Consider the following 288,358-nt stretch of genomic DNA (forward strand, 5'->3'; position numbering starts at 1 on the left):
CATCGGGACGCTGCCACAGCAGCGCAGCGGCGCGATGGGGAAGGGAGGGAGCTCCCTCCCTGTTAACCCTTACCATACAGCAGTCCCTATGGACCGCTGCATGGAAGGGGTTAAACGGCTGACATCAGTGCATAACATTATATATTTAGATCTACATATTTAACAAGGTTCTGATCCCCCACAGTCACGGACTGTGGGGGATCAGAACCTTTCAGCCGGCATTAGGATCCTGTGATTGGCTAGTCTGTACAGACTAGCCAGTCAGAGTGATCGCCGGACCGGGACTTGCATTGGTCTCGGGCCGATTAGCCGAGATCCCTGGCTGTGTGTAACAGCCGGGGTCTCAGCGCTGTCACCATGTGAAATGGGTCAGATGACAGACAATCATACAGAGGCTGCATTAACATGGAGGCATGTCTAATCCAGGGGCAACAGTATGACACCAGCCCCAAAAACACCCTTACCCTAAGTTCACACGTTCCTACGCGCTGTAAAACGCTCAACAAGGAGAAACCAATGCTTCCCTATGGGAATGGTTCTCACCTGGGCGTTTTACAGCGCGTACGATCGCGCTTTAAAACGCCCGATGCTCAAACAAGTTCTTGAGCTTTTTTGGGGCGTTTTGTCGCGCGTTCCCGTACATAGATATTCGGGAACGCGCGACAATGTGTGTTCGCCTGTCTCTGTATGCCCGATTGTAAACGCCGGTACAATCGCGCATACAGAGCGCTCCTTTCAGAACGCTCAGGTGTGAACCCAGGGTTAGGCTTTGTGCTCCTTTGGGCACTTGTATCTTTTCAACAGCCTCTTTTCTTTCTGGGGTTAGGTGGCAAGCTCCATGGGAGAGAAAGTGTTCTAAAAAATACAACCTTTTTTTTTTTTTTTTTTACAAAACTGCAGCTTCTGTTTTGAGGCTTCACACCCGTTCTGATGCAGGAAAATTAAAAGATGTGTAGAGATAAAATTGGGAGAGTAGAGCGCCACATGTGCATTAAACGCTTCCTTATTGTGTTAAAAAGCTTACGAGTCTGCTTACCAGATGTTGTTGTGAAGAGGCACAACAACTGTAGATCGCTTTGCTAGTTATTTGGTGTCCTGACCAGCGTGCGGTTGTCTTGGGCTGCGGCCTCGGTCCTCTGCGTGTGCTCAAGGCAGGTGGCAGATGAAGAAATAACCTTTAAAAAAATGTTGTTGCAGACCCTTTTGGCGCTGCCTGGACCTTGAGTGAATAAACTTCACAACTGAAGTGTCTGGTATTAAGAGATCTTTTATTATTATACGATAGTCAACGCTTTTCTGGGGCAGGATTACCCCCCTTGTCAGGACTATATACAGTATGACAGGCTACACAAGGTTTAAAAGCCTGTTTTTGGCAGGCTGGGAGGGGCTTAATGGGAAGGGGTGGGGCTAAGTGAATAGATAAACATATGTAGCATATACAGAACATTGGTTACATATATAGATTTAAAATACAACATAATGTAGATCGCAATGTGCAATCTGTTAGGATGCATGTTTCTTCCTCTGGGAGTGCAGGGTGGTGCCGCATAAGTGGGTGTTATTCTGTTGTCTGTGGGGAATGGTTCTGAGGATTTCCCAATCATGTGCTCATATTGCTCAGATCCTGATTCTCAAGTGGCGTGTTTGGTAGAGAGCGTACCCTTGTTGCTGTGTTGCTGTACATCTGTGCTGGTTCTTGTGTCCCCCAGGAGGCAAAAATAATAAAAATAAAAAATATACAGTACAGACCAAAAGTTTGGACACACCTTCTCATTCAAAGAGTTTTCTTTATTTTCAGGACTATGAAAATTGTGAAACTATGAATGAACACATGTGGAGTTATATACATAACAAAAAAGTGTGAAACAACTGAAAATATGTCATATTCTAGGTTCTTTAAAGTAGCCACCTTTTGCTTTGATTACTGCTTTGCACACTCTTGGCATTCTCTTGAAGAGCTTCAAGAGGTAGTCACCTGAAATGGTCTTCCAACAGTCTTGAAGGAGTTCCCAGAGATGCTTAGCACTTGTTGGCCCCTTTGCCTTCACTCTGCGGTCCAGCTCACCCCAAACCATCTCGATTGGGTTCAGGTCCGGTGACTGTGGAGGCCAGGTCATCTGGCGCAGCATCCCATCACTCTCCTTCATGGTCAAATAGCCATTACACAGCCTGGAGGTGTGTTTGGGGTAATTGTCCTGTTGAAAAATAAATGATGGTCCAACTAAACGCAAACCGGATGGAATAGCATGCCGCTGCAAGATGCTGTGGTAGCCATGCTGGTTCAGTATGCCTTCAATTTTTTAATAAATCCCCAACAGTGTCACCAGCAAAGCACCCCCACACCATCACACCTCCTCCATGCTTCACGGTGGGAACCAGGCATGTAGAGTCCATCCGTTCACCTTTTCTGCGTCGCACAAAGGCACGGTGGTTGGAACCAAAGATCTCAAATTTGGACTCAGACCAAAGCACAGATTTCCACTGGTCTAATGTCCATTCCTTGTGTTCTTTAGCCCAAACAAGTCTCTTCTGCTTGTTGCCTGTCCTTAGCAGTGGTTTCCTAGCAAATATTCTACCATGAAGGCCTGATTCACACAGTCTCCTCTTAACAGTTGTTCTAGAGATGTGTCTGCTGCTAGAACTCTGTGTGGCATTGACCTGGTCTCTAATCTGAGCTGCTGTTAACCTGCGATTTCTGAGGCTGGTGACTCGGATGAACTTATCCTCCGCAGCAGAGGTGACTCTTGGTATTCCTTTCCTGGGGCAGTCCGCATGTGAGCCAGTTTCTTTGTAGCGCTTGATGGTTTTTGTGACTGCACTTGGGCACACTTTCAAAGTTTTCCCAATTTTTCAGACTGACTGACCTTCATTTATTAAAGTAATGATGGCCACTCGTTTTTCTTTACTTGGCTGCTTTTTTCTTGCCATAATACAAATTCTAACAGTCTATTCAGTAGGACTATCAGCTGTGTATCCACCTGACTTCTCCACAACGCAACAGATGGTCCCAACCCCATTTATAAGGCAAGAAATCCCACTTATTAAACCTGACAGGGCACACCTGTGAAGTGAAAACCATTTCAGGTGACTACCTCTTGCAGCTCATCAAGAGAATGCCAAGTGTGCGCAAAGCAGTAATCAAAGCAAAAGGTGGCCACTTTGAAGAACCTAGAATTTTGACATATTTTCAGTTGTTTCACACTTTTTTGTTATGTATATAATTTCACAAGTGTTCATTCATAGTTTTGATGCCTTCAGTGTGAATCTACAATTTTCATAGTCATGAAAATAAAGAAAACTTTTTGAATGAGAAGGAGTGTCCAAACTTTTGGTCTGTACTGTATATACAGGTGTGTATTCTAGGTACCTAAATCATAGGTATACTTGGGTTGTGTTTTTTGGGGTATTTATAATATAATTTTATGTATTTCATTCAGGCCATTTGGAGTGAGGGTATTCAATTGATAGATTCAATACACTTCTCTTTTTTTGAGGAGGTTGAATATATTATAGGGATTAGGTGGTATGAAGTCTATTGGGGTGATATGAATCTGGTGTTTTTCTTTTTCAGGTGTACTCAACTGTGTTTGGTGTACAGTTTCTGTATATTGTGACGGTGCTGATTTAGACGGCAGTGTAATGGTTGGGTGGTGCGTCCTACATATTGCAGTCCGCACTGGCATTCAATCATATAGATTACATATGATGATTGACAGGTTAGATGATGTTTGATGATAAAGGATGTTTTTTTTTTGTGTGTGATTGTTTTACAACAGAGGCAGTGTTGAGTGTTGCATTTATAACTGCCTGATTTTTTAATTATTTTGGGGGTTTTGTTTAATGTATGTTTTTTTTTGGGGGGGGGGGGGGGTGCAGTGCTCCAGACTAAAAAAAAATACCTAGTAGCCATTGGCTCCTGAACTGAAAAATTTAGGAGCCAAATCAAATTTTTAGTCGCCAAATCGAAACCGAATCAAAGTTTTGGTATCGTGACAACGCTACGCCGATCAGATCGGCATAGGGTTGTTTTGATACCAAAATTTTGATTAGCTTTCATCACCATAAAAAGGTATTGCGATACTCAATACCGCGCAAAAAATAAAAAACACCAAAAAAAGCTGCGTGCATTTCGCATTTTATGAAACATTCGGCCCATAATAGAACAGTCCTATCCTATTTTTTGGGGTGACAAGGTGACTAAAAGATGGCGAATGCTAACCGCATAGGAGATATTTTTTAATAATGTAATAGTTTGGACAGCGCTATGTAATATGTTTATTTATTTATTGTTTATATATTTTATATGTAAAATTGGGAAAGGGGGGATTTAAAATATTTTAGGGTACTTTCACACTAGTGTTTTTCTTTTCCGGCATAGAGTTCTGTCACACAGGGGCTCTATACCGGAAAAGAACTGGCATATCCCCATGCATTCTGAATGGAGAGTTATCCGTTCAGGATGCATCAGGATGTCTTCAGTTCAGTCATTTTGACTGATCAGACAAAAGTTAAAACCGTAGCATGCTACGGTTTTATCTCCGGCGAAAAAAACTGAAGATTTGCCTGAATGCCGGATCCAGCATTTTTCCCCATAGGAATGTATTAGTGCCAGATCTGGCATTCAAAATACCGGCATGCACCTGCACTAAATCCAAACCCATTCACTTCTATGGGGCTGTGCACATGAGCAGTGATTTTCACACATCACTTGTGCGTTGCGTGAAAATCGCAGCATGCTCTATGTTGTGCGTTTTTCACGCAACGCAGGCCCCATAGAAGCTAATGGGGCTGCGTGAAAATCGCAAGCATCCGCAAGCAAGTGCGGATGCGGTGCGATTTTCACTCATGGTAGGATGAAAGTCTATTCCAGGCATGTCCAAACTGCGGCCCTCCAGCTGTTGCAGAACTACAACTCCCAGCATGCCATAATAGCTGTAAGCTATCCAGGCATGCTGGGAGTTGTAGTTTTGGAACAGCTGGAGGGCCGCAGTTTGGACATGCCTGGTCTATTCACTGTATTATTTTCCCTTATAACATGGCTATAAGGGAAAATAATAGCATTCTTTAATACAGAATGCTTAGTAGAAGGTCAATATAATAAACATTGGTGGCGCAGTGCGCCCCCCCAACACCCCAGTATGATAAACATTGGTGGCGCAGTGTGCCCCCCCTCAATATAATAAACATTGGTGGTGCAGTGTGCACCCCCCCCCCCCCAACACCCCAGTATGATAAACATTGGTGGCGTAGTACGCCCCCCCCTCAATATAATAAACATTGGTGGTGCAGTGTGCACCCCCCCCCCCCCAACACCCCAGTATAATAAACATTGGTGGCGTAGTGCGCCCCCCCTCAATATAATGAACATTGGTGGCGCAGTGGGCAGTGCCAATGAGGGTTAAAAAATAAAAATAAAAATTAACTCACCTCCTCCAATTGATCGTCTCCTGTTCTTTCTTCACGACCTGTCAAAGGACCTGTGGTGACATCACTGTGCTCATCACATGATTCATCACCATGGTAATGGACCATATGATGAGCTCAGTGACGTCACCACAGGTCCTGAAGAAAGAACAGGAGACCGGCAGCTACACGATCAACTGGAGGAGGTGAGTTATTATTTTTTTTTAACCCTCATTGGCACTTCCCACTGAGCCACCAATGTTTCTTATACTGGGGTGTTGGGGGGGGGGGGGGCACACTGTGCCACCAATGTTTCTTATACTGGGGTGTTGGGGGGGGAGACACTGTGCCACCAATGTTTCTTATACTGGGATGTTGGGGGCACACTGTGCCACCAATGTTTCTGATACTGGGGTGTTGGGGGGGGCACACTGTACAGGGAGTCTAAGAAAGAATCGAATGAGTCACTAACCAAGTCGGATCTTTAGATTCTTTTCACCTGTGACTCATTCGATTCTTTCTGACTCCCTGCACTTGTGTCAGTGACTCAGACTCAGAGCTGCTAGTGCTTGCCTTGCCTCAGCTCTGATTGGTTGGTGGGCGGGGAGGGGAGGGGCTGGCAGAAGCAGCTTCCACTCTAGGATCAGATTACACTCCTCCCTCCCCTCCCTGCTGCCAGCGGCTCTGCTATTGTGTGCTGTGACCGAGCTGACTCAGACTGAAAAGAACATTGGCGGCGGGGCAGAGAACTATACTCTCCCGTGCCCGCCGCTGTTCAACTGCAGTGCTGCCGCGGAGGGTCTAGTCGCAAATGGCGACAAGACTAAAAAGTCTTGTCGCCATTTGTAAATTCTAAGTCGCATTGGCGACCATTTTGGTCGCCATCTGGAGCCCTGGGGGGGGGGGGTCTTTTCAGATGGTGTTTTGGTTTGCTTGGTGCTATGGGTCTTGTAGTAGGATATGCCAGTGTTTCTGTAGGATTTATAGAAGGACAGAATTAGACGTACTGTACTGCGTGACAAAATGAATGGTTTCCAAGGGAGCAGATTCTTTCATACTTTGTTGTAGGCATTCAGATTGTGTTAATTCGCGGCTTCTTTTGTATGCGTCGGATATGATTTTTTCGGGATATTGTTTCTCTTTGAATCTTTTTTCTAGTAGTTTTGATTGTGCAGTGAAATCTGTATCATAGGTGCCGTCGCATCTTATGCATTTATATTGACTATATGGAATATTCCTGAGCCATTTCATGTGATGGAAACTCGAATATTGGATATAGCCGTTTGTGTCTACGGTCTTAAAGAAGGTTTTTGTGATAATTTTGTTGTCTTGATTGGTTACGATGATGTCTAGAAATTCTATTAATTCTATTTTCTACTAAATTTAGGTGTGAAGGTGATATTCCAGTCTGTGAAGTTGAGGCTGTTACAGAAATCAAGTGCCGATTTCTCATCACCATCCCAGATGATGAACAAATCATCGATATATCTTTTATAGTATACGATATTGTTTTTATATATCTGGTGTCCCCATATATGTGTATTCTCAAATTCCCCCATAAAAATATTAGTGAACGCTGGTACTACCCGCGTCCCCATCGCAGTCCCGGTGCGCTGATGGTAAGTGTTATTGTTGTATATGAATGAAGTAATTGTTTTCTAATATAAACCGGAGGCTTTCTGCTAGAAATTCTATCTGAGGTGGTTTTAATGACTTGTCTTTTGCAAGAGTGTTTTTTACACATTGAATACCTATTTCGTGCTGTAGGTTAGAGTAAAGGGCAGTAACATCGAGTGTGAGTAGACCATAATCCCGTAACCACTCTATTGTTTGTAGTTCGCGTATCAGTTGACTTGAAATCATGTACATAACTGGGTAACTGTTTGACATATGGTTGTAGGAATAAATCCAGATAGTGATAAATTGCTGGTTGCACATTTTGTGTTTGATACTATCGGGCGTCCTGGGGGATGGGTTGTGCCTTTATGGATTTTTGGCAGATGGTAGAAATATGGGATGCAAGGTGTTTTCGGGGTTAAGAAGTTTTTATCTTTTCTGTTTATGTACTGATGTGCATAGGCTTCTTTTATCATTAGGTTAAATTTTTTAGTTATTTCTGGAAATGGGTCGTTGTTTTTTTTTTTCATAGTAGGTGGGGTCTCCTAGGATATTTTCTGCTTCATAATCATCGGTGTCTTGTATCACTATTCCACTACCTTTGTCTGCGGGTCGTATGATTATGTCATTATTGTTTGAGACTGTTCAAGGCTAGTAGTTCTGTTTTGGTTAGGTTCCCTTTATAATTTAGGGTGTTTGTGTCATAAATTTTTGTTTTGATTTCTTGTGCAATTAACTCAAAAATAGGAAAATTAAAAGAGATATACAGGGTGGGCCATTAATATGGATACACCTTAATAAAATGGGAATGGTTGGTGATATTAACTTCCCGTTTGTGGCACATTAGTATATGTGAGGGGGGGGGAAACTTTTCAAGATGGGTGGTGACCATGGCGGCCATTTTGAAGTCAGCCATTTTGAATCCAACTTTTGTTTTTTCAATAGGAAGAGGGTCATCTGACATCAAACTTATCGGGAATTTCACAAGAAAAACAATGGTGTGCTTGGTTTTAACGTAACTTTATTCTTTCATGAGTTATTTACAAGTTTCTGACCACTTATAAAATGTGTTCAATGTGCTGCCCATTGTGTTGGATTGTCAATGCAACCCTCTTCTCCCACTCTTCACACACTGATAGCAACACAGCGGGAGAAATGCTAGCACAGGCTTCCAGTATCCGTAGTTTCAGGTGCTGCACATCTCGTATCTTCACAGCATAGACAATTGCCTTCAGATGACCCCAAAGATAAAAGTCTAAGGGGGTCAGATCGGGAAACCTTGGGGGCCATTCAATTGTCCCACAACGTCACCAGACATCAACGCAATTTCTATCCGCTCCGCACGTGTTAACCTCAACGACATGTCAATGGCTGTAAACAAAGAGAAACTTGTAAATAACTCATGAAAGAATAAAGTTACGTTAAAACCAAGCACCAACCATTGTTTTTCTTGTGAAATTCCCAATAAGTTGGATGTGTCACATGACCCTCTTCCTATTGAAAAAACAAAAGTTGGATTCAAAATGGCCGACTTCAAAATGGCCACCATGGTCACCACCCATCTTGAAAAGTTTCCCCCCTCATATACAAATGTGCCACAAACAGGAAGTTAATATCACCAACCATTCCTATTTTATTAAGGTGTATCCATATAAATGGCCCACCCTGTAGTTGCCTCACAGCAAGTCTCATTGTCTTCAGCACACAGAAGCAAATCATCCACATATTGTAACAGGACCACTGAGCCGGGCGGTGCCCAGTTTCTAAGGACAGATTGCAGAGCCTGTGTAAACATGGTCGGGGAGTTCTGAGCTCCCTGAGGCAGGACGGTCCATAGTATACTGGTTACATTTAACGGAAAACAGATACTGACAGTCTTCGTGCAATGGGACACTAAAGAAAGCATTTGCCAGATCTATCACTGTGAAACATGTAGCAGTGGATGGAACTTGTGATAGTAAGGTATGTGGGTTTGGCACTATTGGAGTTTGTAAAACTGTCACCTTGTTAACTTCTTTAAGATCATGAACCATCCTGTAACTGACAGGCTGTCCCTTAACTGGTTTCTTCTTTATTGGTAACAGCAGGTGATATTAGTGGGAGATACTGTTTTTATCAATACACCGGCCTGGAGAAAAGCATCAATTTGACTGGCTACTGCTTCACTTGAGGTGGCCGACGTCCTGGCAGTGGGCATTGGTCTCATCAGGGGATCTGGGAATCTAGTCAACAGTCCTAATTGGTCTTTAGGGCTCCAAGGGTGATATTCTGTCACAATAAAGTAATCATATGGTCCTGGGGCTTCGGGAGCCATAGGGGCGGATGGGTCTATGGCACCTGTTTTGGGTGTCTGAGAAGGTAGGATTCTAGTCTTCGTCAATACCGGATAAATGCCTGCAGGGGCACTGGTCAGGGGGTATGGAGGTGGAGGTATCTCCAGTTTTCACATATTTTTGTTGCCGAATATACAATCTACCTGGCACAACTTCTCCTCTCCATCCTTCAGTTTCAACTTCACGAGCTACTTTTATCCATATATCAACCACTTCTTCACATCCATGATCCAACCACAATGTGTCCAACTGAATCTTTTCCAGACCTCTAGGTTAACCCCTTAAGGACGCAGGGCGAACCGGTACGCCCTATTTCCAGAGTCCTTAAGGACTCAGGGCGTACCGGTACGTCCTAAATTTAAATCAGGATTCCGGAGCCCCAAGGGTTAATCTGAACAGGATGCTGGCTGAAATCATTCAGCCGGCATCCTATCACAACGACAGGGGGGGGTCATGTGACCCCCCGTGTCGGTGATTGCAGCAAACCGCAGGTCAATTCAGACCTGCGGTTTGCTGCGCTTTTTGCAGTTTCTGATCAGAAACTTTTGAGTGCCTAAAATAAAGATTTTTCACCCCCCCCTGCACCCCTTTATGCCGTGGTGCAGGGGGGGGGGGGTGTCGCAGGCGGTGGGGGCGTTGCGGGAGGTGCGGCAGGCGGGATCGCGATCCCCCGCCCGCCTCCCCTTGAAAATTCGTTGACTTCTAGTGGGTATACCAGGGTGTCAGCACATTGCTGACACCCTGGTATAAATGGCTGACATCTGTGCAGATGTCAGCCGTTTAACCTTTTCCATACCGCGGTCCGTACGGACCGCTATATGGAAAAGGTTAACTGTCATCGGTCAGGGAGCTCCCTCCCTCTCCATCGGGGGGCTGCTGTGCCTTTGCAGCCCCCCGATGGAGAGGGAGAGAGCCCCCCCGACAGCCCCCCTCAGCCCTGTGCTTACCCTTCCCCGTCGGCGAAGTTGTGGCAGACGGGGAAGGTTCCCATGGCAACAGGACGCCTTCTCAGGCGTCCTGCTGTCCATGGTGCTGAACAGATCTATGCTAAAGTGTAAGTAAAATACAGTACCCTTATATATATATTGTACTGTACTGTATTATACAGACATCAGACCCACTGGATCTTCAAGAACCAAGTGGGTCTGGGTAAAAAAAAAAATGTAAAAAAAAAGTGAAAAAAGTTAAGATAAAAAAATAAATAAATAAATACATTTATCACTGAATAAAGATTTTAAAAATAAAATACACTACACATATTAGGTATCGCCGCGTCCGTAACAACCTGATCTATAAAACGGTCATGTTACTTTCCCCGCACGGAGAACGCCATAAAAAAATAAAAACTATGAGAAAATTGAAATTTTGCCCACCTTACTTCCCAAAAAAGGTAATAAAAATGATCAAAAAAGTCGCATATACGTCAAAATAGTACCAATCAAACAGTCATCTCATCTCGCAAAAAATGAAACCCTACTCAAGATAATTGCCCAAAAACTGAAAAAACTATGGCTCTTAGACTATGGAGACACCAAAAAATGTTGGGGGTTTTAAAAATGAAGTTATTGTATAAAACTTACATAAATAAAAAAAAAATTGTATACATATTAGGTATCGTTGCGATATCTAACCTGTCAGATGAATGTTGTAAATAAAAAAATAAAAACGTGCCAAAAAAGCTATTTCTTGTTACCTTGCCGCACAAAAAGTGTAATATAGAGCAACCAAAAATCATATGTACCCTAAACTAGTACCAACAAAGCTGCCAACCTATTCCATACTTTCTAAAATGGGGTCACTTTTTTGGAGTTTCTACTCTAGGGGTGCAACAGGGGGGCTTCAAATGGGACATGGTGTCAAAAAAACCAGTCCAACAAAATCTGCCTTACAAAAACCGTATGGCATTCCTTTCCTTCTGCGCCCTGCCGTGTGCCCGTACAGCAGTTTACAAACACATATGGGGTGTTTCTGTAAACTACAGAATCAGGGCCTTCCACTACACATTCATTTCTGGAAAGCACAGGAAATACAGCATAATAAGAGAGTTAACTTTTCACAGTGGCACAAATTGGACACTGGAATGGCATATCTGTGAAAAAAAATAGAAATTAAGCAACTGGTAAGAGCTCAGCTCTGGAGGTGCTGGGAAGAAATGGGGTGAGTATTGCTTGTTTTGTTATTTTAGCAGATTTACAGGGGCTGCCCTTTAACTGTTTTGGGATACAACCTATTTATGTTTTATTTTCATTTTTGCTTCCCTGCCTTCTAAGAGCTATAATTTTTATTTTTATTTTCTATTCTCATATCTGTCTAAGGACTTGTTTTTTGCAGGACAAGTTGTACTTTTTAACACTGTTTATTTTACTATAGCTTGCATTACAAAATGTGTAAAAAAAAAATTCTTTGTGGTGAGAAAGTGGAAAAAACACGATTCTGCCAAGGTTTTTATTTATTTATATTATTTGTTTTGATATTACAGCGTTCAATGTGTGCTAAAAAAAAGTGACAGGTCGGTACAATTACAGCAATACCAAATTTGTATAAGGTTTTATTTTTTTTACTAATTAAAAAAACAAAAATATCATTTTTATATTTCCATCTACAGAGCTCTATGTGGTCTTGTTTTTTGCAGGGTGAACTATAGTTTATTTGTAAACATTTTTAACACTTTTATTCATTTTTTTGGGAGATATGGCGACCAAAAAAATGGTGAAATGCGGTTTTAATTTTTTTCTGCTATGGTATTCACTGCACAGGAACTTTCATATTTTAATGATGTAAGCATTTTAGGATGTCCCGATATTTATTATGTTTATTTTTTTTATGTAAACTAGGGAAAGGGGGGCGATTTGAATTTTATATTTTTTACTTTTTTTAAGTCCCCTTAGGGGATTTTAACATGCAATTATCTGATAATTATTGCACTCTATGGGAGAAACTAACTATTGCATTCTGTGGGAGGAATTTACAGCTTTGGTTACTTTGAGCCTTCCTATTGCTAAAGGCTGCCATAGAGAACTATAGGCTTCACCAATCTCAGTGCTGCACTCCTGGGGAAAGCCACTTCAGATGCTGTCTGAGGGGTTAAATGACTGGGATCAGCATGATCGCTGATCCCATCTGGACTCAACGTGTGAGCCCGTTCCATACTCCTTATACGACACACCATGAAGTAACTATGTTGTGGTGCACTAGTTGCTCCTAAATAGGCTCATCAAACAGACCAAGTGGAAGCCTGCCTATCTCACTCCAAAAAACAGGACCTATTTTAGGTTTTAAGCCCAACCAATTGTAGACAAACGCCTTTACTCTACTGAACAGCCCTCCCTGGTTACCTGAAATGTCTTTATTATCTGCCCTACCCAATAACATAATATGGGTGCTACTTAATTGTGTGCTCTACAGGCTCAGTTCACAGGGGTGGGCAACCTGTGGCACTCCAGCTGTTGTGAAACTACAATTCCCAGCATGCACCATTCATTTTTATGAGTTCTGAGAAGAGCAGAGCAAGTATGCATGCTGGGCGTTATAGTTTTACAACAGCTGGCAATGCCGCAAATTGCCCACCCCTGACAGTTTGTGCTCTGTATACTTAGCCCTTAGAGGACCAGGTGATTTTCCATTTTCGTTTTTCACTTCTTGCCTTACCAGAGTCATAACTTTTTTTATTTTTGTGTTCACATAGCCTTATAAGGGCCTATTTTTTTGCATGACAAGTTGTACTTTCTAATGGCACCATTTACAATTGCATACAATGTAGTGGGAATCATAAAAAATAAATAAAAATACATTCCAAATGGGGTGGAATTGGAAAAAAACACACCATTTTGCCAGGTTTTTGGGTGTTTTTTTACAGCATTGATTAGGCAGTAAAATTGTACTCCAGGTCAGTACAATTACAACAATACCACGCTTTTATAGTTTTTCTTGTATTTTAATACTAAAAAAATTTAAACCATGAAAAAAACTAAAAAGTTAACATTACCAAATTTTGACCCCTAGAACTTTTTTGTAGTTAGGTGTACAGAGCTGTGTGAGGGCTCATTGTTTGCAAGACGATCTGTACTTTTTAGTGATACCATGTATCATCAACGATGCCAAGTGTGTGTGACTTTTTGACCACTTTTTATTTTAAAAAAAAAATGAGGACTTGAAGTGACAAAATGCCAAATTGTCAATTTTTTTTCCTGTTACACCATTCGCTGTATGGGATTAATATTGTAATATTTTAATAGTACGGGTGTACTATTAGGTCATGAAGGGGTTAACCTGTAGTGTCTCTACTACAAGTGAATGGGTCAGCATCCGTGATGCACAATGCACACGGCTGATGACCTGTGTATTGTGGAACCGCCGTATGCTGCTCGCAACACAGGCACGGAGCCCTTATATTCATGTGCAAGAGGCCTTAGTGTCCCCTACTGTTGAAGAAGGCTGACACTAGTGTGAAAGTAGCCTAACCATGGCATCTCAGGGTTTAAATGTCCGTGATTGGAGACAATAGTAAAACAGCAGGCACCTGTTGGCTATAACACATACAAGTTTAAAGACCCGACAGCCGTGGTTTGGTACCACTTGGAGCCAATACATTCTAATACTGTACAGAGCACTCACTCCGTATAGTATTGAAACTAAGTTTTATGTGAATTGACTTTGGATGTTTAATTCATTCGCTCATCCCTAATAACTGCTTACAACAGACTTCTCCATTTAGGATGGTTTTCTTTGCATCTAGGCCACCAGACGTAGACTTTAAAGATCTGTATGATAGTCTTTGTGAGTTAAGGCGCATTTGCACTAACCGAGGAGCAGCAGATTGTCGGGAAGGAACGCTTCCTTCCCGACAATCAGCAGCTTGTTAAGTGCAATCGCTACTGCTATGGCTTGTCCCTATACAAAACCATTACTCCTGGGCAGCAGAGTGCTGTTTAGCTAGCACAATCTGCTGCCTGGGAACAATTATGGTGGTGTCTGCACCTCCAATCATTTCACCTGATGAACTAGTGTTTAGCTCGTTCATCGGGTGATCTGCAGCGCCTTAAGATGAAGTAAATTATTGGGAATCAGCGTTCGTAGGAACGTTCATTTCCTACAATCAGTCCAAATATCGGGCCATGTAAATCCACCTTTACAGTTGTCATGCTGTCTGTATATAACTCAATTATGAGGTTCCCTCATATATTCAGAGCTCCTTAAACAGCTTATAGAGCTTAATGAAACAAGGAATTTTGTTCCATTGTGAGGACATAGTACTCGGAAAGGACTGATATGGGATGCAAGCTTCCTACCATCGTTTGCTGGATTAAGTTTAGTGTCATCTGCAAAAATGTATATTTTACTGTGCAAGCCTTCTACAAGATCATTAATAAATATATTGAAGAGAAAAGGACCCAATACTGACCCCTGAGGTACTCCACTAGTGACAGTGACCCAATCTGAGTGTGTACCGTTTTCTAGTACTGAGCCAGTTACTTGCCCACATACAGACATTTTCTCGCAATCCAAGCAGTCTCATTTTATATACTAACCTTTTATGTGGTACAGTATCAAATGCTTTGGAGAAGCCCAGATATACAACATTCATTGACTCCCCACGGTCAAGTCTAGAACTTACCTCATCAGATAAACTGATTAAATTAGTTTGACATGACCGTTCTCTCATGAAGCCATGCTGATACAGTGTTGTATGCTTATTTTCATTGAGGTACGGCAAGATAACATCCCTTAGAAAACCTGCAAACAGTTTACGACATGACAGATGTTAAACTTACAGCTCAATAGTTTCCAGGCTCTGCTTTTGACACTTTTTTGAATACTGGCACAATATTTGCTAAGCGCCAATCCTTTGGAACACTCCCTGTCAGTATAGAGTCCTTAAATATCAGAAATAAGGGTCTGTCTATGACATTACTTAACCACTTCAACCCCGCTAGCTGAAACCCCCTTCATGACCAGACCACTTTTTACACTTCTGCACTACACTACTTTCACCATTTATCGCTCGGTCATGCAACTTACCACCCAAATGAATTTTACCTCCTTTTCTTCTCACTAATAGAGCTTTCATTTGGTGGTATTTCATTGCTGCTGACATTTTTACTTTTTTTGTTATTAATCAAAATGTAACGATTTTTTTGCAAAAAAATGACATTTTTTCATTTTCAGCTGTAAAATTTAGCAAAAAAAAACGACATCCATATATAAATTTTTCACTAAATTTATTGTTCTACATGTCTTTGATAAAAAAAAAAAAATGTTTGGGTAAAAGTTATAGCGTTTACACACTATGGTACAAAAATGTGAATTTCCGCTTTTTGAAGCAGCTCTGACTTTCTGAGCACCTGTCATGTTTCCTGAGGTTCTACAATGCCCAAACAGTAGAAAACCCCCACAAATGAACCCATTTCGGAAAGTAGACACCCTAAGGTATTCGCTGATGGGCATAGTGAGTTCATAGAACTTTTTATTTTTTGTCACAAGTTAGCGGAAAATGATGATTTTTTTTTTTCTTACAAAGTCTCATAATTTACTAACTTGCGACAAAAAATAAAAAATTCTAGGAACTCGCCATGCCCCTCAGGGAATACCTTGGGATGTCTTCTTTCCAAAATGGGGTCACTTGTGGCGTAGTTATACTGCCCTGGCAATTTAGGGGCCCAAATGTGTGAGAAGTACTTTGCAATCAAAATGTGTAAAAAATGGCCTGCAAAATCCGAAAGGTGCACTTTGGAATATGTGCCCCTTTGCCCACCTTGGCTGCAAAAAAGTGTCACACATCTGGTATCGCCGTACTCAGGAGAAGTTGGGGAATGTGTTTTGGGGTGTCATTTTACATATACCCATGCTGGGTGAGAGAAATATCTTGGTCAAATGCCAACTTTGTATAAAAAAAATTGGAAAAGTTGTCTTTTGCCAAGATATTTCTCTCACCCAGCATGGGTATATGTAAAATGACACCCCAAAACACATTCCCCAACTTCTCCTGATTATGGCATTACCAGATGTGTGACACTTTTTTGCAGCCTAGGTGGGCAAAGGGGCACATATTTCAAAGTGCACCTTTCGGATTTCACCGGTCATTTTTTACAGATTTTGATTGCAAAGTACTTCTCACACATTTGGGCCCCTAAATTGCCAGGGCAGTATAACTACGCCACAAGTGACCCCATTTTGGAAAGAAGACACCCCAAGGTATTCCGTGAGGGGCACTGCGAGTTCCTAGAATTTTTTATTTTTTGTCTCAAGTTAGCGGAAAATTATGATTTTTTTTCTTTTTTCCTTATAAAGTCTCATATTCCACTAACTTGCGACAAAAAATAGAAAATTCTAGGAACTCGCCATGCCCCTCACGGAATACCTTGGGGTGTCTTCTTTCCAAAATGGGGTCACTTGTGGCGTAGTTATACTGCCCTGGCAATTTAGGGGCCCAAATGTGTGAGAAGTACTTTGCAATCAAAATCTGTAAAAAATGACCGGTGAAATCCGAAAGGTGCACTTTGGAATATGTGCCCCTTTGCCCACCTGGGCTGCAAAAAAGTGTCACACATCTGGTATCGCCGTACTCAGGAGAAGTTGGGGAATGTGTTTTGGGGTGTCATTTTACATATAACCATGCTGGGTGAGAGAAATATCTTGGCAAAAGACAACTTTTCCCATTTTTTTATACAAAGTTGGCATTTGACCAAGATATTTATCTCACCCAGCATGGGTATATGTAAAATGACACCCCAAAACACATTCCCCAGCTTCTCCTGAGTACGGCGATACCACATGTGTGACACTTTTTTGCAGCCTAGATGCGCAAAGGTGCCCAAATTCCTTTTAGGAGGGCATTTTTAGACATTTGGATCCCAGACTTCTTCTCACGCTTTAGGGCCCCTAAAAAGCCAGGGCAGTATAAATACCCCACATGTGACCCCACTTTGGAAAGAAGACACCCCAAGGTATTCAATAAGGGGCCTGGCGAGTGCATCGATTTTTTTTTTTTTGGCATAAGTTAGCGGAAATTGATTATTTTTTTTTTTTCTCACAAAGTCTCACTTTCCGCTAACTTGGGACAAAAATTTAAATCTTTCATGGACTCAATATGCCCCTCAGCAAATACCTTAGGGTGTCTTCTTTCCAAAATGGGGTCAGTTGTGTGGTGTTTGTACTGCCCTGGCATTTGAGGGTCTCCGCAATCATTACATGTATGGCCAGCATTAGGAGTTTCTGCTATTCTCCTTATATTGAGCATACAGGTAATGAGATTTTTTTTTCCGTTCAGCCTCTGGGCTGAAAGAAAAAAATGAACGGCACAGATTTCTTCATTCGCATCGATCAATGTGGATGAAAAAAATCTCTGCCCAAAAAAAAAAAAAGGAGGGGAAAGGCGTCTGCCAGGACATAGGAGCTCCGCCCAACATCCATACCCACTTAGCTCGTATGCCCTGGCAAACCAGATGTGGATGAATAAATCATTGCCGGGAATTTTTTATATTTTTTTTATATACAAAGTGTTTGCCAAAGCATAGGAACGCCGCCTCCTCCCCAGCTCGTATGCCTTGGCAAACGTATCTGTTACTGCAGAGTAGAAATCTCGTCTTGCAGCGCCGCATACACCGACTTGCGTGTAATCTGACAGCAGCGCAATGCATCTGTCAGAATGCACATCAGTGCTGCAGCTAGTCGATCGGTTGGTCCACCTGGAAGGTAAAAAAAAAAAAAATGAAAAAACCAGGCCGCAACGCAATAATTTTATTAACTTTGGAACAGAACATATAAACTTTAACTTTTTGAACTAAACATTAACCTTTTTGCTTACTGGTTTGTTTTTTTTTTTTACCTTTATAGAACAAACCTCTCCTTCCCCATGGGTCAATGTGCAAAGCGCAAATCGCCCAAAGATGTGGCGAAGTGCGTTATGCACTTTGTCCCAGGTGAAAGGAGACGTTTGCAGCAGCAGTGTGAGTGAATGGGCCCTAATAGCCCTGTGTGCCTGTCCTGGTGAGATGATCCCTATGCTAGGTGTACCTGTGTGTGGTACTTCCGGAAACACTCCCCTAAGCATAGGGCAGGGTGGTCAGGACAGTCAGGACAGAAATAGCAGGTGTCACGCCTTATTCCACTCCTGCTACAGACACGAAATTTTTTTCGGGGTGGCGGTCGGTTTGAGGTACCAGGAACGACACTGGGGAAATGTCGCTCGTGTAGACGGCTAACTACACTGGTGGATGGTGCCACGGAACCTCCTGGGTACAGGAGGTTCGCGATGATCTCTTCCTGAAATTTGAGGAAGGATCCAATTCTCCCAGCCTTACTGTAGATAACAAAACTATTATACAGAGCCAATTGAATTAAATATACAGACACCTTCTTATACCAGCGCCTGGTTCTGCGGGAAACTAAATACGGAGACAACATCTGGTCATTGAAGTCCACCCCTCCCATGTGAAGGTTATAGTCGTGGACTGAGAGGGGCTTTTCAATGACACGGGTTGCTCGCTCAATTTGTATTGTCGTGTCTGCGTGAATGGAGGAGAGCATGTAAACGTCACGCTTGTCTCTCCATTTCACCGCGAGCAGTTCTTCGTTACACAGTGCGGCCCCTCTGCCCCCTTGCAAGACGGGTGCTAACGAGCCGTTGGGGGAAGCCCGCGCGACTAGTTCGCGCGGTACCACAGGCGCCAATCCGTTCTAGAAACAAATGCCTAAAGAGGGCCACACTTGTGTAGAAATTGTCCACATAAAGATGGTACCCCTTGCCGAATAAGGGTGACACCAAGTCCCAGACTATCTTCCCACTGCTCCCCAGGTAGTCAGGGCAACCGACCGGCTCCAGGGTCTGATCTTTTCCCTCATAGACACGAAATTTGTGGGTATAGCCTGTGGCCCTTTCACAGAGCTTATACAATTTGACCCCATACCGGGCGCGCTTGCTTGGGATGTATTGTTTGAAGCCAAGGCGCCCGGTAAAATGTATCAGGGACTCGTCTACGCAGATGTTTTGCTCTGGGGTATACAAATCTGCAAATTTCAGGTTGAAATGGTCTATGAGGGGCCGAATTTTGTGGAGCCGGTCAAAAGCAGGGTGGCCTCTGGGACGGGAGGTGCTGTTATCACTAAAGTGCAGGAAACGCAGGATGGTCTCAAATCGTGTCCTGGACATAGCAGCAGAGAACATGGGCATGTGATGAATTGGGTTCATGGACCAATATGGCCGCAATTCATGCTTTTTAGTTAGACCCATGTTGAGGAGAAGGCCCAAAAAAAAAATATTTCGGAAACTTGGACTGGTTTCCACCGGAAAGGCTGGGCATAAAAGCTTCCCGGGTTAGCGGTTATAAATTGTGTGGCATACAGATTTATTTCTGCCACAACTAAGTCTAAGAGCTCCGCAGTCAAGAACAGCTCAAAAAATCCCAGGGCCGAACCGATCTGAGCTGTCTCAACCCGAACTCCAGACTGGGCGGTGAAAGGGGGAACTGCGCTGCTGGTGTATGCCTCACCACGTAATCCGACAGCACCAGCCCCACTCTGCTGCTCTTGAAGCGGATCCTGCGCAACCTGCGGTCTAGCGACACGGGGCCGGGTACGCCTGGTGCTATCAGGGACCTCAGCCTCCTCGTCCGAACTTTGGGTCAGAGAGCCACTGCTTTCTACAGGTTCGTATTCTGACCCGCTAGATTCGTCAGATGAGGGTTCCCATTCCTCATCCGACTGGGTCAGAAGCCTGTAGGCCTCTTCAGAAGAATACCCCCTGTTTGACATTTGGGCAACTAAATTTAGGGGTATTCCCTGAGACTACCCAAGAAAAAAAAGCAAGCCTGTCTTACAAATGGTAGGCTAGCGAAGTACCGGAGGCCGCTGCGGTTGATAAAAAATATCAAAAAATTTTTATCGCCACAGCGCGTGTAAAGTGAATGTGCAGTGATCAAAAAACATTTTTTTGGGTCACTGCGGTGGGGCGGGCGTGGGTGAACGCACGTGTGGGCGACCGATCAGGCAAACACTGCGTTTTGGGTTGAGGGCGAACCTAAAGTGACACTAATACAATTATAGATCTGACCGTGATCAGTTTTGATCACTTCCAGATACTATAAAAGTACAAATGCTGATTAGCGATACGCTAATCAGCGAATCAGTGACTGCGGTGCGGTGGGCTGGGCGCTAACTGATCCCTAAACTACCTAACCAAGTGGCCTAAACTATACCTAAAACCTAACGGTCAATACCAGTGAAAAAAAAAAGTGACAGTTTGCACTGATCACTTTTTTCCTTTCACTAGTGATTGACAGGGGCGATCAAAGGGGTGATCAAAGGGTTAATTGGAGTTCAGGGGGGTGATCTGGGGCTAGTATGTGGTGTTGGTGTACATACTGTGTAGCCTGCTCCTCTGCTGGATCCAACCGACGAAAAGGACCAGCAGAGGTGCAGGCCAGTCATATAACAGATCATATTTACAAATATAATCTGCTATCTGGCTTGTCATTGTTTTTTTTTAAATCAGCAACCTGCCAGCCGCGATCATTGGCTGGCAGGTTGCTGACGAAATACTCCTTGACGAAATGCCGGCCCGCGATGCGCATGCGCGGGCCGGCTGTGACCGAAATCTCGCGTCTCGCGAGATGACGCGCGGATGCGTCCAGGAGGAATAAATCAACCACCTCCCGGACGCATCCGTGCGTACATCGGTCGGGAGGTGGTTAAAGGAGATGTTCAGGCTTTTTCTATTGGTAACCTATCCTCAGAATAGGTCATCAATATCAGATGAGCAGTGGTCCTATAGACATACAGTGGTCCCTCAAGTTACAATATTAAAGGGATTCTGTCATGAGATTCGAGGCCTATAACCTAAACATATGGCCAGGTCCCTACTAATACCCTGAATCCAAAACTGACCTTATTAAATGTGCCTGTGGCTCTATTAGCATATAAAAACAGGTTTTTATAACCTGTCATTCACCTACCTAATGTGTCCAAGGGGACGTTGCTTCATACAGGGTGCCCGGCTGCAGCCATCTCCGTCTGGTGCCCAGCGCCGCCCTCCCTTTCTATAGAGCCGCCTTCCTCACCTCAGCACCGCCTCCAAAATCATCCGCCCCCTCAGCCAGATCCCGTGCGGCTGCAATAGAGCGGTCAAGGCAGGTTTGAGCAAAGTGCGCCGGACGGCGCATGCGCACTTCGCTCAACGAGGCTGCTGCCAGGAGTCCGCACGGGCGCATCAGGTTATACATAGTGCGCACGCGTGGGATCTGGCTGAGGTGAGCGGACGATTTCGGAGGTGGCGCTGAGGTGAGGGAGTCGGCGATTTCTAGTGGGAAGGCGGCACTGGGCACCAGACGGAGATGGCTGCAGCCGGGCACCCTGTATGAAGAGACGTCCCCTTGGACACATTAGGTAGGTGAATGACAGGTTATAAAAACCTGTTTTATATGTTAATAGAGCCACAGGCACATTAAGGCTACTTTCACACTAGCGTTCGGGCGGATCCGTTCAGAACGGATCCGCCCATAATAATGCAGACGGAGGCTCCGTTCAGTACGGATCCGTCTGCATTATTTTAGCAAAAAAAAGAGAAGTGTGGAAATAGCCTGGGACGGATCCGTCCAGACTTTCAATGTAAAGTCAATGGGGGACGGATCCGCTTGAAGATTGAGCCACATTGTGGCATCTTCAAACGGATCCGTCCCCATTGACTTACATTGTAAGTCTGGACGGATCCGCACGCCTCCGCACGGCCAGGCGGCCACCCGAACGCTGCAAGCAGCGTTCAGCTGTCCGCCTGTCCGTGCGGAGGCGAGCGGAGCGGAGGCTGAACGCCACCAGACTGATGCAGTCTGAGCGGATCCGCCTCCATTCAGACTGCATCAGGGGTGGACGGCTGCGTTCGGGTCCGCTCGTGAGCTCCTTCAAACGGAGCTCACGAACGGAATACCGAACGCTAGTGTGAAAGCAGCCTTAATAAGGTCAGTTTCGGATTCAGGGTATTAGTAGAGACCTGGCCATATGTTTAGGTTATAGGCCTCAAATCTCATGACAGAATCCCTTTAATTGGTTCCTGTAGGACCAATGTATGTTGAAACCATTGTAACTCGAGTAATCTGTTCCAAAGCCCCAAAATGTCATCCAAGATTAGAAAAAATGAAGATTTAAGAAAAATAAGCAGATAACTAAGACAGCTAAAGCAAGTCCTTACATATAACAGTCAGGAATAGCTGCTAACTAGCAACTAATACAGCCAAGTGGCCTCGATTGGTTTGATCTGAGTCTGTGGCATTGTATGTGGAGTCTGATTTCAACTTTCAATGGGTCAGAAAAGAGCATTCTAATTTATTGTATCCTGAGGGATCACTGTACAACAGTGAGTAGGAAGAGAGAAGGGAGACAGCACGTGTGCACTGCGTGGGCCGTCTCCTCATACAGCTGATTGACGGGGTTCGAGCCTCCGCTGAGGATTGGTCATCAATAGTAGGGATAAGTGAATCGACTTCGGATGAAACATCCAAAGTCGATTCGCATAAAACTTTGTTTCAGTACTGTACGGAGCGAGCACTCCGTACAGTATTAGAATGTATTGGCTCAGATAAGCCAAAGTTATTACTTTGCGAACTTCATAAATTGATTTCTACTGTAAAAAAAAAAATAAATAAAAATACTGAACTCTGGTTCGGTTCCAAGTGGTATGCGAATCGACTTTGGATGTTTCATCCAAATTCGATTCGCTCATCCCTAGCTGCTGCACTTCTTCCTGGGCGAGACAGGCAACTTTTAATAGGGAGTTTACTTTAAACGTAGCAACCAAAGCTATTTTCGCTCAACACCACCCATGATGTTTATATCATTTGTTATTTATGTATTACATTCTTTATTCAACGGAAAGGGGGGGGGGGGGGGGGGTGATTTAAATTTGCTAAATATATTTTGTAGCCAGTGTTTGAGGCTACAAGACTCACTAATATGGTAATATTGAATAAAAACATTATGTTTCATAGAGAAGCATAGTAATAGCTGAATTGTTAATTTCTTATGTGGGCCTGCCACCTGCTGGCCAACATAAGAATTGAAGCTTCAATACCCTGCGGCCAACGGGGATGCCGGTAAAGACCTGGAAGTGCGTGCTTCCAAGTTTTTGAGCTTTTAGATACAGTGTGTCCATTTTCTGGTCCGCAGCTTGCTTAAAGAGGACCTGTAACCACTCCTGACATTCCTGTTTTAATAGATTCATGTATTCCTCATGTAATAACAATTCTGGAGCAGCTATTCTTATGACTATGTTGTGCCTTTATTATTTCTACTAGAAGTTATGAATGAATGAATTGCTAGCAGTCTGCAGTTAGGGTACAGAAGGGTGGTAACCAGTTGGGGGGGGGGGTATCTGCACAGACTGACAATGGCAGCACCGATTATCTAATCGGTGCGGCCATTGTCAGTCTGTGCAGATACACCCCCCCCCCCCCCCCAACTGGTTACCACCCTTCTGTACCCTTACTGCAGACTGCTAGCAATTCATTCATAACTTCTTGTAGAAATAATAAAGGAATAGCTCAACGTAGAGTCATAAGAGTAGATGTTCCAGAATTGTTATTACATGGGTTATGCATGTAGCTATTAAAACAGGCATGTCAGGAGAGGTGACAGGTCCTTTTTAATTCATGACCCACCGTCTGCTCTGCTGCAGCGAATGACTGCCTTCAGGAGTAATGTCTGTCTTGTGGACACGTCACCTCGGAATCCAGTCACTGGCTGTTGCAGAGCAGATGATCATGTCCCTGCTGGAGTGGAAGTAAACAAGCTGTGGACAGGAAGATACACAGATCCAATGCACAGGAAAAGCCGGTAATTACCAGTAATTCTGTTTCCTCATGGTCACGACAGCACCACCAGAGAGAGATGGACTCCTCCCCTAGGGACAGGAAACCTAGAGTACAAAAAGGAAGTACTTCCCTCCTAACATCAGCGAATTACAGAGATCTAGGAAGCCTTCTAGTTAGTTAGCATCTGAAATAATACTTAAGCAAGTCAAAAACATAATCAACTTTTTTTTATAAATTTGTTTATGCAACAGCCCATGAACACCAATTGTTACAATTAAGGTCGAAGGGTGGGAAGCCGTGGTGCTGTCGTGACCATGAGGAAACAGAGTAATTACTGTCTTTCCCCCATGTCACTACAGCACCACCAGAGAGAATACCTGAAGCACCTTACGCCCAAAAGTTAAAGTTTTTTTTTCCATCTCAGACAATGGGGGCATATCGCTAGGATATGCCCCCATTGTCTTATAGGTGTGGGTCCCACCACTGGGATCCGCACCTATATCGAGAACGGAGCCCCAAAAGTGAAGGAGGGCACACTGCGCATGCGCAGCCGCCCTTTATTCATTTCTATGGGGCCGCCGAAAATAGACTAGCGCTGGCTCGGCTATTGCCGTCTGCCCCATAGAAATGAATGGGAGCATGGGCCACACATGCGCAGCACACTCCCATTCACCCCTATGGGAGAGGCGGGGATTAACGCTTGGTGGTGGACGGACCCCACGTAATCTGGGGTGCTCCGGCCACAGCGCTCCCCGCTCCGTTTTCGATATAGGTGCGGGTACCAGCAGTGGGACCCGCACCTATCAGACAATGGGGGCATATCCTAGTGATATGCCCCCATTTTCTAAGATGGGAATACCCCTTTAAGGAAGCAAAAGAGCCCATATCAAGTCTATAGTGACGAAAAAAAGTGTGTGTGGAGACCAAGTAGCCGCCTTACAAATCTCATCAATGGAGGCACCTCTCCTTTCTGCCCAGGAAGATGCCACTGCCCATGTTGAATGGGCTTTCAGATTATATGGGGGAGATAAACCTGCAGAAACATAAGCAGCAGAAATACCCTGCCTAATCCATCTAGCGATGGTATCTCCCCTCCTTTATTCGTCCCCGACACCTGAATAAAGAGTCTATCAGATTTCCTGAAGTCTTTTGTCTTGACTAAGTACTCCAAAAAACATCTGCGTACATCCAACATATGAAATTTCCTTTTTTACTCAGAAGAGGGATTAGCACAGAAAGAGGGCAGCACCACAACTTGGGACATATGGAAGGTGTCGACCACTTTGGGTAAAAATGCTGGATCCGGCTTGAGGATAATTCTGTCCTCTAAAAATTGGGTATAGGGCTCCCTAACAGATAAGGCTGCTAACTCCCCTACCCTACGTGTTGATGTTATTGCAACTAACAGGGCAGTTTTCTGAGCCAGCACTTTGAGGAGTATATCAGATAAGGGCTCAAAGGGAACTATACATGAGGACTGGAGAACAACTGATAAGTCCCAAGATGGAGCACGCATTGGTACGGATAATTGCAGTCTCTTGACAGACTTAAGGAATCTGATAATCCAGGGATGATCAGCCATCTTCTGGCCAAACATTGCCCCTAAAAGCTGATACATGAACTTTGAGAGTGGCCTCTTTCAATCCCTTCTCCAGACCTTGATGCAGAAAGTCCAGGATGTCCGCCATGTTAGGTCTGTCTAGGTCAAGGGGAGCAAGATTTATCCTAGAAAAGATTTTTTTCCCAGATTCTAAAAGTATATTTTAGACGTCACATCTTTTCTATTGGCTTGTAAGTTGGAGATAACTGCATTAGACAACCTTTTAGCCCTTAAAGGGAACCTTTCATGTGGATATTTGATTATAATCTAACTAATTATATACAATCATTAACTACTAAAAAGTGCCTTAGATGTATTCACTTACTGGTGTGACAGATGGTTACCTCATAATATACACACAAAGATGCCGCATGCGAATGAGCCGATTTGAGTCCGGCGTGATGTCATTGAGTTCAGCGTATATTTAATTCGGAGCTATAGCCACTCCCCTGCCCACCTGCTGCTGATTCCTATAGAAACAAACTGTCATTCAGCAGCAGGTGGGTGGGGAGAGTCAGGAGCTCATGAATATTCATGACTCATCATTATCAGTACAAGATGTTGGCAGATTGACTGGGTCAATTAAAGAAAGTGACCCAGCATTTTGCTAAGCAAATCAGTCACTTATTTATGTTGCCCTTAGTTAGGACACCATAAAACTGGTGACAGGTTCCCTTTAAGGTCTGCCTCTCAAAGGCCAAGCAGTCAAATCAAGATTTCGTACCTCTGGATGACATATTGGGCCCTGCATGAGATTTGGACTCAGGGATCCCCCAGAGACATGACCCTCAGACAGGAGAACCAGGCTCTCTGCGGCCAGAAGGGAACCACCAGGATGACTCTTGCTCTCTCTTCCTTTATCTTCTTGATTACCCTGGGAATAAGTGCCAGTGGGGGGAAGGCATACACTAGGTCCCAATCCAAACTCTGAGATAGAGCATCCACTGCTAGAGGCCTGTCTGCTGGCGATAGGGAGTAGAAATTGCTGACCTGTCTTTTTTTTTATATCCTTGTTGTGAAGAGATCCACCTGAGGCTTGCCCCATAAGGCCGAGATCTTCGAGAACACTTCTGGATTTAACTGCCACTCTCCTTGACAAATCAGATGTCTGCTGAGATCGTCCGCCCTGAAGTTCAGATCTCCTTTTAAGTGGGTCGCTGATATTGAATTTAGCTGGGATTCTGCCAGGGAGAAAAACTGAAAAGGCAACGACATTAGAACTGGACATTTAGTAGTTCCTTGTCTCTTGATCAGGGATACTGTAGTAGTATTAATCGGACAAAATTCTTACATCTTTACCCTGGATAGAAGGGGCTAAGGACTGAAGGGCCCTAAAAACTGCCAGGGTTTCTTTGTAATTTGAGGATCTAGCTTGAACCTCTGGTTCCCAGGACCCCTGGAAATCTAAACTGCCCATGTGCGCCCCCCAACCATAAGGCCTATCATCTGTGGTTATTACTACTGAACACATTATCTACCTGTAGGACGACATTATCAACCTAAGGACGAGATTACCTTATTAGACAATCTAATTTTCCTATCCAGGTCTAACTGAGTACCAACCCAGGTATTTAACAATTCTAATTGCAACCTCCTGGAATGCAGCTGACTCCATGGAACCGCAGGGAAAGCGGTGGTGAAAAGAACCAACAGAGACATCCCTTTCCAAATAGTAATGAAAGGAACAGAGGAAACTTCCTGAATTAAAGAAAAAAATCTTTTCAATTTTCTGCCTGGGAAGAAAGGACTTCTGAGCCACAGAATCTAATAAGATTCCACAAAAAAAACTTTGGTTTTGTAGGGAGAGGAGAAGATTTTTCCCAGTTGATTACCCAACCCAGCTTTTCTACAATTCCCTGTGCATGAACTAGGAAATTTTGTACCTTCTTTGGATTCTGCCACCAGCAAAAAAATCATCCAAGTATGGGATAAAGATGCAGTCTCCTTCTCTGATGTGAGCCGCCATCTCGGCTATGATTTTTGTGAAGACTCTCGGAGCGACAGCAATCCCAAATGGCAGGGCACAAAATTGTAGGTGGGAATTTATCTGAACTGCTAACCTCAGGAACTTCTGGAAGTTTTTGTGGATGGGTACATGGAAATAAGCGTCCTTTAAGTCTAGAGACGCCATATAATAGTCCTTTGTCAATAGATTTATTGCTGACCTTAGGGACTCCATTTTGAACCGATGGTGAACAAGAAACTGATTCAGAGGCTTCAGATTTATAATGACCCTGAATGTTCCATTTGGTTTTCTTACAAGGAACAGAGTGAAATAAAACCCGACCTATTTCCTCTACCGGAACCGGAAACCCATTTTTCGACAAAACCTCCGACTCCACAAGAGACTGACCTAAGGGCCCCGAAGAGCAAGTTGTGACTACAGGTCCTTCAAAAAAAAATTAGCATATTGTGATAAAGTTCATTATTTTCTGTAATGTACTGATAAACATTAGACTTTCATATATTTTAGATTCATTACACACCAACTGAAGTAGTTCAAGCCTTTTATTGTTTTAATATTGATGATTTTGGCATACAGCTCATGAAAACCCAAATTTCTTATCTAAAAAAATTTGCATATTTCATCCGACCAATAAAAGAAAAGTGTTTTTAATACAAAAAAAGTCAACCTTCAAATAATTATGTTCAGTTATGCACTCAATACTTGGTTGGGAATCCATTTGCAGAAATGACTGCTTCAATGCGGCGTGGCATGGAAGCAATCAGCCGGTGGCACTGCTGAGGTGTTATGGAGGCCCATGATGCTTCGATAGCGCCTTAAGCTCATCCAGAGTGTTGGGTCTTGGGTCTCTCAACTTTCTCTTCCCAATATCCCACAGATTCTCTATGGGGTTCAGGTCAGGAGAGTTGGCAGGCCAATTGAGCACAGTAATACCATGGTCAGTAAACCATTTACCAGTGGTTTTGGCACTGTGAGCAGGTGCCAGGTCGTGCTGAAAAATGAAATCTTCATCTCCATAAAGCTTTTCAGCAGATGGAAGCATGAAGTGCTCCAAAATCTCCTGATAGCTAGCTGCATTGACCCTGCCCTTCATAAAACACAGTGGACCAACACCAGCAGCTGACATGGCACCCCAGACCATCACTGACTGTGGGTACTTGACACTGGACTTCAGGCATTTTGGCATTTCCCTCTCCCCAGTCTTCCTCCAGACTCTGGCACCTTGATTTCCGAAAATTTGCTTTCATCCGAAAAAAGTACTTTGGACCACTGAGCAACAGTCCAGTGCTGCTTCTCTGTAGCCCAGGTCAGGCGCTTCTGCCGCTGTTTCTGGTTCAAAAGTGGCTTGACCTGGGGAATGCGGCACCTGTAGCCCATTTCCTGCACACGCCTGTACACGGTGGCTCTGGATGTTTCTACTCCAGACTCAGTCCACTGCTTCCGCAGGTCCCCCAAGGTCTGGAATCGGTCCTTCTCCACAATCTTCCTCAGGGTCCGGTCACCTCTTCTCGTTGTGCAGCGTTTTCTGCCACACTTTTTCCTTCCCACAGACTTCCCACTGAGGTGCCTTGATACAGCACTCTGGGAACAGCCTATTCGTTCAGAAATTTCTGTGTCTTACCCTCTTGCTTGAGGGTGTCAATGATGGCCTTCTGGACAGCAGTCAGGTCGGCAGTCTTACCCATGATTGCGGTTTAGAGTAATGAACCAGGCTGGGAGTTTTTAAAAGCCTCAGGAATCTTTTGCAGGTGTTTAGAGTTAATTAGTTGATTCAGATGATTAGGTTAATAGCTCGTTTAGAGAACCTTTTCATGATATGCTAATTTTTTGAGATAGGAATTTTGGGTTTTCATGAGCTGTATGCCAAAATCATCAATATTAAAACAATAAAAGGCTTGAACTACTTCAGTTGGTGTGTAATGAATCCAAAATATATGAAAGTCTAATGTTTATCAGTACATTACAGAAAATAATGAACTTTATCACAATATGCTAATTTTTTTAGAAGGACCTGTATGTAACGGGTAGGTGGTAGACTGATTAACTCGAGATGGAGACCCTCTTTTATGGTCTCTAGAACCCACGAACTTCCTGCTATTAACTGCCACTGTGCAAAGAAGTTTTTAAGTCTGCCACCCACCCGCAAGACCCAGTCATTGTGAACTGGATTTCTTGAAGGTGGAAGAGGGTTGGTTGAATATAAGGACACTACCTTTATGTGGCCCCCTCCATCTGTTACCTGCTTGACCTCTGCCTCTAACCTTTAGCATGAAAGGGCCGATACTATCTAGAGGACTGCGGAACAGGGAATCGCTTCTTTTTATCTCCTGCTTTGTCCAATAAATCAGTGAGAACGGATCCAAAAAGGAACTCACATGGGATAGAGCACAATTTATTCTTGGAGCCGAGATCCCCTGACCAGCTCGTGACCCAGAGAGCTTGTCTAGCAGAAGTTCATTAAGGCCACAGCCCTAGCTGACCTTCTCAAGGTATCAGATGAGGAATCTGCCAGAAAAGCGGCTGCCTTCTTAATTGCAGGGAGGGAGGCCAGCAGCTGATCCCCAGGCACATTTTGGATATGTGCTGAAAGCTGATCAATCAACAACATCGTGGACCTAGCCACTGACGTTGCCGCTATGCTTGTTTCAAGCGCTGCCCCAGCGGTCTCCCAAGCTCTCTTAAGGAACTCTTCCGCCTTCTTATCCATGGGCTCTTTACGAGTCCCCAACTCTTCAAAAAGGCAAGGAACCTCTTCTAGAAATTTTGGCTATAGCCACATCAATTTTAGGCGGACGATCCCAAGTTTTGGTCTCCATCTCATCAAAGGGATACTTCCTTTTGATGGCCCTGGGAATAAACTACTTCCTGTCTGGGTTCTCCCATTCTGATTTAATAAGTTGAGACACAGTCCGGTGAATAGGAAAAACTTTCCTTTTCTTTATCTCAAGTCCTTTAAACATGATGTCCTGGATAGACTACTGTTCCCTAGCCTCTTCTAGCCCCATGGCTGATCTTACTGCCTTGACCAACTGATCCGTATCTTCACACTGAAATAATGGTCTTCCTGATAAATCATCCTCAGACCCCTCTTCTGAGTCTGACTTAACCATAATTAAACCGTCTTCTTCAATGTCAGGTGGTACTGCGACAGAGGGAGCAACCGCAGTCTGCGGTATAGATATTACAGGCGGTGACCAAAAACCTCTTAAGGAGGCCTCCACCTGATTTTTGACCATCTCCGGCAACTGCAGCAGCAATGAAGAAGCTTCTTGTGCCATAACCTTATTAGTACAACTGATACAATTAGGTTTGCTATAGTCAGCAGCAAGACTGACTCCGCCACATTGCGCACTCCTTACTTCTAGAACTTTTAGATCTTCTGGAACCCTCATCTGTAGATGGGACTTTGAAGGAAGATTCCAAGCGAACTTTCTTGGAGCTCGTATCTTCACTGAAGACACTCATTTTAGACACAATACCCCCCTCCTGGAAATAGCTAACACCTATGGCTGTTTACTTCACACACGGAGGCCGACTGCAGCAAAAAGGCACTTACTTTTATATCTGCCGCAGAGAGCTCCGGGAGACCCGGCGTCTGACTTCACGATTCTGCATCGGCATCCTCCCCGCTCCTCCCAGCCATCATCATCTGACTCAGACTCCGCCTCCAGATGGCCACGCGCGCCAGAGCTCCAGACCCTCTCCTAATTTCACCAGCCTCCAGCTTCTCACCGGAGACTCCCCAAACAGGTGAACTTACCTTAACTGCCACTGTCTCCCTCGAAACCACAAGCGGGCCGCGGCGATAGAAAGGAGCGGGCGGGAGGCAAGTACACGGACCTGCTTCTGGGGGTGAAGGAACCGACTCCACACCGGGAACAATACGGGGCACCCAGCCACCCTGAACCAGAGAGATTTTTTCTGCCTCCCAGGTCCCCCAGCTATTTACACAACACAACCACCTGGCTATGGAACACTCCAGGCTTCCTAGGGACAGGAAACCACTGATGTTAGGAGGGAAGTACTTCCTTTTTGTACTCTAGCTTTCCTGTCCCTAGGGAGGAGTCCATCTTTCTCTGGTGGTGCTGTCGTGACATGGGGGAAATATGAATCTTCATACAAACTACAAAAAATGGCGTGGTGTCAAAAGGCAAGAAGTGCTCAACCCCATATGTAGTTGTGCATCTATACCCAGGGGAGCAGATCCTGCACTTGTGGCCCCTTGCTAATGGTGATCCCCAGCAAAAATGCATACAGTGGAGAGTGCCTGCAGTGGACCACAAGTACCACAAAGACATTCTACACAAGATAGAAAAATGTGTGGATGTAAATAGCTATATGAAAAACATTAATAAGGACGGTGCACTACTGTGCACCTTCCTTATTAATGTTTATTAAAATAAGAATCTTCCCATAGTGGAAGCAGGCTGTGGGCACCTGTGAAAAGTTATTAATTCCCAGACAAACCTTTTATGGCAAGAACTGAATATAGCAGCTACCAGTGGCATAACTGTAATTCATGGGGTCCCATAGTAAAATAAGATGGGGCTCCCACCACCTAGTGTAAGAAAATTAACACAGCAGCATAAATGGCAATTAAAAGGTATGTGAAATAGCACAAACAAATGTACAATGTTTTTGCACCTAATAGGGACCTCCTCAACCTATGGGCCCCATAGCAAGTGCTATAGCTACACTTTTTAAATGTTTATTTTATTCAAATTTAGGCCTAGTTTAAACTTCAGTGATTTGGTCACTAATTCCCATCAGTGATTGGAAGCCAAAACCAGATGAGGGTCAAAAACACAAAACAGGTTCAAATCTTTTCACTACACCTCATTGCTGTTTAGGCTCCACTTCTGGATTTGGCTCAATCACTGATTGAAATCACTGACCAAATTACTGAAGTGTGAACTAGGCCTTAAGGTTGGTTTTACAGCCAATTGTCGGGAAGGAAGCGTTCCTTCCCGACATTCGGCTGCACACTCAGTGAAGGAAAGAGCTATATTTACATGCAGCGATCTCCTCCACAGTATGAGTGCTCACTACTGCGATCCCTCATCCCTATACAGAAACATTATTTCTAGGTAGCAGATTGCCCTTCAGCCAGTGTGATCTGCTGCTCAGAAACAATGATTGATGTGCCCGCCCAAATGACAGGATCACCTGATGAACGATATCAGGTGATCGACAGCACATGGACAGATGGGCAGATTGTAAGGAACTAGCGTTCAGAGGAACGGTTGTTCACTATAATCTGCCCGAAAATCAGGCAGTCTAAATCCACCTTTAGACTTGCACATGATTCTCCACATCTCCAGGACAAATATATAGCTTTTCTAACTTTTTGTGAAGACGAATTCATGGATTTCTTAAAATTAAGTGTATAACAGTGTTTTACAGTTATTAAAGGCATGGTGCATTACTTATTTTACTTACAGAAAATTGAAGGAATTTCAGAAATTGTATTCCAATAAATATGGTCTAAGTTCTAAGTAGCCTGATTACTTATGACAGTCACTACAGTAAATGTATTACTAAATTAGGAGTCAGGGTGTAATAAGAAACAAGAGTCAGAATGTTGGCATACCAGCTGTACACAATACTAACATAGGTGTTCGTAATACACCAATAAAGAAAAACTTGACAAACGTCTAAATCAGCTTACAACGGATTAAAGGAAGGAACAAGAAAGATTTTATTGTCACATTTAATGTTTTCACCACTTTACTTCAAAATCTACATTTTACAAAGTGACCATTGAGTGTCTCATATGACCATTATCTTTAGATATAGCCTTTCAGGACTTTGACTCCATCCGGTGATACATTTTGTTTGATGGTAAACTGTCTCTCAGATATATCTTTGTTGAAATGTTTCATTTGGAGCTTGTTGTTGGGAGCCACTTTCAGGAAAAAAAAACAAAAAAGTAGAAAAAGATACCATACCATCTCTTAAAATTTGGAATTCCAATATACAGTCTTTCACAGCAAGTTACTTCATTGAAGTTAAAACTTCCCATAAGCTTAAAAACCCAAAAACAGAAATAAAAACATTTTAGTCTCCTCCTATTACAATCCAGCTCATTTAGGATAAAAATATTATTCTAAAAGATAAATTACAATAACTTTAACAATTAATAGTCCATTACAAATACCTCTGTCGTCCCCTCAAAACAATTATTCTTGGATTCATACAAGGCTAGTCCATCAAAACATCTTGGTATAGGTGAAAGCAATCTTCTGGTTTTATTGTATTGTAATGCTTACATATAAAAGTTGGAAGGAACATTCAAGTTTTAAAGTCTGCACACTGAACCTAAAAATAACAATTTGGAGTGAAACAAGCAGAGCTGTAAACTCCAGGAGGTAGAGGCCATCAGTTTGTATGTACATATACACAGAATATTCAGTGTTTATTTTAGGAAAAAAGAAAAAATGGAAAAGAAATTCTACTGTGACATTTCAACACTTCCACAACAGCTCTTCCCTAAGTACACATATAAAGTTAGAGATACTGCCCCTATGTTCAGTTCTAGCCCAGTTTTTGTCTGCCATTCCTCATGTTGGAGCCGTCCAGTGCAAAAAAAATAAAAAAATCCAAAAATTTCACAAAAACAACTAAAATGTGCCAGCTAGTGCACCTTTGTACAGCGGGACGTGAAAAGGACCTTCACAAAGAAGCCCATCAATGGAATTATTTACACAGATGAATAATGAATGATGCATGCCCATGACTGAAAAGGTAAGAAAGGAAGGAAGTCTAAGAAAAATAGATTAAATATATATTTTATATATTTATATAGGGGAGGAATTAAAGGGTCCCATCCCCTCTAGTCACAGATGCACTTATTCTAACCACAAACCTTCTGTCTTCACTATATCAAAATAGCAACACGCTCCTCTAGCACAATGCTGCAAAGAAGCCATCAAGTGCTGGAGACTGAACACTGGGTGATCCTGTGGTCTGCTCCTGTTTTTGGGAGGTACTTCATGATTGGTCTCCAGACAGTGCTCGATTTTCTTCCAAGCAATTGCTTGTATCAACATAAAATGAGGAGGTTTTAGGAATGGCTCAGTATAAAAAGGCTTAGCACAGTTCCTTTCAATAACACATAAATAAAACAAAATAGTTAAAAGCAACCTCTACAGAAGCAAAAAGAAAAAAGGGATTTATTCCACAAAATTTGGTGCAGTTGTCAATTTGTTCTGAGCCTTAAAACTGCTTAGAATTAATAAAAGAACAAACAAAAAAAAACAAATTGGGGTTAAATTATCTTAAAATACAACCACTGATTTTATCGGAGTGAAAGTCACTAGTACGCCATTTTGTTTAAAATATAATATAGATTTTACATTTAGTGGTTGATAAGTTAAATCTTAATTAAGAAAAAATAGTAAAAGCATGATCAAGCTTCAAGATTGCAATCCCCAGACTCCAGTGGAAAGCTACGGGACACCTTCAGTAGTACGTCTTCCAAACTATTCCCAAACCAGTGGAGATGGTGGCATCTCAGACGGCTGAGCAACAGTGGAACTGCAATGGTTAAAAGAAGCACAAGGGTTAATGATAACCATGGTAGACACTGATCTACTATGTTTCTGTATATCAGAAATTGGAGAAATAATTTGGGGGCTGCAACACGTTCAGGTTTCTGGATGCAGTTTTTAAAGGCAAAACCAAAAGTGGATTATAAAAAAAGTTGAGAAGTTGTATCTGTCTTAACACCTTCTCTACTTTTATGATCGACACCTGATTTTGGCTTCAAACACTGAATGTGTGGCAGCACCCTTAGGAGATGATCTGTACTATTTAAGGCTCCTTTACACAACAATCGGGGCAATTATCAGGAATGAGTGTTCCTAGGAACGTTCCTTCCCTATAATTGTTCTGTGTAAGGGCTCATTCACACGTGTTGTTTGGTTCCGCAAACGAGGCACATTTTTTGCGGCTCGGGTGCGGACCTATTCACTTCAATGGAGATGCGGACAGCACTCAGTGTCACATTTTCTGTCCAGAAACAATTTGTATTGGGATGAGTGATCACAGTAAGAGTCAAATGCCTTCATATAAGGAGGTGATTGCTGCATGCAACTGCAGCTCTCACTTCCACTCTCTATCAGAATTATTGGGAACAAACGGTTCATTCCCAGTAATTTCCCAGTCAGTTGGCACATTATAAAGAGGCTGTTGTATTAACATGTGACCACCTGTCTTACATAAAGACATTGTAAAGCTTTAGCAGACGCTGTTATATAGTGTCATAAATAATATGCTTAGGACAGGCCAGCAATGTGTGATCGATGGGTGTCTGATCCTTTAGAACCCACAATCAGCAGAACAAAGGGGCGCATGAACACTCATCCTATAGGCCATCATTAAGAAACCCAAGAATACACTGTCTTACCAGAGAAGAGCCCTTTTAAAATGCGCCAGCTGGGCACTCAGCTGTTCCCACAGAGTCACATTCCCAGCACCTACGGCAAACAACTAATTATGCCAGGAAAGCTGCATCCAGGCAGGATTTTGTCTCCTGCAGCAGTGACCTTGCATGGATGGATCAAGTGTGCCAGAACAGGAGCCAGTTCTAGAAAAAGTGCAGTTCAAAAAGGAGTAATAACCCTCTATAATCTCCCAAATGGACAGGGGTGGTCTACAAGAGACAACCTATTTATTATAAAACCACTAGATGTATATGTCGTCTATAGTGAATTTCTCTTTTCTATCATCTTGGGTTTTAATCTATGAAATATTTTAACTTTTTGATTTTCTGTTTTATCACACTCCATTTTTCTTGTTTTACTGGATTGTCTATGGGGAAATTGATTCGTTTTGATCAGGAACCGGATAACATGACATTTTCTTCTTGGGTATATTTATATTCTGGATGCCCTTTTTTGCATTTGCTTATGAAAAAAAATATTCTAAAATTCATAGTTTGGTGATAAAGGTGACACAAAAAATGATGATGAAGAGCCCACAGTCAGATATACTCGCTAGCAATAAACATACCTTATAAAGCTTTTAAAAGCGGCAGACTGAGGGTTGATGCACAGCGGCACTCTGTTCCCTTTTTGCTGCTCCAAAATAAACTGATGGATGATTTCTGTAGCACAAAGAATTGAAATAAGAAAAATCTCTTGTGAATAAAATAAAAGTTGTATATTACAGTGCACTTATTCTGTCATTAACGTTGACTATAGAGTAAGCATTCTGCATTTTTGTAGCTCAACTTCATAATTTTTTTTTTTCAACTTTATATATCTTTAAAACTGGGACATAAATTGCCAGGCTTAAAGGGGTTGTGCAGCCAGTGCATATTGAGGACTTATCCTCAGGATAGGTTATCAATATCTGATTGGTGGGATCAGAACTCCTCTGCTTCCTCTTCAAGATTAACTAACCTGAGTGCCGCCTCGGAGGCGCAGAGTAATTACTAGTGCTTATTCCATTCACCTGAATGGGACGAGCACTTGTAATTACCGTACACTGTGCCGCTACTGCAAGCGAGACGACAAGCAATGGAATTGTACAAGAGCTGCCTCTTCAAACAGCTGATTAGTGGGGGTGCCAGGAGTCAGAACCCCACCAATCAGGTATGGTTGACCTATCCTGAGGATAAGTCATCAAAATGTACTGACTGCACAACCACTTTAAATTCAGAAAGCGTCACGTGTCACGACTATCATAGTCTTCAAAAACAGCAAAACCAATGGAAACCTGACTGATTTTATTAGGGCTTATTCACATCGCTGCTAGTCATTTCCATTGTCCTGCTCTGTTAACAGAAGAAGAACAGCAAAAAAGTGACAGATCTGGCACATAACTGAACCGAATGGAATCCAAACCGACCCCACTGACTATAATGGGATCTGTTTGAGAGTCCACTCTTTTACCTGACTGCTGCTTTTGTCAGAATCTGTGACGAAGGACCTGAATGGAGCCTCCAATAAGTGAACAAGCTCTTATAATTCAGAAAGATCTGTCAGGAGTAACTGGGATCTCTTTAAAAACGGTCATAAAAGTCAGTGGACTCAACGAGAATGATAGATTCAGTCTTATTGTTTAATAAAAAAAAATATATATATTTTTTGCCCCTTACTCCCATTTTGCCTGTAATCCTTAGCAGCCAGGTCCACTGAGGACTCCATTTATCAGAATAGAAACATGGCGTGTCGGGCAGTCCATGGTTAGGAGACTAGGGGTGACTAATTCCCCTGTTTTTTTAGGGTGCAGTATGGACAGAACCCTGTACCCACCATGCAGGAGCCCGACTCTGTACACTAGGAAACCCATTGTTTTAAAAGCTACCTTGGAAAAAAATCGACTTTTCTACCCTACAAGGACTACTGTACTGGTGGTTAGATTATGCTGCATTTATTGTGTGGACACAACAGTACATGCTGTATGGTGGTGTCCGTTACTGCTGGGGTGTCAAGTTTGTGGTATTTTAATATTATTAACATTAAAGGCCAAGTTTTAGACACCGCCTGTAATTTTAGATTAATTACAAGAAAAAAAAAGCCAGCTCGGATGAAGGGGTTCTCCAGGATTTACATATTGATGCCCTAGCTTCAGGATAGGTGATCAGTATGAGATTGGTCCCGGTGCCGATCTGATATTGATGACCCATCTTGAGAAAAGGCACATCAATATGTAAATCCCGAAAAAAAAGGGTTTGCACACTATTACAAATGATGGCATATTTCCAAAGGAGAAAATGCTTACCTTTTACCTGCCGTACAGAACTAAGGTTCTTTTCAAAAGTGTCATCAAATTTGGGGTTTGTGATTGGCTCAAAATCACTGGTATAGACCCTGCCCGTAGAGGTGGAGAAACAGCATTTACACATGCAGGTGTGATATCGCAGACGCCCTTCATCCAGGTAGGGGTGAGCCAATGCATCTTTAGCAGATATCCGCTTGGACTGCAGCAGAAACAAAGTTGTGATTATTTCTATATTTCACTACTCCTGTGAACAAGCAGAAAACAATCAGACTTCCAGTCTACAACAGGAGGACATCAGGATGCGAGTCACAACCTATAGAACTAAACCTTACTTAACGGGGTTGTCCGAGTTACATAAAAAAAAAGAAGAAAAAAAAATAAAAATAAAAGCACTGTAAATCTGATGGTTAGCAATATATACATAAGGACAAGTTCTAGAAAAAAAAAAACAACAACCCTATACTTAATAATTTTCCTAGTTCCGTTCTGGCCAACAGCTGCAGAGCTGTGGGGAGGGCATGTAACAGTCTGAGGTTTTCCTCGGGAATATTTGAAGGCGTCAAAGACTGTCTTTTCCTCCCCCCTGCTCTGTAAAGCGAGTGACCAAAATTGCTGCCCTGTCTGCAGTGTTGTATGTGTAGGACTACAAGTCCCTGCTGTACAGTACAATGACATTGCTGATACACACAGGATCTTCCCCTACCTGTTCTTGTGCAATGCTCTGCAGACACTTCCTCACAGCCAGCAGAAGAGTACAGAGGAGAAGAGTCCTCCAGTCTTTGTCAGCTCTTTGTTTGCAGGGAAGGAAGATCCTGTGCACACCATTTGTCTCGCAGCAGCTGCTCAGTACCTAAGGCAGAGCCTCCAACCCTGAGTCTATGCTGCAGATGGTAAAAGGGGTTAAACTCTGCTGAAGAATCTGGAGAGAGGGGAGACACAGGGCAGTGCAGGATGTGTGGTCAGCAAATCGGCACTGCAAGGGGCGTGGCTTGTCGCTCCAACCAGCACAGCCTTCATAGTGATGTTCCCTCAGGCTTGTGCACAGAGTGTCATCAGAGCAGGGAGAGAAGCTGACATCACAGGTCATGTGACCTCAGCTAACTAGGAGTACGGGGCCATTGCAGACGAAGTGAATTGAAAACCCCTTACATTTGCGTAGTTAGAAACAGGAACAAAAAATAACTTTGACAACCCCTTTAAAGGTCTATAACTTAAAGGGAACCTGTCACCGGGATTTTGGGTATAGAGCTGAGGACATGGGCTGCTAGATGGCCACTAGCACATCCGCAATACCCAGTCCCCATAGCTCTGTGTGCTTTTATTGTGTATAAAAACCGATTTGATACATATGCAAATTAACCTGAGATGAGTCAGAGCTTGAAAATTTGACTCTTCTCTGGTCATACAAGTAAGATATGACTCATGTTAATTTGCATATGTATCAAATTGTTTCTTTTTACACAATAAAAGCACACAGAGCTATGGGGACTGGGTATTGCGGATGTGCTAGCGGCCATCTAGCAACCCATGTCCTCAGCTCTATACACAAAATCCCAGTGACAGGTTCCCTTTAAAGGGGTTGCCTGATAAATGACCACCCTTCTGAAAGCCAGAAGTCAGCTGTGCTTTAGGGAGGGAAAAGTCTATTAAGAATACAAAATATATTAATAAAGTATATTACAAAAACTGTTATTAGGGCGTTAGGGACATGTTAATAACAATGTATTCAAAAGTTTAGTTACTCTAAGTAATATTACATAGCATATTTCAGATAAATGGCTGATGTGATACAAGGACAGCTCGTGTCAGAAGATAAGCAGCTTGTACACAGTGGCTCTCCATTCTGACTCATAGAAGGCTGGTCCATGTGGGGTGACCCACCCCTAACAGGGCATATGAACAGGATGTGTCCTTAGACAATAAAAAAATTAAATAAAAAATTATATACAGTACAGACCAAAAGTTTGGAAACACCTTCTCATTCAAAGAGTTTTCTTTATTTTCATGACTATGAAAATTGTAGATTCACACTGAAGGTATCAAAACTATGAATTAACACACGTGGAATTATATACATACAACAAAAAAGTGTGAAACAACTGAAAATATGTCATTCTAGGTTCATCAAAGTAGCCAACTTTTGCTTTGATTACTGCTTTGCACACTCTTGGCATTATCTTGATGAGCTTCAAGAGGTAGTCACCTAGCAGATATTCTACCATGAAGGCCTGATTCACACAGTCTCTTCTTAACAGTTGTTCTAGAGCAGTGTTTCCCAACCAGTGTGCCTCCAGCTGTTGCAAAACTACAACTCCCAGCATGCCCAGACAGCCAAAGGCTGTCTGGGCATGCTGGGAGTTGTAGTTTTGCAACAGCTGGAGGCACACTGGTTGGGAAACACTGTTCTAGAGATGTGTCTGCTGCTAGAACTCTGTGTGGCATTGACCTGGTCTCTAATCTGAGCTGCTGTTAACCTGAGATTTCTGAGGCTGGTGACTCGGATGAACTTATCCTCCGCAGCAGAGGTGACTCTTGGTCTTCCTTTCCTGGGGCGGTCTGCATGTGAGCCAGTTTCTTTGTAGCGCTTGATGGTTTTTGTGACTGCATTTGGGGACACTTTCAAAGTTTTCCAATTTTTTGGGACTGACTGACCTTCATTTCTTAAAGTAATGATGGCCACTCGTTTTTCGCTAACAGTCTATTCAGTAGGACTATCAGCTGTGTATCCAGCTGACTTCTCCACAACGCAACTGATGGTCCCAACCCCATTTATAAGGTAAGAAATCCCACTTATTAAACCTGACAGGGCACACCTGTGAAGTGAAAACCATTTCAGGTGACTACCTCTTGAAGCGCATCAAGAGAATGCCAAGCGTGTGCAAAGCAGTAATCAAAGCAAAAGGTGGCTACTTTGAAGAACCTAGAACAGTGATGGCAAACCTTTTAGAGACCGGGTGCCCAAACTGCAGCCGAAACCTACTTATTTATTATAAAGTGCCAACACAGTAATTTAACCTGAATAATAATATAGCATATCTTCCATGTACTTCATTTATTTAGCTATAATAGCCTGCCTCCATTCTATGCGCTGCCTGTGCCGTTCATTGTGCACCCTGTGCTGATGAAGAAAAGTCTAAGGCATATTGGTACACCATATACTTTTTACAGGGTGCGGGTGCCCACAGAGAGGGCTATGAGTGCCACCTCTGGCACTCGTGCCATAGGTTCGCCACCACTGACCTAGAATATGACATTTTCAGTTGTTTCACACTTTTTTGTTATGTATATAATTCCACATGTGTTAATTCATAGTTTTGATGCCTTCAGTGTGAATCTATAATTTTCATAGTCATGAAAATAAAGAAAACTCTTTGAATGAGAAGGTGTGTCCAAACTTTTGGTCTGTACTGTATATATAATAATAATAATATTATTATATACGGTAATAAACACATACCCTTCTTATACTAGCTCAGTAGGCCCCTGGCTCTGCACAGCATGTGTACTGGGTAACGATTGCATCCATTTGCTAACTGAACAGGACAAACACAAGACCCCGCCCTTCCACAATCATATTTAGTCCGTAAAAAACATGTGTGACAGGTCACATGACCGACACCATGTGCAGAATGTAAGAAAGGCATTTTAAACTCCTGTATATTAGAAAATTGTATAATTCTGCGTTGTACAAACAAAACCTGTGGGCCATCCGTTTCTGTAGACACTAACAGGAGAAGCTTCACTACAGCCCTTCCGAACCTTTCACACAGTAACAATGTGAAGCAACTCACAGGTAGCAAGCTCCAGCCCAGGAGACTGAAGGACCAAAGTCGCTCCATCAAGACCTCATATGACAAGTACATTCATATTAGCAGGAAAAGTCCGCAAAGAAAACAGATGACCTTGGAACAGAAGGATTTTAACAAGTTTCTGCACAAGAGAAGTTCATTTATGTCTGATACTCTTTAAGGGATGATGCGTGATGTGTTAACAGGCTTCCATAGAGAGCAGGAATCTCTGATCTAAGATCCACAGTGACAGAGAACTGTGTGAGTAAACCTATTCTCTATAACATATTGTAAATGCTACGTGGTTAATGGATGATGAATACACAGATCACATTTGCTACTGAAGATACAACATTAATCATACTAACCACAAGGGGGAGCTCAATGAACACAAATCCAGCAGCACATAATAGTGTGGCACCATTTAATTGGAAAATAAGAGCATGCCCCTGGGAGGAAGACACTGTCCACAAGCTTTTACAAAGGGAGCAAATTGATTCCTAGCATGTGTTAAATTCCCCTAATCAGGCTAATGGTGATCGTCACTATGGCAATATTTACACTGCATGGAGCAGAATGCAGGTGACACTTGTACACTAGGGTAAGCAGTACTTTATATAGCACAGGGAGGGAGGGGGGGGGGGGGGGGGGGGTCACGTGTGCAGTGCTCTACGGATACCATAGTAACACGCTATATACAAGTCAAGGTATAGCAGTTGATATCTCCATGTACGGTAACAATCCACCCCACCACTAATCTATAAATCGAAGTGCAGGGTTTCACTAAATAAGGGTTTCAGGGTGTTTTCCAGTGATCTGTTTGGATTTTGATTAAAATATAACTAATGCAGCAGCCCAAGATAAAGAATTCCAGTCTGCCTTTTAGGGCTCATTCAGATGACTATGTGTTTTGCAGTTCGCAAACTGCAGATCCGCAAAACACGGATACATGCCTATTCTTTTCCATAATTATAGACAAAGAGACATAATTATATTTTTGCGGGGCTGCAGAACAGAAGTACGGATGTCCGCATCTTTTGTGGCCCTATTGAAATCAACGTGTTTGCATTGGTTCCGCAAACCCATAAATACTGCCATGTGAATGTACCCTAAAGAGGTTGTCTGCCAAACAAAGGGATAGTATACTGTAAAACTATTTTAAAAAGTCATATTCACCTTACAAATCCCTGGGCGCTCTGGTTCCAACTAGAGATGAGCGAACTTCTGTTTTAAGTTCGGCGTCTAAAGTTCGGGGGCGGGTTAGCGGAGAATCCCGATCTGGAACCGGATATGGATTCCGACTTCCGTTGTGGTCCGTGGTAGCGGAATCAATAATCGGCCATTATTGATTCCGCTACCACGGACCACAACGGAAGTCGGAATCCATATCCGGTTCCAGATCGGGATTCTCCGCTAACCCGCCCCCGAACTTTAGACGCCGAACTTAAAACAGAAGTTCGCTCATCTCTAGTTCCAACATCTTTCACCTGTCTCTAAAAATGTTCTAAAAAAAAAAAATAATTGAAAAAGGCAAGGGATCCAAGCGGGTCAGAGCCACACTGCTTTGGTGAGGTGAAGGATTTAAAAAAAAAACTAAAAAAAAAAAAAAAAAAAAAAACAGACAACCCCGTTAAGCTAAACAACAAAGTCATTTTACAAAGACCCTTCCTGAGGGTTAATGAGGACCTGTCACCTCTGTTTTAGTAATGTGATAACAATTCTGGAGAATCCATTCTTCTATTCTGTTCTGCCCTTCCTTTATTATTCCTGTTAGAAGTTATGAATGAATAGCAGTTTGCAATAAAGGCCCAGATGGGTGCTACCAGTTGGTGCTCTCTCCCTGCCCAGTCTGACACTATCCAATCAGTGCTGCCAGTCTCAGGATGAGCAGGAACACCGCCCCACTGATAACACCTAGATGGACCTTCATTGCAAACTGCTAGCAATTCATCACTTCCAGCAGGAATAATAGACGAATGGCACATCACAGAGTCGTAAAAATAGATGCTCCAGAATTATTACAAGGGGGTGCAAGTAGTTGCTAAAATTTACAGGACAGGTGCATTTTAAAACCTTAGGCTGAAAGTACACATGTAGTTTTTGTGTTTGTTTTTATGCTATCAAACAGTGGATCTAAATGGGGAAAAGTATAAAGGAAAGACTAAAACCTCTCGCTGACATTATCCATCCCCGAGTATGACTAAAAAAACTACATGTGTGATTCCAGCCCAAATGTACAGTTAAAAGATATGTACGCCCTTTTTCTGTACAGAGCTGAGATGCTCTAGTAGCAGCCTGTGGATTTTCTCTATTTTCTGTCAGTAGGAGAGCTGATGGGCTCCTTAGCTCTGCTCTCTGACATCATAAAAGCTCAGTTCTTATCTTACCTATACGAATGTGGCTTAAATAAATGTTTATGACATTTGAGTAATTTAGAGATAAGGTTTATTAGATGACCTGCACAAAGTGAAAGGGAAATGCACACAGCTACAAAAACGGTTAACCCGTTGTGACGTGGCCAATTGAAAATATGATTTTTAGCCAAAAATGTGGAAAATGCAAACAAAAATGGCTTCCGAAGGTGTACATTCCCTATAAATGAGTTCTCTGCTTTTCCTATACCGATGACCTATAGGTCATCAATATCAGATCAGTGGGGGTCTGACTGCCGACATCCCTGCTGATCAGCTTGTACGAGCGCTGTGTTCTCCTCTCGGTTTACCTGCTCACCATTGACATTGCAGCAGCGAGCAGTGTAATTACAGCTCCTCCGTCCCATTCACTTCTATAGGACGGCTCCCATTGATCTGACCCATGTGCTATGGAGAAGATCACTGAACACATATCAGAGGTGTTCAGTTTACACTATGAAAATTTTGTGAAGTCAAGCAGCCGATTTTGTCATGAGAGTGCAGAGCAGCAGAAATCTTATATACAGCGCTGTATAAAACGCACAACGTTAGGTCTACAAATCAGGACCGCCTTTCCATACCAATATAGTGCATTAGACATCCACCACAAGCCGATCAATCATCTGTCGTACAAAGCAAAAAAAGAAAATAAAGTTGCAGTGCGAAAAATACTTACTGGATCAAAGACTAACATCCTGCAAAGCAGATGAACAGCTTCGTGAGTGGCCTGGCTGGACAGTGTGTACAAGACCGGAAGAGATGGCTGCAAGAACAAGACAAGAGATATAACATGTCTGACTAGTGCCTTAAAAGTGCTGAGTTGCTTCAGAGCCCTCCAGTTATGCAAGCAGACTGAAATTACCAATTTGGGTGATAGATGCCTGGAGTCCGCCAGCACTGCAGTTCTGTCTCCTCAATTTAATGTCAGCCCCGCACAGTATCACAGTGAGGATCTTAACGTTCAGAAAAATCTGCCCTTGAAAAGAACTACTGGTCCTTCAGGTAAATATATATATATATATATATATATATACACACACACGGCAATGCCTACTGTGCTGTAAGGTGCCTGCCTCGTTTTTTGGGCAGGATGGGCTCGCAGCACTCTGTACCTCTAGTGACACAAGGTTGGTATACTTTATGTAGCTGACAAGTAGCCATCATTCTTACTAAACCCAACTAATCAGAGACTGTGATCTGCCACAATTCACACTAAACAGGCTGTTATAAATGCCCCAGGAACTAAAGATTTAAAAAGGTCAGTTCTCCTTGTATTCCCCCTGAGTTAAAGCTGGAACCTCTTTTCTTAGAGCTCTCTCTTGTGCAGTCCCTCTGTTATTCCTCCTACAGATTTATGAATAAGCCGACAACTGAGTGTCACCAGCCGGGAGCGTTTCCCTGCACTCTGATCCTGTCCAATAACTGCAGGCAGCGTCAGACTGTGTGGGGACACATCCTTTTGACATGGAGAACTTTAACTTCCAGTTGTCTATTCGCACATTTCTTGGAGGAATAACAGAGGAATGGCACAACTCAGAGATCTAAGAAAAAAAAAGACACCGCAAAATTATTCCAAGGATAATATTCATGAAAATAGACAAATCAGAAGAGGCGACAGGCCCTTAAGGTTAAGGGAAAAATAAAAAAACAAAAGAAACCACAGTTTTTCACATTCCACCCATAGTTCAAGAAAGACACAGGTAATGTTGCAGTAGAAGACGGGAATGCTTGTGAAGAGATAATCCTGCATAAGGCTTTTTTGTGGATGTATTCCCCCCCCCCCCCCCGCTTTAGTTTTAATGTAAAGCGGATGTCCGCAGGAAGATCTTACTCTAGGGAGATGGGCTGTGTCGCCCATGAAATCAGCGGCTATCTCAGCGGCGTGTACACTGCACAGCCTCTATCTGGCCATTGATTACCAGGAGGAAATAATGAGTGGTTTGTGATGGGAAAGAAATGACATTTTACGTCTCACCTCATCATTCTGTATTCTCTGTTCAAATGAGACCTTTTGTTTGTAGGCAGAGGAAAAGCTCGGGCAGGGGAACACAATGTTCCCTGCTGTTCTGAAGGACTCCCTAATGGTCAGTTACAATCATTTCCAGAGATCACCATCACCACATCTAATTTCCTAAAAATGCAGCTGCTCCAGCCCAACAAGCAGCAGAGGTGTCGCTGCACATATACAAGCTGTATATAACTTACAAGCCTGTATACTGCTTCCTACACGCAGATACACGGGGAGGACAGAACATCAATGACATCTAGAAGAGGATTTTCATGGGGGTATATTTCCTCTTCAGAGCAGCTCATATTCCTGCAGTAATTTACACGACAGCTCAAGTGCACTGGATCTATGGCTTCACTTCAATGCCGGCAGATGACAGCCTTCCCTCGTGTATCATCAGCCCAGGTTTTAATACTTCCTTCAGTATATAATAACCCAATAATAATTCTGGTGCAAGATAATAGATCTAATAGATCTAAGTGAAACCTCAGTGAGTGGACGCATTCTCCTAAAGAAAACAAGGAGCAGGGCTGCAGCCGCGGCCCCTTCCTCTGGGCACCCATCCCCAACCAAATCGATGGATACATTTGAATACAGGTTGACAGCTGGCGGATGAGTGTAAAGTTTTGCACATATGTACAGCGCTGTTATTTGCAGAGGTTGAATAGTTTAGAAGATATCCATAGCAATTCAGTGTTCGAGTTACAAAAAAAAAAAAAAAGCTCCATACTGTGCGTAACATGGGTCAAAAACGTAAAAATTTAAAAACAAATCAAAAGTGACTGTTCATATTGAAAACTTGCAGTTTGGCCCATTAAATACAAATGTTTAAAGGGGTTATCAGACTTTTTGATCCCCCCGCCGCTTCGGACCTCCCCTGCTGTGCTTTGTCTGCAGAGATGAGGTGCCAGTATACTGTGTGACCACTACCGCCAATCACTGGCCCAGATCAGCTCTAGATTGGGGTAGCGGCACTGGAAGCAGTATACATCTTTTTATTATTTGATCACTATTGCCATCTGTGGGGAAGTCGGACTACCCGTGTAATGCTATAAGAGATTCTGAATTAGATTAGAATTAACCATTGTGGCCAGACACTGGCTGAGCTACCGTTTTCTATGATGAGAAGGGTCAGAGAAGGAATGAACGGCAAGGAACCAGGGAAGCGCTGGAACAGAAGAGCTAGGGGGATTGGTGAGTATTTTATTTTTTTAACCCATTCTGAGCCATCTGTAAAACAATACCTGCTGGACAACCCCTTTAAATGGGTTCTACACCTTTTTATTACTGATATCTAATGCAGGGATCAACAACCTTCGGCACTCCAGCTGTTCTGAAACTACAATTCCCAGCATGCTCCATTCATTTCTATTGGGAGTTCTGAGAACAGCAGGGCAAGTATACATGATAGTTGTTTCACAGCAACTAGGGTCGAGAGGTTGCTACACAAGGAACCACCATTTGGTTTTATGCTTTTATTATTAACTTTCTTGTGAGTATATTAAAAATCCTTGGGAAATATATCCTTGTGGAACTTCACTATTTTGCACCAAATTTTCATTACAGCAGTTTGGAGGTCCTCCGGTGCATTGGCCCCTGAATTTTATTGTGTGGCTGCATTGTGAAAAACTTGGAAATCCGATATACCGTTGACCTGACGGACCTCTAGGTACTGGGCAGCTCGACCACCATTACCTATTCGGGTGAAGAGGTTGCCTACCCCGATCCATCCTTTGGATAGATCAGCAGCATCTGATTGGCAGGGTCCCGGCTCAGCCCCACTAAAGTGATAATAGTTGTGATACCACTGGGCCTGAGGGAAACAACAAGATGGTCGCGGGGCTACTGCTAGCGCCGCTGCCTTCTCAAACAGCTGATCGGCAAGGGTCCCAGGTGTTAGACCCCCGCCCGTCAGATACAGATGATCTATCCAAAAGGATAGATTAGTAACTAGAATGTGTCGTTTCTGAAGAAACCACAAGATGTTGGCTTGAAATCTGATTGGCTGTTTGTGGTTCCACCCACTTTTTAGAATTTTAATCACATTCCTACAGGGACCAACTGCGGTAAATTTGAAGACTGTGCCAATCAAAGTCTAAGAGCAGCGTCAGTTTGAATTTTTCCCATTTAAACACATGGCTGAAATTTGATTGGCCATTGTAGACTCCGCCCACTTTTACACATTTTGACCTTTGTCTCACACTGACCCACCCTGCCGAGTTTGGGTGCTGTGGCTTAAATACTGTGAGAATGACAGCTGTTTAAAGGTTTCTTATTGAAGTCAATAGGGAAAATCTGATTGGTTGTTTCTGGCTCCACCCACTTTTTAGCGTCCCCAAAATGAGATATACATTGGCACAGTCCTCCAGTGACCAACTGTGCCAAGTTTCAGAACCCTGCCATTAACAGTCTAAGAGCAGCGGCAGTTTGAATTTTTCCCATTTAAACAAATGGCTGAAATTTGATTGGCAGTTGTAGACCCCGCCCACTTTTTTAAAAAAAAATTGACCCCAGTCACCCAATGACCTACAGTGCCAAGTTTGGGTATTTTGGCTTAAATATTGTGAGAATTACAGCAATTTAAAGGTTTCTCATTGAAGTCAATAGGAAAAATCTGATTTGTCGTTGTTGGCTCCGCCCACTCTTGCAATTTTTTAAGCCAAAGCAATCTATGACCTGATTTCTGATATTTGAAGCCCCTGACATCAATAATGGCAGCATTTTTCAATTTTCTGTATTTTTCAATTTTCCCATTCAAATCAATCAAAGAAATCTGATTGGTTGTTGCTGGCCCCGCCCACTTTTCTAAAATTCAATCCTAATCCTAAATTGTCCAACTGTACCAAGTTTGGGGACCCTACCATTAACAATGTAAGATCAGCGGCAGTTTTAAATTTCCCCATTAAAATAAATGACAAAAATTTGATTGGCCGTTGTAGACCCCGCCCACTTTTGATACATTTTTTAATCCAGTCACCCAATGACCTACGGTGCCAAGTTTGGGTATTCTGGCTTAAATACTGTGAGAATGACAGCAATTTAAAGGTTTCTCATTGAAGTCAATAGGGAAAATCGGATTTGTTGTTGTTGGCTCCGCCCACTTTTAAATTTTTTGAAGCCAAAGTAATCTATGACCTAATTTCTGAGAGTTGAAGCCCCTGACATCAATAATGGCAGCATTTTTAAATTTTCTGTATTTTTAAATTTTCCCATTGAAATCAAAGAAATCTGATTGGTTGTTTTTGGCCCCGCCCACTTTTCTGAATTTTAATCCTAATCCTAAATTGTCTAACTGTACCAAGTTTGGGGATCCTGCCATTAACAGTCTAAGAGCAGCGGTAGTTTTAAATTTTCCCATTAAAACATATAGCTGAAATTTGATTGGCCGATGTAGACTCCGCCCACTTTAAAACATTTGAATTCTAGTCACCTATTAACCGAATATATTAAGTTTAACAACCCTGCCATTAACAATGTTGAAATGGCAGCAATTTAAAATTCTCATTGAAGTCAATAGGGAAAATCTGATTGGTTGTTTGTAGCTCCGCCCACTTTTTAATGTCCCCAAAATGTGACAGAAATTTTCAGGTTGACCCCGTGACTAAGTGACCCAAGTTTGGTGAGTTTCACTCCGAAGTTGTATGAGTGACAAACGTTTGCATTTTTCCAATAAAACTCTAAGGGAGAAAAAAAGAGGTTTTCGGGGGCCCGCCCCAGGGGCCCGGAGGGTGGGATCGGTTAACAAAGCACAAGCAAGATACTCGGGTATGTGCCGACCAAGAGTGCAAAGTTCGGTATTGATACTCCTAAATCTGTGGGAGGAGTAGCAATTTGAACGTCTCATTGTAGTCAATGGGGAGAATTTGATTGGTTCTGTGTGGCCCCACCCACATTTTCGGGTCTCCGAAATGTGCTAACAAATTGCGCGTTGACCCCATGACTAAGTGACCCAAGTTTGGTGACTTTAGTTTAAAATCTGTGCGACTGGGAGCGATTTGAAAATTTTCCCTGTCAAAGTCAATGGGAAAAACGTGGATTTTGGGGGCCCTGTGCCAGGGGCCCGGAGGGTGGGATCGGGTAACAAAGCACAAGCAAGGTACTCGGGTGGGTGCCGACCAAGTCTGCAAAGTTTGGAATTTGTACTCCTAAAAATGTTGGAGGAGTAGCAATTTGTAGGTCTCATTACAGTCAATGGGGAGATTTTGATTGGTTCTGTGTGGCCCCGCCCACTTTTTGGGGTCCCCGAAATGTGCCAAAAATTTTCGGGTTGACCCCATGACTAAGTGACCCAAGTTTGGTGACTTTAGCGTCAAAGTCTGGCGAGTGGGAGCGATTTGAAAATGTACCCTGTCAAAGTCTATGGGAAAAAAGGGGGCTTCCGGGGCCCGCCACGGGGGCCCCGGGGGTGGGATCGCTTAGAAAAGCACAAGCAACTCGAGTCGCTATAGGTCGAAGAAGTGTAGAAAGTTTGGGGTATGTAGCCCCAAAACTGTAGGAGTAGCGTATAGAAAACGCAGCTAAGAATAATAATAAGCTGAAACGCTTTTTGACTATCGAATAACAATATGTTGGCTTTTACAAGCCAACATAATAAAAAGGTGTAGAAGCCCTTTAGGTCTGTGCTTAGAGAGCTGCTGGTATCACTGGGGATATGGTTTTGTCCTACAATGCTTTGTTCTTCTGGGATCTCCAGCTGGTTGTAGGTGAGCAGAGGCAGGCATCTCGATGCTAGAACCACCACAATAAGCAGGGACACCTCACTGCTTGTTTTGCTCTGGAACGTCATTGCAGGAAACTGCTGCTGTCAGACAAATGCTCCATCAAAGAGGGTTTTACCTCCTTGTTAATATAATTTATAAAGTATATTGTATGTTCTTTAGTTTTTGAGTTGCTAGTTCAGTTTTTTATTTTTACAAATTTTATGGAGATCAAAAAGCCCAAAGTCAAATAGCTAAAATCTCAATCGTCAATTCATTGCCTTGAACTGAGCTGTCAATCACATGAGATAAAAGAACAGTCCTACTTTCCTAGAGCTGTCCATCAGGATCCCTTTCCTCATCTACACCAGGATGCATTAGAAGGGAGGCAATCCTCGAACTGAGGCGTTAAAGCAGAGTGACAGCTTGGCAAACACAGGGGGCCATCATGTCCCCGATGTCATATCAAGTCAAAGGATTGTGTTCTCATCAGATTCCAATAGGATGCCATGTGAAAGCAGCGCCGGACAGCCAGGATTCTGCCATGGAGTGTGTCCTTCAGCTCAAAACCAGAGAAGGTAACCCCGAACAAAGGTCAGTACAGCTCCAGCTTCCTGACTGTATCCAAATATGACATGTTCTGCTTCCTTATTAGACTAGGTCTATATGGTGACGCGAGTCTCCCGTAGCATCTGCTCCACTGTGTGACTGGGCCAATATGGGGATCTTTACAGCCAAAAGTTATGTAGTGGTTGGCTGTATAGCTGCATAGCGTTGCAGACCTGCCAAACAGGATTATGGGATGGCAGGGACAACCACCATATAAAGAACATCTATCACTCAACTTTCCCAGATAACTAAGGGGCCAGTTTACACGGACCAATATGCAGATCAATGATTGGTAAGAAACAGCTTCATCCTGTTTATTGCCCTCTTGTCCAGTAGCATTTACATACAACGGGGTACAACCCTGGCAGCAATAACAGGGCTCTGATAACCATGCCACGCCTAATCATGATGAGCCTGGCATAGATTTCAGTGTTCTTTTACACCAGAAAATAGCGCATAAGATAAAAGTGGTGGGCCCTGACCACCCCCCCACACCCCCATTTTAGGAAACTTGGTGAGGCCCCACAATATAGATTCAGTTTGCTGGCAGCATATCCCTGTTTGCACAGGGCGATATGTTGCAGACAAACTGTGATTTATTTATTTTTTTGGCAAATTACTGACAGATCACCCAGCAAAAGAGTGTTTCTGTCATTTAACGGGTGATCAGCGGCACATCTACACAGGGCAATTATCAGGAACTAAAGTGCTGCACTCAAACGGGCCTCTAGGCAGTGTTAATACCTGTATCAGAGGTTTCATTGCAAATTCAGTTTTTTGGCACACACGCTATTTTTGCTGTCAAAATGCTGGACTCCTTGGAGGAACCTAATATTAAGGAGTTCCACCAGGCGCCACCAGTGGATCCACCACTGTTCAGCAGTGATGGCCAGTTCGCAGTGTTCGCCAACGAACACATTCGATCTGCCATCTTTATTCCCAAGTCCGGCAATGCAGAGGCAAGTCCTTAGCCTTCATGGGGCTGTTCTCGGAACTGCCTGCTCCCGGTGACCACATGTGTTTCAGAGTGGCTTGTGGCCCAGGCACAGGTAAGGACTTGCCTCTGCATCGCCGGGCTTGGGAATAAAGATGGCAGATCGCATGTGACTTCACAAAAAAATTACGTTGGCTCATCGAATCCCATACATTTTAATACTGTTGATGGATCTCGTACAGTATTATTCCGAAGTTTTGAACGTAGCAACTTTTAAGGGTGCATTCACACGTCTGTATGTATCTTGCGGTCCACACACCAAAAAATTAAAATAAAAACACATCCATGTGACATCCGTGTTGGATCATTATTTTTTTAACGGACCCATTGTAACCATGCTTCTTCTTGTTGACAAAACAGGCAAGAATAGGAGAAGTTCTACCTTTTTTGCGGGACTACGGGACGGACATATGGATGAGCTGTCTGCAACGTTTTGAAAATAGTAGGTCCGCATCCAATGTACAAACAAAAATGCGTATCGGATGCGGACCAGAAATACGGTAACAGATCCCTATGCCTACTAGATTGATCAGACATCTCTCTGCCCCGTCTCCTGTAATACCGTAGCACAGCCATAACCTTCCAGTTCAACCTTTAAGTATAACGGGCCTTTTTTTTTTTCACTGGCTTCAGTAATCTTCTAAAGTAACCGACCGTGCCTGTGCCCCTGAAAAACTAACTGCTTTATTGAATTTCTACTTTCTTGTGCCTACTGATTAAATTGTAGGCATTGCTCTGGTGGATGTGGCGTTTCCTGCTCTAATGGCTTCACTGAGCCTCTTCCTTCAGCATGGGCTTGTGCTGCAGCCCGGAGCTTTTCAGCGCTGACAGATGGGGACTGTGGCTTAAGGGTTAGTAATACTCAGATTTCCTTAGCCTGCAGGGAAATGGATTTCTCTATATTTTGCCACTGTAACTATGTTTTTGTTTGCAGAGTGACCCGTGCTTGGCTTATGACGAAGCTTCTGGTTATATGGCGGAGATATTGTTGTTCGGGCAAGGTGCCAAACTGACGCCCTGCATTATCTGTCCTGTCGGGAGTATTAATGGAATCAGATGACATTAAATGAAAGTGACAGAGCGCTGCACTCTACAGTACGGCGCAACTGGGTCAGCTACAATAAACACATTACCATAATCACGCTCAGCCTTAAACATAGGATGGCGCTCTCAGAGAGGCCAGGTTTCCATTAAGGAGAGAACGCTGTTACCTATTCGCAAATTGCAGATGTCAATTTCTGGACCGGGAACAGAGGCTTCTCTATTGCAACAATGGATTTACTCGTTCGCGGCCAAAAACCCACTTGTGTCAAAACCATCTGGACCTATTTCTCCGACCAGATTCGGGAAGTGAGAAATCACCGTCATTCTTCTGAACTCAAAAGCAGCAAATGTGGAAGTCGGGATGAAAAGTGCTTTGAAGTGGTTGAGTGAAAAGGCATCTAAAAGCCTGAATGCTGGAGGAGCACCTACCAGAAGCCATTAGCTGGCTTATGCAAATAAACAGCACTGACCCAGCAATGAAATAATCCGATTTCTAACACTTCAACACACGGGGAAAGCTCAAAAAAGGTAATTATATGGGACGTAAAAAATAAAATAAAAATAAAAATTAAATTATATATATAGTGAAACGGCAGCATTCACAATCACACATCCTAAAAAACCCTTAGAATGTAGGCAGTGAATGAGTCAGTAACCATCTCTATGTAATTATAAATCATGAGGAGTATGTAAGGCAGAGGAGTGATGTGGAGAAGGCCATGTGCTACATGAGACCACTGCTTGTGTCTAGCGCATCTGGCCTGCAGCGACTGTCATATCTGTGTCCAGCTTCCACTGATCTGATGACTTACATGTCCCTGAAGTGACTGTGCCAAGGATTAAAGGGAGGAAAACTACAACTAATAGCCGCTGCACAAGTATTCAGCAGCTGCCCAGCCCGGCCGCCATATGCTCGCCTTTGATGCAATTTGTCGTGTGCATGGTCTATAATCAGGTTTGCTTAATCCTTGGGTTCACAGAGCTTTTTTTGTATTTGTTAGGGCCTTCTAACGTACAAAGGAGGAGAAATAATTGTGAAAAACAGTCAGTTTCTATACATCTATGGATAGTCCAGATACTAGTGTAGCAGCATATGAGCAATAATTTGAGGGGTGAGAGATCAAAGTTTTTAATCAGAAATTCCTTTCATTTTTATATACCCGGCATACATTATAATCTCTCCCGCAGATAGATGTACAGAATAGGCTTAAGGAATGATGGAGAAGATTTATGGCTGCAGTTACTTTCTTTTTTTGAGTAAATGCATTTGAGTAAATGCATTAAAAAGGACTGACCATATTTATTAACACCCCTGATACTTTCTCCATTACCACAGACAGCTGGGTTTCTGGAGAATAAAAGGCTGTTGCTTTCAAGTCTTACCAAATAGGGCGACTTATGTGGTGGCAAGTATTGGCAGTAGTGGCTCAGGTCAGGGAACCAGGGTGGACATACTGCCGGGTGCAGGCTGTCCTAGAACCTCTAAGACTGGCTGAGCTGTTCTGCAACGTGCTGATAGCTCAACTACCAGTCACCCGTGACTGGATAGTTAGGGGTACTGGTAATTACCCTTTCTCCATCCTAGACCAAAGATATTGGCAGTAATTGCCTAAACTGCCCTGTTTGTTGGCTAGTTGACCACCCTAGAACACCAGGAGATAAGCACTTAACTGGCTCTCCTCCAAAAGGAAGAAAACGTTATCACTAGTGTTAAACCAAAATCTCCTCCAAAAGAAAGACACTTTGCAAAACCCCATAAACCAGTTAAGGAACTTCAATGAGAACCAGAACTGCATCCAGGGCATCTCATGTAGCCAACCAGCACCCTGCTCTGTACCGCCGGGGAACAAGAACCTCGAAACAACTGTCGTATCGTTTGGTGTCTATTTCTTTTGGAGGAAACACTGGTTTGTGACTAGAGAAACAGTTTTATTTCTTCTGGAGGGCATATGGTAACAAGCAGAGATCTAAGGGTGCACTCAAACAACTGTTAACTGCCGTGCCCATTTTTCAGACTGGCCGTCTGCACACTGCATCACAGTGCAGACCCGTTGACTTTAATGGACCCAGAAGCACTTCTGTGTCTGCATGTCATTTTTGGTTCAGATGGTAACATTAAAGACACATTCAGTAAAATGTGTGGGTAATGTGAAGATACATCCGAATCATTGCAGGAGAAGCTGCAGGCATTTTACAGATATGGTGATGCTTGCAATTAACTGCTTCTTTGGGCATTAAGACAGAGGCAGAAAAGGTTTTGATTAGGAAGCAAAGCCCTTCTGGTGCCAATCCGAGAAACCTGCTCAGTGGTTTGACTGATCAATTCTGGCCATGATCTGCTCCTGAAATATTACCATTGCACATTTGGCCGTGATGAAGCTGCAGCATTAAAATTGTCAGTGCCAAGTATTTTTATATTATTTTGCAATCTTTTTACCCCGATATTATCTCATGAATTATTTTAGAGAATATGAAAATACAGCAATTCCTAAACCTCTTAGTTCAAGCTGAGTTACCTGCTTATGAGGACCCCTGAGTATATGTGCCTTGGCGCCTTCACAAGCTGTCCTCATTGCTTCAAGTGATGGTGTTCCCAACAAATCTGTGATCAAGTCCAACTGCAGAATCAAGAAAAACACAGTGAGCTCAAGTACTTAGACCATTGCTAGGAAGGAGTTAAGACACATGAAAAATATTGACGCTTGATAGATTTAAAATGACTTTTAAAAAGGGGTTATCCCACTGAATTAAAAAAAATGAGCAATGTACAGCATTTTTTTTATCTATATCAGTAGAAATTATGCTAATTTTTACCTTTAACTCCTTTACTCATTTTTTCTGCAGCTCTTCTTTCTTTGAGGGCAGTAGCTCATCACATGATAATCGAGCACCTGCATCTCCCAGGAGAGCACTGCAGTTAGCTCTTGTTAACTCCTCCTTACTAGTAAAATGAACAATGTAACAACCCCTTTAAAGGGATTTTCTGATCAAATCCTCAGGATAAACCAGTAATATTTGACCAGTGGGGATGCTGTTCTCCAGTAGCTCTGATAGTGTAATATGAGCTGAAATTACACTGCTCCATCAATTGGGAAGTCTGTGAACTTAAGGGGTTCTCCAGGAATTAAGAAAATGAAAATACCTAAATATTACTTTAATGGCTCGTTTTGTCTGGGGATCAATCATTAGGAGAAATAAAATGGCTGCCGTCTTATTAGTACACACATAAACTGTCCTAATCACATAGCAAGACACAGCCACATTCCCACTTCCTCTCTGTACTTCATGTGTCCTCATGAACTTCATTCCTACAGAGATTCAGCTGAAGATCTTATTAGCTGTATTCAGGATTATAATCCCTGACAAGCAGAGAGAAGGCTGAGGCAGCTCTTTAGCTCAGTGTTCTGAAATAACTTGTCCCCCTGTGTGATTAGGACAGGTTTTGTGTGTAACAATAGGATGGCAGCCATTTTATTTCCCTTGATTATAACTAATGAGGGGTATTTGGGAATATATTTATAATAAATTAATATTTACGTAATTTTATTTTCTTAATTCCTAGAGAACCCCTTTAGTTACTGCAGCACTTCTCCCATTTTATTGAATGGGAGCAGCGCAGTCATCCATTACACAATGGAAGGAGCTGTGTAGTTCTACAATACTTAAGAACAGCCGATTGGGACAGGTGCCGGGTGTCGGACCCCTGACAATCAGATATTGATGACCTAACCGGAGGATATCTGTAAAGAATAAATCAAGGAAACTGGACGTACTGTAGATTTCTCCAGTTGCCTTGATTTCTTCTTTGCAGATATACCATGACCTGGATAAATAGGAACCTTCATAGACATAACCGGAAGATAGGCCACCAGTACAAAATTTTTTTTTACAACCCTTTAAAAAGGTTTATCTCATATCAGCAAGTGGCATTTATCATGTAGAGAAAGTTAATACAAGGCACTTACTAACGTATTGTGATTAGCCATATTGCTTCCTTTGCTGGCTGGATTCATTTTTCCATCACATTATACACTGCTCATTCCCATGGTTACAACTACACTACAATCCATCAGCGGTAGTAGCGCTTACACACTGTAGAAAAAAACACTAGTCTATGTGAGCTCCCACAGTCCCGGTCACCAGAGAGGCTGGCACTTTTTCCTATAGTGTGCAAGCACGGCCACCACTGATGGATGAATTGGGTGGTCGTAACCATGATGAATGCCACTTGCTGGAGACAGCCCCTTTAAGGGCTTCAAAGAATCCCTCAATTGATCTCAAAGTTCATGCACACGACCGTACGGACGTACTGCAAAAAATACGGATAACGTCCGTGTGCATTCCGTATTTTGTGGAACGGAACAGCTGGCCCCTAATAGAACAGTCTTACCAGTACTTGTACGTGTTCTATTTTTTTTTTTTTGCAGAACGTAAAAATGAAAACGGAATGCACATGGAGTAACTTCCTTTTTTTTGCAGACCCACTGAAATTAATGGTTTCACATACAGTCCACAAAAAAACCTGAACGGACGGCGAAAAGAAAATACATTTGTGTGCATGAGCCCTAAGGGTGTATTAAGTTGGTGCAGTTACAACAGTTTTGCTGTAATTTTTGGCATGTGCGCCAGTTTTACACTTGAAACATGTTAAATAAATATGTATCACCTGTAAAAGACACACAAATATACTTAATGTGGCAACTATGTTGTGCCATTCCTCCATTATTCCTACTTAAGAGGTATTCCAGTTTCATGATATTGATGGCTAGGGATGAGCAAATTGACTTTAGATACTTCATCTGAAGTTGATTCGCATAAAACGTTGAATACTGTAGAGAGCGAGCAAGCTGTACAGCATTAGAATGTATTGGCTCCGTGGAGCCGAAATTACTTCAGAAGTCTCGCGAGAATACTGAACAGGGCGCTCGCTCCGTACAGTATTCAAACAAAGTTTTGTGCAAATCGACTTTGGATGAAGCATTCAAAGTCGAATCACTCATTCCTACTGATGACCTACAGTATCCTCAGGTGGGGGTCCACAGGGCCGATGCAACCAGATAGGAGAACCTAGTTTGCCGGGGGCGCCCTAGTGGGCTCCCCCTGACTGGGGCTGCAGCCCTGGGCGAGCGTATGTGTGCGTGTCAGTCAGTCAGCGAGTGTCCGAGTGCGTGCGTGTCAGTCAGCGAGTGTCCGAGTGCGTGCGTGTCAGTCAGCGAGTGTCCGAGTGCGTGCGTGTCAGTCAGCGAGTGTCCGAGTGCGTGCGTGTCAGTCAGCGAGTGTCCGAGTGCGTGCGTGTCAGTCAGCGAGTGTCCGAGTGCGTGCGTGTCAGTCAGCGAGTGTCCGAGTGCGTGTGTGTCAGTCAGCGAGTGTCCCGAGTGCGTGCGTGTCAGTCAGCGAGTGTCCGAGTGCGTGTCAGTCAGTCAGTCAGCGAGTGTCCGAGTGCGTGTCAGTCAGTCAGTCAGCGAGTGTCCGAGTGCGTGTCAGTCCAGGTCCAGTGAGTGTCCGAGTGCGTGTCAGTCAGTCAGTCAGCGAGTGTCCGGTGCGTGTCAGTTCAGTCAGTCAGCGAGGTGTCCGAGTGCGTGTCAGTCAGTCAGTCAGCGAGTGTCCGAGTGCGTGTCATTCAGTCAGTCAGCGAGTGTCCGAGTGCGTGTCATCAGTCAGTCAGCGAGTGTCCGAGTGCGTGTCAGTCAGTCAGTCAGCGAGTGTCCGAGTGCGTGTCAGTCAGTCAGTCAGCGAGTGTCCGAGTGCGTGTCAGTCCAGTCAGCGAGTGTCCGAGTGCGTGTCAGTCAGTCAGCGAGTGTCCGAGTGCGTGTCAGTCAGTCAGCGAGTGTCCGAGTGCGTGTCAGTCAGTCAGCGAGTGTCCGAGTGCGTGTCAGTCAGCGAGTGTCCGAGTGCGTGTCAGTCAGTCTGTCAGTGAGTGACATGAGGGGGGCGGCAAATGGATCTTTGCCTAGGGCAGCAAAAATCCTTGCACCGACCCTGGGGGTCCGACTACTGGAAGCTCTGCTATTCAGCTGTTTCACTGGGCCGCAACTCCCATGCGAGCACTGCTTTCTATTCTGTGCTCATCTGCAAGCCGTCTACATTGTGGTGGTAGTGGAGGATAATTACAGCTTTTTGGCCCAAAATGACACCGCACTCACAGAGCACTGTGGCTCCTTCAAACAGCTGATCTGCAGGGTGCTGGTAGTTGGACCCCGCCCCCCGCCCCCCCCCCCGATCTGCTATTGATGACTTATCCTGTCACCCGCTACATTGTTGGATTGTTTTCTCAATGCTGTCGTATAGTGTTCGTACAATGTTCTTTTTTTGTCATGGTGTACAAGTTATAAGGCTTGCTTTGGTTGTTTTACTGCAATTACAGAATCACTCCAGACATGACATATTGCAGTAAAGACTCCTCTTGCAGGAAACCAATTATGATCAGCCCGTGAAACTGTCCAACGAAAAATGAAATATTTTCGTTCATTCCTTTGATGAATCATCTCCAACTGATCTTTTCCTACCCTGAGAAATGCTGAGTTGTCGCTCGACTGTGAACGGACACTTGAAGGGAAATAGCACAAGGAGGTGGAGGATGATATTTTTTGGGGGCATGGGGAAGTATGTATCACAGAGATAACAGCCACTAACTGCTAGAAAGCTGTGACAATGGGGAACTGTAATTAAGATCGGCATTTTGTACGCCAGTGTGAATCTATCTCCTGGTGGCATCAGATATGACAATTATTAAGAGGCTTATGTCTCTTAAAGGGGTTGTCCAGTTTCTGTTACTGTTGATACCTGTGTATGTAAAATCACACTAGAAGGTTGGAGGAGTGTTTAAACTAGGGACTGGGGGGGGGGTAATTATGTTATAGAATGGGAAGATAGTGCAGATAGAGACCGGGGGCAAGGTAGTGAGACTGGGGGAGGAATGGAAGGAGGGACTAGAACAGTTCAGAAGGAAAGGTGTAGAGTAAAAAATATACATAAACCTCTCAAATGTATGTGTACTAATGCCAGAAGCCTGACTAATAAAACTGGTGAACTGGAATTAGTGATGTGTGAGGAGGACTATGACATAGTGGGAATAACTGAGACACGGCTGGATGATAGCTATGACTGGGCAGTTAATGTACAAGGTTACAGTCTGTTTAGAAAGGATCGTCAAAACAGGAGAGGGGGAGCGGTCTGCCTTTATGTAAAGTCCGGTCTAAAGACCACACTCCGTGAAGATCTAAGTGAGGGACATGAACATGTGGAGTCACTGTGGGTAGAGATACATGGCGCTAAAAACAATAATAAATTACTAATAGGAGTTTACTATAAACCACCTAACATACCAGAGTCCACAGAAAATCTACTACTAAACGAGATAGACGAGGTGGCAAATCATAATGAGGTGGTTATTATGGGGGACTTCAACTAGCCAGATATAGACTGGGAAACTGAAACCTGTATATCTCAAAGGAAACAGGTTAGAAAAAAGACGACTGAGAGGAGATCTAATTAATATGTATAAATATATCAGGGGTCAGTACAGAGATCTATCCCGTCATCTATTTATCCCCAGGACGGTGACTGTGACGAGGGGACATCCTCTGCGTCTGATGGAAAGAAGGTTTGCACACAAACATAGAAGAGGATTCTTTACGGTAAGAGCAGTGAGAATATGGAACTCTCTGCCTGAGGAGGTGGTGATGGTGAGTACAATAAAGGAATTCAAGAGGGGCCTGGATGTATTTCTGGAGTGTAATAATATTACAGGCTATAGCTACTAGAGAGGGGTCGTTGATCCAGGGAGTTATTCTGATTGCCTGATTGGAGTCGGGAAGGAATTTTTATTCCCCTAAAGTGAGGAAAATTGGCTTCTACCTCACAGGGTTTTTTTGCCTTCCTCTGGATCAACTTGCAGGATGACAGGCCGAACTGGATGGACAAATGTCTTTTTTCGGCCTTATGTACTAGGTTACTACTATGTTACTATGCCACTTACTAATATAGCCTTTGTTAAAAATTCTGCACCATTTTCTATATTTCATAAGGTATGCCCCCTTGTTGGCCAAGGTCCTTAAAGGGACTCTGTCACCACTTTCTAACCCCCACTTTTAAAACTATAGTTCTGTCCATGGAGCCCCTGTGATTACAATGGTGTTGTTATATGCGAAATCTGCTGGCTCGTTTTGATAAAAAAAACTTTTATCTAACCTGTCAATCATGAGGATAAGGTGCCCAGGGCGTTTCTCCTGGTCTGAACATGCCGCCCGCCGCCGTTGGTGCCCAGCTCCTCCTCTGATCCTTTCAGCGCCGCCTGAATGTGAAGAAATACGCCTCCGGCTCTCCCTCAGTCCCCCCTCCTTTTCAAAAATTTCGTGCGTGCACACAGGCCTGTGCCTGATGCGCCCGTGCGGACTTTTCGATTCAGCCTCATTGAGCGAAGTGCGCGTTTGCTCAACCTCCCGTAAACGCGAACACTGCCGCATGCGCGGGATCTTAGAAAAGAAGGAGGGGGGAATGAGGGAGAGCCGGAGGCGTATTTCTTCACATTCAGGCGGCGCTAATTCAAGGCAGAGGAGGAGCTGGGCACCAAAGGCGGCGGCGGCATGTTCAGACCAGGAGAAACGCCCTGGGCACCTTATCCTCATGATTGACAGGTTAGATAAAAGGTTTTTTTATCAAAACGAGCCAGCAGATTTCGCATATAACACCATTGTAATCACAGGGGCTCCATGGACAGAACTATAGTTTTAAAAGTGGGGGTTAGAAAGTGGTGACAGAGTCCCTTTAAGGAGATCCTGTTTATTATATGGCTGCTGATGGTGGGTCATGTGACCAGACTCATGTGACGTCTCCTCCATTCACATACACTACACCTGCACTGTTGGGAGTTTAGTGCAGGTGTATTAGAATGGAGGAGGCAGAGCGATGAGTCTATTCACATGACTCTGCTTCAGCGGCCATTTTATGGACAGGACCTCTGTGCAGACAGCACATAAGATTTGCCCAACAAGGGTCTACGGCTTATGAAATATAGCATAAGGTACAGAATATCAACAAAGGCTTTATAATAAGTAGTGTAAAGCCCTCTTACATACATACTGAAGTCAACAGAAGCTAGAAAGCGGAGTACTCTTAATAACTGTGGCACAGTTCAGCCCGTCCGTGCCCCCAGAACAGAAATCCACGTATTTCAAGTATAAATTACACAGGTTTCTTTAAAAAAAATTACAATAAGGGTCCATTCACACATCCGTGTGTGTTTTGCGGATCCGCATAACACGAACATCGGCGATGTGCGTTCCGCATTTTGTGGACCGCACATCGCCGGCATTCTCATAGAAAATGCCTTTTCTTGTCCGCAACTGCGGACAAGAATAGGACGTGTTCTATTTTTTTCGGGATCGGAATTGCGGACCCAGAAGTGCGGATCTGCAATTCCGGATCCGGGCAGCACATCGTGCTGCCCCATTGAAATGAATGGGTCCGCAATTCCGTTTCACAAAATGAAATTGCGGACGTGTGAATGGATCCTTAACCCCTTAGGGACGCATGACGTACCGGTACGGCATGTTTCCCGAGTCCTTAAGGACCCATGACGCAGCGGTACATCATGAGTTTAAAACGGGATTGCGGAAATGCGGAGGTTAATCGGAACAGGATGCCCACTGAAATCATTCAGCAGGCATCCTGTTTAATTCAGCAAACCGCAGGTTAATTCAGACCTGCGGTTTGCAGCGCTTTCTGCAGTTTCTGATCCCCGCGGTCCCTGACTCCCTCCCTCTCCCATCGGGGGGCTGCTGTGCCTTTGCAGCCCCCAGACAGGATGAGGTGACAGAGGGAGGGAGCCCCCCTCCTTACCCTTCCCCGTCTGCTCAGTTGTGGCAGACGGGGAAGGTTCCCATGGCAACAGGATGCCTTCTCAGGCTAAAGGCATAGATCTGTTCAGACAAAGTGTAAGTAAAATACAGTACAATACACTATATAGTGTACTGTACTGTATTATACAGACATCAGACCCACTGGATCTTCAAGACCCAAGTGGGTCTGGGTAAAAAAAAAAAGTTAAAAAAGTAAAGCTAAAAAAAAACATTTATCACTGAATAAAAAAATTAAAATACACTACACATATTAGGTATCGCCGCGTCCGTAACGACCTGATCTATAAAACGGTCATGTTACTTTCCCCGCACGGTGAACGCCATAAAAAAAATTACAAACTATGAGGAAATTGAAATTTTGCCCACCCAAAAAAGGTAAAAGTGATCAAAAAAGTCGCATGTACGCCAAAATAGTACCAATCAAACCGTCATCTCATCCCACAAAAATCATATCCTACCCAAGATAATCGCCCAAAAACAAAAAAAAACTATGGCTCTTAGGCCTCATGCACACGACCGTTGTGTGCATCCGTGGCCGTTGTGCCGTTTTCCGTTTTTTTTCGCGGACCTATTGACTTTCAACGGGTCCGTGGAAAAATCGGAAAATGCACCGTTTTGCAGCCGAGGCCGTGATCCGTGTATCCTGTCCGTCAAAAAAATATGACCTGTCCTATTTTTTTGACGGACAACGGTTCACGGACCCATTCAAGTCAATGGGTCCGTGAAAGAACACGGATGCACACAAGATTGGCATCCGTGTCCGTGATCCGTGGCCGTAGGTTGCTTTCATACAGACGGATCCGAAGATCCGTCTGCATAAAAGCTTTTTCTGATCTAAGTTTTCACTTCGTGAAAACTCATTTCCGACAGTATATTCTAACACAGAAGCGTTCCCATGGTGATGGGGACGCTTCTAGTTAGAATACACTGCAAACTTTGTACAAGACTGCCCCCTGCTGCCTGGCAGCACCCGATCCCTTACAGGGGGATATGATAGCACAATTAACCCCTTCAGGTGCGGCACCTAAAGGGGTTAATTGTACTATCATATTCCCCTGTAAGAGATCAGGGCTGCCAGGCAGCAGGGGGCAGACCCCCCCCTCCCCAGTTTGAATATCGTTGGTGGCACAGTGTGCCTCCACCATCGCCCCCCCCCCCTCCCTCCCTCTATTGTATTAAATCGTTGGTGGCACAGTGTGCCAACCACCATCGCCCCCCCCCCCCCTCCCTCTATAGCAGTAACATTGGTGGCAGTGTGCGGTCTCAACAGTAGAAGATTCATTCTTACCTGCTTGCTGCTGCGATGTCTGTGAACGGCCGGGAGCTCCTCCTACTGGTAAGTGACAGTTCTTTAGCAATGCGCCGCACAGACCTTTCACTTACCAGTAGGAGGAGCTCCCGGCCGGACACAGACATCGCAGCAGCAAGCAGGTAAGTATGAATCTTCTACTGTTGAGACCGCACACTGCCACCAATGTTACTGCTATAGAGGGAGGGGGGGGGGGGGGGGGAGGGGCGATGGTGGTTGGCACACTGTGCCACCAACGATTTAATACAATAGAGGGAGGGAGGGGGGCCGATGGTGGTTGGCACACTGTGCCACCAACGATTTAATACAATAGAGGGAGGGAGGGGGGGGGGCGATGGTGGGGGCACACTGTGCCACCAACGATATTCAAACTGGGGAGGGGGGGGGGGGGCTGCCCCCTGCTGCCTGGCAGCCCTGATCTCTTACAGGGGAATATGATAGTACAATTAACCCCTTCAGGTGCCGCACCTAAAGGGGTTAATTGTGCTATCATATCCCCCAGTAAGAGATCGGGTGCTGCCAGGCAGCAGGGGGCAGTCTTGTACAAAGTTTGTAGTGTATTCTAACCTGAAGCGTCCCCATCACCATGGGAACGCCTCTGTGTTAGAATATACTGTCGGATCTGAGGTTCACGAAGTAGCTCATATCCGACAGTATATTCTAACATAGAGGCGTTCCCATGGTGATGGGGACGCTTCAAGGTAAAATATACCATCGGATTGGAGAAAACTCCAATCTGATGGTATAAAAGAACTCCAGACTTTACATTGAAAGTCAATGGGGACGGATCCGTTTGAAATGGCACCATATTGTGTCAACATCAAACGGATCCGTCCCTATTGACTTGCATTGTAATTCAGGACGGATCCGTTTGGCTCCGCACGGCCAGGCGGACACCAAAACGACTTTTTTTTCATGTCCGTGGATCCTCCAAAAATCAAGGAAGACCCACGGACGAAAAAACGGTCACGGATCACGGACCCCGTTTTTGCGGACCGTGAAAAAAAACTGTGTGCATGAGGCCTTAGACTAAGGAAACACTAAAACATGATTTTTTTTTTTGTTTCAAAAATGAAATCATTGTGTAAAACTTACATAAATAAAAAAAGTATACATATTAGGTATCGCAGCGTCCGCCTCTATAAAAATATCACATGACCTAACCCCTCAGGTGAACACCGTAAAAAAATAAAAAAACGGTGTAAAAAAAAAAAAAGCAATTTTTTGTCATCTTACGTCACAAAAAGTGTAATCGCAAGCGATCAAAAAATTTATATCCACCCCAAAATAGTGCTAATCAAACAGTCATCTCATCCCACAAAAAATGAGACCCTACCTAAGATCGCCCAAAAACTGAAAAAACTATGGCTCTCAGACTATGGAGACACTAAAACATGATTTCTTTGTTTCAAAAATGAAATCATTGTGTAAAACTTACATAAATAAAAAAATTGTATACATATTCGGTATCGCCGCGTCCGTGACAACCTGCTCTATAATAATACCACATGATCTAACCTGTCAGATGGTTGTAAATAACAAAAAAAAAGTGTGCCAAAAAAGCTATTTCTTGTTACCTTGCCTCACAAAAAGTGTAATATAGAGCAACCAAAAATCATACGTACCCTAAACTAGTACCAAAAAAAACTTCCAACCTATCCTGTAGTTTCTAAAATGGGGTCACTTTTTTGGAGTTTCTACTCTAGGGGTGCATCAGGGGGGCTTTAAATGGGACATGGTGTAAAAAAAAAAAAAAAAAAAAAGTCTAGCAAAATCTGCCTTCCAAAAACCGTATGGCATTTTCTTTTCCTTCTGCGCCCTGCCGTGTGCCCGTACAGCAGTTTAACGACCACATATGGGGTGTTTCTGTAAACTACAGAATCAGGGCCATAAATAATGAGTTTTGTTTGGCTGTTAACCCTTGCTTTGTTACTGGAAAAAATTGAAAATTTGCCAAAAGATTGAAATTCTCTAATTTCATCTCCATTTGCCAATAACTCTTGTGTAACACCTAAAGGGTTAACAAAGTTTGCAAAATCAGTTTTGAATACTTGAGGGGTGTAGTTTCTTAAATGGGGTCAATTTTATGGAGTTTGTACTCTATGGGGGCTTCAAATGAGACATGGTGTAAATAAACCAGTCCAGCTAAATCTGCCTTCCAAAAACCATCCGGCGTACCTTTCCCTCTACGCCCTACTTGAGGGGTGTAGTTTCTATTATGTTAGCCTCACAAAGTGACTTCAGACCTGAACTGGTCCCTAAAAAGTGGGTTTTTGAAAATTTCTGAAAAATTTCAAGATTTTCTTCTAAACTTCTAAGCCTTGTAACATCCCCCAAAAATAAAATATCATTCCCAAATTGATCCAAACATGAATTAGACATATGGGGAATATAAAGTAATAACTATTTTCGTAGGTATTACTATGCATTATAGAAGTAGAGAAATGAAAACTTTTTTTTTTACAAGTAAATTTTTTACTTAATTTTAACAGTGTCATGAAGTACAATATGTGACGAAAAAACAATCTCAGAATGGCCTGGATAAGTCAAAGCGTCTTAAAATTATTAGCACTTAAAGTGTCAGATTTGCAAAAAAAATGGCCAAGTCCTTAAGGGGTTAATGTGTCAGGCTGGCCTTGTGCCATAGCCAGCCTGAGAACACTCACTTTTTGAAAATGTGGGGAGCAAATCCACAAAAAATTAATAAATAAAAAATCACAAGTTTTCTGGCATAGAGAACAAATAAATGTGCTCCACTTTATATGCCTTTCAAATTCTCCAACTATGTACACACCATAAAAGTAGTTGGGAGGGAGGTCTAGGTGATGTTGTCAGTCAAGCCTTTATTTCTATACACCATAAGCCTCTTTAACTTTAAAAAAAAAATAGCAGCCTTTGCTGAGTGTAAGGGAAGGGTGCACCCAAGAGTCAAGGACATAAGGAAAAGCATTCGCTGTGGGAGTTGAAAGGCATCCAAAACTGCCTCTTTAAAACACAAAAGCTCCTCTATAAAAAGCTCTCGGGCAGCATGTTACTGGGTGGAAGGTGTGTAGGATGAGTCACAGTGCAGGCAGCACAGAGTTAAAGCGATCAATAGGCAAATATACCTGTCAGGGAAAGAAATGGGTACAATTCAACCTTTTATCAGTAGGGGTTTGTGCACCTGGTCCTCAGCGCTTGCCAAAGGATTGTTGTGAATGCTGCAGCTGAAGTAGGAATCGGAAACAAATTGTCCCCGGAGAACGATAATTGCTAGAAAACTGCTTGGTGCATCGTTGCTTAGGAGAAAAAAGGCACCTGGGCATCATGTTCTTTTGGAGGGCTAAAGAGAATTAATAACATTCGTAAAGTTGGATGGCATTACTTCTGGTTAGGAAGCAGATGTCACCTACTTCCAAGCTCCGAGACTGCCACCAGATTGTCAAAACCACTGCAGCAGGTAGACAGCAATGACACAAAAAAAATCTCTAAGGGAAAACCTTTGACTCTAGGTTATCTTGGATCAAGACCAGCAACTACCAAACATAGCACTCACAGTATAATAAGAAAAGCCATGAAAACGTAACTTGGTCCAGAGGTTGGGTCCAATAGCTGCTACTATTTCCAAAGGAACCTTTCATTAAAACACAAAAAAAAAAAAACCACATAATATTCCCTGACTACACCTATAACACCATAATACATCTCAAATGTTCATACTGTACTTTCACACAATTCCATTTAACTTAATAGAGAATGGTGTAAATAGCAAAATTCTATATAACTTAAAGGGGTATTCCCATCTTAGACAATGGGGGCATATCACTAGGATATGCCCCTATTGTCTCATGGGGCCCGCACCTATATCGAGAACGGATCGGGGAGTGCTGTGGCTGGAGGACCACAGATTTCCCGGGGTCCATCCACCACCAAGCGCTAATCCCCACCTCTCCCATAGAAGTGAATGGGAGCGTGCCGCGTATGCGCGGCCCATGCTCCCTTTTATTTCTATGGGGCAGATGGCAATAGCCAAGCCAGCGCTCGGCTATTTTCAGCGGCCCCATAGAAATGAATGGAGGGCGACTGCGCAGTGCGCGCTCCGCTTTCGGGGCTCAGTTCTCAATATAGGTGACCCATAAGACAATGGGGGCATATCCCATCGATATGCCCTCACTTCCACCTAATTTGCAGTCCCTAGTAACAGACACACACACACAGAAGACTACAGAGGATGTGGGGGGTGTCGGAGCTAGCTGATATCTCAAGCCGGATAAAAACTGCTTCTGAAGATTACAAGAGATTCTTGCCTTTCTGTGTGACCTTCCCCCTCCTTATCTGTTCTATGAGCTCCACGGCTGAGAACAAACCATGAAAAGAAAGGGAAGAGACATCAAAGCAGCACAGTGCTTGCAGATTCCACAGAAGGAAGACTGCTTCTGAGAGAAATGCATCTAGCTGTGCAGCTGAAGAGGTGAATAATTAGGCTGAAAAAAACATTAGGGAATCTCCAAAAAAGACCTGTTCATTCACAGTTATGATTGTACAAAGAAGCACAGCCATTAGGCAAACTTTTAGAAAATTCAGGTATGCTTTAAGTTACCCTTACATCTGCTGCTTTTCTTCTATTGCACTGCCTGTGAAAAGCTAGGTTCACACAGTAAGGGCTGTTTCACACGAGCGGATGCCGTGCGTGACATCCGCTCCGTGAATGACAGCCAAGACCCGATGCAGACTGCAGAGGCACGGAGCATTAACATGACTGATAATGCTCCGTGCCTCTCTGTAACCTCTTTACTACGAAATCACAGTGACAACTGTGATTTCGTAGTAAAGAGGTCACAGAGAGGCACGGAGCATTATCAGTCATGTTAATGCTCCGTGCCTCTGCAGTCTGCATCGGGTCTTGGCACTCTTTCACGGAGCGGATGTCACGCACGGCATCCCCTCGTGTGAAACAGCCCTTAAGATTAGCTGCCAGATGTACAACGATCATGAATGGGAATGTACAAAATACCCATTGAGACAATGCAGTTTTCTACTAGTGGTCAGGGCAGTCTTTACCAAGGGGCAAAAGGGGCAGCTGCCCTGGGCCCAGTTGCTCCTGGGGGGCCCAAGGCAGCTGCCTCTTGAGCCCTGCTAGCTACTGCCCTGGGTGTCAGGCTGTCGGCTACACAGGCATCATGATCGTACTGTGCTAATGATCTTAATTCTAGGACCTTAATGAGTTTTGCTCTAGGACCTTAATGACATCATTACCATGTGACCAGTAACCTAGCAATTACTGGTCACATGGCTATGAGGTCATCACAGGTCCTACAGAAGTTAACTGTGGAGCTTTTTTGTGTAAAGATTACATCAGAAAAAGGTGACAGGGGCTGTTATGTTAATATACTGTAAACTACTGTATAGTGGGGTGCTGTATACTGTGTGGTGGGCTGTATATTGTGTGGTGGGCTGTATATTGTGTGGTGGGCTATATATTGTGTAATGGGCTGTATATTGTGTGGTGGGCCTGTATAGTGGGGGGGGGGGGGGGGTGCTATACTGCTGTACTGTATAGTGTGGGGGGCTGTATCGTGTATAGTTTGGGGTGCTGTATACAGTGAGGTGTTGTATACCGTGAGGTGCTGTACTGCTCTACTATATACTGTGGGGTACTGTATAGTGTGGGGTGCTAAACTGCATACTGTGTGGTGCTGTATACTATAGGGTGCTATACTGCATACTGTGGGGTGCTGGGGTGCACTGTAACACTAGGGTGAGCTGAGCCCTGGTCTCCTTCCTGCAGAGTGGTGCCCACTTCCAGCCTGAGCCCAGCTGCCCAGAAGACTGATCCTGAGCCGCTGGAGTCTTCAGAACTAGAAGTATTTACAGTCATTCACTGGACTCTACCAGATATGTGGATTTTTTGTGTGTGTGTTGTGGTGGAGGGCGTGATTGCATGCTACGGTGTGGGAAGGCGGGATCCAGGGGGCCCAAGTAAATTTATGCCCGGGGTCCAATCAATATTAAAGACGGCCCTGACTGTGGTTTTGTGGTTCGGAGTTTGACTCTGCTAAGGAGAACATGGACATTTGTATGTTCTCCCCATGTTTGTGCTTGTGTACATAGTTATACAAGTACAGCAGGAAAAAAAAACAAGTCCTAAAAAGTTCAAGGAGGATGTTGATGAAGGGGTATGGGCAAAGTGTATAACTTTTGTTTTCCCCTACTGATCCAGAGAGAGAAAAAATAAACATAAGGCAAGAACTGTCTGAAAAGAAAAATGAACTTCCTGATCACTTGGGCACTCAGATTGGATCAGCTCCAAACTCCAAAACCATAGTAAATTAATTGGATTCCTGGGAAACTGGCACCTGTATGTTTTGCTTTCGAGATTGGGTTTAAAATCTAATTTCCCTATGGGGCCAGGCACGGATGTGGAAAAAAAAAATCTCTATGAAGTGCTGTGGATTATGTTCAAGTGGTACAATATAAGCAACAGTAGAAAAAAAAATCATAACCCCATTGACTTCAACAAGGAAAAAGAGTCATTAGAACGCATGAAGTCTTAATGGCAAGCCAAAAAGGACACCAGATCAACCAAACAAATGTGGAGAACACCTTCAAATTATGAGACTTAAGCTCATCACTGGAGCCTGGCCTACAGAAAAAGGTCCGCTAGAAGTCACAATAAGAAAAGCAATCAGCTCATCAGCAGTCATTCAAATGGTCTGAGGACGGATCGTTCCCAAGCTTCCTAATGATGAATTAATTCGCTAATTCTTTCCTCTGTCAAAAATGTTTCTGAGGAGACTAATAAGTTACAGATCAAAAGTACTTGAGGAATTGTACAAATGCCGTCTGAAATCTTTGATCTCATTTCAAAGCTTCCTTTCCACATATCCAAACAACTGTATGAGGAATCACAGGCGGAACAAATACTTTGCTACTTTGATATGTTAGGTGAAGGACAGAACACACCGAATGGAACACTAATGAGCAGGTTTTGGAAATTAATTATTTTTTGATTTGTCAATTTTCCCGACACCCTTTATACTTGGCAGTCACACTGCAATAGTTATCTATTTTCTTTTCAATCCATGACAGGACAATTATGTTGTTGCTCAGCCTACCCAGCTTAGGTGTCAGGTGATCGTTATTTCGGCTAGAGTGGGAACAGTTTTGTATGTTTTTTTTTTGTTTGTTTTTTAAAGCTAGACTTATATTTCATTTTCTGTAGATAACAGTTCAACAATGTCCCTGTAACAAACAGATATGAAAAAGGAAATGGCTCATGTTCTAAACTTAGATACTTCAGAACAAATGGAAATAAACCTCTTTGAAATGGGGTTGTTCCTGTAGCATGTGCATGGCTTTTTTTTGGACTGCTGAAAAGGCCAATTAGATCATAGGCACCTATTTCATGGTAGGAGACATACCAAATAATGACAGACGTTGGATTTTACAGTAGTTTTTCGGGTACTGCATTTCAAAAGTAATTTGTGCTGAACAACAGATCTGCATCCCATCGAAGGCAGACTGGGCCACATATCACAGACTTCAGTTATTTTTGTCGGAATTGTCATTTTAACATACAGCTGTGTTCAAAATAATAGCAGTGTGTTTGAATAAAGTGAATAAAGCTCAAAATCTTTCTAATAGCTTTTATTTCCATACACACAAATGCATTGGGAACACTACACATTCTATTCCAAATCAAAAAATGAAGGAACAAAAAAAATATATCAAATTTGTGTTGTTCCTCAAAAAAAATAAAAAATAAAGTATTAGACTGTTAAAAAAAATTGCAGCGTTCGTATTCTTTATAAACTCAAACATTCACTATATAAACTGAAAAATGTTTGAAGATTTTGCTTTCCTTTGAATCACTTAACTAATATTTAGTTGTATAATCGCTGTTTCTGAGAACTGCTGTACATCTGTGTTGCATGGAGTCAACCAACTTCTGGCCCCTGTGAACAGGTACTCCAGCCCAGGATGATTGGACTACATTCCACAGGTCTACTCAATTTCTTGGTTTTGCCTCAAACTGCATTTTTTATGTCACCCCACAAGTTTTCTATTGGATTAAAAAAGGGGGATTGGGCTGGCCACTCCATAACGTCAATCTTGTTGGTCTGGAACCAAGATGTTGCACGTTTACTGGTGTGTTTGGGGTCGTTGTCTTGTTGGAACAGCCATTTCAAGGGCATTTCCTCTTCAGCATAAGGCAGCATGACCTCTTCAAGTATTCTGATGTATTCACACTGATCCATGATCCCTGGTATAAAATAAATAGGCCCAACACCGTAGTATGAGAAACATCCCCATATCATAACAGTGTACGGTGGCTTGAATTCAGTGTTTGGGGGTCATCTGACAAACTGTCTCCGGCCACTAGACCCAACAAGAACAACTCTTCAGCACATGTCTTTTTTTTCAACAGTGGGACTTTGCTGGGGCTTCTTGCAGATAGCTTGGCTTCACATAGGCGTCTTCTAATTGTAACAGTACTCACAGGTAACTTTAGACCTTCTTTCCTCCACGTCTTTCAGGTTTTGGTTGCCATTTTAAAGCATTTGCGATCATTTTAGCTGAGCAGCCCATCGTTTTCTGCACTTCTTTATATGTTTTCCCCTCTTCAATCAACTTTTTAATAAAGGTACACTGTTCTTCCAAACAATGTCGAACGACCCATTTTCCACAGAATTTCAGAGAGAAATGCACTGTAACCAGCAAGTACAACATTTGCTGCCTTCCTTCCTTAAAAAAAGGGCAATAATTGCCACCTGTTTTTCAGAGAATGAATGACCTCACTAATTGGACTCCACACTGCTATTATTTTGAACATGCCCCTTTCAATTAGTGATTCAATTACACAGAATGGGGTCTGTTGGATTTCTATTACTCTACTACACCTGCTAGTAAATTATTTGCCATGTAGAAATATCATTTCTACCAAAAACAGTGATTGATCAGGTTAGTGATGTCTGACTGCTATTATTTTAAACATAACTGTATGTTGTCCAAGATGACAGCCTGTACAGACTGACCAAGGACTGCAAGTCATTCAGAAACTGGCCATCTGAAATCCTAAATGTAAGAGTGGACAACCCCAATGGCAAAAAAGTTGGGACGTTATATAAAATGTAAATAAAATCAAAATGAAATGACAGTTGAGAAAGGGACAGCAAAAGGCTGGAAAAGTAAGTGGTACTAATAAAAAACAAAACAAATAGAAGAGCAATTTTCTACAATGTCACATGACTGGGTATAACAAGAGCATGTTAGAGGTGCAGAGTATTTCAGAAGCAAACATGGTCGGAGGTTCGCCAAGCTATGAAAAACTGTATCTAAAAACTGTGGAAGAAGTTCACAAAAATGTTCCTCAATATAAAATTGTGAAGACTTTGAATATCCCACCATAATATCGAAAGATTCTAAGAATCTTGAGAAATACATGTGTGCAAGGAACAAGGCAGACAGTCCATACTAGATGCTCATGATCTACAGGTCCTCAGATGGCCCTGCATTAAGAGAACAGGCTTATTTCTGTACTGGAAATCACAACATGGACTCAGGAACACTTCCAGAAATCAGTTCTCTGTGCAATCCACAAATGCAAATAATTAAAGCTGCATCATGCAAAGAAGAAGACATAGGTCAACAACATCCAGAAACGTTGCCGTCTTCTCTTGGCCAAAGATCATTTAAAATGGACTGTGAATCAAAATTCTACGCTTTTTTTTTTTTTTTAAACCATGAATGCCATGTTTTGCGGACGCTTCAGTTCTGTCCCCATTGATTGTCAATGGGTACAAAACTGAACTGAACAAAATGGAATGCTCCAAAATGCATTCAGTCCCATTTGGTTGCGTCCCCATCGTGGACAGAATAACGCTGCAAGCAGCGTTTTTTCTGTCCACGATGTGGTGGGGAGCAAGACTGATCCGTCCTGATACACAATTTAAGTCAATGGGGACGGATCCGTTTTCTCTGACACAATAGGTCCTTCACCAATAGAAAACATTTGGCACATCATGAAACAAGAAATCCAGCAAAATAGACCCAGGACTTTTGAGCAGATAGAATCCTACATCAGACAAGAATGGGACAACGCTCCTCTCCGAAAACTCCAGAAATTGGTCTTCTCATTTCCCAGATGTTCAAGACTGTTAACCCCTTTCAGCAAAAGCCAGTCTGGACCAAATGTCAAAGACCCATTTTTTTAATCTGATGTGTCACTTTACATGGTAATAACTTTGGAATGCTTTTACTTATCCAAGCCATTCTGAGATCATTTTCGCGTGACACATTGTACTTCGAGATAGTGGTAAACTTTAGTCGATATGTTTCACTTTTATTTATAAAAAATAAATAATTTACTGAAAAACTTGCTGGCTGGCAAGTGTGTATGGGAAGTGAGGGAAAGCAGTTTTGGCCTCAACTGGCAGAGGAGCCATCTTGAGCAGGTCCTCATATTGTAAATGTTTAAACAGCCGTAACTAAGGGGAAAAACTCAAGGAAAACAGTGGTATGTGAAGAAACTAAAGATTGCTTTATGCATAATGCTGCTGCAGTAACATATGCTAAAATAGATTTTTGATGAAAACATGACGGTTACACTTTTAGAACCAATTCAGCTATGAAGTGACTAAGCGGCTTACATAATAGAAACCACCCATAAATGACCCCATTTTAGAAACCACACCCCTCAATTTATTCAAAAATGATTTTACAAACTTATTTTCCATTTTAATTCATTTTTCCTGTAACAAAGGAAAGTATCACAATATTGTTTTTGGAGGGGAGATTTTGCTAGAATGGTTTTTGGGTGCCATATCACATTTGAAGAGACCCTGCAGTAACCCTAGAAAGGAAACCCCCATAAAGTGACCTCATTTTCGAAACTACACCCCTCAAGGAATTTATTGAGGGGTGAAGTGAATGCTTTGAACCAACAAGTGTTTCTACTTGGCTGTGAAAATGAAAATTTTAATCAATTATAAATGAGTAGATATGGGAAAAAACTTTTTTTTTTTCTTAGAAATTTTTATTTAAAAATGAAACCGGAAGAATTGGAGCAACTGCGCTGTAACTGGTTAGTCTCAGTGTCTCTGCTTTCCGAAACCGCAGAGACTCCAGGGCTGTGACACTTTAGGCCCCTCTCACACGGGCGAGTTTTCCGCGTGGGTGCAATGCGTGAGGTGAACACATTGCATCCGCACTGAATCTGGACCCATTCACTTCAATGGGCTGTGCAGATGAGCGGTGATTTTCACGCATCACTTGTGCGTTGTGTGAAACTCGCAGCATGTTCTATATTCTGCGTTTTTCACGCAACGCAGGCCCCAGAAATGAATGGGGTTGCGTGAAAATCACAAGCATCTGCAAGCGATTTTCTTGCATGGTTGCTAGGAGATGATAGAGATGAGCAACCCCGGACCCCATTAAAGTCTATTCACTGTATTACATTCCCTTATAACATTGTTATAAGGGAAAATAATAGGATTCTTAATACTGAATGCTTAGTAAAATGTGCCTTGAGGGGTTAAAAAAAATATATATAAATTAACTCACGTCATCCTCTTGATTGTGCAGCCGGCATAGTCTTCTTCTTTCAGGACCTGCAAAAGGACCTTTTGATGACGTAATCGCGTTCATCACGTGGTGATCGCGTTGAGGTCAGCGCAGGTACTTCTGAATAAAGAATACATTTGCAGGTAGCGCGAGCGAGATTACGTCATCAAAGGTCTTTTTGCAGTCCTAAGAGAAGAAGAAGAAAGAAGACAATGCCGGCTGTGAGATCAAGTGGATGAGGCGAGTTATGTTTTTATTTTTTAACCCTCAATTGACATAATACTTGCATTCTGTATTAAAGAATGCTATTATTTTTCATTATACCGATGTTACAATGGAAAATAATAAAATCTACAGAACACCAAACTCGAACTTCAGTGAAGAAGTCCAGGTTTGGGTACCACATTAAGTTTTCTCTCACGGGCGTGCCAAACGCATTGCACTCACGCGGAAAAAACTGAACATCGGAACGCAACCGCAGAGAAAACAGACTGCAATTGCGTGCCTACTCGCGCGGGTTTCCCACAATGCATCCGGCCCTCATCCGCGACACCCATGTGAAGGGGGCCTTATAGTGTCACAGACCTGGTTAACAGTTCGGGTGTAACTGTCCGTCCTAAAGCGGTATATTAAATGTAATCTGAACGTACAGTTACGTCCATCTGCTACACAACGCCCTGTCCTAACTTTAAGAACTTGCTGCCATCAAGTTCTAAATCAGTTAATTTTCCGATATGTGTTTTATGATCTATTGTCTCTACTGTGTTTATCTATTTTATTTACAACAGCACCCCAAGTTTTATGGAATTGAGGTTGCAATAATAAAATAAGATGTATCATGTCAAAAATGTGATTACAAATGTACTTTCTTTATTAAAGCTAATCCTTAAAAAGATATTAAACCAAGCATGTCAAACTCAAAGGCTAACATGGGACAAAAAAAAAATATTTAAGTTTATGTGGGCCGCATCAAAATTTTTTTTTTACAATATAATGCAGACGGATCCGTTCTGAACGGATCCACCGTCTGCATTATATGAGCGGATCCGTCTCAGACGGATCCGCTCTGAACGCAAGTCTGAAAGTAGCCTTAGGGGCGAGAACCTGGGATCTTTCATCCCTTGTCCTATTCAGCTCTATCAGGGTGAATAGGACTTCTGCTCTGTGCCTTGTGCACACAGCATCAGGGATGTTACCATGGCAACCAGGGCTTCTGTAGCGTCCTGGCTTCACTAGTGGGCGTTCCTTCTTCCTGGCTGTAGTGCTGTCCAATCGCAGCGCAGGGAGAAGGAACGCCCAGTAGTGAAGCTGATGTCTCCTCCCATCGCTCCGATAGTAATCAGCAGCATGTGGAGCAGGAGAGGAGACAGTAATGGGGCACTGCGGGCAAACGGAGCGGCGCCCAGGACTAATGGTGAGTGCTGAGACATCGCTGGGCGCCGCTCTGTGTGGGAAATGGGAATAGTCCTATCAGTGGTGGCTCAGTGCGCCCGCCCCTCCCTCCTCATTGGTGGCGCAGTGCGCCCGCCCCTCCTCCCCCCCCTCTCTTCTCATTGGTGGCAGCGGCAGCAGCACAGGGGGAGGGAGGACGGCTTCCTTCTCCCTGTGCTGCTGAGAGAACATGAGCGCGCCGATAGCAGCGCGCTCATGTTCAGAGATACTAGACTGCCGGGCCGCAAAGATATTTGCACCCATGTATTAAACCTTTACATGCCCTTTTCTCCTATTTCTTTTTTCTAACACCACAGCTTAAAAAATGAGAATTCTTAATTGAAATAAATTAATTATGCAAATCCTCAGGACAGGTCTTTAATATTAGATCGGTGGCATTGCAACTCCTGGCATCTGACGATCAACTGACTGCAGAGGTCGTGGTGCTGTAATGAGCGCTGCAGCCTCTTCATTGTATATCAAGCAGAGCATCATCCATTGCATAGTGGCTGCACATGGTATTGCAGCTTAATCCTATTCACTTCAATGGGACTGAGCTGCAGGGGAAAGAAGGAAACGGCCACTTCTAACAGCTGATCGGCAGATATGTCGGGAGTTAGACGCCCACCTAATCAGATATGGATGATCCCGAGGATAGGTCATCAGTATTTGAGCCCTGGACAAGCCCTTTTCCAATCCACAGTTTGCACAGACCTGTACGGCAGTGAATAAGTCGCACATGCCTATTCATTGCTGCACAAAGTTAGTTTTTTATCCTATACATTTATATAGTAAAATTGGAACTGGGCTTCTTGCACATGTATGATAGGCCTTATTTGACGACAAAAATCTAAAGATGTAAAAAGAACCATATACAGAGTAGATATTCTCTATAATACAGTGGTTACACAGATTGCAATAATCAAAGTTACCTGCTGAATTGGACTTTGAGCCTGAAATAAAATTCTTCGCCCAAGCAGCTCTGCAAAGATGCAACCTACAGACCAGATGTCTATAGCATTAGTGTAATGACGACTCCCCATTAGGATTTCAGGAGCCCGGTAATACTGAGTGACAACTTCCTGAGTCATGTGTCGAGATTCATCAAGTTCTTCTACCCTTGCCAATCCAAAATCACAAATCTAATGAGGGAGAAACAGATTACTTTAGAAAATAATTTTTTATTTTTTTTGCAAAATAAGGCACTCTGGGCAAAAGAATGTTTGCCTGCAGTATCTGGTGCGCCCAACATTTATATGAGCTGCAGGGCTGAGAAGAACATTTTGGCACAAGCTTTAGTTGCAAAGTAAGACAACGAATGGGTGGCATAAGGTCGGGCTAGACAATCATCCACTGTGATAAAGTTGGCACATTTTTTAGAAGGTGTCAAGTTTACTATGTCTATTAGATAGGATTAGTAAATCTGCCCCTGTGTTATTCCGCGTGCTTTTCAACTGCACACAGAGCACTAATGCATCCAGATCACGCCACGATGTCCACGTGTAGGGTTTAAGATTTAAAAGGGGTAAGAGAAGAAGTCTGCAACTGCAATAAAAATTAGTGTAGTTAAGTACCAAAAATAATTTACCTTGGAAAAAATAGCCCAATAAACCACATTTTGTAGTGCGTGTTATAACATTCGTTATTGGGCGTCCTGTGATGCATATACAATTAACTTTATTTCAAATTCATTTTTCTGATGAAAGCAAGGCAGTTTTAGCCAATGTGGTCATGGTGTCTCGGTTAGGCGAGGTTCACATCACCATTTCGTTTTCTGTTCTTCTGACAGATGAGAAGAACGTAAAACCAAAAAAAAAACACAAACGGATCCATTATTTTGAGCAGCCGTTTCAGCCATTTCCATCTGAAATCCGTTTAGACAGGAAAAAATAAATAAATGAAAAGATAGAAATTGCTCAGACGGAAGCAAAATTAGCATAAACGGATGCTCAAAGCAAAAGATTTGTTTTCGATTTCTTCTGTTCTTCTGACGGATGAGAAGAACAGAAAACGAAACGCTAATGTGAACCTGGACAGAGATGAAAAATCCTCTTCCAGATCTCACAGGAATTTCTTGAATATGGGTAAGCGATCAGCTCACTTAAGTACACCTCTCCTCCAGGAAACCTTATGAGAAATCAAGGTGCCACCAATAGTGAAGTACATTCACACGAGGTTCCTACTGCAAGGTTTTTATTATACTTACAAGATGGATAAAATCACATGCGGTGTATACAAATCAAATTGAGGGTGAATTGATTTGTATACACCGCATGTGATTATATCCATCTTGTAAGTATAATAAAAACCTTGCAGTTGGAACCTCGTGTGAATGTACTTCACTATTGGTGGCACCTTGATTTCTCATAAGGTTTCCTGGAGGAGAGGTGTACTTAAGTGAGCTGATCGCTTACCCATATTCAAGAAATTCCTGTGAGATCTGGAAAAGAGGATTTTTCATCTCTGTCCAGGTGCAGCGCGGTCCTTTTAAAGAAAACAGTGTCTATAGATTTGAACATTGCCCACTTCACTACTGGAATTTGGGACGCACCGAAAAAAAGGCAACGTACCTAAGGCTATTTTATATATTTCATATATATTTTATTTGCTAATGTGAACCTACCCTTACTAGCCCTAATTTCACATTACAGCAGGATTGCTGCAATGGAAGACACCATACCCCAAGTCCTGGGTTAACGCGGGCGTAAAAATTGGTTGTCAAGGCTTAGAAAAACATGGCTGCTTTATTCCAAAAACAACTCATGCCTGTCAATGGGTTGTGTCTGCTATTGCAGCTCAGATCCATTCAAAGGCACACCCAGCCCGTGGACAGGTGGACAGCACTGTTTTTGGAAGAAAGCAGCCATTGTTTTTAGGGGTGCACCGAAATGAAAATTCTGGTCCGAAACCGAAACCGAAAATTCAGGATACCCCTTGACCGAAACCGCCTTTTTGCCCAAATACTTTTAAAAGACCCCCCACCCCATAACAGTGCCATCCACAGACCCCCCCACCTCATAACAGTGCCATCCACAGACCCCCCCCACCTCATAACAGTGCCATCCACAGACCCCCACCCACCCCATAACAGTGCCATCCACAGACCCCCACCCACCCATAACAGTGCCATCCACAGACCCCCCCCACCTCATAACAGTGCCATCCACAGACCCCCACCCACCCCATAACAGTGCCATCCACAGACCCCCCACCCCATAACAGTGCCATCCACAGACCCCACCCCAACCCCCCCCCCCCATTGTACAATTAATAGAAAATAGCGGGGAGGGACTGGGAGGAGGAGCTGGGGGCCGGTGCGTTCACTGTGCTCCGGCCCCCAGCTCCAGTAGTTATAAAATGTTGTACAATTAATAAGCATTCTATTCATGAGGCCCCCTCTGCAGTATTACATTCAATACAGCCACATCCTACTCACAGGGCTGTCATCTTAATGCTGGCCGGCCGGGCAGAGGAGCGGCAGCGTCACAACTGACGTCATGTGCCCGGCCTACTTTCTGAATGAAGGAGGCGGCGCAGGCATGTGACGTCAGTCGTGACGCTGCCGCTCGTCTGCCCGGCCGGCCAGCACAGCCCTGTGAGTAGGATGTGGCTGTATTGAATGTAATACTGCAGAGGGGGCCTCATGAATAGAATGCTTATTAATTGTACAACATTTTATAACTACTGGAGCTGGGGGCCGGAGCACAGTGAACGCACCGGCCCCCAGCTCCTCCTCCCAGTCCCTCCCCGCTATTTCCGGCCGATATGTAAAAATATCGGCAGAAACAGATTAGGTGCATTCTCGGCCGCCGAAATTTCGGTGCACCCCTAATTGTTTTCTAGTCCTGGAGAACCCTTTTAACTTGTGGATCCATACATTGTAATAGTATATCGGTGTGTGGGAACTTGCTTTTGGCGGTGGTATACTATTACAACAGCAAAGAAAAACTTGATCTGTTGTTGAGTGTCGCTGCAGGATGATGTAGATTGTAAGCTCTTGCAGGCAGGGTCCTCTCCCTCAGTCTGTTAATATTTTCTTGTTTATTGTACTTTTATATTATGTATGTGTAACCCCTTCATGGAATTAATAGCGCCTTCAAATAAATAATAATGCTTTCTATAGCATCAGCCAGAATGGGGGATACTGTGCTATAAAAGCAGTATAGCGATCTCGCTGCACTAGTGATGCAAGACACATCCTATCCACCTAGATGCTCACTTCTCCTGCCCTGACAACACTTGGCAAATGGACGTGAACATACCCATTACTTTCTAGGACGGCAGGATACGTACTAATCATACTGTTGCCGGCTGAGAAAAAGTTGCAAGAAATATCCTATATACCTTAATGATACTATCACCCAACCGTGTATTTTACATAATCCTGTGCTCCGGAGAAGATCACACTCTTTACCCATGTACTACAAGTCAGTTAATTACATTTGCATTAGAAAAATCGGAGGAAAATTACCTTGAGTACGCAGTTGCTGTTCACGAGTAGATTCCCTGGTTTAATGTCTCGATGTAAAATGCCGGCTGAATGTAAATACTTCAGACCTAACGGCGAGAGAGGGAAGGAAAGAAGAACAAGTGCTGAGGTCTTGGCATTTCCACTTATAAAGGGACAGTCCTAAAAATGCTTTCTACACACACGTGAATAACGCATGCAATAATCTTCATTATGAATGAAGGCATATAAGGCCTGCACTAATAATGTCTAGGCTATGTTCACATGTGACTGATAAGCTGTTGGATTTTTGCGTGGCACATCCGCAGCGTTGTACAGTACCAGCAAAGCTGGATGAGATACTAACAGTGTACAAAATGCATGCGGATCGGAAGTCTACACCATGTCAATTTATGCTGCGGATCTGCCCAGCGAATTTCACCCTTTGGAATTAGAGGATGAAGTCCGAAGCCTTTTCTGCTGCACTTCCCAGCCTGTGTAAATATTTGCCTGTTCCAGTGTAGGACAGACCCAGTACGGGCCGCAGCCTCTATGAGGCTCTGTATTCTCGCCTACAACAGCTGTTTCTGGGAGAGAGGACGTCTGTAATTTGTAGCATTGCAGTCACGATCTGAGGCAACGTTTAGCAATGCAATAGCCAATTGGCGCTTAATTTTAAGATGAAATGTAGATAATTGACCTCTTCGTGCAGTCAATCCTTGCTATAAGGAGACACTGTAGCTGCTGCTGTGACTGAATTCTAGGTGAGCATTCTTCGCCATGTTAAAATAACGCTTTCCCTACCACATCACATCTTCCTAACCCCCATTTAATTGCTATTCTTCCCCAGTAACAGGTAATTATATAGAAGCTTTTATGCCGGCAGGTTGTTCCAGATCACTCCCACATTCTCCCCCGTGGCAGAGATTCAGTTTCAATCCTCAAACGCTCACTAGGTTTATGACCTCATCTGGCCCCAAGACTGAGATGTCCGAGATGTGGTGACATGGACAATGCCCACTATTCCACGCTGTCCACTTTCCATACGTTGGCCATAAATGTGATACTGCTTGCCACATTTGGCAGCACATTCAAAGCAATCAGACACATTCACTTGGTATTATCACACCAAAAACTGCACAATGTAATTTTATATGGTTCATTTTTGACCTTCTGGGCTATCTGGGCTGCAGGGAATCACTGTGTGAATACTGTAGGCAGCGTCCCTACTATAATGTAACAGGGAGCTGGCATCGGCAAAGTGCAGGTGTACACAGCGTGGAAGTGCAATGTCCCTGCACGCTCAGCACACCGGGCCCTTGAAATGCATTTCCAATGGGGTTGGAGACCTACCAGCGCTTTATACAGAAATACGGAAATTTATATTAATTGTATGTAATGTATCTATAGCATTTGCGCACACAGGCGAATATTAGAGAGAATATATATATATATATATATATATATATATATATATATATACACACACACACATACACATACACACACACACACACACACACATATATACACACACACATTCTACTACTACAAAAATATATAAAATATTTGTAAAACAAAAAAACAAACAAAAAAAAAAAGGTATAAAAGTAACCAATTTCAATGCCATAATTTCTTAAAGGGAACCTTCACTTTTAACAATTCCTACACCGCACCAGTTCCCCTTATAGAAGTGCACAACTGATGGACTAAAGAGTCATTTTTTTCAAATGGCAGCAAGACTTTACATTGAGTCTCCTTACTGCAATATCACTACTGATCTACTGCTACATGAAGTGAGCAATGCTATATCTCAGGGCTGTATTTAACATTTTGCTATTACATGCAGCGATCTCCTCCACAGTATAGGGAGGAGTGATCATTAATGCCATTGCTCGTCCCCATACTGAATCGCCGCTTGCCGAGAGCAGATCATGTTTAGACAGCACGATCTGCTGCCAGCAAACCTTGATTTTAAAGCAGCATGTAATTGGCGGCACTATTACACAGGTAGATCACCGCTAACGAACGTTCCAACGAATGCTCGTTAGAGATGATCTGGCTGACCATCGGTCAGTGTAAAGCTACTTTCACACTCGCGTTTTGTGCAGATCCGTCATGGACGGATCCGTTCAGAAAATACAACCGCCTGCACAGAGAATACAAACGGATCTGTTCTGAAACATAGCCAAGACAGATCCGTCTTGAACACCACTAAAAGTCAATGGAGGACGGATCAGTTTTCTATTGTTTCAGATTGTGTCATAGAAAATGGATCCGTCCCCATTGACTTACATTGTGTGTCAGAACGGATCCGTTTGGCACAATTTCGTCAGCAAGCAGCTGTCCGCCTCCAAAGCGGAATGGAGACTGAACTGATGCATTCTGAGCGGATCCTTTTCCATTCAGAATGCATTAGAATGCAAACTGATCCGTTTTGGACCGCTTGTGAGAGCCCTGAATGGATTTCACAAACTGAAAGCCAAAATGCAAGTGTGAAAGTAGACTGAGGCTACTTTCACACTTGTGCTAGGTGCGGATCCGTCTGGTATTTGCACAGACGGATCCGCACCTATAAATGCAAACAATGGTATCCGTTCAGTGCGGTTCCGTCTGCATAACAGCTTTTTCAGATCCAAGTTTCCACGATCATGAAAACTCAGATCCGACAGTATAGTCTAACACAGAGGCGTTCCCATGGTGATGGGGACCCTTCAAGTTAGAATATACTAAGAACTGTGTACATAACTGCGCCCTGCTGCCTGGCACCACCCAATCTCTTACAGGGCGCTGTGATCCTTCACAATTAACCCCTCAGGTGCCGCACCTGAGCGGTTAATTGTGCGGATCTCAGCCGCCTGATCGGGTGCTGCCAGGCACCCCCCCCTCCCTCCCAGGTATTAAAAGCATTGGTGGCCAGTGTGCCCCCCCCTCCCTCCCCAGTATTAAAAGCATTGGTGGCAGTGGCCACAGGCTAACCCCTGTGTTATTCCGCGTGCTTTTCAACTGCACACAGAGCACTAATGCATCCAGATCACACCACAATGTCCACGTGTAGGGTTTAAGATTTAAAGGGGTGGGAGAAGAAGTCTGCAACTGCAATAAAAATTAGTGTAGTCAAGTACCAAAAATAATTTACCTTGGAAAAAATAGCCCAATAAACCACATTTTGTAGTGCGTGTTATAACATTCGTTATTGGGTGTCCTGTGATGCATATCCAATTAACTTTTTTTTCAAATTCATTTTTCTGATGAAAGCAAGGCAGTTTTGGCCAATGTGGTCATGGTGTCTGTGTTAGGCGAGGTTCACATCACCATTTCGTTTTCTGTTCTTCTGACGGATGAGAAGAACGTAAAACAAAAAAAAACGGATCCATTATTTTGAGCAGCTGTTTCAGCCATTTCCATCTGAAATCCGTTTAGACAGGGGAAAAAAAAAATGAAAAGACGGAAATTGCTCAGACGGAAGCAAAATTAGCATAAACGGATGCTCAAAGCAAAATATTTTTTTTTGTTTTTTTCTGTTCTTCTGACGGATGAGAAGAACAGAAAACGAAACGCTAATGTGAACCTAACATTACTAGCCCTAATTTCACATTACAGCAGGATTGCTGCAATGGAAGACACCATACCCCAAGTCCTGGGTTAACGCGGGCGTAAAAATGGTTGTCAAGGCTTAGAAAAACATGGCTGCTTTATTCCAAAAACAACTCATGCCTGTCAATGGGTTGTGTCTGCTATTGCAGCTCAGATCCATTCAAAGGCACACCCAGCCCGTGGACAGGTGGACAGCACTGTTTTTGGAAGAAACCAGCCATTCTAGTCTTGGAGAACCCCTTTAACTGGTGGATCCATACATTGTAATAGTATCGGTGTGTGGAAACTTGCTTTTGGCGGTGGTCAGCAGGCCCCCCCCTCCTTCCCCAGTATTAAAAGCATTGGTGGCCAGTGCGGCCCCCCTCCCTCCCCAGTATTAAAAGCATTGGTGGCCAGTGCGGCCCCCCCTCCCTCCCCAGTATTAAAAGCATTGGTGGCCAGTGTGGCCCCCCCTCCCTCCCCAGTATTAAAAGCATTGGTGGCCAGTGTGGCCCCCCCTCCCTCCCCAGTATTAAAAGCATTGGTGGCAGTGGCCACAGGCTAACCCCCCCCCCCCCCCCCCCAAATCATTGGTGGCAGCGGAGCGGCATTTCCGATCGAAGCCCTCAAACGGATCTCACAAGCGGAACCCCAAACGCAACTGTGAAAGTAGCCTAATACACTAATACAGCCTTTACCCTACCTGTCCAGTTGACATGGTCATTTACACTATCATGATACTATCTTTTTCCATCTTCTTCCTATGTACCACGAACAGCACTGAGACGTTGAAATTTCCTTCAGGATCAATTAAAATGTATGTTATCTTATGTTAACACAGGCTGAGGTCGCAGGCAATGACTGGAGCTGAATGATCGCTACTTGGATGGTTTTTCCCCGTACAGTTTCCTGGTTTGTCAGCTGCACATGACGGCTTACACAGGACGACGTGAAGCTGGAGAACAAGGATTTTAAGTGCTGCATAAAAGATGCAATCACCAGCGAGCTAGCATTTCCTTGTTTGTCGGCACATTTACACAGGGCAGTTATTGAGAACTACCTGATAACTGGGCCCATGTGAAAGGGCTGTAAAGATAAGGATCAGTTCACATCACAGTTTAGCTTTCCATTCTTTCGATCCGTCAGAAGAACAGGAAAAAAAAAAAACACAACTTAAAAAAAACGGATCAGTTATTTTGAGCATCAGTTATGATCAGTTTGTGCCATTTTTGATGGGAGGAAACGGCCTGCATCCAGGATCTCAGACGGAAAGGCTCGAATGGACGCCAAATGCGCATAACAGAAGAAAGCGGATTTGTTTTGTTTTTTACAGGAACCTGTTCATTTTCAGAAGAACGGAAAATGAAACGGTGAAACCAGCCTGACACAAACTGATCATAAGTGATGCTAAAAAAATAAAAATAAAAAAAAGAGACGGATCAGTTATTTTTAGCGCAAAATGATCATAACTGAAGCTTAAAATAGAATGTTATGTTCTTCTGACAGGTCCAAACAGAAAGCTAAATGGTGATGTGAACTCACCCTGTCATTTCAGTTCATTTTTAATAACATGTAACGACAGGGAAATGAAACTTTTGTAATATACTTTATTAGGGATGAATGTTTCTTAGTTTCAGATAATAGGGTGTAAAGAGTCTCTGTAGCAACGCTCTAACTGATCATTACTTACATGTAACATACAGAGCCGTCCAGTCTGCCTCCCTATATGTGCCCTGCCTCTGCATGTAACACCCAGTTGTCTTCAGCGCTCAGCAGAACACTGAAGACAGGCTCTCTCTATTAACAGAGACTCTTTACACCCTGAGGGCTCATGCAGACGAACGTATTTTCTTTTCATGTCCGTTCCATTTTTTTGCAGACCGTATGCAGAACCATTCTAACGGGTCTGCAAAAAAACAGAAGAAGTTCCTCCGTGTGCATTTTGCTTCCGTATGTCCGTTCTGCAAAAAAAAATAAAAAATAGAACATTTCCTATTATTGTCTGGATTATGGACAAGGATAAGACTTTTTCTATTAGGGGCCAGCTGTTCCGTTACACAAAATATGAAATGCACGCGTAGGTCATCCGTATTTTTTTGCAGATCCGTTTTTTGCAGACCGCAAAATACATACGGTCGTGTGCATGAGCCCTAATAAAGTATATTACAATGCGTATCACTGTCCCTATACTATATTAAATATAAACCAAACAATTACACTCTAAAAAGGTACATGTTTCCCACCAAAATCAACATGCCAACTATGTGAGGCACAAACATGATGGGTCACCCGGGCAGAGAAACTCTTTGTAGCAGCTCTTCACTCTATAAGAGGGGTACTGAGAATGCATTTTTATTACCTCCATATATTATAGCATGTAGAACAACTATGCAGTTATGTAAATGATTACAGGTGTGGTCTGATCAGATACTGGTCTTGCTACAAGTGGGTATAAAAGTGCTCCCCCAACTGCCTTAGGCCTCATGCACATGGCCGTTGTGCGGCCGTTCCGTGATTTGGGGACCGCAATTTGCAGTCCCCAATGCACAGGCAACATCCATGCGGCGGCCGGGACCGATTGAGACCCATTCAACTTGAACATGTCCCTTTTTTTGCGGAGGCACGGAGAAAAACGCCACGAAAGCACTCTGTAGTGCTTCCGTACCGCAGCTCCGGATTGCAGACCCATTCAAGTGAATGGGTCCGCATCTGTGATGCGGGGAGCACATGGCCGGTGCCAGCATATTGTGGTCCCGCTGTTTGCTGGGCCGCGATACTGCCACAGCCGCGCAACAGCCGTGTGCATGAGGCCTTATTACTTTTGGATAGTGTACCCTTTGGCGAGAGATCGCCGACGGCTAGACATGCCTCTACCATGCATTTGAAGACATTTTGAACAGGTGACAGAGGGGGAGCATCACTGGACAGAGAGAAGCGGGATAGTTGTTTCGACATAGTGTACACCATCTAGACTGATCTGACCTAGCCGTTACAAGGTGTTAGGGCCCCAAGGCTTTTTAAATGGATGCCTTTGTATGGAATAGCGCAATCTACTTTTGGCCTTTTCTGGCTTATGGAACCCTATGAACATGTCTATTGTGTAGGTCAAGAGCTTTTCTGGCAAACAAACTAAAATGACATCACAACCCTGATTTGAACATAGCCAAAGTCTGTACCCAGTTATTTCGGTTACGGAGTAACGCACAACATATTTACTGAATAAACTTACCTCTTAAAATCTGATACAAAAAAACCTTGACATGATCCGAGCTGAGCGGCTGAGGAGAGACGATGATCTTATGGAGGTCACTCTGCATTAACTCGGTGACAACATATCTGAGCAATCAGTTAAGGTGAACACAGGGCACTGGAGTAAACAGGACTATTTACTCTGAAGGTAAAGAGATTTAACAAGGTCGTCATCACTCTAACAAACTAAAGAACAAGATAGCACAAGCCGGTGCAACAGAACAACAAGCACAAATCTACCACACATTTAGAGACAACCAGCTTTACCTCAACTGCATGCTAAAAAATATGCTCAGCAATAAAACAGGTTTGCTTCTTTCGAATATACTGTCATTTTCATCAGAAATCAGTAAGTTACAATGACTTATATGTGATGACTTCAGAACAGTGAAGTTGTGCAATTTTAAACATGCAAAATATACACTAGGGGAATCTATTAAGACTGGATTTTCTGATGCCAGCCTTAAATGGGTTGTCTCATCACAGACAATGGGGGCACATCACTAGGATATGCCCCCATTGTATGACAAGTGTGGGTCCCACAACTGGTACTCGTACCTAGATCGAGAACGGAGCCCCGAAAGTGGTGGAGGGCGCACTGCTCATGCGCAGCCACCCTAGATTCATTTATAGGGGGCCGCCAAAAAAAGCCAAGCGCTGGCTCAGACATTTCCATTGGGCCCATAGAAGTTAAAAGGAGCAGTGGCCAGTCATGTGCGGTGCGCTCCCATTCACTTCCATAGGGAGGGTGCTTGCAGGTGGCCGGACCAGAGTCCTCCAGGCACCACTGTGTTGGGCTCCGTTTAGGTGCAGGTCCAGCGACCCGCAACTAGTGATATGCCCGCATTGTCTGAGATGACACAACCCGTTTAAGAAAACTCCCTGGTGTACGACGATCCAGAATTATTAACAGGGATGATGTTGGTGCATCCTTGGGTGGTGTGCAGAAAATAAATGTATATATTAAATTTAAACTTAGTTCAGTGCAGCACACCTGGTGAAACAAACAGTAGCAAGGGGTGCCAGCGGTAATGCACCTCACCAAGGTGATGATCAATGAAAAATAAAGGCACCGCAGCACTTCCAGTAGGTGAAAATAGTGGGATCCTTTTATTCACCCATGCAACGTTTCGGTCCCAGCAAGTGGACCGAAACGTTGCACAGGTGAATAAAAGGATCCCACTATTTTCACCTACTGGAAGTGCTGCGGTGTATTTATTTTTTATATATATTACAAGGAACACATTATGTATAGTATGAGCCCCACCATATCATGAGGGTCCTGCATTCTGTGGACATTATGCGACCGAAGTTGGCATCTAGCTCAAGTATATATAGCTTATGGGCTTCTAGTCGTGTACAAATGAATTCCAGCACATTAAATAAAAAAGGACAAAAAAAAATAAAATCATAATTCCATTTCTCAAAAGTAACTGCACACACAGATCATGTAAAAAAAAAAAAAGCTGAAATGTGCTAGGAAGCAAAAAAAATTACTACATCTGACAGATCACCATGTCATAGCGCTGCCTTATTCCGGATGTAATTAGGTCCAATCAGAAGCCAAAAGCTTCAGAACTAGATGATCTAAGGAAACAGCGTTATGAGACGCGAGTCACAACCAAGAAAACACTGAAGTCTTCAGTGGGGATACCTTTTAGATTTTTTTAATGAACAGAATTGGGATGGAGCACACAACTACAAGTGATATGGCACAATACATTTCCTTTCGTCTTTCAGATATACAATAAAATAATAAAAAAAAAAAAAAAAAAGCCTCGGTAATGTATGCTCTATGCGCTGCTAGGCCAACTAAAGCACCTGCGCCTCTTCAGGCCTGAGGTATACACCAAGTGGCACGTGCAGTAAAGTGAAAAGCAGCCATGTGATTACTTCAGTGGGTAATTTAAAGAAGCCATGAGAATAGGAATGAGTGACGAGTGTGTTTGATGTTCCTGCTTCCACGAGAAGTGACAGCCTCTCAAGCAGATGGAGCCCAAGTGGGTTAAAACTTCCGTTCATGCAAGCAAATGTGAGAAACAGACTGGAAAGTTGGCATGGGCCTCGCAGCAGATTTCATTCACATGAACTTTATTCATTTTATCGCTGGAGTAACAGGTGACGAATGAAAATAAATGATCCGTGTTCACAACTTCACAATGAGATCATTTCTGGGACCTTTACCCACATATTAATCATCGTTCTGTGCCATTAAAGCTTTTCAGCTTGTTCTAGGAAAAAAAACGGGCACCAAATCACTTCTGTAGGGAACATACAGAACCAGAACTCTCCGTACTGCCGAGGCATGACATTTGTATAATTCTTAAAACCTACCCTTTCAACAAACTTTGCGTTAATCAATAGTACAGCACATGAGGAATAACACTATTACATGACTATTAACACAATATACCACTTGTATGTGGCACTTTTTAGCAGTTTTTCCCTCTGTAGGCTCTCTCTAGTTTGTTGCTGTCCTAGATCTGGTGGGGGAGACTAGATCTCATACACTGCACAAGGAAAGTAGAGCAGAATCTGCTCTTAACTTTCACTTGCTTAGAAGCAGCCCCCAGATCATTAAGTACATTGCAGTGAAGTACTGACCTGTATAGATGTGAGTAGAGCACTTTAGCTGAGAAAGAAATTGTTTGTGTAGTCTCTCTTCCCATGCCTTAGAGATGAGCAAGTGGGTTAGGGACAAAGTGGGTGGAATTTTCTGAAGAGAATGGAGGTAATGTGTGCCCTATATGAGTGGACAGGCAGTCAAGCCCCCCCCATTCGAATACTAGGATACTGATAAAGATGGCAGAGCGCTATAGTCTGTTCTCTCTGTTAGTCCTATAAGACTTCGAATGGAGAGGCAGCACACATTTGACTGCCTCTGCACATTAACCCCTCATTACCATGATTTATGAGGGTCCCAGTGGTGGCACCCCCTGCAATCAGACACGAATCCTCTATCCACATAGGTACGCATTCTGGGAAATCCCCTTTAAATTTATTTGACGGAACTGGTAAGGCAGATTAGGGAGCAATATTCAAACCGATTTTTCACCAACACTAGTGATCAGTCATAAATTTGATACATAGACCCCTAACACCCCCGCCCCCTAGAGAAAAGCTTTAGTTCAGGGAAATCCCACTGAATTGTGACTCTCTCTAGTTAACAAAAATAGTGTGAATAACTTGAATTGTTTAATTCGCCCATATATGAAACATTTCTGCCCTAAAGGGGTGAATAGGTGACTGAGTAGTGCTGCTACTTGTTCTTGACATCCATCACCTTCATCTATACCCACTTCTAACCATCTTTCTCTATACTTTATTTTATAAATGCTACCAAACCTGAAACACGCAGGACGATATGAAAAATATGTAATTTAACTATTTTTGCATCACAGCTTTAGTTTCTCATTAGCAGTTAGCAGATTTGGTGTGTACCATAAATATATGTAACATCAGGGTAGACTACAGTCACACGGATACCAGGGCGTGCGAGATTGCACTCCGTTCTGGTACATTTGTCAGCGCAGTCTCCTTCAGGCACGAGCAATCCACTGAACTCCTTATGGAAGGGAATAATGAAGTCCATAAATTCCAGCAGAGCATTAACTGCACAGGTATTACAACAATTCACTGGATAATGGACGTTTCCGCTAAATGTCAGCTCCTCTTACGCTATCAGAATTGAACCTTAAAAATAAACCTTCAGCTTGTATTAGAATTATTATTTCAAGCTGTTCGTCCTAGATTAAACATTTAAAAAAAAAAATAGTGCGCCCCTATGCTAGAGTTTATTCAGCACTGGTCAGCAAGATCAGCCCTGTTTAAACAAGGCATAATGCCTGAAGGGGTTGGTCCAGCTGAACAAAATGTATATGTATAAATAATTTGGGGCATTTCCAAAACAAATAAAAATAAATAAGTAAGAATTTCTTTGTTCAAATGTGGGCTTCAGTGCACCACTGATCGCAAGGCCAAGCTCCTCTGTGCACTTCAGCTCACTTGGCTTTCCAGTGCTCTGAAGCCTCCATTTGCATAAACATTTAAAAAAAGTATTTTTTTTTTGGGAACACCACAACCGATTTTCACAAGAAAAGACTCATTTTAGTCAGCAGGGTCAACCCCTCTAGGCAGTATGTCTGGTTTACTGGACTGACCCACCTGACATATCCTTTTTAAAGTGTCCAGTTGTAAAGTCTCCAGCCATGTTTGCAGCATACGCTGTACATTGCTGGCGATGGCCGGGGAACCGCAGTCATGTACAGCGCGTGCCAAATGCGCTGCCGTAAGACTTCAGGTCCAGGTGTGGGTACGTCTTCACTGCTTGGCCCTGTCATGGTGGTTGAGGAGTGGCCTGGAGTGAAAAAGAGCTGAGCCCTGGGTGCAATTTTGTTTTTGCAGTGGCTCTGCCCTTTCCTATACACTTGAAAGAAATGTATGTCAATGCATACCAATCTGACAGCGGCCAAAGACCTATTCTTTTCCTGCTGTATAAAGTACATTAAACTTAGTACTAACATGTTGTGTGCACATAGCTTAAAGGGAATGTCATCAGAATATGACTTTTTGCTTAAACCATGTTTTTATGTTATACAGATATACATGAAAATCCAAAATAATTTTTGGTGGTTATTTTTAATTTTCCATGTCAATCTTTGTTGAAAAACCAGGACAAAATCCCACAGTTTTCACACTGGCCACTAAGCCTAATAATAGTCTATGTCAATAGTCTAAGATCACTTTACTGCAGTTATCTGCTTATCATCACAGGAAGGATTACAATGACATACGGAAACTATACAAACATAACACAGGATTCACCATTCACAATAGGTGATGTTAAGATTCCAATGATCACAGCACTCATCCATCGCTGGTTTTCATAGGGTGAACGTCTGGGTTGGTCCCCACCTCCACCTCGGGAACTACTTTGTCTTTATATATACAAAATAGACAGCACTCCAGAGTTCAAAGTGAAGTAATTAGTGATTTTATTTAGCCGGACATAATTTCAGGCAACGTTTTGGGCTATATGTAGCCCTTCATAAGGCCCGGTATGAGGAGCATCAAGCATGTAAGCCTGCATGATCACAATAGGGGATGGTCACAGTTTATCTACTCCTTCCTTGTACAATGACCTCAGGTCACAGAGCATGCCCAGAAAACTCTCTCATGGAAGTCAATGAGTCAGCTCACGTCCAATGTGTCTATGGTCCATGGTGACTATCTCTAAATGATGTTAACAGCTCAGGCAAGATGACAGCCCCCTTAATCATGTTTGAGAAATAGAATAAAAAAAATCTACAATCAGAAAATAAAAACCGATTAAAGAAAAAGAAAAAAAAAGGGTGTGCATCTCTATACGGTTTTAACTAGAGGAAAACATTACGGGTGACACATTACCTTTAGCATATACAATATACACTAATGGGGGGAATATTTGAAGTCAGTTTTGTCGGAGTCTGTGTTGGAGTACTTTATGTCACATTTAACAAATGTCACATGCCTGATAAATTTGTCTTATCTTTAAACCCAACACTTGTTTAGAAAAGCTACTCCAGTTTTGCCACTTCCCCCTCCTGCTGGAGTGCGATCGTGACTTTTTTGCAACTTTTTAAACATTCTCAATGATTAATCTGGCGTGAAACCTATTAACATAGGTAACCACACCCACAATTCAAAATTGGAGTAGTGTAAAAAAATATATACAAAAAGTCGCACAATTTTTGCACAAGTGAGTGCACAAAGTCGCAAAAGCCCTATTTTGTGACTTTTTGAAGCCAGCAAAGCATAATAAAATCAGGGCCTATATGTATCTAGTCCCAAATTCCTTTTCAAAGTCCAAGAGTTCTGAATCAAGATGCAGCAGAAATGACATTTATATTTCCAACCATCTGGAAAATTGATCAATGCCTTCATTTCTTAGGGTACCCATAGGACAGGACCCCCGGAGCAACCTAACAGAAATGTAGTGAAGGGGTATTCCACAGGATAGGGGATAACTATCAGATCGGTGGGGGTTCTGGGACCCCTACAGATCATCAGGAAGGCTCCACCAGGTATGGGGGTCCCCATTCTCGTGACCGGTGAGAGTCCCAGCGGTAGGACCCCCACTGATCTGATAGTTATTCCCTATCCTGTGGATATGAGATAACTTTCTATAACGAGAACACCCCTTTAAGCTCGTGTACCAGTTGTCCGACAGACCATTTAAAGGGGTTATACTATGACTAATATAAATAATGAAAATCAGACCTCATATAGTACATGCTAGAACCAGACCTCAACCTCACATGGATCCAGAGATCTCCACATTTATTGCTCAACAATAGAGTTGAGCGAACACCTGGATGTTCGGGTTCGAGAAGTTCGGCCGAACATCCCGGAAATGTTCGGGTTCGGGATCCGAACCCGATCCGAACTTCGTCCCGAACCCGAACCCCATTGAAGTCAATGGGGACCCGAACTTTTCGGCACTAAAACGGCTGTAAAACAGCCCAGGAAAGGGCTAGAGGGCTGCAAAAGGCAGCAACATGTAGGTAAATCCCCTGCAAACAAATGTGGATAGGGAAATTAATTAAAATAAAAATTAAATAAATAAAAATTAACCAAAATCAATTGGAGAGAGGTTCCATAGCAGAGAATCTGGCTTCCCGTCACCCACCACTGGAACAGTCCATTCTCAGATATTTAGGCCCCGGCACCCAGGCAGAGGAGAGAGGTCCCGTAACAGACAATCTGGCTTCATGTCAGCAGAGAATCAGTCTTCATGTCATAGCAGAGAATCAGGCTTCACGTCACCCACCACTGTAAGAGTCCATTTTCATAAATTTAGGCCCAGCACCCAGGCAGAGGAGAGAGGTCCCGTAACAGACAATCTGGCTTCATGTCAGCAGAGAATCAGTCTTCATATCATAGCAGAGAATCTGGCTTCCCGTTACCCACCACTGGAACAGTCCATTCTCAGATATTTAGGCCCCGGCACCCAGGCAGAGGAGAGAGGTCCCGTAACAGACAATCTGGCTTCATGTCAGCAGAGAATCAGTCTTCATATCATAGCAGAGAATCAGGCTTCACGTCAGCCACCACTGCAACAGTCCATTGTCATAAATTCAGGCCCAGCACCCAGGCAGAGGAGAGAGGTCCCGTAACAGACAATCTGGCTTCATGTCAGCAGAGAATCAGTCTGCATGTCATAGCAGAGAATGAGGCTTCACGTCACCCACCACTGCAACAGTCCATTTTCATAAATTTAGGCCCAGCACCCAGGCAGAGGAGAGAGGTCCCGTAACAGAGGATCTGGCTTCATGTCACCAGAGAATCAGTCTGCATGTCATAGCAGAGAATCAGGCTTCACGTCACCCACCACTGCAACAGTCCATTTTCATAAATTTAGGCCCAGCACCCAGGCAGAGGAGAGAGGTCCCGTAACAGAGGATCTGGCTTCATGTCACCAGAGAATCAGTCTGCATGTCATAGCAGAGAATCAGGCTTCACGTCAGCCACCACTGCAACAATCCATTGGCATATATTTAGGCCTAGCACACAGGCAGAGGAGAGAGGTCCCGTAACAGACAATCTGGCTTCATGTCAGCAGAGAATCAGTCTTCATATCATAGCAGAGAATCAGGCTTCACGTCAGCCACCAATGCAACAGTCCATTGTCAGATATTTAGGCCCAGCACCCAGGCAGAGGAGAGAGGTCCCGTAACAGAGGATCTGGCTTCATGTCAGCAGAGAATCAGTCTTCATGTCATAGCAGAGAATCAGGCTTCACGTCACCCACCACTGTAAGAGTCCATTTTCATAAATTTAGGCCCAGCACCCAGGCAGAGGAGAGAGGTCCCGTAACAGACGATCTGGCTTCATGTCAGCAGAGAATCAGTCTGCATGTCATAGCAGAGAATGAGGCTTCACGTCACCCACCACTGCAACAGTCCATTGTCATAAATTCAGGCCCAGCACCCAGGCAGAGGAGAGAGGTCCCGTAACAGACAATCTGGCTTCATGTCACCAGAGAATCAGTCTGCATGTCATAGCAGAGAATGAGGCTTCACGTCAGCCACCACTGCAACAATCCATTGGCATATATTTAGGCCTAGCACACAGGCAGAGGAGAGGTTCATTCAACTTTGGGTAGCCTTGCAATATAATGGTAAAATGAAAATAAAAATAGGATTGAATGAGGAAGTGCCCTGGAGTCCAATAATATATGGTTATGGGGAGGTAGTTAATGTCTAATCTGGACAAGGGACGGACAGGTCCTGTGGGATCCATGCCTGGTTCATTTTTATGAACGTCAGCTTGTCCACATTGGCTGTAGACAGGCGGCTGCGTTTGTCTGTAATGACGCCCCCTGCCGTGCTGAATACACGTTCAGACAAAACGCTGGCTGCCGGGCAGGCCAGCACCTCCAAGGCATAAAAGGCTAGCTCTGGCCACGTGGACAATTTAGAGACCCAGAAGTTGAATGGGGCCGAACCATCAGTCAGTACGTGGAGGGGTGTGCACACGTACTGTTCCACCATGTTAGTGAAATGTTGCCTCCTGCTAACACGTTGCGTATCAGGTGGTGGTGCAGTTAGCTGTGGCGTGTTGACAAAAGTTTTCCACATCTCTGCCATGCTAACCCTGCCCTCAGAGGAGCTGGCCGTGACACAGCTGCCTTGGCGACCTCTTGCTCCTCCTCTGCCTTGGCCTTGGGCTTCCACTTGTTCCCCTGTGACATTTGGGAATGCTCTCAGTAGCGCGTCTACCAACGTGCGCTTGTACTCGCGCATCTTCCTATCACGCTCCAGTGCAGGAAGTAAGGTGGGCACATTGTCTTTGTAGCGTGGATCCAGCAGGGTGGCAACCCAGTAGTCCGCACAGGTTAAAATGTGGGCAACTCTGCTGTCGTTGCGCAGGCACTGCAGCATGTAGTCGCTCATGTGTGCCAGGCTGCCCAGGGGTAAGGACAAGCTGTCCTCTGTGGGAGGCGTATCGTCATCGTCCTGCCTTTCCCCCCAGCCACGCACCAGTGATGGACCCGAGCTGCGTTGGGTGCCACCCCGCTGTGACCATGCTTCATCCTCATCCTCCTCCACCTCCTCCTCATCCTCGTCCTCCTCGTCCTCCAGTAGTGGGCCCTGGCTGGCCACATTTGTACCTGGCCTCTGCTGTTGCCAAAAACCTCCCTCTGAGTCACTTCGAAGAGACTGGCCTGAAAGTGCTAAAAATGACCCCTCTTCCTCCTCCTCCTCCTCCTCCTCCTGGGCCACCTCCTCTTCCATCATCGCCCTAAGTGTTTTCTCAAGGAGACATAGAAGTGGTATTGTAACGCTGATAACGGTGTCATCGCCACTGGCCATGTTGGTGGAGTACTCGAAACAGCGCAACAGGGCACACAGGTCTCGCATGGAGGCCCAGTCATTGGTGGTGAAGTGGTGCTGTTCTGTAGTGCGACTGACCCGTGCGTGCTGCAGCTGAAACTCCACTATGGCCTGCTGCTGCTCGCACAGTCTGTCCAGCATGTGCAAGGTGGAGTTCCACCTGGTGGGCACGTCGCATATGAGGCGGTGAGCGGGAAGGCCGAAGTTACGCTGTAGCGCAGACAGGCGAGCAGCGGCAGGATGTGAACGCCGGAAGCGCGAACAGACGGCCCGCACTTTATGCAGCAGCTCTGACATGTCGGGGTAGTTGTGAATGAACTTCTGCACCACCAAATTCAGCACATGCGCCAAGCAAGGGATGTGCGTCAAATTGGCTAGTCCCAGAGCTGCAACGAGATTTCGCCCATTATCACACACCACCAGGCCGGGCTTGAGGCTCACCGGCAGCAACCACTCGTCGGTCTGTTGTTCAATACCCCGCCACAACTCCTGTGCGGTGTGGGGCCTGTCCCCCAAACATATGAGTTTCAGAATGGCCTGCTGACGTTTACCCCGGGCTGTGCTGAAGTTGGTGGTGAAGGTGTGTGGCTGACTGGATGAGCAGGTGGAAGAAGAGGAGGAGGAAGCCGAGAAGGAGGAGGTGGCAACAGGAGGCAAAGAATGTTGCCCTGCGATCCTTGGCGGCGGAAGGACGTGCGCCAAACAGCTCTCCGCCTGGGGCCCAGCTGCCACTACATTTACCCAGTGTGCAGTTAGGGAGATATAGCGTCCCTGGCCGTGCTTACTGGTCCACGTATCTGTGGTTAGGTGGACCTTGCTACAGATGGCGTTGCGCAGTGCACACTTGATTTTATCGGATACTTGGTTGTGCAGGGAAGGCACGGCTCTCTTGGAGAAGTAGTGCCGGCTGGGAACAACATACTGTGGGACAGCAAGCGACATGAGCTGTTTGAAGCTGTCTGTGTCCACCAGCCTAAATGACAGCATTTCATAGGCCAGTAGTTTAGAAATGCTGGCATTCAGGGCCAGGGATCGAGGGTGGCTAGGTGGGAATTTACGCTTTCTATCAAATGTTTGTGAGATGGAGAGCTGAACGCTGGCGTGTGACATGGTTGAGACGCTTGGTGACGGAGGTGGTGGTGGTGGTGTTGGTGGTACATCCCCTGTTTGCTGGGCGGCAGGTGCCAACGTTCCTCCAGAGGCGGAGGAAGAGGCCGAGGCGGCAGCAGCAGAATAGGCCGAGGCGGCAGCAGCAGAAGAGGTAGCAGGGGGAGCCTGAGTGACTTCCTTGGTTTTAAGGTGTTTACTCCACTGCAGTTCATGCTTTGCATGCAGGTGCCTGGTCATGCAGGTTGTGCTCAGGTTCAGAACGTTAATGCCTCGCTTCAGGCTCTGATGGCACAGCGTGCAAACCACTCGGGTCTTGTCGTCAGCACATTGTTTGAAGAAGTGCCATGCCAGGGAACTCCTTGAAGCTGCCTTTGGGGTGCTCGGTCCCAGATGGCGGCGGTCAGTAGCAGGCGGAGTCTCTTGGCGGCGGGTGTTCTGCTTTTGCCCACTGCTCCCTCTTTTGCTACGCTGTTGGCTCGGTCTCACCACTGCCTCTTCCTCCGAACTGTGAAAGTCAGTGGCACGACCTTCATTCCATGTGGGGTCAAGGACCTCATCGTCCCCTGCATCGTCTTCCACCCAGTCTTGATCCCTGACCTCCTGTTCAGTCTGCACACTGCAGAAAGACGCAGCAGTTGGCACCTGTGTTTCGTCATCATCAGAGACATGCTGAGGTGGTATTCCCATGTCCTCATCATCAGGAAACATAAGTGGTTGTGCGTCAGTGCATTCTATGTCTTTCACCGCTGGGGAAGGGCTAGGTGGATGCCCTTGGGAAACCCTGCCAGCGGAGTCTTCAAACAGCATAAGAGACTGCTGCATAACTTGAGGCTGAGACAGTTTCCCTGGTATGCATGGGGGTGATGTGACAGACTGATGGGGTTGGTTTTCAGGCGCCATCTGTGCGCTTTCTGCAGAAGACTGGGTGGGAGATAATGTGAACGTGCTGGATCCACTGTCGGCCACCCAATTGACTAATGCCTGTACCTGCTCAGGCCTTACCATCCTTAGAACGGCATTGGGCCCCACCATATATCGCTGTAAATTCTGGCGGCTACTGGGACCTGAGGTAGTTGGTACACTAGGACGTGTGGATGTGGCAGAACGGCCACGTCCTCTCCCAGCACCAGAGGGTCCACTAACACCACCACGACCATGTCCACGTCCGCGTCCCTTACTAGATGTTTTTCTCATTGTTATGGTTCACCACAACAACAAATATATTATTTGGCCCAATGTATTGTATTCAAATTCAGCGGGATATAAATTTGAGGCCTAGTATTTAGGCGCTGGGTGACCGGTATGGATTTAGTGACAGAATTAGACTTGGAAATGCACAGAAGCGTGTGTGTGAAGTTATTCTGAATGACCCTATGTGCACCTTGAATATTATATACCCTTTTTGGGATAGATTTCAAATAGCTCTGATATAGCAGGAACCACTAAATTATGAAATTGCTAAATTGGGAATTGTATTTCAACCCAGAACAAAAAATGTGCTTTGACGGACACTAAATATCTTGCCCAGCAACAACAGTACAGCGGTAACGAGAGATTTAGCAGGATATAAATTTGAGGCCTAGTATTTAGGCGCTGGGTGACAGGTATGGGTTTAGTGACAGAATTAGACTTGGAAATACACAGTAGCGGGTGTGTGTGAAGTTATTCTGAATGACCCAATGTGCACCTTGAATATTATATACCCTTTTAGGGATAGATTTCAAATAGCTCTGATCTAGCAGAAACCACTAAATTATGAAATTGCTAAATTGGGAATTGTATTTCAACCCAGAACAAAAAATGTGCTTTGACGGACACTAAATATCTTGCCCAGCAACAACAGTACAGCGGTGGGTAACGAGAGATTTAGCAGGATATAAATTTGAGGCCTAGTATTTAGGCGCTGGGTGACAGGTATGGGTTTAGTGACAGAATTAGACTTGGAAATACACAGTAGCGGGTGTGTGTGAAGTTATTCTGAATGACCCAATGTGCACCTTGAATATTATATACCCTTTTAGGGATAGATTTCAAATAGCTCTGATATAGCAGAAACCACTAAATTATGAAATTGCTAAATTGGGAATTGTACTTCAACCCAGAACAAAAAATGTGCTTTGACGGACACTAAATATCTTTCCAAGCAACAACAGTACAGCGGTAACGAGAGATTTAGCAGGATATAAATTTGAGGCCTAGTATTTAGGCGCTGGGTGACAGGTATGGGTTTAGTGACAGAATTAGACTTGGAAATACACAGTAGCGGGTGTGTGTGAAGTTATTCTGAATGACCCAATGTGCACCTTGAATATTATATACCCTTTTAGGGATAGATTTCAAATAGCTCTGATATAGCAGAAACCACTAAATTATGAAATTGCTAAATTGGGAATTGTATTTCAACCCAGAACAAAAAATGTGCTTTGACGGACACTAAATATCTTGCCCAGCAACAACAGTACAGCGGTAACGAGAGATTTAGCAGGATATAAATTTGAGGCCTAGTATTTAGGCGCTGGGTGACAGGTATGGGTTTAGTGACAGAATTAGACTTGGAAATACACAGTAGCGGGTGTGTGTGAAGTTATTCTGAATGACCCAATGTGCACCTTGAATATTATATACCCTTTTAGGGATAGATTTCAAATAGCTCTGATATAGCAGAAACCACTAAATTATGAAATTGCTAAATTGGGAATTGTATTTCAACCCAGAACAAAAAATGTGCTTTGACGGACACTAAATATCTTGCCCAGCAACAACAGTACAGCGGTAACGAGAGATTTAGCAGGATATAAATTTGAGGCCTAGTATTTAGGCGCTGGGTGACAGGTATGGGTTTAGTGACAGAATTAGACTTGAAAATACACAGTAGCGGGTGTGTGTGAAGTTATTCTGAATGACCCAATGTGCACCTTGAATATTATATACCCTTTTAGGGATAGATTTCAAATAGCTCTGATATAGCAGAAACCACTAAATTATGAAATTGCTAAATTGGGAATTGTACTTCAACCCAGAACAAAAAATGTGCTTTGACGGACACTAAATATCTTTCCAAGCAACAACAGTACAGCGGTAACGAGAGATTTAGCAGGATATAAATTTGAGGCCTAGTATTTAGGCGCTGGGTGACAGGTATGGGTTTAGTGACAGAATTAGACTTGGAAATACACAGTAGCGGGTGTGTGTGAAGTTATTCTGAATGACCCAATGTGCACCTTGAATATTATATACCCTTTTAGGGATAGATTTCAAATAGCTCTGATATAGCAGAAACCACTAAAATATGAAATTGCTAAATTGGGAATTGTACTTCAACCCAGAACAAAAAATGTGCTTTGACGGACACTAAATAACTTTCCCAGCTACAACAGGACAGCGGTAACGAGAGATTTAGCGGGATATAAATTTGAGGCCTAGTATTTAGGCGCTGGGTGACAGGTATGGGTTTAGTGACAGAATTAGACTTGGAAATACACAGTAGCGGGTGTGTGTGAAGTTATTCTGAATGACCCTTGTGCACCTTCAATATGATCTACCCTTTTAGGGATAGATTTCAAATAGCTCTGATATAGCAGAAACCACTAAATTATGAAATTGCTAAATTGGGAATTGTATTTCAACCCAGAACAAAAAATGTGCTTTGACGGACACTAAATAACTTTCCCAGCTACAACAGGACAGCGGTAACGAGAGATTTAGCAGGATATAAATTTGAGGCCTAGTATTTAGGCGCTGGGTGACAGGTATGGGTTTAGTGACAGAATTAGACTTGAAATACACAGTAGCGGGTGTGTGTGAAGTTATTCTGAATGACCCAATGTGCACCTTGAATATTATATACCCTTTTAGGGATAGATTTCAAATAGCTCTGATATAGCAGAAACCACTAAATTATGAAATTGCTAAATTGGGAATTGTACTTCAACCCAGAACAAAAAATGTGCTTTGACGGACACTAAATAACTTTCCCAGCTACAACAGGACAGCGGTAACGAGAGATTTAGCAGGATATAAATTTGAGGCCTAGTATTTAGGCGCTGGGTGACAGGTATGGGTTTAGTGACAGAATTAGACTTGAAAATACACAGTAGCGGGTGTGTGTGAAGTTATTCTGAATGACCCAATGTGCACCTTGAATATTATATACCCTTTTAGGGATAGATTTCAAATAGCTCTGATATAGCAGAAACCACTAAATTATGAAATTGCTAAATTGGGAATTGTACTTCAACCCAGAACAAAAAATGTGCTTTGACGGACACTAAATAACTTTCCCAGCTACAACAGGACAGCGGTAACGAGAGATTTAGCGGGATATAAATTTGAGGCCTAGTATTTAGGCGCTGGGTGACCGGTATGGATTTAGTGACAGAATTAGACTGGGATATGGCCAAAAAATAACCACACTATTGCTGGTTAAATGCACTTGGTGACGGGCGCAGCTTGCCCCTGATGTAGTATATGGCCAAAAAATGAACAGACTATTGCTGGTTAAATGCACTTGGTGTCACAGCTTGACCAACCACACTACTGAGGGTTAAATGCACTTGGTGACGGGCGCAGCTTGCCCCTGATGTAGTATATGGCCAAAAAATAAACAGACTATTGCTGGTTAAATGCACTTGGTGTGACAGCTTCACCCTGATGTAGGCTTTAGCCAGAAAACAACCACACCATTGAGGGTTAAATGCACTTGGTGACAGGCGCAGCTTGCCCCTGATTTTGTATATGGCCAAAAAATGAACAGACTATTGCTGGTTAAATGCACTTGGTGTGACAGCTTCACCCTGATGTAGGCTTTAGCCAAAAAACAACCACACCATTGAGGGTTAAATGCACTTGGTGACAGGCGCAGCTTGCCCCTGATTTTGTATATGGCCAAAAAATGAACAGACTATTGCTGGTTAAATGCACTTGGTGTGACAGCTTCACCCTGATGTAGGCTTTAGCCAAAAAACAACCACACCATTGAGGGTTAAATGCACTTGGTGACAGGCGCAGCTTGCCCCTGATTTTGTATATGGCCAAAAAATGAACAGACTATTGCTGGTTAAATGCACTTGGTGTGACAGCTTCACCCTGATGTAGGCTTTAGCCAAAAAACAACCACACCATTGAGGGTTAAATGCACTTGGTGACAGGCGCAGCTTGCCCCTGATTTTGTATATGGCCAAAAAATGAACAGACTATTGCTGGTTAAATGCACTTGGTGTGACAGCTTCACCCTGATGTAGGCTTTAGCCAAAAAACAACCACACCATTGAGGGTTAAATGCACTTGGTCGCAGCTTGTGCTGGCGCACCACAAGACACAAAATGGCCGCCGATCACCCCAGAAAAATGTGACTGACAAACGGTCTGGGCAGCCTAAAAACAGTGAGCAATTGAGGATCAGCAGCTCAATGATCCACAGCTGCAGATCGATCAGTTAATCAAGTCCTTTGGAGGAGTTAATCTGCCTAATCTCGCCCTACTGTCGCAGCCGCAACCTCTCCCTACGCTAATCAGAGCAGAGTGACGGGCGGCGCTATGTGACTCCAGCTTAAATAGAGGCTGGGTCACATGGTGCTCTGGCCAATCACAGCCATGCCAATAGTAGGCATGGCTGTGATGGCCTCTTGGGGCAAGTAGTATGACGCTTGTTGATTGGCTGCTTTGCAGCCTTTCAAAAAGCGCCAAGAAAGCGTCACAAAAGCGCCAAGAAAGCGACGAACACCGAACCCGAACCCGGACTTTTACGAAAATGTCCGGGTTCGGGTCCGTGTCACGGACACCCCAAAATTCGGTACGAACCCGAACTATACAGTTCGAGTTCGCTCATCCCTACTCAACAACATTCCCTTCAGGGTGGCAACCCACGGGAAGTGTCCTCTCTCAGGGGGGTGAGGTGTGCTTTCTTGTGCAGCTCTCTCCCTGTAACTGTCACAGCTAACAGGATACAACTGGTGGCAGTTAAAAGATGGAACTGAGTGTGTGTGACCACCTCAGCAAGGTGGACAGAAAAAGAAGGAAAAGAACAAACAGGTGACGCTACACAGATCCATTTTATTAAATAACTTTGTAGTTATACTAAATTTGTAATTATATTGAGGTGCAGGTGCTGATTTGAAAAATGTAAAATAATTTTTGTGGGATAACCGCTTTAATTGATACTGTGCAATCTGCTAGAAATATAACACTGTCAGATTATTGCCACCGAGTCCTCTGACATCTGCCCTGCACTGACCGATGTAATGCAGAGAAGAGGACCTCTAAATGACTAGTTTCCGCAGGCCCCCGAGTCTCTATATAATCAGCCATGCTCTGCAGTGACCAGGTAGAAGTGGAGCAGTCGTGAACAATGGCTTGGCATGAGGGAGGCTATGTATATCCGGATACTGTATATGGACCAGTGCCGGCATGCTGGTCCCCTAACGTTCTCACTTGTTATATGGGGAAATTCTTGAGTGGATATTTATTCAATTCACTCTGCAGCTTTTTGTACACTGAAACTATTTAGAGCTCATGTATTGATTTTACAGCTTGGCTCCATTAGAGATGTGAAGGTCTGTTTCACTACTACGCCATTAACACCCCATTACATTTGTAGCACAGTAATCAACAGGGAACAGACTTTCGACTGATAAAAGGGTGGATTCTTGCTTAAAAGCTGCGATGGTTGAGGAAATGCAATAAGAGTAATTCCACAAAGGCTTCAATGCCACTTGTGTGTTACACCCCAAGGGGAAAGGTCGCTCTCGTATCAGTGGGTTCATACACTTAAAATGGCAGATGGCTCCAGCACCCCAAACAGGCCACTTAATACAAAGGTTGGAGGATTCACGCGGTGACAATTACTTCATAGAAAAAGAGAAACAATCCAACCTGCCCAACTACATCTAGTAGAGTGGAAGGATAAAATAACATTTTTAGGGGCCAGTGACCCGATTCTGCTTAAATCCGGCAGTAGATTTGGAAAGGGTAAAAACATGCTCCCATCTCCATTACTAGACAGCATATATGCTCATGTACTCATGGATACTTAAACTCTGGCTGCTTCTAAGCCCATCACTTTACAAACAACGGGTCCTAGACCTCTCTGGATGCCACAGGATGGCAGAACCCTGCTCTATCAAACTCTGGGCAGTCACCCAATGCCACCATTAGAGAGTCTTATAGGACAGACAACACTACCTGGGGAAAGGAAAATGTAAATAAGCTGTTATCCAGGAGGACATACGTTGGCTCTCTAGTCCCAAATACTGGATGTCCATCTACAAAGCATTGTGTGGTAATTTAGATAGGTCACAGAACAATAACTTGGGATATAAGCTAAAACCAATAGGTGGCACTAGACAGCCATATTTCCTCTTCCTGGAGATAAGTTAGGAGAATCACCTCCACCTTGACTGATTCTCATCATTAATCTTCTTCCTTGCCTTTTTCCTTTTACATTGCAGTGATGTTCCTTTGTATTCCTTTAGAGCATCTGTCCTGAGACTTGCTGAGAGATCTTGCATACCAGCTCTAAGGAACCAGCCAGAATCCCCATCTCTGAAGATATGGCTTCACAAAAAGGTAGAAGACTTAAGTATGGAGGACCTAACTGCTCAAATTATGGCATGCCCAGTTCCTGAAGGCTTGCACTGCTGGTTTCTTTATCACAACTACCAAATATAAGACTCTTCTGAAACAATGAATAACTCTTCTATGAGTCCTGTCCAGTCCCTGGGGTTTGGGGTTGATGTGAGACAACAACATTCTGCCAAAGAAGTCAAGGGGTGATATTCTGAAGTTTCTCTTATGTTGATACGGCTGCTAAATCTATGGTAGAGCATATCTATGGGACTGCTATTGCTGCTCACAGCTCAGACGAGATTGCCGACCCCATAATCCTGTAACGATAAAATAATATATACTGTGTATGCTATAACTACCAAGCTCTACACACATATACACACTCGACAGAGCTGTGTAGGTCCAGCACTGGAAACTAAGTTAACAGCTGGGGCAAAAGGTGTCGGACCCCAGAAATAAGATCTTGATGGCCTATCTTGCGGATAGGCTATCGATATTAAAATCCTGGCTAACCCCTTTAATTAGCAGAATGATATAATAGATAATGCAGTGTGGTTGGTAATTCATGTAGGCTACAGAATTTGCACATTTCATGTGCCATTAATGCCCTAGAAACAGGCAAAAGTCCAAGGAACAGAAGCACTGCCATCCAATGAATTACCCTCACACGCAAATATTACAGTGAACTAGGTATGGCGGCATTAGTAAGAGAACGGCTGCCATAATGGTCTTAGAAAGCAAATGGCAATTTAATGTTGTTAGTTTCATGTCTCATTAAGTCACTGATAAACGTTACACTGTAGATTCCAGATTTATTCTATAATGGAGACGACTCCCTAGATTTTCACCAAGAGACCATGTGGAATGGATTCAACGTTTTAAACGGCACCTAACAATTTCTCTATAGGTTGGGAATGAAGATTTACAGGTACAAAGGGAGATGAAGGCTGAACAACTGACCGTGACATGGATATTAAGTGATCTCAAGACTGTAGTGTCGGTTCTTACATACGGGTCAAGAACACATGCAGGCAGGGCTTCAGGGATTGATAGCGGCTGTACTTGGCATTGTAGATGAGCACCGTTCACTTAAGGCCATTTGACTGATGTAAGGTGACAACACTGGTCTAAGAAGAGGCCTAAGCACTCACAGACCACCTTGACTTTACTTACAGCTGATCAGCAGGGGTGCCGAGAGTCGGACCCCTGTCAATCTGTTATGGGTGACCTCTCTCCTGAGCATAGGCCACCAATATCAAAATCCAGGAGTACTACTTTAAAGAGGTTGGCCAGTTTATTTTACTAGCTGAACATGGGCTGTGCACAAGCACATGCATGCAGCTAGTAATAATCATTATTAAACTATCGGCACTGACATCCAATAACTTAAAGGGGTTGTCTGGGCTTTTTAATATTGATCACCTATCCTAAGGACAGCAGTGCACACTGCGCTCGCCTTCTCCCGAACCCCCGCAGATCTGATATTAATGACCTATCCTGAGGATAGGATATCAATATTAAAAAGCTCAGACAACCTCTTTAAGAATAATCAATGTTCACACACAGGTGCCCTGACCTGAGCGCCGCTGCTGCGCTGGGAACATAGACGTCCATCAGTGGCCTTCATTCACTTACACTGGGGACCGGTTGCGCATGCTCTAATATGCATCTTTCTATCTTTTAATTACCTCTTGGGGAAACATATGTGCAAAAAAAAAAAAAAAAGAATATATAATAATAAAACACAAAAGCAAAAGCAAATAAAAGTCCAAATATAACAAGCAGCAAATCTATGGGTTCCCCATTATCAAAACAACACACAATAGGGAACCCATTTTAATATTCTACTTTGGTGTCAGTCTGCATATTTAAAAAAAATTATAAGCTGTTTGAAAATGAAATGTTTTAAAAAAAATGTGCAGTTTTCTCAAAATAAAACTAAAGTAAAAAAAAAAAAAAGGTTCTTTAAGGCTACATTCACACGTCAGTATTTTTCTATATCCCGAATTTCGGTCCGTTTTTTTGCGGATCCGTTGTTCCTGAAAATGTTTCCGGATCCGCAAAAAACGTAATCCTGTATAAATTTCACAAAGCAAATAAAGTTTTTTTTTTTTTTTTTGTTTTTTTTTTTTAAAAGAAATCCAAAGTAATTTCTGTGGGCAGGATTTAATTTCCAGGAACGGATTCCGCATAAAACGGATGACATACGTAATGACATACGAATGTCATCCGTTTTTTGCGGAACCATTGACTTTGTATTGTACCAGGATCCGATTTTTGCGGAAAAGAATAGGACAAGTTTTATATTTAAATCAGACATGCGAAACGGAACAACGGAAACGGACAGCACACATTGTGTTGTCCGATTTTTTCCAGGACCCATTGAAAATGAATGGGTCCTGATCTGTTCCGCAAAAAACGGAACAGATCAGGAAGGAAACAACGGACGTGTGAATGGACCCTAATAGTTTCAAAACATTTTTAGCTACACATTGGAAGAGAGATGAGATCAATCAACTAATTAAATTATTCCAATTTGCGCAGTGGAGGATTTAGGCTAGGTCTACACGACAAATGTTGCACAACAAATGTTGCACAACTACACAGCAACATTTGTCGCACGTCATTTTGTTACACCAATGTCGCGCGACAATTTTTATAATGGTAGTCTATGGTGTCGCACTGCGACATGCTGCGACTGCGGTGCGACAGACGCAGAAAAATCCATTTAGAATGGATTTTCTGCGACTGTCGTGTCAAAGTATATTGCATGTTGCTGTGCAACACCATAGACTGCCATTATAAAAATTGTTGTGCGACACTGGTGCAACGAAATGTCGTTGTATAGACCTAGCCTTAAAGGACACCTTAGGTCCTTAGGCAATTCAGAGAGGATGGGAGGGAGTGTATGGCCCCGTGCAGACGAGCGTTCCTCCCGCAGCAAGTCCGCATCGCAGCACCCGGCCTGACCTCCCAGCGCTGACTGGATTCACGATGCTATGTAACCCTTACAGTTCTGAAATGTATTGGATAACACTGACAGTCTGCAAGGGGCCTATGGGAGAGCACTATCTAGACATCGTGAATTACAGTTAAGTATGACAAAAATTACTATTAGTAAGAGCTGTGTGAAATTAGAATGAACATTGACTGGGGTATTCGGGTATTCTTGTATTTCCACACGCTCGATTTTGACCTGGTTATGTTCTGCTATTACTAGCTGCTTATTTTGGAGTCGTACATTATACAAAACTTCACTAAATGCTTTAAAAAATAAATAAATATTTCAACAGTCCAAAATAAGTTAGGACTGGTAAACCACCACAGACACTAAATCATCCCCGCCACTTCTCCCTTTACATGGATGAAAACATCTGGGGGTCGGAGGGGAGCAGCCAATGGCAGGCGGGTGACGCTAGGGGAGGCTCTGCTCCCCCCCCCCCCCTCCCTCCAACAGTAACGCTGGGTTCACACCTAGGCGTTTCTATGCGCGTTTTTGTCGCGCGTTTTTTTTTTAATAGTGAACGCGCGTATGACGTTTGGGTGATTGACAGCAGTGTTGTCCAAAGAGTCTATGGCCCAAACGCGCGTCAAACGCGCCAAAAAAAGCTCCTGTACTTGTTTGAGCGTCGGGCGTTTTACAGCGCGATCGTACGCGCTGTAAAACGCCCAGGTGTGAACCCTTCCCATAGGGAATCATTGGTTCTTGCCTGTTGTGCGTTTTACAGCGCGTAGGAACGCGCTGTAAAACGCTCAGGTGTGTGGTTTTAATCAGCATGATGAGCCCTACCAGGCAGTATGTCTGGTTTAATAGGGTTGAGCCTGGTGACCGAGCCTCTTTAAGCACGTGCCTGCAGCCTGCCTGCTGAAACAGACGATTCATACTTACCTGCCCCCTGTCGCTCCGCTCCTCTGTTCTGCCTCCACCGTTTACTTCTGGTGAATGCATGAGCATGGTCACATCCACCACTCCAGCCAATGACTGGCTTCAGCGCAGATGTGGCCACAAGCAGCACGTCGCCACTGAAGCCAGTCACTGGCTGAAGTGATGCAGGTGATCATGCCCGTGCACTGCTGGAAGAAAACAGTGCGGACACAGCGCGGAGGCCCAGGGTGGTGTGGAGCAGGCAAGTATGAATCGTGTGTTTCAGCAGGCAGGCTGCAGTCACTTACTGAAAAATCATTATAAAACCAGAAAACCCCCCTTTAAGGCCTTTCCAGGCTGGGTCCTTAAGGGGTTAACAAGAAAGGCTGAAAAACAAAAAGGTAATTTTCATCCAAATCGAAATCCACTAAGCAGTAGTAACTAGAGCTCGGCACACAGACCTGTGCTTGAAACGTTGGGATTTGCCACATTGATCAAATGCAAATTCATAAACTGCCTGTGTTAGCGCAACCAACAATTACGAGACCTGCAATTATTACTCTTCTGGGTAGAGCACAGGCACTTAAAATAATGATTTGTAATCTTACAGATGGGGCCCCCTAGCCGCTGCTCTCCAATACCCAGCAAGAAAAAACAATTCTGGGACTGAGAAAAAATAGACTGTGAAAACAAGACCATGAAGGAGGCAGACAGAATTACCGGTGTAATTATTAGCTGCTCGCACCGTACACCCGACCTCCAGCTCCAAACCACATGAACCATATACATCACTGGGTAGAAGAATCATTCTGTGATATATCCAGTACCTGGAAGAGGACGCTGCCTACAATATAAAGCAGCCCTAGGAAATAAATCACACTGTGGTGCCATATATATTAAAATTCTGAACAGCATCAGGCCAGAGGACTATGCAGGAACCTGGCCCTGTCTGTTAAGAAGAGGGAGGAGCTATCACAGGAAGCAGGAGGAACAAGGGTGCACAGAGTGACTTGGACACACCCTCAGTGCACTTAACTTCTCATTTGCATATGGAATAGTAGCACTTCTCCAGAATGAATGTCCTGGTGACACTCATTAAAACAAAAGGCCTTCTTATGAGGATACAAACTCCTCCATTGTGACTGTCCTACGAAAAATATACTAGTTTTCAAACCAGCACCTGGAATTGAATATCATTGTAATTGCATATAATTAAAAAATTTAGAGTTAGGCCTTATGCACATGGCCGGTGCCCGGTCAGCAAAGCCCAAGCACTGACCGTAGGGCTGCCATATGCAAATGCAGGAACCATTCACTTGAATGGGGTCTGTGATCCATATCCGATGGTCCGCACCACAAAAAGTAGTGCATGCACTACTTTCTTGCGGTGCTGAGGCATGGAAGCATTTTGTAGTGCTTCAGTGGGGTTTCGTTCCTCTGTTCCTCCCGAATATTGCAGACCTGCTGTTTGGAGTGGTCGCAATATCGGCACCATCTGACAACGGCTGTGGGCATGAGGCCTTAGTAGGAGTTATTCACTGAAATCTCTCTACCTGCTAAAAGAAGAAAAACCTCCAGCACGTGGTAGGCCAATCCTTCCTTTACATCTAAGAAGTGCCACAAGTGGCTCAGGAGAGTGCGGAAAATAATAGTTTTTGTGGGCTAGCGGTGGCTGTAGCGGTGGCATGTAGCGGGGGCTCCATGAAGTTGACACTATGTTGACATTGTGTCTCTCTCTGTAACAGCGACTGTAGAAAAAAATTAAAAATAAAAAAATAAAATAAAAAAAATAAACACTTCTTACCTAGAGTATATATATCACTCGAAGAAACGTGGAGTCGGGCTAGAAGAACAGGGCTCTTTGTTCGTTAGATGCTACATGTTTCAACCATGCACTGAGATGCCTGATGAAGTCCTTGGTACAAGGCTGACAACACACAGCATATTTTGAATAATTAATCCTGTTCTTCATAGTTCTCATAGCCTGACCCCACATTTCTTTGGGTCATATGCAGAAGAGCTTCAAGTAAGGCTACTTTCACACTAGCGTTCGGGGCTCCGCTTGCGAGTTCCGTTTGAAGGCTCTCACAAGCGGCCCCGAACGGATCCGTCAAGCCCTAATGCATTCTGAGTGGATGCGGATCCGCTCAGAATGCATCAGTCTGGCACCGTCTGTCCTCCGCTCCGCTCAGCAGGCGGACCCGTCCAGAGTTACAATGGAAGTCAATGGGGGCGGATCCGTTCGAAGGTGACACAATATGGTGCATTTTTCAAACGGATCCGCCCCCCATTGACTTTCAATGTAAAGTCTGGACGGATCCGTCTGAATACAAATTGCACTTAAGACTTTTTAAGTGAAATATAATGCAAACGGTTCCGTCTGAACGGATACCATTGTTTGCATTATAGGAGCGGATCCATCTGTACAAATACCAGACGGATCCGCTCCGAACGCAAGTGTGAAAGTAGCCTAAGAAGGTTGTTTTTTTTCTATTGGCTTTTTTTTTTACATATCCTTTAGATATTGAGATCCCTCCCAAGGTTGAGGCCCGTTTTTAACAATAAGAGTTTGTAGAAGTTTTCTCCTTAGGCTACTTTCACACCTGCGTTAGGTGCGGATCCGTCTGGTATCTGCACAGACGGATCCGCACCTATAAATGCAAAGTCTGGTATCCGTTCAGTACGGATCAGTCTGCATCACTTAGTCAAAATAAAATCTAAGTCTAAGTGTAAGTCAAACGGATCCATCCTGACTTAGATTGAAAGTCAATGGGGGGCGGACCTGTTTACAACTGCACCATATTTGTGTCTATGTAAACCAGGGGTGCACAACGTTTCCTGGTTGGGGGCCACATTGCCAGACTAAACCAATGACGAGGGCCGAAATAAAAATTTAAAGGTGTATTAACAACTGAAATATTGTACTGGCATATTGTACTGGCATATTGAACACACATTATACACCATTAATGTCTAGTTACACTTCCAGGACTCCCCTCTAATGGGAGAAATACATAAAAAATACATCTGAGCAGCCACAAGACATAGGCATACATGTCTTTTACCAGATGGTTGGGGGCCGCACAGAATGGTATCAAGGGCCGCATGTGGCCCCCGGGCCGCAGGTTGTGCACCCCTGATGTAAACGGATACGTCCCCTTTGACTTACATTGTAAGTCAGGACGGATCCGTATGGCTCTGCACCGCCAGGCGGACACCAAAACGCTGCAAGCAGCGATTTGGTGGCCGCCTCCAGAGCGGAATGGAGGCGGAACGGAGCCAAACTGATGCATTCTGAACGGATCCGCATCCATTCAAAAAGAATGCATTGGCGCTAAACTGCTCCGTTTGGGGCCGCTTGTGAGAGCCTTGAAACGGATCTCACAGGCGGACCCAGAAACGGCAGTGTGAAAGTAGCCTTAAGTGTAACTCTTCACAAGCTAAATACTGAGTTTTAAAGGGCGTGTTTTTTTCATATATGCAAACAAGCCTCTAGGAGCAATGGGGGTGTTACCGTTACACCTAGAGGCTCAGCTCTCTCTGTAACTGCTGTGTCCTCTGCACTTTGATTGACAGGACACTGCTGCTCCCTTAAAAGACCGATGCTATGGCTCATCTGTCTACGGCTAGGAAGACAGAGGGGCGGTCCTTCCCACTGCATGCCTGCATTAGGCTTCAGAGTGAGGAGGTATGTCTCTCAGTAATCCAATCTGATTGGCTGTCAGGAAGCAGCTGGCTACAGCAAGTTTGTATGTGACCTGAGGGAATGCAGTTTTGGCCTCAGAGAACTGGCAGAGGAGCCATCTTGAGAATATCCTCATAATGAAGGATTCAAAAACAGCCGTAACTAAGAGGAAACTCAAGGAAAACAGTGGTAAGTGAAGAAACTAAAGATTGCTTTATGCATAATGCGGCAGCAGCAGTAACATATGCCAAAATTGATTTTTTGGGATGAAAATATGAGTTTTCCTTTAATGACCGATTTGTGTAACACCATGAGTCCTGATGGGAATTCCCTAGATAAGTGCCATCCTCTTTTGTTTTCTTGTAGACCTCTTTGCGTTGCCCTGCAAAAAGAGTCTGCAGATCAACACTGAGGAAAGACAAGATGTTCATAATCTGAGTGGCTCAGCTACCAAGAGCATTCAGGAAAAATCACGCCCGGCAGCATATGCACTAAGGAAACTGGTAAAGGCTCCATTCTATTATCTCACGTAATAATTACAAAGTGCCCCCCCCCCCCCCCCGCCCCCCTTTGAAGAGGCAACCATCTCCGAGTATTCAAGAGGAACATGGGACAGAACTCCAGAGAATAGTAAATTACAAGACAATTTTGGGTTGTTGGGAATAATTTTTTTTTTTTTTTTAATCTTATTTTAGAATATAACCGAAGGCACACTTTAAAATCCATGTTACAACACTGGTAAAGTTAAACCGCAAATCCAGATGTATACGTACCAATAACCAATTTTTACCCTTAAACACACTGCACAGCTTTTACCGCGTCACATTAATAAAATGAATGTACAAACCTTAGGGAAAGGCTCATTAGATACCCTGTATTAACCGCGGTACATTTATTTCAGCTAGGCGCAAATGCCTTAAGCAGAGGATACATTTCTTCAAAATAATCAATGTGAGGCGGCTGGAGAATATCAAGTGCGGAGAGGACCTGCAGAGAAGAAAAAGACAAAGTCACTGGAGTTGCCCAGTACTAGATTATCTTTATGACACAGAGCAGGGAGAATAATGTGCGGCATATTGATTATACATATAAAGAATGCAGATTAGACCACATTACAAAGGACGTCCAGCAGCAGACAGACATTGTGCCGCACAGAAAACATGACAGATAAAAAACATGGGTCACTTTATTATAGTACCCTGCTTAATAGCAGCAAATCTTACAATGTGCAGGTCCACTGCTGTGGCGAGCCACATCTTACAATGAAATATGCAGCCTTCTTATAAACTAGTATAAAAAGCAATAAAGTAGACTCGTAACTAAGTGTTAGCTAATAGACGCTCAGCTGAAGAGCAGATGTTACTGAATATAGGCACATGGTGCAATATGGCTGACGTTGGGCTGGCGAGGACTTTATGGCTAGCACTGTGATGTACACCTCAACTGCTGCGGTTTTCCATATATAATGCTAACTCACCAGTAACATTCTTATATCTAGGGATGTCCCAATACCATTTTTTTTTTAAGACAGAGTACCGATGCTTTTATTCAAGTACTCACCGATACCAATTATGGTGTGGTAATGTTTCTACAGCAAATTTCAATTTAATTTAGCCATAGGGGAGATTTATCAAACTTTGTACAAAGAAACAGCGGCGCAGTTGCTGATAGCAATGAAAAAAGTTAAAGCTGGAATTGGGTTGCTATGGACAACTGCTTTACTTTTCATTTGTACAAGGGTTAATAAATGGGCATATATTACAGTGTTTCCCAACCAATGTGCCTCCAGCTGTTGCAAAACTACAACTCCCAGCATGCCCAGACAGCCTTTGGCTTCGCATGCATGCTGGGAGTTGTAGTTTTGCAACAGCTGGAGGCACACTGGTTGGGAATCACCATTATATGCCCATTTCCCCCCTTCCCCCTTAATTTATATTCACTGTTTGAACATGAAATGGAGAGAAATTAACTGAATTTCTCCTCCATTTCATGCACCATACCCACCTGGCCTGCTGTAATTTTTCCCATGCGGATGCACCAGAGTACTGGGAGGAAGTGGCTTTAACTTCCACCCAGTGCTTAGGAACCGCCGCACAGAAGTCACGCTCCCACGCTGCCGTCACCACGCTGATTGGCTGGGAGCGCTTCCGCCACAGTAGCAGACACGGGACCCGCAGCCGCTGATCACCTGGGACACGCCGCTGCACGGCCATCAGGTATCGGCGACATTTGCACGAGTACAAGTACTCGTGCAAATGTCTTTTATCGGGACATCCCTACTTGTATCCATACATTTTGAACCTGTTGGGCAGCTATGTCATCTGATCTGCAATCTGACCACCAGTCTACAGCTTGCTCTCCTGTAGACAGGTGGTCAGTCTCTCCTGTGCAGCTGACTTCTTGAGAACAGCAAGATTATGCCACTAGGGATGAGCGAGCTTGTGTATCAAGTTTGGTGTACAAGGTTCGGGTTATCTAAGAATTCCGTTATGGATTCCACTACCACGGACCATAAATAATGGGCCATAGTAGCGGAATCCATAATGGAATTCTTAGATAACCCGAACCCTGTACGCCGAACTTGAAAGACAAGTTTGCTCAACACTAATTATCTTCTATCAAATCCCTCCTGGCAGCACCCATCCAGCTTTGCCCTCCTTCTTCCTTTGTATGACCCTCTATACAAAGTACAGAAATGACATCTTTTGCAGCACTAAGAGACCAAAGGTGCATCGGAAAAAAAAAATAGGACAATATGGCGCCTAAAGCCGTCTATGCTGCCGATGTGTGCAGAATCGTCTAAGCATTTCTATGAGCTACAGCTTCACGTTGCTCCTCCCTGCCCCCTGTTAGGCCGAATGCACACGGCCATGTTCCATGGCCGAGAGCAGTCCGTGGTATGCCGGGCTGGATTCCTGTTCAGAGCAGGAGCGCACATAGTCATTGGTTGCTATGATGCCGTGCGCTTCATGCTGTCGCTGCACTACAGTAATACACTCGTATAGTGCATTACTGTAGTGCAGCGGCGACATGAAGCGCACGGCGTCATAGCAACCAATGACACCATGCGCTCCTGCTCTGAACAGCTCCTGCTGTTAGGGGACAGCAGTTCTAGGTCACTGAGCTATTACTCGCTGTCCTTAGGTAAGACTCAGAAGGGCATGTGTAGTGTGGTGAGACTCCACCCTACGGCTTCTGCTAATCTAGCGGTCTAGGCCAAATTGGGGGAAGCATATCAGAGGAGAAAAAGGAACCAATGTGGCAACAAACCCATTTATGGAACATTAACTAAAACAGGAATACACAAGGAACATGAGAGCCGCCTCTATTTTATACTTTAATAGCCATTGCATCACTATATATAACAAGCATTTGTGATGTGCTTTATTCACAAGGGATTGGCAAGAATCCTTAGAGTGCTTTATTAATTTATTAGTTAAAATTAGTCAAGTTTAAGGAACACCCCCTAACTCCACTTTTGCTTAGAATTTTACACATTTTACTAATGTTCAATGAAAATTCAGGATGCAATAATTATTCAATGATCACTAACCTTCCACACAACTTCACCTAAAACAATAGTACAGGTAAAGTAAAAGAGAACATTCTGTCTTCACTTATCAGCTACGTCTCTTACCACTCTCCTAAAATAACATTCTCCTCGAACCCTTTGCCGAACCTGTCCTAAAAGAACAAGACGAACTCTCAGCTCACTGAAGGATCAAATTACAGCTGCCCTGTGAGTCTATACAGAGCGGAGAAGCCATGAGCTTCAGAGTGAGTGGCAGAGAGGCTTCATCAGCTACTGGCGTTTACATCCACACTGCCCAGAACTTTTCTATACTGTTTTCTGCTTCTCTGTGCATGAAAAAAAAATAAAAAATTTGATTATCACATTTTTATGTGCAGTCTACAGGTGATCTCATAGTAGCTAGTCTCCACCCACTAGGCATCCAAGCTCGTCAAGGTAAAACAGAGTGAAGAACACACTGTTGTGTCTCTCCAGCAATATAATAGAGAACACGGTGAAAGTTAAAGTGTGCTTCTTTGTACAGTCATATCTGTGAAGGAACAGATATGTTTGGCATTCACAAATGTTTTTTTCAGCCATATTATTCCCTGTTTCAGCTGCACAGCTAGATGCATTTCACTTAGAAGCAAGAGGAGTCTTCCTTCTGCCAGCACGGTCATCCTTTCCCTTACTTCCCACTATGATTGATTTCAGCTCTGCAGCTCACAGAACAGATAAAGAATGATAAATCACACTTCAAGAAAGGCAGGAGGCTCCTGTGAATTCAGAAGCAGTGTAGAAGCAGTTCTTTTTATCAGGCTCACAATCTCAGCTACCTCTGACACGCCCCCTTCTGTCAGCCGTCTTCTGAGTCTCCGTTACCAGGGACGGATCTTGCCTGACAATAGGCAGTGGACTGTAACTTAGGTGGAAGTGAGACTCCTAGTGGCCATGACTTTACAGCTTTTTTTTTTTTCCTTCAGGTGGATGCAGGCATATTTTTTAAATGAAGGGATTTTGAAATTTGCTAGTTACACCATTTTGTATTAAATAAAATTAATTTGTGCGAAAGTACAGTGACTCTCTAAAATTGATGGCCTATCCTTAGGACACCAATATTAGACTGGTGGGGTCCAACTGTTGCACCCTGGCTAATTACCTGTTGGAAGGGGCCTGGTATTACCGTTCACTACAGCTTCATATCAGTCAAGTGAACAGGGATGAGCTGAAACACCAGGAGCAGCCATTACTAAAAGTATTGAGCCGTCTCTGGTAAATAATGGAGGTGGCCCCTTCAATTAGCTGATCGATTGGTTAACGTGCCGAAAGTCGGACAGACTGATAAAGGTGGCCTATAACAAGGATAGGCCACTAATTACCAAGGGCATAAAACATGAACACATTTCTAGATTCTGACCTCTCATCAGTCACTTTGGGAAAAGTGTTCAATGAACATCATTACACAAGCAGTTAAAAATTTTGCTAGCAGGCAAGATGAAAATGAACTACTAAAAATGATTCAGTTTTTATTTTTAATCACCATAGTGCATAGTTTCCATCATCTAAATTGACATGGTTGAGAAGGAAGCCTATCATCATCTATTTGCCTGCTGTTCATAAGAAAAATCTCAGCTTATGAAAAATTTTGCCTAATGCACAGTGAAATGCCATCAGTAGGAGATGTATCACTTAAAAAAATAAGTAAAGGCCACATACACTTTCATAACTGTATTATTGTTCTGCTTTAATGTATAGGACAAATGAAATGTCTACAGAATCTATGCAGACCTATGTATCTCCATGGTTAAGGATAAAAACCCTGAGGGTAGTTTGATACTGCAGGTAGAATAGCGCTTATAAAAAGATTGTGAACCCTATAGAAACTTCTATATTTTTACAAAAATGTGACCTAAAACTACATCAGATTTTCACACAAGTCCTAAAAGTAGATAAAGATAACTATATCATAAAATGAACCAAACCCATTAGACTTGGGCGTTTAATGGAGGAAAATGATCCAATATCATGAGTGGTAAAAGTATGTGAACCTTTCGGTTAGCAGATAATTTAAAAGGTTAAATTACCCTGGGTTCACACCTGAGCGTTCTGAAAGGAGCGCTCTGTATGCGCGATTGTAATCGCGCATACAGAGACAAGCGAACGCCCATTGTCGCGCGTTCCCGAATGTCTTTGTATGAGAACGCGCAACAAAACGCCCCAAAGAAGCTCATGTACTTTTTTGAGCGTAGGGCGTTTTACAGCGCGATCGTACGCTCTGTAAAACGCGAAAATGTGAACCAGTCCCATAGGGAAGCATTGGTTTGCATCAGTTATGCGTTTTACAGCGCGTTCGAACGTGATGTAAAACGCGCAAGTGTGAACTTAGGGTTAGAGTCAGACATTTTCAATCAATAGGAGGACAATCAGGTGTGAGTGGGCGACCTGTATTATTTGAAGAACACTGATCTTCACACTTGTGGAAGTGTATCATGGAACAAACAAAGGAGATCTCTGAGGAAGAAGAGTTGTTGATGCTCAGGCAGGTTACAAAACCATTTCTAAAAAGTGGAGTTCAAGAACATTATTGCCCTCCTCAGGAGTGTTTGACCAACAAAGATCACACTAAGGCCCCTTTCACACGGGCGAGTTTTCCGTGCGGGTGCGATGCATGCGGTGAACGCATTGCACCCGCACTGAATCCTGACCCATTCACTTCTATGGGGCTGTGCACATGAGCATTGATTTTCACGCATCACTTGTGCGTTGAGTGAAAATCGCAGCATGCTCTATATTGTGCGATTTTCACGTGACGCAGGCCCCATAGAAGTGAATGGGGTGCGTGAAAATCGCATAGCATCCGCAAGCAAGTGCGGATGCTATGCGATTTTCACGCATGGTTGCTAGGTGACAGTCTATTCACTGTATTATTTTCCCTTATAACATGGTTATAAGGGAAAATAATAGCATTCTGAATACAGAATGCAGAGTATAATAGGGCTGGAAGGGTTAACAAAAAGTTAACTCACCTTCTCTTCTTGATCGCGTAGTTCCCAGTCTCTTTACTTCTTGAATGAGCTGTGGGCTAAAGGACCTGTGGTGACGTCAGATCACATGCTCCATCACCACGGTGATGGACCATGTGATTGGAGCATGTGATCTGACATCACCACAGGTCATTTAGCCCACAGCTCATTCAAGAAGTAAAGAGACCGGGAACTACGCGATCAAGAGAAGGTGAGTTAACTTTTTGTTAACCCTTCCAGCCCTATTATACTCTGCATTCTGTATTCAGAATGCTATTATTTTCCCTTATAACCATGTTATAAGGGAAAATAATACAATCTTCAGAACATCAATCCCAAGCCCGAACTTCTGTGAAGAAGTTCAGGTTTGGGTACCAAACATGCGTGATTTTTCTCACGCGAGTGCAAAACGCATTACAATGTTTTGCACTCGCGCTGAAAAATCGCGCATTTTCCCGCAACGCACCCGCCTCTTATCCGGGCCAAAAATAAGACGCCCGTGTGAAAGAGGCCTAAGAGTTAAAAAAAAAAATATGTATTATTTCTTCCAAAAACAGAACTGAACCACACCCATTCACAGATTGTGTGTAGTACTGCGGCTCACCATCAGAACACTGAACAACACGGTGTGTGCATAGCAAGACTGAAACAAGAAGGCAAGCTGCTCTCCAAAATGAACATTAATGCTCATCTGCAGTTTGCTAAAGATCACCTGGACAAGCCAGAAGGCTATAAGTACAATGGGGGAGATTTGTCAAACTGGTGTAAAGTAGAAGTGGCTTAGTTGCTCATAGCAACCAATCGGATTCCACCTTTAATTTTTCACAGTTCCTTTGGAAATCGGGTTGCTATGGGTAACTAAGCTAGTTTGATAAATCTCCCCTAATGTTTTGTGGGTGGATAAGACAAAGATAGAACTTTTTGGCTTAAAGGGTCACAGTTTTCAAAAAACTTTTCATATGTCGACCCCACTGATCGCTAGAATGAGCGGTGAGAAGCGCTTGCATATTGCCACAATTGCTCTTGCTAGAGAGGAAGCGAGACAGACTTAATAGTATGTCTATGGGCCCATTGCAACTCCGTCACCTCCAGCAAAGATGTATGCACTTCTCTCTCCTCGTACTAGAAATGAGAACCCCCACTGATCAAAAAAAAAATATATGTGATGACGCATCCACATTAGGGCTCTTGAACACGAACGTAGTAAAACACGGATGCCGCCTGTGTGCCTTCTGCAATTTGCGGAACGGTACAGACGGCCCATTATAGAAATGCCTATTATTGTCCGCAAAACGGACAAGAAATAGGACATTATCTATAATTTTTGCGGGGCCACGGAACGGAGCAACGGAAGCGGACAGCACACCGAGTGCTGTCCGCGTCTTTTGCTGCCCCAATTGAAGTGAGTTGGTGCGCACCCGAGCTGCAAAAAACGCGGCTCGGGTGCAGAACCAAACCACGGTCGTGTGCAAGGGGCCTAACAGAGTTGAAGTTGTTCAGTAATGAGGAATGAGCTAAAATTCCTCCAAGCCGATGTGCAGGGCTAGTCAATATCACTGGAGATGGTTAGTTGCAGTTATTGCTGCACAAGGGGGTCATAATAGATACTGAAATAGAAGGTTCACATACTTCTGCTACTTACAGACATATTGGATCATTTTCCTCAATAGATAAAAGAACAAGTCTAATATTTTGAATCATTTGTTTGATTTGGTTATTTTTAGGACTGGAGTGAAAATCTCATGCAGTTTTAGGTCAACTTTATGTAGAAATGTAAAACATTCTGAAGGGTACATACATTTTCAAGCACCACTGTAAGTAAGGGCTCTTTCACACGAGCAGATGCCGTGCGGGATAGCTATTATTCCCCCTCTAAATTTATGAACAAATTGGGGTGCTACTATTACTTGTGCCAAAGAAGTGTGTCCTTACAGACTGACACAGAGAACAATGACAGGACAGGTACAAACCCCAACTGATAACACTCACTTCACAATTACTTTATACATTTCTCAAGAGGTATAACAGAGGATCTGTACAATGCAGAGTTCTTATTTTGAGAAATAAAGTACCGACTAAGACTAGTTTTCCACTAGTGCTAAAATCTTCCGGCAGAAGAACAGGCTGCTGGAGTTCATTGCATTTGGCATAGCCAAAGCACTGCCTGTCCCCAATGAACATCTAGCTGAACAACTACTGCTGCAAACGTTGTCTGTCCGGCTGAGTTCCAGTACTAATGCCGGATCCCCGCCGGGTCCCATTATAGTCAACGGACTCCGGTGGGGAAAGGTAGTATCCGGCAATGCAGGATATAATGAACTCCGGCAGGCTGTTCTGCTGGAAGATTTCAGCGCAGTGTGAAACTAGCCTAAAATACTTCTTTAAAGAGAACCTTTTACCGGATTTTATTAATTGAGATAAGTATCTGTACTTGCTGCCACCTTGCCTGTTTTGTTAAAATAGCGCTCCTACGCTGCGCTGTGCCCCCCAGTATTTTCTCCACTTAGTATGCAAATACTGAGCATCGGAGCAATGGGAAGGATACGCAGTCGCTCTCTGTGGGCGTCTCCTTCTCCCCTGGCTGTAGCGCTGTCCAATCACATTTTATTTATTTATTTTATTATACACACTTATATAGCGCTACTAATTCCGCAGCGCTTTACAGACATTATCATCCAACTGTCCCCAATGGGGCTCACAAGCTAAGGTCCCTATCAGTATGTCTTTGGAGTTTTTTCTCCCTAGGCTGTGATGCTCTGTGCTGCAATTGGACAAAGCTATAGCCAGGGGAGAAGGAGACGCCCACAGAGAGCGACTGTCTCCTCCCCATTGCTCCTGAGCAGGGAAAATACCGGGGGTATTTATCTCAATTAATAAAATCCGGTGAAAGGTCCTCTTTTAAAAAAAAAAAAAATCAATAAAAAAAAATAAAAATCCAGGAAACACTACACTCACTGCCAGACGTATGTATTTTGCATGGATCTGCAAAGAATAGGGCTGACATCCGTATTTTTTGTGGACCCACTGTAACAATGCCTATTCTTGGCCGTAAAACGTACTGGAATACAACATTTTCTATTTATTTGTGGAACTGCGGAACGGACAGCACAAGGTGTGCTGTGCACTTTTTTGTGTCCCCGTTGAAATGTGTGGGTCCAAAGCACAAAGAATGTGGATCGCATGTGGACTAAAAATATGGTCGTGTGAATGGGGTCTAATGCAATGATGACCGTGCAGAGTGCAGGTGATGGCACATCACAGAATGATGCCACCCCATGCAGTGCAGAACACCTTGTTATGGGCCACAATGGTCTAGGGTCTAGTCCAGGGGTTCACAACCTTTTTTTGACTGGGGGTTACATTCAGCTTCAATTTGCGAGGGGTCGCAAAGTAAAAAAAATATAAAAAATTTGATCGGCGCTGTCTGCAACGGCCTATTATGCAGGCCGATACAAAGTGATTGCGGGAGGAATGATCGCTACCACATTTGCTCGCCCCCCATTCAGTTCTACTAATTATTGCAGAACATCCCTGATTAAAAGGGGGGGGGGATGTACTGACGATTATCATTAATCTTTAACCCTGGGTTTTGCTTATTTATCAGCAGCAACATTATTTGGGTCAATTATTGGGAACAAGCCGTCCAACAATTGGCATGAAAATCTTGCAGTATAATAAGGGCTTAAGTGAGGACATTCCCTTCCTACCTGCCGCCTATTCATAAATGCAGAGGATGGCGCTCACCTCACTGGGCATTATCGCTTCCTGCTCCCAGTTATAGGTTATATCAGTGTGCCTTTTTGTTTTTCACAGTTGTAACTGTTGGATCACCAAAATAATTTTTGCTACTTTTTTTAGTGTGACACATAGGGCTTTTTAATATATATTTTTTAAAGCTTTATTTAGGGAATACTTTCCAAATTTGTTTTAAAAAAGTATTTTACTGCAAAACTACAGCTTTATAACTTTCAAGCTATAGCTTTATAGCTATTCTTTAAATATACAAATTTACACCAAAATAAAATACTGTTTTTGTCGGTCATTTTGATATATAATATGTATACTTTTGCATGAACTGGGCGATAATTTCGTTTGGCATGGGCGTTTATTAGATTATTTTTACTCCTTTTCAAGTATATTTTTGGCACATAATATGTCACCCCAAGAGGGTCATTAAAAGACTGATGGGGAACCCTTTTTGGGGGGCTTTTAGCAATTTTTGCAAAGTAGCTGGAGCAGGGGTGGACTGGGAACTTGAAGTTGCCCCATGCTGTAGGCGAGACCAAATTGACTGGGCACGGGCTCTTTTGTTTTCAATAACACACTGCCGGGCGGTAACTTCCGCCCAGCGGTGTGTTCGGTGACGTCACCGGAGTTCCTGTCAGCCCCATGGAGAGCCCCGGTAGGTCACCGGAAATCTGAAAAATGCCTTTGCCCTGTGCAATTTAGCGCAGCGCAAAGGAGAGCATCGGAGCATGATCTGCTCCGATGTTCATGTCAGGGGGGCTGCCGGGGTGAAAATGGAGGGCTGTCCAGGTTCAGCTCTGAACCTGGACAACCCCTTTAAGTAGCTGATGCTCCTAGCATTCGTTAAAGCTGAGAGCATCAAATTGTTATGTACCTGGACAAAGGCCATGAGGAGGGCTTGGGCAGCCCCTTGGGTATCGGCCCACTGGGAAATTTTACTGTAGAGTCTAGGGCCAGTCTGCCCCTGAACTTGAGCATCCAAAGGATCCCCAATAACAAGGGAAAACAGGCCCCTTTTGAGTCGTTATGCACAGATAGGTTTTAGCAGATCCTGAGCAGCTCTTTCAGCTCTCCTATGCCCAAGACACTTGGCAATCACATGATCACTGGGTCCAACAGAAGTGCCAGCACAGCCATTTACTCTATTCGCTGCACAGTTCTCACTGAAACCAATGCACCATGCAAAGGAGAAGGCAAAAGCAGTGATAAACTTCTTCTGTCTTAGGCCTCTTTCACACTTGCGTTGTCCAGATCCGGCGTGTACTCCACTTGCCGGAATTACACGCCGGATCCGGAAAAACACAAGTGAACTGAAAGCATTTGAAGACGGATCCATCTTCAAAACTCTTTCAGTGTTACTATGGCAGCCAGGACGCTATTAAAGTCCTGGTTGCCATAGTAGTAGTGGGGGAGCGGTATACTTACAGTCCGTGCGGCTCCCGGGGCGCTCCAGAATGACGTCAAAGCGCCCCATGTGCATGGATGACGTGCCATGCGATCACGTGATCCATGCGCTTGGGGCGCCCTGACGTCACTCTGGAGCGCCCCGGGAGCCGCACGGACGGTAAGTATGCTGCTCCCCACTACACTTTACCATGGCTGCCAGGACTTTAGCGTCCCGGCAGCCATGGTAACCATTGAGAAAAAGCTAAACGTCGGATCCGGCAATGCGCCGAAACGACGTTTAGCTTAAGGCCGGATCCGGATCAATGCCTTTCAATGGGCATTAATTCCGGATCCGGCCTTGCAGCAAGTCTTCAGGATTTTGGGCCGGAGCAAAAAGCATGCTGCTGTATTTTCTCCGGCCAGAAAACGTTCCGGTCCGGAACTGAAGACATCCTGAACGGATTTCTATCCATTCAGAATGCATTAGGATAAAACCGATCAGGATTATCTCATTACCGCTGTTTGTAATCAGCCATTTCAGGCTGACAAGAGAACCACCGAGGTGTCCTTTAACGGAGCTCCTGACGTCTTCTGATAAGCCTCAAATCGATATTCACAAGCTTTATTAGCTCTATTTTTAGAAGCCAACTTGTATTTCAGGTCAAGTGCTCGTAAAATAATTCAATCAATGGTATAATTGTACTGTAGCGAGTAGTCAGTATAAAGAGGTGCCATTATACAAACAAATGAGCTATGAATAGGAGAAGGATTTCATGCAGATGAAGCTAAAGAAGTGCATGCTGATAAGCTTCTGGGCTTTTTGCAGGAATAAATATAAGGTCGGTCATGTGTTTTTCTTAAGGCAACCCGACCCTACCAACAGGGGATAATTACTTGCTATTAAATTTTGTTCTTTGGATGGTTTTCAGCCGAGTGCTATTCGGGTGGCGCTGTGATCTGTGACTAGGGAGTCCGAGGTACAGCTCCTGTCTCATCGTTGGCTGAGGTGGCAGTAGATCATGATAAGCAGCAGCCAATTGTCTCAGATTCCCGGTGAGCACCATGTAACCAAACTGTAGACATCAGAGGTCACAAATGACTGTTGTACGGTCTGCAAAGCGCCTTGTGTATTTGTACTCATGAGACTTTTGCCTGCAAATAGGACTGTTCAGACTGGCACAGTAATACTGCTGGTGCTCCACATGGCCAATAATAAGGCTCCTTACTCAGAGTCAAAGATAGGCGGCACCAATGGCGAGTAAGGAGCGTGTTTATACTAACCTCTTGACACAAGATGGCTTAACTGTAAGTTATCTGCAAGTAAGGAAAGTATGGAGCGGGCTCAAGAGCTGGGCCCGCTCTATAAAGTGGCAGGTGCCGACTCTGTGATACACATGACATGGGGCCGCAATGAGCGGGCTTGGAGAAAAATCCTGATTCCTGTCATTTAACCAGATGTCAAGGTCAATATCAACCATTTTATCTGAGGGCTTCGACAGAGAGGAATATCATGGCAAAATCGTTATGACAGCCGAGGCCTACGGAAGGATTCCAGGCCCACCACAGCAGACTGGTAGGCCTTTAGTATGCAGCCAGTAAAAAATGGATAAATACTGAAGTCTATGGTATAAGTGATCAGAGGATCAAAAAATTAGAGGAAAAACTAAGCGTTATTGGAAAAATATTGTGAAGAAGTCCGGGTTCGGGTCTGGGTACCAAACATGCCGATTTTCTCACGCGCGTGCAAAGCGCATTACAATGTTTTGCACCTGCGCGGAAAAAATGCAAACATGGAACGCAATCGCTGTGAAAACTGACTTGTTTTAGTGTCTAAAATCGCACCATTTTCCCTGAATGCATCCGGTCCCGATGCGCAATGCACGTGTGAAAGGGGCCTAAATCTAAGCGGAGCATGCAGGCCTTTTTAATGTGGAGATAGGGGTAGTGGGGGACAAGCCACTGCCAAAGTGTGCCATCTCCCGCAAAAACCAAAGATCAGGGGTGTTGATGCTTCTTAATCCTGGCACTTGCCTACATGGGAGAGTCAGAACACCCCTGGAGGGTCAGCGAATTCTGCTGAAATGATCTGGTTTGGATTTACATCTAATCAGTTTAAAAAAAAACGGCTGCACAACACAAACACTGCCTACGTGCAGACTCCGTCTTGTGTTGTCCCAGCATATGCAATCAGTATCAGCAAATGCCTGCCACCTAAAATTTATTTTGTTCTGTACTGTTCTCTTGTGAGAAAAATTCACGGGAAGAAAAAGGAACATGCATGTCAATGACTGGCTCCAACTTAAGTCCTTAATTCTGAGTACTCTACTGCGACACAAGCAAATATAAAAGCTCTTGTAGAAGTCAATAGGCAGAGCAGTGCAAACATGCGCTAGAAGTGGTTCTCCTTCCCAAGAGAGTCTCAGATTTATAAAAACGGACTTGTGCAATTTGTTAAAACAGTGAAGACAATAAAATATGGGGCTTGGATAGTAACGCCATAATCTTCACACCCAAAATATGAATATATTCACACAAGTAAGGCCTCATGCACACAAACGCTGTTTTGGTCCGGATCAGAGATGCAGATTTTGCGGCTTGGATGCGGACCCATTCTTTTCAACGGAACTGCAAAAGATGCGGAAAGCACTCCGTGTGCTGTCCGCATCCGATGCTCCATTCCGTTTTGCGGACAAGAACAGGTAGTTATATTAATGGCTGTCCATGCCTTTCCGCAAATTGCGGAACGCACACAGACGCCATCCGTGTTTTGCGGATCCGCAATTTGCGGACCGCAAAACACACATCGGTCGTGCGCACGAGGCCGTAGAAGAATATCTGCACAATAAATAAAACCGCCATAAAGGCTACGTGCACACAGGTTTACAAGGATTTTCCATGCGGATTTCCGTTCAGATTGCCTTGTGTGAAATCAGAACTAAAAATCGACAGAAATTGCTGGCAAATCTCTTTCACTATGCTGGTGCTGTAATACACTACTTTTTCAGTACGAAAAACACCACAGAAAAACCTACATAAGCTTCAATGTGTGAAGGCAACCTAAAATTCCTTCTACTTCACAAAATGTCCTTTAAGTGTTTATTTTAATTTCTTAAGTGTGAATGCGGCCTAAAATCGACAGAGCAGACTTCCGGTTCCGGCGCCGCCATGTGAAGCAGCTTGGTAGCGAAGCTCCCCAGTTATCCACCACAAATCGCGACATAGCGCCCGGGCATCCTTCTTTCTGCGGTGAGGAGGAAGATTTTAGGGTGCGACCACTTTGCATGGATCGCTACCTGGTGAATATGGGCAAAAAGTTAAAGAGCAGAGTGCTTTCGTCGCCGCTGCAGCAGGAGGACGAGACGTCTAATGACATGGCGCCGATCCCAGATGCCGCGGACGTGGCCGGGACCCCAACCCAGACTGGGCATCTAACAGAGGGGAATGAGGTACACAATGTTCTACCGGACTTCCTGATAAAATATATTGACTATAAGGCATTAGCAGTGGAAGTAGCTGCTCACTTGGCCCCAGATCTGCGTGAGACTCTGGCCACTTCGGTCACACATGTGATGCAGCAGCTACAGGACGCTGTACAACAGCACGATGCTAGGCTAGATGTGGCCGAGTCAAGAATACAAGTGATGGAGGACACTGCAGAATCGGTCCTGCACAAGCTACAAAAAGTCCTCACAGAAAATAAAAGGTTGGGCGAAAAGGTGGAAGATTTAGAAAACCGCTCCAGACGCAATAACCTGAGACTGGTGGGGCTGCAAGAATCGATTCCGGTGGGGGAGCTTATGGCCATATGTGAAAGTGAACTACCTGGTATCCTGGGAATTTCGCGCCATTGCAAGGTGGAGCGCGCGCACAGAGTGGGCCCGAATAACCGCGGGGAAGACCGTTTGCCTAGCAGACCTCGGCAGGTCATCATGCGATACTTGGATTATTCCGACAAGGAACTTATCCTCAGAGCGTATAAAGCACGCAAAGGCCCTGTTTTTCTGAGAGGGGCGAAAATCCTATTGTTTGGGGACTATTCTGTGGAGGTTTCTAAAAGGCGCAAGGCTTTCTCCCCGATCTGTACCCAATTGCACAACAAGAATATCAGGTTTGCCTTGATTTACCCGGCTTCATTGCGAGTTTACCGCCCAGATGGCTCCTCCACGTTGTATCACTCCCCTGATGAGGCGTCCAGGTCCCTGGAGAGAAATGCGTCACCTCCTCGAGACCTGCAGAGATCGCCGGGACGCAATGTCAGAGGCGAGGGATCTAGGACACTAGCAAATGATCCACCGTTGCAGGGATCGCAGGAACGTTCACATGCAGGTCGTGCCGGTTCCAGCCAGCAGCATGAGATAAGATGAGTTGGCGCCGAGGTCTGGCACTGCAGTATATTGTACATGTCCAGGACAGAACTTGGACTGTAAAGCGTTAATACCGGTATATTTGGTGGGGGGGTCGGCCTTCCACATGGGAGAAACCGGGGGCTATTTTGCTCTTGAGGGGTTGTCTGTTACTCATTCAATCCCTTGGGCCCGGTTTCTGTGATGTGGATGGTGGCTACACCATGTCAGTGTACTGGGCTATTATACCGGGAAGAAGATTTAATCATTTAACTATCTGATGTCTTGCCTGCAGCTTTATGAAGGTATTTCACTGCATAGAGTCCTGAGAGAATTGGGATGCAGGGTGATTGATAACATTCTATGCAATGTAAATGTTGTTGATGGAAGTACGTGTATAGTCATAAGGTGGTCTGGGGAGTGGAGCGTTCATGCTAATTTAATGTTCTGGTCGCTTGCTTACACATGGGGAAAAAAGTGAAGGCTCGCAACAATGAAAAATGGCCTTTAGGGTCATATTTAGGGCCTAGAGCTCTTAAGTTTGTTACCTGTTATGTTATTTTTTGTTATTACTTTCAGGGGGTCTTTGGGGTGCAGTTGTTTGCTCTTGGAAAATGGATGTCTACCTCTCCCTGCTTCTGTACGCAAGTTACCGTTCGATGGAGACCTCCATGAGAATAGTCTCCTGGAACGTTAAGGGGCTGCGCTCCCCTCAAAAGCGCAATAAGGTATTACGACACTTGAAAAACCTCCGAGCAGATATAGCCCTCTTGCAGGAGTCTCATCTGATAGAGGAGGACTATGACAGAATGAGGAAGACATGGGTGGGAACTGTGCTGGGCTCTGCAGCGGTCAACCGCAAAGCGGGGGTCTTAATATTATTACACAAAAATCTGTCCTCAGTTGTTTTGGATCGGTCGTGTGATGATGAGGGGAGATGGTGCATGGCAAAAATCTCGGTGGGAGTTGACGAACTTACAATATACAATGTTTATGCCCCTAATGGAGATAATAGACCTTTCTTATCCGATTTGGCGGGAATCATTATCAATGACGCGTCTGCCACTAAGGTAGTGGGGGGGGACCTGAATGCTGTGCACTCCGTAAAGGAAGATAGGAAATCCCCAAAGATAACTAGGGAAAAGCCATCTCTGATGGAGGGAGCTTTGGTTAACTTTTTGGAGGATACGGCGTTGATTGACTCCTGGCGGCTATTGAATCCTGACAGCAGGGAGTTTACTTTTTACTCTAGTCCTCATGATTCGTGGTCGAGAATCGACTATCTTCTCACCTCAGGTAATCTTTCTAATAGAGTGACAGGAACCAAGATCCACGATCTAATCATATCTGATCATGCCCCCATCTCTATAAATATAGCAGAACAGCAGCCTAGAGGTTCAGACATTCTATGGAGATTCCCGTCATACCTATACCATGATGAAAATTTTCAGGACCTACTCAGGGGTTGGTATTGGGAATATAAGGGAGATAACAGTGCCTATCAGGATTCGCCGTCCATCTACTAGGACGCGGCTAAGGCGGTGTTAAGAGGGCGTATTATGGCGTATACACAGGGACTCAAAAAGAAAATAGCTCAGGAATTGATAAAGTATAGTAAATTGCTCCGATCAGCATACACTGAACATCTGTCCAATCCTTCTGATCAGAATAGAGCGAAATGGAAAACAGCTAGGGAAAACTACGAGTTGTGGTATGAACGTAAAGCAAAGACTGACATGACAATCTCCACGGCCAAGTTTTTCAGAGAGGGGAACAAGTCAGGTAGATTGTTAGCGTCACTAGTGAAGAATGCTAAGCGACAACACCACATAACGACTATCGCTGACCCTAGGGGGGAGATACATCAGAAACCGGAGAAAATAATCTCTGTGTTACGTGACTTTTATGCCAAGTTATATGAAGACCCGGGACCAATTGACCCGATGTCTGAGTTTTTCCTGAAATGCACCAATCTCCCTTCGCCATCGCAGACCCAGCTAGAGGCTTTAAACTCCCCTATTACTGAGTCAGAAGTCACGAGGGCTATTAAATACTCGAAATTACATAAGGCGCCGGGTCCTGATGGGTACTCAATTGAATTCTACAAGATCATGGAAAAAGAGATAGTGGAACCTCTCTCAAGAGTTTTCAACGGTTTCCTTGCGGGCTCATCTCTGTCTTCCTCTGATAATGTAGCATATATCAAATTAATTCCCAAGCCCGGAAGGGATGCTTTGCTTCCATCGTCGTTCCGTCCCATCTCACTTATCAATGTCGATCTAAAACTAGCCGCCAAAATAATGGCTGACAGACTTTCGCTTATAATGCCTGACTTGGTATCCCCGTCGCAATCGGGATTTATTAGAAACAGAGCAGCGGTTTCCAATATTCGCAAAGTCCTCACAGTGCTAGACGCAGTTAGAGGAAAATCTGATAAATCAACTATGCCTTCCTTAGTTGCATTTGATGCAGAAAAGGCATTTGATAATGTGAGATGGGATTGGTTAGGCAAAGTGATGGACAGAATGCAGATTTTTGGTCCATTCAGAACCTTTATTTCGGCGTTATATAGTGACCCTAAGGCTAGAATCTCGACTCCTGGATTTTTGTCATCCACTTTTGATTTAGCTAGAGGAACACGCCAGGGTTGTCCTCTCTCGCCTTTGTTGTTTAATATTGCCCTAGAGCCCCTGATCAGATTATTAGAGGAAGGAGAGATCTTTCAAGGTATAAAAGTAGGGAAGTGTGAAGTGCGTACGTCGCTATTTGCGGATGACTTACTCATTTTCCTCGCTGACCCGCTGACGGACCTTGAAAAGGTGCTACAATTGTTATCCTCATTTGGACCGGTGTCAGGCTTTAAAATAAACTTGGACAAGTGTGTATTACTCCCATTGAGAACTCCCTCAGCAGATTTTAAGTTGCCAGAGTCATGTAGCCAGATAGTAGTAGCTACCGCATATATCAAGTACTTGGGTATTAAAATAGGGAGAACCCCTGAATCGCTTTACACTTTAAACTACATACCATTGTTTAAAGCAATTAAGAACGATTTAGAAAGGTGGAAGCACTTACCACTGTCTATAACGGGCAGAAGCCACCTGATTAAGATGGTATGTTTCCCTAAACTCTTGTACCCCATGCAAACACTGCCGTTGCTTTTGAAGCATTCTGATATCAAGGGTGTACAATCCATGTTTACATACTTCATATGGTCGGGAAAAAAGGCTAGAGTGTCCCTACCTAAGTTGATGTTGCCTAGACGCCAAGGGGGCTTGAACATCCCAAATATAAGATTATATAATCTAGCTTGTTTGTTTAGACACTGTATAGATTGGATGCAGGGATCTCACCATTACTCAAACACCTCTTTAGAGCAGCAACTGGCCGGTGATTGGCCATTGTCTAATCTGCTACACACAAGGAGACGGATACTTCCGCCCTCTATAAGGCACTCACTGATGTTAAAGGACACCATGGTAACATGGAAAGAGGTGCGTAAGATAGCTAAGAAATCATTCTTGGCGTCTAGGTACCTGGAACTGTGGACCCATCCAGAGTTCCCTTTAGGGGCTCAGAATAAGATGTTCAAAACCTGGAAGTCCAAAGGAATACGCAGACTTTTGGACATTCTTCACGTGCCTGAGAAAAGGTACCTGACATTTCCAGAGCTGTGTGAAAGATTTGGCCTTGAAAAATCCCAGTTTTTGGCGTACCAACAACTTATGTACTTCTGCAAACAGAGATTACTGGATGTCTCTAGTGAATGTACAAGCCAGTCCCTAGCATGTTCACTAACGCACGGGGAAAGCAGACACTCTATTTCCCACATATATAGCAATATCAGAGAGTCTGCTGATAAAAAAGTAGTTGCTGGTCTCTTTAAGAAATGGGAGAGGAAACTGAAAAAATCCTTGCCAGTGGAAGAAGTGTTGACGGGATGGATGAGAGTTTGTAAGGCAGTGCCCTGTGAAAAATGGAGAGAATCACATTTCCGCCTAATACATTCGGCGATCTATGCATTCAATATTGTGAGAAAAGGTCCCAAGTCAGAGTACCTGACTAAATGCCCGAAATGTGACGCAGACCGAGCAGATCTGCTACATTGTGTGTGGGAGTGTTCCTATGTTCAAACCTTCTGGAGAGTGGTGACTGATTGGATTAAGAGAACGTGGGGGGAAACTCTGTCTTGTAAACCTGAGACACTCCTTTTCCATATGTTTGATGACACCTCTAAACCTAGGTTGATAGTGGAGGTTGCCCTTCTGACATCTCTCCGAGGTCTCTTGCACAACTGGTTGAAACCAAGTGTCCCTCAAGTTGGTGAACTGATCTCTCAGATGTCTCACTTTATGTATATCGACAAATTGGATACGGAACACCAAAAAGAGAAAAAGACGGGGGGTTTCTTTCGCAAATGGCAAACCTTTATTGAAAAACATCTCTCGCGGGGGGATGTCGGAGAGCTGATGGCATCCTTTAAACATACGGAGTGGTATTCAAAGGCGGTATTGAGTGGGAGCATAGGGAGACTACATATAGGACATTAGGGAAGGTAGAGCTCAGCATCTTATCTTATTTTTGAGTATTAAATGGTGCTGTCAGTGCAGCAAGTAGAGGAGGTCGAAGGATCGGACATCCATGAGCATGGGGTGGGAGGGTAAGGGAGGGAGGGGGGGTGTTTAAGGTTATATTCTTACTTATGATTTTCTTCTTTTTTTCTTTTCTGTAAAACAAGTATCTCGCTGATTATACTACTGTGCTGTACAACTGATATCTATCATTGTAAACAGTATTTTGCATTATCCAATGATCTGTGACATGTAATGAGGATGTTATGCAAGACACTTTATTTTGGATAAAATAAAGAAAATTTGTTTTAAAAAAAAAAAAAAAAAAAAAAATCGACAGAGCAAAGAAATCCCGCCCGTGACTGGAGCACGATTAATGACTGTGGCACGATTAATGACTTGCCGATGACTGACTATTAGATGCTTGCCCCTCTGTTTCCTGGAAAAGGGAGTAAGATTAACAAGCTTTACAGAAGTGGAGCTAGCCCTGACAGCTGACCGCGAAGACTGGCAGCATACCGCAGAGAACTGCATGTGAGCAATCCACTACCCAGCTTTCATATTTTATTGTTCTCACTGCTAACGAGCGGCCCGGATACTTTACCTTCAGGCGCTGTAAGCACCTCATGGAGACCGCCCATGTGGAGCGGACATTACAAGCTTTACTTTCAGCCACCGCAACCATTTTTTTTTATGGTTCAAAAAGTCCTGGAAATCTCTTAAAGAGGACCTGTCACCTCTCCTGACAAGTCCTTTTGAAAAACTAATTGCATTCCCCATGTAATAATTCTGGAGCATCTATTCTTATGACTATGTTGTATTGTTCCTCTATTATTCCTACAAGTTTATGAAGGATTTGCCAGAGGACTGCAATAAAGGTTCACCTGGGTGTTCTAACTACATAGCCTGATGCTAATAAATCAGTGCTGCCAGTGTCAGAATCTGCACCTGGTAACAACCATCTGGACCTGCAGTGGAGAATAATTCATAAACTAACGGAAATAGGGAAATGGCACAACATGCAGTCCTAAAGATAGGGGCTACAGAATGGTTATTACACAGGGAATGCAAGCAGCTACTAACACACACACCCCAAGAGAGAGGAGAGGTCTTCATTAAATGGACTATCCCATCTTTACATGTCATTCATTTTACAGATCAAAAATATGAAGCATATTTCCATTACACAATGATAAAAATAAAAAAAAAATACAGGGAACAGTTATGACATTTACTTACATAGTATGGCACCACCTGGTATTCATAGTGTATAGCAAGGTGCACGTCCATCTACAGTGCTAAGTTCTGCTGGTCACACATGCTCAGTCACTTTGCCCACAGCTAGGTCTTTACCTAGTGATCCTCGGTTCAGTGCAGGGCAGTTAATAGAACTAGATTTCTTCCTGGTGTTCACTGCAGAGGAGCAAATAAATATGTCTCTCTTCCAAAGCCATTTCTATCAGTTGCTCTACAGTGACCTGAGGATCACTATGTAGAGACCTGGCTGTGGGGAGAGTGACTGCACGTGTGTGACCAGCCAGCACTCAGCCCTGCAGCTGGACCTGCACACTACTATACACTTCGACCACCACGTGGTGCCCCACTACGTATGTAAAACTCTTTTGCCTGAACTCTATGGGGGGGGGGGGGGGATGAAGCCCTGAATTCTGGCTTAAAAAACAAAACAAAAAAAAAAACACCCCCACAAAATATAACATATTTGGGCTTTTTTGCTCCATTTTGTCTTTTTTACATTACTCACTCTAGTATTGTAAGTGGATGGGTAAGTGGTTATGTAAGCTTGCCGAGCCAATTTAAGCTGTCACTTCTGAAATGAGAGTGTCTGTGTATGGGGGAATCAGGAGAAGTCGCCATCGTCCGGCAACTACTGAAGACGTACTGACACCTTTAGGTATGGCTTTGTTTTACCCCAGGCTGTCCATATAAAACCAGACTTGGCTAGCACCTTGATCAGCAACTCAGAGGTCAACCAGGGTGATCATAGGCTGGTAAAGTCTATTGGCTCGTGTACTAGTGGGGAAGTGCCAAAAGCTGATGTCAGCAGCAGAAACATAGGGAGAAGGAGAAGCACTGGGACGCTGTGAAACGGAAGATGGTCATTCACGTCCTTGATGACAGCAGCGCAGCCTTCGAGGACGGTAATAGCCCATGCAGTGGCAGGAAGCGCTTAATAAATTTGGCTTCATGTTGGTTCAGGTCTACGACACCGCAGCCTGACTCCACGGTGGTAATTCTCATACATTTTCCAATGAAAATGGCTCAGGTTGACTTTTACAATCCTGTTCCAGAAAAGGGTCTACTAAAAATAAGCCGTGCCAAAGCCAATACCCGGGGGATCAGCTGTAATCTGACCATTGAATGCCTGTAGGCAGCACCATCCCAGGCGAAATTACAGATGCTCTTTTTAGCAGCTCTACACTAAGAATTCTCATTTTGTAGCAAAAGACATCACTAATATTCAAAAACCAGACAATCCCTTTAAATGCCTGCACCTGAGCACCTGCATCAGAACAGGACCCTTCCCAGTGTCCTGCTGGAGTTCTACTGACTACAGCAGGGGTGCACAACTTTTTTAGGTCTGGGGGGCTGCATTGTCACATAATTACTCATAATTCTATGTTGTACCATTTCTCCATTACTCCTACTAGAAATATAGAAATAAAAATGAAAACTGGGTGCAAGCAGTATGGAGGGGGACAGATTGTGTAGGGACACGCTGCTATGAAAATAGGAAAGGTAGCAAGCAGTTTATTCATAAATATCCAGGAGGAATAACATAGGGTGAGCAGAAGAGTAATAATAAATGATGCCCGGAATTATTAGTTCATGGAGAATATAATTACTTACTAAAACAAAGATATAAGGGAGACTTCTAATAATATTGTAATACAATTATAACCATCAGGTGAACCTTTGCTTGTCAGCATTTCTAAAATCTACTTCGAGTCCACCAGAATAGAGGGGGGGGGGGGGGGGGGGGGGCGAGGGTCTTTTGCGGACTGACATTACTAAAGCAGTTCTGTCTTCTCCATGCACAGAATACAAGAGTTAGGTACCCCCGATAGGTACAAGTCCACCCCTGATACTATTCCGTCTCACGCCCGCAGTGAATGGAGGTGGTTGCTCATCTATTCACTTCTATGGGAGTTGTGAAAACAGCCAAGTATGTTAAACCTACACTTTTTACATGAAAAAGAAGATCTCATGTATTTTATACGATTAATTGCTGCCATTAACCACTCAGCTTTACGGGACATACAATATATCTCCTGTTCCATGGTTGGTCACCACTATAATAAGGTTTGCACCTAATAGATGAACATAGAAGCAACTAAAGTGAAACCTCTATGAGATGATCAGACGTTGAACATAATATATGGTGGAAATGAAAATCTGCCACAGAAAATCTGTCTGGATAAGGGCTCATGCACATGCAAAATGCTGATCAGACGCCAACCCACTCCTCTAAACGGGGCCCCAAAGAGGCTGTCCGCATCAGCAAGTCCATTCTGCAGCCCTGCAAATAAACTAGAACATGTCCTATTCTTATCCATTTTGTGGACATGGTTAGGATAGAAAAAAATAAAACTGAGAAAAAAATAAAAAAAATAAAAATAAAAAATCAAACACGCTAAGGGCAGCAGGCTCTCGGCCGGTATCCATGATTTGTGGACTGCAAAAACGTCTACGGCCGTGTGCATGAGCCCTAAGGCTGTTTTCCCACAGTCAGTGTTTGGTCAGTATTTGATCAGTGACTTCCATCAGATATTGTGAGCCAAGACTAGGAACGGGTCAAAAACAGCGGCAGATCTTTCCATTACATCTCATCTCTGTGTTGGCTTCACTCCTGGTTTTGGCTCTCAATCACTTATGGAAATCAATGATCAAACATCAAATGTGTGGAAGCCGCCTAAGGAGGGTAGTCTTCTGAAAAACCAGATGGCCAGTCTACATGTTAGAACTGAAAATCTTGCACGGGTGGGGGATCTGGTCTGGATAAGGGGGTGGTCTTCTGGAGAGTTCTGGCTTCAATGCTTGACCCATAAGCCTGTTCTCTGGACGTGAGGTCCAGGCAATCACGGAAGGCACTCCTATAGCTATAGAGAGTTTGTCCAGGATTGCGGACAATACAGGGTTAAAACCATTTGCAAATATCTTTATGCAAATGAAGGAACAGCTGTTGCTCGTCAGTAATGCAAGGCAAATGAGAAGCACGAGGATAACCAATGCCGAAAAGAGATGAATTAACTATGAGAGCTCGGCAAGGTTAAAGTAAGATAAGAGATGAAGAACGCACCACTGTGAGCATGAAGCACTCATGCACAAGACCACGGCATTTCAGCTTGCGGCACCACTTATTTCAGGGGAACCACTGACATTGTGCTTTCAGATGATGACATAAAATTCAGTGCAATAATTTTCTTACACAAAATTATCATAAACATTAAAAAGAGAAGGAGCTCAGCTGTAACGTGTACCTCCGCAGAAGTCCACCGTACGGGTTCGGTTCTACAATACAACCCTCATAGCTGCTGGGGCCTCAGCAACAAGATGACCACGGGGATGCTTGAGCCCAAAAATTGCTCATTTTATAATTTTTCATTCATTAAAAAAAGTTCATTTTTTAAATGTTTTTTCTTTGGGGTAGAATAGGCTAGGTGTATAATCACCAGCAGAACTGCTATTGGAGGCAATCCCAAGAAGCTGAATACATACTGTCAGTGGAGTCCGAAAACCCCTTTAAAAATAGGCGAATTTGGCAGGAACAGGTAAGACATGTAATTAACCCAGACATATTTTTCCACCCATTAAAATGGCAAAAAAAAACAAACACAAAAAAGAACTCCGGGAGAGATTTATCAAGACGGCCACTTTCTGCACCAGTTTCGGCATCCCCTGCGCTGGTGGAGAATGCACCTAATTTAGGGCTCTTTCACACTTGCGCTTTTCTTTTCCGGCATAGAGTTCCGCCGTCGGGGCTCTATGCCAGAAAAATTCTGATCAGGATTATCCCCATGCATTCTGAATGGAGAGAAATCCGTTCAGGATGCATCAGGATTTCTTCAGTTCAGGACCGGAACGTTTTTTGGCCGGAGAAAATACCGCAGCATGCTGCGCTTTTTGCTCCGGTCAAAAATCCTGAACACTTGCCGCATCAACGGATCCGGAATAATAGCCCATTGAAATGTATTATTCCGGATCCGTCCTAACATCTTCAGTTGTTACGACGCAACGACGGATCCGGAAGTTGCGCCTGGAAGTAGGAAGGGCTTGGCTGGCGCGAAAACTTCCACTAGACAGCCCGCGTGGGAGAAGACAGGGCGTGAAAGCAGCTCCTGGAGGTGAGTATTGTGTGCGTTTGTCCCTTGCATATTTTATTAGTTGTAAAACAAACTAGAAATTTTCTGATAAGAAATAATTTACATACCGGATCCGCTCATCAGTACACAACGGATCCAGAAAAAAAAAACGATGTTGGCTTCAGGATTTCCGGATCAGTATCTTACAAAAAAAGCTGGAGAGACGCATCCGGAAAGAAAAAATTATGCGTTCTTACGCGTTTTTTCCGGATCCGGCGTGTAATTCCGGCAAATGGAATACACGACGGATCCGGACAACACAAGTGTGAAAGAGCCTTTATGATGAACAGCTCAGCCCTCGGGATGGGTCCTAAATATCAGTCTGGTGGGGGTCTGACACCCAGCATCAAATATCAGTCTGGTGGGGGTCTGACACCCAGCATCAAATATCAGTCTGGTGGGGGTCTGACACCCAGCATCAAATATCAGTCTGGTGGGGGTCTGACACCCAGCATCAAATATCAGTCTGGTGGGGGTCTGACACCCAGCATCAAATATCAGTCTGGTGGGGGTCTGACACCCAGCATCAAATATCAGTCTGGTGGGGGTCTGACACCCAGCATCAAATATCAGTCTGGTGGGGGTCTGACACCCAGCATCAAATATCAGTCTGGTGGGGGTCTGACACCCAGCATCAAATATCAGTCTGGTGGGGGTCTGACACCCAGCATCAAATATCAGTCTGGTGGGGGTCTGACACCCAGCATCAAATATCAGTCTGGTGGGGGTCTGACACCCAGCATCAAATATCAGTCTGGTGGGGGTCTGACACCCAGCATCAAATATCAGTCTGGTGGGGGTTATTGCAGCTCATTCACTCAAGTGAATGGGAGCTTATTTGCCTGAACCCATCATGGGTTATGCCTAGGGTTAGGCTACTTTCATTAGTGTTAAAACCCATTCAGAACTCAGCAGCCTGTTCTGGTGGAGGAGCAGCCTGCCAGAGTTCATCGTGTATGCTGGATCATATTAATTATAATGGGAAGCCTGTTTCCAGCATTAGTGCCGGGATTTAGCTGGACAAAAAAACAGTGCAAGCAATGCCCATTATCTGCACTAATGCCGGATAACGGACCAGATCGCACGCCAGGTCCAATTATAGTAAATATGCTCAGACGGGGAAAGGCAGTATTTATTTTATTATATTCACTTATATAGCGCTGACATATCATCATTACGCTGTCCCCAATGGAGCGCACAATTAGGCTTGAGCGAATCAAGCTTCAGATCATAAATCCAAAGCCGAATCGTTCAAAAACGTTTTTAATGCCGTTTCCGTACAGCATTAAAATCTGCGGAATGGACATACAGAAAAAGAATGCACAAGGAGGAGTACCTTCCTTTTTTGGGGGGGACCCATTGAAATGAATGGTTCCGCATATGGTCTGCAAAAAACAAACAAACAAACAAAAAACGGAACGGACCCGGAAAGAAAATACGTTTGTGTGCATTTCCCTAAGGGTTCTAGGAATTAGCGTGAGGCTGAGCAGAGGAGGAGCACAATATGAGATACACAAGAGGTGGGAGACTTGTCCATCAGCAGCCAGGGGAATACAGGAAAGGAGAACAGCTTTAAATATGTAAGCAATGCACGATGGGTGCTACCCACCCAAAAAGGAGCACATCAGTATGACCAAGAAGAGAATTATACACGTTCTGAAGGCCGGAATACCCCTTTAAATAAAAATACATACACATAGCTTACTTACGTTGTCATGCTTAAAAAAACACAACATCTTCAATTCTCGGAAGACCCTTTTACAAGAGACTAGATTCTGGAAGACGTTGGGCATCTTTTTGAGAGCGACTCTCTTTCCATCACGTGGATCTGTTACAGACCTAGAGAAAGGAAAATACGCATGAAATAAAATACAACAAAACAGTATAATTTGTCCAAATGCTGGTCCATTTCAGAGCAAATAAGACAGACATGTAGAATGCATTACAACCACATGCGAGGAAAACTGAACTTCTCTTTACCTTGTAATTTAACACAAACGTGTCCATCATTAATGTCCAATTGCTGACCGCATGACATGAATGACATCCTTGCCATTTTTTTGTAAACCATAGAAATGAATGGGTCTGTATGTGATTCGCTAAAAAAGTGGATCAGACACTGATCAAAACTACCGTTGTGTACTTTGTCAGAATTTTGCACCAAAAATATAGTACGATTGTGTCACACCTGGCCCCTTTGTGTTAAGCCTAAGGCCTCCTGCACATGACCGTTGTGTGCATCCGTGGCCGTTGTCCCGTTTAACTGTGTTTTTCTGCGGTCCGTGAAAATTCACGGATGCGCACAAGATAGTCATCCGCGTCCGTGATCAGTGTCCGTTTTTTCCTATCATTTCAATGGCAAACTTGACTTAGATTTTGAATTCATTTTTCATGTCCGTGGATCCTCCAAAAATCACGGAAGACCCACGGAAGAAAAAACGGGCACGGATCACGGTACAACGGAACCACGTTTTGCGGGACGTTAAAAAATACTGTCGTGTGCAGGAGGCCTAATGCAGACGACCGTGTAACACAGTCCGTGAGATACTGGACTAGCATTGCAGGAGCGCACGGCGTCATACAACCAATGTTATCGCTACAGTCTACAGGTTCTTTTGACACGGACCAATGTCATTATCTGTAACATTATCAGGAAAAAAAAAACGTTTCGATAAATGTATAATCTGAGAAGGTAAAATGTATCCAGAATCACCTGATTCAACGAAAAATCGTCGTTCTTGTGCAGCAGATCGTGTTGCATAAACAGGAATCTGCTGTGCTGGAAGAATAATTTTCTATAGGACAAGCAACTGCTGAATTGTTCACTTGTCCCTATACAGTGCAAGAAGTGATTGCTGCATGTAAAATAAGCTCTCATCCGCTGATGATCTATCGGACAGTGACCATGGGCGTCTGCCTCGTTCCCGATCATCTGTCAGATAATTGATCCGTGTAAAAAGACCCTAAATGAATAGACTAGGTGGGCACACTTGATGACATCACTCTCAGGTACCTGCCTGTCCACTCCGTACTAATGAGGTAGCATAGCCGACAAGACTGTTACCGGCAGCTAGGTGACTACAAATAAAAGTAAGGGGGCACATTTATTGAGACTGGTGTCTAAAACGCCCTATCGCTGAATCTCCAAAGTATTGAAGACGCGGCAGCCTCTACATAACTTCCGTGCATCCAGCGCCAGTTCTAAATGTAAGACATTTAGACAATTTTGTACTCCTAAATCAAGTGTAGAAAATGGCAAATGAGACTGGCTCCTTGCCCACAATTTTAGACCTGGCGTTAGTGGGGGGGGGGGGGGGGGGGCGGAGAAGATTGCCATCTGCGCCTGAAATATGCCCAATTTAGGTGTCATTAAGCTTTGTAAATGACCCCCAAGATTTTGTAATCTAGCTTGGTGCCTGTGTGTCAAGACTGGGCAATGGTAATGGCAAAAAACCTGCCATATATACACATGTGGGCACAAAACATCATGCCGCACTCCTCATATTCAAGGCTGAAACAGACATGACGCACATCGGTGCAGCAGCCGTACAGTTATGTCGGAAGCACTCTGATCGGTAGGTACAAGCAATCACTAGACATATTGTATGGCTCTGCTGGCATCACGATTCACGCATGTATACTGCACCAGCCTCTCCCAGGTTCAGGGCCAGCAGAGCAAAGACCTCAGCAATCTGCACACCCAGCCTCCAAGCAATCAACGTATGACACGACAACATTTTTTGCCTTGTAAAACAGCGACTTTAAAGCGATATATAACCTACCCCCACATTAAAGCTGAATATACACATAAAACAGCCGTCAGCCGCACACGTGCTTGGCCACTGGCCATCTGCCTCCGACGCGCAAGCATGGATCAAGAGCCTTCAAGCCATTTATATGAGGACATGAAACGTTTTTTTATTTAGCCCTTTATCTTCATAAGACGGAAGGACTGAGGACAAGTCGCATTATTCCCTCACTAAGCAGGACTACTGGACACCCGCAGACTCTACTAAAACTTTTCATTAAGAATGTGCCTATCAATCACCTAATGGTCATCTGCACAAACCGGCATGCATGTCAGACTAAGGCTGGTTTCACACAGAAAAGATGCGGGTGCGTTGCAGGAACATGCACGATTTTTCCCCGCGAGTGCAAAGCGTTTTAATGTGTTTTGCACGCGTGTGAAAAAAAAAAAAAAAAAATCGCTGTTTGGTACCCAGACCCGAACTTCTTCACAGAAGTTTGGGTTAGGTATTCTGTAGATTTTATTATTTTCCCTTATAACATTGTTAGAAGGGAAAATAATAGCATTCTTAATACAGAATGCTTAGTAAAATAGTGATGGAGGGGTTAAAAAATTAAAATAAAAATTTAACTCACCTTAATCCACTTGTTCGCGCAGCCCGGCTTCTCTTCCGTCTTCTACTTTGAGTAAAATTACCTGTGGTGACGTCACTTCGCTCATCACATGGTCCGTCACATGATCTTTTACCATGGTGATGGATCATGTGTTGGACCATGTAATAAGCGCAGTGACGTCACCACAGGTTCTTTTCCTCCTGGACAGCAAAGAAGAAGACAGAAGAGAAGCCGGGCAGCACGAATAAGTGGGTGAGGCGAGTTAAATTATAATTTTTTAATTTTATTTTTTACCCCTCCACCCTATTTTACTAAACATTCTGTATTAAGAATGCTATTATTTTCCCTTATAACCATGTTCTAAGGGAAAATAATAATGATCGGGTCCCCATCCCGATCATCTCCTAGCAACCATGCGTGAAAATCGCACTGCATCCGCACTTGCTTGTGATTTTCATGCAGCCCCATTCACTTCTATGGGGCCTGCGTTGCGTGAAAAACACACAATATAGAGCATGCTGCGATTTTCACACAACGCAACGCAAGTGATGTGTGAAAATCACTGCTCATGTGCACAGCCCCATAGAAATTAATGGGTCTGGATTCAGTGCGGGTGCAATGCGTTCACCTCACGCATTGCACCCGTGTGGAAAACTCACCTGTGTGAAAGGGGCCTAAAGCGATCGGGGAAGGACTCAAATAAATTCGTCGATTTGCTCAAAGTGGGAGACGACTGGCTGCTCAGTCAAACGGACACGTCAGCCACAAACAGCTGAAAGTTTTCAACCTGACGTGTCACATTTTTGGCAAACAGCCTGGCATCTGCCAACGAGAACCATCATTTACATTCATCCAAAATATACATTTCAGTTGACATTTCTCATACTCTTAAAATCACACAGTTAAAGGGTTTCTACCACCAGAAATACCGTTATGTAGCTGACTGACATTAGCGATGCACTAATGTCAACACTACATAACAGTGTGTTTTTGACATTTCTCCCTGCAGCAGTTTTAGTAAAATAAGCACTTTTATAATATGCTAATGAGCCTCTAGATGCTATGTTGGCGTAAAATCAGCACCTAGAGGCTCCGTCCACTCACCCTTTATCCCGCCCAGGTCCTCTGTTTTGCCCGCCCCTCTTGATTGATGTCACTGTTCGCTGCCGAAATCCCACGCCTGCGCCGTTCACTTCTGTATTCAGCGCAGGCGCAGTGAGTGAAGCAAGCTCTCCTGATGCCGGCTTCCTCACTGTGACGTAGTCGGCGCAGTGAGGATTCCGGCACCAGGAGCGCATCATTCACTCACTGCGCCTGCGCCGAATACAGAAGTGAACAGCGCAGGCGCAGGATTTCGGCAGCGATGCAGGAAACTGACATCAATCAAGAGGAGCGGGGCGGGCAGAACAGGGGACCTGGGCGGGATAAAGGGTGAGTGGACGGAGCCTCTAGGTGCTGATTTTACGCCCACATAGCATCTAGAGGCTCATTAGCATATTATAAAAGTGCTTATTTTTCTAAAACGGCTGCAGGGAGAATTGTCAAAAACATACTGTTATGTAGTGCTGACATTAGTGCATCGCTAATGTCAGTCAGCTACATAACGGTATTTCTGGTGGTAGAAGCCCTTTAACTGTGTGATTTTAAGAATATGAGTAATGCCAACTGAAATGTATATTTTTAACCATTTTTATACTGATGACGGAAAGTGAAACGGTGATGTGAACTCAGCCTAAGCTGTGAGAAGTCTTCAGCGCTCACAGAAGCGCCTGTGCCTTCTCAAACAGCTGATCACTAGGGGTCTCAGGTGTCGGACCCCCACCGATCAGATACTGATGACCGATCCGGAGGACAAGTGAACAGTATTAAAATCTTGGAAAACCCTTGGACTGAGAGCAATCCGATGTAACAGACTTAAAAAGCCATGTGGCTTCTTGGTTCTCCTACGTCAGGGGTCAGCAACTTTCAGCAATGCAGCTCTTGAGAAACTACAGTTCCCAGCAGACTCAATTCACTTCTGTGGGAGCTCTAGGAAGAGCAAAGAAAGTGGGCATGCTGGGAGTTGTAGATTCACAACAGCTGGAGTGCAGGTTAGCACAATATGTATTATAGGCACTAACAAATTTTGGACATTCATGAAGGTGGAGCTGAGGATACATTAACGGGGGTTCAGATGTGTATGCCAATTGTTTCAGAAAAAGTGAATAGATAGCGAACTTAATGCTTAAAGTGGTTCTCCACTTTTGTAATATTGATGACCTATCCTGAGGATGTCATCAATATCAGGTCCACTGCCAACACACCCGCTGATCAGCTGTTTGAAGAGAATGCAGTGCTTGTACGAGCGCTGTTTTCTCGTCACCCTTTACCTGCTCACCGTCCTAGCACCAAGAATTACAACTCTGCAAAACCATTCACGTCAATGGGACAGCTCCTTCCTATTCAAGTAAGGGTTGGTCCACCTTTTATTAAAGGGATGGCCTATCACTGCTCCCCCTGAAGTCAGTAAAGAGGTCCAATAAACAACCCCAGTTCATATGCTCTCTACGTGTCCCCCTCTATGCACTAGAAAAGAAAGCGGATCTGTACGATAGCCTCCTATTCGGGAGCACAGGAGTCCTTTTATTATATGTAAATGCAATACTACATACGCCCTGCACTGGTCACCGCAGGGGAAATGCCTGCTGGCTGCAGCTTCCACTGTCGCTGTTCGTGGATTGCCCAGGCTGCCGCTTTTAAAAGAGGGCTTTCTACGATTAAAGTATAGACGTACAGTGGGATGTCAAAACAGTATGCCACACAATATTTTTTTATTGTAAAGCGTTGTATGAAACAGTACCACAAAAACTGACATACCGCCCTATGGAGATCAAAACAGCGCTCTTTAGGTCTCAGTTGGGTGAATGTATGGATACTGTATATCCGGCATATAAACGTAGTGTGAACAGAGTGTAAACAGTCAAACAAGTCAAAAAGACGAGGAAATGAAGTAGAAAAAGACAAATAAATCAATTCATATACATTTCTAGTAATTCTTTATTGGGAACTGAACAAAGTTCAGCTATAGTTCGTGCAAGGCTCTACGGCTGAACAAACCCACAGTCCTGTAAAAATCCTGAATATTGTGTGCCAGTCAGTAACTTTACAGCACTAACCATAAAGTAGCAATAACTGCAGGGCAGTCACTGACACGAAGACGTAAAGTCAGTGTACATTCAATACACTTAACGGGAATCTCATCAGGAGCAGCGCTAATAATCCAATTGTAATAACATGCAGGCTTATTTCTAAATCAGGGCACAGAAGTAAGAGTTTTAAAGTTTATTCAAATTTGTTTTATTTTATTCAAATTTGTATTTATTATTTTTCAATTATCATTCAATATTATGCAAATATTCAAAATGCGCACCAAGGGCGTCCCACTACCCATATGCACAAAAGATCCCCTCCTTCAGCCTCTCAGCCCTACCCTCTGAATGTTGATTGACATGGTAAAGAATTAGATAGGGCTGGGCAAGATGCCCTGTCTTCTTGCGCAAATGACCATGTGACTACACATCAGCGCATGCGCAGTACAGCCCGGAGTCTCTGCTGGGAGAAAACAAGCCCACTCCGCATCCCCCGAACAGTAATCACACTGCACTTGTGCAAGAAGACAGGGCCAGGCAAGCTGACATACAGTCATGTGAAAAAATTAGGACACCCTTTGAAAGCATGTGGTTTTTTGTAACATTTTTAATAAAAGGTTATTTCATCTCCGTTTCAACAATACAGAGAGATTAAAGTAATCCAACTAAACAAAGAAAACTGAAGAAAAGTCTTTTCAAGATCTTCTGTAAATGTCATTCTACAAAAATGCCTATTCTAACTGAGGAAAAAGATAGGACACCCTCACATGTATTCCCTCTTAAATTGGCTCAGATCTCACACAGGTATATCACACCAGGTGCACATAATTAGTAGATCGTTACTCTGCATGTTGAATGAGGCTTGCCCTATTTAAACCTCAGACATTTAGTTTGGTGTGCTCCTGACTGTTGAAGTGAGAGTGAGCACCATGGTGAGAGCAAAAGAGCTGTCAGAGGACTTCAGAAAAAAGATTGTAGCAGCCTATGAGTCTGGGAAGGGATTTAAAAAGATCTCAAAAGATTTTGAAATCAGCCATTCCACTGTCCGGAAGATAGTCTACAAGTGGAGGGCTTTCAAAACAACTGCCAACATGCCCAGGACTGGTCGCCCCAGCAAGTTCACCCCAAGAGCAGACCGCAAGATGCTAAAAGAGGTCTCCAAAAACCCTAAAGTGTCATCTCGAGAACTACAGCAGGCTCTGGCTACTGTTGATGTAGAAGTACATGCCTCTACAATCAGAAAGAGACTGTACAAGTTTAACTTGCATGGGAGGTGTGCAAGGAGGAAACCTTTGCTTTCCAAGAGAAACATCGAGGCCAGACTGACATTTGCCAGAGATAAAGTTGACAAAGACCAGGACTTCTGGAATAATGTTCTTTGGACAGATGAGTCCAAAATTGAATTATTTGGACACAACAGCAGAGGACATGTTTGGCGTAAACCAAACACAGCATTCCAAGAAAAGAACCTCATACCAACTGTGAAGCATGGAGGTGGAAGTGTCATGGTTTGGGGCTGCTTTGCTGCAGCAGGACCTGGTCAGCTCACCATCATAGAATCCACGATGAATTCTACTGTGTATCAGAAGGTGCTTGAAGAACATGTGAGACCATCAGTTAGAAAATTAAAGCTGAAGCGGAACTGGACCATGCAACATGACAATGACCCAAAACATACTAGTAAATCAACCAAAGATTGGCTGAAAAAGAAGAAATGGAGAGTCCTGGAATGGCCAAGTCAAAGTCCAGATTTGAATCCCATTGAGATGCTGTGGGGTGACTTGAAAAGGGCTGTACGTGCAAGAAACCCCTCAAACATCTCACAGCTGAAAAAGTTCTGCATTGAGGAGTGGGGTAAAATTTCCTCAGACCGATGTCGAAGACTGGTAGATGGCTACAAGAACCGTCTCACTGCAGTTATTTCAGCCAAAGGAGGTAACACTCGCTATTAGGGGCAAGGGTGTCCTATCTTTTTCCTCAGTTAGAATAGGCATTTTTGTAGAATGACATTTACAGAAGATCTTGAAAAGACTTTTCTTCAGTTTTCTTTGTTTAGTTGGATTACTTTAATCTCTCTGTATTGTTGAAACGGAGATGAAATAACCTTTTATTAAAAATGTTACAAAAAACCACATGCTTTCAAAGGGTGTCCTAATTTTTTCACATGACTGTATCTAATCTCGGTTTAGAGGGAGGGGAGCCTTCATGCACGTAGGGTAGGAGGGAACGCCCTCAGTGCATGGAACTACTAATTCACATAAGTTTGAAACTCTTATTTCTAGACAACGGAGGTGCCAATTAAGAAATACAAGGCAGCGTCTTCTTCAGGTGAGCTTAGCCTATATACTATACTGGTTTATTAGCTTTGCTCCGGAAGACAGACCTCCCCTCACAGGAGAGGAAGCTATTTACAGGGACTGATCTAATTATTGGCTAGTCAGTTCCAACATAGAGACCTCATCATAGTAACTGCAAATCGCAAGATGCCAATGTGGAAGCAACCACAAGCCAAGACTTGTTGAAGATTTGTCTCTTATTACCATAGACTCTAAGGCCTCTTGCACAGGCCATCAATATTCTACTCCTAGAAAACCTCTTTAATAAAATATTTCATATTTTAATTTTAAATCCGGACTTGGAGTCTGTACATTTCGACAGACTCCACAGGCCTGTTTCTAACTGCTTCTTGTATCAACATGGGTGAACAGCACCAAATGCTCATGGGTTACGAGAATTTGCACCAAACTACCCCCCCAAGTACTTCAGCGTTCCTAATGTAAAAGTCACCAGGCGCCCCAGAAGTCATTGGGTTCAATAAATCCATATCTGCCCTACAAACAACTAAACTGCGGATGAAAAGTTATACTATAATTATAGGCAAACATTTGAAAAATGCTGCCATTCTGCCTCTCCCCCCTCCTTCATACCCATTGGCATGTACTTGGAAGAAATACCCACTCATCACTGTGTTTATTCTTCCCTAACTTGCGTCTCGTTGAACAAACACGAGAGGTGCCCTGGAGATGATCTCCGGTGTCTCGAGGCCGAACTCACAAACCACTAAGACACTTCAAACGGTTTCTTTCTGAGCCAGTGCTTACTGACGCATGCCTGCTGGGGAAGGGTCGCCCTCGCGTTCAGCTCTGTGGGCTGAAGACAAACCTGGGATAACTTCATACAGAACAAACAGGCAGCGCTTGAACCAGGCACTTTTTACCATTGGAAATAAAAATTCTGAAGCCGCTTAAACAATGCAAATATAGAGCAGAACTTTGTCAGCGCTAAATCTCAAGGGCCTGTACTAAATCCAGTCTCCAACTGACCTGGAAAAGTCCCAAAAAGCTAGGTAGTAAAAGAGGACAAAAAAAGGACTGCACAATCATCTGTCCAAAGGCACTAAGTTATTATTATCTTTATCAAGGGGTATTTCAGGACCTACCTTCAAGATAAGTCATCAAGATCAGTTTGGTGAGGGTCCAACTCCCAGCACCCAATCAGCCATTTCAGGCAACCAAGTCTGGCACCGAAAACTATACAGTGGACAGAAGGCTCCAGAGCTGTACCCTGGCACAACCACTACACAGTGGATGGAGCCTTCTGCTTCCAGCTTCATCCACTGGGTTATTTCCAGAGCCTGAATTAGTTGATTGGTGGGAGCGCTGGGTGTTGGACCCAGGGGAGTAGCTATAGGCGGTTCAGAGGTTGCAGTCTCTACCGGGCCCAGGAGCCTGAAGGGGCCCAAAGACCTTTGTGCTGCATAAGAAGATATCAGTATTATAGAAGGTGCATGCTGGTCAAGTTACACCCCTGGCTGGAGGGAAGGGGTTAGGTCAAGAATTTGCAGCAGTTTCAATTTTTGCCTCAGGCAGCATGGAGGCAATGTACTTCCTTGCCCCTGGCCACAAAGCACGGAGGGAAGGGGTGCCCAAGCTGAACTCTTGCACCAAGGCCCTTAAGCCTTTAACTACGCCCCTGGTTGGACCCTCACCAATCTGATATTGATGACCAATCCAGAATATAAGCCATCAATATCCAAGTCCTGAAAAATCTCTTTAAATCCTTCTGGCAGTAACTTATCTCCTCCCAGGATCGAGCATAATGAAATCCAGCATGCCCATCCAGTCTCCTACCCTTCCCCTAAAATCTCCCATCTGGGGAGAGTTGGGACACTCCCATACACTTAAGATGGGCCAACATTCATCTAATTTGGTTGACCACCTTTGGCAGTAGCTAAAATCTATAATAATTTGTCTATCCTTAGCCTATGGGCAGTTTCAGGCTACGTTACCACTTTGTTCTCCCTTCTGTTCAGGTTATACGCCGGGAAATTTACCACAAAACGAGTCCAAAACGCATAATGGGCCATAGTTTGCCAAAAGAATGTCATCTTGGCATATATTTGATCATTTTCTCTCCAAACAGTACATTTTCAGTACAAAAGGTTATGCCAAAAACCCAAATGTTCCAATGGGAAACCATGGGCAACAAATGTCAGAGATGTAATATCCGTGTACACAAGTGTGTACAGTACTTAATTTTCAGTAGGGTGTGCCCAGGGGCAGACTGTCCATAGACCATACAGGGAAGTCCCCCGGTGGGCCGATGCCCCAGGGGGCCACTCAAGCCCTGCTCATCATCGTCAGCTGGATACATAATGATCTCATGCTGCCGGACACCCCTACCGCCGGACACCCCTACAGAGTTTCTGCTGCTCCATTCAAACATGAGAAACACTGGTTCTAGGGATGAGGAAGCGATATGTCACACGTCCTTTCTGCAACAGAGGATTTCAATTTTGCATAATTTAATTACAGATTTCAATGTAAAAATGTCACTTGTACGCTATATTCATATTGGGCCCAGCATATAGCAAAAGGGTGTGCTTTTGTCATACATCTGTGTGTTATGTGTCATCATATTTTCTATTTCACTGTATTTAAAGGTTTAGTTGAAACATGGTGTGAACAGAGTCTACAGGTCATGGGGAACCTATAAAAGCATCACACTTTTAAGCCATAAGCAGCATTCCTACAGAATTCACACTTACAAGTAGATAAGCAGGCTATTCCAAGAATGGCCGTGTCTGTCCCGCCGACTGTATGGTGACTCGTTTCACGTGGCTGTGTGACAATTATTTTTTGCCTTGCTATCAATCCTGGCAGTCAACACACCCAACATATGGAGTCTTCAGAAGTTTTATAAGTGCAGATCTGAGATAAAAATGTGGAATTCCTGACATTTACCACTTAAATTACACAACGATAAGAAAACTAGACACACCAAAATAGTCAAATCAGAGGAAGTGGTGCAGAGGGCAAGGGGGAGTGGGTCTTCCGAATAACCTGTGCATGTGTCATCTACAGTCTGAGGGTATGTCCACATGTGACTAAATGCTTGGGAAATCTGCCGCAGAAAAAAACAAAAAAAAGAGAAAGAATAAAATGTTTTTTTGTTGCGTAGTTCTTTGCAAAAATGCTGCTGATTGCAAAGGGTGATGTTCGCAATGAAAATTCACAGAAATTTTTTACATATTTCATAGTTAAATTCTGTACAACAGGTCACTTTCTGCTGCAGATTTTTTTTCAGCACCATATCAATAAGAATTGCTTTAAAAAAAAAATATATAAAAAAAAAAAAAAAAAAAAAAAAGTAATTTGCTGCAGATTTTCTGGCTAAAAATCTGCGATGGCAAGTCTGCAGGATTTCAGTCACATGTGGATATACCGTAAGGGTACAGGCACAGGACAGTGTAGTTTATGCGGGTTTCTGTGCAGTTTTTGTACCAAAATCCACGTATTACTTGCAGATTGGCCTCAGATCTTACTCATTCAATTGCAAAGGGTGAAACTAGACTGAAAACACGCACAATTGGTACCATGCAAATGAGCACAAGTATCATAGCAGAAAATCTGTGCGCAATACCGCACTGTGTGCATATACTCTTAAAGAGAAAAAAATAAATAAAGTCATATACGCAGCCCTTCTTAATACATATCTTCAACTAATGGAGTTTTCAGAGGCGGACTGGGAACCTTAAAGCGGCCCTAGGGCAAAATAAAAAAATAAAATAATTGTAGGCGAGTCAAAATTGACAGAAGGTAAGCAACACAAATAGGCAGGGCCAGCAATACCATAGTGGAGCACAAAATACCGCCCCAGCAGAACCAAATACCACAGTTCAGCACAAAATACTGCCACCCCCCGCTGCAGTATTCAACTGTGAGGACAGTGATACAACTGAATTCAAAAGGGCACCTGCTGCCACCAACGAGGTGCATAAATACATGATACCCCTAGCATTAATTAATGCTAAGAGTATCTAATCATTATGTACCCGGCTGGCAGCTGTGTGGCCTCCTGGGCACCAGTCCACCAGGAAATTTCCCGGTAGGTTCTATTCCCCTAGGACAGGCATGCTCAACCTGCGGCCCTCCAGCTGTTGAAAAACTACAAGTCCCACGATGCCCTTCTGTAGGATGATAGCTGTAGGCTGTTAGGGAATGATGGGAGTTGTAGTTTTGCAACAGCTGGAGGGCCACAAGTTGAGCATGCCTGCCCTAGGAATCTTTACAAAGCACATAAAACAGACAGAAAATGACAAAGCCCAAAACGTCTTCACGTAGTCTACGCAATAGAACTGCTGAAAATCTCAATGAGCCAAAGTTATATGGAAGAAACATAATATGGGTTTAAAAGTCAGGCGAAAATTGCCTTATTTTAGAATATTTAATCAACCAAGTATTGTTATCCCCCGTGTAACACTGTGCGAGTCTCCGAGAGCACCAGTTGTGTTGCTGCAGCTGAGCCCATTTTATCACAAGCATGTAATTATACAACCAAAAAAGAAACACAAAGAACGCAAAAGAAGCAGCCACATAAAGGCTTGGTGCGGGAAGGACGGAACAATGGCTGCTGATAGAATACAAGCCGAACGCGCTGATGTATTCCCAGCAACACAACTACTGCACAAACCATCCGAAGGTGGATTTACAGGTGGTAGCTGGTAGTGAATATGATCTGAATATTTTATTCTTCTAAAGCATACATGAGTGTATAAGTCATACTAACATTACTTTCTTTCTTTTCCTCCTGACGTGTTTGTGTTACTTATTTACTTGCCTTAAAGAAGACATGTCACCTCCCCTGATACAAAACAAAGCACAATGCAATAGCACGCTGCAAACATTAAAGAGGACCTTTCACCAGAATAAAACTTCTAAACTAACTATACAGACATTGAGAGCGGCGCCCAGGGATCCCCCTGCACTTACTGTTATACCTGGGCGCCGCTCCGTTCTCCCGTTATAGACTCCGGTATCTTCATAGTTAGGCTCCACCCAGGGGAACCTGCTGGCGTCTCATTCTCCCATGCTGTAGCGCTGGCCAATCACAGCGCTCAGCTCATAGCCTGAGAGGCTTTTTTCTCTCTCAGGCTATGAGCTGAGCGCTGCGATTGGCCAGCGCTACAGCATGGGAGAATCAGACGACGGCAGGTTCCCCTGGGTGGAGCCTGACTATGAAGATACCGGAGGCTATACCGGGAGAACGGAGCGGCGCCCAGGTATAACAGTAAGTGCAGGGGGACCCCTGGGTGCCGCTCTACACGTCTGTATAGTTTGTTTAGAAGTTTTATTCTGGTGAAAGGTCCTCTTTAAATATATGGATTATAAATGTTGCTAATGCTATATTCACTACAATAATGAATATAAAGCACTTACCCAATATATTTTGATCTAGATCATTTGTGCCCTCCCAGCACAGCAAGGTGACCTCTTTTAGATGGGACCCTACTCTATAATGACTCCTCTCTTGTGCCAACAGGCCTCAAATGAATTCTCCTGGCTGTTTTTAATGAGTGGGGCATATAGCTGGAAGCCACTTTCCCTGAATTCATGTCAGGCCTGTTGGCACAAGGAGAAGTCAGCCTAGAGCAGGGTCACATATAAAGAGGTCACCTTGCCGTGGTGGAAGGGTACAAATGATTTTGATCAAAATCTATTTGACAAGTACCTCATATTCATTTATACAGTGAATATAGAATTAGTAAAATTTACACTATATATTCAGCGCTTGCACAGTGATGGCAAAGTGACCCTGGGTATTTATTACAGTTATATTTGTATTCTCAATGTAATAATCTGTCTGGAGCATCTTCTCTCATAACTCTGTACTGTAACGCTCCTCTGTTATTTCTCACAGAAATTTATTTATTAAAGGGGTTGTCCCAACCTAAAATGTATGGCATATCAATAGAATATGCTATAAATGTCCAATAGATGCTGGTCCACAATTTCTGGAACCAACAAAGCCCTGTTGTGAATGGAGAACACAGCGCACATGGCCACCCCTCCATTCTCTGCTTTGGAAAATTGGTAAGATATCACGTGGCTTGCTCTCCATTTTGGGGACCTATTCAAGAGATAGGAGCAGGTGCTAGAGGTAGGACACGCACCTATTTGTCATTTATGGTAGATCCTATCGACATGCCATAAAAGGTCCAGATAGAAATTTATTAAAGAAGCTTTCCTATGAGGAGTAACATAGGAACAGCACAACATTGAGTTATAGGAAAAGATGTTCCAGAATTGTTATTTCATGGGAAACAGGAACGCTTTAGAATAGCAGATCTATCAGATGACCTGATGGGCCCTATTAAAATGTTTATTTTCTCTCACTGTGAAACTAAAACCCTGGACCAGGTGAATGTAAGCATGTTTCCTACCACTCCTTGGCCACTATGTCAGCTCACTTTACAGGAATAGTGAAAAAAACTAAACGTCTCATCCATCAATTTCCCAAGTGTACGATGGAGGGTATCATGACTTGGCGTTTTGCACAAGATCAAATTTAGTGTCTGTTATTATAGGTCATTGTGAGGATCTTCACAATGGTGGTAAGGGTTGCAGTAGCATCCGCTGGGTTGTTTGAAAGCTGCAGGAACAAAAGTGCCCCAGGAATGATGATCCTGAAGTGCCAGCTTCTCACAGATGGAGGGCACATTTGTACATACCTTACTGTCACCCTTTTAGGGCATACACCTGTGGGGGAACCTTGGGTTGTGGCACAGGCAGAAGCAGAGTACAGACAGGAGAAGGATGGGCAATCGTCCTTGAGCTTTATGGGGCTTTCTAGCTGGGCGAGTCAGGGAACAGATCAAGGAGCCTATTACCTCACATAGGCTGGAAAAAAAGAAGACAGGTCCATCAAGTTCAACTTTTCTCAGATCAATTATATAAAATTAATTGCTAGACTAATTATAACCCGCAATACTGTTTGCTATTAGATCAGGCTCCAGTACTTTTTATTAAATGCTGACATTACTACCTGTTGAGGTAGGGCATTTCATAGTGTGAATACTGTAACTGTAAAGAACCCTTTCCTGTATTGATGTATATTTCTCCTTTTCTTTTCAACTGAACTCAAAACGCCAGATGGACCTCATTGACCATAATGCAATCGGTTGGGTTTACTTGACAAAAGTCCTGCAGGCAGAACTTTTTTGGGCTCATATTTTTGACAGAATCTGCGACCGAGGCCCGAATGGAGTCTCTGACACAGACGTGAACTTCCGCTGTGTCACCTCACGCATCAGTGGTTCTGGACTGCACCTGCCGAACGGCCAGCGCTGTCGTTTGACTACTGAAAAACCAAACATCAGCATCAGAAAACAGAATGCAAATGACAAGTCAAACAGAGAAAAGCACACAAGCTACAAAAAGCAGGAAGGTTACAAAGCTGGTGACCTAAGGCCCACAGATCTGGCACTTTATCTGCTTGCTCCCAGGTGTCTTACCCACACTGCGCACACTAAGAGAAAGCGCTTTTTCCTATAGTGTGCAAGCACGGCCACTACTGCTGGATTGCAGGGTATGTTACTCAACTGCAACTCTGTTCCCAAAGCTGTACCTTTCTACATCTGTTCTATCCTCTCCGACGAACTTCCCCATGCTCTACAGCAGTGTTTCCCAACCAGTGTGCCTCCAGCTATTGCAAAACTACAACTCCCAGCATGCTTTGACAGCCTTTGGCAGTACAGGCATGCTGGGAGTTGTAGTTTTGCAACAGCTGGAGGCACACTGGTTGGGAAACACTGCTCTACAGGAAGCCAATAAAGGGCCACTCAGTTTTGGTAAAACTTTTGACACCTGAGGTGTGCACTTCTGTCTCTTCATTCTAATGATCAGTGAGGGTCTCCTTGCTCAGACCACCACTGATCAAAACTTTTCATCTGTTTCTGACATATCAAAATTCACAGACCCTTTATTCTACGGTTATTATCCTTACTCATCATAATTTATACACCAGTCTGCAAGATTTCTTCCATGCTGCATCTATAATCTGGAATGGTTGCCTATTACAATCGGAGCTACTGCTAACATTTACAGTTTTAAAAGGACTCCAAATCGCAGTGCAGTAAGGACCGCACTTATGTTAGACCCGTTTCCAATTTATTTTTATTTTTTTAAAGGGGTTGTCCGGGTTCAAAGCTGAACCCCGACATACCTCCATTTTCACCCAGGCAGCCTCCCTGACTTGAGCATCGGAGCAGTTCATGCTCCGATGCTTTCTTTTGCCGTGCGCTAAATTGCGCAGGGCAAAAGGCATTTTCAGGAGTTCCAGTGACGATCCGGGCTCTCCATGGGGCTGCCAGGAAGCCCGATGGCGGGCTTTAGCGATGCCCTAGCCAGTAATACGGCTAGGGCAGCACTAAAGTACGCCCATCACAGCTGGTGACGTCACCAAACACACTGCTGGGCGGAAGCTTCCGCCCGGCAGTGTGTTATCGTAAATAAAAAAGCACGAGGAGATGCTCTGATGCTAACATCAGGGGGGGCTGCCTGGATGAAAATCTGGATGGGTCCGGGTTCAGCTCTGAACCCGGCCAACCCCTTTAATCCTCCTGAAGATTAATACCACTATTTGCGTTGGCACATATTGTAGGTTGAAATACTGGCACTGGTTTTACTGCTAATGGTCTTTTACTTTCTTTTACAGTATTTGATATTTTGCATGTTCACTGCTTAGGGTACATTCACACCAGCGTTAAAGTTTTCCAGTATTGAGTTCTGTCCCAGGGGCTCAATACCGGGAAAAAAACGCTTCAGTTTTATCCTAATGCATTCTGAATGGAAAGCATTCCGTTCAGTATGCATCAGGATATCTTCAGTTCAGTCCCTCTTACAGTATTAGGCCGTAAAGGTTTGGACAAAGCTGTAACCAACAATTCTGTGGAAGCGGGAGCCTACTTTAAAGATGTCATTGAGGAGATTAGAAATTTTCCAGCCAGTTCTTTGACAGCTGATGCTGTCAGGTGCAGCCATATTCTTTTCTAAGGTTTAAGTGCCATGTGTCACCATGTTATTAACCTCCTGTCATCTCTGTAAAGCTGCAGATACTTTCATCTATTGAAATATCCACATCCACAAAAGCCAGCAACCTTCTTTAAAAGGAAATGTAATCATTAGAAAATTACATAATTTACATTTGGTTTGCAATGCAAACATTTTGGCGATTTCTTGATTTTATTTTTGTGGCTATTCACATTGTCAAGCTTTGCTGTATATACTGAGAAAGAATGAGCAAAGTCATCTCAAAAATATTTAGAGATTGGATTAAGTAAAGGGAATGTATTACTTCAAGATATGGTGAAACATATTCCTTTTTCTAATCAGTTTTTCTTTTCTGACTGTAAATTTTTTAAAATTTCCCCTTCTGTACATGGGGGAAGCCATTTTGCCTGGGCAGCTTTTAACAATTAGACATATGATTTACAGCAGCCACATGGACATGGGCCACAAGAGACAGGTATGTATGTATGTATGTATGTATGTATATCACCTTTTCTAGTAATCTTGCATGTGATAATGAGATACTGCTGACAAGTGAACAGGAAGTGGTCAATGTGAAAACTGCTAAATTTTAGGACTTTCAGAGGAGGCCATCGTGGAAGAGCTGGGAGGGCACCATACACATTGGATGGTTGTCCAAACCTGCTAAAGATGGTGGGTTTTGACGACTTATTGTAGATCTAATGTGCTTGGCCAGCTTTTCACTATAAACTATACACACACACACACACACACACACACACACACACCCATCTCCCTGTCACTCCCTGGGCTCTGAGAAAAAGAGGGGTTGTGATCTATGACCAATATCTGTCAATTAAGGCCCATTCATTGCAGAAGCCATAAAGCACATATAAGGGGGTGGACTGGCCATAGGAAAATTTCCTAGTGGGCCGATGCCCAGGGAGCCACACAAGTCCTTCGTATGGCCACCAGCCAGGTACATAAAGATCGGATACTCTCAGCAGTAATCCATGTAGGAGCATCAGGCACTTATGTGCACGGGCAACAGCCACAGGTGCCCTCCTAAATTCCACTGTATCACGATTCTCAGGACGATGATACAGTTTCATACTAAGGCAGTGTTTTGTTCTGCATTGTGGTATTTGGTTCTGCAGGGGCAGTGTTTTGTTCTGCGCTATGGTATTAATATATAGTGTAGGCTCACACCTACTTCTGTTGTCCCGGCCTACATGTTTTGGCCCCGCCTACTTGTGTTGACCCAATTTCCATCAATTTGGACCTGTCTACAACATGGGGCTACTTTTAGGTTTTTCCACTTTAAGTTCCCAGTCTGCCCCTGGTACACATACCCTGCTGTACAGATTTTACAGGAAGGAAGACTGTATTTCCAATATGGCCACCCCAGGGAAGGTTCTATTAGATAAATAATAATGGTTACAACTTAAAGGACCAAACAAACGTCTAAACATAAAAGGGTTGCCCAGCCTCCTAAGCCTTTTTGACTGAATTAACGAGCCAAGCCTGCAAAGGAATGCACACTTACCTGCTCCCCGCAGGCAGCCCAGTTCTAGCTACCTCGGTTCCCGCTAGTAAAGTTAAGGTGGACTGCGTCATCCGTGCGGCTACAGCATGTCACTTGGTCATGTACTGCTTGGGGGAAATGTCTCTGCTGCAGCCAGTCATTGGCTGCAACAGCACACGTGACCCCGTCCACAGGGATTGACAAGTGGGGCGGGGGACCAAAGGAGCCACAACAAAGCGGCAGTGGGCAGGTAGGTATACGTTCCTCCACATCCCTGGTGAGATGGGGTCAGCTAAAAAGGGCATAGAAAGCTTCACAAGCCCTTTAACTTCAATTAATGAAGCTAAAATTAAATATATGACACATTCCCTTTTTAATGTTATTTTCAGGGAGATATTACTAGATGAATCTACCATCTGACGAGCAGTAGTTGTGCTTGTGTCGTAAAACAAGAACTACCACTAAATGTTGGATGAAGATAAAAGGCGGCCTGGGAGCACCTGGCAGACTCCCAACATCCGGGAAGGCAGCAATTTCTGCTGCTCGTCATCTTATCGGACCCGGAGTGACAAGGTGGTATAGAAGGAAAGTTCATCTAGTTTTACCAACCTAGGATCCATTTCTTAATTAATGCAAAAGGTCAGTCAAGCCTGTAGCTGGTAACAATCTAGCGCTAATGAATGTGAATGGGAGTAGAGTAATTTCATGCCATGTTGAGCCTACTCTCATTTAAGCGGGGGAAGCAGCTGCTACAAGTTCTGCAGACACAGCGGCAGCATCACCAGTGACAAGAAGTTCTTGGAGATGTTACAATGGAAGCACTGGGGCTTCCAATTCTGCAGGATATCGCCCATCAGAAACAATTACAAATTTCTCAAATTGCTTCGTAAAGCTGCACTCTCTGAAACCATGAAAAAGGAAAAGAAGGGCTGCAGCAGAGAAGGCTGCCACCTACACAGCCAGGCAATTTGGAAACCGTACACTTGGATCGAGAGAGGATGCTGCGGACCATCTGTAAGATATATAGCAGGATGGCGAAGATAGATCAGTTCTGTCAGTTTTCTGGCATAAATACATCGAAGAATCTGGTATTCAGACCAAACGCCATATTTATGAACCCCCTGCCACTTTACGTTTATATTTTTTGTTTTTTAAATCGAGTCAGAATAAAGAATGAAAATGGTGTAAATTCACAAAGAATGTCACCATGCAATGGAGATGCCACATAAGCAATAAGGAGTAAGACTTCCTTGGCCTTCCAGCGGCTTCTTTCTGCCAAAGGCCTTTTCAAATACAACGGTGATGCGGACTGGTAAAGAGCATCACACAATGCTCCTCCCGCATGTCCTTTCCAGCTGGATGCCCAGAATAGCATGCGCTCTCCATAAGTCTGGTGCTGAGAGCGGCATAGCACTAACTCATCATAAGAGTAAATGGCCTGTTTTAGTGACGAAACGGGTTGCTCCTGCATTTTCTTTGCCTCTCCTCCATCATAACAGCAGGATCATAAAATGTATCATAGTCCCAGTCTACTGGCTGTGAGGTATGGACTTAAAGGGGTTGTCTCACTTCAGCCAATGGCATTTATCATGTAGAGGAAGTTAATGCAAGGCACTTTCTAATGTATTGCGATTGTCCATATTGCCTCCTTTGCTGGCTTCATTCACTTTTCCATGACATTATACACTGCTCGTTTCCATGGTTATGACCACCCTGCAATTCATCAGCTGTGGTCGTGCTTGCACTCTATAAAGAAAACGCGCTGGCCTCCCTGGTGGCCGGGACCGTGGGAGTATGCACAGGCCTGTGCTTTTCCCTATAGGGTGTAAGCATAGCCAACGCTGCTGGATTGCAGAGTGGTCGTAACCATGGATTCAGAAGCATTTGTTTTATCAGGCTCCCGGTCTGTTACCAGGAACGGATCTCCCCCGGTCCGCATTTCGTGGACATAATCTACTTTTTTGTGGAACTGTTATACAGATGTGGAAAGCACACGGATCATCCATATGTCCATACTGCATAAAGATAGACAATGGGGAGATTCATCTACCAAGCCAATTTTTCCTTAACACCATTTTATTTTTATTTATTTTTTTTAAATGTGCCCCTATATCCGCAAAATGCAAAGAAAACAACGGATCAGGTCACGTGCATGAGGCCTTCCCTAAAGACTCGGCTGCCACAAGACAGCTGAGAGGAGAACAAAGTAGCCTAAAACTATATGGAACAGTGGCCTTCAACCTGTGGCACTACAGATGCTAGGTTGGTTGGGAGGGCACGTTGGGAGTTGTAGTCTAAAAAGCGACTTTTACAGGCAGAATTAAGCACGGATTTCGCGCCAAAACACAGCCAGGAAACAGTCTCCCATTGTTTTCAACGGAGGCCGCAGTTTATGCCTACGACCAGAAATGTCTTTCCTTGGCATTGGTGCTGCCATAAACTGCAGCATGACCTCCCTTTGAAAACAATGGGCAGCGGTTTCCGCGATATTTTTAAGTGCAGAATCCGCACCAAATTCTACATGCATATGACCCTGTGAGAACAGTCCCTAACAATTGCAACGCCATGAGCTGGAAAACGGTGCCCTATTCTGATCATTGCCTTTCTAGTGACACGCACAGAGGGGGTCATTTACTAACCAGAAATACGCTTATATTAGGTGTCATTTCTGGTGCAGATTTCAAGATAGCAAGGAAGCGTTGTTACATTTAGAAGGGGCGCTGGATCTGCCGAAGTTATACAGAGGCTGACAACTCTTCAGATCCACCGCCAGCTATAGGGGATATTAATAAATGACCCCCAAAGTACCTTGTTGGAACCATCACTGGTTGATGGTGGTTTGCTAACCTGACTGTCCATCAAGAACCCTGGAAACAGAATGCAGGGGCTTCACAAGGCGGCCTGCAGGGAAGTGACCTCAGCCTCACACGAGGCCTGCTAATAACCACATTAGTAAATGTGATCTGTTAATTGTATCCAGCGAGCGTGATAAAATATTCATGAGATTATTGAATGTGACGGCCGAATTCTGGGCTTCTCATCTCAACACACGTCACATTAGCCTTCTTATTTGTAATCCTAAAAATCCCAAAGTCGAACCCCTTGTGTCTGCGCTCAGATCCGGAATATAATGGGTCATCTGCAATCCCACAATAAATCTGCACGGAGCAGCACAAACACTTGATATTATTTTTATCTGAAATTAACCTATTGTTTAAATCACGTTTTGATGTTTAACATTTTTAAAGAACTTTTGATAGTAATTTTTTTTTCCATGTTAATATCTGTATTTAAACAGAAAATCCTGCTGTTTTCTCACTGGCCACTAAGCCCAATATTTGCCGCCACTTCTTGGTCTGTACAGATCACTTTACTGCTGTTATGTGCTTATCTGTGATTCTAATCCTGCCTGTAAGATATCACCTCTGTGTATAGACAAGTCAGGATCCACCATTCACAATAGGCGATTGTCAGAACTTATCTACTCTTTCCTTGTACAATGACCTCTGCACAGGTCACAGAGCATGCCCAGAAAACTCTCCCATAGATGTCAATGAGGTCCCCTCCTGACCATTGGGACCATGGGGCTGCTGTAAAGCAATTCTTTAAAAAGAGGACCCGTCACCTCTCCTGACATGCCTATTTTAATAGCTTCATGCATTTCCCAGATACTAACAATTCTGGAGCATCTATTCTTATGGCTCTGTGTTGTGCCATTCCTTTATAATTCCTACTAGAAGTTATGACTGAATTGCTATTACCTTCCCTCTGTACCCTTACTGAAGGCTAACAAGTTGGGGGGGAATTCATTCATAAGCATAACTTCATTGCTATTAGCCTTCAGTAAGGGTACAGATGGGGGGGTAACTCGTTTTGGGGAGGGGGGGGTAACTCGTTTTGGGGAGGGGGGGGGTAACTCGTTTTGGGGAGGGGGGGGGGGTAATAAGGGAATGGTGCAACATAGAGCCATAAGAATAGCTGCTCCAGAATTGTTATTGCATGGGGAATGCATGAAGCTAGTAAAACAGGAATGTCAGGACCAGTGACAGGTCCTCTTTAAAGGCAACCTGTCACCATGAAAATGCAATGTAAGGCTACTTTCACACTAGCGTTCTGCTGTCCGCTCGTGAGCTCCGTTTGAAGGAGCTCACGAGCGGAGCAGAACGCTTCCGTCCAGCCCTGATGCAGTCTGAATGGATGCGGATCCGCTCAGACTGCATCAGTCTGGCGGCGTTCAGCCTCCGCTCCGCTCGCCTCCGCACGGCCAGGCGGACAGCTGAACGCTGCTTGCAGTGTTCAGCTGTCCGCCTGGCCGTGCGGATCCGTCCAGACTTACAATGTAAGTCAATAGGAACGGATCCGCTTGAAGATGACACCATATGGCTCAATCTTCAAGCGGATCCGTCCCCCATTGACTTTACATTGAAAGTCTGAACGGATCCGCTCAGGCTACTTTCGCACTTAGAAATTTTTCTAAGTTATTAATGCAGACGGATCCGTACTGAACGGAGTCTCCGTCTGCATTAATATGATCGGATTCGTTCAGAACGGATCCGATCAAACGCAAGTGTGAAAGTAGCCTAAGCTGCAGGCAGCATGTTATAGTGAATATTGTCCCATAAAACTATATAACAATCTGCTCAGCTCCTCCTGCTCTATAACTTGTAATTTATACATTTACCCTCCTGCTCATTCTGGGCTTTGAAGTCCAGGAGACGGTCCTATCAGTGATTGACAGTCTTCCTTCTATGACTGTGTATACAGAGACAGCTGTCAGTCACTGATAGGACCGTCTCCTGGACTTCAGCTTAGTGTATGTATGTATGTATGTTAGTTAAAGGAATCCGCACTGCCGCATTTACAATCACGAAATTTTGCACAGCCACCTCCTGTGACTTGGGGAATGTCAGACTGTTTTAAGTGGAAATTTTCACCCCGCACTATCCAATTATTCGCCAAAAACTATGCTTTGTAACCTAACCACCAAACTACTGTTGTGGCAGTTAGCCTGGATATTCATCAGATTGCATAAAGCAACCAATCACAGCTCAGCTTCTATTTTGCTACAGGTCATTAATATGAGCTCTGATTGGTTGCTATAGGCAACGAAGGACATTCTTAGTATAAGACAGCTTATGTGTGAGTTAATATGATTTAGATTGCGATGCTTAGCCAATGTTGTTGTAGAGGCTGATGTAACCGACATGACCTTAAGGGTCCATTCACACGTCTACAACTGTTTTGTGTTCCGCAAAAAACGGACACCGGTCATGTGCGTTCCGCATTTTGCAGACCGCACATGGCCAGCACTATAAAAAGGACAAGAATGGGATATGTTCTATTTTTTTGCGGGGCTACGGAACGGAAGTGCGGATGCGGACAGCACACTGTGTGCTGTTCGCATTTTTTGCGACCCCATTGAAAATTTAATGGGTCCGTACCTGTTCCGCAAAATTGCGGAACGGATGCAGACCCATTTTGCAGACGTGTGAATGGACCATAAGTGTATACTAATTCTGTGGGGTTTTATATACTGTCAATTAAAGACAATAATGCACCGTAAGACTAGGAATTCAATTGGACGATTGTCAGGCCGCTGTGGAGAGCACTGTTAAGGGGGCAGGGGGCTGTGGAGAGCACTGTTAAGGGGGCAGGGGGCTGTGGAGAGCACTGTTAAGGGGGCAGGGGACTGTGGAGAGCACTGTTAAGGGGGCAGGGGCTGTGGAGAGCACTGTTAAGGGGGCAGGGGCTGTGGAGAGCACTGTTAAGGGGGCAGGGGCTGTGGAGAGCACTGTTAAGGGGGCAGGGGCTGTGGAGAGCACTGTTAAGGGGGCAGGGGCTGTGGAGAGCACTGTTAAGGGGGCAGGGGCTGTGAAGAGCACTGTTAAGGGGGCAGGGGGCTGTGGAAGAGCACTGTTAAGGGGGCAGGGGACTGTGGAGAGCACTGTTAAGGGGGCAGGGGACTGTGGAGAGCACTGTTAAGGGGGCAGGGGACTGTGGAGAGCACTGTTAAGGGGGCAGGGGACTGTGGAGAGCACTGTTAAGGGGCAGGGGACTGTGGAGAGCACTGTTAAGGGGGCAGGGGACTGTGGAGAGCACTGTTAAGGGGGCAGGGGACTGTGGAGCACAGAGCACTGTTAAGGGGGCAGGGGACTGTGGAGAGCACTGTTAAGGGGGCAGGGGACTGTGGAGAGCACTGTTAAGGGGGCAGGGGACTGTGGAGAGCACTGTTAAGGGGGCAGGGGACTGTGGAGAGCACTGTTAAGGGGGCAGGGGACTGTGGAGAGCACTGTTAAGGCAGCACAGTACTGTGGCGGTCACTTAAGGGGAGGGGTGCTGTAGAGGTCACTGTCAAGGGGTTGGGGTGCTGTGGAGGTCCCATTTTAAGGAGGTGGGGCACTGTAGGGGGGGGGGCAGTGTTAAGGGGTGGAAAGGGGATAAATACTGTATCTGATCACTGGATGTTTCACTGCTGAGACCTCCGGCGATCGCAAGAGCACAGGTCCTGAAGTGCCCCATGAGAATGGGGCAGTGGTGCGCATGCGTGATCACCACACTGTTCACGGTCTATAGCACTGCCAAGTATAACACCAGGCCATCTCCATCAGTCCCATAAAAGTGAATGGAAAGTTGATCACACTGTTGCTCCATTCACAAAGAGGAATTGGGGACCCCCGTTTCTTGTAGTCACTAAAGGTCCTAACAGCCGGACCCCCAACAATCATAGATTGCATATCTAGTGATTATGTGGGTAACCCCCTTTAAATAAGACCCCTCAGCTCCTCTCACACTTTACACTAGTCTGACACACCACATTGACATAGGAAACGGCAACACCCAGCTGTCAATTTATCTTTGTATTTCCAGGAAGACTTACAGAGGAACAGAACACTTCTAAAGCAGTGATCTCATAAAAATGTATGGGTCTGCAGGGCGAGTCACGAAAAACTCAGAAGAAGTGTTGGATTTTGTGCTGCGATCCCATTCACTTCTACGGGACCAACGCTAGTCTGCAATCCTGGCCACAACCAGCATCGCTGTACCCTAAGAGAAGGTGAATTATTTCATAGAGAGAGTACATTTATTTACAGAAACAGACAACAGCCATCCCATCGGCTGCTACGGGAAACGCTTCTGCGTTTTGTGTGCTGTGTATTATTGGCTTCACCACGCATTTCGCGCTTTATGAAATGGCACTTATCTACCTTGATGAATCACAGAGGGATATCAGGTTTATGGGGCATGCAGCGCAGACATCAATGGAAACGAGCTGGTTAAACGGCTCAAAGCAGCTGAACTGGGCGCAATCCAAAACATAAAAAGTTGGCGGTGTGTAATTTATTGTTAAGTGCGCACTAATAAACTCTACCCTTTTCACACGTACAGCCTGAAAGCCATTATTTGGTTTTAAGCAGGGAGTGGAGAGGCAATAACAAGGAGAGACGGCACAGAGAAAATATATTATTTCTAATAACTTCTCGAATGTTGAAGTTGGCTGATGTCTGGATTTCTGCATCTGCTCTGGGCAGCGTACAATGTGATCTTTAATAATATGCTGATCCCACAAATACAATGTAAAAGGCAGCAACAACCCCCTACCCCCCTTTCCTGCCTCTCCCTGAGGTCACAAAAGGGACATTGCCGCTTGGATTTGGTGACTGTGGCCCATTAAAATATTTTACAGTGGCAGAAAAACATCGCAGTCACATGGCTGCCGCCCACACTAGCACGTCTGACATCCAATTACTGCAAACTGCCCTCATCCCACATCCAAAAAATGCACTCGTTTCTGAAAACTGCAAGATAATCTGGAATCCCACGGATAGGCCTCATACACACTGTCATAACCCGTTTTGAGGTCTGCGGATCCGCAAAACACGGATACCGCCTACATGCATTCCGCATTTAGCGGAAGAGAACGCCCTGCCCTCTGTAGAAATGTCCTATCATTGTCCGTAAAACAGACAAGAATAGGACATGTTCTATTTGTTTGCAGTGCCACGGAACGGACATACGGATGCCTTCAGCAAATGAATGGGTCCGCAAAAAATGCAGATCGGATGCGAACAAAAAACACAGTCATGTGCACGAGCCCTTAGGCCCCATTCACACAAACTTATTTTTGGTCCGCATCCAATCCGCATTTTTTGAGGATCAAACAAGGATTTCTATAGGTCCACAAAAAAAAAAAAAAAAAGAAAAAAAGAACACCCCGACAGTGCACCATGGACGAGATTTAGCAAAGCTGGTGTAAAGTAGAACTGGCTTAGTTGCCTATAGAAACCAATCAGATTCCACCTTTCATTAAACAAAATAGCTGTGAAAAATAAAAGGTGGAATCTGATTGGTTTCTATGGGCAACTAAGCCAGTTTTCCTTTATACCAGTTTAGATAAATCTCCCTCCATGTGCTGTCCACGTCTGTATGTCATTTCCGCTCTCCTGCCAAAAAGATAGAACATGTCTTATTCTTATCTGTTTTGTGGACAAGATTAGGCATTGTTACAATGGGTTCACAAAAAACGGATATGCAAAATACATTTGTGTGAATGCACCTTAATAGAAAATAGGAACTATATCTATCTATCTATATACACACACACAGCGCCCCACTTACCATTTAGGGAGAAGTTGGCCACCTAATCACACCTGCCTAACCAGGACTTCACACATGGCAGAAGCCATTTTGGGGGGAAAAAATTTAAAATAATCAGCATGACCAATCATTCCCTATGCATTTCTATGGAGTTTAAAGGGGCTGTTCAGTTTCAAGAGGCAGCTGGAGAACTCAGAGTATTGACCGGTAATAAAGAAGAGATGATTACTTACGTGGCAGATCCCACACCACCGCTCCCGTTCCCACGGTGGGGCAGTGCATCATATCAACGGCATGTGACTGCTGCAGCCAATTACTGGCCAGAGGTGAGCTGAAAAGGCCAGTGATTGGCTGCAGTGGCCACGTGCTGTTGATGTGACGTCACCACTGCAGCTGGGATAACAGAGTGGCAGAGCGGGATCTGTCAAGCAATTAATCATCAGTTCTTTATTACAGGTTGATACTCTGACCTCCTCTTGAAACCAGACAACCCCTTTAAGTTTGTCCACTCTCAAAATCTGTGCATCTGCATCTCACTGTGGAAAACATGATGTGTTGTGGATTTTTGTAAAGTTACATTTTTCAATGCTATACCATAATCCACAATGAAATACACATTAAAAACTGCAATAAAATCTGCACCTGTGGATCTGAGGGAGTATTTTCACACAAAGACCATTCACATGAATGAGCTGGGCTGCGTTCACATTTCCATTTCAGAGATGAGAGCTGCCTTATCCAGCGAATACACCGACTAGGGGGAGGGGGGGCGACAGCTGCATGCAACTGTTTTTATTCGACGGAAACCTGGCATTTATACCGGATATACCAGCCGGATTACTCCCAGACCTCACTGTAGTCAATGGGGATCAGGCGGTGAAGTAGACCATCAGGCAAGCTGTTCCATGCCAGAATAGCCTGCTGGATCTCCGAATGGAGATGTGAACGAAGCCCAAGTCTTGTTGAAATATTGCACAACACCTTGTGTGTACCGGACATCACCCATGACCGCATACAATGGTGCTTGAAAGTTTGTGAACCCATGAGAATTTTCTAGTTTCACCTAAAACTACATCAGATTTGGACACGAATCCTAAAAGTAGAAAAGGATGACCAAAGCAAACAAATGAGTCAAAAGCAGTCACTGGTCATCTATTTTTTGAGGAAAATATCATGTCTGGTTGGAAAGTATCTGAACCTTGAGGTTAGCAGATAATCTTAAGGAGAAATGAGTCAGGAGCAACAATCAGGTGTGAGTGGCTGACCTATTATATGTCAAGAACAGGCATCTATCAAAATCTGACCCTTGCCTCTTTCCCAGGAACCAACAAATATCCTGCCAAGAGCAAGAAATGTAATAGTCCACGAGGTCACAAAGTAACCCAAGGTAACCTAAAAACAACCTTTCCAACATTACCAAAACTTAATATTCTGGAGTCTACCATCAAGAGAACAAAAATATGGTGTACATGGAAGGACTGCAAGGAAAAAGTCGCTGCTCTCCAAGAAGAACATTGCTGCCCGTCTGCAGTTTGCTAAAGATCACCTGGACAAGCCAGAAAGATATTGGAGCAATGTTTTGTGGACGGTGGAGACGAAAATATGACTTTTTAGCTAAAAGGGAAGTGTTATGTTTGGAGAAAGGAAAACGCTGCGTTCCAGCATAAAAACCTCACCCCATCTGTGAAACACGGTGGTGGTAGTATCATGGTTTGGGACGGTTTAGCTGCGACTGGGCCAGGATGGCTTGTCATCATTGATGGAATAAATGAATTCTACCAACAAATTCTAAAAAGGAAAATGTCAGGACATCTGTTCATGCACTGAATCTCAAAAGAACGTGGATCATGCAGCAAAACAACGAATCTAAAGCACACATGTCGCTCTACCAAAGAATGGAAAAAGAAGCATAAGGTTAAAAGATTTGGAATGGCCAAGTCAATGTCCTGACCTTAATCAGATATCGTGGACGGACCTGATGCGACCAGTTCATGGGAGGAAACTTGGACTGTGTGTGAATGGAACAATGGTCCATCTGAAAAGGGCTACAGGTTACTTGTGGTTGCAAGAATATAAAAGGAACATGAAACGAGGAACATATACACCATCGTTTGATCCTATCCAGTCTCACATTGAAACCAAAACTGCCAGAAACTGTTTTTCTATGTATGTGCTATGCAGATCTCCTGCAGAACAGGCGGGCAAAGACAGAAGCTCTGCAGAACACAGCACATGCTCCTGCCTGTGCCCACTTGCTCTGCTAGGAGACTCTGCACTGATGAGGCGCAGACAGGAGGAGCGATGTGGAATACGTACACCCTATAACACTGCTTAGATTCAGCAATTACAGTCATCTAAGGGCTTATGCACAAGACTGTTCTCGGTCACGAAAACACGGCCCATACGTCAGCCACATCTCCGGGACCAATGGCGACTCCTGACACAGTCACTGCATTAGTGTAATTTACGATGCATTGAATTCCTATTTGACTACGGGTCTACTGTACTCGCATCATGACTCATCCATTTTCTACGAGACCACAAGAAACAGCCGAGTGCTGTACTCAGTCAGCCATCTCCACCAGTCCCATACAGAATTTATTTGGCGGAAGGACCAAGGCCGACCTGCCACTCCATCAGATCAGGGCTCCCAACAGTGGTGCCTCCACCAATCAGTTAGTTATCCCCTATCCTATGGATAAGGGATAACTCCAAAACTTATATATATATATATATATATATATATATATATATATATATATATATATATATATATATATATATATATATATATATATATATATATATATATATTTTAGTACAGACCAAAAGTTTGGACACACCTTCTCATTCAAAGAGTTTTCTTTATTTTCATGACTATGAAAATTGTAGATTCACACTGAAGGCATCAAAACTATGAATTAACACATGTGGAATTATATACATAACAAAAAAGTGTGAAACAACTGAAAATATGTCATATTCTAGGTTCTTCAAAGTAGCCACCTTTTGCTTTGATTACCTCTTGAAGCTCATCAAGAGAATGCCAAGAGTGTGCAAAGCAGTAGTCACCTGAAATGGTCTTCCAACAGTCTTGAAGGAGTTCCCAGAGATGCTTAGCACTTGTTGGCCCTTTTGCCTTCACTCTGCGGTCTAGCTCACCCCAAACCATCTCGATTGGGTTCAGGTCCGGTGACTGTGGAGGCCAGGTCATCTGGCGCAGCACCACATCACTTTCCTTCATGGTCAAATAGCCCTTACACAGCCTGGAGGTGTGTTTGGGGTCATTGTCCTGTTGAAAAATAAATCATGGTCCAACTAAACGCAAACTGGATGAAATAGCATGCCGCTGCAAGATGCTGTGGTAGCCATGCTGGTTCAGTATGCCTTCAATTTTGAATAAATCCCCAACAGTGTCACCAGCAAAGCACCCCCACACCATCACACCTCCTCCTCCATGCTTCACAGTGGGAACCAGGCATGTAGAGTCCATCCGTTCACCTTTTCTGCATCACACAAAGACACGGTGGTTGGAACCAAAGATCTCAAATTTGGACTCAGACCAATTTCCACTTGTCTAATGTCCATTCCTTGTGTTCTTTAGCCCAAACAAGTCTCTTCTGCTTGTTGCCTGTCCTTAGCAGTGGTTTCCTAGCAGATATTCTACCATGAAGGCCTGATTCACACAGTCTCCTCTTAACAGTTGTTCTAGAGATGTGTCTGCTGCTAGAACTCTGTGTGGCATTGACCTGGTCTCTAATCTGAGCTGCTTTTAAACTGCGATTTCTGAGGCTGGTGACTCGGATGAACTTATCCTCCGCAGCAGAGGTGACTCTTGGTCTTCCTTTCCTGGGACGGTCCGCATGTGAGCCAGTTTCTTTGTAGCGCTTGATGGTTTTTGTGACTGCACTTGGGGATACTTTCAAAGTTTTCCCAATTTTTCGGATTAAATGACCTTCATTTCTTAAAGTAATTATGGCCACTCGTTTTTCTTTACTTAGCTGCTTTTTTCTTGCCATAATACAAATTCTAACAGTCTATTCAGTAGGACTATCAGCTGTGTATCCACCTGACTTCTCCACAACGCAACTGATGGTCCCAACCCCATTTATAAGGCAAGAAATCCCACTTATTAAACCTGATAGGGCACACCTGTGAAGTGAAAACCATTTCAGGTGACTAGCTCTTGAAGCTCATCAAGAGGATGCCAAGGTGTGCAAAGCAGTAATCAAAGCAAAAGGTGGCTACTTTGAAGAACCTAGAATATGACATTTTCAGTTGTTTCACACTTTTTTGTTATGTATATAATAACACGTGTTAATTCATAGTTTTGATGCCTTCAGTGTGAATCTACAATTTTCATAGTCATGAAAATAAAGAAAACTCTTTGAATGAGAAGGTGTGTCCAAACTTTTGGTCTGTACTGTATAATATATATACACATACATACACACACACACACCACAACAACTTTTAAAAGCCTCCTCCTTTAGAGTTGAGTTCGGACTTCGGAGGTGATGGAAAAAAAATGCACAGTAGGAGGAGAGGACCTTCATCACACACATCAATAGTGATTTATACCCTTGTTGACACAAAAAAAAAAAAAAAAATGATGTCTCAAGCAGATATGTAAACTATTACAGGTGTGGTCCGATAACACTCCGGGTCTTTCCACATGAGCGTGTAAAAGAGTTTCGCCTGATGCCCTAGCAAAAAGGCTCTCAGAGGCTACTTTTGTATAGTGAACCTCTTTGTGAGAGATCATTGACTGCTAGACAAGTCTCTAGAAATGCACTAGAAGACATTTTTCCCAGCTGATAATTTGAGAGGGGGGCGTATAGCTCTACATCGAGGCCGTTCTTGCTGAGCTGTTAGGAGGTGGTGGGTGCAGTGGTTACGTGAAGGCATGCACACGGCGAAAACGCTCCAGACTAAGGGCAGACTGGGAACTTAATGTGGCCCTGTAAAAAACCTATAACTGGCCCAAAGTTGTAAGCGAGTCAAAATTGCCAGAAGGCAGAACACAAACCACAAGCCACAAGTAGTCAGGGACAACAGAAGTAGGTGGGAGGTGGGGGGAGGGGGCACAAAATACAGTAATGAAGCTCAAAATACCACATTGTAGGATAATACTGCAGAGAGTGATACATCAGATCACTATATAACTGGTCAGTGGCTGTAAGGAGGACTTGGGTGGCTCCTTGCACATTGGCCCACTGGTAAATTTCGCTGTAGGGTATATGGTCAGTCTGCCCCTACTACACATGGCCAAGACAGACCACCAGTAGAGAAAATAGTTTGATCCACTGACAAACATGAGCAGCTCACACAGTTTTGATGTCCACCATCCAGATATCACACATGGTACCTTCATTACACACCTCCGTCTCTGCCCGGACCATTTCCAGGTGATTAGCAGAAACAAAAAAAACTGGCATCTCCTTTCAATTGTACAGTTTTCCCCCAATAAAAACTTCTTTCATTCTAACATTGTAATCACTTACATACCGTATTTTTCACCCCATAAGACGCATTTCCACCCCCACCCCCCAAAAAAAAAGTGTGGGGAAAATGCCCCTGCGTCTTATGGGGCGAATAGGACCCCCACCTCCTGGTCCTCGGCTGTCGGCTGTGCAGTGGCTGCGAACATTGTGAGGGCGCTCTTTGACCTCACGCTGTGCGCGTCAGTTCACAGCACAGCCGACAGCAGGAGGAAGAAGATCGTGGGCGGTGAGGAGTGGTGGCATCCAGGATAAGGAGAGGCAAGTGTTTTTTTATTTTATAAAACATGGCAATATGGGGCTGACCTGAGGCAATGGGGGCTCTTATCTGAGGTCTGATTGGGGGGTCATTCACATTGGGGTCTGAGCTGAGGTCTAATAAAATTATTATTTTTTTCTTATTGTCCTCCTCTAAAAAACGTAGGTGCGTCTTATAGGGTGAAAAATATGGGTATATCAGTACATTTACATAGAAAGTGTCATGATTCCAACATCTCTTTCTTGGTGATTTTTTATATTTTATTATTTTATTTTGTCTATGAGCGCACATACAAAACACAAAACAAGAGTAATAAGGGCATGGTTTACTGAATTTAATTTTATTTTTTATGGGGGGGGGGGCTACTCCAAAGTAAAATCATCCAAATAATATAATGCTGTGACCATACACAGTCCTTAAAGTGTATTCCCATTTCAGACACCTCTGGAAACTGCAAAAAAAAAAAAAAAAAAAAAAAAGATAGGGGACCCCTACCCAACCCTCACTCAGCAAGCCATGGTGGCTAATGGCAGGAAGTTTATCAAGAGTTATGGACAGTGCAGAGCTGTCAGAAAGTCCATAGCCCAGCCATCTCCTCATCATTAGCCGCTAAATGTAGATGCGGCCTCTGCTTAACAAATGGCACACCTATCATACACTTAAGGCATTTCCTGACCTAACTCCCCTTAAGGCCTCATGCACACGACAGTATTTTTTCACGGTCCGCAAAAACGGGGTCCGTAGGTCCGTGATCGTTTTTTCGTCCGTGGGTCTTCCTTGATTTTTGGAGGATCCACGGACATGAAAAAAAAAGTCATTTTGGTGTCCGCCTGGCTGTGCGGAGCCAAACGGATCCGTCCTGAATTACAATGCAAGTCAATGGGGACGGATCCGTTTGACGTTGACACAATATGGTGCCATTTCAAACGGATCCGTCCCCATTGACTTTCAATGTAAAGTCTGGAGTTCTTTTATACCATCGGATTGGAGTTTTCTCCAATCCAATGGTATATTTTAACTTGAAGCGTCCCCATCACCATGGGAATGCCTCTATGTTAGAATATACTGTCGGAATTGAGCTACATCGTGAAACTCAGATCCGACAGTATATTCTAACACAGAGGCGTTCCCATGGTGATGGGGACGCTTCAGGTTAGAATATACAAAAAAAACTGTGTACATGACTGCCCCCTGCTGCCTGGCAGCACCCGATCTCTTACAGGGGGCCGTGATCCGTACAAATAACCCCTCAGGTGCTGCACCTGAAGGGGTTAATTGTGCTATCATAGTCCCCTGTAAGAGATCCGGGGCTGCCAGGCAGCAGGGGGCAGACCCCCCTCCCTCCCCAGTTTAAATTTCATTGGTGGCCAGTGCGCCCCCCCCTCCCTCCCTCTATTGTAATGATAACATTGGTGGCACAGTGTGCGCCCCCCCCCCCCCGGCCCCCTCCTCCCTCCCTCCCTCCCTCTATTGTAATAATAGCATTGGTGGCACAGTGTGCGGCCCCCCCCCTCCCTCCCTCTATTGCATTAACATTGGTAGCAGTGTGCGCCCCCCCCCCTCCCTCCCTCTATTGCATTAACATTGGTAGCAGTGTGCGCCCCCCCCTCCTCCCTCTATTGTTTTAATACATTGGTGGCAGTGTACACCCCCCCCCTTCCTCCCTCTATTCTTTTAATACATTGGTGGCAGTGTGCAGCCTCCCCTCTCCCCCCCCCCCCCCTCCCCACAGATCATTGGTGGCAGCGGAGTTCCGATCGGAGTCCCAGTTTAATCGCTGAAGATTCATACTTACCTGCTGGCTGCTGCGATGTCTCTCCCCCCCCCCCCCCCCCCGTTTTTAACTCATTGGTGGCCAGTGCCCCTCCCTCTATTGTAATAATAGCATTGGTGGCAGTGTGCGGCCCCCCTCCCTCCCTCTTTTGTAATAATAGCATTGGTGGCAGTGCGCCCCCCCCCCCCCCCCCCCCCCCGATCATTGGTGGCAGCAGAGTAGAAGCATCATACTTACCTGGCTGCTGCGATCTCTGTGTCTGGCCGGGAGCTCCTCCTACTGGTAAGTGACAGGTCTGTGCGGCGCAGTGCTGTCACTTACCAGTAGGAGGAGCTCCCGGCCGGACGCAGACATCGCAGCAGCCAGCAGGTAAGTATGAATCTTCTACTATTGCTAAGGCTAAGTAACCATGGCAACCAGGACTGCAGTAGCGTCCTCGTTGCCATGGTTACCGATCGGAGCCCCAGCGATTAAACTGGGACTCCGATCGGAACTCCGCTGCCACCAATGATCTGTGGGGAGGGGGGGGGGGGGGGAAGAGGGGAGGCCGCACACTGCCACCAATGTATTAAAACAATAGAGGGAGGAGGAGGGGGGCGCACACTGCTACCAATGTTAATGCAATAGAGGGAGGGAGGGGGGGGGCCGCACACTGTGCCACCAAAGCTATTATTACAATAGAGGGAGGAGGGGTTATTTGTACGGATCACGGCCCCCTGTAAGAGATCGGGTGCTGCCAGGCAGCAGGGGGCAGTCATGTACACAGTTCGTTGTATATTCTAACTAGAAGCGTCCCCATCACCATGGGAACGCCTCTGTGTTAGAATATACTGTCGGATCTGAGTTTTCACAAAGTGAAAACTCAGCTATGAAAAAGCTTTTATGCAGACGGATCTTTGGATCCGTCTGTATGAAAGTAACCTACGGCCACGGATCACGGACACGGATGCCAATCTTGTGTGCATCCGTGTTCTTTGACGGACCCATTGACTTGAATGGGTCCGTGAACCGTTGTCCGTCAAAAAAATAGGAAAGTCAATGGGTCCGCGAAAAAAAACTGAAAACGGCACAATGGCCACGGATGCACACAACGGTCGTGTGCATGAGGCCTAAAGGAGATCTGGTTTCCAAAATCTGCCTGGAATGAAGAAGTGGCAAGTACTTACCTGACCGATCCTGCACCGGCTCCATTTACCTGATTGCAGCAGTGACATCACATTGACTGTTGCAGTCAATCACTTGTGGTGCACCCATGTCTAGTGACTGGCAACAGTAGTCATATGTTGTTGACATGACGCCACCGCTGCAGCCGGGTAAATAGAGCAGGATGTGTCAGGTAATAATACTTACCACTTTGCTATGGCAGGTGGATGCCTCGTGAAACCGGGCACGCTCTTTAATTCTTCAGCCTTGGAGCCAATGGAACCCAGGCCCCGTCACTGTCATTTTTGTTTTGCCCTTGTGGTACAATTCTTGTTAAATGACAGGATGGGAAAAGGTCATTATTAGTGAATGATGAGGGTCCCAGCACCCACTCCTTCAATGTTATCTTCTCACCCATCTCTATGACAGGACAGAAGATAGAAAAACATACAGAAGGGGCCACGTACCTGTACAAAGTGCGCGTAAAAGTGTTTTGAAACTACCAAAAAAAAAATAAAAAAAAAATGCACCAGATGCTAAGAATTGTTGCACCCGAATATAGCCATTTACCTCCGCACCAGGACATTGGTGAACACAAGCAATGCAGATCTTACGGAAGTCGGACCACAGCCATTTGCATAACAAAACTATCCGCCCGGTGAGAGAGGAGACCTGTGGCAGTTTTGAGAAGCGGCGAGATGTTTTTAGGGCATCTGATGATCATTTTTTTTTCATATTCACAACCGTGTGCGACCACATACATTAAAGACAGAATTAGAAGATCGGTAATGTGTTAAAGGTCCTCGTAACCCTGGAACATCTGCACGATTCAGAATGTACAAATCACATTTAGCCCCCTCTTCAAGGCTAATGAGTCCCCTGGGGCGAGTGCAGAATAGACTCCAGTCTGGGGCTGTGAAATGCGGAGACTCCCTGCGGGGTCTCATTGTTCCACAAGGGAGCGGGGTATCAGGAATTCACCGTTTGTCCTTTATTTAAAGCAGACACTGGGTAATTGGGCTAATGATTGCTATACACATGGTAATTCCTATCTACACGGACATGTAATAAGATGAAGTCATACAACTGGCTATTCAACACTTCATATGATAATATTGGGGGTTTACGGCATCGAGCTGCCAAAATGCACGTGCTGAACTTGGACAAATCCATCCCAGTTTCCTTCTCGCAAGGCGCAGCTCCGCTACTGCAACGATTTCCTAGACAGGCATAAAAAATTATCTCAGCTAGTCCTAAATAGGATTTTTGGATTTCAAAAAAAATTCTGCCAGGTGCTTATGTTTTAAAGGAGGACTTGTCACCTCGCCTCAGTAACTACTTGTATTCCCCATGTAATAACACTTTTGATTCATCATTCTTATGGCTATGTGTTGTATCACTCCTTTATTATTCCTACTAGAAGTTATAAATGAATTGCTGGCAGTTTGCAAGGAAGGTCCAGATGGGTGTTACCATTTGGGAATGTGTCCCTGCACAGTCTGACACCGATTGGATAGCGTCAGACTGTACAGAGACATACCCTGAACTGGTAACACCTATCTGGTCCTTCAAAGCCAACTGCTAGCAATTCATTCATAACTTCTAGCAGGAATAATAGAGGACTGGCACAACAGAGTCATAAGAATAGACGGTCCAGAATAGTTATTAAGGGGGATGTAGAGTTACTAAAACAGACATGTCAGGAGAGGCGACAGGTCCTCTTCAAAGGGTTTATCCAGTCTGTTAAGGGCTCATGCACACTAACGTATTTTCTTTCCATGTCCGTTCCAATTTTTTTTGCAGACAGTATGCAGAACCATTCATTTCAATGGGTCTGCAAAACAAAAAAAATTAAAAATAAAAAACACACAGAAGTTACTCCGCGTGCATTTCGTTTCCGTATTTCCGTTCTGCAAAAAAAATTGAACATGTCCTATTATGGTCCGCATCACGAACAAGGATAGGACTGTTCTATTAAAGGCCAGCTGTTTCATTCTGCAAAATACAGAATGCACACGGATGTCATGCATTTTTTTTTTTTTGCGGATCTGTTTTATGAGCAGCGCAAAATACATATGGTCGTGTGCATGAGCCCTAAAAACAATTGCCTGAGCATCACAGCCCCTCTCAAAGGGAGGGAGTGGTGAGGTGTCTCCCACCAATCTAATATTGATAGCCATCAAGTCTAAACCCATAGCACATAGTGAAATGCCCTGCCTCTACTGCGGCGGCGATATAAGCCTCCGTTGCTACAGCGATGATATGCCATAGCGGTCAGGCGCTGGGCATACTGACATGGCCGATGCTGCTGGTGAAACGGCTAATTCTGTGTCAGCTGGTAATGCCTCCACTGCAATGAAAGGAGTCACACACAGAAGCTTAAAGAAAGCAGTGCAGGCAGGGCTCAGCCAGGCCAGATAATCTGGGTATTAGCGAGCAGATGGATAAGAAACCACAGGCCCAAGAGGTGGAAACAGGACCATTTACACTGTAATACCAGGCACATTCAAAGCTGGAGGTAAAAGGTGGTTGAGATCAGGGGTCAAGTCCTGGGAAAAAAAGTGTGGGAACTCACCCAAGATCCACTGCAACCCCCCCCCCCCCCTCCAAAAAATAAAAAAGCACAGAAAATCTAGCATGCTGTAATTTGTGTCGCTGCGGACTAAAAAATAAATTAAAAAAATAGCACTTTTAGAAAAGTTTGTCCTGGGATTCGATCTCATGACCTCTACACAGCAGAAGCAAGGCATATGCCCTCACAGCTATGAAAGCTGTCTAGCTTGCTACTTAAAAAAAAAAATATATAAGACTTCTACTGTAGGTAACTTTGCCCACTGTGTATGGATGTAGCAGAGCTGGGTGTGTTGGGGCAGCTGTCATGTGTATGGTTGTACACTAGGTATCAGTACACAAGGTATCAGTAGAAGTATCAGAAAAAGAAAAAAAAACACTTTTAGAAAAGTTTGTCCTGGGATTCGAACTCATGACCTCTACACATTACAGGCAAGGCATTTACCCTCACAGCCATAAAAGCTGTCAAGGTAGCTGCTTAAAAAAAAAAATATAAGACTTCTACTTATACCTAGTGTACTGATACCTAGTGTACAACCATACACATGACAGCTGCCCCAACACACCCAGCTCTGCTACATCCATACACAGTGGGCAGCTGTCATGTGTATGGTTGTACACTTGGTATCAGTAAACTAGGTATCAGTAAAAGTCTTATAAAAAAAAAAAAAAACACTTTTAGAAAAGTTTGTCCTGGGATTCGAACTCATGACCTCTACACATCAGAGGCAAGGCATTTACCCTCACAGCCATAAAAGCTGTCAAGGTAGCTGCTTAAAAAAAAAAATATAAGACTTCTACTTATACCTAGTGTACTGATACCTAGTGTACAACCATACACATGACAGCTGCCCCAACACACCCAGCTCTGCTACATCCATACACAGTGGGCAGCTGTCATGTGTATGGTTGTACACTAGATATCAGTACACTAGGTATAATTAGAAGTCTTATATTTTTTTTTTTTTTAAACAACTACCTAGACGGCTTTCATGGCTGTGAGGGTAAATGCCTTCCTCTGATGTGTAGAGGTCGTGAGTTCGAATCCCAGGACAAACTTTTCTAAAAGACATTCTAAATGATCTCGTAGTGAAGGAGATGATGTCATTAGGGGGCGGGGCGCCATGAGAGGAGTCGCAGGCAGCGGCACCGCACAGACAGCTTCCTCTCAACTGAAGCCGCCCCTCCTCCCTTAACCTGCCCTGCACAGTGCGCTCCGTCTCCCCCTGTGAATCTGATTCAGCCGTGTTCTCCTGGCTTGAGGCTGAAAGGGAACGGCGTTCCTGCCATGAAAAAAGTGCAGGAACGCCGTTCCCATGCGTTCCCCCTCCACTCGACCCCTGGTTGAGATACAATACAGGCCAAAGGCAGCATGGTGGGTCAGCAACAGGTTCCTGGGTCTGAAGCCCACCAAGGAGGACATCTGCATGGAGGTTGTCTCAGTTAACGTTTCCCCTCGATGCCCCATGCTCTGCCTTCACTCCAAATACCTACTGACAGCTTAACTGTCTTTTTATAAAAATTGACCCTACGTGTCCAGAAAGTCCATATTTGCCCAAATCCAACAAAATCTACCAAACAGTCCATTTCAAAGTACCAGACATTGAAGACAGATGACAGAGCAAGTTCCATCATGGTGATGCCCACATAACTTCAAACAGTGGTCATCCTCGCCCAGGGGTCAGCAACCTCCGGCACTCCAGCTGTAGTGAAACTACAACTCCCAACATACTCTATTCACTTCTATAGTTCTGATAAAAGCCAAGCAACTGGGCATGCTGGGAGTCGTAGTTTTACCACGGCTGGACTGCCGGAGGTTGCTGATCCAGCGCTTCATCCCAAACATGCATGCTCAGTTGGCTAAGCGTGCATGTATGATAAGCCACTGCCACAAAGCATCGGCTTATCAGATGGAATGGTTTATCTTTTTATGAAATAGTCTGCGGTCTCATGTAAGTTCTACAGTTGCTCCCCAGATTTTGCACAATTACAACTCCCAACATAGCCTGACAGTTCGGGTTGCTAGGACATGTTGTTGTTCAATGGTGATACCAGTGGAGGAGTCCTAGGTGAGAAAGCGATATAGCTGTATAGCTGGGAACATAAAACTGGTATTAAAAAAAAAAAAAAAAATTTTATAAAAAGAAGAATTTTGTTGTATTCCCAGTGGAAACGCCTAAATGTCATCAGCACTTTCACATCAGAGTATAAAAGAAATGACGCTGAATTATTGAATTCACCAAGTAATAGATGATTAATCACATGAATATTTATAATGACACGTAATTCATTCTGAAAACATAATCCCCAAATCCCGCTCCCCAAAATGATTCTTAGTTAGGAAATGATAAAAGGCAGAAGAAAAGCTCTTGGAGTGCGGAAGTCTCTGCGGGAAGAGGAGATGTCCTGGCCGATTCACACAGACAGCACAGTGTTCTTGGCATCTTCTTGGAAGGGCGGCTGTGAAGTTCTCGCCGGCAGCAGTATAATCAGCCTGACTAGGGGAAGCACGGGCCTCGACGGCCACATCACTCCGGAGCAAAGCGCACGCAGCTCTTTTCACAGGAAATACAAATTTATAATTTGTAACCTAACACAACGGCCAAAAGACAGGACCTATGAGCGCTTACGACAGGCGATGGCACCAAGCGATTCAGACCGGTCTCTCTAATGCACAAAGACGAGGAAATAGGAAAAAAGAGAAGGATCACATACGGCGAAATATAGCTCAATGAAGTCCAGACATGGTGGAACTGCTGCGGATACGTGGAAATTTACAGTACAATACATAAGGATGGGGGCTTCACAGCCTCATCCACACGTAGCGGAAAACATCAGCGCCAAACTAGGGGGAGGCGGCACATTTCTTCAATCTGAAGCATGCTCATGAGATTGGGGAAAAACTGCGCATAAAATCCGCATCCAATTCCTCATGCGAAACGCGGACTCCGCCTCGGTGCAAACACGTGCTGCATTTTGCCAGATTATTTCAGCAGAAATATACACACTGGATAATGAGGATTTTCAGGCAGAAACTATTAAAAAAATTAAAATAGCGATAGGTTCACACTAGCGTCAGGCGACCCGGCAGCCTGTTCCAGCATAAATGGCGCATGCGGCAGTATCTGTCCAGTTGAAACAGATAATTGGACGGATTACCACCATCAATGGGGACCAGGCGGTGAACACAGCATTCAGCAGGCTGCTCCCTGCTGGATTTCATAATGCAGATGTGAATGTACTGGTTTTAAAACATGCGCCGGCAGATTTGGCTGCGGATCGGCGGGTAGACTGCGGCACTGGATTCATCTTGCAGACAGAATTGACTTGCTGCAGATTTCAGAACCTGTACTCCAGGTCAAATTCTTGTGGGGAAAATTTCCACAAAATATGGATGAGATTTTCCGTAATCTGTGGTGGATTTTAGCTGAATCCAGTGTGAATTCACCCTTACAACCAGTGCTGCACGGGGACAACAGTCCCCGTCACATCTGCCTGTGTGCTTCCCCTTTAAACGCCCGTCCCTGACCGTCACAACCTTCTCTTTCCATGCTGGGCTGTGACATTTCCGAAATTCCAACTGAACACAACAACGATTATATTCTTATGCGTTAGGTCTTGTTCACACAACCGTATGGCTTTTTCAGTGTTTTGCAGTCTGTTTTTAACGGATCCGTTTTTCCATTTTTTTTGTTTCAGTAGTGTTTCCGGTTCCATTCCGTTTTTCTATATGGTATACACAGTACAGAGTAATTACATAGAAAAAATTGGGCTGGGCGTAACATTTTCAATAAATGGTTCTGCAAAAACGGAACGGATACGGAAGACATACGGAGTACATTCCGTATGTGTTCCGTTTTTTTTTGCGGACCCATTGACTTGAATGGAGCCACAGAACGCGATTTGCGAGCAATAACGTTATATATAATAATGTTATATATCTTTGAACGGAACGGAAAAACGGAAACTGAAAGCACATGGAGTACATTCCGTTTTTTGTTTTTTTTGCAGAACTATTGAAATAAATGGTTCTGTATATAGAACGCAAAAAACATTTGTGTGAACGAGCCCTTACGTGCAGAGTCCAGGAGAGCAGCGTGCCACGGAAGCTGCACTTTTTATCCAATTCCACAGACAGACGAGCTGGGGCGTGGGCATTATCCTGCCAAATGAATGGCACACGGCTATTAATAAATACATTGTGACTGGCATGATAAATGGGAGCAAAAGTCAGGAAGAGTGAGTGATAAGCGACGGCTCCGGAGTAACAGGCCGTCAGCGGAGCAGACTCCAGAGCAGCTGCTTATGACAGAAAGAAGATCTGTCTGCCAAACGGGTCATGAATATTCAAGGCAGAGGGCAGGAATTACAATGAGGATGGCGAGGTCTGCAGCTGCCACATGAACGCCAAACGCAAGCTGATAAATCCAAACTGTTGGACGGGCAAAGCACCGATAGTTAAACCAACGAGACAAAGAAATACCAACGTTTAAGACGAAAATTCTTTGCCAGGCATTACCAGAGCGGCAGAAAATGGGCCCCCCTGTGATTGGCAGATAAGGCCAATTTACTTTGCAATGCTAATGAGCCGCCATCTATTATTTCAGACTAAGGGGCAATTACGCATGTAATCATGACAACTTGGTCACAATAATAATAACAGTAATCACTGTCACAGCACCCGGCAAATGACTCCAAGACACAAACGGCAACCTGCACAGAACATTATCTGGTGGAGCTCTTCAATCTGGGGTAATGTCAGGAAGCCGCCATTTCCAGCAGACCTTTCACATTTCTGGGTTCAAAGCAACCAGAGAAGTGAACGCAAGCAGCCGGACAAGGGAGCGCCTCCATAAAGGGTAGAAGATAATGAAGTTCATGGGGGAGATTTACCAAGACTGGGGCTAATGCACACTTTATGTGAGTAAAATGCGCCAAATTAAGAGATGTGCAAAGCCTAATACATTTGGCGCATCTTTCACCGTCTTTACAACAACAACAACAAAATATTGCAATCCATTTACTAAATCCCCCCATATCTCTGTATTAGGAGTCCGTTAAAACCAGGCCAGGAGCCAACTTTTCTGGAAAACTTTTCAGTTGTCATACATTTCTAGGAGGAATAAGTACCGAGTCCGATACCAGTCATCCCCGGTGATCAGCCAGTTGAAGAGGAGGCATCGGTCCACTACCGCTACAAGGGAGACTACTCACATGGAGCGCCGCCTCCTGGTCAAACAGCTGATCGGTGGGGGTGCCAGATGTCAGATATTGATGACCTGTCCTGACAGTTCCTCTTTAACACCATAACGACATTGGATGAGAATGCGCGTCCTATTGCCGATACTTAGCGCAACAGGACGAGCATTCTCGCCCTGCGCTCTGTCCCCTGCACCACGTGCGGCGCCTGGGATCAGCGGCAGGAGCCTGGCTGTTACTGACAGTCGGGAACCTGCAGCATCTGCCAGCATTGGTGGAAACACCAATGCCTGCGGATTAACCCCCCATATGCCGTGGTCACGCGCTGACCATGGCATATGGGAGGTTCACACTCACACTCCATAGGGTCCTCGCACTGTGGTGACGGGAAGCCAATAGTTGCCATGGCAGCCCCAAACCTTTGAAAGGCCTTGGGGCTCGGCAGCTATGGAGACCTATAACCTATGCTTTTATTGTGTAAAACCAAAATAAATAGAAAAAATAAAATTTGAAAAGTTAGATATCACCACTTCCATAACAACCTGCTCTATTAAAATAAATAAATAAAAAACAACATGATCTACACCTTTAAGTAGAAACTGTAATAAAAAAAATAAAAAAAAGACAAAAACAACTATTTTTGGGTCACCTTGCTCGAAAAAGTGTAATATTGACTGATCAATAAAAAATAAAAACAACAACAACACCCTGTACACATCCTGATTGGCAGAAAAATAAAAAAAAATATGGTTTTCAGAAAATGGAGACAAACATGATTTTTTTTTTTAAAAATGCTTTCATCTAAAACAAACAAAAGAAAAAGTAGACATATTTGGTATTGTCGGGTCAGTAACAACCTGCTATATAAACATAGCACATGATCTAAGGCTACTTTCACACTGGCGTTTCTTGGTCTGCTTACATGTTAGGTCAGTGATGGCTAACCTTGGAACTCCAACTGTGGTAAAACTACAACTCCCAAGATGCCCCCCTTGCTTGGCTGCTCTCAGAACTCTATAGAAATAAATGGAGCATGCTGGGAGTCGTAGTTTCACCACAGCTGGAGTGCCAAGGTGGTTAACGCCATAAAAAAATAATTAATAAATAAATAAAAAAACGGTGCCTGAACAGCTATTTTTTGGTTACTTGGTTTAAAAAAAGTAAAAATAAAAAATAAAGCATAATATAGAGCAAAAATCATATGCACACTAAAATACCACCAACAAAACTGTCACCTTATCCCATGCGTTCCAAAATTGGCTTTAAAAATGGCAACTTAAAATTATCCCAGTGGAATCTGCCTTCCAAAATACATATGTTGCTCCTTCTGTGCCCTGCCATGTGCCCATGCGGCACTTTACGATCACATGTGGGGTGTTTCTGTAAACTGCAGAATCAGGGTTTTCTTTGGCTGTTAACGCTTGATGTGTTACAGGAAAAAATTTAAATTGAAAATCTGCCCAAAAATTTAAATGTAAAAATTTGATCTCATTTAACCCCTTGAGGTTTTTTTTTTTTTTTTTGCGTTTTCGTTTTGAACTCCCTGCCTACCCAGAGCCATGACTTTTGTATTTGTCTGTTCACATAGCCATATGATTTTTGCAGGACAAGTTGTACTTTCCAACGCCACCATTTAATATTATTAATATTGCATATCATGTAGTGGGAAGCGGGAAAAAAGATTCCAAATGGAGTGAAATTGCAAAAAAATAAAATAAAAATTCGACCACAGTTTTAAGTTTCAATTTTTTTATTTACAATGTTCGATAAAACTGACCGGTTACTTTTATTCTACAGGTCAGTACGAATCCGGCGATACCTTATATGTATAGTTTTTGGTAAAAAAAAAAAAAAAAAAAATTACAAAGTGGGGAAAAAAAAAATCTGTTCTATTTTGGGTCACCACATTTTGACCCCTATAACTTTTTTGTAATTATGTGTACGGAGCTTTACGGGGGCTCATTTCTTGCAGGGCAATCTGAACTTTTCATTGATACCATTGGATTGGAATCTATGATCATTTTACTAGTTTCCTATGGAGTCCTATTACAGGCAAGGGCTCCATAGGAAATACTACGCAGCAGCCTCCGGTCATTCACAAAGACAGGTGCTGCTGCACACATGGTCCGGCTCCTCCGATCACCACATGGGGGAGCGGGAGCGCAACCAAAAGCGCTTCAGCACTTTCAAATACCGTGGTCAGGATTGACCACGGCATCTGAGGGCTTAAATGTCCGTGATCAGCAGTTACTGCCGGTTGCGGACATGAGCTGTGGGCGACTGCTAAAAGAAGCAGTGGGCGCCATCTTTAAACACCCGCCCAATACCGTACACGTACGGAGCTGGACATGAAAGGGTTAATTCTTGTGGAACACCTAAAGTTAAAGTTTGCAAAATCAGTTTTGAATAACTTGAGGGGTGTAGTTTCTAAAATTGGGTCATTTATGGGTTGGTTCTACTATGTAAGCCCCAAGAAGTGACTTCATAACTAGACTGGACCTTAAAAATGTGGGTTTTGGAAATGGTCTTAAAAATTTGCTTCTAAAATTCTAAGCCTTAAAATTATATTTATAAAATGATGCAAATGTAAAGTAATAACTCTTATGAGGCATTACGATCTGCCTTAGGCTACATGCACACGAACGTAGTTTGTTTCAGTGTCCATTCCGTTTTTTTTTTGCGGATAGGATGCGGACCCATTCATTTCAATGGGTCCGCAAAAAATACAGACAGTACACAGTGTGCTGTCCGCATTAGTATGTCCGCTCCGTAGCCCCACAAACAAAATAGAACATGTCCTTTTCTTGTCTGTTTTAGGCATTGTTACAATGGATCCGCAAAAAAAACAAACAGATGGCATACGGATGTCATCGGTTTTTTTTTTTGGCGTATCCGCAATTTGCGGACCGCAAAACACATACGGTCGTGTGCATGTAGCCTTAAAAGCAGAGAAATTCTAGTTTTGAAAACTGTGAATTTTTCCAAATATTCAGTAAATTTGGTATTTTTTTTTTCTTTTTTACTAAATAAAAGGTGAATTATATTAACTCAAATTTTCCATCATTATGAAGTACAATATATCGCAAGAAAAAAATCTAAGAATGGCTTGGATAAGTAAAAGCATTCCTAAGTTATTACCACATAAAGTAGCATGTCAAATTTCCAAAAAACAACCTGGTCCTTAAAGTGGAAAATGGAAAGGTCCTTAAGGGGTTAAATACGCATACAAAATACTAAAAGTGGCCTAATTAGGGAACTTTCATACACAAGTTTTTTTTTTTATATTACACTTTTGAGTTTTTAGCAAGTCATTTTTTGGTGGATTTTTTGCAGCTCCATAAATTAGCGGATGGTTTGAGAAATATCAAAGACAAGACACACAAGCACTTTAGTCAATTAGGTGCCATTTCTTGTCTTTTTGACTTGCGCTCCCATCATTGTGACGTCACAACGCTGGGACAGTCAGGTCCTGCTGCATCCAGTGAATAGCGAGGGTTCGAGGGGCGAGTGTTCCTGTGCGTTCAAGTGGATGAAGAGAGTATGGTGAGGAGCTGCCTGAAGGAGATGTAATCTTGCAGTTCAAAGGAAGTCAGCCACAAAAGGAGAGAGACTGACAACCCGTGGACAAAGGCAATCATACTATGTACCAGGGGTCAGACAGGAGATAAGCAGGTACCCATACATAATAAAAGGGGTTAAAAATGCAACTGAGATAGCATAAAACAAATTCCACTACTAGAATACTGCTGGCGAGTTACCATAATATGCTAAATAAAATAAAAAACTTACCAGATGATTTGTTTTAAGGGTTGCCCCATCTGGGCATTTATGGCATATTAATAAAATGGGTCATAAATGTCCAACAGGAGCAGGTCCCAGAGGTGCACCCCTTACCTATCGGACATTTATAGCATATATCTATACATGACCAGATTGGACTACTGTAAATAAATAACACAAGGCAGTAGAATATATTGAGTAACATATACGGTAATCTCTAGCTACAAGGTTTTAAAAAGTTATAAAAATATACAATATACATATACACATACAGTACAGACCAAAAGTTTGGACACACCTTCTCATTCAAAGAGTTTTCTTTATTTTCATGACTATGAAAATTGTAGATTCACACTGAAGGCATCAAAACTATGAATTAACACATGTGGAATTATATACATAACAAAAAAGTGTGAAACAACTGAAAATATGTCATATTCTAGGTTCTTCAAAGTAGCCACCTTTTGCTTTGATTACTGTTTTGAACACTCTTGGCATTCTCTTGATGAGCTTCAAGAGGAAGTCACCTGAAATGGTCTTCCAACAGTCTTGAAGGAGTTCCCAGATATGCTTAGCACTTGGTGGCCCTTTTTCCTTCACTCTGCGGTCCAGCTCACCCCAAACCATCTCGATTGGGTTGAGGTCCGGTGACTGTGGAGGCCAGGTCATCTGGCGCAGCACCCCACCGCTCTCCTTCATGGTCAAATTGCCCTTACACAGCCTGGAGGTGTGTTTGGGGTCATTGTCCTGTTGAAAAATAAATGATGGTCCAACTAAACCGGATGAAATAGCATGCCGCTGCAAGATGCTGTGGTAGCTGGTTCAGTATGCCTTCAATTTTGAATAAATCTCCAACAGTGTCACCAGCAAAGCACCCCCACACCATCACACCTCCTGCTCCATGCTTCACAGTGGGAACCAGGCATGTAGAGTCCATCCGTTCACCTTTTCTGCATCGCACAAAGACACGGTGGTTGGAACCAAAGATCTCAAATTTCGGCTCATCAGACCAAAGCAAAGATTTCCACTTGTCTAATGTCCATTCCTTGTGTTCTTTAGCCCAAACAAGTCTCTTCTGCTTGTTGCCTGTCCTTAGCAGTGGTTTCCTAGCAGATATTCTACCATGAAGGCCTGATTCACACAGTCTCCTCTTAACAGTTGTTCTAGAGATGTGTCTGCTGCTAGAACTCTGTGTGGCATTGACCTGGTCTCTAATCTGAGCTGCTGTTAACCTGCGATTTCTGAGGCTGGTGACTCGGATGAACTTATCCTCCGCAGCAGAGGTGACTCTTGGTCTTCCTTTCCTGGGGCGGTCCGCATGTGAGCCAGTTTCTTTGTAGCGATTGATGGTTTTTGTGACTGCACTTGGGGACACTTTCAAAGTTTTCCCAATTTCTTAAAGTAATGATGGCCACTCATTTTTCTTTACTTAGCTGCTTTTTTCTTTCCATAATACAAATTCAGTAGGACTATCAGCTGTGTATCGACCTGACTTCTCCACAACGCAATTGATGGTCTCAACCCTATTTATAAAGCAAGAAATCCCACTTATTAAACCTGACAGGGCACACCTGTGAAGTGAAAACCATTTCAGGTGACTACCTCTTGAAGCTCATCAAGAGAATGCCAAGTGTGCGCAAAGCAGTAATCAAAGCAAAAGGTGGCTACTTTGAAGAACCTAGAATATGACATATTTTCAGTTTCACACTTTTTTGTTATGTATATAATTCCACGTGTTAATTCATAGTTTTGATGCCTTCAGTGTGCATCTACAATTTTCATAGTCATGAAAATAAAGAAAACTCTTTGAATGAGAAGGTGTGTCCAAACTTTTGGTCTGTACTGAGATAGATAGAGATATAGAAATTATATATATATATATATATATATATATATATATATATATATATATATATATATATATATATATATATATATATATATATATATATATATATATATATATACACACACACACACACATACATACATATACACACACACTCGCCTAAAGAATTATTAGGAACACCTGTTCTATTTCATGGCAGTTGCTTCAATGCATGTAGGGTTGTGGTCCTGGTCAAGACAATCTCCTGAACTCCAAACTGAATGTCAGAATGGGAAAGAAAGGTGTTTTAATCAATTTTGAGCGTGGCATGGTTGTTGGTGCCAGACGAGCTGGTCTGAGTATTTCACAATCTGCTCAGTTACTGGGATTTTCACGCACAACCATTTCTAGGGTTTACAAAGAATGGTGTGAAAAGGGAAAAACATCCAGTATGCGGCAGTCCTTTGGGCGAAAATGCCTCGTTAATGCTAGAGGTCAGAGGAGAATGGGCCGACATTCAAGCTGATAGAAGAGCAACGTTGACTGAAATAACCACTCGTTACAACCGAGGTATGCAGCAAAGCATTTGTGAAGCCACAACACGCACAACCTTGAGGTGGATGGGCTACAACAGCAGAAGACCCCACCGGGTACCACTCATCTCCACTACAAATAGGGAAAAGAGGCTACAATTTGCACAAGCTCTCCAAAATTGGACTGTTGAAGACTGGAAAAATGTTGCCTGGTCTGATAAGTCTCGAGTTCTGTTGAGACATTCAAATGGTAGAGTCCGAATTTGGCGTAAACAGAATGAGAACATGTATCCATCATGCCTTGTTACCACTGTGCAGGCTGGTGGTGGTGGTGTAATGGTGTGGGGGATGTTTTCTGGGCACACTTTAGGCCCCTTAGTGCCAATTGGCCATCGTTTAAATGCCACGGGCTACCTGAGCATTGTTTCTGACCATGTCCATCCCTCTGATGGCTACTTCCAGCAGGATAATGCACCATGTCACAAAGCTCAAATCATTTCAAATTGGTTTCTTGAACATGACAATGAGTTCACTGTACTAAAATGGCCCCCACAGTCACCAGATCTCAACCCAATAGAGCATCTTTGGGATGTGGTGGAACAGGAGCTTTGTGCCCTGGATGTGCATCCCTCAAATCTCCATCAACTGTAAGATGCTATCCTATCAATATGGGCCAAAATTTCTTAAGAATGCTATCAGCACCTTGTTGAATCAAGGCCACGTAGAATTAAGGCAGTTCTGAAGGCAAAAGGGGGTCCAACACCGTATTAGTATGGTGCTCCTAATAATTCTTTAGGCGAGTGTATATATAGCTGAAGCATCGTTAAAGGGGTTCTCCGGGAATTAAGAAAATTTAAATATTAAATTATTAGTTTATTATAAATATATTCCCAAATACCTTTCATTAGTTATAATGGCTTGTTTTTCCTAGGGAGCATTCATCAGGGGGAAATAACATGGCCGCCGTCCTACAAGTACACACACAACCTGTCCTAATCACACAGCAGGGCAAGTTACTTCACAACACTGACGTAAAACCCTTCCTCATCCTCCTCTCTGCTCTACCATTCGGGGGTTATTATCGTAAATACAAATAATAAGATCTTCAGCTGAATCTCTGTAGGAATGGAGTTTACGAGGAGACATGAAGTACAGAGAGGACAGACAGGACAGACTGTGGTAACGGAAACTGCATACTAGGGCTGCAGTAAATGATTATTTTAGAAATCAAATATTCTACCGATTATTTTTTACAATTAATAGAGTACTCTAATAAGAAAAAATGAATTAATAGACGGTTTTCCATTATAAAAACTCAGACCCCCTGCCACGAGTACAGAACACCCTTGGTTCCCCCCTGTACGATCAGCTCAAGTGCCACAGTTCCCCCCCAGTGCCATCAGCTCCACCATCCCCCCAGTGCCATAAGCTGTTTTTTCTGTATCCTTGGCCAGTGGCTTATCTGTGATTTCCAGCTTCTTCTACACATTTGTCCTGCAAGATTTCCATGGGCGTATCTCCTCCGCTTTGGTCTAGACTGATGTCTTGCAGTAATGCACTGCTGATTTTAACCCTTCATATTGCTAAAGCTGGCCATCACATTAGATGTATGTCGGTTGACCATCTAATGTGTGTGGGATCTCCCGCGACATCAGATATCAGGGAGAGAAGGATTGGCGTGTTTGATTTAACTTGTACAACCCTTTTATTCTTTGAGATCAGCCACCTGCCAGATGGGTCTGGTACTAGATTATTCCCTTTTCCCATTTACATGCATGGCTGAGCATCTATGTGTATAGGGGGAGGGGGCTGTCAGGGCTAAAAGTGCAGCGCGGTGCAGGCCGGCGGGTGACCATGGAGCGGTAAGTAATAGCAAGAGCTTCACTCCCGCTCTGTAGTCACATGACAAAAACAAATCCTCAATGCAAAAAAAATTGCTGAGGATTTGTGTGTGTCGAATTACTCGATTCAAATCGACTAATCGTTTCAGCCCTACTGCATACTAGTGCTGCTCATTATCCACATCCTCACCCTCCTCTCTGAACTTCACGTCTCTTCATGAACTTCATTCCTACAGAGATTCATGTTATCAGCTGTATTCAGGATCATAAACCCTGACTAGCAGAGCAGAGAGGAGGATAAGGCGGAGTTCAAATGAGCGTGTCCGGATAAAGGTCCGGATGCGTTGCGGCAAACCGGCGAGAGTAGGTACCCAATTGCAGTCAGTTTTGACTGCGATTGCGTTCCGTTGTTCAGTTTTTATCGCGCGGGTGCAATGCGTTTTGAAAAAACTGACTGTGGTACCCAGACCCGAACTTCTTCACACAAGTTCAGGTTTGGGTTCGGTGTTGTGTAGATGTTATTATTTTCCCTTATAACATGGTTATGGATCATGTGATTGGACCATGTGATATGACGTCACCACAAGTCCTTTAGCCGGCAGCTCATGATTAAAGAAGTAAGAAGAGACCGGCAGCTATGCGATCAAAAGAAGAAGGCAAGTTTATTTTTTAAATTGACCACCTACTAAGCATTCTGTATTAAAGAATGCTATTATTTTCCCTTATAACCATGTTATAAGGGAAAATAATACAGTGAATAGACTGTCATCTTAGTAACCATGCGTGAAAATCGCACCGCATCCGCACTTGATTGCGGATGCTTGCGATTTTCACTCAGCACCATTCACTTCTATGGGGCCTGTGTTGCGTGATAAACACACAATATAGAGCATGCTGCGATTTTCTCACAACGCATACAGGTCCTTCTAAAAAAAATTGCATATTGTGATAAAGTTCATTATTTTCTGTAATGTACTGATAAACATTAGACTTTCATATATTTTAGATTCATTACACACAACTGAAGTAGTTCAAGCCTTTTATTGTTTTAATATTGATGATTTTGGCATACAGCTCATGAAAACCCAAATTTCCTATCTCAAAAAATTAGCATATTTCATCCGACCAATAAAAGAAAAGTGTTTTTAATACAAAAAAAAAAGTCAACCTTCAAATAATTATGTTCAGTTCTGCACTCAATACTTGGTCGGGAATCCTTTTGCAGAAATGACTGCTTCAATGCGGCGTGGCATGGAGGCAATCAGCCTGTGGCACTGCTGAGGTGTTATGGAGGCCCAGGATGCTTCGATAGCGGCCTTAAGCTCATCCAGAGTGTTGGGTCTTGCGTCTCTCAACTTTCTCTTCCCAATATCCCACAGATTCTCTATGGGGTTCAGGTCAGGAGAGTTGGCAGGCCAATTGAGCACAGTAATACCATGGTCAGTAAACCGTTTACCAGTGGTTTTGGCACTGTGAGCAGGTGCCAGGTCGTGCTGAAAAATGAAATCTTCATCTCCATAAAGCCTTTCAGCAGATGGAAGCATGAAGTGCTCCAAAATCTCCTGATAGCTAGCTGCATTGACCCTGCCCTTGATAAAACACAGTGGACCAACACCAGCAGCTGACATGGCACCCCAGACCATCACTGACTGTGGGTACTTGACACTGGACTTCAGGCATTTTGGCATTTCCCTCTCCCCAGTCTTCCTCCAGACTCTGGCACCTTGATTTCCGAATGACATGCAACAGTCCAGTGCTGCTTCTCTGTAGCCCAGGTCAGGCGCTTTTGCCGCTGTTTCTGGTTCAAAAGTGGCTTGACCTGGGGAATGCGGCACCTGTAGCCCATTTCCTGCACACGCCTGTACACAGTGGCTCTGGATGTTTCTACTCCAGACTCAGTCCACTGCTTCCGCAGGTCCCCCAAGGTCTGGAATCGGTCCTTCTCCACAATCTTCCTCAGGGTCCGGCCACCTCTTCTCGTTGTGCAGCGTTTTCTGCCACACTTTTTCCTTCCCACAGACTTCCCACTGAGGTGCCTTGATACAGCACTCTGGGAACAGCCTATTCGTTCAGAAATTTCTTTCTGTGTCTTACCCTCTTGCTTGAGGGTGTCAATGATGGCCTTCTGGACAGCAGTCAGGTTGGCAGTCTTACCCATGATTGCGGTTTTGAGTAATGAACCAGGCAGGGAGTTTTTAAAAGCCTCAGGAATCTTTTGCAGGTGTTTAGAGTTAATTAGTTGATTCAGATGATTAGGTTAATAGCTCGTTTAGAGAACCTTTTCATGATATGCTAATGTTTTTAGATAGGAATTTTGGGTTTTCATGAGCTGTATGCCAAAATCATCAATATTAAAACAATAAAAGGCTTGAACTACTTCAGTTGGTGTGTAATAAATCTAAAATATATGAAAGTCTAATGTTTATCAGTACATTACAGAAAATAATGAACTTTATCACAATATGCTAATTTTTTGAGAAGGACCTGTAAGTGATGCGTGAAAATCACCGCTCATGTGCACAGCCCCATAGAAATGAATGGGTCCAGATTCAGTGCGGGCGCAATGCGTTCACCTCCCGCATTGCACCCGCATGGAAATCTCGCCCGTGTGAACTCAGCCTAAGGCAGCTCTTTAGCTCAGTGTTGTGAAGTAACTTGTTCTGTTGTGAGTAGGACAGCGGCCATTTTATTTCTCCTGATTGCTCCTCAGACAAGACGAGCCATTATAACTAATGAAATGTATTTGGGAATATTATTTATTATGAACTAATATTTAAAGGGAACCTGTCACTGGGATACCCAGTCCCCATAGCTCTGTGTGCTTTTATTGTGTCAAAAAAACGATTTGATACATATGGAAATTACCCTGCGATGAGTACTGTACGTGAGATGAGTCAGGGACAGGACTCATCTCAGGTTAATTTGCATATGTATCAAATCAGGTTTTTTCCACAATAAAAGCACACAGAGCTATGGGAATGGGTATTGCGGATGTGCTAGCGGCCATCTAGCAACCCATGTTCTCAGTTCTATACATCAAATCCCGGTGACAGGTTCCCTTTAAGCATTTTCATTTTCTTAATTCCCAGAGAACCCCTTTAATGGACTTTAATCCCCGCCTGGGGGTCTTGCGGGGTGATACTGAGACTCATACAAAAGACACCATAATTAGGCCAATAAAATCCAGCCAAAAGTTCGAAACAATCCCATTAATCTTAATCCCCATAAGTCCCTCCAGCACACGAGTTTCTCTTTACAAGGGTAGGGCAAGTAATACAGGTGCACATTTGGAGAACCTGTCTTGCCAAATAAAATCAGTACATGACGCAGAAGAACTTATGCGCTCCTATACAGCTTTATATCTGCTCTAAGGCTCTAGGCTTTTAAACATTAGGCTACTTTCACACTAGCGTTTTGGCTTTCCGTTTGCGAGATCCGTTCAGGGATCTCACAAGCGGCCCAAAACGGATCAGTTTTGCCCTAATGGATTCCGAATTGAAAAGGATCTGCTCAGAATGCATCAGTCTGCCTCCGTTCCCCCTCTATAGGTGGCCACCAGAACGTTGCTTGCAGCGTTTTGCTGTCCGCCTGAAAAAGCGAAGCCAAACGGATCTGTCCTTGCACACAATGCAAGTCAATGGGGACGGATCCTTTTTCCCCCTGACACAATAGAAAACGGATCCGTCCCCCATTGACTTTCAATGGTGTTCATAACTAATCTGTCTTCGCTATAGAAGACATAATAAAACCGGATCCGTTTATGGCGGATGCATGCGGTTGTATTATTGTAACGGAGGCTTTTTTGTAGATCCATGACGGATCCGCAAAAAACGCTAGTGTGAAAGTAGCCTTAAAAATGCAAACAGATCAGTGACACACTGCCACCACGAAAACTAAAGCTAGATTGCATAAAACCCTGCAGATTAATAAAGTATATAAAAACAAAAAACTGTAATACACAATCTGATGTATACAAAAGGCTTATCTACACTGTACGTTGGCCACGTTCCGGCAGCTGGGGGCAATCAACAAACAATACAGGGCAATCAGATGGTACTAGAACTGCCCTGCAACTGTGGCATCAACCAAAGGAAGGGTCCTGGCCTCCCAGTCTGAGGTTGGCCATCTAACTGGAGCCACAATAGGGAGCAGCGCTGCAGTGGATGGAGATGTGTAGTTCCAGCGCCTCACTATGCCGGTACAGCTGATCAGGAGGGGTGCAGGCTGTCAGACCCCTTCCGATCAGATACTAATGGCCTACCCTCAATGGAAAGATACTGGACAACCCCTTTAAGGGCGTCAAAGAACCCCTCATTTGTTCTAAGGGTGTATTGAGATGATGCAGTTAAACCTGTTTTGCCATTGTCTTTGGGGTGGTTGCCATTTTTACAGGTCAAACACATTAAATAGATGTATATTTGTGCGTTTTTTTACAGGTGATACACATTTAGCTGTAACCACATTTTCTAAATACACCCTAAACAGCAGTACTCAAAGAAGACTTCCAAAATAATAGGGTCACACAAACCTACACCAGAGATGGATAAAACCTAAGGTCACCGTGAAGACCAGAAAAATTGACTCCAACGACCGTGTCTCGCTCCTGGATTTTTAGGCATATGGTACCTGGGTGCTTCTTCTACCCAGTGCTGAATGGATGGTGCTGGGCATCAGATGGTAATAGCCCTCTCCTAAAAGATTGGCGTGCCATAACTGGAGGCTGCATGCAGTAGTGAAAGGCTGCTGACATGAAGGTGACCAGCAGGGGGTGCACTGCAGAAACATGGAGTCAAGTGCCGCAGGAGGAGGAACCTATGTAATCACTGGCATAATACACTGACATACTGTGAGGGAAGGGGTGCCAGGCACTATAGTAATTACTGGGGGTACAAACTGGAAAAAAATAATGTTTTTTTTTTTGCCACAAGACTAGAGGTACAAAATGCAAGCATCACCTGCCATAGGGTGCACACAGAATGACCAGCAGTATTCCAGTAGTCTATATCCCGATATACAGAGTATTGTTAGATTATATTTGACTTTTTCCATCTGCGAGTTCCGGTATTCCTTGCTGCCGTGCGTATACAGCCTTAAACTCTCTAATGTACAGCAGGAGGCTTCTCAGTGGCTTCTACAGCCAGGTGATATATATTCCCAAGACTCAGGATGACTAAAGCAGCGCTCCATTTCTCTACAGCTACCGACTGCTATTATATTTTATCTTCCCACCGTGTCATGGCAGAAATATCTCCTCTGAGATCTTGCTCAATGTCTGGAAACAGATCCAGCCTTAGCACCCGTGTTCAGATCAGTAGCATCCAGCGCAGCTCCAGGGAAGCTGTCAAGTGCGGCACGGTTAAGACTTTATTATCAATTACAATATATATTACAGATGGGGGAAAAAAGCACTGCAAGCACTAAAAAAAGGAAAGTAGAGGCCCCCGTACTCCAAACAAATAATACACTATACAACGGAGACCGTAATGACAGGGTGAGAGACGCTGAAGAACATGCATCCAATATTACATTACACATAAGGTCATCCAGTTGTCCTCTTCTGTGGGAGGGAGGGAAGCCCCCCAAAATAAATGTAGTAATTGGAGGTTTTTACCCAAGACCTAGACCTTTCATGTGGCCCATAACCAGCAACAATCAACCAGAGACCTTGTCAGTCTCTCCTGACATCGGCAGCTTTTCTGTTAACACGGGGCAGAGTATCGGCTACCAGCGGCCATTTTTTTATTGTAGCATAAATGAGAAGATCAACGCTTGCTCGTCTGTTGGCTGACTGGTGGGGTGTTTTAGGGCGCCTTCACACGTGGTGGAAAATTCTGCCAGAAGATACTCAACGTCAAGACTTCCCCCCCCCCCCCCCCCCCCCATCTACATTACGCAGCGCACACAATGTTGTGTTGAGGATTTCCTGTAGGAGAAGGTGAATGGACCTAGGGAAGGTGAAAGGACCTGTTTTTTTTTTTAGTTGCGTAAGGTCCCTTCATTCCCACCAAAAATCCACAACTTTATAAAAATCTGCACCTGCGGATTTTCTGTGTGAAGGCACAACAATCAGCCAAAAAAACCTTCCTACAGTCTTTCCCAATTACAGTCCCGTGTGTCAGCATTGGACACCTCAAAACTGTGGACAGAAGCAGAAAAGAGAGAAGTAAGGTCTCATGCACACGACCGTGGACCAAAACGGCGTCTCGGATGCAGACCCAAACAACGGCCGTGTGCATGAGGCCTAAAATGGTTTCAAGGGGATGTCCTTCCCCAAATTTTTTTTTTTTACTCATTTAACTGCTTATGGGCATAGTCTGTGTGAGAAATGCGCTCCGTATGTCAGAGGTACTAGTTTTCTGCTCTATTGTGGAAGTGCAGCCATATACCTTCACACTGCATCTGAGCCCTGCACCCACCATATAAACTGGTAGCTTATACACCATACGCATCCACACAGCTCAAATCAGCACTGATCTGTCCTTTAGTCTTTTGTTGGGTTTTTATACTTTTATTAAAACCGTACTGGATGTCCCAGCAGACCACACTTTACTAGACAGTGGACCACAGCACAAGAGAATAGCGTGTAGTACAGAATATTCTAGTGGAGTCAATGGGCCACGTACGCCTATATGACTATCACATATTGGCGATATATCCCAACGTATCCATCAGACAGAGGGGTGGAAGCAGTCTGCATAGAGCCCTACGCTGACTATAGTCCCGACCTCTTTAGGGCAAACACAGGAAATCTACAATCTATTCACAGTCCTGTAGGAAAACCAAGATCACCAGGAGGAACAAGTCATCTCTCAACTTGTAATTCCTCACCCAGCTGACACTTCTACATCAGGAAACACAAGATAAGGCTGGATATCTTCTTCTGACATGTCCTCTGTAGCACAAACAGTTATGTGATGGAGATGTAAAGGAAACGTCCATTAATGTCAGGCAGGAGGCGTCCTACACAGGGAGATGCCCAGTACAAACACCCTACACAAAGCAACACTGGAGTCACTACCTAAGGGCTCAGGCACACGACCGTATGCATTTTACGGTCTGCAAAAAATACGGATGACAGCTGGCCCTTCATAGAACTGTACTGTCCTAGTCAGTAATGCGGACAATAATAGGACATGTTCTATTTTTTTTTTTTGCTTAATGGAAATACGGACATATGGAAACGCATCCGTTTTTTTGGGCGGATACATTGTAATAATGCCTATCCTTATCAGCAAACTAGAAAAAAAAATAGGACATGCACTATTTTTGGGCGGGGCAACGGAACGGACATACTGATGCAGACAGCACACTGTTTGCTGTCCGCGTTTTATGCGGACCCATTGAAATGAATGGGTCCGCATCCTATCCGCAAAAAAAATAAAAAATAAACGGAACGGAAACAAACGCCGCTTGTTTGCATGTAGCCTTAAGGGGGAAAAAAATTCCTTCCCGACTCCAATCAGGCAATCGGATAACTCCCTGGATCAACGACCCCTCAGAGAGTTCCATAGTCTCACTGCTCTTACCGTAAAGAATCCTCCTCTATGTCCATGTACAAACCTTCTTTCCTCCAGATGCATCCAGATCCTGTAATATTATCTCACAGTCCTGGGGATAAATAGATGATGGGATAGATCTCTGTACTGACCCCTGATATATTTATACATAGTAATTAGATCTCCCCTCAGTTGTCTTTTTTCTAAAGGGAATAACCCTAATTTTGATAATCTTTCAGGGTACTGTAGTTCCCTCATTCCAGTTATTACTTTAGTTGCCCTCTACTGGACCCTCTCCAGCTCTGCTATGTCTGCCTTGTTCACAGGAGCCCAAAACTGTACACAGTACTCCATGTGTGGTCTGACCAGTGATTTGTAAAGTGGTAGGACTATGTTCTTATCACGGGCATCTATGCCCCTTTTGATGCAAGCCTTTATCTTATTGGCCTCGGCAGCAGTTGCCTGACACTGGTTTTTAAAGAGCACCTTTCACTAGAATAAAACATACAGACATGGAGAGCGGCGCCCAGGGATCTCCCTGCACTTACTGTTATACCTGGGCGCCGCTCCGTTCTCCCGTTATTGCCTCCGGTATCTTCATAGTTAGGCCCCACTCAGTGGAACCTGCCGGCGTCTCCTTCTCCCATGCTGTAGCACTGGCCAATCGCAGCGCTCATCTCATAGCCTGAGAGAAAAAAAAAGCCTCTCAGGCTATGAGCTGAGCGCTGCGATTGGCCAGCGCTACAGCATGGGAGAATGAGATGCCGGCAGGTTCCACTGGGTGGAAAAAACCTCCCAGGCTGTGAGCTCTGCGCTGCGATTTGCCAGTGCTACAGCCTAGGAGGAGGAGACGCCCAGGAGAACAAGGGCAGACTCCTCCTACTATAACCAAGTGACCGAACATACCGGAGGGCATAGCAGATAGACGGACCATGCCTAGCAACCCTATTTTAAGCATAGGTAAAAGTAGGCAGTACAGGGAACAAAAATGTGGAATTAAGGGGTAATTGAATACACAGTGAAAAGTTAAAATAGGGGCACCAAGGTGATATTAATCACTACAATCCAATACTCCCCCCAAAAAAAAAAATGAAACACGACAGTTATCCTTTAATAAATTTGGCGCATCTTGAACAAGTGACCCTGATGGGGCGGCACAGTGGCTCGGTGGTCCTAGGCTCAAATCCGACAATGGACAACATCTGCATGGAGTTTGTATGTTCTCTTCGTGTTTGTGTGGTTTTCCCACGGGTACTCGAGGTTCCTCCCACGCTCCAAGAACATAATGATAGGGAACATAGATTGTGAGCCGCATTGAGGACAGCGAGGGTGTCTTTAAAGCGATGCAGAATATAGTAGCGCTATATAAGTTAGTAATATTAATTACTAGAACTGGCGTATGAAATGCCAGTCTAAGTAAATCAGGGCCTTTGTTACTTTCTCCACTTCAGATGCCCAAGGGCAGGAGCAGTGACCGTGCAGCAGTGTTTTACGGCTTTAAATTCCACACAGAAGTTTTATCAGACGTGAACACGAGGGCAGCGATCTCTGGGAAAGCGGTCCTGATTAGTACTTCACAGAAGTGCTTGTTTTCTTAAATTATCTGAGGAAGACAGAGGAAACCCAACAGATGGTGGCGGCCTGAACGTGGCACTTACTGACTAGATGACAGAGCACTCTGTAGACTCAGTCATCTTATCTGAGTAGAGGAGCCTTCAAAGAACGCAATGTACATGGCCAACGTGGCAACAGCTTTAATCAAAACAACTGTGCCAAGCCGCACGGTAGCCCGAGGGGCAGGACCGCTCCATGTGACGAGCGACAGTCCATCCTCTCCACTACAATAAACATTCCTTCTGACCGAGACTTAAAGGGGCGCTCCACAAAACAGGGGCTCCTGTTTCCCCACAGGAAGCGCTCATGCACAGGGTTCTGCAATCCCGTGTGTTTGGAGGTCTGGGAATTGGTAACCATGTCAACGCATGGAGTATGCAGATGCGCTGCGTACACTGACACTAATCTACGGGCACCAACAGGCAGATACAGTGAATTCCTCTTTCCATTGCTATATGATTTAGAAGCTATTTTTGACAAGATTCTGCAGCAAAATGTGTGCCAAAAACGCTGCAAAACCCTGGCACGCCACGGATTTCACCCTGCGCACTGCAAAGGGTTAAATCTATAGTGGAAATTTGTCCACGTGTCAATTTCCGCTGCCGATTCTTCCCACAATGTGTGGATGAGAGGTTATTAAGAAAAAATTAAAAATAAAATATTTGACAAAAAAAAAAAATCTGCAATGTATCAGCCTCATGTGAACCTACCTACCCAAAGTATCGCTTTAAGGGTACTTTCACACTTGCAGCAGAGGATTACGGCAGGCAGTTCCGTTGCAAACTGATGTCATTTGTCAGACTGATCAGGAACCTGATCCGTCTGACAAATGCATTGAAATGCCGGACCAGTCTCTCCGGTGTCATCTGTAAAAACGGATCCGGCATTTATTTATTTTTATTTAAATTTTTTGCGGTCTGAGCATGCACAGACCGCAAACACTGATCCGTTTTGCCGGGAACACACTGGGCCGGATACGGCATTAATGCATTTCAATGGGAAAAAATGCCGCATTGGGCATTCCGGCAAGTGATTTTTGGATGGAGATAAAACCGCAGCATGCTACGATATTATCTCCATCCTGAAAAGGCAAAAAGACTGAACTGAAGACATCCTGATGCATCCCGAACAGATTGCTCTCCATTCAGAATGCATTAGGATAAGGCCTCTTGCACAGGACCGTATGGCTTTTTCAGTATTTTGCAGTCCGCGTGCATTAAATTTTTTGCGCAACGGAACAGCTGGCCCCTGATGGAACAGTACTATCCTTGTCTATTATGCGGACAATAATAGGACATTTTCTATCTTTAAACGGAAATACGGACACGGAAGACCTTCCATTTTTTTGCGGATCCATTGAAATGAATGGTTCCGTATACGGAATGCAAAAAACGGAACGGAAACGAAAAAAAATAAAAACACGTTTGTGTGCAAGAAGCCTAAAACTGATCAGTTACTTTCTGGTATTAAGCCCCTAGGACGGAACTAAATGCCGGAAAAGAATAAATGCTAGTGTGAAAGTACCCCAACAATTTACATCTTTTAACATTCCTAGATTTCAAGAACGTCCTGTATTCTCCATGTCTTGGTCAGATTCCTGCAACTTGCAGATCGGGGGCATGAGGCCTAAGGCAGGATTCACACATGCAGTTTTTGTAGCACCTGTGTCCCTAAGGAGTGGATACAAAGAAGCATCATTAGTTCTCTTTGGATCCACTTCCAGCTTTGGCTCAAAAACGCATCAAAAACTGCACTTGCGAGTCCAGCCTAACCCTTACATTTACAGCAAGAGCTACACATTCCTCATGTATGTATGTAATCTGCAGTATGATAGAGCAGACTACTAGTAGGTCAGTATGCCACACGGCACACGTATGTAGCAGCAGCCACCATGGCCGCCTGCCAGCAGCACAGCCTATTTCCAGAGAGCGGCGAGGTGATTAATTTGACCTGAGGCCTCAGTTCCATGAATCAGGATCTACCCTGTTACCAGCGCCATCAATCACACACACAACAATGGCCAGTGGCCAACGGGCAGAGCTGCCAGCCTTCCAGGACAGCAGGTCCAAGTCAGGTGAGTCACACGTGTCCACTAGACGCCCACTTCAGATCTGTCTGCAGAAGAAGCCGAGTGCCAAGGGCTCTGCAGACTGCTGACATAAAACTGCAATATTGTGCTGACCCGATGAAACGCCTGGAATTCATTACACAGAAAATTAACACTGCCATGGCTTAAGTTAATAGAGCAGCCAGAGGCTCCGGGTAAGACGCGGCCGACTGCACACCTTGAGAGGCATTTCAAAGGGTTTCCGAACTCCCAGAGGTCCATTATGCTAAACCGGAACACAAAAGATATTTAAGACATTAAATAAGTATCCCGGCAATTGCCGGAGCCCATCAAGATGCCGCCATCCATCCTGACAAAAGAGCCGCCTGTGCAGAGATGTATCTCCCAGACACGTTTTATAGGTCTCATTGTATTTACCTCCGAAGGGCTGCAAGCTTGAAATCTAAATTAAAGCTTCTCTGCCTAATGCTGCAGTTTTACAGCTTTGATTTTTTATTTTACTTTGTATTTTCTTTGCCTTGTGTAAAATTTACTTCTCTCAAATAATTACGCCTCTGGAGGCAGAAAACTATAGAAAGAGCCTTTATCCCTCACCTCGGCAAAAAGTAATGTACAATAACTTCTACAGGGGGTCCTGGATTTATGTAACTTAAAGGGGTAGCTTGATAAAGACTTAGTTGTCGAAACGTTGCTGCTGTACATCTTGGTGTAATAAAGAACACTGAACCTGGAAGCTTTGAGAGTGCCGTGACCTTTTTAATTTTTTCATGACTTAAAGGGGTTGTCCACTTCCTACATAAATTTTACCCATTAGACACTACTACATTGCTTCAGGGCATTACTTTTAGCCCCCTGATGCCTATTAAAACTGATGTTAAAAAGGCCGAAGTGCTTAAGATGGCGGCTATGTCCACTACTGTGTAGGTGCGAAAAACCACTCAGTGCTGGGACAGTTAAAGGGGTTATACGAGATAAAAAATGCCCACCGTATGCCCGGGGGGGGGGGGGGGGGGGGGGGGGGGGAGCCTCCCTAGTGTCACCTGCTATGCTAGGGAGGCTCGTCCCTAGTCACCACCTACCATCGGCTGCTCCCCTTCCCCCACCCAAATCCGAATGTTTTCATCCGCGTACGGGGAGAAGCACCTGCAGGACCAGGAGCGGCACGGGGAGCCAGGTAAGTAGATTCAGTGTGAGGGGCCCGGGCATATGGGGAGAATTTTTTTGTCTCTGATAACTCCTTTAAAGTGCGCAAGATGTCCTGCAAATATCACGGAGCTGTTATGGTCCCTCGTATCTCTACTGGGGGTGCCCGACTGTCGTATGTGATGGCTCCGCAGATCATCAGACCAGCAGTTGGGTCAGGGTGTTTCTCCACAGCAAAAGCAGGATTGAAGCGTTCACCACGAGGCCTCCATACTTGATCCCAACCAGAATCTGGATTCATTGATAAGGGCTCATGCCCATGCAACGCGTGTCCCGTGGCCGTATTTCACACTGCAAACAGCGGGTCCGCAATAAACGGGCACCGTCCGTGGGCACTCCGTGGCTTGAATGGGTCTGCAATCCTCAAGATAAGGAGCGGAGGCACAGACTGGAAGCCCACAGGCACTACAAAGCGCTTCAGTGGGATTATTATTTTCCGGTGGTCCGCAGCACAGGGCACACACTCTCCTGTGCACGAGTCCTAAAGACGATACGCGACAGTGGCTGGCTGGCAATGTCAGGACAAGTTCTGGATGCAGTGACATGCAATTTCCTTCCGCTGAGCACCTAGACATGGTCTGGGTAGAGGCGTGTAATGGACCCATCTGTGGATGATGGACAACTAAACAGTGGGAGCATCTCATGGTTGTCGGCGGATCATACAATTCTCTCTACTAATGGTCTATCTGGGCCGTCTGCGGTCTTTTCCCCGTGTGTCCTCACGTAACCTCTGCCACCAACACCTCGTAACCGCCAAGTCAGAACGCTCTGGACGGCAGGCAATTTGCTGAAACGAACATCCTGCTTCTCTCAGTCCAATGATGCGCCCCCTCTTACAGTCTGTCAACTGAACAAAATGTCATGAAAAAAATTAAAATAAATCACAGGTGGCCAAGAAAAAGAAGCCCTACTTGCACAGTTTTTTTATGAGGAAAAAAAAATTTAATTATAAAAATACCACAAGTAGCAAGACACATCACCACAAAACTTCCTGTACGACACCTCGTCTCCTAATATGTAATAAGCAGCAAAGGGCCAAAAATAAAAAGAAAACCCCTTAACCAGTGGGACTCGAAATCCGTAAGTCAGGTTCTGGCTGCGTTTATTGTCCGGGGTGCATTCAGTCTGCCGTACAGAAGTACAAAAACTTGCTTTATTCAATTTACATAGGAAGGGCAAAGTATCAAGAGCAGCTTTTAGTGAGTCGACCCCCATCACACACAAAATACGGTAATCCTCCAGGATTAGCAAATGTTACAACAGCAACTCGAGAAAGAAGTCGTACAGAACAATAATCCACTTTACCCTCACGGCTAAAAATAGGGGGAGTGAAACAGGACTAGGAAAGGCAAACGGCCAGACTGTACACTGATGCCATACCATCAATGTGAGACTGGGGGGGGGGGGGGGCAGAGCGCTGGCATCTAGACTGAACACCACAAAAAACGAGCAGCACTTCTTGTGGTCAGGCTGATCCCAAAATGTAAAATCTCACTGAATTGCCCCAGAATTTCCCTTATTAACACCTAATTCACAAATGAATGAAATTAATTTCTTACAAGAAAATAAGTTGGTATTATCCACAGCGACCAATCACATCGCTTTTTCATTTCCAACTCTGCCCTGAAAAAGGAAAGCTGAAATCTGATTGGCTGTTGTGAGCAATACTGACACTTCCTGAGGGCCAATGAGATTAAAGCAGCCCTCCGGGTCTGACATAACAGGGGGGATGCATAGTAAAAGAGGATCATGTCATGTCACCTCTACTGCTGTGTCGGTTTTACTAAATAATTGTATTTCCAATGCAATAAAGATTCGGGAGACTCTCTTCATATAACTATGTTGTGCCGTTCCTCTGTTATTACTACTAGAAATTAGGGGTGCACCGAAATGAAAATTCTGGTCCGAAACCGAAAATTCAGGATACCCCTTGACCGAAACCGCCTTTTTGCCCAAATACTTTTAAAAGACCCCCCCACCCCATAACAGTGCCATCCACAGACCCCCCCACCTCATAACAGTGCCATCCACAGACCCCCACCCACCCCATAACAGTGCCATCCACAGACCCCCACCCACCCCATAACAGTGCCATCCACAGACCCCCCCCACCTCATAACAGTGCCATCCACAGACCCCCCCACCCACCCCATAACAGTGCCATCCACAGACACCCCACCCCATAACAGTGCCATCCACAGACCCCCCCCCCACCCCATAACAGTGCCATCCACAGACCCCCCCCCCCCACCCACCCCATAACAGTGCCATCCACAGACACCCCCCACCCCCCCCATTGTACAATTAATAGAAAATAGCGGGGAGGGACTGGGAGGAGGAGCTGGGGGCCGGTGCGTTCACTGTGCTCCGGCCCCCAGCTCCAGTAGTTATAAAATGTTGTACAATTAATAAGGATTCTATTCATGAGGCCCCCTCTGCAGTATAACATTCAATACAGCCACATCATACTCACAGGGCTGTCATCTTAAGGCTGGCCGGCTGGGCAGACGAGCGGCAGCGTCACAACTGACGTCATGTGCCCGGCCTACTTTCTGAATGAAGGAGGCGGCGCAGGCATGTGACGTCAGTCGTGACGCTGCCGCTCGTCTGCCCGGCCGGCCAGCATTAAGATGACAGCCCTGTGAGTAGGATGTGGCTGTATTGAATGTTCTACTGCAGAGGGGGCCTCATGAATAGAATGCTTATTAATTGCACACATTTTATAACTACTGGAGCTGGGGGCCGGAGAACAGTGAACGCACCGGCCCCCAGCTCCTCCTCCCAGTCCCTCCCCGCTATTTCCGGCCGATATGTACAAATAATCGGCAGAAACAGATTAGGTGCATATTCGGCCGCCGAAATTTCGGTGCACCCCTACTAGAAATGTATTCATGAACCTGCAACTGGACGTTACCAGCTGGGGTATGTCCCTGCACAGTCTCACACTGACAGCACTAATAGGACACAAGCCCCCAACTAGTAACGCCCAGCTGCAGATTCATTAACAGAGGAACAGAAGATTCTCCAGAACAGTTATTGCATGGGGAATGTAAGTGGTTACTAAAACAGACATGTCAGGAGAGGCGACAGCTCCTCTTTAAAGGACTCAATGATCTCTTTTTTTGTTAATTCTGCCAGGAAGCTGCCGATTCACCTAAAATGCCCCCAGCTCCTCAAACCACCCTTTGCATTCTGCAGTAGTCTCAGACATTCCCCCTGGCTCTCAGATGGACCAACATTGACAACCAGGATGAAGGGGGAAGGAATAGGAGTGTCTCAGACTACATTTTTTACTTTTTTTTGTCAAAAATGTTGAAGTCATGTAAAAATAGTCCCCAGATACCACCATTTCAGATGATAAAAACCAAATCTCACTCCAAAATCCACTACACATGGGGACAGCAGACCGCTCCTATCCCCACCCGGAGGTTTTTCTTTTCTATAAGGCTATGGCCACACAGTTTTTTGGAGGCGGTTTTGAGGCAGATCTGGCTGCAGGATTTTCTTTTTTGCCAAAGTCAGGAGTGGACTAGAAATGAAGCACTTATCCTCCTTCTTGGTGGATCCACTTCTGCAAGCAGATCTTCCTCAAACCCTCCTCCCAAAAACTCTGTGCAGCCATAGCCTTCGGTACATGACCGTAGCAGGTCTGTGCCTGTATTGCGGCCCGCAATCTGGAAGGTGCTGTGCGGGACGGAGTCATGGATCGGAAGCCCACAGAAGAACTACGGATTTCTTACGTGGGTTTTCTGTCCGTGCCACTGCACCGCAAAAAAGTACTGCAAGCACTACTTTTTTGCGGTGCGGATCATTGGATGCCAATCGCAGGCCCCATTCAGGTGAATGGGTCCACAGGCGGCGGGCACACAGTCCGTGCATTGCGGAATTTGCGGTGTCCGCAACACAGGCACAGCTAGCACATGGTAGTGTGCATGAGGCCTTAAGGTGAATAGATGTTCCTATCACCTTGATTTGGTCTAAGGGGCCTATTCCAACAAACGATTTTTGGGCTATATAAGGAACAAGAATTCATAACTGTCCCGTGTAATCGTGCCGCCATTTGACTGGTATTCCATTTCCCAGCGTAATCACAACTGCGGTAGCAAGTCGGGGAAGGATTTGTGCATCTGATCGCCATTAGGTTGTCATCGGATCGAATTCAGTTCTAAACTAAAATCTAATGTCTATATATTCCCCTGTGGACGGCGTACCAAAAAGCCTTCTGGCAATAAAATCCCCACTAAAATCTGAGGGAGCACGCTCCTCCTTACAGCAGGAGGACTTGGAAATAAATGATAATCCGAGTTCAATTCATAATTAGAACAAGAGAACAGAATAAACTGGTTACAATTATTTCCCCTCATCAAATACGGATGAATGGCGTGTTTATTGCCATGTGGTCTGAACACTGATGGGAGGGTGTCCTCCGCTCCTTTTATAGAACACAGTGCCTATTTAGACTGATAACTTCAAAGCCTCTTATACTCCGACCTTGCAGATAACCCTCCTCTGATTAAAGCGCTGCACTCCGCATGCCGACCGCCTACCCATGTGACTACTCCTATCTAGACCTGAGAGGGTGCACAAAACAGGGCTTTTAAAAGGATTCCCCCAGGCTTCCCTTTCCTCAAATGACTCTGCTGCCATTAAGGGAAGAGGCAAAGAAAGATCAAGAAACTGGATACCAGTGAACAACGGGGGAAATTGCCATGAAGTGACCCCAGTCCAAAACTACAGAGCAGCACGCTGCCGTTACGCGACCTGTGCATGAGAGGAATAAGGCTACTTTTACACTGGCGTTTTGGCTCTCCGTTTGTGAGATACGTTCAGGGCTCTCACAAGCGGTCCAAAACGGATCAGTTTTGCCCTAATGCATTCTCTATGAAAAAGGATCCGCTCAGAATGCATCAGTTTGCCTCCGTTCAGTCTCCATTCCGCTCTGGAGGCGAACACCAAAACGCTGCTTGACAAAGTGGAGCCAAAAGTATCTGTTCTGACACACAATGTAAGTCAATGGGGTTCATGACGGATCCATCTTGGCTATAGAAGACATAATACGACCAAATCCGTTCATGGCGGATGCATTATTGTAACGGAAGCATTTTTGCAGATCCATGACGGATTCGCAAAAAATGCTAGTGTGAAACTAGCCTAAGCCGCCATTCATTACACTTGGCTCTTGTCAACCATCTCGCTATCCAATGTGTATGGTGGTCTTCTGACTTCCCCAAAAGCTAATGTTGGAGAAGATGAGGAACAGGCATGTTGGATTTCAACTGCCCGATCCTTATGTTCTCAGAAGAGTCGCTGCCAGGTGTCTGGCTACAGCCTTCTCCCCTTTCCCCACATCGGCTGAGAGTAGATTGGTATTGGGAGGGTTGGACGAGAATGTTATCTTATGTGTATGGCCGACTTAAAATCTGTAGTGTCAGATTCCCTCAGTGCAAGGGCCCATTCTCAAGACAGTATAGTCGCCATGCCCGTGTTGACACGGACAGCAAACATCGGTGCGCAAAACACAGGCACCGGCCGCGTGAACTCCACACTGCGGCGCAGACCCGTTGAGAGGACCACTACCTATAGGGAGCATTTAGTTGACTCTGTATGGCTGGTCACACACACAAATGTCGAGGGAGAGAAGGGTCAGGCATACTGAGTTTTAATATGCCCTATCCTTTTGTTCTCAAGGACGTCAGACGCAAATCTGGCAGTGGCTTTTTGCCCTCTCCCTGTCCAGGACACATGCATGCTCGGAAGGGTTGGGTGAACGGGCCCTGAACGGAACGCCATCTGCTGTGTATGGCAGGCCTAGCTCCAAAAATGCTTAAAAAGGTGGGGACACGCTTTTAATGTATTACAAAAGGTCATACAATGTGCACCCACTAGAACAAAAAAGGCAAAGTGGAGCCCCCGCTCTCACGAAATGTAAGGCGGAAGACAACAAGATAGCGTCACTCAGCTTTCTTGAAGTCCTGATGAGAAACCTGTGACTGGATGACTTCCTGGGAAAGCAAAGGATTTGTAGCGGTCTCCATTAGCGCCACCCGGCACTGGACTGCGCTCCTCACAAGAAGCAATGGGATCTCAGTAAATAGATAATGAAATCTCTCGGATTTTGAGATTCACCCTCGTAACCAGATAAGATATTTTTTTTCTTTATTTAGAGATAAATAGTCTATGAAGCAAAGTCACAGAAACGTGAAATATTTTCCACAGGGGAAGGAACACACCGGATCTATTAAACGCTTAGAATAATGGTCTGAAATATTGCACAGAGGAAGTTTTCCACTGTCTACACAATATCCCCCTCCCCCATCCTTCCTCCTGTCAATAATCAGACAACAGACGGTACTAAGCCAATTCACAAAACGCGCCAGAATGAGCAGAGCTCCGAATACAAGCAAAACAAGCAAAAGGCTACGCACACCGAGCCATCAATGAGAGGGACGCCGCTGGAAGCCGCCTTCTACAGGCTTGTGGATCAGGACCGATGAGCTGGGTCCATTTTATCTGTAGCCTTATATCTCATGACCTTGTCTTTCTCCCTCCATGTATTGTGCCCATTTTCGGGCGATGCCCACCTTCCCAGCATATCATCTAACATACAAAATAAAGTAACTTTACAAACAGCACTCTGTTATCCTGCTCCCTGGGGTGGGCACTGCTGCCTCCTCCCTCTTTTGCCTTCTCCAGCTTTCCAATGGGTCTTCCTGAGCCTCCTTAAAAGGAACCTGTCACCTGGATTTTGAGTATAGAGCTGAGGACATGGGTTGCTAGATGGCTACTAGCACATCCACAATACCCAGTCCCCATAGCTCTGTGTGCTTTTATTGTGGAAAAATAATAATAAACACAACGATTTGATACATATGGAAATTAACCTGAGATGAGTCAGAGCTTGAATATGACTCTTCTCTGGTCACACAAGTAAGATAGGACTCTTATGTTAATTTGCATAAAAGGCAGGAAGTACAAAAATGCATAATACTTATTGAATTCATCTGCAAATAATATTAAAAGTGTAATTTATATGTTTAGGGTAACACAATGAACATTTAGAAACGCTCAGTGAGGGTAGCATAGTAGAGGTGACAGGTCCCTTTAAGGCTCAGGCTGTGGCCTGCGATAGCCAGCTAGACCCCTCCATGTAGCGCACGCATGCGCCCTCTGGCTCTTATAGGGCTAGCATGTGCACACCCTAATTCACACCAGCTTATGGCTGGCCGACTCTGGGTACTTAAAGCACCTTCCCATAAAATAGGTCGTCTAGCTTGCTAGTTCCTGCAAAGGTGTGCCGATTTGTTTGTGTGTCTGCCCGTGTACCGACTTCTGCCCATTTTATGGATCTTGAACCTCCGTTTGCCTCACTTGACCTGTGCCTGCTCTAACCCTGGACTGTTTACTGGATTGCTCATACTCTGCCTGCATTGACCTCGTGACAAAATCCATTGAATAGTTATTTTTTCTTGCCATTCTTTACTTGAAGTGTTCACCATCACGTTTAGCTCAGCTGCATCTGTATATACACATTAATACACGGACAACCGGGCTGAGCACAGTGCTGACAGTGTAGGGGTGCAGCCTCTTCAGTAGAATAGTAACACCAAGTTGTCTTAGGGTCCATTCACACATCAGCAAAATGGGAGCGGACCCATTCATTTTCAATTTGGCCACAAAAGATGCGGACAGCACACAGTGTGCTGTCTGCATCCGCACCACCATTCCTCGGCCCCGCAAAAAATTGGAACATGTCCTATTTTTGTTCGCAGACACTGACAAGAGAAGGCATTTCTATTATAGTGCCTGCCACGTGCGGGCCGCAAAATGCGGAACGCACATGGCCGGTGTCCGTTGTTTGCAGATCGTAGAACAGTTGTGGACGTGTGAATGGACCCCAATTCATACATTTCCAGGAGGAATAACAGAGGAATAGGACAATACATTTATAAAAGATGTAATATAAGAATTTACTAAAAAAACTGAATCATGTGAGGGCAGAGGTCTACTTTAAGCCATTCAACATGACGCATGAACAGCCCAGGACTTAAAGAAGGCTTTACCTATCATCCATAGGGAGCGTGCTCCATTACAATGTCAAGATGATCCTGAAAACTCCACAGCCCGACAAGGCGAGGCAACAATGTATTGTTATTAATAGACCATTAGTCCAGCAGCCTCCATCATACAGGTAATGATGCTATTCATGCTACATGTGAGCACAAGCCCCACTTTATAGTCTTAAAGGGAACCTGGCACAGCTTTTTAAAGGGCATCTGTCAGCAGATTTGTAGCTATGACACTGGCTGACCTGTTACATGTGCACTTGGCAGCTTAAAGGGGTTGTCCCACTTCATAAAATAGGTTTTATCTAATCTATTTACCCCCACACAACATATCTTCCTATCCATGTTATTATCCAAAAGCTACCTTTCATTCAAAAAATCATGTAAAGCGATTCCTTTGTTGTTTTCTGTATCCCATGGATACGGCCTCTTTCGTCCGGCCGCATCGCTGTGCCGCGCCTGCGCACAACAGCTGAACAAGTACTCGGGCCGCCTCTCCATTCTTACAAGTACGCGCACGCCCGCGCATGCGCAAATACAGCAGGCGGGTGCCGGAATCAAATAGCCGGCACCCGACCTCTATGACAGGGAGCGGGACCTTAGGGGTTAACTGCCGCTGATCGCAGCCCCCTATCATAGAGGTCGGGTGCCGGCTATTTCACTCCGGCACCCACCTCCTGCATTTGTATTAACATTGGTGGCGCAGTGCGCCCCCCCCCAGTATAATATACATTGAGTGCGGCCACCCCCCCCCCAGTATAATAAACATTGAGTGAGGCCCCCCCCCCCCCCAGTATAATAAACATTGAGTGAGGCCCCCCCCCCCAGTATAATATACATTGAGTGCAGCCCCCTCCCAGTATAATATACATTGAGTGCAGCCCCCTCCCAGTATAATATACATTGAGTGCAGCCCCCTCCCAGTATAATAAACATTGGTGGCGCAGTGGGAAGTGCCAATGAGGGTTAAAAAAATAAATAAAAAATTAACTCACCTCCACCAATTGATCGCACAGCTGCCGGTCTCCTGTTCTATCTTCAGGACCTGTGGTGACGTCACTGAGCTAATCACATGGTCCATTACCATGGTGATGGATCATATGATGTACCATGTGATGACCAAAGTGATGTCACCAAAGGTCCTTTCACAGGAGGAGGTGAGTTAATTTTTTATTTATTTTTTTAACCCTCATTGGCACTTCCCACTGCGCCACCAATGTTTATTATACTGGGAGGGAGCCGCACTCAATGTATATTATACTGGGGGGGGGGGGGGTGGCCGCACTCAATGTATATTATACTGGGGGGGGGGTGGCCGCACTGAATGTATATTATACTGGGGGGGGGGGAGGGGCGCACTCAATGTATATTATACTGGGGGGGTGGCCGCACTGAATGTATATTATACTGGGGGGGGGAGGGGCGCACTCAATGTATATTATACTGGGGGGGTGGCCGCACTGAATGTATATTATACTGGGGGGGGCGCACTAAATGTTTATTATACTGGGGGGGGGGGGGCGGGACCTCACATACGGCTCCATGTGGATGACTCATACACATGAACGAGCACGCAGGGTGAGTCATGAGGAGGCGTGGCCTTCACTCAACTGCCTGAGAACCAGGAAGTTATTAGGACATCTACTGCTGGTAAGATTAAAAAAGCAAAGTGGGACAACCCCTTTAAGGCATCTGTATTAGTAATACAGTTGCAAGAAAAAGTATGTGAACCCTTTGGAATGATATGGATTTCTGCACAAATTGGTCATAAAATGTGATCTGATCTTCATCTAAGGCACAACAATAGACAATCACAATTTGTTTAAACTAATAACACACAAAGAATTAAATGTTACCATGTTTTTATTGAACACACCATGTAAACACATTCACAGTGCAGGTGGAAAAGTATGTGAACCCCTTGGATTTAATAACTGGTTGAACCTCCTTTGGCAGCGATAACTTCAACCAAACGTTTCCTGTAGTTGCAGATCAGACGTGCACAACGGTCAGGAGTAATTCTTGACCATTCCTCTTTACAGAACTGTTTCAGTTCAGCAATATTCTTGGGATGTCTGGTGTGAATCGCTTTCTTGAGGTCATGCCACAGCATCTCAATCAGGTTGAGGTCAGGACTCTGACTGGGCCACTCCATAAGGCGTATTTTATTCTGTTTAAGCCATTCTGTTGTTGATTTACTTCTATGCTTTGGGTCGTTGTCCTGTTGCAACACCCATCTTCTGTTGAGCTTCAGCTGGTGGACAGATGGCCTTAAGTTCTCCTGCAAAATGTCTTGATAAACTTGGGAATTCATTTTTCCTTCAACGATAGCAATCCATCTAGGTACTGACGCAGCAAAGCAGCCCCAAACCATGATGCCCCCACCACCATACTTCACAGTTGGGATGAGGTTTTGATGTTGGTGTACTGTGCCTCTTTCTCCACACATAGTGTTCATAGTGTTGTGTGTTTCTTCCAAACAACTCAACTTTGGTTTAATCTGTCCACAGAATATTTTGCCAGTACTGCTGTGGAACATCCAGGTGCTCTTGTGCAAACTGTAAACGTGCAGCAATGTTTTTTTTTTTTGTTTGGACAGCAGTGACTTCTTCTGTGGTATCCTCCCATGAAATCCATTCTTGTTTAGTGTTTTACGTATCGTAGATTCGATAACAGGGAATTTAGCATATTCCAGAGACTTTTGTAAGTCTTTAGCTGACACTAGGATTCTTCTTCACCACACTTAGCAGTCTGCGCTGTGCTCTTGCTCTTTACAGGACAGCCACTCCTAGGGAGAGTAGCAGCAGTGCTGAACTTTCTCCATTTATAAACAATTTGTCTTACCGTGGACTGATTAACAGCAAGGCTTTTGGAGATACTTTTATAACCCTTTCCAGCTTTATGCAAGTCAACAAGTCTTAATTGTAGGTCTTCTGAGAGCTATTTTGTGTGAGGCATCATTTATATCAGGCAATGCTTCTTGTGAAAAGCAAACCCAGAACTAGTGTGTGTTTTTTTTAGGGCAGGGAAGCTGTAGCCAACATCTCCAATCTCATCTCATTGATTGGACTCCAGTTGTCTGACACCTGACTCCAATTAGCTCTTGGAGGTCATTAGTCTAGGGGTTCACATACTTTTTCAATCTGCACTGTGAATGTTTACATGGTGTGTTCAATAAAAACATGGTAACATTTAATTCTGTGTGTTAGTAGTTTAAGCAGACTGTGATTGTCTATTGTTGTGACTTAGATGAAGATCAGATCACATTTTATGACCAATTTGTGCAGAAATCCATATCATTCCAAAGGGTTCACATACTTTTTCTTGCAACTGTAAGTCCATATGTGCCCGCATTGCTGAGAAAAGTGTTTTAATAAATGCAAATGAGCCTCTAGGAGCAACGGGGGTGTTACCATTACTCCTAGAAGGTCTGATTTATCTTCAACTGACACGTCCCCTATACTTTGATTCAGCCAAAGCCAGATATGGATCCCGGAGGTAGAAGTACAAGTCCGTTCTTTATATTTTTGATAGAACCAGAAGTGGATTCGAAAGTTGGCTAAAACAATGCGACCTTTCCCTCATTGTGGAAACCAAAAATCAGGTGTGGATCATAAAAGGAGAGGACCTATAAAGGACAGATACGACTTCTCTGTTGTGAATCCACTCCCAGTTTTGGCTTCAAAAACCTGAACATGTGGCAGTACCCTCACACAGATCACTCCCCCCCCCTTCCTACATGTGGCAGTACCCTCACACAGATCACTCCCCCCCTTCCCACAGTCCTCTATGGGCAGTCTGTGATCTGACAGCCCGTCTTGTCTCTCCAGACTCCTTAGCAGAGAATGAGAGAATGTTAATTTAGGAGAGGGAAGAAAGGAGTGCTTTTCTCTGATAAGTTATATTACAAAGTTTCTATTGATTTATGCAAAGCCTGTTGACTCGACAGTGAATCTCCGCACAACAGCCGGCATGTACCCAGCCTAAAATAGCTGATAACACAAAGAATACCTTGCATGTAAAAGTACATACAGACTAGGTCCATTTAAAAGGGAACCTGTCACCAGGATTTTGTGAATAGAGCTGAGGACATGGGTTGCTAGATGGCCGCTAGCACATCCGCAATACCCAGTCACCATAGCTCTGCGTGCTTTTATTGTGTAAAAAAACTATTTGATACATATGCAATGGTACCTGAGATGAGTCCTGTCCTGGAGAGGAGTCCAACGTGAAGGAGCCCAGCATCCTCAGAATCTCCCCCTTGCTCCCTGACGTCAGAAAGCTAGAGCGTCATAATCTCGCAATTCGCAAGCTAGCGCATCCGCAGTTCCTTCCCTGACGCTGATGCCAGCACAGGGAAGGAACACTATGATGACGCTCGCGCATCGCGATATTACGGCACTCTAGCTTTCTGACATCGGGGAGCAAGGAGGAGATTCAGAGCTATGGGGACTGGGTATTGCGGATGTGATAGCGGCCATCTAGCAACCCATGTCAACCCAGCTCTATACCCAAAATCCCGGTGACAGGTTCCCTTTAAACATTTAAAACAAAACACCTATAAACTTGTGTGATTGAACTACAGAATATGGAAACCACAGCGGGGGGGGGGGGGGGGGGGGCTGGGAGGAGGGAGCTGATAATTATGTCTTGCCAAAATGATATCAACCTATAATAATAAAAAACAACCTGCTGTTTGAGTATAGACTTTTTTGAGGAACCTTCAAAATTTAATAACAGCAATTAGCCACAAAAAGCAGATGCCATCCAATTACAAAGGAACAGAACAAGAAAAGGCACCACGTGTCTGCAACCAAACAGCAGCAGCGACGCAAGTCTTAAAGGAGAAAGACCATCAATAGAGCGGAGGCAAGGAAAACCGGGACACAAGGGAGGATGAATAAGACACAGCGTTAGAGGGATTTCAGAGCCGAGGACATGAGACACGACGCTAATCCATCAGTGAGCTGCAACCCTCCAGTGGGCGATCCACACACTTCTTATGATACCTACAGCCTTATTAATCACCTTGTACAACCTGAAAGACTGCATAACATGCAGCATCTGCCAGGAACATAACCAAAGCTGATGTCTAGGATCAAAGTATAGTAGATGATCAACTCGGATCCAACCAATTATGGAAAAGCTTTACTGGATCATAAATGTGACGTTTTAGGCAAATGTAAAGTCACCCCTTAGGTCCACTGAACAAACTAGTCTTGAGGATCTACATTGGGACACTCTCAGCAGAAGATCTATGGCGAGTTCTTCATTGTAATCACACTTATGGACCACCTGTCCATCCATCAGTGTAGAACGTATTAGGGTTTCCTCACAAACACGTTTTATCACTCTTAGGCTAGTTTCACATTCGCATCATAGCATTCTGGCCGCCTTAATTCTCCATATCCAGCACTGCCAGATGTTACCGGAATACCCACAGACCCTATTAACCATAATGTGGACCCACGGAGAACCGGCCGCTACCCGGCAAATATGCTGGGATTCAGACAGGAAAAATAAATAAGTTGTACGCAGCAGTTTTTGTCTGGCCAGTCAATGCCGGAAGGCTCTGCGGCCAATGTGAAGGAAGTCTTTTGGTTTGCACTTTGCTCCAAGATGGTTGGCATAGGAGCAAATAATATTGGTCAGTGGTTTAAGGCGAGAATGAGAGGTTCTCTTAGAGATAAGGATATTTTCCCCCGAGAGGTTCCCTTATGGTAAGGTTAGGAATTACTGCCATACATCTTCCTATAAGACTAAGAAACACCAGTGGAATGAAAACTGTAAGGATACAGCCACAAAGTGCTTTTAGGAGGAGGTTACAATGCAGATCTGCCTGCAGGATTTTTTGCCAAAGTCAGAAGTGGATTTGAAAAGAATCTGAAATATAAAGGACTTCTACTTCTCTTTCCTGGTGGATCCACTTCTGGCTTTGGCTAAAAGATCTGTCTTAAAAACTACTCCCGAACCCTAAGTCAGCGGCCTACACTTTAGTCCCAGATCCAAGAAGTCTGCGTGGCACCGAGACCATTCTGGGCATGTGACAAACTCAACGTCTAGTGTTGATGCCTATTGCCTTCAGCAACCTCCATCGTGTTTCCATAATATCTCTAACAGTTATCAGCTAGAGCTTGAGGGGTGAAGAGGTTGGTCATGATGACCACCAACCAGGTTGTCTACGCCAAATACAGAGATACAACCACATTAAGAAAAGAAGCAAATATCCAAATACGTATGACTCATATCCACACTTTGCAAAAGCTCAGCACAAGCCCACTTGATAGTGGTCTGCTCAATACCTGAACATATTTCATGAGAAGTTCTTCAGACAATCAAGCAGAACACGTCAGCGTATGCCAATGGTGCCCCGCAGTGGGTGACGGCATGTTCTGGACACTTACCAAACTACACCGAATGCTCCGTAGCCAATGGGACGATCAGGTTCAATATCCAGTTGTTGAGCATGATGAGCGTGCTGATGATGATGATGATGAGCCTTCACTGCTGCTGCCTGCACCTGGGCAGGTGCCACCGCTGCTGCTGGTCCAGGGGCTTGTCCCGGAGCAGGAGATGGGAAGTATGGCTGGGCCTGGCCAGGGTTAAGCATGGCAGCAGCTGCAGCAGCCGCCGCCGCTGCTGCGGCAGCTGAGGATGAAGAGGAAGCAGAGGAAGAGGCAACATGTTGCTGCACGGGATGCACAGCAGCTGCTGACCCGGGGTGAAGATGATGCTGAGGATGAAGGTGATGGTGATGATGCAAGTGAGGAGGGGGCAAGTGGGCCAGGTGGTGGTGGTGATGGTGGTGGTGCCCCCCAGCCGCTGCTGACGTACCCCCATTGTACGCCGCCATCATTTTTGCATTGGCCGGGGTACTACAAAGAGACATTCACAGAAATGCCCTTGGATGGTTCCTGCTGACAGCTCCACCTGTCACTGGGCCATACAGATGTGATCACCAGGACTGTGACAACCCAGAAAGATATTTCATCCTACACCCAAGCTGCGCCCCCGTCGCCTCAACCGCCAGAAGAACCAAAGTCTCCGAGCAACTAACCCGCTACCAACTTGTCCCAGAATCAACGTCGCCCTCCCCCCACCCCCCCAAAGACTGCACCTCCTTAATAAATACTAAAACTCCATATTTTTCTTTTTTAACTGAGGTGCACTGACTTCTCCCTCCAGACCGCTGGTACCAGGTGCCACAGACTACACAAATTAGGAAGTAAACGGCAACCTGGCCCTTCCATCCCACATCCTCCTCTAGCCTGGCAGAGAGATCCCTACCAACCCAGGGACGAGCACAGGCCACCCCCCTGGCACACACATAGAGAGGGGGCTAGCCCAGTCCAGGGGCAGGACGCACACTGACAGCTGCTCAGGCGCCGACAACAAGCAGGGGGTGAGTCGGGGGCAAGGTGAGTGCGGAGGGAGGGGCCGGGGGCACAGGAGACGGCCGAGAGATAAATGGGAGGCTACACCGGCCACACCATCCCTCTGACAGTCACACACTGAGGTATCCCGGCTGCTCTCCTCCCCCAGGATGGCGCTTCTCACGGGAATAGCTCTGGCAAGTGACAGGCTCCACCACAGAAACGCAGGACGGCGGCGGCGACCACCGAGGTCGCGAAGAGAACAATCCACAGGGCTCTAATCCGCCACAGTTCGACCAGTCACAGCAAGCACAGACTGCTAGACGCGGGCAGCCCCAGCAGCCACCTGACGCCGCGTCTGACTGACGGCAACGGCAGCCAATCACAGCCGCCGACTCATTGACGGCCAACCAATACTTCGTGGGAAGCGGGCATCGCGGTGGAAGCAAAAGAAAGGTGGAGTTTGCAAGCCGGACCAATGGGAGAAGAGGGGAGGGACCTGCGAGAGGAGATTCCGCGTGATGGACGGGAAGGGTAGCCAATCGGATGTTGACTCCTACAGACGTCGACACGCCCTCAATGACCTGTATGGAAGAGGTAACGCGGTTAACCCCTTCCTGCCTCGAGGTGACAGCCGGGACGCAGCAGCTGTTATTAGGCTGGCTTTCTCCTGAAGTAGCGATAGACAATATGGCGAGATATTTAATAAACGGAGATATAATAGCAATGTACAGTCCGTCTGTGCAGTGAATGCGAGCTGCTGTTCGCTGTTGTCAGCCATTTGGTGGGAGGCAGACTGTGGTGTTGTACGGGATTACTGACAGGAAGTCTAATATCTGCCCCCGTGCTCCAGCCCCGAGGAGACCCTCTGCTAAGGTTTACCAGTCCTGTCTATAGAGGGACAACTTCGGGGGCTACAATAATATATCTGCTCTCACCCCAAACCAGCGAGACACCTGTCCACAGGTTCGGTGTGCTATTGTAGTGAATGGGGCTGGGCTGTAATACCACACACAACCTGTGGACAGGTGTGGTGCTGTTTTAGGAAGAAAGCAGCCATCTTTTTGTAGATCTGCAGGTACCCCTTTAAGGAGACCAGCTGTGTATGGAGTCTCTGTGACAATGCTCCATGAGAAAATACCATGTAATGAGGTAGCTCTCAGGGAAGGAGAACCTGCTCCCTAGCGCCACCTTTTGGAAGTGGCTCCCTTAGAGCTATTTACACCTTTTGGAGGTCTTTTTTTTTCTTTCTTTCTTATGATTGCATGTTTCTAATTATTTGCGAAAAATCGTGTTTTCAATTGACCTTTATTAAAAATATTGAGCCGTTCTGTCACAAAGGCCTAACTGTTCTTCTAGCTGTGTGACTGGTACTTTCACAGTCATCTAATAACCCTTATCTCTAAATTACTAAAATGTCATAAACACTTATTTAAGCCACATTTTTATCAGTAAGATAAGAATTGAGCTTTAATGAGTGTCAGAGAGAAGAGATAAGGAGCCTGTCAGCTCCCTGTCTGACGGAAAAGGCAGAAAATCCAGAGTCCTACTAGCAGGGATGGCCAACCTGTGGCTCTCCAGCTGTTGGAAAACTACAACTCCCAGCATGCCCAGGCTGCCTACAGCTATCAGCCTACAGCAGGGCATGGTGGGAATTTTAGTTTTACAACAGCTGGAGAGCCGCAGGTTGGCCACCCCTGTACTAGAGGATCTCATCTCTGTACAGAAAAAGGTTTTCATACTAGTGTACTAAATACTAGTGTTAGGACCCGTCTTACAGAGATCGCCTTGACGTCCGGCAGACGGGCTCAGATGATTTTGTACAAAATGCATTTGCCAAGCATCTCACTTTATAAATAAGCGTAGCATTAGCACTATAATATGGCAGCGTGCACCTGCACATTGGGAGGTGCTGACTAACCCCCTTTTCTTTGCAGATGAACATAAGGGGCCATGATACAGTGTGTGGGGGCACATAAGGGGTCGCCATATTAGAGGAGTGATGGGGCGGAGGTTAGCAGTGCTATTGGGGGTGAGTGGCGGCACAACAGGGGCTCCCAAACATAACTTTGCTTGGGGCCCCAGCAGTGCCTGATCCAGACTCAATTCTCATACATTCAGACGGGAGATGTAAAACTCGTCCGTGTTCTGTCCGCTAAAAAAAACCAGACAATTTTCCATCCATGTTGAATCAATTTGGACTGCTTTGGCGTTCCATGTTTTCAATTTTTTTCCATCTGTCAAAAAAAAAAAAAAAAACTGAAAAATACTGACCTGGCGTTTCATGGCAACCATCTCGTAAAAAATGCACCACATGCGGATGGGTCTCTACACTATTCTTTTATTCATTGACCTTTTGAATGGGTGAGTCTGGCATGAAAATCAGATGAAAATAATGTGTTTGCTGATTTTCCTTGCACGGACCTATGGTATCAGGGTTCTGTCCCTTCTACACTTGGACTGCACGCAGAGGACGTGAAATGAGTCTTAAAGGATGTAGTTTATGTCCTTATGTATTGGCGCACACTTGGGCTTCCGGTGCTGATCGCCATCCTACTATTCACACAAGCGAACACTGTTACCGCAAATGTTTTTTTTTTTGTGGGTCACTCAAGTGAATGGGCTTGGGGTTAGCTGGGTTACTGTGGGGTACTTCTTTTATCATGTATGTGTATTGTTGTGTAGTATTTTTGCTGAAAATAATAAAATAACAAGAATAAAAACAAAGAAAAGTTTATTGCAATGTGTGATACAGATGAGGAATGCCAACCAGAGAAACCCCCTGACGGTCTCCGCCTGGTAGACAGAGCTGTAACCTGCACTGCAAAAGAACCTTGTGAGCCATAGGCTGCTAACATAGAGGTGAGGAGGTGCGCCCCCTGCTGGGGAGTCCCAGCATTACAGGGCGACTTCAATGAAAGGTTCATTCATCACTGCTGTCATGTTCTGTGGCTTTCTCAACAGGCAGAGGCGCCCCTGTGACACCCACCTACACCGAGTGCTATGAGCAGTCTGAAATGTCATATTAAAGGGAAACCATAAATCACAGGACATTAGTTCAGTCATATATCACTTACAGGGGCAGGAACACCAACCCAGCCACATAGATTACTGGTGATTAAGTCATTGCTTGGACCTTAGAATATCATTCACTAGTTATTTTATTGGTTAACTGAATACTGATTAAGGCCTAATGCACACAACCGTTGTGTGCATCCGCGTCCGTTCCGTAATTTTTCACAGTTTAGCGGAGGTCCCATTAATTTCTATGGAGCTGTGAAAAAAAAAAACTGATAGTCTTCTGTTTTTTCTCCGCGTCCGTGATCCATGATTCCAGTCCGTCAAAAAAATATAACCTGTCTTATTCTTGTCAGTGGAAAACGGAGGACGGACCCATTCAAGTCAATGGGCCCCTCAAAACAGATGCACAACTGGTATGTCATCCGTGTCCGTTTTTTTCTACAAGACCTTGGTGCAATACAATTACACTTTTCATTAACCTTCCTTTTTTTTCTCCCTGTCAGACCAAAAAAAAAAAGGAAGACACAAGGAAACACAACTGAAGCAAAATCGGACACGGACCACTGAAGCCAAATCACTGACAGTGAAAAAACATGTAGTGTGCATGAGGCCTAAGAGATAAAAATGTTACTGTTTTGGCATTGAGTGTATGGCTTCCTTGTCATCGCGGTCGAGGTGATTTATGGGTGCTAGCTCTGGTCGTGTACTCTGAGAAAAAGTCCCGAGGCCAGCTCATTGAGCACAACGGTGAAGGTTCCAGCTTATCCTCCCTGACCATGACTTGATGTCTGATGACATTTAACTGTGTGCAAAAACAACCTAGAACTAGGGTTTAATGGACGCAAGAGATATTCTCCAAGTGCCCAGCCTAAAGCTCATCCTGTTTTTCAGTTTATTTGGAAAAGTAAAGGACACGCCCCTACCACTTGATTGACAGGGCCAAACATCTTGGCCGGCCCTGACAATCCTGCGCCTGTGCCACTGCTCAGAGTAGCTGCGCAAGTGTAGAACCTCTGCTTGCATTACTGGAGCAGCGACTGCAGGTGCTCCACTTCACCTCCGGGTAGCAGCGCATTTGCTGCACCAGTAGCATTAAAAGAGCCTAGCATAATCAGTGAGTATAACGTTTTTAAAGAAATAAACATATCAACACCTGTTCTTCTTCAGTCTTGCCATACGCATTCGACATATAGGGCCAGATTCTTCATTACACTTACATCTTACTCCACTGTTACATATGTCCAAAGTCACTTTTGGCTAAGTCAGATTTATTAATGATCCTTTAATACTGTGATAAATGTGGTGTGACGGTAGCAGTTTATCCTTCAGTAAGCGGCTTTACAAAAGTCGCACGTCTTTACGAAAAAAATCGCATGTTTTATTAAAAAGTCGCATAAGATAAGCAGGGTCCTCAGTGGAGTGAACTTGCACAATTTTTTGCAACTTTTTGAAATTGTCGCAATAGTAAATCTGTCTAGAGATTCATTTACTTAAGAAAACACTTTCAGAAAATTAGCGAGCATAGTGCAGAGCAGATGTCGCACATTTTTGCGCAGTTTTAGTGATTGCGCAAAAATTTGCAACTTTTTCTTGCTACGTTTTTTTGCAACTTTTTCACTCCATTATTTTGACTTGAGCTAATGATAAATCTGGTCCATAGTATGTTAGCCTAACCCACCGATTTTGGCAGGATTAGCCAACCATCTAATGTATATGGGGGCCTCCCGACTCTCCCCTGATTTTTATCATTGGGAGTTAAGCTGCCCACTAAAGCTGATTGATAGTGGCTTGCTTCCTTCTCCCATTTACAGCACATGCATGCACGGGTGAGATGAGCATGCATGTGTATGGTAACAAGAGTTTGCAGACAATTATCTTGGGTATGGCCAGCTTTACTGTACAGATTACACTGAAGACATTTTTAAAGAAAACTGTAATGGGTTATATTCAGCAAATATGTTATCGCTGACCATACATAGGTGGCCTACCATGCTTGCAACAGTTATATATTCATTTTTATATTGATTCTATGTCTTAAGAATTTCCAGAACAAATTACATGAAAGTTGTATGAGACAAAAATCATCACGTCTCTTATTATTTTATTATTTTTTATGAAAATGATTGGTCTACCAAAATGGCAGCATGTCACATCCATATTCAGTTGCCTTGATGCAGTGAGTACCTGGGGATTACTTCAGGCAGTTGATGAATTTCCACTGAATGTGACAGCAGGATGATAGCGACGTCACTGGACATTTATTGGTCCAAATACAAAAGGAGATCTGTGGTCCGACAGCGATCTCTCCTGTATCCCACATGCACATACATATACGCACAGCTTGGCCAAGCATGTATGTATATTCAGTAGGGAGTGAGGAGAAAGCTGGTGCCGGACACCTCTGACAGAGGCGCATCTACCGGGAAAACAAAATGATCAGGCGTCGAAATTCAAGGCGACTGATCCACAACTCAAGGAGCTCCCCATACGAATTAGATAGTCGATCGGCCCGGGTTCAGCCGACAAAAGTCTAATGTGTATGGCGACCTTTAGACACTAGGGCCAGCCACGCTCTCTGTAGCTATGCCCACGCATAATGATAATGACACTGCAGGGATCCCAAGATTTCTCAACCTGTCAATGAAAAAAACCTCAACAAAATGTGTTACATTCGCTGACATAATACTATGGGGCATATCTTGCCATGTGTTGGCATTGTCATACCGTTCCCTCCCCAGTTGCCCGTTCCAAATTCCAGTGAGGCTGTAATAAACCTGGTGACAAATTCAAATGAATTTGAGCTGACCTGCAATAAGTAAGGCTGCGTTGTGAACACTGGCACTGTAGTCTGGTCACTGTATCCGGCATATATGCCGGCTTTTAACCAGACAAACAATACTAGACAAACCATTTTTTTACCGACCGAAAGCCGGCATATATGCCGGAAAGCATCCAGATCCCATTAGATGCGGCGGTGGTATCTGGCTATGCCTCATACAGTAAACTCCTCTGCCGGAACAGACTGCTGGAGTTCATAGCACAGATGTGACCGCAAGTGTGTTTCTGGAGAAAGAGGAGAGATTTTCTTTCTAACTTCATACAAATGCTTTCAAGGGAATCTGCCACCAGTAACCTCCTGATCCAGCTGTGTGTGTTCAGCTCCTGTCTCATGGTGAATAATGATTCTAGCAGCTCCTGCTAGGGAAATTCCCAGACAGGCTGTGTGTGAGGCTGGCTGTGATTGGTGAAAACTCTTGCTGTGTAAGAAGCTGGCTGTGATTGGACTAAACTTCTGCCCAGCAACAACAGATTAACACTATGCTTATTGTTGTTTCTGCTGTGTCACTGAGCTTACCTTACATTACAAAATGAATCTTAAGGGCATATTATCTTTTTCTGCTTCTGTGAACACAATATATATAACAGTTATATGACATCCAAAACATGATGTCACAGTAAATAACTCTGCCTATGTCTCCAACTCACAAACACAGGAACTGCATTAAGGTTATTAGCAGGTTTAGCTGTATACACATATAAACTATATTAGCAACCTAGGACAGGTCTTCGCTGGCCAGCTACATGCAGCATGTATATAGAGCTGGAGGAGTGAAGCAGTTTTAGGGGATAATATTCAGCGTACGTACTTCCCAAGAAGGCAAAGAAGAAAATTTGTTTTACATTAAGGCAGACCTCCAATGCCACTCAATTCCTGTCCAAATGCACCCAATCCTGCCCTGTCTTCTTTGTGCCCTATGTACAAATAAGGATGGGTCCCCTCACAGTAATGATGTCCCCTAAATTCTCTTCCCCCCCACAGAACAGTGATGTCCCTTTAGTGACCCCTAAACTTACTGCTTACCCCTACACAGTAATGATGCTTTCTCTCCCAACTGATGCCCATTAGTGCCCTCTTCCGAGTATGATGCAATACCCAGTATGATGCCCCTAGTGCCTCTCATACAATGATTTCCCCCCTACATAATATGATGCCCTTTAAGGGCCCCTTTACAGCATGATGGCCCATTAGTGCATCCCTACACCATATGATGCCCCCCCAAGATGATGTGCCCCCTTAGTACCCCCTACACACAGCATGACGGACTCTTTGTGCCCCACACACGGTCTGATGGCTCCTAAGTGGCTCTCACACTATGATACCCCTTTAGCACCTCTCCAGACAGCTTTATGCCCCTAACGTGCCCCCTGGCAGTATATTGTCCTCTAAGTGCCTCCTAAACAGTATAATAGCCAAGTATGCCAACATTATAATGCCATTTAGTGCCTCTCCACTCAGTATGTTGCCTCTTCAGTGCTTCCACTCAAAGGATGATGCTCCATAAGTATATATCAAGGGGAGAAGGACAGAACTGGATTGCGCATTCACAATGCTATGCTTAGATCTAATGAAATTAGCTTTTTAGTACAATATTAAAGTGTACAGCCCCTTATACTACATGCTGTAAAAGAGGCATTAGTGTGCATTCTGATCAAAAGGCATAAGCCCACTCACCACGCCAAGGTCGCCTCTGATAGCAATGGACATGTTGTGTTAGACAACTGTTCACATGGTGCAGTACTGCGTGTGGCCTTTGTTTTTGTGGCGCTGTGCTGGTGGGTTGGTGGGACCCAGTACCATAGGTGGCATTGTCGGACATCAGGGTTGCTGTTTGACTCCTGGGTCCCGCCACCTTCTAGGGCAGTGCCGCTTTGTCACCGCAGTGTGCTGCACCTTTTTAGTCACAGTAGGCGACCTTGGCGTGGTGAGTGGGCTTATGCCTTTTGATCAAAATGTACACTAATGCCTCTGATACAGCATGTAGTATGGGGGCTATACACTTTAATAATGTGCTGAGAAACAAGTTCAATTAGATCTAAGCATAGCATTGTGGATGTGTGATCCAGTTCTGTTTTTCTCCCCTTGATACATGATGCCCCATAAGGACTGGGAACTAAACGTGGCTCTGGAAAAAAAAAAAAAATGTCCCCATGTTGTAAGCGGGTCCAAATTGACAGAAATATATGTAGACAGGGCCAGCAATACTGTAGTGCAGAACAATTTACTGTACCCTGCTAGCTCCCATAAGGAGGGCTTGGGTGGCCCTCCTAGTTATCGTCCCACCATGAAATTTTCTGTAGGACCTATGGCCAATCTGCTCCTGGTTCCCCACACATAGTATAATGCCCGTTAGGTGCTTCCCCACACAGTATGATGCCCCCTAAATGACTGAATCTTACTCTACAAATGACAGTGACACTTCTGTGTAGCAGAATGTTCTTGAAATTACTGTGTGGCACAATTGGGGGCACAATGGGTGGCATAGACTTATTTTAGCCGTGTTTGCCCAGAGGGAAAACATTACACAGCTTTCTTTGGTAAGAGAAGGCAGATTTTTAATAAATCTTCAATTATATCGGGCTGAACCTGGTAACATAACAAAGCCATATATAGTCAGTTCAATTACAATATTACAAAATGCAAATTTTTGTGAATAATAAATCCAACTTGAAAGTTAAGTGGAGCCATTGACCCGCTGCACATAGATTACATAGAATTTGAGGAAAACAACTTGAAATCGTGCTGCTGAAACTAGTGATTATGGTGTTCAAGTTATTTCGGGCTCATTTTCTGCTTTTCTGTCTGGTATACCAAAAAAGACAAGTATTGCTTTGCACCTCTCATTCATGCTCCTGAATCATGTGCGCAGTTTTGGTGTCATTGTCCTGAGATCCGTACAGACCATTCCAGGTTGGGAAAAGAAAACGTAGACGTGATTCTGGGAATCTGTAAATTATATACAGTTAATCAAGCTCATCTGAAAATAGCTCACAGCTTTGTCCTCCCCTCCGTGACAGAATAGAAAGAACATTTCATGCTTCCAAGGAACAATCCAGGGATAAAGAAAGACTGCAGGGCTGACGTGACAATACTGCCGCCTACTAAGTATATATTCCCGTACATTTATACCAGGGTATCTATACCAGAGGCAACAGATTTCCATTTCATCTGTACAATGAACAAGTCAAGGAGCAAGACAGCTGCTTGTGCTGAGTGGCTCTGGTGGCATGTGTCAGGTTTAGTGCAATTCAGAATGCTCATCATTTCTTTTTTTCCCATAGACGCGAATAGAAACACTGTTTGACTGTTGCATGATATTGTCAATGTCCATTGATTTCTGTGGCATCCAATAGAAGAGTGACAAAAGGTGCAGTTGGGGTTTTATGAGGACCACCCATTCTTAACGCTCTACTGGCATACAATGCTGACACAATGAAGCCATTCAGTGCCCAAATAACACCCTCTTACATGCATAAATAGTGGTAGTGGTATAATGCCTGGTGGTCTAGGGTAGTAAAGAGTTTAAAGGGGTCATCAGTATCTGATCAGCAGAGGGACCATGCAGCTGCTGAAAGAGAATGAGAGCTGAACCCGGCACAGTCACTGCACTTTGAACTGAGCTGCGCTCCTGGCTTAAAGTGGTACTGTCACGGCTGAGGATGGGGAAAACCCTCAGCCGTGCGGTATCAGAAGGCGGATGATCAATGCCAGGCCAGGACAGGAATCAGGTCACCTCCTACACATCCCTAATTCTGACCCTGTCTCCTATCCGTATGAGCCAACCCTGAAGGTTAGGAGGGCTCATACTCCGGAACCTGATATTCCTGCTAGCCCTCAGGGTGGCCCTGGACTAGGAGCAGGGTAAGACGACCTGTTCCTCCTAGACACGGAGGGACAGGAGTCACACTGGCCAAGCTACATAGAAAGGGGAACAGACATATGGCAATGACAGGTAAGTGAGACAAATACCACACTTACCTGCCACAGACATACAACCTGGAACCCAAGTACAAGTGCTGCTGCCCAGAACAACACAAAGGACACAGCACACCACAGACATCACACGGGAACCCAGGAAACCATATGCTGCAATAACAAGGAGACCAAACAAACATCTTCTAAACACCATACGTGAACTTATGACCACAAGGGTGGCCCCCACTGGCAGATTGAATTACACAGGAGGCTGCTCCAGCTAACCATGGCTGAAGTACCCCTCAGACTAGAGATATTCACTGAGGCTTTATAGGCCCAAGTAGCCACACCCAACAGACACACCCAGTGTTCACACACACAGAAGGGAATTAACCCTTCCAACACAAGGCAAGGGAAGACGGCCACTTAAAGGGGAAGTACACAAATAAACCCACACTTCACCTGTTGCCGCGGGCAACGGCATGCGTGGTAATCATGTCCTGGGGATCAGCCATAGGGCTGAGACACTGCCACCACATGCACACAACACCACACATTGCCACGGGCAACCAAGCGAAGGAAAGTGTCACTAAACACACCATAGGCCGTGACAGGTACTTCCTGTGCCGGTGCCTGCAGGGTACAGCCTCGGGATAAGTCATCAATATCGGATCATTGGATAAGTATTAGTGATGATCGAACATGCTCGGCCGAACACCAGTTCAGCTGGAGCATCGCGATGTTCGGCCAAATAACCTGTGTCATCGAGCGCCATGCTCAAGTCTCCTCCCCGCACGTTTGTTTACTGCTACGCAACAAATAAACGTGCAGGTAAGTACTGCCACTCACTGTAATGCCGTAGCCATGTTGGTTACTGGCATTACAGTGATTGGTTGGTCTGAACGCATCATCAGGTGCTATAAAGCGTGGTTCGGCCAGTCTTAGTCAGGGAGAGCTGTGCTGTAGAAGAGAGATAGTGCAGAGAATTGAATTTAATTTTTTGGTTAGGCAGGGTTGGTGTTAGAGACCTAAAAGTCCTTTTAAAGACTATTGTTGTGTCTAGCACAAAAATATATTATTAGCGCAACCTGTGCTAAATTGCGTGCGATTACAGGGCCCCAGACAAAAAAAATATCAAGGAGCCATTGGCTCCTAACCTGAAACATGTAGGAGACAAATTTAATTTTTAGTCGCCAAATTTAAAATACATATAATTACGGTATAATAAAAAAAAAAAGGACATGTCTTACCTAGTCACGATACAAAAATTTTGATTTGATTTCGATACAATAAAAAAAGTATTGCAATACTCGATACCTCGCAAAATAAAATACCCAAAAAGCCGCGTGCATTCCACATTTTATGGAACGTCTGGACCATAATAGAACAGTCCGATCCTAATGTTTGTCGGGACAAGGTGACAAAAAATTGCAAATTGCAAGTTTGCAAGTATTTTTTTTCTGTTACGGCGTTCACCGCATAGGAGATATTTTTAAATATTTTAATAGTTTGCACTTTTTCGGGCGTGGCGATATGTAATATGTTTATTTTTTTATTGTTTATATATTTTATATGTAAAATCGTGAAAGGGGGCGATTTAAACTTTTAGTATTTTAGGGGCTAGAACCTTTTCATCCCTTGTCCTATTTACACTAATAGAGCTCTGTTAGGGTGAATAGGACTTTACACTCTCCCTGCTGCCCTGTGCATAGTGCACATAGCAGCAGGGAGCTGACCATGGCAGCCAGGGCTTCAGTAGTGTCCTGGCTGCCATGGTAACCGATCAAAGCCCCAGGATTACACTGCTGGGGCTCGATCAGAAGCTGCCACTGCCACTAATGAGGAGGAGGGGAGGGGACCCTGTGGCCACTGCCACCAATTATTATAATAGTTATAATACTGGGGGGGTTGGGGGCGCACTGCGCCACCAATGATTATACTTTATAATACTGATGTTGGGGGGGCGCACTGTGCCACCAATGATTATACTTTATAATACTGGGGTTGAGGGGGGGGGGGAGGGGGGCGCACTGTGCCACCAATGAATATAGTTTATGCCTGAATACAAACCCAGGCTGCTGGTGCCGGCCATATCCCATACCCGGCCTCTATGACTGCGCGCTGCAATCCTCCGCAATTAGGGTGGCGCACCTGAGGGGGGGATCGCAGCACGCAGTCATAGAGTCTGGGTGCCGGGTATGGGATATGCCCGGAACCCGCAGCCTGCGTTTGTATTAAGGCATAAACTATATTCATTGGTGGCGCAATGGCCACAGCCCCTCCCCTCCTCCTCCCTGCTATCAGTCCATTGGTGGCAGTGTCACAGGGGGGAGGGACTGCCTGCTTCTCCCCTGTGCTGTTGAGGAGAACATGGCACGCGCTGACAGCAGCGCGTTCCATATCAGTTCAACTCGTGTTTGAAAGAGGCAGAGAAGTGAAAGGGTCTAGGCGCAAATGGCGACAAGATTACAAAGTCTTGTCACCATTTTCCAATTCTAAGTCGCATTGGCGACCATTTTGGTCACCATCTGGAGCCCTGGATTAGAGACCCAAAAGTCCTTTTAAGGACTATCGTTGTATCTGGCAACAATATATATTATTAGCGCAACCTGCGCTAAATTGCGTGCAATTGTTAGAGACTCAAAAGTCCTTTTAAGGACTATTGTTGTATCTGGAAGCAATATATAGTTATATTACCTGCACTACATCTCCTGTATAACGTTTGCGCATCCCAAATAGCTGTGACATTCAGTCTAATTTTTTCGCTGAGGGTGGCAGCGACATTACCTGTGCTACATCTCCTGTAAAACATTTGCACATAATAAATATCAGTGACATCCAGTTTAATTTATTTATGCATACACTTACAAAACCTGCGATACTGTACGTGTGACATACTTGCAAGCATATATACCATTTATTTTGGAGAAGGTGAGCAGTAAGGGACGGGGAAGTGGCCGTGCTGCTGATGGTGCACGCAGAGGCCGTGGCCCTGGCGCGGTGAAACTGTGCCTGCTGCCAGAGCACAAGAAAAACAATCATCCATGATACCTAGCTTCATATCCCAGTTTGCAGGGCGGTGCAGGACACCACTCTCGAAGTCACACCAGTGCGACCAGGTGGTCGGTTGGATTGCAGCAGATAATGCTTCCAGTCGGTTAAGCACCACCCTGTCTTCCACAAAGTCCAGTCTCAGTAGCCAAGAGTCTGGTCAACAGAATCCTCACCCTGATCCTCCTTCCTCCCACCATGGAGAGTCTTGGCAAACAAGTGATCCCACACTCTGATATTCCGAGGAGCTCTTTTCATCGCCATTTCTTGATTTGGGCCTCTCACCAAGCCCGCTTGAAGAGGGACATGATGAGATCGTGTGCACTGATGCCCAAACTCTTGAGCCTCCAAAGTCACAAGAAGATGACAGTGGGGAACGGCAATTAGTGTTTCACGAGGTGGATGATGATGAGACACAGTTGCCAATAAGTCAACGGCAATTTGTGTTTCAAGAGGTTGATGATGAGGATGAGATACAGTTGTCAATAAGTGAGGTTGTTGTTAGGTCAACAAGTCAGGAGGATGACCAGAGTGAGGAAGTGGAAGAGGAGGTGGCGGACGATGAAATCACTGACCCAACCTGGGATGGTGGCAAGCCTAGCGAGGACAGCAGTACAGACGGGGAGGGATCCACAGCACCGCAACAGGCTGGAAGAGGCAGTGGGGTGGCAAAAGGGAGAAGGCGGGCCACACCAAACATGCCCGCAACTGTTCCCCAGAGCACCCCTCCCTTGTGGAAATCTCCCTCAACAAGGGGTAGGTGTTCCGCAGTCTGGCGCTTTTTTGAGGAAAGTGCAGACGATAAAAGAATTCTCATTTGCAACCTATGCTGTACCAAAATTAGCAGGGGCGTGAACACTAGCAACCTCACCACCGCCACCATAATCCGCCACATGGCATCAAAGCACCCTAATAGGTGGGCCGAACCCCTGGGTCCACAGTCAGTGTCAGCGGGTAACACCACTGCCTGCTCTTCCTCTGTGTTATGTGCTGGCCAATCCCCTGTCCAAGACGCAGGCCCGGATGCCTCCCGCCCTGCACCTGGACCTTCACAAGCACCATCAGCTAGCACATCCACTTCTGTGTCTCAGCGCAGCGTACAGATGTCTATACCCCCGGCCTTTGAACGAAAGCGCAAATACCCAGCCACCCACCCACAGGCCATAGCACTAAATGCGCACCTTTCCAAATTGCTGACCCTGGAAATGTTGCCATTTAGGCTTGTGGACACTGAGGCTTTCCGCAGCCTGATGGCGGCAGAAGTCCCTTGTTACTCAGTCCCCAGTCGCCACTATTTTTCCCGGTGTGCAGTCTCCACCTTACACCAGTGTGTCCCGTAACATCACCCATTCTCTGACCAACGGAGTTATTGGGAAGGTCCACTTAACGACTGACACATGGACAAGTGCTTGTGGCCAGGGAGGCTACATTTCCCTGACAGCACACTGGGTGAACGTTGTGGAGGCCGGGAGCATGTCGTACCTTGGGATGGCACATGTGCTACCGATGCCAAGGATTGCGGGCCCTACTTCCATCAGGATTTCCGCCACCACCTAGATTAGTGGCTGCACCCCCCCCCCCCTTCTCCTCCTCCACTTCCACCTCTAAATTATCATCTTGCAGCAGCAGTCAGCCATCAGTCAGTAGCTGGAGGCAGTGTAGCACTGCAGTGGGGAAGCGGCAATAGACTGTGCTTAAACTAATATGTTTAGGTGTCAAACAGCACACTGCCGCAGAGCTGTGGCAGGGTATAAGGGACCAGACTGAGCTGTGGCTCTCGCCACTCAACCTAGAACCAGGCATGGTTGTGTCTGATAATGCCCGTAACTTGGTGGTGGCTTTGGAGCTCGGCAGAGGTGGAAATGGGGGAAGACAGTACACAAGGCGATAGCCAGACCACCCTCTGTTCGTCTTCTCAGCGTGAATTGGATGATAATGAGGAGTAGGAGGAGCAGGAGATGGTTGCCTCCGCTACAGAGGGTAGTACCAACAGCAGGTTTATTCCATCTGCTCAGCGTGGATGGGCCAAAGAGGAAGAAGAGGATGAGGAGATTGAGAGTCATCCTCCTGATGACGACAGCAAAGTCTTGTCTGTTGGGACTCTGGCACACATGGCTGACTTTATCTTATGCTGCCTTTTCAGTGACCCTCGCGTTATACGCATTATGGCCAACACCGATTACTGGTTGTTCACCCTTCTCGACCCCAGCTACAAAGAGAACTTCTCATCTCTCATTCCTGTGGTGGAGAGGACTAGCAAAATGGTGCAATACCAGAAGATCCTTGTGGAAAAATTGCTCCAAAAATATCCAGCTGACAACGCTGGCAGCAGAGTAGGTAGTTTCTTGGGCAACCGAGTAGGGGAGGCGAGGGGAACACACAGCAGTTCCAACAGAGGCAAGGCAACACTCTCCAAGGCCTGGGACAGTTAAATGACACCCCGCCAGCAACCTTGCCCTGATGCACGGCCTAGTGTCACAAGGAGACAAAAGTTTTGGAAGATGGTGAAGGAGTACGTAGCAGACCGTGTCAGCGTCCTCAATGATCCCTCTGTGCCTTACAACTATTGGGTGTCCAAGCTGGATACCTGGCACGAACTTACGCCTTGGAGGTGCTGGCCTGCCCTGCCGCCAGCGTTTTGTCAGAGCAGGTATTTAGTGCTGCTGGGGGCATAATAATTGATAAGCGCATCCGACTGTCAACTGAAAATGGTGACAGGATGACTCTTATCAAAATGAACAAGGCCTGGATTGCCTCTGATTTCTCTACTCCACCAGAGGAAAGCGGCTGAACATAAGGGCACTTTAAATGTGGCTTTTATGATGTATTGAATACACTGTATTCCCATGCACCCCATCCACCACAAAAAAGGGTATATGGTTCAATCTTCCTTTTCTCTTCCTCCTCCTCCATCATATCAACATGCTTATTAGGCTGCCCTCGCTCCTAATGTTTTAGAGGGTCCGCTCAGCAGCAGGCCCTCAACCATAATTTTTTCGATGGTTAGCTCAGCAGCAGGCCCTCAACCATAAATTTTTTTGATGGTCAGCTCAGCAGCAGGCACTCGTCCCTAATGTTTTAGAGAGTCAGCTCAGCAGCAGACCCTCAACCATAATGTTTTAGATGGTCAGATCAGCATCAGGCCCTCGCCCATAATGTTTTAGCTGGTCAGCTCGGCAGCAGGCCCTCGCCCCTAATGTTTTAGATGGTCAGCTCAGCAACAGGCCCTCGCCCATAATGTTTTAGATGGTCAGCTCAGCAGCAGGCCCTCGCCCATAATTTTTTCCATGATCAGATCAGCAGCAGACACTCGCCCCTAATGTTTTAGAGAGTCAGCTCAGCAGCAGACCCTCAACCATAATTTTTTCGATGGTCAGCTCAACGGCAGGCCCAGGCCTCGCCCCTAATCTTTTAGAGAGTCAGCTCACCAGCAGACCTTCAACCATAATTTTTTCGATGGTCAGCTCAGCAGCAGGCCCTCACTCCTAATGTTTTAGATGGTCAGCTCGGCAGCAGACCCTCACCCCTAATTTTTTAGATGGTCAGATCAGCAGCAGGCCTTCGCCCCTAATGTTTTAGCTGGTCACCAGCAGGCCCTTTCTCATAATGTTTTTGAGGGTCACCAGCAGGCCATCAATCATAATTTTTCAAGGGTGTTTGATGCCCTCCTTTATGTGTAATAAAAGGAAGTATTGGAGTACCGGTTTCTTGTAATTTTTGGCAGCCCTTACATTTAGTGCATAGGCTTTATGAGTGTAGAAGCCCCACTACCTGAACAATTGTACCACAATGTGAATAAGGCCCTCCTTTATGTGATATACAGTTTGTATCGGAGTGCATCTTCCTTGTAATTTGTGGCAGCACTATACAGGAAAGAATTTTTTCTAACAATTTTTTCTCTAAAATCGATATTATCTTCGGTTTTGTGCGTATTATGGTCAGTCTGTAAAATTGGCGTACTACTCAGACAACATCATTCCCAGCAGCGACCTGAGAATCCAAGATGCATCCAGACATCCTCCCCATGCTGTTCTAGAACCATTTTGGTGGTGTTTCCATCAATTTCTGACCTTTTCATGTGAACAAGACACCCTCCCCTCTTCAGAGCAGGGGGTGCCTGATTTAATGCTCGGGTTCTCCCATTGACTTCCATTGTACTCGGGTGCTCGGCAGAGCACCCGAGCATCCCGAGGTTTTCTACTCGAGCACCCGAGCACTTTGGTGCTTGATCAACACTAGTAAGTAACACTAAGCTCAGCCCCCCCCCCCCTCCCAATCTGATATTGATGAGCCTAGAAAACCCCTTTAAAGAATTCCAGTAACAACAAGTTATCCCCTGTCCATTAAACATGGGATGTCTCCACCTGCAGGAATCCCCACCAATCACTAGAAAAGGTTCTGTGTCCCCCATTTGAATGGAGTGGCAGGCAAGCGTGGGACTACCTGACATAGCTGAGTACTGTTCTTGACTATCTCCAGCAGTTCCATAGATAAGAATTAAGTGTCAGCGAGCATGTGCTACCACCACTCCACCCATACAAAGAACATAGGACCCCCATTCTCATGACTGATGGAAGTACCAGTGGTCGGAAACCCCATCGATCTAGCAGTTATCCTCTATCCAGTGAATAGGGGATAAGTTGTTAGCTTAGTATGTGAGCACTGGTCGTTTAAGAACTGGAGGAAGGGCACATGCCCTATGGGCAGACAGAGGCACTGCTGGCATAGGAGCAGGCCACAGCCACAATTTCTTGGCCCTGCCTGCTGGAAAGGAGCAGAGTGATGCAGGCAGGGGCACCGTTGCTGTGGCTGTGTCCACCTGGAGGCTGGAGATGCTGACAGACATGGACCATCGGTGTCACATGGGGCAGGTTGCATGCATCTGAAAAAATTTTGAACTCCTAAAATATTCCTAATAAAACGAAATAAGTGGCTATGTAAACACATATATTGATGATGTTGTATCACCCAACTTCAGGAGATGAAAAAGTGCTCAGTGTCATGTATAACAGAGGCATCCGCTTAGCTTCCTTCAGCAGATCCTACATGTATGAAGATGCTACACGTCGCCTTTCTGTGTGTATTGTGGTCTATTTATTATTATATATTAAAGCGCCATTCATTCCATGGCGCTGTACATATGAAAAGAGGTATACATACTGCATATAATAAAAAACAAGTACAATAAGCATGAACTAAACAAGTTACAAACTGGTACAGAAGGACAGAGGACCCTGCCCGCAAGGACTTACAATCTATAAGGGATGAGAGAAGGATACAGAAGGTGAGGATAAAGCTGGTCATAGAGGTATAAGTGGCTGAAGAGGTAGGTTTTCAAGGGATTATGTCATCCCGATTTTCGATACTGAGCTGTTCATATCATCATATCAGTCTCCTTTATCTAATTAAAAATATACTAGTTTTACCCCCACCTGTGCTTTCATTTTTGCTAAAAATCGCTTTTATTTATATCCTAATTACCTTCATAACATGCCCAAGGGGCTGTCCATCCGGTCGTTTGGTACCCAGCCGCTCCCCTTCTCTTGGAGCCCAGCGCTGTCCTGCTGTTAATTATTTACTCCACTCCTCGGCTTTTTTTTTTCTGCAGTGCACCGTAATCTCGCGTATGCGCCGATGTTACACACGTCCGGGCCCGCGCGGTGTCCTGGCAGCGGCCTCATCGTGTTGAATTGCACATGGGCCAGCTTTCTTCGCACTTCACCTGCGTCCTCCGCCTGTCAGCTGATCTGGCGCCACTCCGCTCTTCCTTTCCGGGTCAAGCAAAGTACGAAGAAAGCTGGCGCATGCGCGATTCAACTCGATGAGGCTGCTGCCAGGACACCGAGCGTGCCCGGATGTGTGTAACATCGGCACATGCGCGAGATTACGGCGCACTGTGAAAAAAAAAAAAGCCGAGGAGAGGAGTGAATAATTAACAGCTTCCTCCGCCTGTCAGCTGATCTGGCGCCACTACGCTTTTTCTTTCCGGGTCGAGCGAAATGCGAAGAAAGCTGGAGGGACAGCCCTTGGGCACATTATGAAGGTAATTAGCATATAAATAAAAGCGATTTTTATCAAAAATAAAAGGACAGGTGGGGGTAAAACTAGTATATTTTTAATTAGATAAAGGAGACTGATATGATGATATAAACAGCTGAGTATCGAAAATCAGGCTGACAGAATCCCTTTCAGGTTTCTTTTGAAGGTTTCCACGGTAGGTGAGCATCTGATATGTAGCGGTAGAGGGTTCCAGAGTATGGGGCTGCACGGGAGAAATCTTGCAGGCGATTGTGGGAAGAAGAAATAAGAGAAGAGTAGAGAAGGAGGTCTTGTGAGGATCAGAGATTGCATGTAGGAAGGTCACAGATGTTTGGAGAGGACAGGTAGAGTTAGGGCCGGCGTTAGGGGGGGGGGGGGGGCAAACTGGGCAATTGCCCAGGGCCCCGATCCTCTAAGGGGCCCCCTGCTTCAGTCTCGTAGATTGCAGAAGGTTGAAAAGTCGGGACTCCAGAGTGGGTAATTTCCCAGCTTAGGAGTCCCTGCTCTGACTCCATATATGCATGTGTCCATATATGGAGTCAGTGTTATAAACATGAAAGGGGTATTCCCAAGCATGGTCATTATGCTTATGGAAACCCTGTGTATATAAATCTAATTTAGACTCTATTTTTAAAATGTCTCTGTGGGGATTTGAATTTACAACCTTCCACATTAAAGGCAAAAACCTTAACCACTGGGCTATAGAGCTCAATGCTAAGTTGTTGCTGAAAAACCTCATAGAAGTTTCTCTTGTATAAGACAAGAGAAACTTCTATGCGGTTTTTAACAGGAGAGAAATAAGGTTTTTCAGCACTGACTTAGCATTGAGCTCTATAGCCCAGTGCTTAAGGATTTGGCCCTTAAAGGGGTTGTCTCATCATGGACAATGGGGGCATATCGCTAGGATATGCCCCCATTGTCTTATAGGTGCAGGTCCCACCGCTGGGACCCGCACTTATATTCAGAACGGAGCCCCGCAAGTGAAGGAGGGTGCACTGCGCATGCGCCCTCCATTCATTTTCTATGGGGCCGGCGAAAATAGCTGAGCATTTTCGCCGGCCTATAGAACATAAATGGGGGCCGCCATGCGCGGAACGCTCCCATTCACTTCTATGGGGAGCTGGCTTTGTGTTGGCTGGACCGGAGTCCTCCAGCCACCACCTTGCGGGGCTCCATTCTCTATATAGGCACAGGCACCTATATGCCCCCTTCGTCTATGATGAGACAACCCCTTTAATGTAGAAGGTTGTGAGTTCAAATCCCAACAGAAACTTTTTAAAAATAGAGGCTAAATAAAACTTAAGTACCCAGGGTGTTCCCAACAGTGAAAAATGGAGCAAAACTTAAAATATGATCAAATAACACCCGTATTAACCTACACCAACCTTTTTAACTTGTATAACCAGTATTTTTAAAATGTTTCTGTGGGGATTCGAACTCACAACCTTCTACATTACAGGTAAAAACCTTAGCCACTGGGCTATAGAGCTCAATGCTGAATTGCTGCTGAAAAACCTCAAAGAAGAGAAACTTCTATGAGGTTTTTAAACGCAAGAGACATTTCTATGAGGTATTTCAGCAATAATATAGCATTGAGCTCTACAGCCCAGGTTTCAAGATTTTTGCTTTTAATGTAGAAGATTGTGAGTTTGAATCCCCACAGAACCATTTTAAAAATAGAGGCTAAATGAAACGTAAATACACAGGATGTCCCCAACAGTGAAAAGTTTGATTTTATTGAGAAAAATGGAGCAAAACGTAACATATGATCAAATAACACCCGTATTAACCCACACCAACCTTTTTAACTTGTGTAACCAGTATTTTTAGTTGGGAAAGGTGGCTACCCTAACAGCCCCCCCACTCAGCACCTCTACAGGCCCGCTCACTGCAGCAAGGTAAGGGTATTTTCACACTTGTGTTAAAGTTTTCCGATATTGAGTTCCGTCCCGGGGCTCAATATCGGAAAAAAACTGATCAGTTTTATCCTAATGCATTCTGAATGGAGTGCATTCCATTCAGGATGCATCAGACCTTTAAAAAATGCAAAAAAAAATTAATACCGGATCCTTTTTTTCTGGATGACACCGGAGAGACGGATCTGGTATTGCAATGCATTTGTGAGACGGATCCGCATCCGGAACTGCCTGCCGGAATCCTCTGCCACAAGGGTGAAAGGTGAAAAAAAAAATCTTTTTCTTTTCATCGCTATATTCTGACCCTCATAACTTTTTTAGAGTTATGTCCACAGAGATGTGGGGGGGGGGGGGCTAATTTTTTGCGGGGCGATCTGTCATTTTTGACAATACCATTTTGGGTTGTGTATGACTTGATCACCTTTTATTCCATTTTCTTGGGAGATAAAGTGATGAAAAAAACTCGAAACAGCCTTTTTTTAAAAAAATTCTGTTACACCATTCACCATATGGGCTAACTCTTTTTAAATATTTTAATAGTATGGTCGCTTTCGCATGCGGCGATGCCCATAATGCTTTTTTTTTGTTTCTTTTTATTTTTGGGGAATGGGGGCGATTTAAATTTTTATGTTTTTTTATATTTTCGAAACCTTTTTTTTTCATTTTTTTCTTTTTGTTAAGTCCCACAAGTGGACCACAACTTACAATTATCAGATGTCAATTGCTCCATTATTCTGTATAGAAATCACTATATCACAGTTCAGTGCTGCCATCTAGTTGCCTGAACTGGGATATACTAACAATGAGCCTGGAAGCCTAGTACAGGCTGCGACTCATTTTTAGAACAGGGTGCTTTCCCTGATCTCCACTGGGGGAAAGCGCTCCTAAAGAGGAATCCCACACTTTCGGTTTTTAACACTCTCAGATGCCGTGAGTAAGGGGAACTCATTGCTGTGAGGGGAGGGGGCATGTGGTGTATTCTGGGGCCATGAGGGTGAAGAACTGCGTGAAGAGCTTTACGGGGTGTAAATCTGTGAGGGAGCGCCGGAATTGACAGAATGTAACTTTGCTGTTAGTTAATTATTACAAGATTTGGGGCCCCACTTTTGATTTTGCCCAGGGCCACATTTTGTCTAAAACCGGCCCTGGGTAGAGTATGACTTGTTATGTCATAGTAAGTGTTCTGTACTGGATTCTCTGGGCAATGGGGAGCCAATGTAGAGACTGGCAGAGAGAAGAGACAGGAGCGTAATGGGGTGAGAGGTGAATTAATCAGATGGCAGAGTTGAGGATACATTGGAGGGGTAAGAGAGAGTGTTAGATGGGAAGCCTCAGAGAAGGATGTTACAGTAGTCTAGGCGGGAGATGATGAGGACATGTACAAGCATTTTTGCACACTCTGGATTGAGGAATGTATGGATCCAAGAGATATTTTTGAGTTGGAGGCGGCAGGAGGTAGAAAGGACTTAGATGCGCGATTTGAAGGACAGAGCAAAATCGAAGGTTACCCCATGGCAGCTGACTTGGTTGACCAGGGAGAGTGTGCAGTCATTGACTGTGATAGAAAGGTTTGATGAGGGGGCTGAGTAATATTGGGGAAAAATTATAAATTCTGTTTTATCCATGTTAAGTTTTAGAAAGAGAGAGATGGAGAAGGAGGCTATAGAGCATGGATGTCAAACTCATGGCCCTCCAGATGTTGCAAAACTACAACTCCCATCATTCCCTGATAGCTGTAGTATGCCCAGGCATGATGGGAGTTGTAGTTTTGCAACAGCTGGAGGGCCACGAGTTTGACATCCCTGCTATAGAGGATAGACATTGTGGGATACTGGATAGTAGGGTGGTGATATCTGTACCAGAGAGGTAAATTTGCGTGTCATTCGGATAGAAGTGATACTGGAAGCCACAGGACTCGATGAGCTGTCCCAGGCCGAAGTTTGGGAATAGCAGGGGTCCTAGGACAGAGCCTTGAGGGACACCGACAGAGAGGAGATTAGGAAAGGAATCGTGTGAGTAGGAGACACTAAATGTCTGGTCTTTAAGGTATGATGTGATCCAGTAGAGGGCTAGGTCTGTGATGCCAAGAGATGAGAGAGTACTCTGTGGCACTGTAGGGGTTAACTCCCTCTTTCTCCATGTAGAGGTGCTAGGCTGTGTGGTGCTGATTGGCCCTGCTATATATTCTGTGTTGTGTATCCTACCCCTTTCCCAGTGGCGTAACTAGAGTTCTATGGGCCCCAGGGCAAACTTTAAATTGGGGCCCCCCCGCCAAGACTCCACCCCCGCCAAGACTCCACCCCCGCCAAGACTCCACCCCGCCAAGACTCCACCCCGCCAAGACTCCACCCCCGCCAAGACTCCACCCCCGCCAAGTTAAGTTTAAAAAAAAAATAAAAAAATCAGTTGCAGGTTTTTTGTGTATCCATGGACTACCTCCAGTAATACCAATTTTTTTTTTCCAGACATTATTAACGTCCACTGATGAGCCATCCATCTGCCCCACCCCCACCCTGATTGCAGACAATGGCAATAATAATGTCTGAATTCAGGGGGTGGGGCGGATGGATGGATGATCAGTGGGTGGTAATAATAATGTCTGAAATCAGGATGCGGGTGGGGCGGAATGGCGGATCATGGATGGATCATGAGTGAACAGCAATAATTTATTACCATCCACTGATGATCCATCCATCGGCCCCACCCCGGCCCTGATTTCAGACATTACTACCGTCCGTCCACTGATGATCCATCCATCGGCCCCACTCCGGCCCTGATTTGAGACAATAATAATGTCTGAATTCAGGGGGTGTGGCGGATGGATGGATGATCAGGGGACAACATGGATGAATCATTGCATTACTAATACTACCTACCAGTCTATAGACCAGTCCAGCAGGCAGTGAGGCAGGAGAAGATGGTCCTGGAGTGCAGTACTTCTGCTGCAATGCCCAGCGCTCGCCCTTGGTGTCTGTCTGTCGGTCGGTTGGTCGGTCGGTCGGTCCTCTTCTTTCTTCCTCGGAGAATCGCGCCCTGAGCCCTCTAATCTGTGCTGGCACAGGCACACACTGCTGGGGGGCGGGGCTCTGCCTCTTTTAAATCTGCTCTGGCGGGCTTTTGCTGCGCCTGTGCGCCTAGAGTCTACTCTCCTGAGTCCTGACGTCAGAGACTCTCATCTCGCGTGAGCGGAGGGACGGGTCACGCGGCCGTGGTCATGTGGGTGTATTGTGGGCGTATTGTGGGCGTGTGTAGCTTGAGGGAGGGCCCGGCGGAGGAGCGGCAGCAGCTGAGTGAGGGAGGACGGTGCACACAGGCAGCGCAGGTGAATCAAGCACAGATCAGTTTCGCAGGGCCCGCCTGCCGCCGCAAGCACTTGCTGGCCTGCAGCGGGCCCCCCTACCGCTGGGCCCGGTCGCAGTCGCACTCTCTGCGACCGCGATCGTTACGCCCCTGCCCTTTCCTGTGCACGAAGTCCCAATAGATCTGCCAGGTCACTCTGGTCTGCTAATCCTTTTGTCACCATGTCTCCGGCCCGAGTCTGTCTGCCATCTGACCTTTCTAGTGCCTGTTGCCCTGATCTGTCCATCTGCCTGGCCTGTCATCCTGATCTGTTTGTTTGCTCTGTCTTCTGTCCATTGTCTGGGTTCTGAACCTGTGCCGTCTGCCCTGACCCTGTTTCTCAGATTTGCATACACTCTGCCTGCCTGACCTAAGGCTGGTTGTGTCTATGTGTTTTGCCTGAGTGTCTCTTACTCCTGTGGCTCAGCTGCCAACCACACCAGGACTATTCCACGGGTTAGCATCCATGTGGTTCCCCTGCAGCGAAGACCAGATTCCTGTATAGACTTTAAAGGGTGAAAACCAGGGGATCGCCAGGACAACGCCCTCAGGAATAGCCCAAAATCAAAAAGGTTTGCACAGTGGTTCCACAACCAATGTCTGGAGTCTAATGCTGGAGTCCAAATTCTTAAAGGCATAGCAACCAACAGATTGACCACTATTTGCATGTGGCCCACCTCTATACCATAGTAGCCAGTTGGTAATAGACATTGCCATTGCTAAAGATGGACATAAAACAATATTAATTCTGAGGGGAAAGCAAAGGTCTTACGTGAACAGATACTTTATATATCATAGCAGGTATGGCATGTTGTATGAAATGTGAAGGACTGTAGGATTTTCTGGTGCACTGGACAAACACAACAATGTTCCTGATGTTTAAAGAGACCTAATTCGGGAAGTGAATACCCAGGGTGCAGAGCAGATGGCAACAAAGGAAATCCTCGGGAGCCAGGATTAAAAAGCAATTTTGAGCTTCATTAAAAATGCTCTTTACATTTAGGTCAGGGAGATTAACTCCTCTACTGCCATCAGGCCAGCCCAGGCATTATTGTGGACTCCATGGTATGCCTATGTGTTGTGTGTTACCTCCCTTTCTGCCAAAAAACAGCATCAATATTAAAATAGATGCTAAATATAGCCCGAAAGATTATAAATGTACTGTACCGTGATGAGACAAGCAACTCCAACCAATTTCCTTGTGACAGAAACATTAATATATTCAAGACAATTAAAAATAAATGCAAATACAGTTTTGAATACAACAACAGGAAGTAACTCATCTCAGTTAGGGTCCATTCACACGTCCGTAGGTATTTTTGCGGATCCGCAAAACACGGACACCGGAGTTGCTAGGGTCTCAAAAGATCCGGGGTCCAAGCCCCAATGAATATGGCCCAGTTCTCTAAGTCGCCCCTCCCTCCCCCCACACACCGCATTTTGCTGTACTTGCTATACAGTAGCACATACCTCTCATATCCAGTGCCTCCCAGATGACGTCTCCTCCGATGTAGATTTTCTCTGTCATCCTCTTCTCCATTTGGTCCGGACAACTTCTTTCAGTCGCACCTCGTCTTTGCAGAGTGTGACACACAGACATCTTATCTTCCTAACTTTTCTATCATCATCCCCCAACCTGGAGCCCCCAGTGTTATCCTGCTGCTCACTGTGCTCCCCAATACCCCCTGAAGAGATACACACAGTTCCATGTAAATAACATCCCTCCCTTCAGCCCTAACATACAGTCCCAGTTAAATAACCACAACTCCCAGCATTGCTCTGCCTCTACATTCACTAACCTCTCCTCCTGTAGCAGACATTACCACAGCTTCTTCCCCCAAGACTTCTCCCCTTCACTGCCGTCCTCCTCTGCACTAGTCACATGATGGTGACATCATGGCAGGTCCTTCTCAACTACTGCCTGTTTTACTCGTCACATGACCTGTGATGTCACCACAGGTGCTTCAGATCTTCCACTGCATTAGATTCAATTGTATTGCTGTCCTGAGGACAGCAATACAGTTGTATCTAGCTGGCAGGCAACGCCCCTGCTGGTAGGGTTGATCAGTCTGATAAAAACAATACCCTTCTTATGACTTTCCATGATCCCATTACTGAGAAAACATATTTTTTTATTTATATGCAAATTAACTTATTAGAGCACCAAGGGGCTAGCCCTCGGAGCACCAGTTTGTCACACCCTCTTTGGTTTCAGTCCCTTCTTCTGTATTGACATGGCTAGTCTTCTAGTGGTTGCTCCCCACCTAGCGGCGAGACCTGTATTCACCTACCTGTACTGTATATCCTGGTCTCAGGAGACACAGTGCAAGCACAGGTTTTGGTGTTTGCTCAGTTTGAATATGTGCTGCAGGAGAAACACTAAGCAAGTGCCGAGACCAAAAGATATAGTGCAGGCAGGTGAATACAAGTCTTAGCGGTAGGAGAGCAGCAGTTACTAGAAGACTAGCCCTGTCAATCCAGGGGAAGGGAGGAGGGACTGAAGCTGAAGGGGGTGTAAAAAAACGGTGCTCTAAGGGCTCTGGCCAGCTCCTTTGTGCTCCAGTTAGGCCATTTGAGTAAAAATGCAGTTTTCTCAATAATGAGGCCACAGACAGTCATAAGGGTATAATTTTTATCAGCATGATCAAAACTACCAGGCTGTATGCCTGATTTATTAGGGTTGATTATGCCGACATATGCTCTTTAAAATCCAGGTCCAGGTAACCAATAACATTAGCAATGCTTCTGTGTGGAAAAGTCTGCGTAGGCTAATGTTATGCTGTGTCTGCACGAAAGGGAGAATTTATCAAGACTTATTAAGAGGAGAAAATTTGTGGAAGAGACAAAGGTAGGACCCCACGAATTAAATATTGATGGCCTATCTGTCAGCAGGATTAACCCCATTAAACTAGAAATACTGCCTGACAGTGTTGATCCTGTTGGTTAAAATTATACCTCTTGAAAATCTGTTGTGGTGTTCCTGAGAAAAAAAATACTTTTATTCTTTGTGCAAAAGGGGGCTTCAGTGCACCAAGGGGCTTGACCAGCACTGGAAAAATAAGGAGGTGAGGTGCACTGAAGTGCTAGGCCCCGCCCATTGGTGTTCTTATTTGCATAAGGAATAAAAGTCATTTTTCTCAGGATCACTAGCACCAATTTTCACAAGACATGCATCATTTTAATCGACAGGATCAACCCTACCAGGCAGTATACATGTGAGGCTTAAAAGGCTTGATCCTACTGACAGGTGTTCTTTAAGGCTAGGCTATCAATTTTAATGTCTTGGCGAACCTCTTTAAATGTAGTACAGAAAGAAATAGAGTATAACATGTCTATTTAGGAAGCAGTAAAACTTCCAAAATGCTCTTTGTTGAAATGTGTGCAGCACCACATGCATTTATACCTAGTCATAGGTCTCCTTCACACGAGCGTATATGCAATCCATACATGGCACATATTTTATGTGGGGGGTTCAGCCCGCACAACCCTATGCAGGTGCTTATTGCTGAGGCGAAATACAAATACAAACGCAAAAACACAAATGCAATCGCACTCTGCAACCAGCACTCTGCCCTGCCTTTATGCTGGATGTTGAATAAGGCATTGGTGTACATTTTGGCCAAAGCGTAATAAGCCACTCACCACGTCAAGGTCGCCTTCATGAGTGGTCCCTAACACTAGTTCCTACCTGTTATGGGCCATGACAGCCACATAGAGTCCAGGGAGCGCAGGTACAGCATGCACGCCAAGCACACTCTGCTTTTAACCCCGTCCGGTGCCATTACAGCTTTCATCGGATCCAAGGATGCAAGTACCAACATGCATGCTGAGCCCACTATATACTTCTCCTGGAGCCAAATGGCTACTGGTAGGTGCTATATAAGCAGACTCAGTTTTATACTGACTTTAAAACCAGCATCCAGGGCAGACTAACTGGTCAGGTGTGCATGGCTGCTTGAAGATCGCCACGCCTCCAATATATACTACAAAGAAAAAAATGTGGGGGGTTCAGCCCACACAACCCAGTATCCAGGTGCTCATTGCTTTGGCGAAATACAAATACAAACACAAAAACACAAATGCAATCGCACTCTGCAAACCAGCACTCTGCCCTGCCTTTATGCTGGATGTTGAATAAGGCATTGGTGTACATTTTGGCCAAAGTGTAATAAGCCACTCACCACGTCAAGGTCGCCTTCATGAGTGGTCCCTAACACTAGTTCCTACCTGTTATGGGACAGCCACACAAAGTCCAGGGAGCGCCAGTACAGCATGCACACCAAGCACACTCTGCTTTTAACCCCGTGCGGTGCCATTACAGCTTTCATCGGATCCAGGGATGCAAGTACCAACATGCATGCTGAGTCCACTATATACTTCTCCTAGAGGCTGACCAGTTAGTTTGCCCTGGAGGCTGGTTTTAAAGTCAGTATAAAACTGAGTCTGCTTGTATAGCACCTACCAGTAGCCATTTGGCTCCAGGAGAAGTATATAGTGGGCTCAGCATGCATGTTGGTACTTGCAACCCTGGATCCGATGAAAGCTGTGTGCTTGGCGTGCATGCTGTACCTGCGCTCCCTGGACTTTGTGTGGCTGTCATGGCCCATAACAGGTAGGAACTAGTGTTAGGGACCACTCATGAAGGCGACCTTGACATATTTTATGTACCAGAATCCACTGCTAATGTTAACGAACAGGGCTATTCACATGGGCATATAATTTCCGCCAGTATGAGAAATCTGCAGCATGTACTAGTTTTGTATTTTTAAGGCCCTCTCCATAAGGAGATATTGTATTCCCAAATATTTGCTTCAAAATATGCACATTATAGTCTATAGGAGTGCATCATAAATGCAGGAAGGAAGTAAAAGGCATGTAAACCCGGATGGAATACAGAAGCAATACTGATGACAATCTAGATGGTATAATATCCGGAATCTGTGCGTATTCCAAAACCGGAATGCGGACATATTTCGATATGTTTGTGGGAAAAAGGCCATACTGTAATGTAAAATCATTATTGTAAAGTTCCCTTTTTTATCGTCTGCCATTTATCCTTAAGAAGAATATTATATTTTTTATTCTTTTCTATTACTCAAAGAGCGCAGATGGATTTAATATATCTGCTGTCAGATGTTCTTAAGGGGGATTAGCTCGGCTAAGGTGTTATGTTTGCAGAAAAATATCACAGTTTAGTGAGCCTCATGTCAATCAGTTATGCAATGGTACTCCTTTTGAAATGTCATCTTATAGCCTTGGTTCTGTTAAAATTTCTGCCTGGATAGGTCAGCAGTGGTGTTTATAGACCTTCTGCTTGTACTAAAGGATTATGACACTATAGGGTTTTCAGCCCTTGTTTTTTCAATCTCTACTTTCATATGTAGAAATCTATATAAACAAACACCATATATTATATATAGTATTGGCACACACATCTTAATAATTAAATTCAGGTGTTTTATTCATTCCCATTGCCACAGGTGTATAAAATCCAGCACCTAGCCATGCATTCTGCCTCTACAACCATTTGTGAAAGAATGGGTTGATATAAAGAGCTCAGCGAATTCCAACGTGGATGCCACTACGGCAATAAATCAGATCATGAATGTCTTCCCTCCTAGATATTCCACTATCAACTATGAGTGGTATTATTGGAAATTGTAGGCATTTAGGAACCACATTAACTCAGCCATGAAGTGGAGACCACGAAAAGTTATAGTGTGGGGTCTCCGAGTGCTGAGGAGCATGGTGCATAAAAGTCCCCAACGCTCTGCTGACTCAATAACTGCAGAGTCCAAACCTCCTCTGGCAATAACATCAGCACAAAGACTTTGCACCGTGATCTTCATGGTGTGGGTTTCCTTGGCCGAGCAGCACCATGCAAGCATAACATAACCAAGCACAATGTCAAGTGTCAGACGAAGTGGTGTAAAACATGCCACCACTGGAGTCTGGAGCAGTGGAAATGTGTTCTGTGGTGGGATGAGTCACGCTTCTCTATCTAGAAGTAAGGTTTAGTGGAGGAGGGATAATGCTGTGGAGTTGCTTTTCATGGGTTGACCGAAGTCCTTTAGTTCCAGTGAAGGGAAATCTTAATCTTTAGGCATTCCAAGATATTTTAGACAATTGTATGCTTCCAACTTTGTGTGAATAGTTTGGTGAGGGCCCTTTTCTGTTCCAGCATGGCTGTGCCCCAGTGCACAAAGTAAGGCATGCTTGGGTGCGAGTTTGGTGTGGAAGAACATGAGTGACCCACATAGACGTCTGACCTCAACCCCATCAAACATCTCTGGGATGAACTAGAAATTAAGACTGTGAGTCAGGTACTCTTGTCCAACATCAGTGCTAGACATCACAAATGCTTTTCTGGATGAATGGGCAAAAATTCCCACAAACACACTCCTAAATCTTGTAGAAAGCCTTCCCAGAAGAGTGGAAGCTGTTTTAGCTGTTAAGGGGGACCAACTCTATACTAATGCCTATGGATTTAGAATGGGATGTCATAAAAGCCCTTGTAGGTGTAATGTTCAGGTGTTCCAATAGTTTGCATACCTTTTAAATCTTTCTTTTTCCCCACAATTCTACCTTTTAAAAAAGTAATGAAAGCCAATAATATTTTTATATCTTCCTATTGACTTAAAGGGGTTTTCCCACGAAAAATATTCTAAAGTTTTCAAACAAGCATCTGGATCTTAATACTTCTGTAATTGCATGTAATTAAAGATTTTGTATAGCCACTGAGTTATTCAATATCATCTATCTGTACTGCGTCACCTGCTATTTGGTATTTTTCTTATTTCTTTGTCCTGATCACTGAGATGGCCGCACATGCTCAATTTCATCCTTCATCTGCCTCCTGAGCTGTCATAGGAGGAGAGCTGCAGCAGAAAAGACATGTCTCCTGAGCTGCAGCAGAAAGGACACCCCTCCTGAGCTGCAGCAGAAAGGACACTCCCCCTGAGCTGCCAGCTTGATATAAATTAGCAGAGCAATGAATGGGAAAATCTCTGGATCCATGTGAAGTACAGGGATGGTACTAGCTTTGTTAGAAAGACATTGTCATGTACTGTATTATGTCGGATTTTAATTTTTTACAATAATTATGGGATAACCCCTTTAATGGGCAAATACAAAGAAAAACAAGTAAAAAATTACACATACATGCTTTATTTTAGGAATCCTAAAACTCATAAAGATGGTTCTCAAAGCAAATAAAATTTACAAACCAAGGTCCTATGTACACGACAATATTACAGTTCAGTTGTGTGTATAACATGTCTTCATCATTCTGATATGGTGTATATTATACCATTGAATTATAATATTTCATTCTTAGTTTGAATGGAAGCATTTACATATTTTTCCTAATCTAAATGTAGGGCATATACGGTAGACCTATTCAGCGCAGTTTGCTTCAGTCAAATATGACAGAAATGTTAGAGAACGTTGCACTGGGTTAAACATGTATTATGACTATAATTCAATTATAGTTATAATTTATTTCAATTTCAAATACTGCATATGGTCCTGTTCATTCCTGGAATCTCTGTTTCTGGCAAATTACAGACCTAATAACTATGACGGATTTTACAGCCTGACTGGCTTTCTCCATCAGTTTCCTTTGTTTTATCATATCCTGTTTTTTGGCAAATACAGTTTTTGATGATTATGTATTTTCTCATTAATTTTTTTACGACTTTATATCCTCTCTGTGGAAATCATTGATGCCCATGGTAGTCATTGATTTATAAAGCTGCTATTGATGATTTGCTCAAATACAATCTAGTCAAAATTAACGGTATTTTTTGAAGAATAACGCATCACTGTATTAAATTTTGAATTTTATTTTAGCTGTTTGGTTCTTTAACCCTCTTGTTTCATGCCCCCAGGGTACATTTAGGTGAGAGAGATAGTCTTCCTCTGTTTCTGAATCCTGATAACAGAGTAAGGGCTCATGCACACAACCGTTGTTTTGGTCCGCATCCGAGCCGCAGTTTTTGCGGCTCGGATGCGGACCCATTCACTTCAATGGGGCCGCAAAACATGCTAACGGCACTCCGTGTGCTGTCCGCATCCGTTGCTCCGCTCCGTGACCCCGCAAAAGAAATATAACATGTCCTATTCTTGTCCGATTATTTTAACCCCTTCAACATACAGCCAGTTTCCACCTTCCTAATCAAGCCTAATTTTGCAAATCTGACACGTGTGACTTTATATGGTAATAGCTTTCGAATTCTTTACTTTATCCAAGCGATTCTGAGATTATTTTTTCATGATACACCGTAGTTCAAGTTATTGGTAAATTTGGTTTAATATTTTTTACCTTAAAAGAAAATCTAAATTTAAAGAAAATTTTAAAAAATTATAAATGTTCTAAATATGAATTTCTCTGTTTTTAAAGGGAATCTGTCACCAGGTTTTAGCATATTAAGCTGTCACCATTGCCATGTACAATAAACTACCTTATTTCCTGCTGTGGTCTTCTTTTTTGGTTATGCAAATGAATCTCCAAGGTGCCCAGAGGGGCGTTATTCAGGCTTGGACTGGTCCACAGGGGTACAGGAGAATCCCCCGGTGGGCCCCTGAGCAAAGCGGGCCCCTAGTATCCCACCCCCTGCACAAGTGGCACATAACACAGTAGACTTACTGCACTACATACATATATTCAATGTGCTGCACCACAATCAGGTTATGTTCATATTAAAAAACTTGATAGATTATTAAATAAACTCCCCAGTTTATTATTATAGACACGATCAGAGCTGAGATGACTTCTAGGTATAGAGGAAAGCTGCCAGTGTCCTCTTTTTCCCAGGACCTACCTTCTCAAAGTTGCTGCAGGGGCCCCATTTTCAATCATCTGGTAGCATCTTGCTGCTGTGTGAGCAGGTAATATTTGAATGTATCCATACTGTGGGCCCCCAAAATAATTTTACTGGTAGGCCCTAGGCACCCCAGTACGACAGTGGCGTTCTTCTTCTTTTCCTGAGCCCAGTAACGCCTCCCTGCAGTGCCCAGCCCGCCTTCATTTCCAGCCCAAGCACGCCTCCTCATCAAGAAATATCCTCCCACAGTCGAGGTGAACGGCGCCGCCCCTTCCGCTACATCATCTAATACATTCCAGCTAAGGTGAGAGGAAGAAGCCAAACTGTCGTTTTAATAAGACATAAAAACATAGGGGGCCATTTATTAAGACCGGCGTTTTAGATGCTATATCTGGGAGCAGGGCCGTCTTTACCAAGGGGCAGCTGCCCCGGGCCCAGTTGTTCCTGGGATGCACAAGGTAGCTGCCTCTTGAGCCCTGCTAGCCACTGCCCCAGGTGTCAGGCCATGCCTGCCAACACTGAGTCCAGGCAGCGTACTGTGAGAGCTGTAATCTAGGACCTTAGATGACATCATCACCATGTGACCAGTAACCTAGCAATATTACTGGTCATATGGCTATGAGGTCATCACAGGTCCTACCAGGAGTGTTGCATGAGAAGTTTGCCTTAACTGTGGAGCTTTTTTTTGTGAAGATTACATCAGAAAAAGGTGACAGGGGCTGTTATGCTAATATACTATAAACTACTCTATAGTCGGGTGCTGTATACTCTGTAGGGGCCTGTATACTGTGGGGGCCTGTATACTGTGTGGGACTGTATACTGTGGGGGCCTGTATACTGTGTGGGACTGTATACTGTGGGGGGCCTGTATACTGTGGGGGGCCTGTATACTGTGGGGGGCCTGTATACTGTGGGGGGCGGCTGTATACTGTGGGGGGCCTGTATACTATGGGGGGCCTGTATACTGTGGGGGGCTGTATACTGTGGGGGGCTGTATACTGTGTGGGGGCCTGTATACTGTGTGGGGGCCTGTATACTGTGTGGGGGTCTGTATACTGTGTGGGGGCCTGTGTACTGTGGGGGGCTGTATACTGTGGGGGCCTGTGTACTGTGGGGGCCTGTATAGTGTGGGGGGCCTGTATAGTGTGGGGGGCTGTATACTGTGGGGGGCCTGTATGCTGTGGGGGGCCTGTATACTGTGGGGGGCTGTATACTGTGGGGGGCCTGTATGCTGTGGGGGGCCTGTATACTGTGGGGGGCGGCTGTATACTGTGCGGGGCCTGTATACTGTGGGGGGCTGTATAGTGTGGGGGGTGTATACTGTGGGGGGCTGTATACTGTGTGGGGGGCTGTATACTGTGTGGGGGCCTGTATACTGTGTGGGGGGCTGTATACTGTGTGGGGGCCTGTGTACTGTGGGGGGCTGTATACTGTGGGGGCCTGTATACTGTGGGGGGGCTGTATAGTGTGGGGGGCTGTATACTGTGGGTGCTGTATATTGTGGAGTGCTATACTGCTGTACTGTATACTGTGGGGGGCTGTATACTGTGGGTGCTGTATAGTGTGGAGTGCTATATTGTTGTAGTGTATAGTGTGGGGGGCTGTATAGTGTGGGGTGCTGTATCGTGTATAGTTTGGGGTGCTGTATACGGTGAGGTGCTATACTGCTCTACTGTATACTGTGAGGTGTTGTATACTGTGGGGTGCTGTATACTGTGGGCTGCTATACTGCTCTACTATATACTGTGGGGTACTGTATAGTGTGGGGTGCTATACTGCATACTGTGTGGTGCTGTATACTATAGGGTGCTATATTGCATACTGTGGGTTGCTGTATACTATAGGGTGCTATACTGCATACTGTGGGGTGCTGGGGTGCACTGTAACACTAGGGTGAGCCGAGCCCTGGTCTCCTTCCTGCAGAGCGGTGCCCACTTCCAGCCTGAGCCCAGCTGCCCAGAACACTCATCCTGAGCCGCTGGAGTCTTCAGAACTGGAAGTATTTACAGTCATTCACTTTACTCTACCAGATGCGTGGATTTTTTGTGTGTGTGTTGTGGTGGAGGCGTGATTGCCTGCTACGGTGTGGGAAGGCGTATTTCAGGATAATAAATGACTCACATAGAGGAACATTTATCAAATCTGCTTTGCCAGTTCTTTGGTGTAAAAATGTCGCAGGTGAAGTAGCGTGTGACGTTTTGTGGCGAATATTGCTAATTTTTGTGAGCTGTGCCTTCCCACGCCACTTTTGAAATGTATTTTTGCTCTCTCATAAGTCAGTCAAGAATAACACTATAGGATATACGGTATATTTCCACGTACAAAAATGTAATCGATAGTATTATGTGCGTATTGTGTAGGGTGTTTTATTTTTATATGTGATTGATTTGACACGGTGGTCCGATTATGCGGCAGTGTTGTAGAGTCGGTGCTTCCTGAGGACTTGCTGTCGGCATTTCAGAAATCCGCTCTGTGCTGAACTTGGATGCCTGAGTGAAAACACAATTCAATATTTTCAGGTTCACTTAGTCAATCCAAGTTAAATTTGCAAGCAGAGGAAAGCACATGTCAGATTGCTGAGACAGGGGATATTTGATCTAAGCCTCAGTGTCTGTGGCCTGTAATAGTATACTTATCTGTCATGCATCTAAACATGCGGGATGAATATAAGAAACAATGGAAACACTACACCAGCATCAGTGTAATGGATTTACCCTGTGGCAGGAAAACATTATGGGGCAGATTTATCAAAACTGGTGCAAAGGAAAACTGGCTTAGTTGCTCATAGCAACCAATCAGATTCCACCTTTCATTTTCCAAAGGAGCTGTGAATAATAAAAAGGTGGAATCTGATTGGTTGCTGTGGGTAACTTAGCCAGTTTTTCTTTGCACCAGTTTTGATAAATCTCCCCCACTGTGTATTTGTGGACAAATTCAGGTGCAAATGCTTTTGATGGTTGGGGTCTATGGGATGAGAACAAATAGTGCAGGGAATCAATGGCGTTATAAGACATAGCTGTATAGATCAGGACATTATTGAAAATAAAAAGTCACTTAAAGGCTATGTACACCTTTAGAGGCATTTTTATCAATATTATTATTATTGCATTGTACTTATTTGGAGCTAAAAAATTTTTTTTCAATTGGTCTTTATTAAAAATATGGAATCCTTTTTTACAGCTTAGACCTGTAGTGGCAGCCTGTGGATTTTATGTCTTATCCATTAGACCAGGAGCTGACTGACTCCTTATCTCTGCTCTCCGACATTATAAACACTCATTAAAGCTCAGTTCTTATCTCACTGATACAAAGGTGGCTTAGGCCTCATGCGGCCGTTGCCCGGCCGTATTGCGACCCGCAAACAGGGGGTCCGCAATATGCAGGCACTGGCCATGTGCTCCCTGCATCACGGATGGAGTGTTTCTGTTGTGTTTCTGTCCGTGCCTCCGCACCGCAAAAAAATAGAACATGTTCAAATTGCGGTCCCCAATGCACGGAAAAGCCGTACAAGGCCATGTGCATGAGGCCTTAAATAAGTGTTTAAGTAAGTTAAGTAATTTAGAGATGGGAGATAAGGGTTATTAGATGACCAGCACAAAGTGAAAGTGTCACTGTGGGATGGAGTGTGCGCAGCCCTAAGCTCCTCCCACACCTCTGTCTCTGCCTACTTACACGTTCCGCCCTAGGCAACGGGGTACAACTAGACGGCGGTCCCTAAACTGAGTACGTGTAGGGCCTTAAAGGTAATAATACAATACGGGAGAAAACAACAAAGTGGCAGGCAGGCACAGGGGGGTAAAAAATACAACAAGGTAAATACGAGCCGAGGTCAGTAGCCCGGAGGTCACATAAATACAAAAGGAGGACGTAAGGTCGAGGTCACAAACAAAGCCAGGGTCAGAAGTCAGGAGGTAATGTCAATACCAGGGAGGATTCAAAATCGAAGTTAGAAAGGAAAGCCGAGGTGAAAACACACAAGGTCACAATACAGAATACGCTAGTGAAGGAAGGAAGACCAATCACAGGTAACCTGTGGCATCAGGCTGCCTGTTTAAATAGCCCTGGCTGGTGGGTCACATGACGTGGCCAGCGTCACGAGACTCACAATACACAGCCCAACACAGCCGAGCACCAATCATCATTATCGGCGCTCAGCTCTCCTGCTGCCATGGAGACGAGGACGCAGGCTGCATCCTCGCCCCTCTCCATGCGCAGGAGGCGCCGGCGGCGCTGCGAAGGAATCACGTGTCGCCGGCCCCTCGTTACAGTACCCCCCCCTTCCACAAGGGTCCACCAGATCCATAATCACTGGATTAGGTTTCTTCGGGTGAGCTAGATGGAATTTCTTCCCAACCTCTTAGCATGCATCTTACAAGCTGGTATCCAAGACCTATTCTCAGGACCTTAACCCTTCCAGTGAACTAAATATTGCAACAAATTCCAGACCTTTCGCACATCAATAATTCTAGAAATTTTGAATTCTAGTTGACCGGCAACTTCCACTGGCGGCGGAGATTCCTGTGTAAGGCTTTATGGAAAACATTATGGATACGAAAGGAATCAGGTAACCGTGAATTAAAAGACACAGGGTTACTGATGTCAATAATCTCATAAGGACTAATAAATCGCGGTGCAAATTTATTCGAAGGTACTTTCTTGGTGGATAACCACACTTTATCTCCCAACCCAAAATCCACTTCTCGAGAGCTTTTTTTTATTTTTTATCAGCATTAGTTTTTTTACTCTCCTGGGGGTTTCTCAGGTTCGACTGAACCTGGGTCCAGACTGTGCACAGTTCTCTAGCCATTAAATTAGCCTCTGGAATTTGCAAAGAGGACTGTAAACAAGAATTAAATCGCGGATGAAAACCAAGATTACATTAAAAAGGTGACATACCAGTAGATGAGTTCACCTGGTTGTTAATGGCGAACTCAGCCAGGGGCAGATGTTTCACCCACAGCTGTTGATTGTTGGAGACATAACACCTCAAATACCGCTCCAGAGACTGGTTCAAACGTTTAGTTTAACCATTGGTTTCAGGATGAAAGGCCGAAGAAAAAGACAGAGAGATGTTACATTTCTGACAAAAAGCCCTCCAAAATCTAGATACGAATTGAACACCTCTATCCGAAACTACATTTTCAGGAATCCCATGTAATCCTGTCACGAGGGTGTCAAGAGCCACGCCTGACTCCGTTGTACCCGGGGTCAGGAGGTCGCAGCGGTTGGCTGCACGCTCTATGTAAGATAGGGATGTTTCCTTATTGTAGCTTTCTGGGTTTGCTTTGCAAACCCTTTTGGCTCACTCAGGGATCCGTAGCTCCTTCTCTCAGCTGTTCCTTGTCCAGCACTCCCAATCCTCCTTATATTCCCCTCTCACACTTCTCTGGTTGCCAGATATAGAGCTTCCTGCCTGGACATCTATTCTGACCCACTGGAGCTGTGTTGCTGCGTTCTCTGATTGTTGCTTTTGAACGCTACCCTCCGGATCCCTGTTGGACCTTTGTGGACAGTTGTTGTCGTCCACCTGGGTGTTTGTGTTTGTCTGTCCTCTCCCTGGTGTTTCCGTCTTAGTGCAGTGGTGAGGACTAGCGATCCCACCGGCCTGTTCATTATCTAGGGATCATTTCAGGGAAAGCCAGGGTTTAGGCACGTGATCGCCGCACGGGTGAGGAACCCGTCTAGGGACGTCAGGGCAGTCAGGTGCCAGCCGCAAGGAGAGTTAGGGGTCACCACCTTTCCCTCTCCCTTGGCCAGGACTTTCCCTTTTTCCTCCCTGTGCGTGTTGTCGGTCATTACATTATATCTGGCCCTTATTTTTGTGTAGGTAAAAAAAAATTTTTTTTTACCTACTTAGAATCCAGTATGGATCCAATTGCTGCTCTGTCCGAACAATTTCATGGCCTGTCTTTGGAGGTGGCAGGATTGAAGGCGTCGGTCCTCCAGCAACAGCAGCAATTAATACAGACCGCAAGCCCAGCGGTTGCTACTGGTAACCAGGTTGTTGCGGAACCCAAGGTACCTCTCCCTGACAGATTTTCTGGGGGAAGGGACAAGTTTTTGACTTTCCGTGAGGCCTGTAAATTATACTTTAAACTGCGTCCTTACTTCTCTGGTAATGAAGAACAGCGGGTGGGTGTTGTTATTTCCCTGCTGCAGGGGAACCCGCAGTCCTGGGCGTTCTCTTTACCTACTGATTCTCAGGCGCTTCGGTCAGTGGATGAGTTTTTCGGGGGCCTTGGGTCTCATATATGACGACCCTGACTGAGTCGCACTGGCTGAATCAAAATTACGGAGACTCCTACAAGGAGAGCGGCCGGTAGAGGAGTATTGCTCTGACTTCCGTAGGTGGGCTACGGATACCCAATGGAACGACCCGGCTCTCAGGAGTCAGTTCTGCTCTGGGTTATCCGAAAGGGTTAAGGATGCGCTTGCATTGTATGAGACCCCCTTTTCCCTTGATGCAGTTATGTCCCTTTCTATCCGTATAGATAGACGCCTTAGGGACAGGTTGAAAAAACCGGAGCCATTGGTAACCCCTCCCAAGCAGCAGTTAGTCTGTACGGACTTAGACGAGCCTATGCAGCTAGGAGGAACTACTCGTCAGGTCCGTCCTCCTGAGGTTCGCTGTAGGCGTGGGGTTTGTTTTTTTTGTGGGGAGAGGGGTCATTTCATTAAGGTCTGTCCTTCTTTCCTCAGAAACAAAAAACCGTCGGAAAACTACTAACCCCAGGCTGTGTGGAGGATGTCAGCCGGGGGGTATATGTTTCCTCCATAGGTACATCGCAATTTGTGTTGCCAGCACTATGGGTTTGTCTCTCTGTACACTACAGAGACCTATTCCCATATTTGCTATTGATTCTGCTCCTCTGTCTCAGAGAAATCTCACCCACATTGTTCATAATTTACACCTTCGGGTAGGGGATCACCATAACGAGATGCTCTCATGTTTTGTTCTGGAGGGGTTTCCCGCTCCGGTAGTGCTGGGTCTTCCCTGGTTGGTAGCGCACAATCCAGTGGTGGATTGGCAGGCCAGGGAGATATTGGAGTGGAGTGAGCCGTGCAGAGAAAATTGCTTAAATAGCAATTGCTTAGTCGCCTCCATAGCTACCCTACCTACATTTGTTTCGGACTTTGAGGACGTTTTTTCTGAAAAGGGTTGTCAGAAGTTACCACCTCATCGTCCTTATGATTGCCCGGTTAACCTTATTCCCGGCGCAAAATTACCCAATACCAGGTTATATAAACTTTCAGGTCCAGAGAGACAAGCCATGAAGGATTATATCTCCGAGAGTTTGGCTAAGGGACACATCAGACCCTCTTCTTCACCCGTGGCTGCAGGGTTTTTCTTTGTTAAAAAGAAAGATGGGGGCCTGCGTCCTTGCCTAGATTTTTGTGAATTCAATCGGATAACCATCCGAGACCCATACCCTCTTCCTCTCATTCCTGACCTGTTTAACCAGATTGCGGGTGCTAGGTGGTTCTCCAAACTCGATCTTAGGGGGGCCTACAATCTGATTCGTATTAAAGAGGGGGATGAGTGGAAAACAGCTTTTAACACCCCTGAGGGGCATTATGAAAATCTAGTTATGCCTTTCGGCCTGACCAATGCTCCTGCCGTCTTTCAACATTTCGTTAATGATATTTTTAGTCATCTAATCGGCAGGTTTGTGGTAATATACCTAGATGATATCTTAATTTATTCGTCTGATCTGAGAACACATGAGGAGCATGTCAGACAAGTACTACAGGTCCTACGGACGAATGAATTATATGCTAAAATTGAAAAATGTGTTTTTTGCCGTTCAGGAGATACAATTCCTAGGTTATTATTTATCTGCGTCAGGTTTCCGTATGGATCCTAGGAAGGTCCAGGCAATTTTGGATTGGGATCTTCCTGAGAACCTCAAAGCACTACAACGGTTCTTGGGCTTCGCAAATTTCTATAGGAAATTCATTAAAAATTATTCGGTGATCGTAAAACCCCTTACTGACATGACTAGGAAGGGGACTGATTTTTCTAAATGGTCTGACGCCGCTAAAGTTGCTTTTTCCTCTCTAAAAGAGAGGTTTACCTCAGCACCTGTACTAGTCTAACCTGATGTCTCTCAGCCTTTTATTGTTGAAGTCGATGTATCAGAGGAGGGAGTGGGGGCTGTACTGTCTCAGGGTCTGTCTCCTAGCAAATGGCGTCCTTGTGCTTTCTTTTCTAAAAAAAACTATCCGCAGCAGAACAGAACTACGATATTGGCAATAGGGAACTGTTAGCTATTAAACTTGCGTTTGAGGAGTGGCGTCACTTTTTAGAGGGGGCAGTCCACCCCGTCACTGTGTTTACGGACCACAAAAATCTGCTGTACCTCGAATCAGCTAAGCGTCTCACCCCTAGACAGGCTAGGTGGTCGCTATTTTTTACCAGGTTTAACTTTGTGATTACCTATCGTCCTGGGGTAAAGAATACCAAGGCTGATGCACTATCTCTTTGTTTCCCTGGAGGGGGTAATGTGAGTGATCCGGTACCCATTCTACAAAGAGGAGTGGTTGTCTCTGCGGTACACTCTGCTTTGGAGGGGAAGGTGTTAGAGGCCCAGGGGGACGCCCCGGTCTCTTGCCCCTCAGAGAAATTGTTTGTACCGTTGAACCTACGTCTCGAATTATTAAAGGAACATCATAATTCGGCACTTGCTGGGCACCCGGGTAGTAAAGCAACCTTAGAGCTATTGTCTCGTCGTTTTTGGTGGCCAAGGTTGCGTCAGGATGTATTGGATTTTGTGTCTTCTTGTTCTACCTGTGCGCGCGCAAAAGTTTCACATACACGGCCTGCAGGGTCTCTATTACCACTCGTCATTCCCAATAGACCATGGACACATCTGTCTATGGATTTTATCACTGACTTACCTTTGTCTGCGGGTAAAACAGTTATTTTGGTAGTAGTGGACAGGTTTAGCAAAATGGCACACTTCATTGCGTTACCCACACTACCTAATGCTAAAACTCTTGCTCAGGTATTCGTCAGTGAGATCGTGAAGCTTCACGGGGTCCCCTCCGATGTTGTTTCGGATCGGGGAACCCAGTTTATTTCTAAATTTTGGAAAGCTTTTTGTTCCCGTTTTGGGGTTCACTTGTCCTTTTCCTCAACTTTCCATCCTCAGTCGAATGGACAGACTGAGCGTACCAACCAAAACCTGGAGACATATCTAAGAGTTGTGGTCGTCATATTTACCGTTAGCTGAGTTTGCCATAAATAATCGCCGTCAGGAATCCACTGGCAAGTCAACATTTCTTGGTGCATATGGTTTTTCATCCCCAATTCTGTACTTTCAAAGAGGGGGGGTCTTCTGGGGTTCCCGAAGAGGAACGGTTTTCGTCATCTCTTTCATCGATATGGCAGAAGGTGCAAGCTAACTTGAAAAATATGGGAGGTAAATACAAATGCATGGCTGATAAGAGACGGTCGCCAGGTCCGGACCTAGGAGTGAATGACTATGTGTGGTTATCTACTAGGAATATCAAATTGAAGGTTCCCTCTTGGAAACTGGGTCCTAGGTTTATTGGTCCTTACAAGATTGTAGCCATCATCAACCCCGTGGCTTTTCGCCTGGAGTTACCTCAGACTTTTAAAATCCATAATGTCTTTCATAAGTCGTTACTCAAAAAATATGTTCCACCTCTAGAACCGTCACCGCTGCCACCCCCTCCTGTTGTCGTGGATGGTAATTTAGAATTTCAGATATCCAAAATTATTAATTCTCGTCGGGTCCGCCGCTCTCTCCAATATCTGGTGCACTGGAGAGGTTACGGTCCCGAGGAAAAAATGTGGGTTCCTGCGTCTGAGGTAAACGCAGACAGGCTAGTTCGGATTTTTCATGCCTCTCATCCTGAGAGACCTGGTCCTGAGTGTCCGGAGGCCCCTCGTAGAGAGGGGGGTACTGTCACAAGGGTGTCAAGAGCCACGTCTGACTCCGTTGTACCCGGGGTCAGGAGGTCGCAGCGGTTGGCTGCACGCTCTATGTAAGATAGGGATGTTTCCTTATTGTAGCTTTCTGGGTTTGCTTTGCAAACCCTTTTGGCTCACTCAGGGATCCGTAGCTCCTTCTCTCAGCTGTTCCTTGTCCAGCACTCCCAATCCTCCTTATATTCCCCTCTCACACTTCTCTGGTTGCCAGATATAGAGCTTCCTGCCTGGACATCTATTCTGACCACTGGAGCTGTGTTGCTGCGTTCTCTGATTGTTGCTTTTGAACGCTACCCTCCGGATCCCTGTTGGACCTTTGTGGACAGTTGTTGTCGTCCACCTGGGTGTTTGTGTTTGTCTGTCCTCTCCCTGGTGTTTCCCTCTTAGTGCAGTGGTGAGGACTAGTGATCCCACCGGCCCGTTCATTATCTAGGGATCATTTCAGGGAAAGCCAGGGTTTAGGCACGTGATCGCCGCACGGGTGAGGAACCCGTCTAGGGACGTCAGGGCAGTCAGGTGCCAGCCGCAAGAAGAGTTAGGGGTCACCACCTTTCCCTCTCCCTTGAGCAGGACTTTCCCTTTTTCCTCCCTGTGCGTATTGTCGGTCATTACAAATCCCATGCTCTACAAACAGGGCCGGCGCAAGGATTTTTGCCGCCCTAGGCAAAGATCCATTTTGCCGCCCCCTCATGTCACTCACTGACAGACACACACACACACACTGACAGACAGACACACATTCAGACACTCACTGAATGACGTACACAGAAACTCACTGACAGACAGACATACACTCACTGACAGACAGACATACACTCACTGACAGACAGACATGCACTCAGACACTCACTGAATGACGTACACAGAAACTCACTGACAGACACTCACTGACAGACATACACCTACCCACTGAAACACAAACACACACACAGAAACTCACAGACACTCACTCACTGGCAAACACACACATATACTCACTGACAAACATACACATACTCACTGACTAACACACAGACACTTACTGACCGACAGACATCCACACTCACTGACATACACTCACTCACTGACATACACACACAGACACTCAATGACAGACACACATATATTTCCTGACAGAAAGACAGACATACATACACTCACTCACTCACTCACTGACTGAAATAAATACACAGGCAGACACTCACTCAGTCAAACACTTAAACACTCACCTCCCTGGGGTCCAGTGTGGTGCAGCTTCTCAGTCCTCCAGCGCGCCGTTTAGTATGCTGGGGCCGGAATGTCGTCATATTCCGGCATCACAGAGGGCGCACGAGGGAGCAGTGGGGAGCTGCTAGAACAGCCTCCCTTGCCTCCCGCCTCCTCTCCTCCGGTAATTTACTGGCAGAGCAGGCACCTGCCATTAGGGTAAGCAGATGCCTGCTCTGCCATATTTAAGAAGGACCTCCACCTCCTGGCCCCCCTGTAACAGCGCTGGGGGCGGCTCAAGAGCAGCTCGCCCAGGGCTGCAGCCCCAGTCAGGGTGAGCCCACTAGGGCGCCCCCAGCAGGCCGGCACCCTAGGCAAACGCCTAGTTTGCCTATATGGTTGCACCGGCCCTGTCTACAAATAGGGAGGCCAAAGTCATAGCATTGGTCAGCTTTGACAGAGGGATAAAATGCACCATCTTACTAAATCTGTCAACCACGGCAAATCGGTGATAAGGTCCATGGAGATATTGGACCAAGGTCTATTAGGGATAAGTAGTGGATGTAACCTAGGAGTCTTGGACTTGGCACACACCTCACATGAGGACACATACGAGTGGACATCTCTAGCCAGAGTGGGCCACCAGTAAAATCTGGATACGAGGTCTTTGGTGTCATTGATATCCAGATGTCCACTAAACACGGAATTATGGCATTCACCCAGCAGTCGGAGACTTAAATGGCCAGGGACAAACAATTTATCTGCAGGGGATTGTACAGGAGCCAAATGTTGTCCCGCAGTTATTTCGGTTGTCAGATCAGAGGAGACCCAAGCCACAATGATGCCTGCTGGTAATATGAGTTCTGGAGGAGTATCAGGATGTTGAAAAGCACAAAAACTTCAGGATAGAGCATCTACTTTAACATTTTTACTTCCTGGCTGAAAGTAACACAAAAGTTAAAACGTGTAAAGAACAATCCCCACCTTGCCTGTCTGGGATTCAAACGTTTAGCAGATTCTAAAAACAATAAATTCTTATGATCAGTCAGAACAGTAACACAATGTTGGGCCCCCTCCAAAAAATGGCGCCATTCCTCAAAGGCCCATTTAATAGCAAGTAACTCCCGTTTCCCAATATCGTAATTTCTCTCAGTGGAAGAGAACTTACAAGAAAAGAAAGAACAGGGTCTCAGATTAGTGAGGTTTGATGACCCCTGGGAGAGTACTGCTCCTACCCCATCCTCGGAAGCATCAACCTCGACTATGAAAGGCCTCTCTTGATTAGGTTGAACCAATATCGGGGCATTAACAAAACATTTCTTGAGTGTTTCGAAAGCCTTTATGGCCTCTGGTGACCAATTCACTAGAACTGACCCCTTCCTGTTTAGGTCGTTGAGAGGTTTAGCAATAACCGAAAAATCTTTGATAAATTTTCAATAATAATTTAAGCAATGCAAAGCTTTAAGAGAGGAGGGCCTCACCCATTTCTGAATAGCCTGTATCTTCCCTGGATCCATCTTAAAGGACTGGGGTGTGAGAATATATCCTAAAATCAAATTTCCTGCACACCAAAAACACATTTTTTACCTTTCTCGAATAGTTGATTCTTACGAAGAACCTCCAATACCTGTCTAATGTGGTAATAGAAACATAGAAACATAGAATGTGTCGGCAGATAAGAACCATTTGGCCCATCTAGTCTGCCCAATATATCTGAATCCTATGAATAGCCCCGGCCCTATCTTATATGAAGGATGGCCTTATGCCTATCCCATGCATGCTTAAACTCCTTCACTGTATTTGCAGCTACCACTTCTGCAGGAAGGCTATTCCATGCATCCACTACCCTCTCAGTAAAGTAATACTTCCTTATATTACTTTTAAACCTTTGCCCCTCTAATTTAAAACTGTGTCCTCTTGTGGTAGTTTTTCTTCTTTTAAATATGCTCTCCTCCTTTACCGAGTTGATTCCCTTTATGTATTTAAAAGTTTCTATCATATCCCCTCGGTCTCTTCTTTCTTCCAAGCTATACATATTAAGGTCTTTTAACCTTTCCTGGTAAGTTTTATCCTGCAATCCATGTACTAGTTTAGTAGCTCTTCTCTGAACTTCTCTGTAATGTGAGAATCCCAGTCAGGTGAATAAATCATAATATCGTCCAAATATACAATCATAAATTTACCAATAAATTGTTTGAAAATATCATTAACAAAATTCTGGAAAACAGCTAAAGCGTTACTTAGACCAAACGGCATGACCAAATACTCGAAATGACCCTCAGGAGTGTTAAATGCCATTTTCCACTCCAATTCAAATAAGATTGTATGCTCCCCAGAGATTAAACTTAGTGAACCAGTGAGCCCCAAGAACCTGATTAAATAGGTCTGAAATCAACGGCAAGGAGTACTGATTTTTAATAGTAATTTTGTTTAACTCTCTGTAATCAATACAAAGTCTCAAACCCCCATCTTTTTTCTCAACAAAGATACTGCCCCCATAGGTGACACTGAGGGTCTAATATGACCTTTTTGTAAGCTTTCCTTCAAATAATCCCTCATAGACATTCGTTCAGGGCTGGACAAGTTAGAAATACGACCCTTAGGCCTCTTTCACACGAGCAAGATTTCCGCGCAGGTGCAATGCGTGAGGTGAACGCATTGCACCCGCACTAAATCTGGACCCACTCATTTCTATGGGGCTGTGCACATGAGCGGTGATTTACACGCATCACTTGTGCGTTGCGTGAAAATCACAGCATGCTCTATTTTGTGTGTTTTTCACGCAACGCAGGCCCCATAGAAGTGAATGGGGCTGCGTGAAAATCGCAAGCATCCGGAAGCAAGTGCGGATGCCGTGCAATTTTCACGCATGGTTGCTAGGAGATGATCTGGATGGGGACCCGATCATTAATTTTTTTCCCTTATAACATGGTTATAAGGGAATGTAATAGCATTCTTAATACAGAATGCTTAGTAAAATAGAGCTGGAGGGGTTAAAAAAAAATAATAATAATTTAACTCACCTTATCCACTTGTTTGCGCAGCCCGGTTTCTCTTCTTTCTTCTTCTTTGCTGTGCAGGAGGAAAAGGACCTGTGGTGATGTCACTGCACTCATCACATGGTCCGTCACATGGTCCATCAACATGGTGATGGGTCATGTGATAGACCATGTAATGAGTGCAATGATGCCATCAAAGGTCCTTTTCCCAGGTCCTAAAGAAAGAAGAAAGAAGAGAAGCCGGGCTGCGCGAACAAGTGGATTAAGAGTTAAATTATTTTTTATAAACTAATTATTTTTGTGAGTTAATTTTTTTAACCCCTCCAGCCCTATTTTACTAAGCTTTCTGTATTAAGAATGCTATTATTTTCCCTTATAACCATGTTATAAGGGAAAATAATACAATCTACACAACACCTAACCCAAACCCGAACTTCTGTGAAGAAGTTCGGGTTTGGGTACCAAACATGCAGATTTTTCTCACGCGCATGCAAAACTAATTAAAATGTTTTGCACTCGCGCTGAAAAATCGCGCATGTTCCCGCAACGCACCCGCATCTTATCCGGCCCATATTTGGATCCTGGAACAAGATCGATGGCGCAATCGAATGGTCTATGAGGAGGAAGGCACTCAGCCTTGGACATAGAAAAAACATCTGTGAAGTCACTAATGTATGGGAGAAGAGTTTTAGACTCTGCAGTGATTCCAGCCTAAATAACAGGTAAACAATACGAGTTACATTTAGGTCCCCATTTCTTTACTTCACCTGTGGTCCAGTTAATAACTGGGTAATGAATCTGGAGCCAAGGCATGCACAAAACTATCTCGGGTACATTTTTTTATATCAAGAACAAACGGATCTCAGTATGGCAAACACCCACAGTCTAGGTTACTTTCGGAGTACAAAATTCTACAGTACCGCCCACTAAAGGAGTAGAGTCGATAGCAACAATGTGGATAGGGTTAGGAAGAGATAATATGGGTACCCAGATGGAAATTGCTAAATCATAATCAATGAAATTAGAGGCGAATCCTGAATCAATAAATGCCTCCCCAAAACCCTTACAGGACCCCAAAGAAACAATCACCGTCACTAAGATTTTCTTTTTTGCTACCTCTGGGAGTACCTTATCCTTCAGGACATCCGGCCTTGAAGATCTTCTGGAGGGAGAAATCTTAGGGCATTGTCGTACCCAGTGGTCGGATTCTCCGCAGTAAAAGCAGGCACCCCTTTGGCGTCTTTGATCCCTTCTGGTCATTCCGAGTTACATGGGTTCTTCTGGAGGATTCCCCAACCTGGCTCTCAATTTCGAAAACGAAAATAAAGCTTACAGCTCTCCTTAAACGCCCAAAAATATTTACGATCTCCTGAAAAACGGTCAGGCAATTTAACATGGGGCTCAATATTTTGGATGGAAGAAGCCTTAATCGGTGGAGCCTGATGCAACTCCTGCTGCTGTAGCCTCTCTCCCAACTCCTGCACGATCTGAGCAAGACTGTGTACTTGATCTGTGAGGAATCGCATAGGTGCCATGGTATTTGGTAGGGCCTGTGATTCTGTCACGGTGGGATGGAGTGTGCGCAGCCCTAAGCTCCACCCACACCTCTGACCCTGCCAACTTGCACGTTCCGCCCTAGGAGACAGGGTACAACTAGACGGCGGTCCCTAAACTGAGTACGTGCAGGGCCTTAAAGGTAATAATACAATACGGGAGAAAACAACACAGCAAAGAAGAAGAAAGAAGAGAAGCCAGGCTGCGGGAACAAGTGGATAAGGTGAGTTAAATTATTATTATTATTATTTTTTTAACCCCTCTAGCCCTATTTTACTAAGCATTTTGTATTAAGACAGGCAGGCACAGGGGGGTAAAAAAATACAGCAAGGTAAATACAAGCCGAGGTCAGTAGCCAGGAGGTCACATAAATACAAAAGGAGGACGCAAGGTCAAGGTCACAAACAAAGCCGAGGTCAGAAGCCAGGAGGTAACGTCAATACCAGGGAGGATTCAAAGTTGAGATCAGAAAGCAAAGCTGAGATCAAAACACACAAGGTCACAATACAGAATACGCTAGTGAAGGAAGGAAGACCAATCACAGGTAACCTGTGGCATCAGGCTGCCTGTTTAAATAGCCCTGGCTGGTGAGTCACATGACGTGGCCAGCGTCACATGACTCACAATACACAGCCCAACACAGCCAAGCACCAATCATCATTATCGGAGCTCAGCTCTACTGCTGCTCGCCTGCTGCCATGGAGACGAGGACGCAGGCTGTGTCCTCGCCCCTCTCCATGCACAGGGCGCCGGCACTGCGAAGAAAGGCCCCTTGTTACAGAAAGTGAAAGTACCAGTCTCACAGTTAGAAAAGCAGTTAACCCTTTGTGACAGAATGGCTCAATATTTTTAATAAAGGCCAATTGAAAATATAGTTTTTAGCCAAAAATGAGTAAAATGCGATCATAAACAAAAATTGCCTCCAAAGGTGTACATAGCCTTTTAAAAAAAGAGGACCTTTCACGTAATTTGACTTTTCAGAATCAGTATCTGGCACTGAAGCCGATGTTTACTAGATGAGATAGGGCAAATTTTTTTAGATCCGCTGCTCTGTTTTGCTGCTGTGCTCGGCGTTCTGTTTGCCGCCCTGTATCAATAGCATTGGTACAGGGAGGAGGAGACGCCAGCGTTTCTTAAGGGGCATCTCCTTTTCCCTGACTGTGGCACCCTCCAATCACAGCGGACCGGAGAAGGTGAGCTGTTTTTTCATAATGGCTGTGACGCTCTCCACTGCGATTGGAGCACATCACAGCCATGGAGAAGGAGACGCCCACTGAGAAACGCTGGCATCTCCTCCGCCCTGTACCAATGCTATTGATTAGCATACAGAACGCCGGCGAAGCGGATCAGCAGATCTGAAAAAAAAATTTGCCCTATTTCATCTAGTAAACAGTGCCAGGTACTGATTTTGAAAAGTCAGCTCACGTGAAAGGTCCTCTTTAGAGAGGTCACCTCTCCTGACATGTCTGTTTTAGTATGAATGAATGGGAGTTACCATTGTCCTTGTCAAAATGTTGTACTATCTGCCACTGGCAGTACTGATTGGGCTATGTCATATTGTGCAGGGACACCCGCCCCCCCTTCCAACCTAGAGCACCCATTTCACAGCCAGTAATATTGATGACCTATCATCAGGATAGGCCATCAATATCTGATCAGTGCGGGTCCAACTGCCAGCACCCCCACTGATCAGCTGTTTGAATAGGAGGCGGCGCTCATACAAGCACTGCTTCCTCCTTGAGATTACAACAGTGTCCTTCCACTACTACTACTAACAGGGAGTCCAGAAAAATGGGTAAGAGTGGAGTAGTTTCTGAAATAAACGCAGATCCCTTTTTTTCTAATCTTGGACAACATTATAACCTAAACATTAAAAAAGGACATATATTAGTAAATCAGAAGTAAGAGTGGTAGCAAATATTTACTAATTGTGTTTAATTTAGCGACATAATTTGTATCAATTTTTAATTGTTTGAACATGCTGACAAAATAAAAGCTGCATATTTGTATAGTCACAACCAATATTGTTGCACTTCCTGTTGTCAAAGATGGCCGCTGCATAGATTCATTAAAATACCAATATTGGTATAGATATAGTAAAATGGGGCTCATTTTCTAAAGGCTGGCGTTTCAAACATCAGTAAAAAGTCTCCCAGACTAAGATGTAGTAATAATAAATATGTTGCATTTGTGTACTTGTCTGTGCGCTAGAAATTTCAAATCTACACTAGATAGGAGCTGGCGTAAATATCGGTTATAATCTATGCCAATTTTCTGGAGTAAATTATCATAAATCTGTCTACCCGTGCTGTCCTACCATCTTCCACTAAGTTCTATCCTTTTGGAAAAAAGAAAAAAAAATATATATATATGGTGGCGGTACATAGACGACATCTTCCTCATCTGGACTGGTGATGAGCTCCATGATTTCCATGGATTCCTTAATGGAGTCGACAATGCACTACAATTTACTTTGGTGCATTCACATGTAGAAATGCAGTTTTTGGATACGCGGGTGATCCTATCGGATGGCAGGTTGCAGACAGAACTGTTCACCAAGCCGACCGACAGGAATACGCTGTTGACATATAGCAGCAATCAACCTAGATCTATGGTGAGATCTCTTCCATACTCTCAGTCCTTGCGGGCCAAACGTATCGTTTCAGATCCTGTAATAGCTGACAGTACGTTAGACACACTGATGTACAAATTTGAGAAACGAGGCTATCCAATTAAACTATTGAAAGAAAAGAAGGAATTGGTCGCGCGTTTGGACAGGGACACTATTCTAAAGAGAAAAACACAACAAACACAAATGGTCAGGATTCCCTTTATTTCAACTCACTGTGAACAAAGCACAGATATACAGACGTGGACAAAATTGTTGGTACCCTTTGGTCAATGAAAGAAAAAGTCACAATGGTCACAGAAATAACTTTAATCTGACAAAAGTAATAATAAATTAAAATTCTATAAATGTTAACCAATGAAAGTCACACATTGTTTTTCAACCATGCTTCAACAGAATTATGTAAAAAAATAAACTCATGAAACAGGCATGGACAAAAATGATGGTACCCCTAGAAAACACAGAACATAATGTGACCAAAGGGACATGTTAATTCAAGGTGTGTCCACTAATTAGCATCACAGGTGTCTACAACCTTGTAATCAGCCATTGGGCCTATATATATGGCTCCAGGTAATCACTGTGTTGTTTGGTGATATGGTGTGTACCACACTCGACATGGACCAGAGGAAGCAAAGGAAAGAGCTGTCTCAAGAGATCAGAAAGAAAATTATAGACAAGCATGTTAAAGGTAAAGGCTATAAGACCATCTCCAAGCAACTAGATGTTCCTGTGAGTACAGTTGCACATATTATTCATAAGTTTAAGATCCATGGGACTGTAGCCAACCTCCCTGGACGTGGCCGCAGGAGGAAAATTGATGACAAATCTAAGAGACGGATAATCCGAATGGTAACAAAAGAGCCTAGAAAGACTTCTAAAGAGATTCAAGGTGAACTTCATGCTCAAGGAACATCAGTGTCAGATCGCACCATCCGTCGTTGTTTGAGCCAAAGTGGACTACATGGGAGACGACCAAGGAGGACACCATTGTTGAAAACGAATCATAAAAAAGCAAGACTGGAATATGCCAAACTACATGTTGACAAGCCACAAAGCTTCTGGGAGAATGTCCTGTGGACAGATGAGACAAAAATCGAAGTTTTTGCCAAGGCACATCAGCTGTATGTTCACAGACGAAAAAATGAAGCATATCAAAAAAAGAACACTGTCCCTACTGTGAAACATGGAGGAGGCTCTGTTATGTTCTGGGGCTGCTTTGCTGCGTCTGGCACAGGGTGTCTTGAATCTGTGCAGGGTACAATGAAATCTCAAGACTATCAAGGAATTCTAGAGAGAAATGTACTAGCCAGTGTCAGAAAGCTTGGTCTCAGTCGCAGGTCATGGGTCTTGCAACAGGACAATGACCCAAAACACACCGCTAAAAACACCCAAGAATGGCTAAGAGGAAAAAATTGGACTATTCTAAAGTGGCCTTCTATGAGCCCTGACCTCAATCCTATTGAGCATCTTTGGAAGGAGCTGAAACATGCAGTCTGGAAAAGGCACCCTTCAAACCGGACACAACTGGAGCAGTTTGCTCATGAGGAGTGGGCCAAAATACCTGCTGAGAGGTGCAGATGTCTCATTGACAGTTACAGGAAGCGTTTGATTGCAGTGATTGCCTCAAAAGGTTGCGCAACAAAATATTAAGTTAGGGGTACCATCATTTTTGTCCATGCCTGTTTCATGAGTTTATTTTTTTACATAATTCTGTTGAAGCATGGTTGAAAAACAATGTCTGACTTTCATTGGTTAACATTTATAGAATTTTAATTTATTATTACTTTTGTCAGATTAAAGTTATTTCTGTGACCATTGTGACTTTTTCTTTCATTGACCAAAGGGTACCAACAATTTTGTCCACGTCTGTAGGTAATATTATCCGACGTCATTGGAACATACTGGGCGGTTGCCATAATGCAATTAAGGAGTTTCAATCTCCCCCTATCATGTCCTACCGAAGGTCTAGGAGTATCAGAGACCAACTGGTGAGGGCCGATGTGGGCACTTTGAAAATAGCAAGACAATTGACACTTACAGGCAACAGCGTTGGCTGTTTCCCCTGTTTGTCTTGCGTAAATTGCAAGTACATTCTTAAGGGTAGGACCTTTATACAACCTCGAACTGGGGCTACACATCAGATACGCCACTATCTGACTTGTGACTCCAGTTACATTATTTATGTAATTGTATGCCCTTGCAATCTGGTGTATGTCGGTGAGACGACTGCTGATTTTAAGACATGTTTCAATAATCACCGACTCAGTATTAGGAAGAAACGGCTGGATTTACCAGTTTTCGAAACATTTTGTTAATTCAAAGCATACAGAAAAAGATTTGAAGTGTTGCATCATTGATTTTGTACCAATGCCCAGGAGAGGCGGAAATAGGATTAACCTTTTAAAAAAAAGGGAGTTGAAATGGATCTATACATTAGATTCCCTCAAACCGCATGGTCTGAATGTGGACTACAAAGTTGGGGTTGGCTAGGCATGTGGTTTGCCCTTTGCATGCACAACCTAATGTCGATCTTTCCTGTGTCTGTTATGTGATTTGTGTGTACAAAACACAGATCCCTATTTATGTTATAAGTTCCTATATGTTTTTTATTTCCTAATTTTTCGCCCTTTCTCTTTTTCTTTAGATGATGCGTTGCGGAAGTGGAGGAGAGGAGAACTGGTACTGCGTTCATATGGGGTTGTGCGGCCACAATGCGCAGAAATTGTTTGTATTTTAAAAAATTGGTACATTGTTCTTTTCAGCCACGGTCCGTTAGATGCATGGCGGGTGGTCATGAGGAGAACCCTCACCCAAGGGTGGTGATAGGTGGGTTTTGTCCACTGATGCGGTACGACCCTGTATCCTTATGCAGTGACGTAGTCGCTCTTTGGTCACGGCTGGAGACTCCGCCTCGTTCATGTTGCGGTAGCCTTCATCCGATCCCACGTAGCCACCAGTATAGACAAAGGACATATATATATGTCATTACCACCCTGATCCTGCAATATACCGGACCTTCCTGATACATTATGTACCTGCACCTGGTAATGGGTTAACATCACCCTCATCCAAGATGGCCGAATCGACACTGTTGCTTGAAAGCGCATGCGCCGCTGTCACGACCCTTGGTCATGGTCGTGACTCCTTGGGTGCCGCATGCTGTTGCCCGCGGTTTTCCGTTGTCAACCGCAGCTGGGAGCACTTCGTTGTTGCCTCAGGTGCGGTTGCCGCGGACAATAGGCATGCGTGTGGTTGCCCTTGACAAGGTGTTTTTATGTGCACTCCCTTTGTCATTTTGTGGTGCACGAGGTTACGTGTTGTTTGCACGGAGACTCCTCTCTTCACCTGCGGTTGTCCGCGGCAACGTCTGGTGATGTTTGCATGCTGTGGAAGTGTCTTGGCCCGTTGGCTGTTCTTGAGGACACGGTTGCCACGCATGCCGTTGCCGTCGGAGACAGGTGAGTGAGTTTGTGTGCTTTCCCCTTTATGTGTGTTTTCCCTTCTGTGGTGTAGGAAGGGTTAACTCCCTTCCCAGTGTGTCTGTGAGTCACTGGGTGTGTCTGACCGTGGGTGTGGCCACCTGGCCTAGTCCTCAGTCCCTGTCTTGGTTCAGTAGGTTGCTCTCAGCCATGCTGGCTGGAGCAGCCTCCTGTCTCCTCCATCTGCTTGGTGGGGACCATCCTTCTGTTCATAAATCTTCGTTAGTTAAATTCATGTTTGGTGTTCAGAAGATGTTTGTGTGGTCTCTTTGTTGGTGCAGCATATGGTTTCCTGGGTTCCCGTGTTATGTCTGGTGTGTGCTGTGTCCTTTATGTTGCTGTGGACATCAGCACTTGTCCATGGGTTCCAGGTTTGTGTGTCCGTGGCAGGTAAGTGCAGGACTAGTCTCACTTACCTGTCATTTCCATATGTCTGTTGATGTTTCCCCTGTGTTGCTTGGCCGTTGAGACTCCTGCTCCTCCGTGCCTAGAAGGAGTAGGGCGTCTGACTCTGTCCCCTAGTTCAGGGCCGACTTGAGGGCTCGTAGGGACTTTTAGGTTCCGGCGTATGAGCCCTCCTACCACCAAGGTCGGCTCATACTGACAGGAGACAGGGTCAGCGTTAGGGACGCAATAGGAGGTGACCTGCTCCCTAACTCTGTGGTCCCTGCCAAGGGGTAACCCTATCATCTCCTGGCACCGCACGGCTGGGGGTTTCCCCCACCGCCAGCCGTGACAGCCGCATGACAAAGACAGTGATACCCGGAAATACGAAACAAACGTCATGTGGTCATGCGCAGTTGAGCTCTAGGCACGCCGGATCGCACACTCCTATGTGGATGATGGCCGTGCTCTCTCCTTCATTATCCGTGCGCATCTCGTATATAGTAAGCACCTGACACTTTATTGAATCAACATTGCATTAAATGATCACAGTTGGTACAGCTGCTAATATTAATCATGTGTTATTGTATGGAGATAACTATATTTTGTAATCACAAATGTATTTTATGTGAAATTATGGGTATTTTGATTACACAATATTGCTTATGTATGTTTTCTCTTTTTCACAGTTCTTTTATATTTGTATTGCACTGTTTATTTTGATGATTTATTAAATTGCTATTGAATGAGTTCACCTGATGTGCAAAACATTGTAATTTGGCACTACACTATATATGTTCAGCATTTGGGTTGTACACACTGCTTGAGGAAGGCTCCTGTGTAGAGCCGAAACGTTGCATGACCTTTGTGGGTAAATAAAGTATTTTTCTATTTTTTATTTGTTGGAGTGCTGCCCGTTTTTACATATTTTTATATATATATATATATATATAGCTCAATGTCAAGAATTTGTAAAAGTTTTGAGCAAAATGCCTTTTGTGCAAAAATCTATGGCCCTGATTTACTAATGTGTCTTGCACCAAAAATGTGTCTGAAAAAAGGGATGCGCAATTTGGCGCATCTAGGATTTATCCATTTTAATGACATGCTCGCCAATGAGGTGAGGTTTAGTTTCACAAAATGCTATTGTCTTGTCAGTGTGTGTGCTGTTAATTTAGAAGTTTAAAGGGTACCATCTCAGACATTGGTGGGATATCGACAGAAGATGAATGGAGGGTGACTGCGCATGCAAGGTCCACTCTTCTTCATTTTGTGGGATCCGTTCTAGAGAACCTTCACCTATCAGACATTGGGGGCATATCCTAACAATATACCATCAATGTCTGAGATGGGCTAACCCCATTAAAGGGAATCTGTCACTGGACTGTTTGTAACTGTTTGTATGCTACTGTAGCTCTGCTATAGCCATTTGTAAATATACAATGGTCCCTCAAGTTACAATATTATTAGTTCTTGGACAACCATTGTATGTTGAAACCATTGTCAGTTGAGTAATCGGTTCCCCCAAATTTCATCCAAGATAGGGGAAAATGAATATTTAAGAAAAATAAGCAGATTTCTAAGACAGATAAAACAAGTCCTTACATATAAGGGTCCATTCACACGTCCGTTGTTTGTTTCCTGATCTGTTCCGTTTTTTGCTGTACAGATCTGGACCAGATCTGGACCCATTCATTTTCAATGGGTCCTGAAAAAAAACGGACAGCACAATGTCAGATTTTTTTTCAGGACCCATTGAAAATGAATGGGTCCAGATCTGGTCCAGATCTGTTCAGCAAAAAACGGAACAGATCAGGAAAGAAACAACGGACGTGTGAATGGACCCTTACAGTCAGGAATAGCTGCTAACTAGCAACTAGTACAACTATTTTACCAAAGAAGTGGCCTTGATTGGTTGTGAGTCTGAGGCATTGTATGTTGAGTCTAGTTTCGACTTACGATGGGTCAGAAAAGACCATTGTATGTTGAGGGATCACTGTACCTTTATGTCCAAATCCATCTTCTCTATCCCCCCCCAAAAAAAACATTTTAATAACATGCTAGTTAAGTGAAAAGAACCCAAGGGACTGTACTTATCTGTGCTGGAGCCCAGCCTCGCCCATCAGAATAGAGCCCTGCACCTCCCCCCTCTTCTTCTCTCCACCTCCTAGCTGTGGCACATCTTCTTTCTGTGTGCACCTGCGCCATGTGTTATCTTCTGCTGGCAGCGGCTTCATTAACTGAACTGCGCATACTCCAGTAGTATGTTACATAGGGCTGTAGCGGAGGACATCATATATGGCTCTGGTCTGACATGTCATAATAATAATAATAATAATAATATACATTTACTATGCATTGTAAAGGGAACCTGTCTTGTTGAACATGTTGCAGGTGTCATTTTATAATTTATTCATTTCAATTCCTGCTCATTCTGGGTTTTGAAGTCAATGGAGCTTTTCTATAGATTATAGTTATAAGTTATACTGATTTTTTTTCCTATAAGGCCCATAAGATGCACCTAGGTTTTAGAGGAGGACAATAAGAAAAAAATATTTTTCATTAGACCTCAGATGAGGCCAGCAATCAGACCCCCAATGTTAATCAGACCTTAGCTCACAGCCAAATCAGACCCCCAGTGTTAATAAAATCCTTAATCAGACCTCAGATCAGATAAGACCTCAGATCAGACCCACAATCAGACCTCAGCTCAGAAACCAATGTGAGTGACCCCCAATCAGACCTCAGATCTCAGCCCAATATAAAGAAGACCCTCCATTCAGACCTCAGATGAGACCCCCATACCTAATATCAGCACCCAGCCATATTTCATCGCCCCAAGCTATATTTCAGCAGCCCCAAGCCTCAGATCACCAAATCAAAAATCCACTTACCTATCCTGCACCGGACGCCGCCGATCCATACCTCCAGCTCTCTCTCTTCTTCCTGCCGTCGGCGGTGCTGTGACCCGACGTGAACAGCAGAGGACTAAGAAGCGGTGAGCACAGAATCTTTGCCGCTTCCTGGTCCTCCGGTACTAATGAGCACTTCCACAATAGAAGCTCTCATTAGTATTTGCCCCATAAGACGCATTGATGTTTTCCCCCCACTTTGGGGTGTCCCCCACTTGCGTCTTATGGGGCGAAAAATATGGTATATATCAATCTGCTCTGCTTCTCCTGCTCTATAACATATTGCCTGCAGCTCAAACACCATGTTCAACATGACAGGTTCCCCTTAATGATATTTATGATTACAGCTACATGACTTGCCAGCATCTGTTAGAATAAGCCTCTTCTGCTAGCTGGTTAAAACTCCTGTGGAAGTCATGTATGCTGCGTGCTACGACCACCTGTAACCTCTTCTGCATTTTTCCTTTTGTGCTCAGCTGCAATAGCCTGGATTTCAGAAGCACAACAGGGTCTACTTGTTGGATTTGTGAAGATCAACAACATATCAAATGAATGCAGTGATTTACTAGCTTTATGTTTTATTCTAATTTGACTCTTTAACAAAAAAAATAATTGCACATTCAGATTCTTCCTGTTGTAATTCTTCCTTTCTTATGCTTTGCAACCCAGATCCAATTACCCTACAGCAGAATGAGAAAACCACGAAGGCTCTGTTATTAAATACCCAAAAAGCTGGGCCTTAAATCATTTGTTTAACTCTAGCATTTACAGAAGCACTTAAGCATAGTGATAGCAATTCAAAATGCACAGTGCCATTATCTGCCATCTGCTGTGTGATACAGAGGGCACTCCCTTCACTTGTGTATTTGTGTAAGTGGAAGCTTGTTGTGTGACTCTCGAAAGGAGTATGTTGCCGCCATGTTTTAAAAAAAAAACTTTGTTTCTAGGGTAAAAAAAAGAGTACAAAAAGATTCTAAAGGCCTCTTAACACTGCTCGATAGAGCAGACGATTGTCAGGAGGGAAGCGTTCCTTCCTGGCAGTTGCCTGCTTGTTCGTTGAGGAGAAGGCTCATGCAATATGCCCCCATTGTCCAAGATGGGAAAACCCCTTTAAAGCGTTATTCCATGAATAAACACTAATTTACTCTGTTAGATTGTTAAATACTTTTGGGGCTTTCTTTTGATTTCTTCCTTGTCCATATGTCCACCTAAAGCCCATAATCATGGGACAACCCCATTAAAGGAATACTAAAAAGTGGTAAGTCAAATGAGCGTTTGGCTGATGGCTATTTAAAGTGCATGGCTAATTTGAGCCATCTTTGCCTCACCATCCATTTGGAATTACACAGCAATCTTCTCCAATAAAGGTGCAGTCTCTTAACTGTTGCTTTAACTATGGCACACTTCACAGCTGGCTAGCCATAAGTGCTATTCCAGCAACTACTATAATTCATATGTCTACAGGCAGCTGGCAAATCTATGCAGAACCTCTAAGTCCTCATGTCCCTGAGGTTCACTTAGCAGTTTCTGCCTGCAGCAACTGTCTTGTAAAAACCCAAAGCACCTCCTCAGCCACTTGTGTCTCCAGCTGCGGAGTTCCAGGACCCTCAGCACATCAATCAAGGGGTCCAGCTGACAGTGTTCGTCTATGCCCAATTCCACCCAAGGTGGAAGGCTGGCTTATTTATAGATTTTAATATCTCCACTCAGCGTAGGGAAAGCAACATCATTATGAGTCATAATTTATGACTATACGCTCCCATACTTGCATAGCTGAACTTCCAAGTTACTCACCACCAGTCATAATGTTTAGGGTTGCACTTCCCCAGCGCTATACCGGAAAGAGTATGGCCAATAATGCTGGGCAGGGAGAAAACCACCAAGCCCATTTCAATACCACACTTGAATATACAGTACATCAGTTTTATGCAATGTAATAAAGCAGTTATACACACTATAACAATAATATGCACAGAAAGTTAAGGTACATAAACAACACAAACATGCCCTTCTTTTTGAAAACTAGGGAGGATTTTTAGAAGTTGGCCCATGTAAAAGGGCCTTTAGGTAGATATTCTGCCCAGTAATGAGAGCCGATTGACAATAAAGGAATGTTGATCAGCACTTGTGACCCACATTAACATGTGGCAAGTATCTTTAGTATGGGACGAGCGATCAGTAAGATTATCGTTTATATCCAAACACTTTTTATTAATTGGCAGCAAATTTCCTTTATATATTGGCTGATATGCTACTGACAAATTATGATTTTTGCTACCACCTAAAAGATCTGATTACCCGAAAAATTGCCGTTTGTTTGTTTGTTGAATGATTGGTGGGGAATTTAAATGGTGGCCATACACATTAGTCTAAAGTTTATCAAAATGGATGATGTTTATCAACGAACTAAGTAGTCGGCCTTGTTTAAGATTTTTTTCCGAAAGTCAGAAGAAACATCTTTCGGCCGTATTCCGCTTTCATTATATGGCAAGTGTATGTAATGTATGGCAATTTGAACAACTGTTATGGCCAATATGGACTAAAATGTGTATGGTCGTGTCCGCAAAACCATCGTTCACATCACATTACAATGGAATGTGCAGTATATAGCATTAACATTGCAAACATATAACAAACCAAACTTTGCAGATATCCCCAGGCCTGTGATACTGCATACCCACTTGCTAAAAGGCAAGCCATCTCTAGTTGTTCTTGGACTGTTCCCTGGTATAGAGCAGCAAATGTCCAAAGATGAAGATCTCAGCTGGCTCCCTCCCCTTCCAGTACTGTGGAGAGAAAAGGGTTAAGGACATGAGTGCATGCATAGACATTTAAGCAACCTCAGATGTAGATCCCTCGGGGCTGTTATTGCTGGATGTGGTGCTCTCTGCAGCTGTAACTCCAGATTTCATCTCTGGTCCTTTGGTGACCTCCTATAGTGGAATCAGGAACTGCAAGCTGAGTTTCTAGCAGGGGATCTTGCAGCCTGTCTTCATCTCCAGAGGCACCATCACGACTGTGGTCTAGCTGGAAAGGAGGTTAATACTATGTACTGCACATTCAGTTGTACCAGCATGAGCCAGGCAAGGCTTTCTGAACCCCAATGCAAAATCTACAACCAGGCCTCCCTGTGCGATTTATAATACTGGTTTCATTTTGTGGGGCAGAAAGGCCTTTGGACCAGGACCTGGGTTGAATCATAACTCTGCATCCTTTGTAGCCATTTCCCTGAGCATTACACAAGTTAAAAAGAAGGTAAAAAAACAGCAGAAAAGTAGGATGATGCTCATTCTGGTTCCCTTGTTTGCTAATTTTGTGGTCACCATGGCACGGGTTGTAGATTGGCTGCCCTGAGTTTGTACCCACCTTTTCCCAAATGCACACACGTGCCTTTCCAGCCTCATCAAACAGCTTATCACACAGCACTTAGTTTGTTCAGTACAGTTTTCTTACATGTGCTTTCTAGTGGTTGATAAAGGTTCAGTAAGACGCAAGAAAGAGAACAGCAAACCGGCAGAAATTGTTGCACAAAGCCTGATTTTTGATGGATTCCTTATGGAAAGCATTGATCCAAAATTGAGTTCCATATAATATTACAGCACCAGGATTAATAATATTTTACTTTTAGAATCGCATGCCACATTTTTTGCATTTTATCTATGAAGATGTGACATTACCTTCAGTGCTACAGAGCGGTGGTAGTTATCCCTGTGAAGTGATTTAGTTGCAAAGCGTATTATGAGCTCCTGATTGCTGATGTGAAGCCATGGTGAGAAGGATGCTTCAGTCACAGTTGCTGCTGATTTTATTTTTCTGCTTGCCGAAATCATTTTTATTATGTTGTCTCTTAATTACTCTCTTTCTATATTTATGTCTGCAGCCAAACATACATGAAGTCATCAATATCTCACAAGCAAGTAGAGATTCAGCAGAAACACACCAAATAATTCCTCCGGGAGAATCAATTACCGAGCAGGTGGCACAAAGATGGCTTTTTTTTTTGTTCAGAAGAATCTACTATACAACCTCCCAGGCTTATTATCCGAGATCTCCAACGTGTGTTTAAATTAAGGAGAACATAGCAACATCTTGAATGCTTACCGGCTTTGACATATCATGCAATATATTGGCAAATTTTTTATTTCGCAATTTTTATGGAAACGGTTAGTGATTTTAAAAAACAATGAAGTCCCGATCCACCAGCATGCAATTCATAGTATAAGGCTGGGCTCCAAATTGGCGTCTGGGAGTCAGGGAATAATCAATAGTGATCAGGCCGTGACAATGCAAGGATGGGGAAAAACCCAAGATTGCAGAACAATACTTATTCGCGAGCGTTGCTGTGATGCCTCACATGTACATTTATGTCACTTAAAGGGAACCTGTCACGGGGATTTTGTGTATAGAGCTGAGGACATTGGTTGCTGGATGGCCGCTAGCACATCCACAAGATCCAGTCCCCATAGCTCTGTGTGCTTTTATTGTGTTAAAAAAACTATTTGATACATATGCAAATTAACCTGAGATGAGTCCTGTATGTGAGATGAGTCAGGGACAGGACTCATCTCAGGGTAATTTGCATATGTATCAATTCTGTTTTTTTAAACAATAAAAGCACACAGAGCTATGGGGACTGGGTATTGCGGATGTGCTAACGGCGATCTAGCAACCCATGTCCTCAGCTCTATACACAAAATCCCAGTGACAGGTTCCCTTTAAACAATTGACATAATGTAACACAAACTGATTCTTAGACTTTAAGATGTAACATAGTAACATAGTACATAAGGCCGAAAAAAGACATTTGTCCATCCAGTTCGGCCTGTCATCCTGCAAGTTGTTCCAGAGGAAGGCAAAAAAAAACTGTGAGGTAGAAGCCAATTTTCCTCACTTTAGGGGAATAAAAAATTCCTTCCCGACTCCAATCAGGCAATCAGAATAATTCCCTGGATCAACGACCCCTCTCTAGTAGCTATAGCCTGTAATATTATTACACTCCAGAAATACATCCAGGCCCCTCTTGAATTCCTTTATTGTACTCGTGAAAACCCTTCTTTAACCTTGTCCTTGTCCTCTGTGCTATTCATCTATTTTACAGGCAAGGAACAATTCCAACACATGGATGTATCTGTATGTTACTTTGTTCATGCAGGGACAGCAACAGCGCCTCAAAGTTTACGGCTGTGGAAGCTGCACTCCCACAGTAAAGGACGGCATCAGCAGAACCTCCATTTTCATCTGTTGGAACCCCTTAAATTCCCTAAAGGGAACCTGTCAGCAGTTTTGATCCTCCAGAATTGCTGACAGCACTAAGTAGGAGCTCAGGCAAAGTGAGTAATCATAGATTCATCTCAGTTTTCATTACTGGCAGCTTAGAAACTACAATTGCAAACCGCAAGTACTGAGGAGGTGGTCCACCCAGGAGACCGCTCCAGCTGTCACTTAGAGCAGAGCGGACAGGTTGTGAAGCAGCTCATGGCAGAGAGCACTTCAAAGTGCCTGCTTTCTGGGCATTGGTGGGAGCAGCACTTGGTGAAATAAAACTTAAATTAGTCAGTCAAAACTGCTGACAGACTCTGTTCACCCTTGTTCCCTTCTATGGGTTCGACCAACAATTTAATATATATTGGGGTGTGCATGTCTGCCACCGCGGAAAGATTTAAAAACACCAGATTCTTTGTTCCCTTAGAGATAAGTATTAGAAGTGTCAGGAGAAAGAAAATGCTGTCTCTACCAGTATTAGAAATGGATCCATCATGGATGTCTCAGATACAAAAGCCCAATATGATAGAAGTCAGCACTCCGTGTTGCACTCGTCTGCTTATTAGAGAATTTTCCCCCCATTGATAATGATCCAAAATGCTGCTACTCACCAATTTACTATTGTTTTATAGTTTTATTATATAAATAATTTGTTACCATAGGTTTCTATAGGATCTGTAGACACAAAACAATATGGGGGTCATAACAATATGGGGGTCATTTATAAATTTGAAATACACCTAAATTAGATGCAGATTGTGGCGCAATGGTCAGTTGCGCCACAATCTGCAACTTCTCCCCGCTTACACCAGGTCTAAAAACGGGGGCGTGGCGTGGGCGGGGAAGGGGACGGGCCAGCAGGACCATCTAATTTACCATTTTCTATGCCTGTTTTAGGGCTCTTTTACAGGAGCGGATCCCATGCGTGGAGTCTGCTGCGTGAAAGACAGCCAAACCCTGTCCCGGACAGCAGAGACACGGAGCATTAACATGAGTGAGATAAAGTTGTCACTGTGATTTTGTAGTAAAAAGATCACAGTGAGGCACGGAGCATTATCAATCATGTTAGTGCTCCGTGTCTCTGCGTGATGGCGCTTGACTGTCTTTTACGCAGCGGATTCCATACATGGGATCCATTCGTAGGAAAAGGTCGTAGAAAAAGGTCTAAATGTAAGACAGCTAAAACTGGTGGAGGGTCCACCGAAGTTATAGAGAGGCCAGCTTAGGGGTTTATTAAGACAGGCGACTAAAACGCTGGTCTTAATGAATGTGCCCTTATATTTTTAATTAAGACTATTTGCAAAATAAATGTTAATTTTAGATACATTGGAACTAGTGATAAGCTAGGAACCTTGGAACCGAAGCTGTGGTTTTTCACTTTAAAAATCAACTACCGAAGGTTTTCAACCCATACATTTTAATGCTGTACCAGAGACGGATCTCCGTACAGCAATAATCCATAGTTTTGAACCAAGTGACTTCAGATGTAGCATCTGAAGCTTACTTTGCTCATCACTAATTGGAATATAAAAAAAAAAAAAACAGAGCCAGCTATTTTCGGCACCCCCGCTGATAAGCTTTTCAGCAGTAGCTCCAGTGCCAGAAGCCAGTGACGAGGATAAAGCTCAGTCCATTGTGTGTAGTGGATGTAGCTGGTTAGTGCAGCGCTACTCCAATTAAAGTAAATTGGAACAGCTACTCCCAAATAGCATGTAAGGGGAATGCGGCAATGCGCGCTTTCCTTGCAGCGCCGCCGGCATTCCGCCTGTGTGGAACGAGGACGCAGCCGGCATCCTCATCTCCTCGTTGACGGTGGGGAGAACTCGGCTGCGCATGCCTCCTCAGCATGGCCGGCATCCTCCATCCCCTAGACAACAAGCAGCAGGGGAGCTTAGCAGCGATAGGGATGAATCGGCACTCAGCTGTACTGAGGTGCGTGATGCAAGTCACATGACGCTGGCCACGTCACGTGACTCATCAGTTGGGGCTATTTAACAGGCAGCCTGCTGCCCACAGGTTGCCTGTGATCGGTCTTACCAAACTACATTTGATATTGTGACTTCTGTGCTTTTGGACTTTGGATTGTTTTGGACTTTGTCTCTGTGACTTCCCTGGTATTGACGCAACCTCTTGGCTTCTGACCCCAGCTGGTATCTGACTTTGTGATTGTTATTTCCCTTGTACTGTTGTTACCTCTTTGTTCCTGACCTCGGCTTGTTTTGACTTGGCATTTCCCTGTGTCCCTATGGTCCTCCTGGCTTGGACCTTTGCTCCCTTGATTCTGGTCATGGTAGTTTTCTTCCTTAAGCCCCTGCACGTATCTAAGTGAGGGACTGACGCCCAGTTGTACACCGATGGTTAGGACGGACCGTCCAAGTAGGTAGGGATAGAGGTGCGGGTGGAGTTCAGGGCAGCACTCATCCCTACCGAACGTTACACAGCATGGATGGCATTGATATTCTGCCACTCAGGTATCGATGGCCTATCCTGAGCATAGACCATCAATATCCATTATCCCCCCCAAACTTTTTTAACGCAAAATACCAGGTGAGAGACAAAATCTACATTATCCAAAAAGGCTATAAAGTTATTTAAGAAATTAAGCCTTGAAAAATTTTTTTTTTTTTTAAACAAATTCATGTATCTTGGCCAATTATAAGTGACAAGTCAAATTAGCAATTTTAACATAGCATAAAAATGTGGATTAGCATAATGCATGATGAATGTGGCACTGTGAGGCAGTTTGTCAGTCTGATGAAAGCAGACTATGTGGAAATTGATTCAAAAAGTCAGAAGGCATGTGCTAATCAACATCCAAGCTGTTGTATACAAAGGTGAACTTTTATAGAGAATTCCTCATTTGAAGAAATGAAATGCTGAGAAAAGAACTGGCTGTGAATGGTCTTAGCGTTAAAGGGGTTG

At 44.4% G+C, this 288,358-nt stretch overlaps 1 protein-coding gene across 1 annotated transcript; it reads right to left on the bottom strand.

Annotated features, from left to right (window-relative positions):
• Nucleotides 1-33,388: 33,388 nt before the first annotated feature.
• On the bottom strand, nucleotides 33,389-223,391 carry NLK (nemo like kinase). The gene is made up of 11 exons (XM_044283849.1): nucleotides 221,161-223,391; nucleotides 142,674-142,803; nucleotides 115,934-115,989; nucleotides 89,387-89,493; nucleotides 82,606-82,691; nucleotides 79,067-79,276; nucleotides 56,510-56,611; nucleotides 45,318-45,404; nucleotides 38,443-38,641; nucleotides 36,727-36,820; nucleotides 33,389-35,250 (listed from the first exon to the last, which is right to left on the bottom strand). The coding sequence occupies exons 1-11, from the start codon at nucleotides 221,643-221,645 to the stop codon at nucleotides 35,196-35,198; spliced, it is 1,611 nt and encodes a 536-aa protein (XP_044139784.1). The 5' UTR covers nucleotides 221,646-223,391; the 3' UTR covers nucleotides 33,389-35,195.
• Between the last annotated feature and the right edge of the window lie 64,967 nt (nucleotides 223,392-288,358).

The sequence above is a fragment of the Bufo gargarizans genome, chromosome 3, assembly GCF_014858855.1.
Source record: "Bufo gargarizans isolate SCDJY-AF-19 chromosome 3, ASM1485885v1, whole genome shotgun sequence".
NCBI lineage: Eukaryota > Metazoa > Chordata > Amphibia > Anura > Bufonidae > Bufo > Bufo gargarizans.

What these genes read in the sequence shown, in the direction of transcription:
- NLK (XM_044283849.1), bottom strand. Translation starts at nt 221,645, where the DNA reads ATGTCTCTTTGTAGTACCCCGGCCAATGCAAAAATGATGGCGGCGTAC. An exon ending in GGAGCATTCGGTGTAGTTTG is followed by an intron (nt 142,804 to 221,160) that starts GTAAGTGTCCAG and finishes TCCTTTCTCTAG; the next exon opens with GTCTGTAACAGATCCACGTG. An exon ending in TTTGTATCAGATTTTAAGAG is followed by an intron (nt 82,692 to 89,386) that starts GTAAGTTTATTC and finishes TCTCGCCGTTAG; the next exon opens with GTCTGAAGTATTTACATTCA.